The sequence below is a fragment of the Engystomops pustulosus genome, chromosome 6 (genome assembly GCF_040894005.1).
Source record: "Engystomops pustulosus chromosome 6, aEngPut4.maternal, whole genome shotgun sequence".
NCBI lineage: Eukaryota > Metazoa > Chordata > Amphibia > Anura > Leptodactylidae > Engystomops > Engystomops pustulosus.
In genome coordinates, this window is record NC_092416.1 from 167,347,795 (window position 1) to 167,636,152 (window position 288,358).

At 44.7% G+C, this 288,358-nt stretch overlaps 8 protein-coding genes and 1 long non-coding RNA gene across 18 annotated transcripts; 4 read left to right on the forward strand and 5 right to left on the reverse strand.

The window, feature by feature from the left end:
- Positions 1–6,213: 6,213 nt before the first annotated feature.
- Positions 6,214–14,056, reverse strand: LOC140064931 (uncharacterized). The gene is made up of 6 exons (XM_072112274.1): positions 13,924–14,056; positions 13,237–13,285; positions 12,237–12,274; positions 11,198–11,330; positions 9,931–10,098; positions 6,214–9,251 (listed from the first exon to the last, which is right to left on the reverse strand). The coding sequence occupies exons 2-6, from the start codon at positions 13,261–13,263 to the stop codon at positions 8,505–8,507; spliced, it is 1,113 nt and encodes a 370-aa protein (XP_071968375.1). The 5' UTR covers positions 13,264–13,285; positions 13,924–14,056; the 3' UTR covers positions 6,214–8,504.
- A 10,365-nt stretch (positions 14,057–24,421) lies between these two features.
- LOC140064933 (uncharacterized) lies at positions 24,422–32,199 on the reverse strand. 2 transcript variants are annotated; one of them, XM_072112277.1, is made up of 5 exons: positions 32,042–32,199; positions 29,908–30,005; positions 29,564–29,676; positions 29,013–29,386; positions 24,422–28,892 (listed from the first exon to the last, which is right to left on the reverse strand). In XM_072112277.1, the coding sequence occupies exons 2-5, from the start codon at positions 29,958–29,960 to the stop codon at positions 28,770–28,772; spliced, it is 663 nt and encodes a 220-aa protein (XP_071968378.1). In that variant the 5' UTR covers positions 29,961–30,005; positions 32,042–32,199; the 3' UTR covers positions 24,422–28,769. The 2 variants fall into 2 exon arrangements, with proteins under 2 accessions (XP_071968378.1, XP_071968379.1); XM_072112278.1 differs by having other exon boundaries at positions 29,908–30,002; positions 32,042–32,196.
- A 1-nt stretch (position 32,200) lies between these two features.
- LOC140064934 (uncharacterized) lies at positions 32,201–42,373 on the forward strand. Its single transcript, XR_011847832.1, has 3 exons — positions 32,201–32,491; positions 41,502–41,581; positions 42,003–42,373. It is a non-coding gene; the product is annotated as an uncharacterized lncRNA (long non-coding RNA).
- TMC6 (transmembrane channel like 6) lies at positions 42,325–75,364 on the reverse strand. 2 transcript variants are annotated; one of them, XM_072112263.1, is made up of 21 exons: positions 75,210–75,364; positions 64,769–64,871; positions 60,889–60,989; positions 58,066–58,143; positions 57,216–57,362; positions 56,496–56,601; positions 56,336–56,420; positions 56,003–56,257; positions 53,292–53,482; positions 53,058–53,202; positions 52,093–52,248; positions 51,163–51,335; positions 50,992–51,073; positions 49,339–49,436; positions 49,063–49,158; positions 47,864–47,939; positions 47,490–47,623; positions 46,593–46,769; positions 45,660–45,738; positions 44,287–44,364; positions 42,325–42,748 (listed from the first exon to the last, which is right to left on the reverse strand). In XM_072112263.1, the coding sequence occupies exons 2-21, from the start codon at positions 64,813–64,815 to the stop codon at positions 42,731–42,733; spliced, it is 2,322 nt and encodes a 773-aa protein (XP_071968364.1). In that variant the 5' UTR covers positions 64,816–64,871; positions 75,210–75,364; the 3' UTR covers positions 42,325–42,730. The 2 variants fall into 2 exon arrangements, with proteins under 2 accessions (XP_071968364.1, XP_071968363.1); XM_072112262.1 differs by lacking the exon at positions 75,210–75,364 and having other exon boundaries at positions 64,769–65,135.
- Positions 75,218–92,931, forward strand: TMC8 (transmembrane channel like 8). Of its 5 annotated transcripts, XM_072112265.1 has the most exons (17): positions 75,218–75,475; positions 76,253–76,394; positions 76,551–76,699; positions 80,827–80,973; positions 81,070–81,143; positions 81,694–81,833; positions 82,441–82,588; positions 82,661–82,831; positions 82,909–83,060; positions 83,632–83,752; positions 86,099–86,196; positions 86,531–86,714; positions 86,807–86,937; positions 87,639–87,797; positions 88,976–89,054; positions 89,830–89,954; positions 90,813–92,931. In XM_072112265.1, exons 2-16 carry the CDS (start codon positions 76,279–76,281, stop codon positions 89,917–89,919), a joined length of 1,959 nt encoding a protein of 652 aa, XP_071968366.1. In that variant the 5' UTR covers positions 75,218–75,475; positions 76,253–76,278; the 3' UTR covers positions 89,920–89,954; positions 90,813–92,931. The 5 variants fall into 5 exon arrangements, 4 of the variants coding, with proteins under 4 accessions (XP_071968366.1, XP_071968368.1, XP_071968367.1 ...); XM_072112267.1 differs by lacking the exon at positions 87,639–87,797 and having other exon boundaries at positions 90,813–92,930; XM_072112266.1 differs by lacking the exon at positions 89,830–89,954 and having other exon boundaries at positions 75,220–75,475; positions 90,813–92,928.
- A 4,391-nt stretch (positions 92,932–97,322) lies between these two features.
- LOC140064935 (uncharacterized) lies at positions 97,323–110,699 on the forward strand. Of its 4 annotated transcripts, XM_072112279.1 has the most exons (14): positions 97,323–97,466; positions 99,413–99,487; positions 101,180–101,254; positions 101,801–101,875; positions 102,364–102,438; positions 103,448–103,522; positions 104,060–104,134; positions 104,402–104,476; positions 105,468–105,500; positions 106,170–106,220; positions 107,816–108,076; positions 108,634–108,840; positions 109,332–109,383; positions 110,346–110,699. In XM_072112279.1, the coding sequence occupies exons 1-13, from the start codon at positions 97,427–97,429 to the stop codon at positions 109,370–109,372; spliced, it is 1,158 nt and encodes a 385-aa protein (XP_071968380.1). In that variant the 5' UTR covers positions 97,323–97,426; the 3' UTR covers positions 109,373–109,383; positions 110,346–110,699. The 4 variants fall into 4 exon arrangements, with proteins under 4 accessions (XP_071968380.1, XP_071968381.1, XP_071968384.1 ...); XM_072112280.1 differs by lacking the exon at positions 103,448–103,522 and having other exon boundaries at positions 97,324–97,466; XM_072112283.1 differs by lacking the exon at positions 102,364–102,438 and having other exon boundaries at positions 97,324–97,466.
- A 1,244-nt stretch (positions 110,700–111,943) lies between these two features.
- STXBP4 (syntaxin binding protein 4) lies at positions 111,944–133,002 on the reverse strand. The gene is made up of 17 exons (XM_072112285.1): positions 132,892–133,002; positions 132,055–132,098; positions 131,787–131,919; positions 130,365–130,471; positions 129,187–129,319; positions 127,915–127,972; positions 123,532–123,611; positions 123,139–123,235; positions 122,916–123,028; positions 121,625–121,714; positions 121,482–121,547; positions 118,495–118,671; positions 115,856–115,972; positions 115,133–115,182; positions 114,890–115,017; positions 114,717–114,774; positions 111,944–112,478 (listed from the first exon to the last, which is right to left on the reverse strand). The coding sequence occupies exons 2-17, from the start codon at positions 132,075–132,077 to the stop codon at positions 112,361–112,363; spliced, it is 1,548 nt and encodes a 515-aa protein (XP_071968386.1). The 5' UTR covers positions 132,078–132,098; positions 132,892–133,002; the 3' UTR covers positions 111,944–112,360.
- Positions 133,003–133,015: 13 nt separating this feature from the next.
- Positions 133,016–135,411, forward strand: COX11 (cytochrome c oxidase copper chaperone COX11). The gene is made up of 4 exons (XM_072112286.1): positions 133,016–133,234; positions 134,394–134,549; positions 134,712–134,837; positions 135,126–135,411. The coding sequence occupies exons 1-4, from the start codon at positions 133,016–133,018 to the stop codon at positions 135,306–135,308; spliced, it is 684 nt and encodes a 227-aa protein (XP_071968387.1). The 3' UTR covers positions 135,309–135,411.
- Positions 135,412–141,242: 5,831 nt separating this feature from the next.
- TOM1L1 (target of myb1 like 1 membrane trafficking protein) lies at positions 141,243–214,997 on the reverse strand. The gene is made up of 16 exons (XM_072112287.1): positions 214,782–214,997; positions 194,571–194,655; positions 192,717–192,795; positions 191,927–192,076; positions 190,724–190,855; positions 163,273–163,338; positions 162,365–162,481; positions 159,994–160,127; positions 158,839–158,893; positions 158,572–158,728; positions 146,266–146,359; positions 145,046–145,106; positions 143,867–144,089; positions 143,608–143,686; positions 141,906–141,976; positions 141,243–141,348 (listed from the first exon to the last, which is right to left on the reverse strand). Exons 1-15 carry the CDS (start codon positions 214,837–214,839, stop codon positions 141,919–141,921), a joined length of 1,548 nt encoding a protein of 515 aa, XP_071968388.1. The 5' UTR covers positions 214,840–214,997; the 3' UTR covers positions 141,243–141,348; positions 141,906–141,918.
- Between the last annotated feature and the right edge of the window lie 73,361 nt (positions 214,998–288,358).

Sequence of the window (288,358 nt, forward strand, 5' to 3'; positions counted from 1 at the left end):
GCCGCCATCTTTTTGAAGCCGCCGGTGCTGGCACCAATCGCAGGTGTTACCAGTAAGCCTTTGCTGCAATATGCAGCAAAGACTTAGCGGCTATGGAGAGGGCTCAGCGCGTGAACGGGTTAAAGGGTTGTCCGAGAGCAAAAAAAACCCAATTGGTGGCTGTGTAGAAAAAAATAACATTTACCGCCGCGGTCCCTCCTGGCGTCCTGCGCTGCCGTCTCTCCGGTCTGTGCCCACGTAAACAAACGGGCATGGAAGCCGCGTTGCGTTCAGCTTCCGGCCAAAGCCCACCCGATTTCCAGCACTGTATCCTGCGGGACGAGTGGTCGTGGCAGGAAGGAAGCTGAACACAGCGTGGCTCCGTTCCCCTGTTTGTTCACATGGGGCACAGATCGGAGAATTCACAGCCCGGGATGCTGAGCGGGACCGTCAGCTAAGTAAATGTTTTTTTTTTTTTTTAACTAGGTGCCTCCTGGCCACCAATGGGCTTTTTTTAAGCTCTCGGACAACCCCTTTGTTAGAGATTTTTATCCAGGGTTCCAACAACCCTGCTACAGTTGTAAGGTGATCTCCTAATTAAGCATTGCAGGGGGGGTTAAAATGGCTGCCGGTACCGGGATGACTGAGTATAACAGAAAGACACACACACCAAGTCATAAACTGCACTCCTCATACTTTATTCCAGCTGCGTGAGTTTATAGAAAACAGAAATGCTTTGCAGTGGAGCTTGAAAAGGTGATGAAATACTTAAATGCTATAGCTTAGCCTGAATATACCAGAACCTCCCCTTAAGTTATTTTCCTAAATCAACTATAGGTTTCGTTTCGTGCAAAATACACTGCTTCTCAAGGGATATAAAGAGCCTTCACAATAACATTTAGTGTTAACATTGTATAAGTCAAAACATGACCTTCAGGAAGGAGCTGCACAGAGAGACAAATACTACTGTATTTCTAAACAGATTACACAAAATGGTGTCTGAATCATAAGATGGCTTACTGTGAACAAGATGGCGTCTGGAGAGAAATATGATATTTGAGAACCTTTAAGTAGGACAGTCATCTGGTTGCAGTTTCCCCATATGTCACACTGTACTTACTGTTCTTGCTAGTCTCATTCAAATGGAAGTTTTTTGATGTCCATATTCTATCTGTTTTGTTTTTTTTTGCGGATAGAATACAGACCTATTGATTTCTATGGATCAGTTCACATGTCTGATTTTTTTTTTTTTCTTCCACGGATGTGCATACCGTGAGAAAGAAATAGTAGTAGCCACAATTTTTTTTTCTTCTCCCATGTGGACCATGAACCTCCCAAAAAGTCATTGGGGCAGATTTACTTACCTGGTCCATTCGCGATCCAGCGGCGCGTTCTCTGCGGTGGATTCGGGTCTTCTGGCGATTCACTAAGGCAGTTCCTCCGACGTCCACCGGTTGTCGCTGATGCGCTGAAGACCATCGTATTGTATCGGAGTTCACCGTCCTACCCTGGGTGAAGGTAAGCGTGCGTCGAGCGACACTTTTTTTTTTGTAAATGCGGCGGTTTTCCCGGTTTGGTTTTTTTACGGCCACGTCAGAAAGTTGAGTACTTGGTTTATTCACCTCTTAGTGACCTAACCATATTTTGTATTTTTCCCCTTTAACAGGAATATTAAAGGGAACCTGTCAATATGATTTCACATTTGCACCTAATAACAGATTCCCATTGATTGGTGGGCAATTAATTTTCCATGGGGCCACATGAGAAGTGGAAAGGTTTTAGAGGGCTAAAACCCTATACCTAATGCTCAGTCTCATAATGTCACCCATCATAATCTCCCCACTTATAATGCCCCCTCTATTATACCCCCATTTATAATGCCCCTCTCCTTATGCCCCCCATATATAATGCCTCCTCCTTTATGCACCGATGTGTACTGGCTCCTTTTATAATGCCCCTTCATTATGCCCCCTCTTATAATGCCCTCTCCTTTTTGGCCAATTTTGTCCCTTCATTTACCATTTAAGAACAAAAAATATTGTATCTCTGCAGCCCAGCCCTGCCATAGACTGATTCCCAATCTGTTTTTATAATTAACCTCACTGCTTCCACTCATTTATAAAAGTTTATAAATGTATACCGGGCTCCCTGCCAGCAAACTGGACTGGACTGTCAGCAACCAGAGTGGCCAAAGTCAGGGGTTGGCGCCCTTCTTGGTGAACTCCACGATGGAAGATACTAGGGAGGAGAAATGAGGAATAAACTGGCGGTATTAATTCGCGAAGCCCAGAAACCTCTGTATTGCACGCAGTCCTTCCGGAGAAGGCCATTGAAGAACAGCAGGCACCTTTGCAGGATCTGGAGACCTCTGTTGGAGATGATATAGCCAAGAAATGGAAGACTCCGCTGGTGAAATTGGCACTTCTCAAGTTTGGCGTAAAAGCTATTTGCCCCTTAAACAACTGAGGACTTGGTGGGACTCAAGGTCCAGAGAGACTACAAAAATGTCGTCCAGATAGCCCACGACACAGGCATATATAGCAAGTCTCTAAAGATGTCGAATTCCTGGAAGACGGCTGGTGTGTGTCCAAACGACATCAGCAGGTACTCGAAGTGTCCATCACGGGTATTAAAAGTGATCTTCCACTTCTCTCCCTCATGGATACGAATAAGGTTGTAGGCCCCTTGAAGACCCAGTTTGGAAAAGATCTTGGTTCCACGAAACGGCTCCGTGATCAACGGCAATGGATAGCGGTTCTTAACTGTGACCTTGTTAAGACTGCGGCAGTCAATGCATGGACGGAGTGACCCATTTTGGTCACAAAGAAAAAGCCTGCATCGGCCGGAGAAGAGGACTTGCGTATGAACCCCTCTGCAGGTTCTCTTTGATGTAGTCCGACATTGCTGCAGTTTCTGGCACAGAGAGTGGGTACCTAAGGAGAGTGGGTAGAGGAGGAGACATACCTGACCACAGGACAGTCTTAGGGACGGTGAGGCGGCAAAGTCTCAGGTTGCTTCTTCGAAAAGACGTCAACAAAGTACTGATAGCAATCTGGAAGACCCTCCAGGGGCTTGGGAGCCACAGAAGAAACCATGACTGGCACTGGATGAGGAATCTCCATACAGCGAGACTGGCAATCAGGACCCCAACGAAAGATCTCCCACGTCTTACAGTTAAGAACGGATGCGTGGAGCTGCAACCACAATAGACCCAACAGGTTGGAGGACCGTGGTAGCACATAGACAGTTTCTCTTTGTGCATCTGCAAGGAAAGAGGCCTGGTGCTGTACCGGACCGGGTCAGAGAAGATTTGGCCACTGACAGAGGAGATGACCAAAGGCTTTTCGAGGCGAACCACGTGGAGGTGATGCCAGGAGACAAGAGCGGCATCCACAAAGTTCCCTGCAGAGCCTGATTCCAAGAAGGAACTGGGCACCTCTTCCAGAGCTGAGCAAGATGGGAATATTCATGCGTGGAGAAGCTTTGCTCTCACCTAGGGATGCTTCTCCCAAGAACCCTAGGTGCTGGTGTCTCCCGGACGTTGGGGACGTCCCCAATGAAGTGTTCCAGACTAGCACAATACAGGCAAAGGTCCTCCTGACGTCGTCTGGAATGTTCCTGGTGGGAAAGTCGGGTTCCGTCCACCTGTATAGGATCCTCTGCAGATGGTACGGCCGAAGGCTGGAGCGACCTCTGGAACTCCTCAGCGAGCTCCTTCAACCGCACATCAATCCGAGTGGCCAGTGTGATAAGACCACTTTTAAGACCAGGATAGACGGCAGGTCACTTGCAGCCAATGCGTCTTTGCAACCTTTAAAAAAGGACTTTCGGCTTAGGTGAGTCAGGGCCACATCATTCCAGGAGAGTTCAGAGGCCAGGGTACAGAACTGAACTGCATAGTCTCCCATGGACGCGTCCCCTTGGTGCAGGCTCAGCAGCGCAGTCTCAGCTGAGGAGGTTCGTGCAGGTTTCTCACAAACGGACTGGAATTCCGCCAGGAATGCTGCGAGAGTACCCGTGACCAGATCATCTGTCCCAGAGATGGGTAGCCCAGGCCACGTTGGACCGTTCACTAGCACCTTGGACCGTTCACTGACAAACTGAGGCGGCATAGGTTCAATGTGCAAGGACCACTGAGTAATGAAGCCCCTGCACAGCTTAGGGTCACCATCATACTTGGTATGCATAGAGAGCCTCAGCCTTGGTTCAGCGGCAGGTAGACTAACCGGTGTAGCAGGAGTAGTCTCAGGGGACTGATGCTGATTCCACACGGAAGGGCACGGGTGAGCCCAAGACACCACCGTGACATCTGCAATAACATCACATGTCATCTACAGAAATACAGTGACAATACGGTTATTGTTGGTAGGGTAGATGAGATGGGAAATACAGATTATTTAAACTAGATAGATCAGTTTGTGGATTGATTGGAGCTTGGAGAACAGACTTGTTTTATCTCTCAACAAAACAATTGATAATTATACTGGGGGCGGAGAGAATAGATGCCATAATAACTGATGGAAGGGAGGTACAGCAGGTAGATACATACAGGTACCTTGATACTTCTATTGATAATAATTTAGACTGTACGGTGAACTTGGGTCACTCGTATAAGAAAGGTTTAGCCAGACTTTATTTTTATGACGTAAGAAACACTGTTTGTAGTTGAAATATTGGAGCTGCTCCTTGATACGGAGGCCAGAATCTACATGATAGGGGATAACCGGATGATTGGTGAAATCAGACAGCAAAGACCTCCACCGATCATGAGAACTGTATCCTAAACGACCCCGATAACAGGAGTCCCATTCACTAATTGACTAACAAGTTTCAAATCGTTTTTGGTTTCCTGAATCCACTGAATAGAGGATAACAAGATAATTGGTGAAGATCGACAGCGGGCACTTCCACAACGATTATGAGAACGAGATTCCCAGCAATCCTGGAGTTCAGTTCACGGACTGAAAAGTTTTGAAGTTGTTTCCATGCAACTGGCCTGAACTCTAATAGAGATGTAGGGGAGACAAGGAGAGACAAAAGAGCGCTCCTATAGTGTGTTACACTCGTTATATTTGGATTTATTGTTATGTAGTGATACACTCGCCTTTTGGAGTTGTGCAGGTAGAGCCTAACTCCTATTGATGCTTGGTATGAGACTCCGCTGCCTCGTTCCGCTGCTGGCTCCCCAAAGGTCCATATGCAGTAACTTGAAGAATAAACGAATAGCAACCAGGAAGGGTGCGTTGCTCTCCTATTTGGAACGTTTGTAAAGGAATCAGCGCTGGCTTGCTCAAAAAGGACTTTTTTGTTTGTTTTTTGAGAATAAAAAGTTTCTTTTATTTAAGCCAATTATGGAAAATATAAAAGAATTAAAACAATAAAAGGAATGACGCGTTTCGCGCTCGTACTGAGCGCTTCATCAGATTCATGTGATTGTATATACAGTCTTAGAATATATAGAGGTCTAAAAGCCTCCCGTTTTCCCGTTTTTTTTTTTTGTTTGTTTTTTTTCCTGCCATATCAATTCTTCTTGCCTTATGTTTTTAGACCTCTATATATTCTAAGACTGTATACACAATCACATGAATCTGATGAAGCGCTCAGCACGAGCGCGAGACACGTCATTCCTTTTATTGTTTTAATTCTTTTATATTTTATTGCCATAATTGGCTTAAATAAACTTTTTATTCTAAAAAAAAAAAAAAAAACGTCCTTTTTGAGCAAGCCAGCGCCGATTCATTTATAAACGTTCCAAATAGGAGAGCAACGCACCCTTCCAGGATGCTATTTGTTTATGCTTCATGAACTCTAATAGATACTTTGTTAACTGTAGGGACTTGGAGAATGTTCACATGCATCAGTTGTGTCCTGTTTAATCCACCAACCAGACTCTGCTGATGACCATCTGGTGGCCATTGGACTAACCACAACCTCAATGAAACTCCTACTCTATGCAGTCATACATTGAGCAGGGCCAGGGCATATGAGTTCTGTTTTAGTGACCGGTGGAAATCCCAACAACAAGACATTTGCTACTCATCCAGTAGATAGTGATTCTCCATTTATGGGGCGAAAATACAGTTTTCCATTAAACTTTGTAAGAGAAAAAGTACAAGATCCTTAAATGCCTTTATAATTTTATTTGTAGTTTTCACAAAATCAGAATAACAAAAGTCATAGAAAACAGTAGGTTCTTGGTTACAATAATTTGGATGGACAGAGGAATAATCATAGAAACCTGCATTATTACAAAAATGTGCTTTTAGTTTGGAATCACAACGTTTTATTAAATTTTTTTTTTTTTTTTTATACTGATGACATCGCCTCGGGATAGGTCATCAGATTTAGATTTTTTACTAATGGTGGTGGACAGAGCAAATTTCAGACCTCTTTCAAATACAACTAAATAATCCCTCTCTTTTTGCCTTGTGTTTTTTTTTTTTGCCTTCCTATTTTCCAAACTTCCAAGGATGACAAAAAAATGGATGATATCATGTATTTATATACAGTATATAGACACACCATCACCCATCAATATAAAATACACAATAGAAAGTATTCCGACATTAAATGTTGAGGAGATACAAGTTGGCCAAGCTATTTTTTTTGTTGTGATCTATTTGTGTTCATGGGAGATAAGTTGTTGCCAGAAATGTATTTCTCCCTTTTCAGAACACATGCACACTCAGACACGTATTGGGAGGTCAGGAGGAATATTCTATAATTCTAAGCTCCTAACATGTAGGTTTTTCTTTGGCTTGCTAGAGAGGCACCTACCTTATAAAATTATAACTCCCTTAGTATTTCCATAGGAAATTAGATAAAGCATTACAGCATAAACTGATGTAGACATGTAAGTAGAGTTCTCTGCAAAAGAACAAGTCTCTGTTTTACAAGACAGAAGTTAGGAACTCTAAAACCTGGTATCCACATCATAAAGTAATGTATCAGACAGTAGACAATGCATATACATGGTCATTGTACATTCAATACATTTTGCATAATACATCTTATAAAGATAAAGCCTTTCTCCACTTCTCAGACTTTTTTTTACCCCTCTCCCCTTCCCTACTAAACTTCTCAATCTGAGTTCACTGTTAGTAGAGGGATCAGATTACAAGCAGCCCATAGATGTCTATGGAGAGGGGATGGGGGAGGAGGGAGCTGAGTGAGAGAGAAGCAAAGACAGATAATACTGCACTGATCAGTAAGTACTTCTAGTCTGCTGAATGCAAAACTGATCAGTTCTGCAGTATAATGTCCTCCATGATGCTGATGTTTCTCCTCACATGAGAGATGGAGAAAAAGATCTCCTCTTCTCCGTTTACTCGATGCAGGAGACATTATAGCAAATAGCTGTATCATGGTCTCTGAGACAACTAAGAAACAGTTATAGTTTGCCGCATAGAAGTGATATTATAGTCATAAACTAAAACTAATAAAATAACTATCAATTTCTATTTTTTGTGAATTTCTAAATATACATATATATTTGCATTCAACAACTTGCGAGCGACTGATTCTGGTCTGAAATCTTCACTTGACAAAATCTCATGCCAGCAAAAGCTTTCACATAGCGTTTTGTCCATTATGTGTGGACATTTACAATCCAGCTGCAGCCGTCCAGTGTTTCGCTAATGGAAGCTGCTTGAATCCACAAGAGTGTCACATGACCACAATTCACAACATCTTTGATTTAACATTACGGAAGTGAAACAGGAAAATCTCCTGATATTCATGGCTGGAGTGCAAGATACTTTGCATTGATTTACTGTTGTACTGAACAACACAGTCAGCTAGATGTGTCAATGAAATTGTATGGGGCATTGTGGGACATGGTTGAATGTATATGTTGCATAGTAGTTGGATAAATGTATAATTTATATTTGTGTATGGAAATTGTATATATATTTACAAAACCAAATTTAAGACATGAAATTGTATTCATATCTCATTGGAAAAGTTGTGTATATGTAGTCTGACATACAGTAACACATGTTGGGGGGGCATAGATTTTAAACTGTTCCGAGAGTGGGGTTTTCCTATCCCAGGATCATTTTTTACTCTATAGATCATAACTAAGCTTCTGTACTGTGGCTCTGCAAACTACCCTGTGGCTAGAACCATCGGTTTCCAACTCCAACCACGGTTTTGAACAACTGATCGGTGTGGGGTCTGAGTGGTGGGTCAAAACAAATCTGATTCTGATGATCTATCCTGGGCAGAGGTCATCAGCAAGAAAAATTACACCACAAACCCTTCAACTTATAATGAAAGTAAAGATCAGGTCTTAGCATAAGTCTCACCATATATAACCTCCTTATCAGAGCCAAGTTGCTCCATTGGTTGGATACATGCGTCTTCATTAAGTTACTGGATGGTTATATTTATCATATTCTGAAGATGATGGTCCTCCGCAACCTTCCACAATCTCAGAAGATGATCAACATGAAATACACAAATTATATTCCCTTTATACAGAGTGGAAAAATACAGTTTTACATGTGACCAACTAATTAAATACATTAACCGTGACTGGAAATATTAAAATTTTCAGAGGATATCGGATAAGAAGAGACAAAGAACTCCCATTCCGGGGGAAGTCTGAACTTTCGAGGTGTCAGGTTCCGCTTGAGTCTGCTCTTTCTTTCTTCCTCATACTTTTCTATAAACATCTCCTCTATTTGGTCCCGGTCCATCAGTATTTCTTCCTCATCACCTTTGATACAGACTTGTCTCCTCACATCTTCGTCAATCTGCAGCAGCCTGCTGAGAGATTCGTTTTCAGCACAATTTCCGTACGGCCATTTCTCCTCTTTGTTGAGATCTTGGTATTCGGGGATGAAATTTAAATCGTAGATTGTGTTACATAATGTACACGGAGGGATTTCCTTATATTCTCCAGATTCTGTGATATATCTATAAGCACGACAGTGCACTTGTTCTGGAAATGTTATAGGAGGACCATTACCCTCACAGCACACCGCGTACGAGATCGCCTTGTCCCACACGTGCAGGGCAGAAACATCAATCATTATTTTCCTTTGGATTGTTCCCTTGCAGGATAATGAGGATCCATAGGCCCATTTGAGGACCCTTCCATCACTGGGGTCCTTAATACATGAGAAGCAAACCACAGAAGCCATCATGGTAAATTCATTCAGAGTGGATTCATTTCCTTCCTCATCATAAACCTTCCGTAGTTCTCTATTAATGGCCGCCAGTTCTTTTATGAATAAATCTGGATCTTCTGGTTTTCGTTTTTTAGTCATCTAGAAGAAAGAAAGTAAAGAAATAAACATGATTTTTTTTAGCAGAAAGAGAATTATATAAATTTTAGTCTATTATCTATTAAGACAAACCCGATAAAGTAAAATGCCCCATGACGTGGAAGCTGGTCTGGATTTAGACATCAAGCACATGACCATGTGTGCATGTGGGTCCCCAAACAGACCATGTGCGGCCTGACTGACATTGGTCAGTTGGGGTGATCACCTCTCCATGATGAGGTATGGTGCATGTTTTTCGAAGTCTATGGGGATGATTACAACTGCTGTACATGGTTGTTTGTATTAGTGGGACTTTTGGTTCCCTGCTCTCCTAGTGTTTGGTACCTCAAAATCCTACACTAAGGATTAATTTTATTACAGGGACTCCTTGCATATTGTATGACTATAATGCTTGGACTCCCACCCCTGCAACAGTATATGGCCACTAATACTGTCTGTGTTTCACAGTCCAAGCCTGTTTTTGTGTTAAGCCATTACCTGAGGATAAATACCAATTTACGGTAGTCCCCTGAAACTACCTCAAAGTAATTGTCCTTTTGATTTTCTACCTGACTTGTCATGGGGCAGTTAAAGTACTACATTAGAATTGTTTTATGAGGAATTTGACGTTCTGTATAATGAGCATCTAATACTATTGTAATTGTGAAACAAGCAGACTTACATATTCCAGGAGAATGGCGTATGGGGTGTACCGGGGAAGATGGGTGTTGTATTGAATGAAAGCTTTCCGTGCAATAATTTTAAACGTTTCAAAGTTATCAGGGAAAAATTCCTCCGGTGCAATCGGTGGGCAGTTAATATGTCCAAAGAAGAAGATGGAATGTAGGACCTGATGAGAGAGATGTATAGATAAGTGGCATAGTATACAGGCGGTCCCCTACTTAAGAACACTCGACTTACATACGACCACTAGTTACAAACAGACCTCTGGATATTGGTAATTTATTGTACTTTAGTCCTAGGCTACAATAAACAGCTGTAACAGTTATCACTGGTGTCTACAATAATCAGCTTTAACAGTTATCAGAGGTGTCTGTAATGACACTTTAATGTTAATCTTGATTCTTATGACAACCCAACATTTTTAAAATCCAATTGTCACAGAGACCAAAAAAGTTCTGGTTGGGATTACAATGATAAAATATACAGTTCCGACTTACATACAAATTCAACTTAAGAACAAACCTACAGACCCTATCTTGTATGTAACCTGGGGACTGCCTGTAGTTATATTGGACAGATATATAGGCACTCTTGCACCAGCGTATGATGCAAGCCATGCCCCCATTGTCGTGATGGATACATCAAGAGGCTTAGATGATGTATCTGGTGAGTGGCCTCTCTGCCTAGCCTAGTTCTGTGTAAAAACCTGCAAATATTCAGTGGTGAATGTTTGCAGGCTTTTATAAAGAGCGCAGGCAAAGGGGCAGGTGTACCCCGCATCGGCCGCACTTATTCACCAGTAATAACATGGACAGCCATTAGGCTGCGCTCACACACCGCATTTTTATTAGCATTTAGAAATACAATTGGGGAGGAGTTTCTCCCGATTGCAGAGGTGTTTATACCTAAACACCACAAAATATGTGGTGCTCATCTCTGATTGCAAATTAATGGAAACGCAGCGGGTAGGAGATTGCGCTTTGATAGCATTTCTGAATGCAATTCAAATTCAGCATGTAAAAGTAGCCTGTGTGTAGCTGATGGTTGCATCCCCTGGCAAAACCAGCTGATCACCAAAATGACCATCTCTAAAGATCCCCAGTAGGTTTTACGAGGGAAATCAGAATTATTGGTCCTTAACACAGGACACTGCACTGTCCGTACTACATGGACAGACCACGGTAATGTGAAACTGCCCCTACATGGCAGTCATTAATATTATAAACTTATTGAATAATTCTCAAAAGCCTTCAGCAGACACTTACTCTTTCCAAATAGTGAAAGATAACTTGCTCAGAAGTCTCTGTAACCAGGAGCAGATCCTGAAAGACACTAATGAAGACCACTCCACTTCTCACTATGTTTTTTCGGGTTTGCTCTTTGGCTTCTCTATTCTTTCTGCAAAAGACAATCCATTTTGTACATTTTAATGTTTGATTTTAATGATTTGGTCTTTGGTAATTGGACTTATAATTTAGGGTTTTATCTTTAAGATATTTCTCCCCTATCCACATGATTTGGGATAAATGTCTATACATGGTGGGGTCCGATGAGATAGACTCCCAACTATTGACAGAACAGGGAACCATAAGTACCCCTGAGATGTACTGCACAGACTGGGATTTCTGGGGTCCGTGGTCCTGTAAGAGGTCCCAGAAGAAGGTCTTGAACTATTAATTTCTATAGGACCTTCAGTGCACCTTACAGAATATCCCATACAGAAGACCCAGTCCCTATAGGGAATCTCTGACCATCACCATGAGTACTAATGGCCGGACCAGCAGTGACATTTGATATTTATTCACTTTAATGTGGATTGGGAATCAATGTTGGCAATGAGAAGCCCCCTTTAAACCTATTCAATGTCTAAAATAAAGTTCTATAATTTATACTTATGTATACAAATATCAAACTTCTTAAGATCTTTTCTTGCAGTGATGGACTTCCCAGTATACTTCACTAGGGGAACAATTGGGTCCAAGCATTGAATGCTATTGTGACCTTAAAATAATGTCCTGTTTCTATGATAGCCGACATCTCCAATCCTATTACAGTATGGACATAACGGTGACTGGAGGAGAATTGTGTGGTCTATAAGACTCCCAGACCATCTATAAGAACCCCCAGACCCATCTTCTTTCCAGTCAAAGATTGGTTCTTCACCGAAGGCAAGGATGCGTTTTGGAGTGTACTAAGTTATATTGACTATGTTGTCACTACAGAGTATGATGGCGCTATATAAATAGAGATTATTATTATTATTGTTATGTCCAGACGGCCCCACTATTTTTACAGGAAACTTACTTTTTTCTCTCCATCCGTTCAGCATCCGTAGTGCTGCTCTGTTGTAAAGGAAAACAAATCGGTCAGTCACGTCTATGGTCATGGTTTTACTATACTTAACATATCATTATATAATTATTTTATTAAGAAATAAAATAGGCAACAAATGCATGTCATGATCTACTGGAGTGTATCACGAGTTCGGTAGAGTTTGGAATGCATCTGCTGGGTAAGTGCTGTGGCCTCTTCATGGTCTACATGAACTGCAAATGTAGAGGGTTTAGCAGTTTTTCCCCCCCCTCTGGCTTACTCTGTTGTATTCAGAATTGCACTGGAATGAAATGGAGAGAACCACATGTGGCTACCTCTCCATTCACACAGAGGTAGCTCAAGGCAATAAGGGGGTTCCCTTTTCTCAAGAACCATGCAATTTCGTTAAGGCTGCAATGTGTTGCACTGTCCCACCAGAGCATCGAAGGATCCTCCGGTGGGCCCCAGCTTGAACCCAATGCTTGACGCTGGATCGCCAGGGAAAGATAACCTTGTTTGGCAACTACTAACGTCTGTTTACTAGGGATTGATGGATGATTGTCCCCAAGAATAATTTTATCTGGTGAACCCAAGGAATCCTCATAATCCTGAGAATTTCTGTACAGTAACCAAATCTATGTCTTGTAACAAGACCGGTACCAGAGTATACTATGCATTTATTGCCTGTTAACCCTAACATACATTATAAAACCGACCCTAGCTGCTGTTGAACCTCTTTTCAAAACAGAGGGCAGCCTTCTAATTAATAACATGAAAATCCTCTTGTTTTTTTGGCATTATTTTTCTTCAGGTGTCATATTTATCATAAGGAATTATTAAGGTTTTTAAGAGTTTGGCGACTTGTGACCTTGTGTTTTTTTTTGTGCCTTTACCTTTGGCCACACAGCATACACACATACATTATATATAGCGTAACATACTAAAATCACATAACTAGGTAATTATTCTGCCAGCAGGAGACACTACTTACAATGCCTTGGATGTTCTGAAGATCCATGTTGAACAAATATTAGTTCTTCCTAATAAAGAATAAACAACAATATTCAGGATAACATAAACCTTGTATTGACTCTCCCCACCAATCCATTGTCAAATCCAGATTTGGTTTCCTTCTTATTGTTGTTCAGAGTTTGTTATGGATTTTTTCCTCTGCCACTAAGTGTGGAAAAATCCACAGAAAATTGACATTCACGGCTTATATCAGTTTCAAGGTATTGTTTTTTCGGCACTGGATTTTCCAGACGCAACTCTGCACCCAAAATCCACTGCAATTACAACTTGTGTGCAAAAGATGGTAAAATATTGACACCTCTATGTAACTAGGGATGTTCTGTTGATCAACAGCGCAGCCAAATAAGTGTAGAACTATAACAGCTACAGTAGTATAACACAGGAATAAGGCGGTGCATATGTCCTACTAGTTCTGACCGGTATAGACCAGCATATAAGAACCTCTCATTTATCTTTGATTTAAGATTTAGCCTTACGCCAACCAACACTTTGTATATTTGTTTTTAGTGCCCTCCAACATCATCCATCCCATCCTCCTTCCCACTTAAAAAAAAGTTTTTGAAGTTTTAGAACTTCCTTCCAAAATTAATTTTGGAGTCACTTTTGAATGTTTTTTTTTTTTATTCCCCTGATGAATTAATCTTACCTTCAGTGTAATTTGCAAATCTTCTTTCGAGTGTAATTTTGCAAGTCTTCGTTCTAGGGTAAGTTTATAACTCTGAAAAGTGTCCGTGAGCAAGGCACTTGACAGTGAAATGGAAACTAAGCCGGAGGAAGAGAGGGAAACAGGCGGAGCTGAACCAGTCCTAACTCCGCCCACATCATAGGGGGAAGCCCATACACAATAGTGCAGGGGATTTCCATCACTCTGTAGAAGTGGAATAGATTAGTTCTAGACTTTTCCACACTGATATTTATTATTATTATGGTAGTATTAAAGCTAAAAGGCACAGCATAGGACCGCGGACAATCCTATTGCAATATATACTTTTGCATAATAACCATATAATCTGTGTGTGCTATATAAATAAAGAATTATTTATAGATTGTAAGCTCTTGCGAGCAGGATGCCATTACTATCGTTTCATCTGCAGACGTAATTGCTCTGTAATGTCTTATTTTGTCTGTGTATGTACCCCATGATCTATGGAATATGATGTTGCTTTAGAAATATTTTTTTTATTATTATTCTAGCAGCCATATTTTACTTTTGCACTAAAAACCCTAGAGAATTCTTCTTCAATGTATTCTGATTGCAGTCATGACTAGCTGAGGAGGAGTTACCCTTTAAGCGACAAACAGAGCTGGTCATGAAGGGGTTAATCTGTAGGCAGCAGAGTGTATATTGTATACAAGGAATGTATAGATGACATGTAGACTGGGTGCGGCAGAAGTTTCGTTTTTCGCAGAAATGAAACTTAGTGAGCATCCTCTACATACAGCGGCCAGCAGAGGGCGTCTTCTATATAATGGATAGAGTCTTCGTTTGAGAACAGGGCTTTACTGCCGTCACAGGTCTAACCTAATGTAAGAGGTAAAAGGAACCTTCACTCCGCATAATAGTCACTCATAGGCAGAAACTGCAATGCATAGGTCTCCAACACACCCCCCCCCCCCCCAAAAGATATACAGGCGGTCCCCTACTTAAGAACACTCGACTTACATACGACCCCTAGTTACAAACGGACCTCTGGATATTGGTAATTTATTGTACTTCAGTCCTAGGCTACAATAAACAGCTATAACAGTTATCACAGGTGTCTGCAGTGAAGCTTTATTGTTAATCCTGATTCTGATGACAACCCAACATTTTTAAAATCCAATTGTCACGGAGACCAAAAAAGTTCTGGCTGGGTTTACAATGATAAAATATACAGTTCCGACTTGCATACAAATTCAACTTAAGAACAAACCTACAGACCCTATCCTGTATGTAATCCGGGGACTGCCTGTACATATATATCAAATCTATCGCTTTTGTTTCATGTTACCAATAATAACATCACACGGTGACCACAATATAGTGAATGACTGTACTACCTACCAATCTACTTTCCAGGACCTCAAGCTTATATTCTTGAATAAGGTCCTGAAAGGTAGATTGGTAAAGGACAGATATCACATGACTCTCCACCGGCAGCCATTTTATGGACAAGAATGGCAGCTGATGAGACTGATTTATTAGCAGTGCATCACTATTAATAAATGTATATTGGTAAATATCCTGCATCCCACAACAGGATATTGCCCCCCTAACAATGGCATTACCTAGTGACCAGCAAAATGTACACCCTTTAAAGGAAATCTACCTTCAAAATGTGCCAATCTTCTTATATTTGTTATCCATAGCCTCCTTCCTTCTAAAATCAACTTTTAAAACTATGCTAATAAGCCTGAGGGGCTACCCTACTCTGTGATCTGACATCACAAGCTGTTATACTGTCTCGCCCTAGAAAGAAAAGGGAGGGCAGAAGTGCTGAAGAAGCAGAGGGAGACACTGTAACAGCCTGTAAAGCCAGATTACAGAGGGGTTTGGGTAGCCCCACGGGCTCATAAGCATAATTTTAAAAGTTAATATTAGAAGGAAGGATGGCATGGATAACAAATATAAGAAGATTACCACAGTCACGGGGCCTGGATCTATGAGTAATGTCTGACTTATCTGCCCTCCTGACAAAATTTAAATTAGGATATTTTGCTAATAAAGGCTTCTTCGGCAGGCATGTGGAGGCTTACATCCATTAATGCTCCACTGGGAGATTTTGGGAAATATGAAAATACATTTTCCAGGATAAGATAAGGAAAACTTTGCCTCTTAGCTACCTTGTAATGCAGCTCCCTTAAAGAGAACAATTTAAATTAACCCACCCAAAATAAATACTTCTAATTAAAAACCTTTGCCCTTATCCCCCATATGGCTCCTTTCAATGGCTGCAATGTTAAAAAAAAAAAATCAGTTTCCACTTCGTCCCCCATGACAGCCCACATGGAAGATGCTCTTTGACCTCTATAGGCACAGGAAGATGAGAGGTTAAAAGGCCCCTCCCGGGGGGAGACCAACTAAAGAGATGGTTAGGAGGTGCAACCTGTGTAATTATAAATTGAGTGACCAATACGAAAGATCTGTATGCATATACTGTTTAGACGGACTGGTTATGGAGGATAGATCAGCACTGATAGACCATTTAAAAACTGCTTTTAAATCAGACGTCTCTCTTCATCCGCCGGACCCCCTTCCTACACTTCCTTCTCCAAAAATACCCAGACTTGCAGAACTTGTATCTGACTCCCCTTCAGACGCCAATTCAGAGGTTCCCTCTGGTTCACATGAAGATGTTACAGGAGAAAATGTATAGGAATCTATACAGTACGTGACTCTTTAAAATTAGAAGATGTAGTACCAGAAATGTCTATTTAGGATGAATTGTTTGGAGGATTAAGGTCTAGGAAGAGGAGGGTGTTTCCCATTAACAACACTTTGAAGGAGCTGGTTAAGGACGAATTGAGTGAACCTGAAAAAAGACTTCAGTTAACCAAAGAATTGTAACCAGCTAGCCTTTGAGGATGATGAAACTAAAGTCTGGGATAATATTCCCAAGATGGACGTTCAAATGTCTTAGGTGCTAAAAATACAGATCTTCCCTTTGAAGATACAGCTCAACTTAAAAACCCAATAGACAGAAAGACTGATAGCATTCTAAAGAAGACCTGGGAGGCCTCTATGATCAGTTTAAAGTCTAACATTGCAGTCACTTCAGTTCCAAGAACACTCTTCTTTTGGCTTAACGAACTAGAAGCTCATAATAAAGTGGACACGTCAAAGGAACTGCTTCTGGAATCATTACCAGTACTGAAGTCAGCAACAGGGTTCTTAGTAGATTCCTTGGCTGAATGCCTTATGATTGCGGCAAAAGAAGGAGCCCAGTCCACTGTGGCTCAAAGATCTTTGTGGCTAAATGGTGGTCGGGAGATGTCCGCTCAAAATCCAGACCATGTAATATCCCCTTTTCAGACGACTTCGTATTTGGACTGAAAAGACAATATTGAAACAGGAAAGACGGGATCATCACATTGCTATTCTTTACTCGTATGGATCCCCAGATATTGCACCCAAAGTTATGGCTAATAACTATGCATCAAACCTATTGTACCCAAAGGGAAAATCCCTTAGAGGAGAAAAGCCAAACTGAAAAATGCATACACATATAATATTGAAAAGCTTTATTTTATACAATACATTAATACACTTGGGTAGTAGATATTGTATTCATTGCATACCGTATCAAATTTTCACATTCAAACCCCCCCCCCCCCCACTTCCCAAAAAAATTTGTTGTTACCCACCAAGTTGCCTCATTTTTTTTCATCAGCAGAATCTCTCATGAAGGGCATCAGAGGTTCCTCAGGAAGAACAAGGACAGGGGTTCTACTCCCCACTCTTCCTAGTACTCAAACCCAATGGATTTTAGACTGATCATCAATCTGAAAAAACTGAATGGATTCATCGCTTATCGAAGTTCAAAATGGAATCGGTGAGTTCAGCTACCCCACTTATCAACCTCAATTTTTTCCTTTGCACAATAGACTTAAGATGCTTACTATCATGTTCCTATACACCACGCCTCACAGAAATATCCTAAGAATGGCTATTCACTCTCCAGAGGGAAAACTAATGCACTTCCAATTTTCTGCCTTACCCTTTAGTATCTCTTCTACACCCCAAATTGTTTCAAAAATCATGATAGAAGTTGTTGCCTCCCTAAAGGGAACAAGATATAATTATAATTCCTTACTTAGACGATCTTTTGATTGTGTCAGAATCACAAGCTGCTCTCAATCTATCATCTCAACAGACTCTAAAAATTTTAAAAAGGTTAGGCTGGTTGATACATTTCGAAAAATTGGATCTAACGCATGAAAGACAGAAGAAATTCCTGGGGGGTTTTGTTGGACTCACAAAGACAAATGTCTTTTCCACTGGAGAAAAGGAACAACTTGGTGCAACAGATCTGGTTGTTTATCAAGAAGGATCAACTATCCATCCGATCGGCAATAACACTGCTAGGGCAATTAACTTTGTGTATTCAGTCCATAGCATGGGCCAAGAATCATTCCAAAACCCTACATTAATGGATTCTTGGGACAAAAATCTGCATCATCTGAATTCCAATTAAAGATTCTGCATCGGGTAAAAACATCCCCTTGGTGGAGGACCAAAATGTAAAATCTGCAGAAAGGTATTCATTGGTATTGTCAAGAGAATTTGAAGCAGTTTGGCAAGCACTAATGTCACAGCCTTTCCGTCTATACAACCATCAAATACGACAACATGAAGACGGTTTCCTACATCAAAAGACAAGAGGTACCGAGATCAGAAAAACTCCTGAATCTTTCCCCAAAAAAAATTTTATTTGGCAGAAGAAAAATGTTATCTCCTTAACAGCCACCCATCTGGAAAGGGTCAGAAGATGGACTTCTTAAGCAGGATCCACACGAATGGTGTTTGAATCAGGATGTTTTCCGTTCCTTAACTCTAAGATCGGGAGAACCCCAATGGGATCTGTTTGTAACCTGCCAAAATACCAAGTACAACCATTTCTCTTTGCTAGCAATCAGCAAGGCTTACCGAACACTGGACGCATTCGGTGTCAAAGGGGATATGGACCTGGCGTATGCTTGCCCACCAATTCCTCTGATAGCAAAGGTTCTGCAAGAGATCTTCCAGGACAGAACAAAGATCATCTTAACAGTTCCAGACTGGTCAAAAAAGAGTTGGTATCCAACTCTGAAGAAATTATCCTTAGGGGACCCAGTGGCGCCACCTCTAATAGAAGATCTGCTCCATCAGGGGCCTGTTCTGCATCCTCAGCCCACCATTCTCAGATTGTCGGCATGGATCCTGAAGGGTCATTCCTAGAATCCAAGGGACTCTCTCAAAAGGTAATCCAGACATTGAAGGCAAGTAAAAAAACGGTTAACTCTGCAATTTACCTAAAAATATGGAAAAAGTTTATATTATTCTGTAGAGATAAACCACCTAATCAAAATAAACCAAATATTTTACAGATCCTGGAATTCCTTCAATCTGGTCTGGACTTGGGTCTAAGGACAAGTACTCAAAGTACAAGTATAAGCTTCTTCGACACACCCATTGCAGATCACAGGAGGGTCAAACGCTTTATAAAAGGTTCTTCCCGACTTAGACCTCAAACTCAGTCAGCAGTACCATCCTGGGATCTGTCATTGGTTCTTAATGTCCTTATAAAGGACCCCTTTGAGTCTGCAGATATCAATATCAAACTCCTAACACTTATACATCAAGGTAACAGAATCTTGGAGGAAGGACTCAAATCTGTTTGTTTAATTTCAGGGATCCAACAAAGGCAAAAGAGCATCCAAAGCATCTATAGCAAGGTGGTTAAAACTGGCCATCTCAATATGTTATGATGTAAAACATCATAGAACGGTCTCAGGAATCCTTAAAGAGAACCCGTCCGGCAAAATAACCCTCCTAAACTAAATAGATTTTCATAAACTGCCATTAGAGAGCATTGCCTCTATCCCTTCATTGTCCCTCTACATGCCTGTAACCCTAAGCAATGAGGTCCTAAAGCTGTATGCAAATGCCCTGTGAGATGTCCAATGAAGCATTAGCATATTCAAGCTGTCCAGCTTATTCATGAGTGGGCGCCACAGCCACACCCCCAGTGCATGACTGACAGCCTGTATAATGATGTGCTTCCTGGTGCTGGCGCCCCCTACAGCCTCTGTGTGTGTATAGGAGAGATACAGCAGCTCCAGGCAGCCATGTTATAGCAGAACATGTCAGGTACTTGTGTAGCTGATGTCTGTGTCTCTGACATGTGTATAAGGAGGATGTAGCATGTCAGCAGATAAAGCACAGACACTAGCAATGCTTTTCTATACATTACACACAGACATGAGCAGGGAGAGGGAAGGGGGAACAGGGGTGACATCACTGCCTCTGACCATGTGACCAGCCTCATTTACATAATAAAGAAAAGATGATTGTACAATGATTAATGTATGAAATAACTAGATAAAGGCTGGGATGGATCCTTGTGAGCTGCTCCAGCCGGTAGAGGTGACAGGACAAGTGACACAGATCTGATGACAGGTGTCCTTTAACCCCTTCCCCCTGCAGCCCTTTTTCATTTTTGCCTTTTCATTGTTCACTCCCCACCTTCAAAACTCTAACTTTTTTATTTTCTCCTGTAAAGAGCTGTGTGACAGCTTGTTTTCTGCTTAAGAAATTGCACTTCATTGTGATGGAATAGAATATTCCGTGCTGTGTACTGGGAAGCGGGAAAAATCCAAATGCAGTGAAATTGGTGAAAAAACACATTTGCACCATTTTCTTGTGGGCTTGTATTTTTACAGATTTCAATGTGCACCGCAAATGACATGTCTACTTTATTCGTTTGGTATTTGTAAAGGTTTTATAATGTTTTCATACATTTTACAAATGTTAAAACCTGTACAAAAAATAACTAAATTATTTTGCCAGCTTCTGAAAAACCATTAATATATTTTGATAGATCGGGCATTTTCAGATGCGCGATACCTAATGTGTTTATGATTTTTATGTATATTTATATCGGTTCTAGCTAAAGCGATTTGAATTTTTAGTTTTTTTTTAAATTATAATTTATTTATTTTTTTACTATTTTTCAGACCCCCTAGGGTACTTTAACCCTAGGTTGTCTGATCCTACCATTTACTGACATACTACTTCAGAAAAACCGAGGCTATCATGGTGACGGATTGCCGCTCCCCGATGACGGGATTGGCATAACTCATTTAGTCATCTAGGTTTGGCATTAAAGAGGACCTGTCACCCAAATCGATAGTAGGTCTGCAATTTGACAGATGGGAGGAGCTTGTACAGTGCGGGATATTAAGGAAATTGGAAAAAATTAGAAATAATAGTGCCCATCCAATGTATGGCGTGCTGCAAGCACAGCTTAGTGGTTTCAGCTCCCGTTTTATTCTCTTGCGTTGCAGGTCGGAGAGATTTAAAAAGACGTTTATACCAGCCGCTCTCGAGCTATCAAATAACTCAATAAGGGGTAAAATAGGAATGTTTTAAAAGTGCGCCTACTGGAAATAGGTATTATTTTGCTATTTTTATAATCTATTTACGTAACTATGTATTGCATAGTCGGTGGAATCTATTTATATCTATGTGTATTAGTGTTTTTATTCTGTTTTATGATATATGTGTTCCTATGTGACCATGTTTTTATGTGAGTATATATATGTGATGTCTTGTCAATTTTATGTACTGCGGAGGTGACACTTTAAGTTCCCGTTTGGGATAATAAAGTATTATTATTATTATTATTATTATTAAATATTCGGCACTAGGAGCGTCTTACTAAAGACGCCGCAGTGTTAGAGGGATAGTGTTACTGGACACAAAGAGGGCAAAGAGCAGGGGGGGACAGAAGGCACCCTTGGTGAGTGCCACGGCCCAACTCGAAGCTCACCGATTGTTGGCCATTGAGCGCAACTGTTGCCCGTGGGTGCGCATAGATCATGGAGATCCACTTGAGAAGTATAAAATGTATCAGACGTCTCGCTGCAGTAATTGTCCTGGGAAGGACACTAGAAAGACACAAACTAATGATAAATGAGTGTAGCACCTGTGATACCATTCCCTTGTAGGGAGTCCTCACCATTATTTGCGCTTCCTGACAGGGAAGTGAGTAGAAATGAATACACTAACAAGTTCTGTCCCCTGTATAACAAAGAGTAACCATCAAGAGTTTCTACAAGTCACTAAAATTGTTTTTACTTATGCGGCTTGCGATTGTTTCTTTACCAGGAAAACACGTCATCAATCACCTTGAGGGGGACTCTCCACCCTTAACAAGAATTTGCCACGTACTCCATTCTTGTATTTCATGTTTGTCTTTCCCCAGTGTTTTTCTTAGTCTTGTATCACTTTACATCATATTGGATTAGTTGCTTAGCAGCCATGTCAACACGATTTTTATACATTAGGTTTCCAGAGAGCGATCCTCCATTGTCATCAGATCTTCATAAATGAGGTTATGTACCAAATACAGGTTATCCACAGGGGCCAGAAATGACTCACGCAGTTATAAATAAGAATCTTAGCCATCTGGCTGTATACTAATTTTGGTTTATTTAGGATTTTATACATACGATTGTCATGCTGAGGCAGCAACAGGTAAAATATCATATATTCAAGTGGATTCAGCGGGAAGGGAAGCAGAGTTTCCACTTCTACAAAACACTGGTCTAGGGAAACTATATATTTTTGACTAGGGACCGGTTTATCCAGTCTTATTTCTATTGTCAGCATGGACATGAACTGAATAGCAACATTGTGATCTGATGGGCAGGATTATGATTTCTCACGTATGAACACCTTGACTTTCACTGCAAAATGTCCCATTGATGCCTAAAAGGTACTCAAGGTTGTAAACAGAGCTCTCCATCCTATTGTAACAACTGACCATGATATTGCTCTTAGGGCCCCTGTAGCTGTCTATGGCGCCCAGGCTTGGTAGGGTATCTTTGGCTGAGTGCCACTATTCTCTATGGAGAGGGTCAAGCAGCACTTGATTCTCCTCCTCTCCTGTGCGCCTGACATATGCCTGTATGTTAGTTTGCATGGACCCTTATACTGTTTTTATTTGTACCCTGTACAGCGTTGCACAATATATCTGTACTATATAAAGATTAATAATTGCACATCTAATGTGTTGCAATAATTATGTATAAAGAAAAACCACAAAGGACACATGGAAAGTTCTAAAATTCTTTATTGAATGTAATTTTTTTTTTTTCAAGAGATTAATTGTTCCAGATAATTGAACAACTCATCTAGTGTAATGGTGTCCCTTATAAATACTCTACAAAAGGGCCAAAATAGCATAACTGAAGCTCAAATACTTCTAGATATTTGGGGCGTCCATAGATCTTGCATTTTGTGAGGTGTAGGTTTCCTATCATACACAGAAGAGTCTTCCCTGTGGTACACATTGTTACAGAATCACAGTGAAGGACATCAGGGATGAGTCCCTCAGAGCTCCGGAGTTAAAGAGAACAAAAATTAGTCACTTCTGCTGCATAGCCTTTTCCTGTTGCATTTATATAAAATAATGGTTTAAATAGACTAAAAAAAAGAGCATAACTGTTCCAGTTGTCCATGGCAACCAATCAGAGCTCAGATTTCATTTTATAAACAGCTGTGGGAGGATTAAAGCAAGCTGATCTCTGATTGGTTGGTATGGGCAACTAGAAAGTCTCTGCTCTTACACTAGTGATAAATCTCCCCCACTGTGTGCACGGCTTCCTCTATATTCTCTCCAGTCTATATGTTAGAAAAGCCTTCCAGGCAGATGTTACTGGATCAGCAAGTGAAGCTCCATCAGGATGGAGCCAATATGTAGGGACTAAGTTTCATGCACTGTAAAACTGCCCTAGTAGTCAATGATTTTCTAAGAGTCATTACCAGGTGCACTTTGCCTTCAACGCAGTGGAAATCTCTAGTTTTTTCCCCTCTCTCCTTTACTCCTCACCTGCAAATACATAGAATAGAGCAGAGAGCTGTGAGACTGCATAATGGGAAAATGTTCAACTTATTATATATATTATAAAATATCCTGAAAACTGCATGAAAAGAGCTCCGGCATAAGAATACGACCTCCATCACTGTTAGATGTGGTGTTCCAGAAGGGTAATGCTATGAACAAGTGTTAATGGGCTGTATCACCGGGGGAATATACATCTAGAGTAGCATATCCCCTTTAAAGGTCTATCAGTGTACAAGTGTATATACACTGGGCCTTGTCACAAGCTGGTGTAAAAGTACTTCCTTCACTTAAGGAATTCTGTATTCTCTGTATCTATTGCCTGCAGATATGACTATGTGTATTGGGATTAAAAAGGTGACAGGAAATTGAGCTACTGGGGCCACAGATGAAGCAGTAATAAAGAGCCTTCAGAGTCTAACATCAGTCTTACCTGTGCTACATGCTGTGCTCCGCTGTACGTATTCCTATATCAGGGCACGTGTGGACAAAGTGTATATATACAGCTTAGGTATAAAAAGAGACAGGTTAAAAACACACACACAAAAAAAAAAAACACCTGTTTGTACAGTTTATTAAGCAATATAAAAATATAATTATGAACAGCAAAAGCAAATTAGTTCAGAACATAAATTTATAGACCAGAATAAATGGTGAATTTTACATCCTCCAACACAGTCGCCTCAAAATTAATGGGAAAGGCTCTAAGGCACCAGCTAAACAATCAGAAAACCAGAATTGTCAATAGATTTAATAACATTTCTACAAAACTGAGCAGTAAATCGATATTCCCTCCGGGAATTTAGATATAACTTAGCAAGTACAGAGCCGCAATGTAAATTCAGTTACATACAGACACTATACACATTTACATAGAGGTGAGACTCCAGCTTTAGGGGAATATGAGCTGAACATGTAATGGGAGCACAAGTCATAGTGACTACAGATTATCCCCTTGTATATAACAGCAGATCACTTTGTTGAGATCATGAATGTGACAATTCCCCTACAAGTGGATTCTCACCCTACGAGGACTTTCTCTGACCAGCTCTGGGTTAGTGACATTTCTATGGCGTCTGCACATAGCAATGAGTCTAACTCTGTACTGAAAAATCCAAGGTGTTACCCACCGCAAAAATCTATAGAACTAAAGAAATGTCCCCAGAAAGTGCTTTTTTTTTTTTTTTTTAAATAAATCACATTTTGAAGACGAGACAAGTGCAGTGTTCACCTGGGTTTTCTTAGTGTCCACGCTCCTCTCTACACGACTCGCACGGATAAATCCTGGTTAGGGGCGAGCAACACTGGGTCTAGTCTAGTAACAATCCCTATCCTCTGCCCCTGCACATGACAGACAGTAATGTCAATGGAGTAACTGTGTACACGCAAAGCAATACTAGACGTGTGCTTATTATATCCATGTATGTTATATATACAGCCCTGGTGCTAAACAGGGCAATTATTCAACATTGGGAGATTCAGAATCACCTGAATCCAGTAAACACCTACAGCTATGCAGAGTGCATTAGGGAAGCAAATGGGGCAGCAGTTATTTTGCATCTACAAAGAGCAGTTCTCCCTGGAACGGCTGTAATAAAAATTGCACTATCTGCAAATAAACTGTAGGCAAATTTTAGGAAGCTGTGGGTGAGGGGGTGGTGGGTGGTGACAGCAGCTCTGGGCAAGATTGAGGCACCCAGTGAAGTTGTCACCTACATTACAGATAGACCCACACTAGGTATAGATGTTCTCTGTAGGAGACCTGAAAAATCATCACAGAATAGAGAAGGAGATGCCAGGCTCAGGGATATGAAGCTTTTATGATATGGATCAGTATTTACAAGTCCCACTCCTCACACATTGCTGTGTGACCTTTTTGCATGCTAAATAAATATATTTACATGGACCAGACATTTTTGTATAAAAATACTGAACCACAATTCACAAATGGCTAGATATATCCATAAGTTTGGCATCTCCATCTTTATTTTTGCCACCAAAATAGTGGAAAGTAAAACGTATTTTCTGTATAACAGATAAAACAGTAAAGCAGTGAATAGGGCATCGCGATGTCTGAAGATTCCTGCACTCCCTGCAAGTCGCCATCCAATCACTTGCCATCAGTTCAATCTGAACTCGCCACTAAACTCTACAGAGTTCCTGGACACATTGGGTAAATTATAAGCTTACATGTTACCGATGTTGACAGTTTTTCTTGAGGCCTTAAAGGGGTTTTCCCATCTGGGCAATCACAGTAAATTTAATTCATTTTCCATATGTAAACATTTCTTCAATTGGATGTTATTAAAACAAAATGTTTCTGTGCAAAGATTTCTCATAAATGTAGCCATGTTGTCCCTTAGAAACGAGATAGCTTCCTTAGATACGTCCACCTCACATTTTGGCAGCAGTGGCCAGACATGCGCTATTGAGACCTGCCTGACCACCTGGATTCAGCGATCATTACCACAGGACGGCTGCAGGACCTGCAGTAACTCCCAGACATTTCATATACAATAACCTTTTGTTTCTTTGTGCAATCACTCCTGCAGAGGTGGTCGTATCCAAGGACACAGTCTTGTTTCTAAGGGACCATATGACTACATTTATGAGAAATTATCTTCACACAGGTAATTTTTTTTAATAACATCTAATTGAAGAAATATTTATAATTGGCAGAGACGCCTCCATGCATGTCTGCTGGCATAGGCCTGCACAACCAATTGACACAGACAGGAGGCCTCTGTTTGGGCGTGGAGTAGCCTTAGCCTCCAAAATGTACAGAGGCTGTTTTACACCCCCAGTAAATTAGCATATTAATACAGGGCAGAATGCCAGAAAACATTAAAAAAAAAAAAACATTTTAAGGATGACCGTGCCATGGGGTATACACCACTGGACCCACTTCACTAAGTAGATTCCAGACAGTAGATTTCCTTTTAAAGGGGGTTTTCTCAACTTGTGAAAAACTCTGAGGGGCAGCTTTTGTATTACAATAGTCTCTCCATGGCTTCTTGTCAAGAATTGGAAGCAATGACTAGGTGAACATCTTGTCTGTGACATCAAAAAGCCAGAGACCAGAACTACTGGATTTACATTGGGCCCACAGAAGGGGCACGCACCCCCTCCCCCCATATCTTGGTACAAAAGCAGCCTCCTCAAGGGTTTACATCACCGAAAGACCCCCTTTACAAGAGCAGAAAAAAAAATTGGACCGTTGCACAGGGCAGTATTCTGGTCAGTTATTTGCAACAATAAATCATAAACTGGATCCCACACACAGAAGAGGAACAAATCTTTACATTAAAATCGTATTCCTTATACAGGAGTGAAACCTGAAACAAAAATGGAGGAAAAACACTGACCAGCATACTGTTGTGTGAAGGTAGCTGGAGACACATGAAAACGCAATCAACATTGTCTTTCACCGCAATCACTGAAACTCTTTGCATTGCATTGGGTGAAGTCTACAGGTGAAACCTGCAGCAGTAATAGCCATACCTTGTGTGGTGACAGCCATGATAACGCCTCATGTGTCTCCAGACACAGGGCAGCTGCAACGCGACAAGTTCACTGCATCAACTTCCGTCAGTGTCTGCAGGATTTCCTGGCCTGCACCTCATCATGATCTTAGCGCAGAGTAGTGTAGGCCACACACAGACACAAGGTCACACAGTGCGCTCGCCGCTGTGCAGCTGCCCTATGGTTTTAAAAATTCATTTTCTGTTATCCAAACCTAATAAAACTTCCTCACACAGAAAGACCACGACCATTCTGTATTACTAATCTTTTGCAGAGCAACCAGAAAATGGTTTGGTGAATTTGAAGGTATCATATCCTGCTCCACTCACCTTACAGCTAGGGCTTAGATAGAAAATAGTGATCACGTGACACATGATGGTCACCCACAATCCAGTGCAACATGACACTGACCGAAATGCAGATTTGTTGGTTCTGTGTGACCACATTCACCATCATATGGTGAAGCCCTGGTGTAGATGAGCTCTGCAGAACAACTAAATACCCCAGATGAAATAAATGGAACAGATTTAAAGTTTCTGCAATAAATCTGTTACAAGTGACCATATCCTTGCCAAGGAATACTTCTCAGGTTAGAATAAGCAGAAATAAGCCATTGATGAGGCAATAATACACATTATCCAGTAGCTGTATAATGACACAGCCACCAGCAGGAGTCACCTGCTCAGGATAATCTGCTCTCTGGCCCACTGCCATCTCACGATGGTGTATATTTGTCCTGCTACAATGCTTCTTAATCTGTAGCAGGACAAATATACACCATCAGGAGATCAAAGTGGAGAAAAGAGCAAATAAAAAAGGGACTTTCAAGGGGAAACATTTTTACATAATGATCCGCTCATATAATTGTCATTACATGGGTTGTCCATAGATTGAAAGACATGGTTTCTTTCCTACAAACACAGCTCCACACCTCTACATAACCGAGCTGCGATACAGACACACCCCATGGCCAGGGGTGGTGGTGATTTTTGTAAGAAGTACCAGTATTTTTCAGCCTCTGGACAACCCTTTTGTTACATGTCAGCATGGAAAACCCTCTGACCAACCACTTGGATGAATTTACCCAGAAATTCTTATTGTTCACAACCAGAGATTCTGTTTCAGTATCAGACAGTAGAAAAGTAGTGCGAGGCGCACCCTTACGTTGTGTCTTGCAGGAAGGAGTAAGCAGTAGCACTACAGCAGCCTTTAAACGGGGAATCAATATCAGATTGTGAGGGATTCGACTCCTGGCACCTCCACTAATCAGCCGTGTACAGGGGCCACGACGCACTGATCCTAGTACAGTCCTGTTACTTAGAGGTTACAAAGTGCTGAATGAGGCGTGAACAGTGTTATAATATTGTTTTGCCCCAATTCTTCTTTACTGTTTAGAAGAAAGAAAGTTCAGGAGATTATCAAACACGTGTGCATTGCTGTTCACAAAATCTCTTGTACTTTGCCTGATCTTCTGCACCTCTTCATCTTGTAGCAGAGTTTCTTCATCCTGTGAGTTAAAATAAAGATGATTAAACACAAGGGAAACATTACAGATTATCAGGCCTAAGAGGCCTCAAGACAATTAGACAAGGAACTAGAGGAAAAATTAGTAAGATAATCATCTTACCTCATCACTGAATTCTGGATAGTCATATGTTGCATAAACCCTTTTCTTGCCATTTTCTACAAATTCACTGAGGTTTTTTGCAATCAATTGCAGCTCCTCTTCCCTATAAGCGTAGACACAGCCGTCCTCCCCTACCAGTACCACCCACTCCATACAGGGCAGCGGGACCTGAGAGTGTTCTAGTATGCCAAGGACTTCCATTCTTGTGGTTTTGGGGAGATAGAACTCTTCCCATTGTTCTTTCATATATTGCTGTCCCATGTAGATGGTGCCGCTAAGATCACACACTTTCAGGTAATAGATGTTCTTCTCCCATTTTAACAACTTGTACTTGTGGTTCTGGACAAACATTGAGACGACTTCAAGTTTGTTTGCTGTAATAGTAAGAAAATACAGTATTTAAGATTATTTATAAAATGACTGATCCTACAGATTGTAAAACTGAAATAGAATAGCACAACATTTCCCTCTCAAAAATAACCAGAAACGTAACATACTGCTATATCACAACAACACGGCAAACACTCAGTAATAACACAGAAATGACTTACGTTTCTTCTCCAGATCCTTTACGAGCTGCGATAAGCTTTCTTTAGAGCACAACTCCTGAACATATTCCGGATCACAGCTTCCTTTTCCTTTTTGTTTGTGCAAGGTCTTTATCCTATTAGAAAGTAGAGATATGTAAACATCCACATACAAGTCAATTTTTCAATCATCCGTATTTAACGTTCTTTGACAATATACACTTGGGGAAAGCTTATAGCAGTCTATAAAGTCTCAAACACAGTTCATTCACATAGAAAGTGTTCTTCTCCAGTCACACAAATGTATCTCTAAAAGAGAGATATAGATATGCACACACCTATCACATATCCATTCTGCTTGCACTTACTTATTCCCTTGGGAAGAGGAGGAAGAGTTGTCTATCGTGTGGGCGGGAGGCATTGTCTTCAGAGATTTATACAGCCAAGCAATATGTTCAGCTCACTGCTGTTATACACACAAGACAAGGTCAATATTTACCCTAACAAACGAATGAGATTACTTAAAAGTGGTTGTACTCCCATTATTTATGTTATCACGTATCCACAGTATCGGGGAAAACAAGGAGATCGGTGAAGGTCCGACTGTCGGGACCCTAAATTACCAGAACGGGACCCCCAGCATGCAATCTGATTCTTACTAATGAATGGAGTGGTAGGACCACCACAAGTCTTGTGGCTCCAACCATTAGCAAGAACAGGACCCACATTCTCTGGATGCCGGGGATCCCGCTCATGATCTCCGAGTGTTCCTGCAATCGGCCTCTCACCAATCATCTTATTATCCCCTATCCTGTAGGAAAAGGTTGACTTACGTAATCCAGCCCCACATGCTAGAATTTTAACCTGACATTTTTGCTAAATAAAATAATTACTCATCAAGTAAAGGGGAGCGGAGTAGCAGTTCCCAGCACAGGTCACTATAGAAGGTACAGTGCTTGCCGTATATGGTAGGAACGATCAGACCATATAGAGTTAATGTATCCTAGAGGGTTTATAGAAAAAAAAAAAAAAAAGTTTTAAAAATAATAAGAAAAAACACTAAAAGACCCCCCCCCCTTCTCTAGAACTGATATAAAACTTAACACAATCATCCAAAATGCCCAATCAAAATATAAAAACGGTTATCGCCAGCCTTGAACCACAAAGGAAAATAGAGACAAATGTCCGAAACGCGATGTCACATAAAAAAATGGGATAAAAAGTGACCAAAATGTTGCACTGCCCTCAAAATGATAGCAGTAAAAAAGTCGGCTCATTTCGCAAAAAAATTTACATTACATTAACACTGCTCTGTACTCCGAAAAGTTATTTTGTGTCACAAGATGCCAATTTTTTTCCCCCCTCTTTCGTACACAATCATTTAACTTTTGTAAAGGTGTAAAAACACAATAAAACCTGTATACATTTGGTATCACCGTGATCATACAGAACCAAAGAATAAAGTAGAGGGGTTATTATGGAGCACACAGTGAAAGACATAAAAACTGAGCCCACAAGAACGTGAAGTGAACATGTGTTTTTTTTTCCACATTTGGAATTTTTTTCCACAGCTTCCCAGTACATGGCATGGAATAATAAATAATGTGATGGAAAACAACATTTGTAACACAAAATATGCCTTCACGCAGCTGTGTACCCAGAAAAAGTTAGATTTTTGAAGGAGGAAAGCAAGAAATGAGCAAACAAAAAACCTGCATCCTTAAGGGGTTAAACATCTAAATCATGGTAACTTTGTTGCCAATTGTTATGAATTATAGTGTGAACACAGCCTATAAGTGGCCCTAGCCTAGGACTACCTGGCTAATGTAGCTGTGCCATGTGCCAACTAAACAAAGTCCGTACAACCTGTGATTAGCCACAGTGAGGTCCACAGGTTCTGGACGGCTAATAACATGTGGATCGGAACGTGACTACATAGAGTCAGCGTGACACTGCAATCAGTAGAAGCACAGCGTAAGCAAGGAGACAAGTCTTAAAGGGAAAGGTAACTATGTGACAAACATATGGTAACGTATAAGGGTTCCCAGCCTGAAACGTGTCGAAATTTCAAAGCGGATTTCACCTTTTTTAAGTTTTAAGGTTACATCCGAGCATACATCCTGATTACAAGCGGGTTGGGGAATTTTTTTTATCGATAGGTACATTTTGTAACAGAGGCCCAAAATCTAATCCATCTCCAAAAAAAAAAAAAAGTAATTTACATCAAAAGTCACAGAGAAAGTAAATTAGTGTTAAAAACAAGTGTTCTAATAAACATAACTATAGTTGTACCCAACTTGTCCACTAGTAGGCGACACTTTCACCCAAGTTTCACAAAAAAATAAATCACCCCTCAACGTGGTCACCTCATACCCCCAAACATAAACAGGTTAAAAATACGTATCTCCCGATCCTGACGAGGCAATGCCTCCCGCTGTCTGAGTATAAGGCTCCGCCGCCATCTTAGAAAACGGAGAAAAGTAAAAGAACAGCGCGACTTACCTCGTGTACTGAGGGTCCTAGCTGCTTGTGTGGTGGGAGACAGTTAGACGTGTATACATAAGGATATACCTGGAAGAAGCAGCCAAGTATATCTCTATGTATACAAGTCTAACGCCGCTACCGTCCCCTCCGATAGCTGAGAATAATATGACTACTTGTGCTAAGATGGCGCCTGGGAGGTCACATGACCCCACCCGCCCGGTAACGTCTCCTCCTCACAGAGTTTCACTTACTAGAAATGACGCGGCAGAAAAGGGCGGGAAAGAGGAGGCGCCATTACTGACTGACAGAGCGCGGGCTGCGCCTCATCTGTTACCTCATGTACCGCACTGAGGAGAAACCGCACAGCTGTCTGACATGTCAGACAAACGCTCAGTTATCTGAAGACTGTCCCAGCCATGTAGAGGCTCAATGGGGGTTGTATGTCATAGTTCACACAGAGATTGTGAGGTAAAAAAAAAGGCTTTTCAGAACCTGCCTCACATTTATTACAAGTGAAAGCAATAGTAGATTTTTTTCACCTAAAAAAAGGTAATCTGCATTTTTGAGTTAATTCTGTGGAAAAACTGAAAGAGATCAAGTCAGCTTATGGTACAGTGTACTTGCTGTAAGGCCTCATTCAGATGGGCGGTTTTGATGTACGCATGCTTTACATATGCATCACATGTCCGTATTTTTTTGTGGGCACATATTTCTGAATCCTTTAAAAAAGGTTCTGTAAGAATAAAAACCAGCCCCCTCTTTTTTTCCAATTTTTTTTTTTTTTTTTACTCCCCACCTGAAAAAAGCCACATACCGAGTGGTATGAGGGCTTAGTTTCTTGTGGATAGGGCATAACTTGGTTCATGGGAAGACCTGTTCGTCCCTAGTCTTAATCGTAGTATGCTGGAAGAGGCGATGGGGCTCATTTACTAAGGGTTGCGGATCGCACTTTCGTCGGATTGTTTGCGGTTTTCGGGATTTGCGCAGCTTTGACAGGTATTTAACAGGTGTTTACACTGGGATTGTGTCGCACGCAATTAGTTTTTGGCGCAGCTGCGCTGGCTTTCATGTAACAGAAATCTGGGAACAGGCCGTTGGACGATCTGACTGACTCAGACTGAGCGCGAGATTTAACATTCAGTTTGTGTCGCAAGATCAAGCACTTACATGCACCAGGAAGAAGATGAACTCCGTTAGACCTGAGCGGGGAAGAGACACATGCGGGATATCGGGCGCAAGATCTTAGTGAATCGCGGCAGAGTTCATCCTTGTCGGACAATGCACTTTGGGTGAACTCTGTCGGACAGGCCTGTGTCTCTGGCTGTGTAGTACGGATAGGCGGCTTAGGGAACATAAGGGGGATTTTTTTCCCCCCATTCTGCTCACTTGCTTCTGTTTCCTTCCTCTATACCTTGTACACCTTGGCACAAGTGGAGTCATACAAATCTATGTAATTGGAAGGTGAGGAAGCTATGCAAGTTGAAGTTGGAATATAAACATTTTATACAAATTAAATACCTTATCTCCATTATGCTACATTACGGGACCAAAAGTTGCATTGCATTTTACCGTGACTAATATACATGTTAGCGGCAGATATATATGACATATATGTACGACCACAAAGCAATAATATGGGTAATACACTTGTTTATGACATATATATCTCCGCTAACATGTATATTAGTCACAATGCAATGCAACTTTTGAATGTGTCTTTATGGGAGATTTATTTGTAGTTGGCTGAAATACACGATTTGTTGTATATTTGACTCGACCCAGTCGGACCATAATATTGGATTCTCCAATTACATCAATTGTGTCGGTTTTATTTTTATTTTTTTAAATTCAATAAGGTTTGATGAATCATTATATTTTTATACAAAGAACGGTGTAACTCCTATATTTTTGTGGTAGTATAATTTTATACAGATTACCTGCGCTGCTATTAATCGAAATTATAAGAAAGTCACACTGAATGCAATGATTTATGCACTAACCTATGTTGGATACTGTGCAGATGTCGCTGTTTCCTCGTGTTCCAACAGCGCTACCGTTGTGTGTTGAAAAGATCCCTTGGTTAGTTGCGGTACATCGCTACTGCATTGAATAATGCTCAGATACTTTGGTTTACTGGGGCAAATTGTGAAATCTTCAGATAATCCTCATGAGTTGATGTTTGCTGTGGGAACAGTTGCCTCGTAGAAGCCCCGGCCGGCGGCTTCGCTAGCACTGTTTGTCGGAGGTACTTGTGATGTCACATTCTAGGTACGGAGAGTTGGATGGAGCAAGAAACACTTCCAACTAACGCGTTTTCGGAAACTTCGGCTTTCTTCCTCAGGGCTGGGTTTGTGATCTTTCCTCTGTTATATGTGTGTGTGTGTGTATATATATATATATATATACATACACACTCCGTAATTCGGTAGCTCCAATTCCATAGGGCTTATTTCACTTTCCTTTTAATGTTCTTTTCTTTTCTGAACCAACGCTTCCTTATTTTAAAACTTATAATTAGAATTATCTTCAAAAAACAATTGAATTGTTATTAATATATAATATGAGACTATAACAAAGGAAAAAATTAGCATTAAAGCGTCTCTCTGTCCTGGACATGGTTTTTATGTAATCTCCTCCTCTCCAATTTTGTTCAACTTTTTCCATGCCATAAATTTAGAGTTCCTTCTACTTGACTTACAAGTTTTTCTTTGTAATGTCTCGATTGTTTATCTTTATTTGTAAGATGCTCCTTAACCCATTACAGATGCGCGCCGTAATAGTACGGAGCGCGTCGGGTGCGGGTACATGGAGAGGGCTCTCTCCATAGCCGGTGAGTCTTTGTTGCACATTGCAGCAAAGACTTACTGGTAACAATCAGTGGTAGCACCAATCACGGGTGTTATTTCGTTGAACGCAGCAGCTTGAAAAAGATGACGGCACCCTTGATGAAGATCGTTGCTCCCCGTGACGTCATCCGGGAGCGTCGGTCTGTTGCTATGATAGCCTCGGGGCTTCAGAAAACCCGAAGCTGTCTCGTTTTAACCCATTCATTAAAGTACCCTAGGGAGTCTGAAAAATAGTAAAAATTTAAAAAATAATAAAAATACATAAAAATCCAAATCACCTCCCTTTCCCTAGAACTGATATAAATAAACAGTAAAAATCATAAACACATTGGGTATCACCGCCATTGAAAATTCCCGATCTATCGAAATATATATAAGTTTTTCACTGCGTTTAACCCCGTAACGGAAAATAGCACCTTTTTGCCATTTTGAAAAAGATAAAAAAATTCTATAAAAAGTGATCAAACAGTTGTACAGGCCTAAAAATTGTAGCATTGAAAACGTCATCAAAAGTCGTAAAAAATGGTACCAGAAGATGGCAAAATCAAAAATGTGTTGTAAATGTATGAAAACATTATAAAACCTGTACAAATTTGATATCCCCGTGATCGCACCAACCAAAAGAATAAAGAAGACATATCATTTGGGGCGCACAGTGTAAGCCGTAAAATCCAAGCCCACAAGAATACGACACAAATGCGTTTTTTTCAAAATTTTCACTGCAGTTGGAATTTTTTTCCCCGCTTCCCAGTACACGGCATAGAATATTAAATACTATCACTATTAAGTGCAATTTGTTATGCAGAAAACAAACCCTCACAGCTCTTTATGTGTAAAAATAAAAAAAAGTTACAGATTTTTAAAGGTGGGGAGTGAAAAATGGAAATGAAAAAAACAAAAAAGGCGAGTTCACTAAGGTTCAATATTATCTGTTGGTTTATTGTTAGTTTTTGTTTTTATCTTTCCGTTATCAATGTACATAGTTGGGTCCAATAAGTTTATTCAATCTTTATTATATGTAGGTGTAAATTCAAGATAAAAGGTTATCATTAATATTTTTGAGGAATCGGTCCAAAGACTCCTTTCCTCCAGCCCAAATAAATATGACATCATCGATGAAACGTTGCCAGAGGAACAAGTTTACATCGAATATACCACCGGGATAGATGGGATCCTCTTCCCATCTTTCCACATAAAGATCTGCGTAACTTAGAGAAAACTTGGTCCCCATGGCCGTTCTCCATTTTTGGGTTTTAAAATTCATTATCATATAAGAAGTGGTTGTGTTAGCGAATGAATAAATTGCACTCCACAATAAAATCGGACTGTAAGCATGGTAGTTTTTCGCTTCTATACAAAAATTGTCTTACTGCTTCACATCCTTTTTTATGCACAGTGACCATATAAAGCGATGTGACATCTAATGTCCCCATAATGTAGTGGGGTTTCCAAACTGAATTATCTATAATTTCTAATATATGTTTAGTGTCTCCTAGGCACGCTGGTAATGTGCGTACCAAATCTTGTAGTTGGTGATCAACATATTCTGATAAATTAGAGGTGAGGCAATCAATGCCAGAAACAATTGGTCGTCCTGGTGGATTGACATTTGAAATAAGATTCTTCTAACAAAATAGAATTCTTTCTTGCTGAGAATCCCCAATGATTTGCCTCTTTTTAGATTAATTTTTATTTATGACAGAAGATTAGGTTAGATTAAAATTTTTCACAAATTCTAGTGTCTCCCAATAACCGGTGGGATTCCTTATCACAGTCTTCCTGATTTATGACTATGCTTCTGTTTTATCAGCTTTGGTGTATAATGATCTGATTGTGTTTTGTTTTTTTTGTAAAGACTGAAAAGCATCACTACCTTTTTTCGTTAAGTTATTAATTTAATAAATAAATTATATGAAATATAAATGCAAATCATTGGGGATATGACCCCTATGATATGTAAAGCACTAAGGAATATGATGGCACTTTATAAATAATGGTCATTATCAAAAGGGGGAGACATCATTGGATCAATTAGATGCAGGATGTTATACTTATTTAACGTTTCCCCTTTTTGTGTCAAAAAGCCATATGTTTTTATATTGTGCATGGTGTTTACTTTGTGGGATGATCTGAAGTGTCCCGGAAAACTGTAATAGATTGTTCTGAATGACAGGCCTGGGAGCTGAGAGAGTTTTCCTGTCTTACATGGCTCTCCATTTGAGATTAAAGTCACAGGGGGTGTCGATTACCAGGGATTTAGATGGTGCAATTGGGCTCAACTACGCACCTAACAGATTAACCTCTGCAATTGGTGTCAGTATGAATTGCGATGGTTATGGCTAAGTGGTTATACAGCAGACACCCTTCATATTAATATCCATAAGCTTGAATGAAGGGCTTAAACTGTAACTAAACCTTTAAAGAAACTTTTTATTAAATTGCAGAAATATTGCAGGTGATAATTTGTATTAATCCGTATGCTAATGAGGAAGTTGGTGAAGCCCAGGGCATGTCCTTAGCACCTGGAGCACTGCTATTCCCGCCTGTATCACTTCCCTTTTTTTTTTTGGTTATAAAAATCAGTGGGCAACACTGGGTAAGAGGGAAGTGATTTAGGTGGGATTTCAGTGCTCTGGGTACTAAGGATACAACCTTGGCGTACCAATTACCTCATTAGCATACATGTTAAACTGGGAATATCTTGTTAATTGTACAATGGGTGTTGTAGGACGCTGGTAGTTCTATAAATTGTTGTGCAGTTGTGTGGTCCTGCTCCATGTGGAGCCCCACATTTGTGCCCCTCATTTTGTGAGACCATCCCCCGTTCATACAAGTTAACCCTTTGTGGACAGAACCTCTTTATATGTCCATACTGTAAACAATGAAAACACCTAACACTCCCCCACTTCCTCAGTATTTGGCTGGGAGATGCTTTCTTTTGTACATGGGTTCCTTGCAGTCTGGGGTGAATTGCTATCTGTTTCCTGATCTTTATAGACCTTCTATCTTTGAGTAGATCCTGCCTGACCTGTTCTATCACCAGGGCAGCCTCCATGAGTGAAGCTTCTTTTGCTGCATTCAATCTAATTGTGGTGTCAAGATGTGGAAACTTCTCCACAAACATGCGGATCATGCCTTGTGGGGTTCCTGGACTATGATTCTTAGTCACCTTTCTATACATAACTTCAAACCTCCCACACAGAGACAAGGGCTCATCATAGATGGTTGGTCTGAAGTTAACCAGTATGTCTGGGGTGACATCCAAATGCCCTGTTACCAATTTCATGAGGATGGAAAGTCTGTCTCCCTCATCATGAAATTGGCCATTACTGGGGGCTGCTTTCCCTATGGCCTCATATCTTTGGTAAAGATGTGCTGGTAGCCATAGCTTGAACAGCTCCATGCGATGTTCCATTGGAACAGAAAATTTCTTACAATAACCTTCAAACGTGTCACAGGAAGTGAACGGATCTAAATTTTCATCATAGCTGGGGATATATTTACATATATTCAACAGATATTGCATCCTCTCCATCTTATGGGAAGATTGTGCTTCCTGTACCTTACTGTCACACACATGCAGGTTATGTCTGATCACTGACGTCTCAGAGTCGCCCTCTAATCCTCCATCTATCCCACCAGCAATGCTTGTCCCTCCATCTACTACACTGCCCACTAGTCCAGGCCTAGTAACAAGCAGGGGTGTGGAGTGATCTGTAGCAGCCGCAGGTTCAGTCTCATCTCTCCCCCTGTTTGCACTCGAAACACAAACTTGTTTCGTGGGCAAAGACTCTTTGATGGACGTCTGCCTGCTACAGATGATCTCATCCCTTTTTGCTATTTCACATTTCAAGTTCTCAATAATCACCTCAGTGTTTGCTGCTTTTTGCTTATATTCGGTTATTTCCATGTACAACTGTACAACAGACAGCCCTACTGGGAATCTGCTGCAATAGGCTTAAAGTTGGGGATCCATAATATACTTGGCCAAAATTAGTAAAATCATGGATTCCCCATATAATGGCTAGGATGTGTATTGTAAACCTCATTAACTCTCATTGCTTGGTGATGAGATTCTATCACCTAGAGGGGGGAGGGAGGAGGTTTACTGGTACTGAACCTGTGTAAATAGTCTGTTTGTAACAAGTGTTAATGAGGTCCAGTCCTTTTGTTTTCAACAGCTCAGAGGAGCAGAAGTACAAGGGAAGTGTATTGTTCAGTCATTTATGGCTCAATCCTGAAGTCAGGCCTCTGCCTGTAAAGACAAAGGTGTTAATCGCACAGTATAACAACAATTTCACCACTATATCCTAATGTAGATGGATCATGACATTTGGGCCTGGCTCGCCATTGATAAAGGGGGGTTGGGGATTGGGTTTCTGTTCAGTTCCTCTAGGCTACAGTGGTTCTGTCCAGCCCCTTAGTCTGTGCTATTTACCATAAGCACCTACTCCAGTCCTTCATATATCACAGGAATAACATACAACCCTCGCAGATACTTATATACAAAAAGACTTTACTAACAACATACATGTGACAAAGTAACTACATAAAATACAATACAAAATACATAGAGACAAACCTTCTTCTCCTGACCCCTCCCGGACACAGTAATGTGTATGTATATACAATATATAGTTAACACTACAGAAGCTCCTGGATATATCCTGACGCAGGAGTCACATCCAGTACCTGACCATATACATGTACATATAGAGACTCATGCACAATAGCATCTATATATCTACTCCAATACACGTGCAGGGCAGAGATCCACGTGTGAATGGGATACGGCTATAGGTTATACATGTAGTTACACTAATATATACACACTCACTGTAAACACTTAGCTATGTATATATATGGTAAAACACATAACACCTGGAATATCTATAGGTACACTCTTATAAAGTTATATACATACACAGAAAGCACACACAATATATGACCTGTACCTTTGTTAAGTGCTGTACGTCCGGGGGGGGGTCAGGAGCAAGAGACTAAAGAGACTGATTTCTGTTTTTACCATGCTTAAATATCCTTGTGTGTAATCCCTTCCCACCACCTATAACTCCACCCTAAGACCCTCTTAGGATAGACCCCAGTGTGTGTAGGGAATCTCACACCTGGTTCATGGTGGCTTCTTACTGTTCAAAGCCTTTTGATATGTTAATGACCCAATGGCTTCAGTACACACTGACATCTCACCACAGAGTATCAGTGACTGCTATCAGTATATACTGTATCCATTTACACTATATGTAATATATATAATAATAGAGCAGAGGGTCCAGTTATGAATAATATCCCCTGTAACAATGGGAATAAATAATAACGATACAATGGAAATCACAGCACATTTCTCTATCATTGCCAGTAGATTACACAGCTTGGTGGAGGTGGCGGACTCCTTTTAAGTCATTAGATAAGAAACCAGACAATATTTGTGTCAGGGAAGGACAGAACAAAAAGCTGAATTACATAAATTGCTAAAAGTGAGAAAATGGTATCAGGAAAAGACTGCACATGTATGGCAGGGAGAGTAGATAAAGATTGAAGCCTGGGAGTGGAACATTTTGTAAGGACCTTTTATACAACATTTTTTTCATGATCGCCTGATTTGTGTGAAAGTTACCGCTTCTTATATAAGAGATAAGTACTTTGAAGAAAAAACTGTGCCAAATATAACCTCGGCACGTCCAAAGCCTTGGGTTTTGTTGTTCAACTGTAAATTATTCAGTTCCTCATTTTTCAGAGGCAAAAACCAGTTCTACGAGAAGTTCTACCGCGTTACAGTCCCAGGGACAATACAGTGCGGAGTAACAGTGTGCAATGGCGACCTACACTTCATTTATTTTACCCTTTGTTTTCCTTATATACAAATGTCTGAGGCCCCGTTCACACTAGTGTGACAGAGTTTCATCAGAGTCTGATCAGGGTTCAGTCAGTGAAAAACTGGGCAATTGATGAGAGGAAAGTACATTGTACTTGCAGGTGTCTCCGAGCGCAATGCATTTATAAGGTGTCTCCATAAACTTGTATAGGACGTTTTTCACCCATGTGACTTGTAGAAGTAGAACCTGCTAAGAGTTTCATGCACATTACAAAAAAAAATGGATGTCTGACAAAGCCCATTGAATACAATGCGGCACATTTACTAAGGACTTTGCACTTTGGACCGTGCACTTTCTTGTAGGCTAAAATGGCTTGCACAGGTATTTTACGAAGTGTCTGCGCCGCTGTTGTGGCGCACAAGACCCTTTTGTGGCGCAGCACGCTGGCCTCCATGCAACACAAATTAGATGGCGCCGGTCCGACTGATACGGACTGAGCGCCGTATTTAACTTGCAAATTGTGCCGCACGCCCCATGTTAAAGATGCACCACAAAAAAGATGGTGAACTCTGTCGGACCAGTGCGGGGAAGCGACACATTTTAGATTCCTGATTTTTATTGCATTTTCCAAATTTCGTAGTAAATGTGCCCCAATGGGTCAGAGTGCAATGCGAGTTATGCACGTCACAAGACTAGCACAGAACTTGTGTGAAAGGGGCCTTATTTATTGCCCACAACACTGATTGTCCGTGTGAATGGGGCATAAGAACATCAATAAATCATTTGTTATTTTCTCAGACACATCAACCTGTCATTTCCCCAAGATGACAACATGTTTGCTCACTATTACAGTCTGATCAGAGTGTAATCAGGATTTGGTAAGTGAAAAATTAACATTTTCTGTAAGTTTGTCCAGTGTCTTGTTATGGTGTTTTCCCCCCACATAAAACATGCAGGTAGCGTGAATGAAAAAGACTGGAGACTGGTGAATTGATCAGTGAAAAGCGCATTGTACTTACATGTATCTCAGAGTGCAATGTGTTTCTCATGAGTCCCCATGGACTTGTATAGGGTGTCTTTTTTTTTTTTACATGCGATAAAAAAAATGCATGCATATGCATAAAAAAAAAATTAAATAGGAACAAGCCCATTGTATACAAGTCCGAAACAAGCGCAGAACATGCGGATGAAAAACGTTAGTACGAAAGGGGCCAATGTCTTGGAAAAGGATGTCAGTCCCCCCCCCCGTAGATGAAACCAAGATTGTAAATTGAACTTCAATGTCCGATTCTCTTCCAGAACCACTTGCATAATAGACCAACATGAACATGCAAAAGAGTTGAAGCCAACATGACTGAGCATTAAAGGCGCAAAACAAAGTTAAATTGTGACATTACGGTTACTAGATCTGCAAAATAACCAAGAAAAAGAGACTTGTAATATTATAAGCTATACATGTGTCCTGTAAAGCAGAACTGCGCACCGATTTCTGTGTTTGCAGTACCACAGCGCCCTCCTGTGATGAAAGACAAAAAAGCCTATAATAAAATAGAAATTAAAACTAATAATTGTAATAAAAGAAAACAAAACACATTTTAACTTTATCCTGAAAGTTAATACAATTTTATTATTTCACACAATAAATATACATTTCTAAAAAGAAAAAAAAAAAACATAAAACTTGTTTATCTGTGAGGCCTCGTTCTATCCCATTTCCAACTGTTGAATGTCCAGATTCTGTGGTTAATACTTGAACGTGTTGTATACAGGGACTGCAGCAGGGTCCCCCTCATATTCTTCTGCTGAATCATTTTTCATCGGGGCATCGCACAGGCAATAAAACATTTTATTATACAAGGACAAATATAAAAAGTGGTTCTCTCAGTCGTAATGTGCAGTGTTTGGCAGGAATATACAGTCGCACGTCTTCTACGTCGTGCTATGAGATGAAAAAGTCTTTGGCAGGTTTTAGGCTCCAGTTTCCAGTGTTGGACCAGTACGTTACTTCTTTCGTTTGTATTCACGTGTCATCGATTGTTTCCAATCTGGTTAAAATAATTAAAACCAAAACAATAAATTAGAACAAAAGCTTCCAACAATGACTTAATGGGGAGTGGATCAAATATGGCGATGCATTCTTAGTGTTCCCTCTTCTCCCTACATCTACAGCCGGGGTAATCTGCCCTTTCTGAAGACGTGGATGCTTCCTCCACACCCAGCTTGCTGTGTGCACCCGCTTCTCCATCCTTGATGCTTTCACTAAGAGTGCAGAGAGATGATGTAGCGTGCTGTGCAATCTCTCGAATGCAGCAGGACAGACAGCTACGTGAAGGGGTTGTAGTCTGCGCAGTGGCCAAATAGTAATTTATATTTTATAATGAAGACCACAAAGCACTATTTATACTTGTATATTGTATAAGAGGAGTATAAAACATATGGCTGGGCCCAACCTTCATTATTACTATTAACACAAGAGTTATAAGAGAAGATATAATCAATCTATAGTCACCATATACGGGCATTATGGACAAGAGTTGGTTTTATCCATTTTATTATTTTAATTTTTACTGTATTATTTATGTATACATCGACCTAATAAATCATAGTCATAGTTTATACGGTTGAAAAAAGACACATGTCCATCAAGTTCAACCAAGGAAGGGAAGGGATTGGATGAGGAAGGGATTTTAGAAAGAATTCTATATATCATAACCATGAATGTTATTTAGGTGTAAAAAGGCATCTAGACCCTTCTTGAAGCTCTCTGCTGTCCCTGCTGTGACCAGCGCCTGAGGAAGGCTATTCCACAGATTGACAGCTCTCATAGTAAAATAGCCCTGTCGCCTCTGGTGATTAAACCTTGTTTTCTCCAGATGGATACATTGCCCCCTCGTCTTTTGATTTGATTTAATCTGGAACAACTTTCCACCATACTTTTTGTATGGACAATTAATTTATAAAAATATATGAATGAAAACAAAAAAAAAATCAACATTTAAAATTATGCCAATGAGCCAGAAGGGCAATGGCTTAAACGGCTGTTACACTGTCTCCCCTTCCCTGATCCCTTAGCACTTACACCCTCCCTTTGCCCTCATGCAGTGGTAGGGGGAAGTGTTCCTGTACACTGTAACAGCCTGTGAAGCTGCAACACAATGGGGCTCTGCCAATGCCCCACCCCCAGAGCCCCACAAGCTCATTAGCATGATTTTAAAAGTTGATTTTAGAAGAAAGGACGCCATGGTTGACAAATACAAGAAGATTACTACAGTCACTGTGCCTGGATCTATCTTTAGGTGCCCCTGGTTTATCGTGGCGGTAGATTTCCTTTAAAGGGATTAGCCAACGAAGGGAATACTTTGTATGTGGATATTTTAACTGGGAACAAGGTATCTCTGATATTCTGTAATGATGTTTTGAACAGAGGCTCAATTCTTGCTCCTAGTGATTGTATCAGACACCGAGCTACCACCTACCCCTCATCCCTGTGAGTATTGTGTACAGAACTCTATACCTCAGTTATGGAAAGGGAAACATGACGGAGTTTGGATTGATTCTTCATTGTGGAGCAGACAGGTCTTACCTTTGGCCGGTGTCTTCTGCTTTTCTTTTCATACACTGAATGAAGTCTGTTTATAAGGAAGCATTTGTCTTCTCCTTCCTGCATCATAAGAACAAGACCACAGACATGTCACATTAGTTCACACTTCCATGCTCCATACAATATGACATTATATCAGAATTTTGCGGTGACCATGGGGAGACCTTGTCAATGCATGACGTTGCTGCTGTGTATACTGAGAATCATTAGCGTTATATGTAGAGAGAAGGTGCACAATACAAAAGGGTCCATATAAGCAGCAAATACCCCCTCATCCTCATAGTCTGTAAGCTCTTGTGTCACCCCCTCATCCTCATAGACTGTAAGCTCTTGTGTCACCCCCTCATCCTCATAGACTGTAAGCTCTTATGTCACCCCCTCATCCTCATAGACTGTAAGCTCTTGTGTCACCCCCTCATCCTCATAGACTGTAAGCTCTTGTGTCACCCCTCATCCTCATAGACTGTAAGCTCTTGTGTCACCCCCCCATCCTCATAGACTGTAAGCTCTTGTGTCACCCCCTCATCCTCATAGACTGTAAGCTCTTATACCTCGTGTCACCCCCCCATCCTCATAGACTGTAAGCTCTTGTGTCACCCCCTCATCCTCATAGACTGTAAGCTCTTATACCTCGTGTCACCCCCTCATCCTCATAGACTGTAAGCTCTTATACCTCGTGTCACCCCTTCATCCTCATAGAATGTAAGCTCTTGTGTCACCCCTCATCCTCATAGACTGTAAGCTCTTGTGTCACCCCCTCATCCTCATAGACTGTAAGCTCATGTGTCATCCCCTCATCCTCATAGACTGTAAGCTCATGTGTCATCCCCTCATCCTCATAGACTGTAAGCTCTTGTGTCACCCCCCTCATCTTCATAGATTGGAAGCTCTTGTGTCACCCCCTCATCCTCATAGACTGTAAGATCTTGTGTCACCCTCTCATCCTCATAGACTGTAAGCTCTTGTGTCACCCCCTCATCCTCATAGACTGTAAGCTCATGTGTCACCCCCTCATCCTCATAGACTGTAAGCTCTTGGGAGCAGGGCCCTAACTCCTATTGTTTGATATGCCTATGTTTTTACTCTGAAATGTATGTTATTTGTATATGTTCCCTATGATTTGTAAACTCTATGGAATGTGATGATGCTATAGAAATAAAGATTATTATTATGTCACCCTGAATTCAGCATTATCGGTAATATAACACATCACCATCCAGAGCAGAACAGATAACTTTACCGATAAGTGAAATGACACTACAGTAAGATGGACCAGCACCAGTTCTGTTCCCACATCCCAGAATCACAGAAGTAAAAACACATAAAGCTTCTTATATCAGACCACAAGGACTCACATTTGCAATCTGCTCCTTTAGTAACATTATGATTTTTCTCTGCCCATTGACAATCTGGATATGGAAGTAAATTACAATCCTGGAAAAGAGAATAAAGGACTGTGATCAGCTGTAAGGTGTCTGTAATGAAGCTTTATTGATAATCCTTGGTCCCATTACAGCAAAAAATGTTTAAACTCCAATTGTCACTGGGACAAAATATTTTTTGTCTGGATCTACAATTATAAAATATACAGTTTCAACTTACATACAAATTCAACTTAAGAACAAACCTCCGGACCCTATCTTGTACGTAACCGGGGGACTGCCTGTACTCTGATCGTGGGGCACCAGACAACATCGCTCATAAGAATGAGGGTCCTCTCGCCCCTTATCGGTCAAAAGTGCCTCCAGCTACTCCATTCAGTGTCTATGAGAGTACCAGAGACAGACCAACAAGCATTTGGCCATCTCTGGCCTAGGGGAAGGACTAGGGCGGCACGGTGTCTCAGTGGTTAGCACTTCTGCCTTGCAGCACTGGGGTCCTGGATCGAATCCCACCCAGGTCAACATCTGCAAAGAGTTTTTTATGTTCTCTCTGTGTTTGTGTGGGTTTCCTCCGGTTTCCTCCCACACTCCTAAACATACTGTTAGGTTGTTTAGATTGTGACCCCCATGGGGACAGGGACCAATTTGACATGCTTTGTGCAGCGCTGCGTAATCTGTAGGCGCTATATAAATAAAGAGTTATTATTATTAAAGGAAGTTTGCTGAACCTGCTGATTCATCAATTAGTGGGATCCCAGTTTTCGATATTGTTGGGGGTACTAATGGTCAGTTCTGAAGTTAGGGATCCCTTCCTAGTGTCATATAAGCACATAGCGGTTATTTACATTTCAATATTAAATTCTAAAAGTGTAAGTATTAATGACCCGTTTGGTGCCAAGTACTCACAGCAAGACTGCAGCGGCCAGGTAAATGAAGAAGGTGTTTTCCCAGAGGTAGTAATGTATCCTGCTGACCCAACTCAGCTGCGGATTGGTCATTTCCAGCTGCTTGATGTAGAACTTTCCAGCTTCATACATAGTGTTTAGGGAGCGGAACGGACCACAGGACATAGAGGGCTGCACACTGAGGACAGTACAGAGACATAACAGAGGTGAGTAGTCATGTGGAGGTAGGTACTTGATGAAGACGCCCCGGGCGAACCCTGGCTACACAGTTACACGGCACAATCTGAACTTCCGGAAATATTGGCAATAGTTCAAAAATTAAGTGATAAGAATTTCTGTAAATACTAAGATACAGGTCACGGTTGATGTTCTTAAGCTTCCCGGTCTAGGATTGTCCCCATGACTATTAATAGGGCTGCTGAGGACCCAACATTTTAATACACTTTACATAAATAGTCTAGATTGTGTACGAGGAGAACCACCATTATATCGGTTGTATTCTCCCCCTCTGTAGTCTCTAATCCTCGGTTTCCCTTTGGAGCTGCTATGAAGTCTCTAATACAGGAGAATTTGCTCCATAACTTTCTCCCACTTATACAGGACATTAAGGGTGCGTTCACACGGTCAGTTTTTGACAAGACAGCACGGCCTCCTCCATCTGTCAGAAGCCAGCAGGACAGAGGAAGTCCTAAGTCATACATGACCAGTGTCTACACAGACACTTTAGCAGGGCAACTATCATATAGGTGACCCTATTAGGGTCTTCTACTTACCAAGGTTAAGTTTTGTATTAATTGCGATCCCCTTTAATTCCCATTCTAATCATATAAATAAATGGCAATGTGAACAGAGTTGTTTCATTAACTCTTCACAATCCCCCTTCACTGCATATACTTACGACCACAAGGTGTAGGAAAGAAACACCGAAGCCCCTAAAAAGGATGGGAAGCAAAGCAGTGTGAGGAACGCTGTGCTCATATGGGAAGCTCTCCAGGGTTTGCTCGGGTTACGACAATTCCTCATCAAACTGGCCTGGAAAAGACAGTAAAGACACAACCTATTTGGCATGAGGGCGATTTAGATCTAGACATTTACATAAGAATGGGTTCCTAAAATGGCCTGCCCGTTGTTATCCAAAGCAGCAACTGCGGAGCTAAAAGCTGATGACTATGTGTTCTGTGTAGTGGTCATGTCCCATTACTGCAGGCTGAGCACAATTGGATATTGTTGGTCCGTGCTGAGAATGGACCATTATCTATAAATGGACCTCACCTTTTTCACATAGAACAGCAGAAGCAACTTCAGAGTCTGCACAACAGGGATGATCGGGCAAAACAAGACGCCGAGCCTGTCCGAAAGAGAAGACACAGGAATGAGGGATACGTGGGGTTAGGATAATCCATGAGCAGTGTGATCTTTTACTTCATAGATGTGACAGAACAATAATGGCTGTAGCCCTTAAAGGGATTTTTTCAGACTTTTTTCCAGGGCTTTAAAGACATTTCCAAAACCATTCATCTCTATGGGACTTACAGGACAGCCTATAGGATGGCTGTGCCACAAAAATAAATGAAGACGACGTTAGTGTCCTGTTTTCCCAATTACTGGTGATCCAGATCTCAGAAACCGCAGCGGTCAAAGACTTAAAGGGGTATTCCGGGAATATGAAGGTCTGACACAAAAACCCATGATGATGTAAAAAAATGAATACAACAATACTCAATGTCATTAGTCACAAACAGAGCTTAAATAGTTTGATTTTATGATTTACAAAATTTATGGCCCCTCTAAAGTAGGTGGAGTTATCACTAAGATGGCCGCCACTGGAAACTACAAGTTCCAAGATCCTTTAGTTCCCAGTAACTCCTCCTACCACTTATGTTCTGCTCCCAGTGATTATGTAACAGATTTTCTTGCTCTGTTACCATAGTAATGATGTGTAACTGCCATCACCACAACACTGACCATACTGGATGCACTGCAACCAACCGACTACAGCCAAACATAGTGGTGATCACATGACCTGCCCAGGCAGGTACAGGACATGTGATGTGGACATGTGACCAGCGGCCATCTTCTGTCCTGCAACGGACCGCGCGGAGGAGATTAACGGACTGATTAAAGGGCCGGTAGCATTTTAATTCTCCATTACAGTCTATGTCATCAGCATTTTCTGCTAACGAGAGCAAAATTTTAAATAACAACTAATTACACATTAGCTTATATTTTGAGTGCCCATTTGTATACGAATTATGCTTCTTCCTGGAATACCCCTTTAAGCCCCATTGTCAATAAATCCTAAAGCCTATTATGAAACAAATTAGCCTCCAAATGAGTAAAGATGTGGAAAGAGGATAACTTTACAATCATTCAGACCTAGGTATATAATATTCTCCTATAAACAGGATCCTGACACTTTCTTTAACTCATTCCTAACCAGGACGCCACACATGACAAACAGATGAGCTCACCATGCCAGCGTCTGTCCATAGATCAGCTCCAGCACATTGCGAGCGATGTCAAACTCTGTCCGACACTTTTGTTTGCGCTTCTTCTGCAGGATTAACCTGTCACAACGATGAGACGTGATGTGTGAGGAGACAATACAGAGGAGGGAATCAACTTCCAAAACGAATACACTGCTTCAGCGAAGAGACCCATGACGTAATATGTACAACTCATGGCCAAGGTTCCAGTTTTGAGGAGTTAAAATATAGGTGATACTTTCTTTAGACAGATATATTTACCTCCATAGTAACTCCCCGAACAATGTGTCCAGCAGATTGAAGATTAGGTCCATTATCACAAAGCGAAACAGCTCCTGCCCAACAAATGTCTCCCAGCACTAAACAGAAGAACAAGGGAAGGAGATTTCATACAGGTCATAATATGAAAATAAGGATTGTTTGCTACATGTCCATTCTACCAAACGTCTTCGGCTGTAGCCGGGTGTTGTCTGCCAGTTATTGGCCGATTATTGACCACATGTCAATAGACAATAGATCTTTTGGTATGAAAGAAGTGAAACCTGGTGTTCTTTGCATGCTGTATAATCGCCCCCAATGACTGGCACACAACACCCTGCCAGTGACTATGGACATTACAGACGTGTAGAAGCAGAATGAACTGACATACCCTGATCACAAACCCAAAGGGTCTCATTTACTAAGGATCCGCGGATCGCATTTTCGTCGGGTTTCCCAGGAATTTCCGTTTGGAGCCACATTTAACAGGTGATTTTGGTGCACGCGATTGGAATTTGGCGCATTGGCGCCGGCTTGCATGCAAATTGGGGGCGTGGCCGTGGGACAACCCAACGGATTCGGATTACGCACGGTATTTTAACATTTCGAATTGTGTCGCAAGACACATACATGCACCGGGAAGAAGAAGGTGGACCTGGGCGGGGAAGCAACGGATGCAGGATATCGGGCGCACGAGCTTCGTGAATCGCGCCGTCCGAATCGGGGATCGTGACAGGACCAGGTAAGTAAATTTGCCCCAAAGCCTCTTTATTTCAACACCAAGATGTGTAGCAGCAGTTCTTGCCATCCATGGCGACTACATATAGCACAGAAGTCAAATGGCGCAATTGTTTCAACTATTTACCTATTGTGCCTTATGCTCTTTGTATTATATTGAAGGGATTGGCTACTTTGCAATAAATGTCTTCCATTAGACATGTCTCTGCATGTATATTTTCCTGTGTCTTTGCCTCCTGTGAGAGCTTCACCCTTTTCCTGTTCTTATGATGCTGCCCTCTGCATATATACACACAACCTCCTCTCTCTCACTGATACAGTCCATGCTCACTGTGTCTCTTTACACTTTCCGTCCTCACTGACGGGCAGTGAGAGGGAGCAGGGCGAGTCATACACTGCTGCTGCAGCCCCTCCTCTTCATTTGCTCAATGTAAACAAATAAGCACGTAGAATCTGCACACATCACTAAAGTAAGTAGCAGGACTGCTGTATCACTTGATCAACATTCAGGGTTTGGGACTTCTACACAAGATGAATGGAGAGAGGTGCACTCGACACCTCCTTTCACAATCAGTATGATATCCCCATTATTTACAGAGGCGGCTCCCAGAATTTGGGGGTGTACCTGCTTATCTCCAATACAGTGCTATCTGCCAGTCCGATAGAAATGAAAGTGGTAACACACATGTACACCAAAACATAACTCACAATGAGGCTCTTCTGTCAGACCCATGGGTCTTTGCTATGATGCCAAATGTTCTCCATGTACACTATGTCCAGCGTTTTTCTATTTTCTATTTAAAAGGGTTTCCCAGAACTTAAAAAAGAGGATTTCTGGACAACCCCTTTAAGAATGATGAGTACTTTCCGTTCTCATGAAGCGATAGCACTAATATCTCTTAGCATTTGCAGGGATACCTTATTCTCCAAGTATTTTGCTTTCCGTATGATCCAGTGATAGCACAGCACCCCGAGGATGACGACCTTCAGGAGAAGATTTCTACAAGAAAGGACAAAGAAGAAGAACTTAAGACCAGGAGTGAAAGTGTCCAACTGGACTGATAAAACCCATCCAGGATTGTCTGTAACCTGCAAATAGCAATGTAGACTTCTAATATGGGGGAGTCCAGCTTCTCCCAGAGTCCCAGGGCGTGATACATGTACGGCAGCAGCAGGTTACATAAAGACACGGCCAAAGGCAGCGGCAGCAGCATGGCCTCTACTTCCGGCTCTCCTCCGGTTCTCTGCCGTGCTCGGTGATCCTACGGCAAAGACGAGAAAAGACGAGAAGAAACGTGATCAGGAGGAAGGTCCAATGCACCACGTCTATGGGGGCTAGATTTTTTTTAGTGCAAATTAAGACAGAATTCTTGCATTTTCAGCAAGACATATGTTCCGTCATAGTCGGCTTCTCAAAGGTTTAATCCTTTGTGATACATGTGTGTCCCAACAGCAAACACCCCACAATCTCATGTGGAAAGGGGGCAACGTAAAGCAGTGATGTTTTTCCTGGTTGTTCCAGTGTTAAAATAATTCATTTGATTTGAGGGACCAGAAAGCAGTATCTTTACACAGCTTTATAATGACACTGTAACCGTGGGCTCCCCCTGCAGAGAGTCAAAGAATTAGTGTAGCACGTGATTGGGTGTCTGAATGCTGGTATACAGTGGGGTATGCCACAGGCATCTCCTGACTAGTGGGTATTAGCTAAAGAGATGAATCCCCTTAGTCATAGTTGCTGGTGGACGTCTGGTAACTCTGGTACAATTTGCTGTGACTGAGGGGGCTGGATTTCTTCAGTACACCAAATAGGAGCTTCATTGGAAGGCAGTGTAAAGGCACTGCTTCCTGATCCCTCAGCGCAGAGGAATTATTTAACACCTGAAAGGGGAAAACACTGCAGAGTTTCCATATTTCTGCGATAAATCCAAATTTCCTTTAAATTTCCTTTATTTTCAAACATGTTGCCCCTCAGTTTTGTCACAATACACAAGACAGATACTAGGAGGCAGCACTGACCTTGTGTAGATGTTCTGAGATCATGTGGACGGCCAATGCAGCCCCCAACCAGCTGCCCGCACACAGGATCCACGAGAAGATCAGCACACACACGTGCCGCAGACGCTTTTTGAAGTCAGGATTAGACCGATCTGGAAGATGCTCACTCAGCAGTTCCTAAAGGCAATAGAAGAATATAAAATAATGTGTAAATAACAAATGGAGTCCTACTGAATAGAGCAAAATCGCTGAGCAGAGTCGTCTGCAAATCTCAGATTCGTGAGGATTCCCTTGGGAAGTGTTGGGGTATAGTTTAGGTGAAGGCTACTTTCACACCTACATCATAGTGTGAGCCTAACCCTATCCTGATGTGATTGAATGGATTTATCAGTCTAGTGTGTTTCAAGCGATTCTCCTTTCATCTATTTTCATCTGATTGCTATCTTGGGGACTTCCCTGCATTTTGATAATGTTTAGCCTTATAGGGGTTCTCCGGTGACATACAAGTTAGCCCCTATCAACAGGGTAGGGGCTAACTTGCTGTTGTCTCAGCAATGGGATCCCCACGGATTACTAGAACAGGGGTTTCAGTGTACCCCCCATCTTAACCAGAGATGGAGAGCAGCCAGTTGCGCATGCGCCGGCTGCTCCATTCATCTCTATGGCCCTGACAAAGATCGCCAAGCACCATACTCAGCAATATCTGTCAGCACCACAGAGATGAATGGAGCAGCCAATGAATGTGATACCGACTGCTCTCTTCATCTCCGGATACGATGGGGGTACAATGGACGCCCACGGAACAACAAGTTAGACCCATCCTGTAGATAGGGGCTAACTTGTAAGTCACTGGAGAACCCCTTTAACTTACAATGTTTTGCTTCTGGGCTTTAAACCCAGAACCTGCAGCATGTAAGGCAGAGCCACAGGACTCACTGTTATCTATGAGAGAATGACGTGTTGGATTGTGGGATGATGGACTTTACCTTCAGCTGCATACAAACGTTCTCCTTCTGTCTCTGAACACAACGGATTCTGTTGACTTTGAAGTCCCACGAGCAAAAAACTTTTAGAGCCAAAACTCCAGAGAAAAACCCAACTCTGAAACTTTCACCAAAGGAACACGACATCCTGAGAAGAGGAAGAGAAAACGGTATGAATGGTAGAAAACGCGTCAAGATAAGAAGCAAACGGTGTCAGACAGGAGGATGTGCTCGTACCTATACACCAGTATAATACATGTACTCAGGAAACCAAATCCTATGGTGAACAGATAGGCCAGGGGCATGTGATATGGGAGCCCACCCTTGCCCCCTCGACACACTGATGTGTTAGAGCTTGACGAACAGCCATCATTCAGGGTGTTGTTACTGTAATAACCATAATACATGACCGTATCGGTAAAATAACCCTACAAAGAAAGAACAAAATTAGTAGATAAAACAGGTAAAGTACATTTAAAAAAGAAAACTTTTACATTAATACTCCACACTATTAACCATACATTAACCAACAATGGAGCTGAAACAGGGCGAAAAAAATCTGCTAGGAATATAGAGGCAGCGCTGCAGCAGACAAAGCCTTTCTTGTTCTAGCAAGCAGAGACTTTTGTTCCCACATTCACTTACTCTTCATCTCAATGGAGGAAGAAGGAGATGATCAGATCTGCTGAGTGTGTGAGAGAGGAGGTTGAGAGAAACAAGTGTATAGAAAACAAGTTTCTATCTCACCCCAAGTGCTTTATTCTTGGAAGTACTTCTCTATAATGTCCTATAGCGGAATATTAAAGGTTCTCAGTGTGAGATTTAGCTGCCAGTTAGTGACCAAACAACCAAATCAGGCAAATTGACGCCCCAACAACTAGCCATGGCTATGATTGACCACTGAACCCGACCAAGTCCGCTCACCTCTAGTCCCCACCCTCTGAATACATTAGCCTCCTGATGTATCTGGCGGCGGCTGCAGCTGAGGAAAATGCTACGCCAGGTGCTGACTGCTGTAGAATTGCACCCCTTCACACCCACTTTTCAGGAGATGCAAAGCGAGAAATAATCTCAATTACTAGTAGTTTGCTAGTATGCCAATTATGCATGTCCCTTCTACTCCTCCTCTCATGCTGAGAGAGAGAGGTTTGAGGCGTGAATTCTTGCCTCTTGTGTGGCGTCATCTCGCTGGGAAAATGGGAGAGGGAGGTGTGGGGGCGGGAGGTGCATAATTAGCAGCCTGGAGCACCGGACATCTTGTCCCCGCACTCTGTGCTGCTAATTATAAGTTTCTTTTCTAGGTGACCCTGGCTTGTCAAGATTAGCAACGGACAGCGCCAGGATCATTGCAAATCACAGAAGCTGTCGAGCGTAAAACTGCATCTGATATATATATACCTTATATACTCGAGTATAAGCCTAGTTTTTCAGCACAAAAAATGTGCTGAAAAACCCAAACTCGGCTTATACTCGAGTCAAAAAAATAAATATATCTAAACTCACCTTTCCGGCGACCCCTGTATATCTTCTGTGCAATCTGTCCGGCAGCGGCGGCAGGCTATATACACTGGGGCAGGGTCTGGCAGGCTATATACACTGGGGCAGGGTCTGGCAGGCTATATACACTGGGGCAGGGTCTGGCAGGCTATATACACTGGGGCAGGGTCTGGCAGGCTATATACACTGGGGCAGGGTCTGGCAGGCTATATACACTGGGGCAGGGTCTGGCAGGCTATATACACTGGGGCAGGGTCTGGCAGGCTATATACACTGGGGCAGGGTCTGGCAGGCTATATACACTGGGGCAGGGTCTGGCAGGCTATATACACTGGGGCAGGGTCTGGCAGGCTATATACACTGGGGCAGGGTCTGGCAGGCTATATACACTGGGGCAGGGTCTGGCAGGCTATATACACTGGGGCAGGGTCTGGCAGGCTATATACACTGGGGCAGGGTCTGGCAGGCTATATACACTGTGGCAGGGTCTGGCAGGCTATATACACTGTGGCAGGGTCTGGCAGGCTATATACACTGGGGCAGGGTCTGGCAGGCTATATACACTGGGGCAGGGTCTGGCAGGCTATATACACTGGGGCAGGGGCTGGCAGGCTATATACACTGGGGCAGGGGCTGGCAGGCTATATACACTGGGGCATGGGCTGGCAGGCTATATACACTGGGGCAGGGGCTGGCAGGCTATATACACTGGGGCAGGGGCTGGCAGGCTATATACACTGGGGCAGGGTCTGGCAGGCTATATACACTGGGGCAGGGTCTGGCAGGCTATATACACTGGGGCAGGGTCTGGCAGGCTATATACACTGGGGCAGGGGCTGGCAGGCTATATACACTGGGGCAGGGGCTGGCAGGCTATATACACTGGGGCAGGGGCTGGCTGGCTATATACACTGGGGCAGGGGCTGGCAGGCTATATACACTGGGGCAGGGGCGGGCTGGCTATATACACTGGGGCAGGGGCTGGCTGGCTATATACACTGGGGCAGGGGCTGGCTGGCTATATACTGGGGAGGCTGTGACCAACCCACCCTCGGCTTATACTCGAGTCAATAGGTTTTCCCAGTATTTTGTGGTAAAATTGGGGGCCTCGGCTTATACTCGGGTCGGCTTATACTCGAGTATATACGGTATATTACATATGTATATGTACACACACACAGGACTGGTATATTATGCCAAGAGGTATGTATGCAGTGGAAGAGAAGTGTCTATGTGAGTGCTTAGGTGGAAGAGCGTACTCTCCTCCTCTTCAGTATATTTGGTCCATCCATGGACAACTACCATGGACACATATCTGAAATATATGGGTTTAAATTAGGACTTTGGATTTATGTCTTGCCTTGATCTATTGTAAGGTATTTTATGGCTTCTCATACAATAAAATTTTGTTGAAACTAAATTCTGACTTTGGAGATGCCTTAGTCACTTACCGCTCCTGTGAGAAGCTCCAGACTGGTGAAGCTTCGCGGGTTTGATGATCTATGTGGATGCACGGCCTGGGGAGTAACGATGAACAAGAGGCACAAGAGGCTCATGAAGAGGTTAAACCCCAGAAGAGTTTTCAGGAAAAGAAAATAGGAGAGAGCGCTGGAGCCAAATCTCCCCCCGATCTGCTTCAGCGCCGCGTGCCAGGGCCGTAAAGCATAAAGTGCCGAAAGCAACATGAGCCAGAATCTATGTGTAGCCTGTAGTGAGGAAGACATAGATATAATACACAAGACACGGCAGAGTATAATATCCCATAGTGATGCTCTGTGTCTCACCAGACTGATGCGATCAGATACAGAACTGCAGCAAAAGTTGACATTTCTCCCTTTACGAAATCCATCAGTTTCCAAGGTCAAGTACCTAAAACGGGAAAACTTTAGAAGCAGCGACGTGACAGTCTCCAGCTACATGATACAGTCTCCGCTGTCCTCCTACCTCAGTTCTCTTTTCACACGCAGGCTCAGAGGGAAGCTCTGCAGTAGTCGGATACGCTGGGCTCCCGATGTTTTCTGCAGTTCTGACACCAGTAATCTTTGATGTTCTGGTGGGAAGATGAACCCATGAAAATGCATAATAATAATTATTTATATATTGCACACTGAGCTCTCGGGCACACTCGCGCCTGCACAACTTCGCTTGCAAAGCCGGTCAGGATAAAAATTTGAAGTTGCGCAGGCGCGAGTGTACCCAAGAGCTCAGTGATGTCGCCGGCTCTCCGGCACTTCCTAATTAGGCGCACGCATGGTGCGCCGAAGCGTGATTGGCATATAAAGAATAAAACAGTTTAAAAAGGAATCGGCGGTTTCCGGAATTAATGAAGATATGCACCGGCACCTGCTCACCCTGAGCTGGTGCAAGGTATTTGAGGGTTATAACCGCCATGAACACTTAGCTCCAGTACCCTCTGTCTGTGACTTATGTACTGCTCAATGCTCCCCCCTCCCTTTTACTCAGACTTCCATATAATCTGCTCCCTCTGTGAGCTACAACTAGATAAAATATGATTTGACAAAGATTTCAAAGAGTGAATAAAAGGATGGATGAAAATATATTGGTGGAGTGGAGAAGGAAACATTTTTCTCAGATAAAGATACTGTAAATGACAAAGTTTGTACTATAGATTTCTACTTCCAGTTAGTCTGACCCCGTCCTTACCCTCTTCTGCTTCCTCGGATAGGTCCTTCTGTTTTACACTGGGTCTAGCACGTCGCTCCATACTGTACAAAGATGGGCGCTTCTTGGACTGCCGCTTCCTCACGGTGCGATTGTAATACTCGGACAGCGCACCCCCTCTGCAGCGGCCTATAGGAAAAAAAAGGTGGGCCATGGTGATAGGGTTAGAGACAGGCAGAAAGCTGACCCTCTCCGGGGCTGAGAAAAGCAGCTTCAGCTTGTTCATGCCTTTGTCAGATGAATTTAGGGCTATCTGTAGTGTGAGGCTAATACCATGAATGGTGGGGGTGCAGGCAGCTCAATTTGTTGTTCCATATAGGTGTATAGGAGATGAGATTTATATACGGTCCAGGATAGGGGATATGTATCTGACCACTCGAGGTCTAACCTCTGGGACTGATCTTGAGAACATCTGTCCTCAACTGCCCCCAAATTCTCCATATCAATTCTGACCGGCGCTCCATAAGTCTCAATCACATCTGCTGGATATTCGGATATGTGTTATCTGTACTATTGGATTGAACGGTGTTGTTGTCCCCGTATAAAGTTGTGCAATGTTTACACAGAGAACAATCCGGAAGCTTATAAATGATGCATCACATGACTAAGAGTTTACATTAGGAGAATACATAGCAAATACAGGACGTGTCGGCACAAAGTTACCTTTTATTGGGACACATTCTAGATGAGACATGTTAATGTATGGATTCCACGCGCCCCCCCCCCCAAAAAAAAAAAAAAAATCTGCATATTCATGAACATGCTAAAAAGCTAAAACTATTGCCCCTTGCCTGGCATAGACTACACCAACTTCCTAATTTGCCATACTTACCAATAGTACGGCTGGGCATATTAGCGAGGATTCGCATGGTGGCATGGTGGTACTCACACAGGGCATTGCGCCTGTTCCCTAGAAAGAAAATATGTCATTCAATACGTCATTGACTTATGGGATGGGGTGTATTAACTGAGTGTCAAGCAACAATCATGGATTTTTTGCACTGTACACAACTTGAACTTTGACACAAAGTTGTATGAAGGTGTCCATGACTTTTAAAGCGAACCTGTCACAAGGAATGCCATAGCTGGTGACAGGTTCCAAAGGCCTGTGCAATGTGGATTTTAAAAATGCATTTGTCAGCATTCTGAATCATTTCAGTACTTTATAACAGTTTATTTTGCATTACCTGGCTACAGTGTGTGGCGAGTCCCAGCGGAAGGGGCAGCTGCAACCTGTGTGTTCCTATGTCTCCTCATGCATTCTTCCTCTTCTCCTCACCATCCCCTGCCTTCTCAATGCACATAACAGGAAGTGGGGAGGGGGATGAGTGTGGGGAAAGGAGACTGACACAGGCACACACAGGATGCAGCTGCCCCTCTCCCAGGACTCACCACACGCTGGGAGGCATGTAATACAAAATAAACTATTATAAAGTAATGAAATGATTCAGAATTGTAACAAAGGCATTTTTAAAACCAGCATAGCAAAGGCTATTGGAACCTGTCACCAGCTATGACATTCCTTGTGACAGGTTCGCTTTAAGTATCAAATATTTTGTTTATGCAATGTCTATAAAACAGGTCCTAGATGAGTATACACTTACACTCACAGAGGCCTAAACATGGAAGAACTGCACACAATTGTATAGCCCATATTTTAGTAGGTGGAGAACATCTTTATAGTTGCTGCACACATTAAAGGAAACCTACCACTTCTGAAGGTAGGTATGAGATGCAAACACCGGGCACCAGCTCAGGGTGAGCTGGTGCCGGTGCTTAGTCTCGTTAGTGTTAAAACCGCGGTATTGCGGTTTTAACACTTTTTAAACTTTATAGTAGAAACTGCTTCGGCGCTGCGCGCGACCAATGTAGGCGCGCGCACGATCGTGCGCACGCAGCGCCGAAGCAGTTTCTGCTATAAAGTTTAAAAAGTGTTAAAACCGCGATACCGCAGTTTTAACACTAACGAGACTAAGCACCGGCACCAGATCACCCTGAGCTGGTGCCCGGTGTTTGCATCTCATACCTACCATCAGAAGTGGTAGGTTTCCTTTAATGTCAAAAATGTAAAGCATTAAAGACTCAGTGTAGGAAATATTGATCTATAAATATTTTATACTTATGGCAAAGCCTCTAATGCTATGAGCAGCTGCAGACCGGTTGTAATCCCTCAATGTCTGTTAAAGGAAATCTACCATTAAAATTCATCCTGATAAAACAAGGGGCGCTTACTAATAGATCCAGGCACCGTGACTACATGCTGTAGCTTCACAGGCTGTTACACTGTCTCACTCTACCCCCTGCCAAGTCCACACCTTCCCCTCCTTCTGTCTGCTGTAATCTCACACAGTGGGAGGGGGGAATGCTTCTGCACAGTGTAATAGCCTGTAAAGTCGCAACACGGAGAGGCTCTGGTAACGCCCCCCCCCCCCCCCCCAGAGCCCTTATGGCTCATTAGCACAATTCTAAATGTTGCTTTTAGAAGGAATGAGGTCATGGATAACAAATATAAGTAGATTACCACCGTCACGGTGCCTGGATCTATGAGTAATGTCCCTGGTTTATCAGGAAGGATTTTTATGGTAGATTTCCTTTTCCTTTTAACAGTGATCCACAAATAACATATCAGATTATCAGCTCTGATTCTCATCCTGGAAACAGTTGATCAACATGAGTCACGGGGGTAAAACCCGCACAATCTAATTGTAGGGACCAGTCATCAATATTACTACACTGAAAAACCATACCAATAGAAATGACCCCTCCTCTATATCATGTGCTCAAGAAACATGCAGACATTTTCATTGTCATTTATGACTTTGGTGAGTACCAGGGGCGGATGAGGACTGCCATGGGCCCTGGGCTGGAATCACTTCCTACATCTGGTACTAGAATCAGCTTCTTGGGGAATGGAGGATGTGTCCCTTCTGCTGCTTTCAGTCTGCAGTTTCTGGACCTTTGAAGGACCTTAAAAGGTCCTAAATTGGGTCTTGTGTACATGTGCATTGAGAGCAGGAACAGATGTATGAGAATTTCATGGGTGAAGGTCCTTCTCAGTATAAAATGTGGTGGGTTGGTTTGGGTGGCCATGGTCCCCCTAGAAGCCTTGGGTCCCGGGCTAACGCCCAAACCTCCTATATTATTATCCAATACTGGTAAGTAACCAGTTTTCTGCCAGTCCTTCTAGAAATATATAAATAAATTTAGTACTAGGTGCCAATATGGCCAAATTTCTTTTCTTAAACACACTCCTGTGACATCTTTGTAGGTAGAATAAGACGCCATGCACACTACCGGCTGTCCATGTGGGTCATAAACTAGACCTCCCTGGTGTTGTAATTTCCGATCCGGCAGAAATGGGAGCGGTGAACGCCGCTCATTCAGCTCATGTCACCTGAAAGACACTGGTGTATTCATGGTGTCGAGGCAGAGGGCACTGAAACGTTCCCAATACAAGGCTATGGGGCTGAGAACTGGCCGCACATCACTGAGCTATGGGAAGAGATGCCCCAGAATGTATTTATTTGGCATATTCTATATTTAGTAAACATATGTACATGATTCACAATATTTTGGATCTGCCCTGGTTCCCCTCATTACTATCCCTCCTTATGTGTAAGGCTCAAACATACACAGGGTATGATTTTGGGAATACCTGAATTGCGGCCGCGCGGTATGAGTTCCAGTAAGACGTCATTCTCCGCTTCTTCAATGACACTGCTGAAGGAATTGTGCACCTCCCGCTCGTCACAGGGACTACAGGGGGACACGGATAGGTCACAGGTTACACATCGCATTGTCACCGCTCCAACAATGCTCCATCATTACAAGTGCACAAAATGTATCACATTGTTATGCAACACTATAGGGATTGTAACAAGTTTGTCTGTTATCCCCTATACACTACATCAGAGAGGGTGAAACTTTTAGAGGCCGAGTGCTCAAACTACTAACAAAAAACCTACCTATTGATCACAAAGTGCTGACACAGCAATTTATTGCTCCGACAGAGCTGTTAATCGTATTGAGAAAACCTAATACTGTTTTAAGAAGGAGGGGAGATTCAGATTATCAGGCTCCCTTCCAGGCTCCCCTCGAGGCAGCAGCTCCAATGATATTCCAGCCCTGTCCTCCGCGCTCCCCCGGCAGTCTCACGTAGTAGCTTTGAAATGGCGCTGAATGCCGCAAGGTGGGGGCCTTGAGTCACTCACATAGGAGATCATTTTGGCGTTCCGCACCAGATGAAAGTTAAAAATGTTGTCTTTATTGATAATCCACAATAGTAAAAATATAACAGCACAAATAGACCAAAAGGCAGAGGAAAAAAACAAAAATGAGTCACTCAAACCCCTCGCTGGGGCGATGGCCTGGGTGCTATAGGTTTCCCACCAATGCACTCAATGATCCCATTTCCTCTACAGCATTTCCTTTATTTTGCCCAGGGACCGGCTGTGAGAATACATTTTCTCCAAGGACCGGTGGGTGGGTTTTTTCTGTTGTCTGGCCAAAAATGTATATTTGCGCACACCACCATAACTGCCCATGAACCTGGCTTATATTGTCCCATTTCCTGAAGAAGTCCCCCCCCCCCACTTATATTGTCTCCTTTTCTGTTTGATGCCTCCCCTGCTTCCATTGTTCTCTTTCCTGCAGCATGTTCCGCTCCAATGTCCCCTTTACTGTAGCTGCCCCCCCTCCTTCAATGGCCTCTTTCCTGCAGCATGCCCCCCTCCTTCAATGGCCTCTTTCCTGCAGCATGCCCCCCTCCTTCAATGGCCTCTTTCCTGCAGCATGCCCCCCTCCTGCAATGGCCTCTTTCCTGCAGCATGCCCCCTCCTGCAATGGCCTCTTTCCTGCAGCATGCCCCCCTCCTTCAATGGCCTCTTTCCTGCAGCATGCCCCCCTCCTTCAATGCCCTCTTTCCTGCCGCATGCCCCTTTCTTAAGCAGTATGTCCCCCATTCAATGCCCTCTTTCCTGCAGCATGCCCCCTCCTTCAATGGCCTCTTTCCTGCAGCATGCCCCCCTCCTTCAATGGCCTCTTTCCTGCAGCATGCCCCCCTCCTTCAATGGCCTCTTTCCTGCAGCATGCCCCCCTCCTGCAATGGCCTCTTTCCTGCAGCATGCCCCCCTCCTGCAATGGCCTCTTTCCTGCAGCATGCCCCCCTCCTTCAATGCCCTCTTTCCTGCCGCATGCCCCTTTCTTAAGCAGTATGTCCCCCATTCAATGCCCTCTTTCCTGCAGCATGCCCCCTCCTTCAATGGCCTCTTTCCTGCAGCATGCCCCCCTCCTTCAATGGCCTCTTTCCTGCAGCATGCCCCCCTCCTTCAATGGCCTCTTTCCTGCAGCATGCCCCCCTCATTCAATGCCCTCTTTCCTGCAGCATGCCCCCCTCCTTCAATGGCCTCTTTCCTGCAGCATGCCCCCCTCCTTCAATGGCCTCTTTCCTGCAGCATGCCCCCCTCCTGCAATGCCCTCTTTCCTGCAGCATGCCCCCCTCCTTCAATGGCCTCTTTCCTGCAGCATGCCCCCCTCCTGCAATGCCCTCTTTCCTGCAGCATGCCCCCCTCCTTCAATGGCCTCTTTCCTGCAGCATGCCCCCCTCCTGCAATGCCCTCTTTCCTGCAGCATGCCCTCCTCCTTCAATGCCCTCTTTCCTGCAGCATTCCCCCTCCTTCAATGCCCTTTCCTGCCGCATGCCCCTTTCTTAAGCAGTATGTCCCCCATTCAATGCCCGCTTTCCTGCAGCATGCCCCCTCCTTCAATGCCCTCTTTCCTGCACCATACCTCCCTCCTTCAATGCCCCCTTTCCTCATTGCAGCATACCCCCTCTCTCAATGTCCCCTTTCCCGGCCAAATAAAAATCCAATACTCACCTTTACCTTTTCCCCCCGCAGTTGCCTTCTGTTCTTTCACTTCTCTTCCACATTAATGCAAGGTTCTATTGTCAATAGAGCCGTGTATTAACCTGGAAGAGAAGTGAAATGGGAGAAGGCAGCTGCGGGGAAAAAGGTAAAGGTGAGTATTGGATTTTAAAATTTTTTACCATAGAGTTCAGCTGCGGCCCAGGACCAGGTGCTCCGCGGCTGGGTGGTTGGGGAACACTGCTCTAAAGAATGAAGCAGCAGCACGAGCACAGGAAATGCTGCTCCACTAATTTTCAGCTATCTCCAAGACTTTCCAATAAGATCCTGACCTGCTGCCCATTCAATTATTGAAAATACAGATTGCGTGTCCATTGGGCATATGTTCTGCTCGTGTTTTTGTTCTATGTCCGCAAAAGAAAAACTGAAGGTTTAACACTGGTTAGAAAAACACAACACAAGATTCTCAGCCTCATCAGTGCAGACCCATAGGGCGCCTTCCCACGTGGCGTTTTCGTTGCGTTTAAAAAAACCCGACGAAAACGCCACGTGACTACTATTGCCCATAGACTACTATTGCCTTCCGTGATCCGCATCAGTGAAAATATTATTCCACAGACAACGGATCCTTGGAAAAAAGAAAATAAACCCAATGTGGAAACATAGAAAACAATAGCTCTCTAAGGCCCCTTTCACACTTGCGTTTTTCACGCACGGTTTTTTTCAAGCACGTGCTTTTGACGCGCATTGAACTCTGACCCATTGTAATCAATGGGTCTTTTCAGACTTGCATTTTTTTTCAGCACACACGTGCGTTTAAATCTCGGCATGCTCTACTTTTGCACCATAAAACGCACCATACAAGTCTGTGGAGACGCATCAAAAACGCATCGCACTCTGAGACACACGCAAGTGCAATACGTTTTTCATGCATCAATTGCCATAGAAAAGATAGAGCTCAGTCCTGAACAAACTCTGACTGAAAACTGATTGCACTCTGATGCAAAATGTCAGTTTTTCACTGACCAAACCCTGATCGCTCCCTGATCAGACTCTGACGTGATCTGCAACGCAAGTGTGGAAGGGGCCTTAGACACAGTGAAAATCACTGAACCAGGGATGTGAAAAACAACGCCAATGTGAAAGATCCTTGAATAAGGGACAATGTTTTGCATGTGGAGAAGCCTCAGGGAAGTTATCTTCCAGCCACACTTTCAATGGCGGTTCTTTCGCCGAAACGGCGCCAATATCAATCACTCCACTTTTATTTCATCAATCAATGGAAACCAAATTCTATGTGTTTTGATTTGTTACAAGAAAGTGTTAGTGGTCCCATTCACAAAGCTGCTACGCCAATACGGACGCTAAGGGACCCCATGAAATCAATGGAGAAAACGAACGGGTCCGTTATTACCATGACAAAACGAAAACTGCTAAACAGACAGCAAAACACAGGTGTGAACTTCTGTGCAAATCTCGCCAGTACCAGCACAGATCCGGTATTACATATACGGATATTTGCGACACAAAGAATAAATGTTCATGTTAAATGCAAACACTTTCAGGGTTTTTTCTTCAAGCGACTAAACAAAGACGCCCTAAAGTGCGACAGCAGCAAGAGACGTATCAATACATCAATTCGCACTGACCTCACACCTGGCGGGCACTTACCTGTAGTCTTCCTGAACATCAGGAATGTCCACAAAGGTGACGGACATGACGAGACGCCTCCCCAGTCACAGGTACAGCCTGCTGAGCACAGCGCTGAGTACACCTAAGGGGAGGAGGTACAGGACATGGCTGAGGAAGTCAGGACTCAGGAAAAGTTGTAGAGAAATGACTCAGGAAGAGACTGCAATGAATGACACATGTCTGCAGCCCTGACCCTGCACAATGGGACAGCTGAATACAATACAGCCCTCAGCACACCCCCGCCCTACTCTTTGGTTTGATCCACCCCCCTCCAGGCATTGAGTCAAGCGCTACCATCCCATCTGTGAGGGGGGGGGTGGAAGATTCCTCAGGGCTTAGTTACACTATAGAAACTCCGCCCCCGCAACCTGTTCGGGCTTATATAGTAGCTGGGGTGTATCCACACAGTGCGGTAGCGCTCACTGCCTGGCAGCATGGCCGGTGCCCACAGCAGGTGGCACATGGTGCAGGGAGTGCAGTGACTGGGGAAGGGGGTCACGTGACCCGGGGAAGGCATGCGGAGTTTCAGGCACAGTTCACACTCTCACGTTTCTGTGGAGCCGGTTTATTACTGTGGGATTTTATAGAAACCATTTTTTTTCTAGTTCTGAAATTATTAATATTAGAATTTTTATTTAAATATTTTTTTTCCTCTGTGTTGTACAGCAACTTTTATCCATCCTGATAAACCAGGGACTCACAGATCCAGGCGCCGTGACTGTGGTAATCTAATCATATTTGTTATTCCTGCCCTCCTTCCTTCTAAAATCAACTTTTAAAGTTATGCTAATGAGCCAGAAGGGCTGTGGGGTGTTACAAGAGACCCTCCATGCTGCAGCTTCACAGGCTGTTACACTGTGCAGGAGCACTTACAGCAGACAGAGGGAGGGGGGAAGTGCTAAAAGAGGAGAGGTGAGACAGTGTAACTGCCTGTGAAGCACAGAGGGGCTGTGGAAACCACGGTAGCAGTTCTTGCTCATTAGCATAATTATAAAAATTGGTAGGAACATGGGCCCGCCTCTCCTGACAGAATTGGTGTAGCTGAGCAGTGTTTTTAGTCGCCTTGCTCGCATCAGCCTTTTCAGCTTTGCTCCTTTAGCCACTTTCTAACCAGTTTGGTGGTAGCTTCGGGTCATTGTCCATTTGGAGGACCCTCTTGCTCCCAAGTTTTTATTTTTACCTTCCTGGCTGATGTCCTGAGATGTTCTTCAGTATTTGCTACATAATGTTCTCTCCTTATGATCCATATATTGTGTTAAAGGACATCTACCACAGGATGATAGACTGTATGCAAATGAGCCTCAGGGGCTCCAGGCACCATTAACACCTATGGAGCCTGGAGCCCCTTAGGCTCATTTGCACAAAGTCCTTCATCCTTTAAGTGCACCTGTCCCCCCACCACATGATGCTGCCCCCTGTGTGTCACAGTTGGGATGATTTTCTCAGTCCCAGGCTTCTTCCTTTTCCCTTGAAACATAGTGATGGTCAGTAAGGTCAAATGGTTCCATTTTATTTTTATCAGACCTCGGGAGATGTTTCCAAAAATGAACATGTTTGTTCCTGTGAATTTGCAAACATGAGTGGATAATGACAGACTCTTACCATCCTCACAAGCTCTTTTGCTTTTGTTCTTGGATTGATATACACATTTAGGACAAAGCACATTCATCTCCTTCCTGGATGGTATGATGGCTTCTTTGTACTTGTGCATAATTCTTTGTACAGATAAACGAGGCACCTTCAGGAATCTGGAAATTGCACCCAAGGATGAACCAGAGTTGTGCAAGTCCACAATTCTGATCCTGATATCTTGACTTTCCCATGATGTTACACAAAGAAACATTGGGGGTCATTTACTAAGGGCCCGATTCGCGTTTTCCCGACGTGTTACCCGAATATTTCCGATTTGCGCCGATTTCCCCTGAATTGCCCCGGGATTTTGGCGCACGCGATCGGATTGTGGCGCATCGGCACTGGCATGCATGCGACGGAAAACGGGGGGCGTGGCCGAACGAAAACCCGACGGATTCGGAAAAACCGCCGCATTTAAAACAAAAAATCTGTCGTGGAGCTTGCACTTACCTTCACTCAGCCCGGCTCGGTGAACTCCAGCACGTTCTGATGCTTTTCAGCGCAGCAGCGCCACCTGGTGGACGTCGGAGGAACTACCTTAATAAATCCCAGCCGGACCCGAATCCAGCGCCGCTGGATCGCGATTGAACCGGGTAAGTAAATCTGCCCCAATGTGTTACAGGTGTGCCTTCAAATACACCCACAGGGACGTCTCTAATTAATTCAAATCAGAAGCTTCCAAAGATGTGACATCATCATATGGGCTGTCATAAATTGTTCAGACATAATAATCTTAGTGTCTGTAAACTTTTGACTTTGCAGAAAGTCATAAAAGTGCCTTAACACGTTTCCTCTCTCTTATTATTCTGGCATTTGGCACATATAAATAATTTTTGTTATCCTAAGTGACCTAAAACGGGAAAGGTCCATCCTAATTCATGTCAGATAATGATAAAAACATCATAGTTGTCTTTTTATATAGTGAATGGAAACTTCTGTTTCAGCTGTAAATATTTACTAGTAATAAATATACTGTACATGTAAATATACACACACATAAAGACAAGCAGGTCTGTTAGGCTCTCTACTGGCCAATGGCTAATCCTAGGCTGGAGAAGACGGCCTGGCTCCACCCATCTGACAGTAGGGAGGATGCAAATAATTGGGAATGGTGGTAGCTGGAGAATAAACGTTCCAACTCTGCTACAATCAGTGGCAATTATTAAAGGGCTCAGAGTTGGCGAAGGTGGTAAAGGTCCTGATTGACTAAGGGTAGGTCATCGATACCAAAAATATTCGGGGCCTCAGCTGCCGGCGCCCTCTCCTATGTCCGGTAAAACATGGATTGTCCTATGGATAAAGTCATCATGAACCTGGAAAAATAAAACATTTAAAGGGGTTGTCCACTTTCAGCAAATAATTGATAAGGTTATACAATTTTTCAATATACTTAACAATTCCTCACAGTTTTCTAGAGCTCTGCTTGCTGCCATTCTATAGGAAGCTTTTATATTTGCTTCCAGTCCCTAGAAATCTGACCATAGTCACACAAGTGCACGGCTCGTTATATCACACAGCTCTGATTATTCTCTGTGATAATAATGAGCCCTGCACCTGTGTGACATCACATGACCATGGACAGGTTTCTACCCACTGGAAGTAAACATAGAAGCTTTCTATAGCAGCACAGCAAGCAGAGATCTAGTAAACAGAATGAATTTATGCGGAAAGTATATTGGAAAACTTTTCCTTACACAAACCATATCAATTATTTGCTGAAAGTGGACGACCCCTTTAAGTACTTTCCTGTGTTTTCAAAGCTCAAACCTCTAAAAACTGCAGAAAAAAAGCAATAATGAAAAAAGCAGAAGTGGTCACAACCACCTTGGACTTTCTTCCGCTGTCACTGACCTCCTTGTTGCTGTACATTTACAAAGTGAGAAGAATGTAAAAAAATAAAAGCTTTTTTTTAACGATAATATTTCTGAAACATAAGCAGCCAGTGGTTTTAGGTAAGTAAATTAGATTCATTATAAGATCACATAGGAAAAAGTTGTTTACATCGGAATAATTCTCCCTGTAGCCTGCGGCAGAGCAGCTTCCTGGTGCAGTTTGCAGCCGCGCTGATGATTGACAGGATTATTAGTCCTTTCCATAAACTAATTATTGTCCTACCAAACACCAACCAACCGCCCCCCCCCCCCCCCCCCGAACTGTCTGATCCTGTCTGCTCTACACATAATCACCAGTGTATATCAACATTGTCACATGTTACAGCGGGGTCATTATACAGGAATGGGTTAATTCCATAGGAATAACAATGAAAAGCACCACAGGGGTCAGGGGAAGGGGCCGAAACTGACAATGGTGGGAAGAGAGTTGTGGAATTCTGAGAATTGTAGAATACAGAATGGATACATATATATATTCTCAGTACTACTGTATTTCACATTATTATGATAATTCTTTATTTACTAGGTCACCCATCCATATCCTGTATTGTAGGGTCAACCATCCTTATCTTGGATTATAGGGTCATCCCTCCATATCCTGTATTATAGGGTCATCCATCCATATTGTAGGGTCACCCCTTCATATTGCATTGTAGGGTAAACCCTTCATATCTTGTATTATAGGATCACTAATCAATATCTTGTTTTGTAGGGTCACCCATCCATACCCTGTATTATAGGGTCACCCCTCCATATCTTGTATTATAGGGTCACCCATCCTTATCTTGTATAATAGTGTAATACATCCATAATGTAGGGTCCATCGTATTGTAGGATCACCCCTTTATATATTATTGTAGGGTCAACCTTTCATATCTTGTATTATAGGGTCACCAATCAATATCTTGTTTTATAGGGTCACCCATCCATACCCTGTATTATAGGGTCACCCCTCCATATCTTGTATTATAGGGTCATCCATACATATCCCGTATTATAGGATCACCATTCATATCCTGTATTATAGGGTCATCCATACATATCCTTTATTATAGGATCACCATTCATATCCTGTATTATAGGGTCATCCATACATCTTGTATTATAGAGTCATCATTCATATCCTGTATTGTAGGGTCACCCCTCCATATCTTGTATTATAGGGTCACCATTCATATCTTGTATTATAGGGTCACCCCTACAATCCCTGTATTATAGCGTCACCCATCCATATCCTGTATTATAGGGTCACCCCTAGATATCTTGTATTATACGGTCACCCCTACATATCTTGTATTATAGGGTCATCGTTCATATCCTGTATTATAGGGTCAACCCTCCATATCTTCTATTACAGGGTCATCCATCCATATTCTCTATTATAGGCTCGCCATTCATATCTTGGATTATAGGGACATCATTCATATCCTGTATTACAGGGTCACCCCTCCATATCTTGTATTATAGGGTCATCCATCCATATTCTCTATTATAGGGTCATCATTCATATCTTGTATTATAGGGTCATCATTCATATTCTGTATTGTAGGATCACCCATCCATATCTTGTAGTACAGGGTCACCGTTGCATATGTGGTAGTATAGGATCAGCCCTCCATATCCTGTATTATAGGGCCACCCATCAATATCCAAAATATCAAACACCCCCTTAGTAGCAAATACAATTATAGTAAACAAAAGTCTCCGATCTGTTTTATGAGACTATTAGTATTTACCATCAGATTATTTTTTGTATCTTTTTTGACAATATCCGGGGTGTGGTGCAGTCATAAAACATCTGGCACAGGAAGTTGGCCAACAAGTTTTGTTTATCCTGAATCTGTGAGAAAAAAAACCCTACATGTGTCTGCAGAGTCTCCAGTATATGTATCATGTGCAGTGTAGTCAGAGGATGGAAGAGATTTTGCACAAACCTGTCCCACCTAGTACAGCTTTGTCTGCAAAGTTTAATTTCTTTGTTCTCCCTCGGGTGGCATAGTAGACATCCTCATTCAGTGTTAACCTCCTGTGTATGTATCCCAGACACGTTGCTCCCCCATTACACAGCTGCTCCTAGAAGTTTCTATCGATACCAGAGCAGCAGGGCCTACTAATTCTCATGCCCATATCGGCCGTAGTCCTGTATTATGAGGGAGATGCCACACGGGGCATTTTTGACTGCTTACCATGCGTTTACCATTTTGGTAAACGGTCAAAAACGGATGTGTTTTAAAAACGCATGCGTTTTCAAACGGACTGAAAATGCATGCTTTAAAACAGACCAAAAATGGGACGTGCGGCAACGCCTTTAGGCTATATTCACACTAACGCAGGTCCGCCATACCGTAGCACAGCGGGCAGACGTTAGCGCCCAGGAGAGGAGGAGGGGATGAGCGCCGTTCACCCCGCCCCTCTCCATAGTGATATATGGCACATGGCGCCACATTCCGGAGAAAGATTGGACATGTCCTATCTTACTTTCCGGCACGGTGCTGCACACATGCGGCACCGTACCGCTCCATAGGGCGTTGTGTGCCCATTGCCGTCTATGGGGGACGTATATATGGAGCATATACATCGGCCGTATATACGTCCCCCATATGGCAGTGTGAATGTAGCCGATATATATAGAGGTGGTCCTAGATAGTGACAACCACTCCAAAAAAATCCTCAGGGAACCAAGTATATTTGGTGCAGATCTGAATGGGGTCCTGTTGAGCATAACTAAACATTTAAGATTTGTCGCAGAAACGGGTGAACTTTTTGCGACCCAAGGCACTTGTAAACTCTTCTTAACGTGAATAAGAAGAAGTAAAAAAATAAAATACTCCGGCAGCTCCAGGAAGCTGTGACATGCGCCGGGCAGCTGCTCCGCTGACATCCTATGTTTCTTGCCCAAACTCGTCTTTTCGTTTTTGCATTTACATATGTGAGAAGGAATGTGTCATGTTCTCTCTTCTTTTCACATACTTCGCCTACGTAATTAGCTCATCGCATAATATTGATAACAGCCATAAAGTTGTGAATGTCTTGCTCCATAGGGGTGGATTGGGGGGGCAACAGTTATGTATACTGTATATACAGGCAGTCCCCAGGTTACGTACAAGATAGGGTCTGGAGGTTTGTTCTTAAGTTGAATTTGTATGTAAGTCGAAACTGTATATTTTATAATTGTAGATCCAGACAAAAAAAAAAATGGCCCCAGTGACAATTGCAATTTAAACATTTTTTGCTGTAATGGGACCAAGGGTTATCAATAAAGCTTCATTACAGACATCTTACAGCTGATCATTGCAGCCTGGGACTATAGTAAAGCATCCAGAGAGCTTCACCAGAGGTCAGAGGGGTCTGTCTGTAACTATGAGTTGTCTGTAAGTCGGGTGTCCTTAAGTAGGGGACCGCCTGTAGTTGGTCTACAAATCAGCAAATCGATTGATTCATAGATGTTTAATAAATCGGCTTTACGGCACTAAGTCAAATTCTAATTTCTTCTTATTGGCTTTGAGGGAAACGATGTTGCTCTAATTTGCTAGCAACATAAACATAGTTCTTCTTTATCGACAGAATTTTTCATTTGTGTAAGTGTTAGATTTCCTTAAATTGGTTTTCTTAATAATAATTCCTTTATTTATATAGTGCATACAGATTACACAGCGCTGCACGGAGTTTACCAAAGCAGTCCCTGTCCCCTTAGGGCTCACAATCTACTCAACCTACCACTATGTTTTGGAGTGTGGGAGGAAACCGGAGGACCCAGAGGAAACCCACACAAACACGGAGAGAACATACAAACTCTTAGCAGATGTTGACCTGGATGGGACTTGAACTGAGGTCCCCAGTGCTGCAAGGCTGCAATGCTAACCACTGACCCACTGTCCTTAAATTGGTTATATGCCGATTTCCAGAAGAACTGAATCAACGTCACTTTGGGACAATTCGATTAAAACCCCAAAACTTTTGAAAAATTTGGTGAAGCTTCAGTGAATTGGATCTTTAATGATTTACTAAAACGTAGCTAGTAGGTTTAGGCTCTAATACCTTATGGGCTACTAGGGTCTATAATCTAGAAGCTGATGAAGGGCTCCCAAAATGTTACTAAACCGCAATAACAGAGCTTGACCACTGATTCCCACACTGGAGGGGTTTAGAATCAGCTGATCTCTGGTGGTCCTAAGTGTCGCACTCCCACCGGCCTGTGATCCATGAGATATCCATAAATATAAGCTGGAAAACCCTTAGGACCTCTGGTCGGTGGATTCTGCGATCATTAGATTTGTGGTCCTGACCTGGTTCTTCTCACTCTACGACCATCATGGGCAGAAGGTTCTGTAGAGCATCAGGAAGGGATTCTCACTGCTGCTCCATACATTGTGCATAGGGCTGTTTCTCACAACCTCGTAGAAATCGATGGCCTATTCTAAGACAGGGATCTCTCTATAAGGGAGTCTACCAGCGGTTTTTACCTTAGAAAGCTGTAGACAATGTTAGGAATTGGCCCTGAGATCTGAGTTACCATAACTTTGTGTATGTAGTTAGTAGCAGCAGGACTGTGAATGAATGTATATTTCAGGGTTGTAGCTGTACTTGGAACAACTGAGGGAGTGTCCTTACACTGTTGTGTTTGCTCTTTCTAATCAAACTACTCCTCAGCCCCTGCCCTCAGCTGTAATATCTAACCAGAAGCTTGATATTGCAAGAGGGGAGGTAGTGCTGTGTTCAGTGAAGGGATCTTGCATATCAGTGCTTCAAGTCCAGCTACAATCCTGCAATATAAATACATTTTCACTGTCCTATTGCTACTAACACAGATGCACAACAATATACTTATAAAAATCTTATATCTATAGTTACTGCTGGTAGATTCAATTACAAATTTTATTTACATATAACATTTAGAGGCTTTGATAATTGTGCGCTATTTTTGGGGGTCAGCAGCCAAGTTGACAGCTAATATCTTATTCCAGTACTAACAATAGCTGCTTTATTCTTTCCCTTTATCTAGGGAGAAGACTGCTCTGTGCTGTACAGTGAGTCCAGCAGCATCTGACAATGAATAATGATGTGGGGAGATTCTGTGTCAGCATTGAAGTTTAATTTTTGCATGAAATGCAGAGTTATAACATATAACAGGCGGGAGTTCTATGTAGGAGCCCAGACCATGAATTTTCATTAACCTTTCCTTTACATCCACCACAATGTAAATGTGATTGTGTTGTTATTAAGCCAATATGGAGATAGTTCACAAGATAAGCCCTCTCCATACATGGCAGGTGTCTGCTGTGTTATACTGCCATGTTGACACATTCACAGCAAAGAACATATTAGGTGCTGGGATTGATGATGACTGGTTTACCTAAACTGAGTTTGCTGCCACATTGGGGGCATCAGGAGGTGCACATGGGTTGCCGTGAAAGCCGCCACACTGAGCAAGAGCAATATGTTCAGTTGTATTGCAGTATATTGTGATCAGACCCCCTAGGGTTCAAACAGCCTAAAGGACTGAAAAAAAAGTATAACATTTTTCTTTTGAAAAGGAAATTAAAATCAACCCCATAGAATGCAAATATAAATAACCAAATAAAATCATAAGCATGTAAACAATCCCAGCATCCCAAATTGCCCGATCTATCAAAACATAAAAATTAACCCCGTAACTGAAAAAAAAATGTCCAAATTGCAGCTTTTCCAACATTTTGCCACTATAATAAAAAGTGATCAAATGCTTGAATTATTCCCAAAATGGCATCTATGAAAATGTCAGCCTGTCCCAGAATTACACATAACACTGAATTATAAAAAAGTTATGGGTGCATTGAGACATAAGAAAACTATCTCAATCGAAGCACCTATGACGCTAGATGCTGTGAATGGTACCAGCACGGCAGATATCTGACACTGTAAGGGTTAAAGTGGCAGAAAACAAAATTGAAAACAAAATTTATCTATACATGAGGCATAGCATTCATAGGGGCACATTTACTAAGGGTCCTAATCACATTTTTCCACCGGGGTTTCCGAATTTTACCGTTTTGCGCCGAATTGCCCCAGGTTTTTGGCACACGCGATCGGATTGTGTCGCATCGGCGCTGGCTTGCATGCGGCGAAAAATGGGGGGCGTGGCTGTCGCAAACCCGACGGATTCGGTAAAATCGCCGTATTAAAAAATGTCGCACACACTTACCTGCACCAGGAATAGGAAGGTGAACTCCGGCGGACCTCAGCGCAGCATCGACACCTGGTGGACATCGGGCGCACGACCTTAGTGAATCCCGGGAGACCCGAATCCTTTTCGGACAACGCACCGCTGGATCGCGACAAGAGCGGGTAAGTAAATGACCCCACAGTGTAGCATACTAGTGCCTCCTGCTGTGTATGGTGGGGTCTATTGCTTTAAGACCCTTCATCAATCCTAAAATACCCAGTGAATTCTGCACGGAAGCAGACTGTTAGTCAGCGACTAAAATGGGTCAATGGAGCAGACTGTCTGTGACTTACATGTAACTTACCTGCACAAGTCAACACCAAGTTTAGAAGGGACCTGATGAGGAACGTAAATAAAGTAATGGAGGTACCAAGGGCAGAACGCAGGGCACCAGGATTGATGATCCTAATGTATAGTTAGATTCTGCTTTCTTTCTAGTCCATGGTGTCGTGATACAGAATATCAACCATTTCGGAGAACATATAAAACATACTTAGAAAACTGTATCCTCTAGCATATGGCCTCCTAAAAGTATCGTAATCTACTCACTACCTATTATACGTCAACAAGTAGATGTCTAGCTGCCTACCAAAAGCTTAGGAGATGTATGTGACTTCTGTATTTCGGCTGATTCAGCAATATTACAATATTCAATATGTACACCCCTGGCATTATTCAGAGCACATCCTCTTACCTTTATGTCATCAGTTGTGCTAGTGAAGGTCTATCATGGTGATGGACTGTGAGGACCTCCGTTAGATGGCTCAGTTGGCATAGTCCTAATATCTGTATACTTGTATACTCCTAGCAGATGTATACATAACTGGATGAGGGCGATGTTTTGTACTTCTTGTGGTTTCCTGTACACATATTGGGTGTTGCAGCTTCCTCTGACATCTCCTGCTCAATTTTAGCAAGAACTTAGTCCTTAGAGTGAAGATCTGACATCAGGCAAACAAGGTAAGGACAATTTATGTTGTAGCAAACTGGAAACCTTAAAAAATAACTAAATAATATCCGACCGGAAGCAAGCATGAGGATAATAGGGGGGGGGGGGTAGACGTCTTAGCCTTTACGTCACAATCCTTATCTATCTACTGTGGCAGGAGCCTTTTCAGTCTGTGAGATATTTACATATGGACACATTTGGGTGCATTTATTTTACTGAAATGCCCCGTCGGACAGCCACATTTGCCATCATGGGCCTCCGCTGTACCATCAGCCTATGCAAACCCCCTTCCTGTAGCATCCCTGCTACCTCAACAGGTTGGGTGGATTAACTTGGATGTTTTTGAATATTCTGGTGCCTTGTCATGATATCCTCTAACCAACCTGACCAAGGTGTCACCTAAACTTGGACTAAGTGAAGAAGTATTGGCCTTGTCTCCTTGTCACAATGAAGTCCAGGTCCATGTGCAGCAGTACTAGCGACAGGGACTATGAATAACACCCATGGGAATTGACCCACAGCGAAATGGGTTAGGTGTTACAATACGTCCACAACTTTCTGTGGTCACATTTTCAGTTCCCATCAGTCTGAAGGTACCAATCTCCAGCTCCTGCTCAAATATTTTGTTCTACAACTAAGGGGTGGAGATACTTTTTGCTGATATGTGTCCCCCAACCTTCTGACGCCAGATATAACTGTATTATAGTAGTCTAGTGTGATGTGTCTTGTATTACATCATTGTTACAGTGACTTGTGATTTGTTTCCATTACTTTTTTTGGACATATAGGTTAACTTACCAAGGATTGTTGGGAAATGAATGAAAATAATCCTGAAACATTAGACATTGGGGACAAAAGTTGGGGAACAAGGGTCAAATATAATGATCTCCGAAGTAAAGCTTTGCCCTTGAATGAGAAGCGTAAATTAAGGTCAGTATGTACATGGTAGACCTATCTCTGGACATGGAGACAGTGGGACTTGTCTGTGTTTCCCCCTAACCTCCGTTACATAACATATTTGTTGGCCAGAGTCGATGGTACCAGCCATTCTTGAGTTTTCAAATAATATGATGTTCTAATTTACAGGGAACATAGACAGTCTGAAGGTCATAATGCAAGTTTCCGCATACCATGGACTCAAAAACATTACTCCTGTGTGTGGCCAGCTTGGGGCAAGGGACAACACGTCTTCTCAGCCTTCAAATTGTGGGAGAAAACTCTATTAGCCATCAGAGGTGAGAAAGTAATGAATGTTATCTTTACTCTTTCAATAACCTTTCAGTGGCTTTGGTTGAAAAGATACCAGGCAACACAAGTTATTACACTCTAGAAAGTGTAAGATGTAAGTTTGCTACATCTATGGGAGCTTCTTTATCCAAGAGTATAAGGTAGAGTTGAGCTAGGGGCCCTAGAGTGTGCAATATGGTAATGTCATCAGATTTAGATTTGGGGAGAAGCCTAGTTAAGAAGACTGGCATAGGTTGATTTCTGGCGAACATTGGATATTCTGTGGTGGACATTTGAGAAAATGTTGTGGAAGGTATTCAGGGGATGTTCTGTGCCATGGACTTGGGCAAATGTCTATGGCATGTATTAGGGGGAGGTTCTATGGCAGGCAATTGGGTGAAGGTTGATGGCAAGTACTTGGGGGATGTTCTGTGGCAGGCACTTCGGTGAAGGTCTATGGCAGACACGCAGGAGAGGTTACTCTAGGGCAGAGGTCCCCAACCTTTATTGCACCAGGGACCGGCTTTAAGCTAGACCAGTTTTCCATGGCCCGGTGGGGGTGGGGGCTCGGCTTTGGTCATATGGGGTGGGGTTATGGAGGGGTGGAGCTTATAACATAAGATATCAGGGAGTGTCCGGACCAGATCCATTATATTGGTTTGGTGTAAAAATAAAGCAATGCAAAATGCATACAGCATACCGCCATGTAGTATAAAATGCATACAGCGTACCGCCATGTAGTATAAAATGCATACAGCGTACCGCCATGTAGTATAAAATGCATACAGCGTATCGCCATGTAGTATAAAATGCATACAGCGTATCGCCATATAGTATAAAATGCATACAGCGTATCGCCATGTAGTATAAAATGCATACAGGGTATCGCCATGTAGCATAAAATGCATACAGCATACCGCCATGTAGTATAAAATGCATACAGCGTATCGCCATGTAGTATAAAATGCATACAGCATATCGCCATGTAGCATAAAATGCATACAGCATACCGCCATGTAGTATAAAATGCATACAGCGTACCGCCATGTAGTATAAAATGCATACAGCGTACCGCCATGTAGTATAAAATGCATACAGCGTACCACCATGTAGTATAAAATGCATACAGCATATCGCCATGTAGTATAAAATGCATACAGCTTATCACCATGTAGTATAAAATGCATACAGCGTACCGCCATGTAGTATAAAATGCATACAGAATACCGCCATGTAGTATAAAATGCATACAGCGTACCGCCATGTAGTATAAAATGCATACAGCGTACCGCCATGTAGTATAAAATGCACACAGCATGCAACCAAGTATTATAAAATAGATACAACGTACCGCCAAGTAGTATAAAATGCATACCGAGTACCGCCATGTAGTACAAAATTGAAGCCCTGATAAATATCACAAATGCTGCATATACATACAGCATATATACACATAAACAAACAGTAGATACAGCATATACACACACACATACACACACACATACATACTTATACATACACATATATGTATACACACACACATCTATACATACTTATACATACACATATATGTATACACACACATCTATACATACTTATACATACACATATATGTATACACACACACATCTATACATACTTATACATACACATATATGTATACACACACACATCTATACATACTTATACATACACATATATGTATACACACACACATCTATGCATACTTATACATACACGTATATGTATACACACACACATCTATACATGCTTATACATACACGTATATGTATACACACACACACATCTATACATACTTATACATACACGTATATGTATACACACACACACATCTATACATACTTATACATACACATATATGTACACACACATCTATACATACTTATACATACACATATATGTACACACACATCTATACATACTTATACATACACATATATGTACACACACATCTATACATACTTATACATACACATATATGTATACACACACATATCTATACATACTTATACATACACATATATGTATACACACACATATCTATACATACTTATACATACACATATATGTATACACACACACATCTATACATACTTATACATACACATATATGTATACACACACACATCTATACATACCTATGCATACATACATACATAGAAGTTACCTTACCGTACTCTTTTCTTCTTTTACGGTCCTGGCAGGTTCTGCCTTGTACTCCGGCGGGGGGCTGGAGCCTGGGGGAACCGGAGCCTAGGGGGCTGTCTGGAGCCTCTGGAGCCGGGAGCCGGGGGGCGGCAGAGCGGAGGGGGGGGAGGAAGCCGGAGCCGGTAGCTTAGGGTAGTATGCAGGGAGTGCAGGGAGTAGGGGAACCCAGAGAGGACAGGTGGGGCTGCAGTGAAGGGGATGTTCCGGGAGTTCACAGGTGCCGGCCGGCAAGCAGGCGGATGTGCCGCCGGCGGTCATGTGGAGGTGCCGCGCTGCAGTGCGGGAGGGTAAATGTGCCGGCAGGCGCAAGGGTACATGTGTCGGCGCGAGCGGGGGGCAGTACCGGGCGCCTGTCATGGGGAAGTGCCGGCTTGCGGGGGGATATGCCAGCCCGCGGGACAGGTACATGTGCTGGCAGGGGGTTGTGCTAGCTGGAGCATGTGGCGGTGGGCGAGAGTATGTGTCCGCCGGCGGGCTGGAGCCCGGTGCTGCGCCCTCATGGCAGGTGCGCCCCTGGGAGCAGGGAGCCGAGAGCCTGGAGGGGGGAGCTCGGTGCCGGCAGGGTCTGGGGGCCGTGGTAAGGTGCCGGCGGCGTCGGGGGGTGGGCGCAAGGTGCTGGCAGCGTCGGGGAGCAAGGTGCCGGACGGAGGGCTGCAACGTGGTCCCATCCGGTGCGGAAGCTCAGTGCTGGCCGGTGCCGCCCCTGCGCGGACCGGCTGATAAACTCCAACGGCCTGGTCCTGGTCCGCGGACCGGCGGTTGGGGACCTCTGCTAGGGCAGTGATGGCAAACCTTTTAGAGACTGAGTGCCCAAACTACAACAAAGACTCGCTTATTTATTGCAAAGCACATAAATTTAATTTATGATTTATACTCTTCTCTGTCACAGTTTTCATTGATACCAGCCCCCTGAGGACACCAATAAAGCAGAAAATAGTCCCTGGTAGCACTGTCACTTTAAAATACCTCTGTACCAGCACTGGGACTGTAGGAAGATACCTGGAGTCTTTTTTGGTGATGGCCTGAGTACCCACATAAAGGACTCTGAGTGCCACCTCTGGCACCAGTGCCATAGGTTAGCCATCACTGCTCTAGGGTATTTACTCTGGAGAGGTTCTGTGGCAGTCACTTGAAAGAGGTTCTGTGGAGGAGCAGCGTTGACGGGCCCTTGGGGGGGGGGGTTCTGTGGCAGGTACTTAAGGAGAAACAGCTATGGCAATCATTTTGGGGGGGTTCTGGCACAAGCACTCAGGGAGGACCTGTTGCAGGTCTTCGGGAGAGCTCCTTTGGCTGGCTTGCACTTAGGCATGGCTCTGTGTAAGGCTCACCTAGGCCACTTAAAGGACATCTACCACCAGGATGAAGGATTGTAAACCAAGCACACTGACATACTGGTGTGTGTCCCCTTTGGCAGGATCTTCTCTTCTTTCAGTGTATTATGCCCTTGTTTATACAAAAAAGGCTTTAAAAATAATGCAAATGAGCCTGAGGGGCTCCAGGCTCCATAGCTTTTAATAGAGCCCAAAGCCCCTCATTTCCATTTACATAAGTTTTAACGTTTTTGTTTAAAAAAAAACAGAGCATAAGGAGCTAACAGAAAAGCGGATCCTGCCAGAAGGGGTACACACCAGTATGTCAGTGTGTTTGGTTTACAATCCTTCATCCTGGTGGTAGATTACGGTGGAATTACGGTGAGTAAAATTTTTAAGGGTAAAATAAAAGCTAGTGAGGCAAGACAATAAAAACCTGTACATGTCATCTTTGTAGTAGGCCAATTAATGTATTGAACAGTATGACATCTATATAACCGTTTATTGTGAAGCCAATAAATACTATATAGAGCCCATTACAGGGAGAACATTATTGTATTGCTCTTTGGTTTTATGTCTTTTTCTCCCCCTTCCAGTCAAGTTTGGCTCAAGTATCAGCTCCTATTTCGTGTTCCTCCGCTTCCTGTTGCTCTTGAACTTAGTTTCTGTCCTCCTGACCACTGGTTTTATCATTCTTCCCACCATTTATCTCAATAAGACCGACCACATACACAAATATCTAGGTATGTATCAAGATATATGGATAGAGAAGACTTCACATGAAATATGTCTATTTATTATAACTTTTTCACCATCTGTATTCCAAAAATTCTCACCAGCGCCATGTGGAAACTCATCTGCGGTGGAAAGCCCATCCATGCAGATTACTCTACTGGATGTATTCACCGGAGAAGTATGTAAATGTTGATATCTATTTTACATGTATTTACTTCAATCCGTTATTGAGTTCCCTATGTTGACTATCTTCTGTCGAAGTGAAGCTTGACTAGGTTCCTTGTTCCACAGTCTCTTCAGTCTCTCACATTTGTGATGGGGGTTACTAGGAGCCTTCTTTACAGATTCTGTCAAAAACATCTCAGCCAACAAAATGATGGAGAACTTGGCAGACCCCATTATACTCAATGGGGTCCAAAGGGATCCAGTTGGGTCAATCATTTGTCCATACAAGGATTTGGAAATCTTGACGGCATTAGGAACACAACCTTACAATTAAGACTCAATGACATGAAATGGGTTATTGGGTCTTCTGTGTTATTTTAGGAAACCAATGACAACACAGACAAACTGGACATAAAAAATTTCCATATAATGAAGCAGGGACTATAAATTCTACTAAATTGTAGGAGCTTAGCCTCAAGAAATCAAACAGATTGTTGCATAATTCTTGATTTTGCTTGCGTTTCTGTATATCCACATACCTTTTTTGTGTGTCCAAATTTTAGGGCTTCATGCAGGACACCTACCTCTTCTATGGACATTACGTTGATGTGATAGAGCATGACGATAACTTCAGTGTCCGGCTGTCATACCTGCTGACTCCTTTCATCTTCTTAATAATCTGTAGCCTTGTCCTCCTACAATGGTATGACCCATTCACTATTTAGCTTTGAGCCAACGCTTAGATCTCTGCTTATAACCAGAACCTGAGGCTCCACAGGGGTCGTAATTTCAGATACCTACCAATTTTGTTCTTTTACATGATGTGCCAATAGATAACAAAACTGGGCATCCCATCCAAAATATAAGCAGATTCCTAACCAAGCAAGAAGGTAATCTCCCGCATAATTCTCCCCATAGTGCTGCACCCCAATTCCTCTGTCGTCTATATGATGATTGTGATATATGTTTGGCCTATGATCTAATTAAGACTCAATATTTTAAGCTTCCCACAAATCTTTTTCAAAACTTTACTCAAGCTGCACTAGTTCTCTGCAATGCGCTACCCAAGAGATTCCCAATATCCGCAGTTTTAGGTGTGCCCTAAAAACAAAATCTTTTAAAGCATATTTCCAAATCTAATTCTAGTGAATAAATACAATGTATGGAGCCTGCTGCTTCTAGAGTATAAGTTCAAGTGCCTGGAGGCTGCTGGAATAGCTGTTTGTTGCTGGTCCAGGTGATTTATATACTGTTTTTCACTGACCAAGTACCATCATCTTACCATCAAACTTAATATTTTTACTCCTCAGCACTGTCAAAGGAATAACTCAAAGACGAGTGAAGAGGAGACATTACACGACCTCAATGAGCAGTAAAGTCTTTTCAGGTTGGGATTTTTGTGTGAGAGGAGCAGGGACCTCTATCCTGAGGCAGAAGAGTTTGAGCCGTGACCTCAAGGTATGTCCAGGTAATACTATGTGATTTGCCATAGATGTATTGGTAACCCTCTTATATCTTCCCTTCTTGTAGACGGATTTGGCTGAGGAGCATTGGCATTGGCTAATGACACAACAGTCTCTTAAAAGAAGAGTTTTCATTATCGCTTTGCGTGTTTTTCTGAACTGTATCATCCTGGCTATGATAGCCGGAAGCTTTTATCTTATATATCTGGCTACTGGCATTTCTCAGGATTATCAAGAGGTAAGTACCATGGTCTCTTTACTTTACCTACTTTCTTTCTATTGAGCTGCTATTGATCTTTCTTTTATGTTCCTCAGAAATCAGATGATCCATTCCTCAGCCTGGTGACTCAGTATCTTGTGCCTATTGTCATCTCCTTGGTGCTTCTGATCCTCCCATACATCTTCAGATTTATAGTAACATTTGAAGGCCTATCCCCAAGTGCTGAGATCACCTTAACTCTCATCAGGTAAACCAGAAATCACTTCTGATCTCCAGCCCTTTCCGAATCTACATCATTCGTGTCCTCAGTTGTTTGGTTTATACTGCATGAATTTACATTCCTCTTTCTCCACTTTTTGTAAGTTTCCCATAAAACTGTAGTATTTCTCTGTATGTTTTGGCACTTTTATTGAACTTTCAAAGTTGGAGTCATTGCCCTTGTGTTGGTTTTCCATAATCTACCCTTTACTATGTGGATTACTTTTGTTGCTTTTTTTTGCACATGACTACGCAAACCCATAATGTGGAACTGCACATAATCTCATCCCATCCACCAATAAAAGGGACCAAGACATTTAACTTGAATCTTCCTACATTATCAAAAAGAGATGACAACTCAGTTTTGCCCCAATGGAGTGAGACAAACACTCAGCATATGGAAGGGATGCACTCACTTTTCTTCTTGCTTGGCCTCCTCTAATCATAATGATCTGTATGTTACATCCCATGTACTTGACCTTAATATGTTTTACTTCTTTTTTTCAATTACATATAAAAACACAGTATAAGTGAACTTAACTTAAAATTTCCTTGCACAGATGTGTATTCCTTAGACTCGGAACCTTGGGGATTTTCTTACTTTCTTTGGGCCAGAAAATCTTGTGCTTAGGAGGCTCCAAGGCACCATGTGAAACTTGTGGCTACAATGCAAAATTCCAGGTGAGAGTCATTGGGGAGATGTATAAATCTTTCTACACCAGCATTCTGGAGTCATTTGCACCTGAAATGCCTTGCACCACATTTATTAAGGGTTTTAGACTATTATTCTTGAAGGGGGAACGATTTGTAAATAACTGTATCGTGTATTCGGTTAATGGATTCAATTTCTTATTTTGGCAAATACAAGCCCAGAAGTTGCTTCTTGGAAATGTTCTAACTGAGCAGCCCCAAGGAAAGTCTGCACTCAGTTTGACTCTACTTACTCTAACTACTAGAAAATCATATTAGACCATTATCATATCATACAACTAATTTCCTTCCCATCAGCTGGGGTTTTCACTGTGCCTAATGTGACCCGCTGTAGTACTGTAATGCTGCTGTTTGGAAAGGAGCAATAGGATGGATAAGGAAAGGAAAGACAATGGCAGTGAGCTCTAAAGATGTACCCAGCTGTCCCTGCCTACTTATTTATCCTACCCTAGGCAATAGGTGACAACTGGTCGACATTCCCTTCCTCCGCCCAAGTGAATAGACAGAGACAAACACAGAGGAATGATTGTACAAATATGGGTAAAAACCAAGAGGACAATGCAGTACAGACGTAAGAGACAAATTAATGGTCATAAGACAAGCAAGAGTCAAAATATATGCCCAGAAAATGCTAGCAAGCTCCAAAAATACTTACAGCAAGTACTGGAAAGTAGGAAGACTATTAGATATTAGAGTCCTGGCTCAGAGAGAGATTGTTATGATCCCCTCACTGCCAGACAAACCAGACTAGTAGGAGAGGAATGTGAGTGGAGGCACCATCTATCCATCTGTACATCACATCTAGCTTAACGGTTTGCAGCCCAGAACAAAGTCCACAGGAGACGGACGGGTGGTAGTGCAAGTCAATGAAAGTTTTTTTTTTTTTCAAATTTAAAGATTTTTTTCATGTATGGCTTTGTATGGGGTGCTTTAAAAATAATAAAGAACATATGCTCGCCTCCTTTGGTGCTCCCGTTCAGATTTTATTCAACTGCTGGGTGCAACTACTGCCACACACATGCTACACCCCTAAAACTAATCTGTAGCAGATGCCCAGCAGGGGTCAGGATGGAAAACCTGGCCTCTGTATACCAACAAAGACCTGGCAGTGAGGCTGGTGCAGCAGCTGAATTGGAGTGCTGGAAGAGGTGAGTATATGTTCTCTACTATTTTTATAGCCCCCAGAGCCGTTATATATAAAAAAATCTTTAGACTTGGACAACCCCTTTAAGTCAACCAGGTAGTAAATAAGGTAGTGAAACGAACACGTAGTAAAAAGTCACAGTCAGCGGGACATTTTCTGCCATATATTAGAAGCAGGAAGACACTGAAGCCCGAACAGGTGTTACAAGTACATAGCGAGAGCTGAGGAAAGAGCTGTGGGGAGGAAGAAGAGAATTGTTTAGCGAATAGTTTCTGACCCTGACATGTACCTGATAGTGTGCCTCACTAATGTGTAGAGTGCGCCAGATTATTGAAGAACAGTGCACGGTCTTCAATAAACTAGCGCATCCTGCAGGCGCCAATCACATTTTTGGTGCATTAATGGGTGTGCTCCACAATTATGCTGGACTATCAACATAAATGAAGCGACTGATGCGAATTAGCCCCAGAACGCCCCTTTAGGTAAAGGATTTTTTTGGTGTTGTGGCGGACACAGTGCAGCCGCAACACAAAACTGGTACATCATAAACACATGTGCAAGCAATGTGAACATGTATTTATGTACAAACCGTGCCCCAATGTCATTAATCACAAAATGAAGCTTAAAATTACTTGATTATATGATGCCCAAAATCTTATGGATTTTATAAAGTTGGCGGAGTAATCTCCAAGATGATCGACACAGGATACTACAACTCCCGTGAGCTCTCAGTTCTCAGTAACAGCTGAGGCTAAACAAACTGTTCTGCTCCATTACAACAGTAATGGCTAATAAACTATATATTTTTCTCCAATACTATAACTGAACTGTAACTACTATTACTATATGTTACCTCAGCATTTTGGCAACCCCTAGTCAATGTACAGCACCCACCGCCACCCCCTACAGTCAATATACAGCCCCCCACCACCCCCCACATTCAATATACAGCTCACCTCGGTTTATTTGTAGGAAGCCCCTCAGTCTATTTATAAACAGCCCCCAATAGTTCTATAAAAACTGCATTTGACAATAAAAATACTAAAAATTATTCTGCAAAGTGGAGCATAATTTAAATAATAACTAATTAGATATTTGCATATATTTTAATTATACTTACTCCTGGAATAACCCTTTAAACAACCCCTTTACATCTATTCTTTGTCCTATAGTGCTGGGAGACGGTCGTGGGCCAAGAGTTTTACAAGTTATCCGTGTTCAACTTTCTTGAACTATTAGGAGAGTTCGTCTTCTTGCAGTTGCTTTGGAGGTGAATACGGACCAACCTCATTTTTCTATTATTCATTGTTCTATTCTTTGCAAGTATGGTTGTCCAACTTCCCAACCCATCTAATATCAGGAGTTGACGCAACTTCCTGGAACCCAATACCTTTTGGGCAGGGGTTCTCTCTGGTCGTTGGACAGTTGCCTCAGGAAAGTGACTGCCCCTGTGTAGTCTCTTGAAGACCAATGTAAGATCTGGTTGGAAAGTATGGCTGGACATCCCCTTGTAGGGCGTATGCATGTGACTTTTGGGTTTTTGGTTTATGACTTTCTCCTCCCATGTCGTGTGCCAGTTCTCACCAATTCTTCTTATTCACCAGTTTCCTGTTTTCCCGATACAAATGTCGTGTGATCCAATGGATTGGAAAGCAAAACTTCCAACTCTCCCAGAATGTGCTGGACACCCTGTATGGTCAGACCCTGGTGTGGGGTGGGATGTTCTACGCCCCATTACTGCCTCTACTCAACCTCATCTTCATTTTCATCACGTTCTATGTTAAAAAGGTCAGAACGTTGCCTCATGAATATAGTGTACGGGGTGATTGAGAATATTTGATGATATCTAGCATGTAATCACGTTTTATGTATTTTTTTAGTTTTCTCTCTATCACCTGTGTAACATCTCCCAAAAGTTTTTTCGTGAATCAACGCTGAGGATCATGTTCCACTTTGTCCTGCTCCTAGGACTGCTGACAGTTTTCCTTCCGTTGTCTTACCTGTGGACAAGGTACGTGAGAAGTATACACACCGCAGATCAGAGAGGATTAGTGAAAATACAAATTCTTAAAGGAAATTTAGGATAAACCAGGGACAATACTCATAGATCCAGGCACTGTGACTGTGGTCATCTTCTAATATGTGTTATCCAGGGCCTCCTTCCTTATAAAATCAACTTTTAATATTATGCTAATGAGCCAGAAGGGCTATGGGGGCATTACTAAAGCCCCTCCGTTCTGTAGCTTCATAGGCTGTTACATTGTGCAGGAGCACTTCCTCTTCTTACTATGTGCGATTACAGCAGGCAGAGGGAGGGGGGAAATGCTCCTCAGGGAAAGGTGAGACAGTGTAATAGCCTGTGAAGCTACAGCATGGAGGGGTTCTGGTAACACAACCAAGAGCCTTTCCTTTAAAAAAGGATTATATTGGATTTTAGATTTCTCTTACTTCTATGCTGTCAATCCCATGATGGCTCAGCACAACATCAGCACTTAGAGCCAAAACCATCTCCGCTAGCTAGGCGTGCACTGAGATTATCCTCTCCATCTATATCCCTTATTTTATAAGTATACAGTCAGGGAGGCCGAACTGTGAGCTTATTTTTATTAGTGACCACTATGTAGAGACTTTTAGCACTAGGTGTAACTGGAAGTAACTGTATAGATTCTTAATCATTACTTTTGTGAATTGTTATCTTTAAAAACCTGGCAGCGCTCGTCCCTCTCACTCGTGCGGGCTGTTTACTGACTACAATAGTCCATGGGAGGCGGTGCAGAGCAGTATCCGCTCAGCGCTGCCCCCTGCAGCTCTTACCGTGCTCACATACTTGACCTCAGAGATTGGCGCTTACGGCCTGCTCTTAATTCTAAGGTAAGTCAGCAATGTTGTATCTGGTGAGTTGTTATTTGTGCATTTACTACTAAATTCTATTACTACTACTACTACTACTAATAATGAAGTATAGAATGAAACTGATCATTATTATTGTTATTACTATTAATTATCATCAACCAACCCCATATATTATGTCATAAGTTACGGCGTAATAGAATTATTACCACCCGGGCTTGTCCCCCATGCCAGAAATCTTCCAGTTGTCTCCGAATATAAGGGACTGTCCTGACAAATTCGGTAGGTAGTCCATATTAAAGGGATTTACCCATAAACTGTTATTATGACAATATACACAGGACCTCAGGGACCAACACCCGTAACAGGGGTCCACTGACCCCCATCCAGCAGCCCAGGAGCCAGACACACGGTCACTCTCTATTCTATGGGAATGCCGAAACTAGAAAATCTCTTACCGATAGAATCCATACAGGATGTAACATAGCCCCGCCCTTTATATTTATAAGCTCCACCTATTTCCTCTCTGATCCACCCAATGTTCTGGGTGCCCTCAATGGCTTTTTTCACCACCTACGTTCTATAGGCGATGTCAATCATTGTATAAAGGGGCTAGGTGCACCCACCGGAAGGCTCCGCCCCCCTAGTGCACTGATTAGCTTATTTGCATGAAAATTTTTTTTTTCTCTAAAATAACACCAGGTCACTAGCTACAGTGGGGCAGATTTACTTGCCCGGGCCCATTCGCGATCCAGTGGCGTGTTCTGTGCGGTGGATTCGGGTCTTCCGGCGATTCACTAAGGTAGTTCCTCCGCCGTCCACCAGATGTCGCTGCTGCGCTGAAGTTCCCCGAGGTCCGCCGGATGCACGAGCCTATACCTGGGAAGGTAAGCGCAAGTCCCGCGAATCCGTCGGGTTTTCGTTCGGCCACGCCCCCCGATTTCTGATGCGTGCATGCCGCCGCCGATGCGCCACAATCCGATCGTGTACACCAAAATCCCGGGGCAATACAGGGAAAATCTGCGCAAATCCGAAATATTCGGGTAACATGTCGGGAAAACGCGAAACGGGCCTTTAGTAAATTACCCCCAGTATGTCTGGAAAGCTTATGAAGTTCCCTAAGAAGGTTCCGTTCTACTAATGGGGGGGATCTGGATGCTGGTAGGTGTCCTCATAACTTTTTTCTTTTTGTTTCTCAGTCTTGTGCTCACTTGCTGTGTGTCCCGGGTTCACCAGAATGAACTCGATGTGGAACAACTGAAGGATCACTTGTCTAAAGTAAGCAAGACATCCATCCATCTCCTGGTTTATGAGTTATGGCAAATCATTGTAATATACAATGCCCTAAATTTCCTGGGAGCATCACTACCAATGGGCCCTTTAGCACGTTGACACATGCTTTTGGTGTAATTTTAAAGATTTTCACTCCCCACCTTCAAAAATCTATAAGTTTTTTTATTTTGCCACATAAAGAGCTGTGTGATGGCTAATTGCACTTCATACTGCCGGTATTTAATATTTCTAGGGAAAGGAGGGTGATTTTAATTTTTAGATTTTTTTTAATTATAATTTTATTTAAACTTTTTTTTATTTTTACTTTTACTATTTTACTCCCTAGGCTACTTTAACCCTAGGTTGTCTGATCGATCCTATCATATACTGCTATACTACAGTATGGCAATATATGGGGATTTTCCTCCTCATTCATTACAATGCTAGCACCGATCACGGGTGTTACCGGTAAGCCTTATGCAGCAAATATACAGCAATATGCAGCAAAGACTTACCGGCTATGGAGAGGGCTCGGCTAGTACGGCTAGTACTAGTACGGCGCAAGTCGGGAAGGGGTTAATATTGCACCAGAATTGCTTTAGATTGTTGTGTGATACCTTATTACAGCTGAGATTCTCTTCTATAAAATGACACCAGAAGCATTGTTCTAAAATGCACAAGGAAAACTCAGGCACCTCCAATCTTGGCGTAACAAAATAATCCAACCTATTTTTTTGAGCTTTAAGATGTGCGATCTTTTTTTTATTCAATGTCTTTATAGCTGAAAGAAAGAAGTTGGGGGTTATTTTGTTACACTAAGATTGGAAGTGCCGTTTTCCTTTTGCGTTCTTGCTCGCCACCCCTGCCTTGAGGCTGCCATACACTACTTGAAGTTCAATTACACAGGTAAAACATGGAGCTGGTTATCAAACTTGTATACATTTTTGTAGAAAAAAGTATTGTTCTGAGTTCTCAGCCTCAGACCTTCAGCATCTCGCCGTGATTCATCTCAGGCAAAAAGTGACTCCTTTCAGCTCATTTGCATGTTACTTTTTAGCTGATTTTTTTTGTAGGAATATTTGTGATTTTTAACATAAAAGAGGGAATGATAAAAAGGATATTTTATACCCCACATGAGGGTTCCCTTAGCTTAAAGGAAATTTATTATGAAAATCCATCATGATAATCCAGGGACATTACTCATAGATCCAGGCACCGTGACTGTGGTATCTTCTTATATTTGTTATCCATGGCCTCCTTCCTTCTAAAATAAAGTTTTATAATTATGCTAATGAACCAGAAGGGCTCCGTGGATGTTACCAGAGCCCCTCGGTGCTGTAGTTTCACAGGCTAGATTTCCTTTTCTGGTGACATGTTCCCTTAAATATTTGGCCGATGTAAAGATGTAAAATTTTTAATTTAGCTTCCAGCAAAATAACAGCATTATTTCCTGAGCTCAGGGTTTTAAACTAACACTCCAGTCCTATGTACCTAGGGCTCTGCAAGGGCCTTTTCACCATATACATAGTGATTAACTGTCATTATGGGGAGATTTTTAGTGTTTGAGGTAAAATTGTTTTAGGTGCTCATGGTAACCAATCAGAACTTAGCTATCATTTTATAAACTGCTGTGGGAAAATATAATCTGAACTCTGACTGGCTGCCGTGAGCTAGGCCCCGTTTACCTCAGACACTTCTGATAAATCTCCCCCCAATAATTATTGTCTCCATGGTTTACATTTTCAATACATTTTCTCATTATAGCAAATTGAAGATAAAGAATTTCTGGCCCGAAAACTGAGACAAGAAGAAGATATTCAGAGTGATGTGGATGATGATTAGTTTTGTACCCAGCGATGTGACCTCCTGAGGAGAGATTCCTACTTCTATGTGGTCTAATAGTAGACTGGGCCTGGACAGTAGAAGACACTTGATCATGGTTCTATACATTGCATACTAAGACATAACAAGTGACCCTGAGACAGGGGATGGAGGAGAGCGATTGCATCCAGACCAGGAGCCTGAGGCCTCTTGCCCGAAAGTAATTGCAGTCAGTGAAAATCACTCTGAAGGGATATCCTGACCCGAACCTCTGATCACTTTAATGAACTGACATGCTGAGTACATTCCAGTGATTAGAGGTTTGGGTCGGGATATCCCTTCTGCGCACAGAGCGATTTTCGCTCATGGGCAAGAGGCCTAAGGCCGGCGGCACAGGTGGCGTTTTGAACCTGTTTTTGGGCCGTTTTTAAGCAATCTGTTAAACGCATGCGTTAAAAAACGAACTTGTTTTTGAAAAATGCATCCGTTTTTGACCCTTTTTTATTAAGATAATTGGTAAAACCGGATGCGTTAATTGGATAATTGGTAAAATTTGGTTTTTCAAAAACGCATGCGTTTTTTAACGGACTGTTTACAAACGGCCCAAAAACGGGTTCAAAAGGCCACGTGTGGCGCCGGCCTTAGAGTGTACATAGTAGAAGACCACTGCTGTGAATGTAATATTACAGTTGGGGGGCTTATACAGATTTTTGCATTGGAGCATACATAAGTATACAAGTAGTGATGAGCGGACTGAATCAAATTTAGGTTCGGACCCCAACCTGTAACATCCACAATGCTTGTTGATTGCTTAATTGCAGCTGTCAAAGTCGCCAGCGGCATTGAAACTACTGGGGCCTCACGTGCACGGCTACTAACGGGCTGGCAGCTATGTGCGACACCATTTTGGGAATGGTCGTCACTCCCAATGATGTCAGCAGGTACTAACAATCCTTTCCAAAATGACGGTATTTGCTGGCACCTATCGCAGTTGTTAATTCTCAAAATGCGGCTAGCAAAGTCACCAACAGCATCTAAGTCACTGCACCAGCTCCCACTCCATCACTAACGTGCCAACAACGCTGTGGGCCACCAATTTAGGGATGGTCATCTCTCCCAACGGCGTTTACTGGGGGGGGGGGGAGTTGAGCCGCACCCGACCCAAACTTCTAATGAGCTTCGATACAAACCCAAACTTTACGCTTCGGGTTGGTTAATCACTATACAGGTGGTTCCCTACGTAAGAACACCCGACTGATAGACAACCCCTACTTACAAACGGACCTCTGGATGTTGGTAATTTACTGTACTTTATCCCTATGCTACAATCATCGGCTGTAACATTTATTAAAAGTGTCTACAATTAAGCTTTTCAGTGTTAATCCTGGTTCTGATGACAACCCCACATTTTTAAAATCCAATTGTCACAGAGACCAAAAAGAATTTGTCTGGGGTAACAATTATAAAATATACAGTTCCGACTTACATACAAATTCAACTTGAGAACAATCCTACAAAACCGATTCTGTATGTAACTTGAGGACTTCCTATATACAAATATATGTCCAGCAAATATAAGCTAATGACCCATACAACAAGAGCAAATAACCAGTCATATACAGTGGGTAAGGAAAGTATTCAGACCCTTCTTTGTTTCATTGCAGCCAATTGGTAAGATCAAAAATGTTCTTTTTTGCTCATCAATGTACACCCTGATGGATAAAAACTGATATATAGATATTTTTGCTGATTTATTAAACAAGAAAAACTGAAATATCACACGGTCGTAAATATTCGCTGTTTGCCCCAAGCAACTAGTCACTTAGTGGCTGCCTAAGCTCACCCTTAGTGGCGGCTTCTCATAGACAACTAACAGAACTTTTCCATGCAAAGAGAACACAATTGCTGCATCTGATCTCTGTCCTCTATAATAAACTATGGTATATATATATATATATATATATAACTTGTAGCGTTACAGGGAGTTAATAAAGTTAGAAATAGTTGTATAATATATGTATAATTTGTAAAGAATGAATAAACTTTATATAAGCTAGAAATGTACCTTGGCCGTTTGTTCCTGAAAGGATTCTCAAAATTTCACACTTGCCTTTCAAAAAGTTTCTAAATTTTTCCTAGACTGCTGGGAAATTTCAATTTGCAACTTTTTGAAAAGTTACACCGGGGCTCAGATGATCAACAGTTCGGTGACTGAAGGTAAAAGTATTAAAAACAACATAAAAGAAACGTGAGTTTTGACTAGAAAGTTGCAATAAATCACAAACACGTACATACTGGTGTGCCCCCCCCCCCTCCCGGCAATTCTTTTTTTTTTTTTTTTTTTTAAGAAATATTTTATTGGAACTAAAAAAAAGGAAGTATACATGCAATTGTATATAATAAACATTTTACATGTCTAACCCGATACATCAGTAGTTATGCTAGTTAGCAATTATGCTGGTTAGTTAGGTTAGAACATTTGTAGTAGTGCTTCTTCATTTAACCAAAACTCGGACTTTACTTAGGCCGGTCAGTACCACTGGAGTCCGGTTCCTTAAGTTGTCCATCAACTTCAATTGGAAAAGAAAACAAACATTCTTTGTAATTTCTTGTGGTGGTGGTCTTGCCTCATGGTGCTGTGGTGGCGAATGGCTAAGTCACTCAGTGTAGCATTGGGAACTGGTCCAAGTCTCCCATTGGGCTTCAAAGTGAGTTGTTCTCCCGTTTTGTATAGCTATGGCTTTTTCATACGCACACGTGGTATTTAATTGTCTTATTACTTCATCCACTGGTGGACATAGGGGGTCCTTCCAATGCCTTGTTATGATGAGCTTGGTAGACATAAGAAGTTGTGCCGGAACTGTTGAATTTTTTTTGTCTATTTCTGCTATGTCTATTAGCAGCAGAGCTTGTTGAGGTGATAAAAATATTGGCTTTTTATATATGTGGGATAAAATATTAGAGATGTTGTTCCATAATGGTGAGATGAGAGGACAGTCCCATAGAATATGGAGTAGTGTGCCTCTGCATCCACATCCTCTCCAACACATTGGGGAAGTTCCTGGGTATATGGTACTTAACTTAGATGGTGTGAAATACCACCTTTGTAATGTTTTAATTATTGCCTCTTGATGTGCGACACAACGAAAGGTAGAATGAGTGGTTAATAATGCTTTCTTCCATTTTGCTGGTGAGAATGTTATTTGTAGATCTCTCTCCCACTTTGACATATAAGGAAGTTTTTCTTGTTTTGTGTTCTCTTGCAATATTTTGTAAAAGAAGGATATTCCTCGTAGTTTTGAGGTGGTTTTATCAAGGTAGTTTAATATTTTTTGGTCCATGTGGGGAACTGTTTGAGATGTATTTTTTAAAATGCTACGTATTCTCAAGTATAGGTGTATGTCTCCTTCAGGTAGGCTGTATTTTAAGGAGATTTCTTGGAATGGTAATATATGCTTATAGCCCCAAATATCTTGTAGGTTTTTGATTCCCTTGGCCTTCCATGTTGTTAAGTTTAGGTTGGTGGTATTGGAGCTGAAGTATTCTATGGGAATCCTGCTGAGAGGGAATGGAGTTCCATCTGCTTTATGTTTACAGAGGAGTGATTGCCATGCTTGGTCTGCTGCTTTGATTATTGCTGTTTTAGGGGGGGTGTTGGGTAGGCCCCACAGTCCATTATACAGTCTGAATATTAGTGGAAAGTTGTCATTTAGGTGTTCTTCTTGCTTGTACCAATGTTTTGAGGTTTCCCCCCACCAGTGGCTTGTTTGATCCAGTACAGCGGCATTATAATAATTTTTTAGGTCAGGCAGACCAAGTCCCCCAGCTAATTTTTCTCTAGTCATTAGTCCACGGGCTATCCTTGGTTTTTTGCCTGCCCAAATGAATTTAGAGAGTTGTGAGTGTGCTTTCTTAAAGAAACTTTCAGGTACTGGAATATTTAAAGATCTGAATATAAAGAGGTAGCGGGGGAGTACCATCATCTTGTATGCCGCTATTCTGCCACACCAGGATAGTATTGCTCTTGAGTATGATTCTAAATCCTTTTCAATATTTGTTAGTAATGGGTTGTAATTATGCTGTATTAGTAGGTTAGTTGGATAGGTCAGTTTTACCCCTAGATATGAGATACCGGTATCCTGCCAATCCAAATCGTATGTAATCTTGAGTTGTCTCAATGTGGAGGGGATCAGATTAATGGGAAGAGCTTGGGATTTTGTTTTATTAATTTTGTAGTATGAGTATTTACTAAACTCCTCTATGGTTTGTAATGTTTCTGGCAGTGATTTTAGAGGGTCGCATAATGTAAGGATTATATCATCTGCGAATAGTGATATAGTATTGTTGATTTGTCCCATTTGTATTCCCTTTATGTTCTTATTCTTTCTAATTTGTTCTGCTAGGGGCTCAATTGATAAATTAAAGAATAGTGGGGAAAGGGGACATCCCTGGCGTGTGCCATTTGTCAGTTTAAAGGGCGTTGATAATATGCCATTTGTAAATACTTGAGCCATGGGGTTTGAATATAGTGCCCTTATGGCATTGTTTATCTCTCCCTCCAAACCAAATTTATCTAATACTGCGAAGGCGTAATCCCAGTTCACTCTGTCGAACGCCTTTTCGGCGTCCGGCAATTCTTTTAGCTTTTTATGCCCTTGTTTTTATGAAAAAAGAGCATAGCCTAGAGCCCCTCAGGCTTATTTGCAAAATTTTTATATTAAAAATAAGGGCATGAAAAGCTAAAAGAAGAGTGGGTCCTGCAAGAAGGGGGTGGGGTGCATACACCAGTATGTAGGTGTTTGTGATTTACAATTGTTGATCATGGTGGTAGATATCCTTTAATGACACCATGTAGTGTATAATATAAGGAATAGATAGATAGATATTGGCAGCACTGGAAGATTTAATAGAAAAGCACTTTTATGATCGTGTCCACAGTAACGGCTCTCAAGTGAAACATTGGGATACAAGGAATAAAATTACCTAAACTGTTTTATTGGATTGATTGCTGCTAGTTTTTTTTGTTTTTTATTTATGTTATGAACTGGGTCTAGGTTCTGGGATTTTGCATGCACCTGAGAACAAACAACTGTTGTATAATGCTGCTTTTGTAATGGCCCGCTGGATGGGACATTACAAACAAATCAGTACCAGTTGGCTTCCTGGCTAGCTGATGGCTGTCTCTAGGGTTATTCTCATTTTGGCATTTACTTTTAATTTAAATCACCTGCCATATATATACTGTACATTTCTACAATTGTATGTTATTTAAAAAAATGTTCCTGTGTGAACAAACTATGATGTCAGCCACTTGCCGCACAAACCTGTAGCTGTCCCCCCACAGGAATCAGGAAGAGGACCCACGAGGACCTAAGGGAAAAGTGATTACTGAGTTAATTTTTTTAAAGACTCAAGTATAAACCGAGTTTGGTTTTTATAGCACATTTTTTGTGCTGAAAATCTCAGGTATTTCTCAAGTATATAAGGTACATAGCGGGTGAATTAAATGTGACCGCCCAGATGGAATACCCCGTTAATCCTGGGAGTCAGAAATCAAACGTGCGCCTTATAGTCCAGTGCGCCTTATATATGAACCGTACTGACAGACAACAGCTGCCTTGAACTGTGCACAGGTCTGCCACCTGCTGGTCATTCATCCTTATAATCAGGTGCGCCTTATAATCCGGCGCACCTAATATATATATGAACCTAGACGTTTTAGCAGGCATTTAATGATGGTGCGCCTTATACTCCAGTGCGCCTTATAGTCCGAAAAATACTGTAATGTTCACATTAAATGTTTCAATATGTAACCAGGCTGATTAGCATCATTTTAGCAGTTGATTTTAGAAGGAAGGAGGCCATGGATAACACATATAAGAAAATACCACAGTCACGGTGCCTGGATCTATGAGCTTTATCATGATGGATTTTTAAGTTGATTTCCTTCAAAAAATAAATAAGGAAAAAGTGCTTTTTTGCCCCCATAATCTGGCAGCACAAACCCTTTTCAAAAATATAAATTTTTTTTTTAATTAATTTTTTTAATTTCACTTTTTCTGCGTGAAAGAGGCATCAAAATAAAAAAAAAAATATGCTTGGTGGTTTTTTTTTTATTGCCCTTACCTTGTGGGGTGAATTTATATATCAAAATTGTACATTGTAAATGTACATGGAAACTTTTTGTGCACTTTCTACCACTCTTTTCCATCTCATTACAGGAGGAAATAGGGGGATTGTAGAAATCTTGGAAAATTGTACCTAATTTTTATTTTGCCACTATACAATTTGCCAGTGCTATATGCTTGGGGAAGGGGGAGGGGGGCTGTTGGTGGTGGTAATACATTTTTAGGGGTTACGTTGCTATCCTGCACTTATTTTGCTATGTGTGGTTTAGGTAGAGTTACCCAACCCATTACAGTAGATAGCAGTGTCTTATCTACACACAACATGTGGGAAATCAGCTCCCGTGGGGGTCAGTAGTGTTGGTGCTCGTGTCAGGGTGTCAGATCTCTTGTAGAGCGCCGGGATCTCCACATCTCCCACAGGACGGAGCCATGAGGCTGCATTTCTTATTACTGACAGCCTGCGCCATCAGTAAGACAACCTACATTTATTATTACTTCTATTTCCTTGGTCCTCTCTTGGCAAAGTCTCTATTGTTGATGATTTCTTAAATAATGTGGAGATGGAACGTCTGGAACGTCCTTCTGGGGATGGGAAGGTTCTTGTTTATATTACAACATATATGCAAATCAGCTCTCCTCCGAAAAGAGAGAAAACTACCTTGTGACAAGCAGACACTCCTCTGCAGACAATGGTTTCCAGGTATTTTACTTCCACAAAGAATTATCCACATATTGGGGCTTCTTTACTAAGGATCACGGATCGCACTTCCGTCGGACTGTTCTCCGTTTTCGGGGATTGCGCGGCTTGGATAAGTATGTGACAGGGGTCTGCGCTGGGATTGTGTCGCATGCGATCATTTTTTGGCACAGCTGCGCTTTCATGTGACACAAATCGGGGAAGCGTGTCGTCGGACGATCTGACTGATTCGGACTGAGCACGGGATTTAACTTTCAAATTGTATCGCAACACAATGCACTTACATGCACCAGGAAGAAGAAGGTGAACTCCGGTGGACCTGAGCAGGGAAGCGACACATGCAGGATATCGGGCGCACAATCTTAGTGAATCGTGGCACAGTGCATTATTGTCGGACAATGCACTTTTGGGGAACTTACCGGACCGGGTAAGTAAATGTGCCCCAATATATGAGTCTCCCCAATGAGACGCCACCTCCCCCCCACAGTAATGAAAGAGAACATTCAAGATCCAAGAGGTTGTAACTGAGTATTCTGTGGTAATTGTTCTATAAGATCTTATTTTCTGCACATTGTGATAATGTGGATCCCAAATACTATTCCCCCTAATCCCTCATACACAAGCACATGTTTAATGATAATATACAATTTTCCAATATACTATCTGTATCAGATCTCTGCTTGCTGTCATTCTATAGGAACCTTCATTGTTTACTTCCTGTGAATAGGAAACACTTCCTGGTTATGTAATGTTACACAGGTGCACAGCTCATTATATTCTTGGTCATGTGATGTTACACAGGTGCAGGGCTTGTTATATCCCTGGTCATGTGATATCACACAGGTGCATGGCTCATTATATTCCTGGTTATGTAATGTTACACAGGTGCAGGGCTTGTTATATCCCTGGTCATGTGATGTTACACAGATGTGACTGTGACATCACATGACAGGGAAAATAACAAGCTGTGCACCTATGTGACATCACATGGCCAGGGATATGAGCCGTGCACCTGTGTGACATCACATGGCCAGGGATATGAGCCGTGCACCTGTGTGACATCACATGGCCAGGGATATGAGCCATGCACCTGTGTGGCATCACATGGTCAGGGATATGAGCCGTGCACCTGTGTGACATCACATGGCCAGGAATAAAATGAGCCGTGCACCTGTGTGACATCACATGGCCAGCGATATAATGAGCCGTGCACCTGTGTGACATCACATGGCCAGGGATATAATGAGCCGTGCACCTGTGTGACATCACATGGCCAGGAATATAATGAGCCGTGCACCTGTGTGACATCACATGGCCAGGGATATAATGAGCCGTGCACCTGAGTGACATCACATGGCCAGGGATATAATGAGCCGTGCACCTGAGTGACAAACTGTGTTGGAAAATTGTACAATGTTACATTTTACAAACATTATGAACAGTGGCGTAACTTGACATTGATGGGCCCCAGTGCAAAGTCTGTGCCAGGGCCCCGACTATAATGTATGGTTTATAGTACTAGTCTTCTCATATGGGAAAAAGACACCTTATGGGCCCCCAAAGCCTCTTGGGCCCGGTTGCGACCGCATCCTCTGCACCCCCTGAAGTTACGCCCCTGATTATGAATGATTTCCTGAAAATGTAAAACCCTTTCCCCACAGAAGTGATGAATGGAGAATTGAACATCGCCCCCTATGTGTATTTGTTCTTTCTTGCAGCTTCCGCTGATGTCTCAACAACTGGGGGTTCCACCAAAATAGAAGAGCACTCTACAATCCATGTCTCACACCCAGGTAAGAACCAGATTTGTGTCTGCCATGTTTGTTCATCATGAAATTTATATGGTTTCATCTATAGACACTGAAAGATGACATGGCTAAAGGGGCTTCCTCCCAATAGACCCTCTATTCCTTAGTATAGAATAGGGCTTTCTATGGGACTTCTGGATCAGTTGACTCTTACGTCGCGATCCCACAGAGGTCGCACCCTTTGTGGCCCCCGGCCCTATGATATAGTAACGTAATGTTATCTGCTCACAGGCATACTCATGCTACGTCATACAGTCCTGTGTAAACATGCCAAGTCATTTTCAGCTTTACTTTTTCTTTGAGATGTGACATCAAGACCTTCATGTCAATATTCTGCAGGTCTCCTGGTGTAGCATGATAGCCTCATAGCCAGGATTACAAGCCCTCTCCCAGGACAACATCCATGTATACTGGAGGAGGCTGCGACTGATCCCAGGCCTGTACATAGTGTCCTATCTGCAGGCAGCATGGTACATAGTGTCCTATCTGCAGGCAGCATGTTACATAGTGTCCTATCTGCAGGCAGTATGTTACATAGTGTCCTATCTGCAGGCAACATGGTGCATAGTGTCCTATCTGCAGGCAGCATGGTACATAGTGTCCTATCTGCAGGCAGCATGGTACATAGTGTTCTATCTGCAGGCAGCATGGTACGTAGTGACCTATCTGCAGGCAGCATGGTACATAGTCTCCTATCTGCAGGCAGCATGGTACATAGTCTCCTATCTGCAGGCAGCATGGTACATAGTGTCCTATCTGCAGGCAGCATGGTACATGGTGCATGGTTACAGCTTCTGGCCACAACTGGGACACCAAACCATCTGTTTAATACATATTTTCCCCATTTATATTGACATAGTGTCTGCTATGGGTATGGTTTTTCCAAAGGATTTTCTGTAAGAAAAACATAAAAACTTGTCCATGTAAAAAAAATGTTAAAACTTGAAAAAAAACTTCATGTAGTAATGCTTTAAGATCATAGCCGTAATTTTTTTTTCCAAATGATCCTAATAGTACTCGATCTTATTAATATAGTTTTTCCACTTACTGAGTGAAATATAAATGGAAATTTACCATGTGGATAAAATAGCTCCATAAGTAGATTTCTTATGGCACCCTGATGCAAGATCTCTTCTTTGTTATGTTTTTAGGGCTTTCATTAGTGTGAAAGTAAGCCCAAATGCACCATGGGACATTAAAGGAGCCCTTCTGGCAGCACTGGCAATTACCCGGCCCCAGAGCACTAAGTACATGCCCACCGCCATGTTCTCACTTCCTCAGCCTTCCTATATGGCTGGTTTCAAATATCACCCCTGTGCACTACCTAACTTGCACCCAGGATGATGGATGATCAGGCGCACTCAGGACTCTTATCTCAAAGTCGGACCCTGGGGTTGCCATAGGGAAGCGGGGAGGGGAGGGTGCAGGGAAGATTGCGAGGAGCTGGGCAGGCAACAGCTTAGTGACAGATATATCCGCTATCTTATTACCTCTCTGAGGTGGACAGGGTGTTTTTCAGATTGACTGCTCACTGCAGGAGAAAGAAGCAGACAAAAAAGACACAACAAAACTTTTACACTTAATGAAGTATAATACCAAGTTAATTTGTAAATAACTCACTTGTGGTCATAATCTGCCCTCTTGTGTCCTCTTATGTCCATTTGTTCTTGCCTGCAGTGGTCTCTGTTGTCCACCAAACATTTTCATCCTCTCAGAACCTACAAGATGTGACAAGTCATGGTTCAGGTCCAGGTAAGAGCCAGTTTCATGGGGCCTACATTTATAGCAATATAAAATTACAAAAGGTCTCTTCCAAGAGATTCCAGGAGTTTATGAGGTTAGGCCCTAATGTTTCCACTGCTTCTAGGATCCATGTCCTTCTCAGTTCAGTTGGGATGTAGAGGAGGTAATAACTAATATTCAGTAGTAATAAATGGGATGGTAGAATTTTTTTCAGTTTCTTTATTTGGTTTTGTTTGGCTGATTTGCATATGAGTGAATTTGTTCCAGCTTGAACCTTGTCCTGGTGAACTCAACTTAAACAAGTCAATTCAGTTTAGTTTTAGATCAGGTCTCGTAAATTCAGTTGGAACAAACTCCCATGACTACAAATGGCCATAATTTGCCCAGATTTTCACTCCTTTCCAAATTTGTGGGATCAGTCATCTTGTATGTCCAGTCAGTTCACTTTTAGTTTAGGTCACGTAAATCCCATTGGATAAAATTTGCCTGTCTAGAAAAGACCATAAACTGCCGAGATTTTGCCTCCTTCCTATGTCCATTTCTTCTTACCTGCAGTGGTCTCTGTTGTCCACCGAACATTTTCATCCTCACACAACCTACAAGACGTGAGCAGCCATGGTGCAGATCCAGGTAAGACCCAGTTTCATGGAGATTTATATCAATGTAAATCAAAATTACAAAAAGTATTTACCAATAGACTATAGGAGATGACGGGGTTAGACCCCAATGCTTCCACCACTTCTAGGATCCATGTCCTTCTCCAGTCAGAGGGGAAGTTATAAGAGGTCATTACTAATGTCTATTAGTTAAAAAAGGGATTTTAAAAAGGAAGCTCAATATTTCAAGGGTAATTGTGTAAATTGTTGATGGTCTGGCAACGGCTTATCCCCACTGAGAGAATAATCAGGAATCCGTCACCATCGGACATCACTGGAAAGTCAGGGGGAAGACTCTATACATCTCAAAGATGGTTTTGGCCAAATATGTGGAATCAGTCATCTTGTATGTCCAGTCAGTCAGTCACGTAAATCCCATTGGATCAAATTTGCCTGTCTAGAAAAGGCCATAAACTGCCCAGATTTTGCCTCCTCCTTATGTCCATTTCTTCTTGCCTGTAGTGGTCTCTGTTGTCCACCGAACATTTTCATCCTCACAGAACCTACAAGATGTGAGCAGCCATGGTGCAGATCCAGGTAAGACCCCGTTTCATGGGGAGTAGATTTATATCAATGTAAATCAAGACAAAGGTCTTTTCCAATAGACTTCTGGAGGTGACAGGGTTAGGTCCCAATGCTTCCACCACTTCTACGATGAATTCATAAATTCAGCAAGTTAGTTCAGTTCGGTTTTAGGGTTGGATCTCATAAATCCCATTGGATCAAACTCGCCTGTGTCCCACTGACCATAATGTGCCCAGATTTTTGCCTTCCTTCTATGTCCATTTCTTCTTGCCTGCAGTGGTCTCTGTTGTCCACCGAACATCTTCATCCTCACACAACCTACAAGATGTGAGCAGCCATGGTGTAGGTCCAGTTAAGATCCAGTTTCATGGGCTGTACATTTATATCAATGTAAATCAAATTCACAAAAGATATTATCCAATAGACTCTAGGAGGTGACGTGGTTAGGCCTCAATAACTCCACCACTTCTGGGTCCCATGATCTCAAGTCAGTGGGGAAGTTATAGGAGGTCATTAATCATTTTCATTAGTTTAAAAAGGGATTTTAAAAAGGGAGCTCAATATTTCAAGATGTGACAAGTCATGGTGCAGGTCCAGGTAAGAGCCAGTTGCATGGGGACTACATTTATATCAATGAAAATTACAAAAGGTCTCCTCCAAGAGACTCCGGGAGTTTATGAGGTTAGGCCCTAATGTTTCCACTGCTTCTAGGATCCATGTCCTTCTCAGTTCAGTTGGGATGTATAGGATGTAATAACTAATATTCAGTAGTAATAAAAGGGATGAAAGAATTTTTTTTCAGTTTCTTTATTTGGTTTTGTTTGGCCGATTGCCAAATTCACATGAGTGAATTTGTTCCAGCTCGGACCTTGTCCTGGTGAACTCAACTTAAACAAGTCAATTCAGTTCACTTTTAGATAAGGTCTCTTAAATCCAGTTGGAACAAACTCCCATGACTACAAATGGACATAATGTACCCAGATTTTCCCTCCTTCCAATGTTTATTTCTTCTTGCCTACAGTGGTCTCAGTTGTCCACCAAACATTTTCATCCTCACGGAACCAAGAAGACGTGAGCAGCCATGGTGCAGATCCAGGTAAGACCCAGTTTCATGGAGATTTATATCAATGTAAATCAAAATTACAAAAAGTATTTACCAATAGACTATAGGAGATGAAGGGGGTTAGACCCAAATGCTTCCACCACTTCTAGGATCCATGTCCTTCTCCAGTCAGAGGGGAAGTTGTTGGAGGTCATTACTAATTTCTATTAGTTTAAAAAGGGATTTTGAAAAGGAAGCTCAATATTTCAAGGGTAATTGTGTAAATTGTTGATGATCTAGCCATGGCTTTTCCCCACTGAGAGAATAATCAGGAATCCTTCAACATTGGACATCACGGGAAAGTCAGGGGGAAGACTCTATACATCTTGACGATGGTTTTGCCCAAATTTGTGGTATCAGTCATCTTGTATGTCCAGCCTGAACCTTGTACTTCTGAACTGAATTCAGCAAGTCAGTTCACTTTTAGGTTAGGTCTCGTAAATCCCATTGGATCAAATTTGCCTGTCTAGAAAAGGCCATAAACTGCCCAGATTTTGCCTCCTTCTTATGTCCATTTCTTCTTGCCTGCAGTGGTCTCTGTCGTCCACCGAACATTTTCAACCTCACAGAACCTACAAGACGTGAGCAGCCATGGTGCAGATCCAGGTAAGACCCCGTTTCATGGGGAGTAGATTTATGAATGTAAATCAAAATTACAAAAGGTCTTTTCCAATAGACTCCGGGAGGTGACAGGGTAAGGTCCCAATGCTTCCACCACTTTTAGGATGAATTAATGAATTCAGCAAGTTAGTTCAGTTCGGTTTTAGGGTTGGGTCTCACAAATCCCATTGGATCAAACACGCCTGTGTCCCACTGGCCATAATGTGCCCAGATTTTTGCCTTCCTTCTATGTCCATTTCTTCTTGCCTGCAGTGGTCTCTGTTGTCCACCGAACATCTTCATCCTCACACAACCTACAAGATGTGAGCAGCCATGGTGTAGGTCCAGGTAAGATCCAGTTTCATGGGCTGTACATTTATATCAATGTAAATCAAATTCACAAAAGATATTATCCAATAGACTCTAGGAGGTGACGGGGTTTGGCCTCAATAACTCCACCACTTCTGGGTTCCATGATCTCAAGTCAGTGGGGAAGTTATAGGAGGTAATAAATCATTTTCATTAGTTTAAAAAGGGATTTTAAAAAGGGAGCTCAATATTTCAAGATGTGACAAGTCATGGTCCAGGTCCAGGTAAGAGCCAGTTGCATGGGGACTACATTTATATCAATGAAAATTACAAAAGGTCTTTTCCAAGAGACTCCGGGAGGTTATGGGATTAGACCCTAATATTTCCACTTCTTCTAGGATCCATGTCCTTCTCAATTCAGTGGGGATGTATAGGAGGTAATAACTAATATTCAGTAGTAATAAAAGGGATGGCAATGGCCAATCTACACTGAGAGAAGAATCAGGCGTCCTTCAACACCATGGAAAGTAAGGTCGAGGGGCTTATATATTAGAAGATTGCTTTATTTCTGTAGCGCCATCATATTCCGCAGCCTTTTACAGCTCATGGGCTACATATACAAACAGAATAAGACATAATAATAACATGGAGTTATGCTGGGTCAGGGAATGCCTTGAAGACACATTTATATGTTGTCCCTGCCTACTTGCCTTGCGAACCCTACATGATTGGTAGACAACTAGTTGATGTTCCCTACCTGCATCAAAATCCAAACATGGAGACAAAGACTAGAGGGAAAGTCGCCAAATATGGTGGCAGAAATGTGTCACTATGAATGGTAATAACCTATACATTTTTTAAAAACTGGTCCTTCAGTTTTAATAAAACATTTAAGACTTGACCCGACCTGGCGGGAAACACAAACCCTGCCCCTTTTCAGGCTGGAGCAAGCAAAATTTGGAGGGATTGTCATGAATTATGGCAATAATGAATGACTATGAATACTAATAATCTACTTGTTGTGTTACAGGGAGTGATGGTTTTCCAGTTGGTGGACTACTTGGTGAGTTTTAAGAATATTTTTTACGTATATTATTCATGTTGTAGCCCATGGTGCAGGCCCAGATTAGAGCCAGTTTGTTCCCTGGTACAAAGACTTAGCCCCTAAGGCCGCGTCCACATCTAGGAACCATGCCCTTATCCATTCAGTGGGAATTACACTTGTTTCATAATAAGAGTGTCACCATTTCCATCCAAAAATTCCAACCGGGTTCTTTACCGCACCACAGCCGGTTGGCCCAGGTTGGATCCTTTTAGGCTAACGCATTCCTTGGGATCCCATCCTGGTTATTATGCAGTCACTTAATTAAAGGGGTTGTCTTGTACAGACATATAATGACCTAATAAGGAAGGTTCCGGATTTCTTAAATAAATTAATATTTATTTGTACATCCAAAAACATACAGATATAAAAATGAGACCTACAGACGTCATTTTTATATCTGTATGTTTTTGGATGTACAAATAAATATTAATTTATTTAAGAAATCCGGAACCTTCCTTATTAGTGCCCACCTACACTTATACTTTATGCAATAGCTTTGACTTTTTCCCATTGGGTGTTTTAGGGATAAGGTGGTAGCACATAAGGACGGCTAGATAAATTTGATAAGTGCCACTAAATCTTTCATATAATGACCTATGTATGCTTATAATCCTTATCCTTAAAAAGGGAATCTTATGGCTCATGCTCCACAAGACCCCAAGCATGGATCAGGGCGGGGTAAGTTTTATCATATATTTAAGTCTTATTCTATTTATACAAGTGGTCTCCTAATTAAGAACACCCGACTTACAGACGACCCCCAGTTACAAACGGACCTCTGGATATTGGTAATTTACTGTACTTTAGCCTTAGGCTGCAATGAACAACTGTAACGTTTATTAAATGTGTCTGTAATTAAGATTTATTTTTAATCCTGATTCTTATGACAACCCAACATTGTCACAGAGACCAAAAAAATTCTGTCTGGGGTTACAATTATAAAATATACAGTTTCGACTTACATACAAATTCAACTTAAGAACAAACCTACAGAACCCATCCTGTACGTAACCCGGGGACTGCCTGTATTTATGTTTGTGTGTTTACTGTCATTTTTCTACATTTTAGGCAAATTTTCAACATCAATGGTTTCATGTAAAGTAGAGATGAGCTGGCCGGGGTTTGGGTGCATCCCTCACAACCAAGAAGTATTGCCGAATTGGCTGCAATGCATCCAACAAACTGATGCCCCTAGCTAATAACCAATTAGCCTGGCCAGTGACAGCCATGTTCAGTAGGGTGGATCATCTCCAGTCTGCAGCTTCCAATAATCCAATCAGCTGCTGTAAAGCATATTTCTGAATGCTGTAAACAGCAGCTAAGGCATGATGGCCGCCCATTGTCGTGGGCAGAAAATATTATTCACGAAAAAGAAGAAAATAAAAACGGTCAAAAAAATCTCTATGCATCTTAATTAGTAAGAAATTTAGGTTCCCTTTAAATGTGAGTGATTCTGGCCACAAATCTTTGGTATCCACAACCCCCTCCTCTAATAGGAAATCTAACAATGCAACGTCCACCGACCTGGCCTGACCCTGGTGTGGGGGTAGATGGATTCCCTGGTACACTAGTGGCTGGCTTGTAGTGCGGCCTAGCGCCAGAGTGCTGTCACGGGTGGCTTGGTCCAGGTGAACAGGCCTCATCCATACATGTCAGGGCCAGTAAGTGGAAGGAAGAAGAGGGGGAGGTCGTAATGTAGTAGAGGGATCCTCTACTCCTGGGGCTCTTTCGGTGTTGGTGAAGTGATGGATCCCCAGGCAGGTGGTGAAGGGGAGGCCTGCGGTGTTTGCGGCCAAGGATCACACATGGATATTGAACAATAAACTCAGTCTCTTTATTGGCACACAGTCCACGAAGCAGCAGGTAACCGGCTTTAGATGTTCCTCTCTGCTACTTCTACTAGGCAGTAGATTGGTTGGATGTGTGGCTTGAATCGGAAGCGTACCTAAGACCACGACTAGTAGTTAGAGGCATGCTAGTGGCTTAGGCAGCTGTCATGATGTAGCCCACATTAAAAACTGAAAGTTATACAAATGAGCCTGAGGGGCTCCGGGGGACATCACCAGAGCACCTCCAGGCTCCGTTGTCTGTTAATTATGTACACCTCCCTGTATGCTTCCTGCCCAACTCCTCCCTCTCCTCTCCAGCCAGAGAACCCAGTAATGTCCCGCAGGTCTGGGCAATTCCTGCACATGTGTCCGGTCATCTGCTCATCAGTGGGTTTGCCTTATATTATGCATTTTTAATTTAATGTCTTTTTTCTTTTGTTACAGACTCTGTATCAGAACCAATAATACATTACAGTCTCCTTGTCAACAACACCATGCACATCACGTGTTTCTCTGAATCTGGTCCTCTGCCTCTCCGCTATAAGCTCTTCATAAATGACAAGTTACGTCAGGAGAAGGTGGTCTATAGTCCAGTAGCTGCAAACTTCACCATTTCCATGACTCCTGGGACACAGGTCTATCTCAACTGCACGGCCATAAGCCCAACCGGGGAAAAGTCAAGTAAAAATGAGACTCTACGTGTAGGTACGGGAACATAACCACTGAAAATCTACCATCACAATCAAGCATAATAAACCAGGGGCACTTACTCAGAGATCATCTTATATGTGTTTTTCATGGCCTCCTTCCTTCTAAAATCAACCTTTAAAATTAGGCTAATGAGCCTGTAGCTTCACTATGCTGTAGCTTCACAGGCTGTTGCATTGCAGTAGACTTCCCCCTTACCACTGTGTGCTGACCCTTCCTCTGCTGCAGTGAGGGAGCAGGGGGAGAGGTGCTGAGGGAGCAGGGAGCTGTGAAGCTACGGCACGGATAATATGCCCAGAGCAGAAGAACTAGGAAGGAGGCCATGGGTAACAAATATAAGAAGATTACCACAGTCACGGTAATATTTTTGTGGGAGATTCTATATTTAACCTCCTTAAATATACAATCTCCGCCAGCAAGTATGAAGAGCAACAATCTTGAAGAACCAGAGAGGTTGACTCCACCACCTTACATGGTGCAAGTGCAGGTTAGATCTTTACATTTTACTTGGATAATGAAGTTGGGTTTTCTTTTTTGGGCACATCTATCTATAGGTGACCCGGATGACTCCTCAACCACGCCAGAAGAGGGTGAAACTGATCAAAAAGATAAGGACACGGGACTTGAGTATCTCATCCCTCTACAATATATCCTGACATCAGTGACCCCAGATGTTCTGGGACGGAACAACTTGGTGCTCATCATCTGTGGTCCCATTCTGCTTGTACTCTTGGTTATTTTCATCTTTGTGTCCTATTTACGTGAGTCCTGATTTTACTCTGTAGCCTGTGATATGTGGGGCTTCATGGAGACTTTGGTTGCCACGTGTCACACCTTCATTGATGGATCTCCAGTGACTGTTGCATCATAATTACGAGACAGAACACAACCGCATTCACTTTCAACTAGATTTTTGGCTGTAACATGTGTGTTGCGGCAAAATAACAATAAGATTCTATGTAGGGTTGCCACCAGGTCAATATGGACCAATATGTCCATGTGGACAATTTTACTGATTTTACCAAAAAACATGGAAATGGGCCAAAGAAATGGTCAAACCGGGGCGAACCACTGTATTACAAATCCATCGACCCCCTCACTATGGCAATGAACATTGATGGTGGTTTGCCCATTACTTCTGGTTGAAGTTTGGTCCACACCTCCGAGGAGCAGATCTTTTTTAACCTCTTTGAGATATTATCCTGTGAAATATTCACTTATGATATAATTTTATATCTCCTCTTTAAACCAGGTAGCCGCAAGGAACATCACAGAGAGCTGGAAACCATATGATCTGGCAGCAGGTCAGTGTCTTCTGCATCAGTCTTTAGGACCATCTAGTAGAGGAGCACCATATTTTAGATACCTATATAATTGTCAGGATTCGGGATCAGTGGATCCTCTAGACCACCGCAGCAGATGGTACTAGCCGACACCTGGGACTGGAATATAAGTGGCACCTGGTCTTCACCAGAGCCAACCGCAAAGCAGGATGGGCTTGCTGCGGCGGGGTACCACCAGGTCGTATCACAGGTGCGATGGCTGCGGTGGCAGTCAAGGTCGAGGTATCTTAGCAGAAGACAGTCTCGTGGCCAGGTTCAGGCACAGGGTCAGGGCAGGGGCAAGGTCAAGTCCAATCCGGGGTCAGCAACGGGAGGTCCAGGCAGATGGGAACGGGAACACAGGAACGGACTGGAACACACAGGAGCACAGGAAGGCAGGAACTCCGGCTGTAGGAGCGGGAACAATGATAGGTAAGGTATTGAGGGGAGCCGGGGGCCGCGGGGAGGCACAGGTGCGCCCAAGACCCGGGCCGTGGGGGGACCTTCTCACGCAGAGGGACACGGGTGCACCAGCGACCCGGAACGGGGCACCTGTGACAGTAATTAAACGATTCACCATAAATTTTCTCTGTCTCACCTATAGGTAGCTACCCGGGGGGTGTTTTGGGGTGATCAGAGAGTGTGGTTGCATCTGGTCTGAGGAGCCTCAAGGGTCCGATAGAGTGTCTCTTCCCTATACAAAGAGACCAGTTCTATAAACAATACATTATATTTGTGGTACAGATTTTGTACATCATTTCTCTGGTAGCTCCTCTCTTAATCCGTCTCAGACCCATTAAAGAGCTTAGTAGTATGGACGAGGGATATTAATAGATCTCTGTAAAAAAAACAAGCCCCCCAAGATTTCCCAGATAAGTATCAGTTATTGGTAGACTGAAGCTCCTCTTTGCCTCCACTCATCTTGTATATTTCTTCTTTATCAGGAACCTTTGGAAACTCAACTTTACTATTCAGTTGAGACTGAAGAAGACCCACCTCACCGATTTGCAATGACAATGACAGCGGAGACCCCTCCCAACCATGAGATCCAGTGGCCTCGTTGGTCAGACACAGGATTAATACAATCAGAATTTTTGGACACATCAATTCACTATTTTGTACATTTTGTATGGACTTTATTTAGCTCCCAATTGGACACGTTGGTTAAATTTCTAATCTTTCAGTAAATTTTCGATCTTTTATCACCGTCTTGCAAAAATCTTAATTTTTTTTTTTAATGGAGGAATTAGGAAATGTCATTGTTTGGGCAGTAAAAATAAAACATTAGGGGGAATTTATTCATGTTTTGCATGGTACACTAGTCTTCTGCTGTGCCAGATTTATTGTGATGATAAATTCTAGTGCAGTGTAGGACGGTCCAGTTCTAATAAAGACTCACTTTTAGCTGATCCAAACTGTTCCCCACCATGTGGCGCACACTGTAATATTTTTTGGTGCACAAACTATTTTCCAACCGGCCACACCCCCTTCCCCCAGAAACCCCACCCCCTTTCCAGAGACCACACCCCCATCATCATAAAAGTGTTATAAAAAGGACAAAGCATTTAGACAGTTGTTTTAGATGAGTCTGACGTCAGATTGGATTATTACATTTCCCCCATTAACTTGGGGCAGGACAGTGATGGAGATGCCTTTTTTCACATGTACAGATTTGCTTCAAGGAAACCTACCTAATAAGGTAGATCTGATGGTAGGTTGCTGTATATGCAATGGCCTGCCCAATGCAATGTTCATTACAAAATACAGGCAGTCCCCGGGTTACATACAGGATAGGTTCTGTAGGTTTGTTCTTAAGTTGAATTTGTATGTAAGTCGGAACTGTATATTTTATCATTGTAACCCCAACCAAATTTTTTTTGGTCTCTGTGACAATTGGATTTTAAAAATGTTGGATTGTCATAAGAACCAGGATTATCAATAAAGCTTCATTACAGGCAACATTGATAACTGTTACAGCTGATTATTGTAGCCGAAGGCTAAAGTACAGTAACTTACCAAAATCCAGAGGTGCGTATGTAACTAGGAGTCATCTGTAAGTCGGGTGTTCTTAAGTAGGGGGCCACCTGTACTGTAAATAACAAGCTTTCTAGAGAAATATAAAACTAATATGTACATGTTCTAGTTTAAATGCGTCATTTATCAGACATAACATATTGAGTAATGTCTTTCTGGGTTCATTACTGGGTCAGAGAGGGAGAACTAGTATTTCTAGGAAAGCTGGTCCCTGTATTTGTCCTGCTTTAGGTGCCAGCGATAAGTCGACAAACGCTTATCTGACAGCAGAATATGACTCTATAGAATGAGGAAGACGCTCTGCAACTGGTGTACGAACGGTAGGTGCGCCCCCTTATGGCTGCAGCGTGTAAGTGCAGGGGAATAGACACAAACAAACTTTCCTCGAAATGTCCATTTCGGATGGTTGGCCGTGTACCTTGTTGGCCGTGTACGTGGGGCCTATGTCTGATATATACTAATGAAAGGTCACAGAAAAACTTATAAAAACAAGGAACAAATTTTTATTATTTTATACAATAACTGATGGACATCACTGGTATATTACAGGAAACTAAATGCCGTGTAACATAACAACCTTGGCTACTCATAAAAATACTATATTTATAGAAAATGTGCATATTTTAACACTATAATTCTGACCTATTTATACCCAATATACTACAAGTGACCCTCAGTAGAGGGGATAACATGGCTACACCACATGGCGGCGCTCTAATACTGCACCATGGCTACAAGCTCCTAAAAGGGTAGAAAACCTTAAAGGGATTGTCTCACAACTTCTATGTGTATCTTCAGGACGGGTGCCAAGTGTCTCCATAATATATACTCTAGGGCTGGGACATAGTCTGGCAGTACAGTAGCTGGAGGAGCCCTCTATTACATTGGCCCATTAACCGTGTTGGGAATATCTGTAGGGGGCGCTTCAAAGGCTTGTCAGCTCCAATAATTCCCTGGGACCATCCTCCATATCATCATCCCCTCCCTTCCGGCCGAGGGAACTGATTACTGGGTGAGTCCATGATGTGGCCTCTGTAACATGACTGCAAGGGAAGAAGGAATTGTCATGCTATAGAAAATCAGGTATTGTCCACACAGTGATGTCACAGTATAGAGGTAATACACACAGTGATGTCACAGTACAGGGATAATACACACAGTGATGTCACAGTACATGGATAATACACACAGTGATGTCACAGTACAGGGATAATACACCACAGTGATGTCACAGTACAGGGATAATACACACAGTGATGTCACAGTACAGAGATACACACAGTGATGTCACAGTACAGGGATAATACACACAGCGATGTCACAGTACAGGGATAATACACACAGTGATGTCACAGTACAGGGGTAATACACACAGTGATGTCACAGTAGAGGGATAATACACACAGTGATGTCACAGTACAGGGATAATACACACAGTGATGTCACAGTACAGGGATACTACACACAGTGATGTCACAGTACAGAGATAATACACACAGTGATGTCACAGTACAGGGATACTACACACAGTGATGTCACAGTACAGGGATACTACACACAGTGATGTCACAGAACAGGGATACTACACACAGTGATGTCACAGAACAGGGATACTACACACAGTGATGTCACAGTACAGGGATAATACACACAGTGATGTCACAGTACAGAGATTATACACACAGTGATGTCACAGTACAGGGATAATACACACAGTGATGTCACAGTACAGAGATAATACACACAGTGCTGTCACAGTTCAGGGATACTACACACAGTGATGTCACAGTACAGAGATAATACACACAGTGATGTCACAGTACAGGGATAATACACACAGTGATGTCACAGTACAGGGATAATGCACACAGTGATGTCACAGTACAGGGATAATACACACAGTGATGTCACAGTACAGGGATAATGCACACAGTGATGTCACAGTACAGGGATAATGCACACAGTGATGTCACAGTACAGGGATAATACACACAGTGATGTCACAGTACAGGGATAATGCACACAGTGATGTCACAGTACAGGGATAATACACACAGTGATGTCACAGTACAGAGATAATACACACAGTGATGTCACAGTACAGGGATAATACACACAGTGATGTCACAGTACAGGGATAATGCACACAGTGATGTCACAGTACAGGGATAATACACACAGTGATGTCACAGTACAGGGATAATACACACAGTGATGTCACAGTACAGAGATAATACACACAGTGATGTCACAGTACAGGGATAATACACACAGTGATGTCACAGTACAGGGATAATACACACAGTGATGTCACAGTACAGGGATAATACACACAGTGATGTCACAGTACAGGATAATACACACAGTGATGTCACAGTACAGGGATAATACACACAGTAATGTCACAGTACAGGATAATACACACAGTGATGTCACAGTACAGGGATAATACACACAGTGATGTCACAGTACAGAGATAATACACACAGTAATGTCACAGTACAGGGATAATACACACAGTGATGTCACAGTACAGGGATAATACACACAGTGATGTCACAGTACAGGGATAATGCACACAGTGATGTCACAGTACAGGGATAATATACACAGTGATGTCACAGTATAGGGATAATACACACAGTGATGTCACAGTACAGGGATAATACACACAGTGATGTCACAGTACAGGGATAATGCACACAGTGATGTCACAGTATAGGGATAATACACACAGTGATGTCACAGTACAGAGATAATACACACAGTAATGTCACACTACAGGGATAATACACACAGTGATGTCACAGTACAGGGATAATACACACAGTGATGTCACAGTACAGGGATAATGCACACAGTGATGTCACAGTACAGGGATAATACACACAGTGATGTCACAGTACAGGGATAATACACACAGTGATGTCACAGTTCAGGGATAATACACACAGTGATGTCACAGTACAGGGATAATGCACACAGTGATGTCACAGTACAGAGATAATACACACAGTGATGTCACAGTACAGAGATAATACACACAGTGATGTCACAGTACATGGATAATACACACAGTGATGTCACAGTACTGGGATAATACACACAGTGATGTCACAGTACAGGGATAATACACACAGTGATGTCACAGTACATGGATAATACACACAGTGATGTCACAGTACAGGGATAATGCACACAGTGATGTCACAGTACAGGGATAATGCACACAGTGATGTCACAGTACAGGGATGTCACACAGTGATGCCACGGCTACTTACTTGATAAAGTACTTGATCCCATCTCCAGTATAAGCTTCTTCCCATCCATAAGGGAGACCTGAGGGGAGAAGGACAGGCACTGATGAGGTCCTGTGTGCCCCCAGGAACAGGCAGGGACACCCCTACCACTATTTAGGAATATTTTTATTAAAAACAAATAGCGGAGAACTCACAATCTGCTTCTATTAGAGATCGAACGAACAGTGAGAGCTCCTGCGCTTCTGCTGCAAGAGCCGCCATGACACCCGGCCGGTTCTTCCCCAGGACCTTCATCTGCGAGGACAACGCCGGGGGGTGATCACTGCACAGGAATCAGAGGGGAGAAAGCAGTAAATAACCCCTCTATCCATACATCATCATCATCATCATCATCAGTGACCCCAGCACTGGGAAGATGAAGGGCCTCACATACTTACCATAGACTCAATGTAGAGCCGCCATTGTCTGCCAGCACCTCATGGGTGTTCTGCAGGGAGAGAGAAGATTTACATATGAATATTGCTGGGATAAACCTTACTCATCACTGATACCCCCCTAATCTATCACCATTACATGGGGTACTGTTTCCCGGTTCTGTGAATGGAGCAGCAGATTGAGTGCACACACTGCCGCTCCATTCACTGCCTTTTGGAGTGACAGTGTGGATGCTCGACCTGCTGCTCCATTCACATGCTGGACCAGGAACCTCATTCCTGATATTATCCTCTTTTTACTGGATAAAGGATCACTTTTAATTTTGGGACAACCCTTTAACTCAAGGGTGCTTGTGCTATGATTGGTAGGTTGGGACCTGTCTGCACGTGACCATGCGCTAGGTACAGCGGCTGCTTAAGACCACCATGAGCCCTGGGCTGTGTGAATATTATGGCCCCTACAATCAGCAATTTGTTGAATGGAGGGCGTGTCCCTTCTGCTGCTTTCTGTCTGTGGTTTAAGGACCTTTGGAGGACCTTCAAAGGTCCTGAAACGGCTCTTGTGTACATGTGTATGGAGAGCAGGAACAGATATACAAGGATATCATGGGTGAAGGTTCTTCTCAGTATAAAATTTGGCAGGTGGTCATGGGGCCCCTAGGATGCCTGGGCCACGGGCTGCCGTTCATAATCCACTACTAGCTACGTAATATGGGAATCACTTACCTCCACAAACTGCAGCAGTTTCAATGTAGACATCTCAAAGGCCTTCCGCGCCGTCTCGGATTTGCGTAGCTGACAATCCAGGACTGTGATCCTGCGCTTTAGGTCCTGTATACAGTCCTGTGCAAGGGAGGAAACAGAAGTTTAGAATTTGGAACATTGCATCACGATACAAGTAATGTAGCTCCCTGATCACAGAGTTTAAAGAGATCCAGTCACCCCATATTACCTGCCTCATGTAGAGCATAAAATGTCCTTTCTAGAAATCTTACCCTAGGAAAAATTATTTTCCAAAGTCATGTGACAATGTGCAGCGAAGAGTCATATTTTGCCTGAGATGAGTCAAGTTTAGAGGCTGCCCATATCCTCGATTTTAAAGTAACATTGTGGTGTCATATTAAATAAAAAGTATCTCGTCCTTCAGATTCCATTGGGCTTATGGTTCTGTGATCTACAGAACCAGACATACAGACAGTTAAAGGGATATTTGAATAATGGATTTTTATCTGAAGCTTGTATTTCCAACTATGCCTTTAACTGTCGTTTTACCTTTGGTTCTGTAGATCTCAGATGAAAGATGAGATTCTTATCTTGAATATGATACCATTTGCACATTTCTAGGTACTATAGAACAAAAGATAGCAACCCCTGAAATGTAGCCTCTAGGCTTGACCCATCTCAGACAAAATATGACTCTTCTCTGCTAATTGTCACATGACTTGGAGAAGATGTTTTATTTGAATAGATGAAATGTCACATAAAAGAGGGAATTATAGAAAGGACATTTCATCCTCTTCCTGAGGGGGCAGGTAGTTTAATGTGCTAAAATTTGGTGGCAAGTTCCCGTTGAGGGTGGAGCTAAGCAGGGGCGTCGTTAGGTCAAAAGATCCGGGGCACGAGTCCCGGATCTTTTGACTGGTGCCCCGAATATTGTCACCTGGCTCCCTCTACTTTCATCTCTATTTGCATCCTCTGGATGCTTATAGAGATGATTACTGTAGTGTAGCAGGGAGCCGTCAGCATCCTGCTCCACTACAGAGCACATACAGCAGTTCTGTGCTGTAGTGAGAGCTGCAGGAGGCGATGACATTGCGTCTCCTGCTTCAAGCAGCTCCCTCTAGCAGCCGGGAGCAGGAGGCGCTGTGTAGTGACGTCACCGCATCCCGTCCTGCAGGTGGAGGGGAAGAGGAAATCAGGAGTGAAGAGAGGTAAGTGTAACTCATCTTTTTTTAGTTATACAGTGTGCATATGGAGTTTTGGGGCATTACTTTATGTAGAGGCTATCCCTGAGTAGTGGGAGGCTATAATGTTACTCATAATATTACTGAGTGTGTTTGTGGCTATTAGTGTGAGGGGGATATGTGGGGTCTTTTAGTGAGTGTAAGGGGACTATTACTGAGTGTGGGAGTTATAAGTAAGTGTGGGGGGCTATTAGGGAGTGTGGGGGCTATTAGTGTGAGGGGGATATGTGGGGTCTTTTAGTGAGTGTGAGGGGACTATTACTGAGTGTGGGAGTTATAAGTAAGAGTGGGGGGCTATTAGGGAGTGTGGGGGCTATTTTCTTTGTGTATAGAAGCAATTAGCAAGTGGAGAGCTATTACTGAATGTGGGGATCTATTAGTGTGACGGGGCTATGAGGGGTCTTTTAGTTAGTGTAAGGGGACTATCACTAAATGTGGGGCCTATAAGTGAGTGTAGGGGGGCTATTAGAAAGTAGAGAGCTATGTTACTGAATGTGGGGGCTATTAGTGTTTATGGAGGCTATTTTTGAGTGTAGGGGGTTATTAGCAAGTGGAGCGCTACTACTAAGTGTGGGGAGCATTACTAAATATGGGGGCTTTTAGTTATGGGGTTATAAGTGGCTGTTTGGCTATTAGTGGGGGGGGGGGGCTAATAGTGAGGGGGCTGTTACTGGATGTGGGGGCTATGTGGGGGTTATGAGTGAGTATGTGGGGCACTCACTGTGTGGGGTTCTATTACTGAGTGTAGGTGGCATTGTTACATGTCAAGCCACATTTAGGGATCATTATTAGGTGGGTGGCACAATGTGGGGGCTTTAGTGAGTGTAAGGGCCACAAGATAGGGGTGTGCTGGCATACAGAGTGGGGCCATAATTGTGGTGTAATTGTAAAATGTGCGGCTTAGAAAGGTGGATTTTATAATGTGTTACACTGGGGGGCATTACTAGTATTTTTAGGACTTTGTGTGCAGCTGTATTACATTATTTGGTTGAAGAGTTTTAGGGGTAGAAGAATGATAACACTGTTAGGAGACAAAGATTGGGGACAATAGAAAAGTGTAGAACATAAGATGTGGTCATCTCCATAGGCACAGCGCATGGCTGGATAAAGAGAAATGATGATGGAGGCTTAATGGAGAACATGAAGAACAACTTCTGCTCTGGATATAATTGGTAGCATTTCTACTGCGTTTTCTGTAGCTCTACAGTTGTTTTTGAGTACAGTTTTACAGGTGGAATGACATGAGGGGGGTGTACGAAAGGGGACGCAACTGAGAATTTGGTACGGATGCATTGGCGCCCGTGCCCCAGATCTTTTGTGACCCTAGCAACGCCACTGGAGCTAACACATTTCTGTAGTTGTATAGGAATAGGAGATCATATAGGGGAACTATCTGCTTACATTACTCTGCCCAGAATGATCAGACAGTCGGGCCCTGAGCTCCATGATTTCGGCTTCCAGTAGACGGATGACTTCTTCATAGTCCACCTCCATGCCCCGCGCCTGCTTCTGTGCCACCTCTGCCAGGTGTATTCTATTCCGCAGCGCCCTCGTCTCATCAATGGCCGCCTTGGCTTCCTGCGAGGTATAAATGGATGTATCAGTGGCTGGAAGCAGAAGGGTTTGGCCCAAATTGTATTATTATCCCCTATCCACCCATAAATAACTGATGGAGGGGCGGGTTGAGACTCCATCCTGCCACTACTTCTAAAGGGGGGCTATAGGGGATGAATGAGACAACACTGTGCTCAACTACTGCTGTTACTGATATATGTAACCTCTATATACACAGAGGTCTATGGAGAGGAAGAGGAGGAGTGAGTCACAGCAGCTAGGTCTACATGACCAGTTAGTTCTATGGAGAGGAAGGGAAAGGCATGAGTCACAGTAGCTAGGTCTACATGACTAGTTAGGTCTATGGAGAGGAAGAGGAGGAGTGAGTCACAGCAGCTAGGTCTACATGACTAGTTAGTTCTATGGAGAGGAAGAGGAGGAGTGAGTCACAGCAGCTAGGTCTACATGACCAGTTAGTTCTATGGAGAGGAAGGGAAAGGCATGAGTCACAGTAGCTAGGTCTACATGACTAGTTAGGTCTATGGAGAGGAAGAGGAGGAGTGAGTCACAGCAGCTAGGTCTACATGACTAGTTAGTTCTATGGAGAGGAAGAGGAGGAGTGAGTCACAGCAGCTAGGTCTACATGACTAGTTAGGTCTATGGAGAGGAAGAGGAGGAGTGAGTCACAGCAGCTAGGTCTACATGACTAGTTAGGTCTATGTAGAGAAAGAGGAGGAGTGAATCACAGTAGCTAGGTCTACATGACTAGTTAGGTCTATGGAGAGGAAGAGGAGGAGTGAGTCACAGCAGCTAGGTCTACATGACTAGTTAGTTCTATGGAGAGGAAGGGGGAGGCATGAGTCACAGTAGCTAGGTCTACATGATTAGTTAGTTCTATGGAGAGGAAGAGGAGGAGTGAGTCACAGTAGCTAGGTCTACATGACTAGTTAGGTCTATAGAGAGGAAGAGGAGGAGTGAATCACAGTAGCTAGGTCTACATGACTAGTTAGTTCTATGGAGAGGAAGGGGGAGTCATGAGTCGCAGCAGCTAGGTCTACATGACTAGTTAGGTCTATGTAGAGAAAGAGGAGGAGTGAGTCACAGCAGCTAGGTCTACATGACTAATTAAGTGTATGGAGAGGAAGGGGGAGTCATGAGTCACAGCAGCTAGGTCTACATGACTAGTTAGGTCTATGGAGAGGAAGAGGAGGAGTAAATCACAGCAGCTAGGTCTATATGACTAGTAAACATCCCTGGTCTCCTCCATGTGTCTCCATTTATTCACCTCTGCTTATGAAGTGTCCCCTAAAACAGTTACTGACTTATGCAGTAACACTCATATTCACTGCCTTGAAACTGATAAAGTAGGTACATAAAAGCAATAGAGGAAGGTTGAAGGTCACCGCTTATGTTCATGCCTGATGTATAGACAGTTTTGTAGGTGGAAGGTCACTTTAAAGTAAATCCACAATCAAAATCTATCATGATAAAGCAGGGACAAGAAAGCCTGTCATATCATGCCTGATGAAGGGACCTTAGCAGTCCTGAAAGCTTGTAACATCTTCCATCTCAGTTAGCCATTAAAAGGTATCACAATCTCCAGAAGGTGATTTTATTTGACGTAACAAAAGCAACAGGAATTTTATGATGGGTTTTGGTGGTAGATCTCTTTTGAGAGATGCAGAGATTGCCAGGGGTATCAGCCGGGGCTCCAGGAGTCTCAGTCTCAGGCCCCTTCTACACTGGCGTTTTTCACGAGCAAGTTCTGCGCGTGCTTTTGACGCGCAGAACTTGCATTGCACTCTGTCCCATTGTTTCCAATGGGCTTGTCCTTATTTGCGCTTTTTTTTCACGCCCCATTCAAGTCTATGGAGACGCATCAAAAACGCATTGCACTCACGAGCATTGCAAGTGCGATGCGTTTTAAACGGATGGGTTGCTAGGTGATGTGAAACAACAATTTCATAAGGATGTGATTTAAAACATGCACGTAAGGATAATAGATAGCAGAGGAGCGTTAGCCAGTGATGCTCACTACCACAGAAATAATTAATCAAAATGGATTTTGGATTTTTCTCCAATAAGACAATGTTATTGTGGTCTGCGGATAAGAGAAGGAAGAGAAATAAACATCTTCATAGATCCCTAGTGCAGGTTATAAACTAAACACAATTAAAAAGAAGTACAGCCGGTCCCCTACGTAAGAACACCCAACTTACAGACAACCCCTAGTTACAAAACGAACCTCTGGATGTTGGTAATTCCTGTACTTTAGCCCTAGAATATAATAATCAGCTGTAACAGTTATCACAGGTGTCTGTAATGAAGCTTTATTGATAATTCTGGTTCTTATGACAATCCAACATTATTAAAATCCAATTGTCACAGAGACAATGATGGGGTTACAATGATAAAATATACAGTTCTGACTTACATACAAATTCAACTTAAGAACCTATCTTGTACATAACCCGGGGACCGACTGTAAAACTCTGCACAATCATCTAATGGAAAGCAACAATGAAAACTTAAAGAAAATCTCACATGTTGTTACACTGTCTCCTCCTCTGCCTCAGCAGAAGTGCTCCTGCACAGTGTTACAGCCTGTGAAGCTGCAGCATAGAGGAGCTCTGTTAACAACCTCCCCAGAGCCCTTTTGGCTCAACAGCATGAGTTGATTTTAGGAAGAAGGAGGCCATGGATAACAAATATAAGAGCCAGGATCTATGAGTAAGTGCCCCTGGTTTATCATGATGGAGTTTGATGGTAGATCTCCTTATAGTGTGTGCATAAAGTGTTGTATTCCATGTTCCCTGTCACATATCACCACTTACCTTTTGCACATTACGGAGCTCTGCAGAAAGCTGGGTGTTGCGCTTTTCGGATTCTTGGAGTTGTTCCTGTAAAGAAGCAGGACACACCTCATATGTCTGGTGGTGTATCTGATCACCCAGCTGTAGGCCCCTTTACCACTTACCTTCAGAGATTTGATATGGCCACACAAGTCGTCCCTCTCGCTCCGCATCCTACTCATGTCATCCGTGTGGGAAAGGTTTATTGACTGGATCTAAAATATGGGCATGAAAAAAAAGTTAGGTTATTTTTTTTCAATAATTATCTCTTTCTCTCTAAAACAGGGGCTGCGCAGCGAGGAGGAGCTTTATTGGAGCGCTGGGGGAGAGTGCATGGTCCTGTTCCATTCACAGTCTATGGGTGTAAGGAGGACGGGGACCCCCAGCAGTGCTGTAGCTCTAAGATTTTCATTATTTATCACCTGCTATGAGGATAAATGTTAAAAAAGGTGCATTTATAAAACATGGCTGAATTCTTCCAGAAAGAGCGCCACACCTACCCGTAGGTCGTGTCAGTCCAGTGGCTCCTCCCAATGCCACATGCCTCCTTATCATTCAGCACAAGGTGATGTCAACTCAAGTCCTTTACCTACTATTATTTGCAAAATCTACCCTATGTATGTATCTAATCACATGAAATGTTGCTGTGTGATTTCATGTGATCAGCTACATACATGGGGAAGATTTTGCAAATGTTAGTGGGTAAAGGACCTTAGATGACATCACCCTGGTCACATGACATGAAGTGCTGCATGATATCATGATACCCCATGTATGTATCTGATCACATAAAATCACAGCAGCCTTCATAGAGGATGTGGAGGAGTAGAGGCCCATGGATGCCGCTGTGATTTCATGTGATCAGATACATACATGGGGTAGATTTTTCAAATTTTAGTGGGTAAACGACCTTATATGAGATCACCCTGGTCACATGACATGTACTGCTGAATGGTAAGAAGGAGGCATGGGGAGGAGCCTCTGGACTTGGCTGAGCAGGACACACCCCCTCCTACTCCTGCTAGATCTGACTGTATGCCAGGTAAGATAACAAAGTTGATTTTATGGGGATGTGAGGGAAACAACTCTCAGCTAAAAGAAGGGTGGCATTTACTTAACAGGGGGGTGACAGATGCTAGAAATGTGGTGAAAGGTTCCCTTTAAAGGAGGCGGTCTCCCAATCGGGACCCTCATCAGCAAGAGTGTACAGGGCTGCAAAGAGTGTGCCTCACCCTGGAGGACCTAGAATGTGACCGTGTTGCTTGGATAGGCTACTCATTACAAGAGAGCAGTGTAATACCTGATAAGTGATTGATCACCGCATCTTAGTGACGGAGGAGCCTTCTAATGCATAATAATTCCAGAAATTGTATGTATATGTATTCCTAATAAGCAAGGGGCACAAAGACACATTACCTGACTGGTGACACTGTCTATAAAGCGATTGTCTTCTCCCGTCATGATGTACTGCCCCAAATCTCCTTCTTCTAACTGCAGCTTCAACATCTCTTTGGCCACCTGGATAAAGTCTTCCATACAGAGGAGAACAGCATCAGTATTTAGGTGTCCTTATAACTATAATACAGTGCATATAATACATGATCAGATATAGGATTGTGATGTCCTATGAGTGACCTACCTCCATAACACACAGTCTCATCAGCATCCAGGTCCATGTGGCTTCTCATAGATTCCCTCTGCTCCGGAGTCAGGTTAATACCTAGATACCTCAGCGCCTACATAAAAAGATACAAGCAGTGGCCTGATATCAGTAGTACAGGCTATAAAGTATATATAAACACAGCAGCACAGAGGAAGTCAGACATGGCCCCTGGGTACTACACTATGGTATAGGCATATGCTGTACTTCCATACCCCGCTCTATATGCCGTCTATAAGCCATGAGTGATCAGTAGGGAATGATAGGAGGCATCAGGGTTAGTGGGTGGTGGGCAGGTACTCGATGATAATTCCAGTAGGGACCTTTATATTGCGGAATAAGGAGGTGAAGAGGTTAATAATTGTCTCTTACCATTTCCAGTTTGTCTACTTTGAGTCGGACATCGGGTCTAAGAGAAATCCCCTTGGGCTGGTTGTGTCCCTGATGATGACCTGCAAATAATAGAGCAACGGGTGTGTTTATGTGCATAGTAGTAGAGGTAAGTGCACATTATTAGTTGTAGGTGGTCAGAAGTAGCAGTGGTGGGTGCACAATGATAGTGGTAGGTACTCAATAGTAGTTTTGGTAGGTGCACAGTGGTAATTGTAGGTGCACAGGAGTGGTTGTAGCTGCTCAGGTGTGGTTGTAGGTGCTCAGGTGTGGTTGTAGGTGCTCAGGAGTGGTTGTAGGTGCTCAGGAGTGGTTGTAGGTGCTCAGGAGTTGTTGTAGGTGCTCAGGAGTGGTTGTAGGTGCTCAGGAGTGGTTGTAGGTGCTCAGGAGTGGTTGTAGGTGCTCAGGAGTGGTTGTAGGTGCTCAGGAGTGGTTGTAGGTGCTCAGGAGTGGTTGTAGGTGCTCAGGAGTGGTTGTAGGTGCTCAGGAGTGGTTGTAGGTGCTCAGGTGTGGTTGTAGGTGCACAGAAGTGGTTGTAGGTGCTCAGGAGTTGTTGTAGGTGCTCAGGAGTGGTTGTAGGTGCTCAGGAGTGGTTGTAGGTGCTCAGGAGTGGTTGTAGGTGCTCAGGAGTGGTTGTAGGTGCTCAGGAGTGGTTGTAGGTGCTCAGGTGTGGTTGTAGGTACACAGAAGTGGTTGTAGGTGCTCAGGAGTGGTTGTAGGTGCTCAGGAGTGGTTGTAGGTGCTCAGGAGTGGTTGTAGGTGCTCAGGAGTGGTTGTAGGTGCTCAGGAGTGGTTGTAGGTGCTCAGGAGTGGTTGTAGGTGCTCAGGTGTGGGAGACCAATCCGACCGGGAGACCAATCATCTTGGGTCGAGGTAACTGCTCGGATAATATCTGTAAATTCATTGATGCCATCTTCCAACCACTGGTGAAGACCCTTTCATCTTACACTGGACTCCACTGACCTCTTGCCAAAGCTGGAGGGTATCCATTTGGATCCCAGCCAGCTTCTTGTGACTTGTGATGTGGAGTCCCTTTATACTTCCATTAAACATGAAGATGGATTGAGGGCGGTGGCATATTTTCTACATTTATCACAATATGAAGAGGCAGAGATTTCTTTTATTTTGTGACTTTTGGAGTTCGCACTCACGCACAATTTCTTTACTTTTAATGGGTCCTTCTAACTGCAGCTCCAGGGAATGGCTATGGGGACGGCTTGTGCCCCCTCATATGCCAGTCTTTTCCTGGGGCTGTGGGAGAGGGACCTCTTCCTGTCAGATGGTGGAGATGCAATGTGCCGAGTCCTCTTTTGGGCGCGGTACATTGACGACATCTTCATCATCTGGCAGGGAGCCGAAACCGATTTGAGAATTTTTGTTGACCAGTTAAACAACAATCAACGCAACATCAAATTGACCTGGTGCTGCAATGCTAATTGTATTGATTTTTTAGATATTCGGATCGCTAAGGATTTTCTTAGATATCTTCAAACAGATGTGTTTCGCAAAGCTACCTCAACAAATACCCTCTTGCATGCCACCTCTGCCCACCCCAGTCAAACTATCAATGCGGTTCCAGTGGGCCAGTTTTTACGGATGAAAAGAATTCGCTCGACACCAGAAGAATTTGATGAACAGGCTGCTGATCTTAAACAGAGATTTCTTGAGCGGGGTTATAGTAAGAGATGTATCTCTAAAGCATATAGACGGGCTTGTGCTACCGATCGCAATTCACTTTTGTATCCTAAGAAACCGATGAATACCAAACAACCTCCACGATTCATTACCACCTATCACAATTTATGGAAAGACATGCAACAAATTTTCAAAAAGTTTTGGCCAATCCTCACAACTGACCCGATATTGCAAAAGATATTAACACCATATCCTGCCATTGTGTCTCGTAGAGCACGGAATCTGGGAGACACACTTGTACACAGCTATCTGGTCCCCGAACCACCAAAAAGGATCTTCGGAGTGCAGCCACCTAAATGGGGATGCACCCCTTGCGGGAAGTGCATCGCATGTCCCAATGTTGGCACAAAACATTTTAAAATTACATGGTCCATCAATTGCACTACAAAAGGAGTAATCTATTATGCTACCTGCCCCTGCAAGAAGATCTACGTGGGTATGACAACTCGTGAACTCAAAAATTAGAACCCGTGAACATGTCACAGGAATTTTGGCTGCAGCATCCGTCCCATCGGAAGAGGCCATTCTCAAGCTCAAACCCATTCCCCGCCACTTCAGGCAAGTCCACAACTCAGAACCGTCTGGGTTTAAAGTTATTGGGATTGATCATGTAAGGTTGGACCTCCGGGGGTGCTCTAAAACGTAAATTGCTCCAATCGAATCTAAATGGATCTGGACACTGCAAACTGTGTCACCCCAGGGATTAAATGAAAACTTTGGGTTCTCTGCTTTTCTCTGATATGTTCTCCTATTCACTGGGTCTATCTTTTGGTCTCTGCTTTCTCTACCTGTGGTGCAGTCCTTGTTTTTATTATTTTATATATGATTTTATTAATATTTTTTTCTTTTTTCATAGAATAGTATTGTCTTTGGATGAGCGGATCTATATACTACGCATCCTATCTGTCTCCTGGTGAAACTGACATGCGTTCCTATTCATCTGATTGTGGGACAACTCCCTGATTGGCCAGTGCGTCGCTCCTCCTTATGTGTTTTGAATTGGTATCCGTATGGCTGTCCACTTACTCTGGGCAGCATTCCTGTCCTATATATGTTCCGACACTTAGCACTTTATTATCACACAGCTCATTGTCATCATGCATTATTGTCCATGCAGATGTTAACACTTGTCATTTTGTCTCTCTGTATTCTAATGTGTCTATTTTGAGCCAATGTATAGACATAGATATTTTTAGTGGATTGGTATTTTCTTTCCCTTGTTTGTGCACCTGCATTTTTCACGTTTGATCCGCACTTTGTATTTTTACTGCCCTTTTTTATGGTTTCACACGTATGTACTGTGATTCATTAATTTGTTCATGCACATTTGCACTTTACCCCCCTTTTTATATGGCTAGCCTACACATCGCTCCTTATATATAGTCTCGCCCATGGCCCATTGAACTCATTATCGCTGTCTATTATACATCACCAGAGTACATCTCCTATGCCCATTTCTAAGATGGCACTTTCTTCCACAGGTGGTTGTGCGCATGCCCGGGGGCAGCTGTGCACCTGCGCGGGCGGGCGGCCGTCGTATCGTCCGGATCACATGATTGCTCCGGATGATGCGTTTGTCCCGCCCCCTGTCCTCGTTCTGGCGCACATGCCCCCGGACATGCGCCATACATCTCACCACCTCCTACGTCCTTTCATCTCCTCATTTTGTACAGGTGCGTTCTTAATCCCTATTGGTCAGCTCCAGTTTTTAATCTGTTCACGCCTTTCTGGCACCACCCCTTGACAAAGTCCTGAGAGGACGAAACACGTGTCGGGGAGGTGCTGAGCAGCGGCCCTTCTGTGCACCTTACTGTTACTGGATCTAAGGTATTACCATTATGCTTTATGGCTGTCTGTGTACCACTAATACTTTTTTATTGTATGTTCAGTTCTATGCACTTTGGCACTTTGCTTACTATATATTTATAATCTTATAGCTCACTGAACGTTTGCTGCTGCTCAGCACCCACATATGCTTGCTGCGTAATCACTCTGTCTTGTTACATGTTACCTTTTTAATTATACCCAATAAAATTGTAGTTTTATTATTACCATTGGTGCTCATTTTCCTTTCTTTTTCGGTATTGCTAGTTGTTAAGAGCGGATGGTTGTACAACATTACCGTGCCCTTGCTATGTATGGCACATGCCTATTACTGTCTGGTATAGGTCCATTTCTTTCTAAATAGGATTTGTGTAACCACAGTAGTAGTGGTTAATGCTAAGTAGTGGATTAAGGTGCGCAGTAGCAGAGGCGATACCAGTAGTAGTAGTGGTAGGTGCTCAGGAGTAGTGGTAGGTCCACAGTAGTAGTTGTAGGTGCTCAGGAGTAGCGGTAGGTGCACAGTAGAATAAGGTAGGTAGTTGTAGTAACATGTGATATGTGATGACCTTAGAAATCCTCATTTCCCAGACCTTGTTCCCTATGAGCAGCCATAATCCCATCAGACCGTACAGACTCCTCGTTATGAGTCTTCTCTGTGTATTTCAGACTGGGGGAGACTATTTTAGGAACTCACTGGGGATCATTGATCTTAGTTTTTTATTGTTTTGTTTTCTTATTTTAACAAATTTTTATTTTTTGTGCCCTTTTTGCACCAATGTCAATGATTTTACAAATGTTCCCCTGTTGTGTAGTCTGCATTGTGTCGTGTGTTGTAGTGGATGTTACCTGGCAGAGACGCGTCCTCCGCACTCCCGCGACGCTCCTTCAGGTTACCACTTTGGCTCTGCCCGGAGGAGATATGTATTAAATAAAAATATAAAAAGTCAATGCAAATACAACAAAAAAGCAATAGTTTGCACACACAGGTCTGAGGCACTGGGGGAGATAAATCAACCTGTCTGTTGTACATGCAGAGCGCCACATTTATTATGGGTTTCAGACAATTTTCAGACAGTTTTCTGACTTGTCTGGAAAAGGGGCTGGCCTAGTGAAAAGGGGGTGTGGCCTAGGCGCATTTACTGATGCGCCAGAAGAATTCAGCCATGCGGCACAAAATTCGATTGAACCAACTAATGGCTTGTCTAGAGTCCGACTCACATACATCATCCAGCATGAATTATCTACTGCACTGACAGTTTTATTAACTTCCCCCCGCCCCTGTATGTATCCTTACACCTCCTATTTGTGCTGTTGCTAGAGTTGAGTGGACCTGACAATTGGGTTCAGGTTTCAGCCCTGCGACCTCAATATGTTGCCGGATTGGCAGCCGAATAGCCAATCTGGCAAACTCACCCACCTAGCAACCAGGCCTATGATTGGCCTGTGGTGTTCCTCTAGCCAATCATAGCCATCGCTAGTAGTTTGGATGGTCTCCCCTGTAAAAATCGAGCACTATTTCCGGGTCACGTCGCCGAACCCCAAACCCAAGCTCAATCATTGGTTCCGCTCATCTCTAGCAGTCACCCAGCTTTCCAGGGTTAGGAATAGCAGATCTATCTAGTTATGCAAAATTATGGTAATCAGTAATCCATCTCTCTACACATTAGACAAAAAAATGAAATTTTTTGTTTTCTGCTGCTGGAGTTGTTTTTTTTTTCAGGGAAAGATGCAGTTTTTATAGCAATCACTTTGGGGTTTCCATTTTGATATTTGCATTTTTTATTTAGCTTTTTTCACATTTTAAGACAAATAATAATTAGATATTTCTATCGCAAGAGCTGTTTTATTCAGGCTTGTTTTTTGCAGTTTTAATTTTTATTGGGATCAATTTTTTTTGCATCTTTAAAATTTTTGTCTTAGGTCCCATATGGGGATCATTTCATGACGTGTATAATACATTACACTACTTGTGTAGACAGAACATTTGCACTTTATGATTGCTCCATTGACTTGAATGAGACTGTGCAGGGGGACTAAGGAAGGGGGGTCTTCTCTTGTGGATAATTTTCTATTATGGGAAATCCCCGTTAAGGGAACAGACAGAGGGCCTGTACTTACAGGGGGATTAGGTGTGGAGCTATTTGGGGTAGAAGACATCTTCGGCAGTAGGTGACTCGTGGCTGTGGATGATGCAGAGTCGCTGTGTTCTCCGTCTGATCTGATAAAAGAGATATCCCAAAAGGAACATTTCCTGCGGAATAAAAAATGAGCTTTTAAAGGGGTTTTTCGAGGGCTTCTATACCCAGTATAAATCATCATTATGGGGGTCATTTACTAAGGGCCTGAATCACTTTTTTTCCTCGGGTTTCCCGAAAATTACCAATTTGCGCCGAATTGCTCCGGGTTTTTGGCGCACGCGATGCACACGACGGAAATCAGGGGGCGTGGTCGTCGGAAAACCCGATGGATTCGGAAAAACTGCGGAATTTAAAAAAAAAAAAAAAAAGTGTTGCTTGACACGCACTTACCTACACCCAGGATAGCTTGGTGAACTCCAGTGAACTCTGACGGACTTCAGCGCAGCAGCAACACCTGGTGGACATCGGGCGCACTACCTTAGTGAATCGCCGGATGACCCGAATCCGCGACGGAGAACCCAACGCCGGATCGCAAATGGACCGGGTAAATCTGCCCCAATATGTTTGGTTGAAGTCTGACATGGAGACTTTATCTGGGCATTGACAGCTATACTGAAGCTGTAGATAATAGAAGAGGGCACCATCCATTGTATAGTGGCCAAGCTGGTGAACTGCAGCTCAGCTCTTTTTCACTGGAATCCATATCTGAGGTATGACTGCTACACAACAGATGGGGTTCAGAAAACCAGAATCCCTGGTCTTGATATCCGGGGAGAAGGAAATGTTATCATGTTGTATAGAGGTCATTTTATGTAATACATGGGAGGTCCGTGTCCGGGCACAGCGAGAGGGGCTGTGCATTCCCTAGGTTATTGGCAATAGGAGTGATCTCTGGTGACCGTCCCATGTAAATGAGATCAGTGATCTAGTGATCGGCAGACAGTAGGACCGCCACTGGTTACTATTCGGCAATGCATAGTCCTATCTAACAGCCGACAAATGCAAACTGTATGTAAATGCAGATAATGAGTGGTCCGGGATCAGGAATACTCTCATAGGAAGGTCCGTTCTGCATCATTCCCCCCTGTTATTGGGTCTTTATGTTAAAACCATTCATGAGCCATCTATAAAAAGTAAGCAAGCGCCGCAGTGCGTTACCTTAATTTCACTCTATTTAATATACTTTTTGCTTCCTCGCACGACACGCCGATCAGCGGTTCTCTATTCACAGACACAAGGCAGTCTCCAGCCCTTAAGCGTCCATCCTAGAAAGAAAGAGACAACAGAATAGATTAGGATAAACTATGAATATACACTGAAGACCCCCATTCAGGACCCCATCTCAGCTATTACAGCATCTCAGTGTGGAATAAATTCAACCTGCGCCTGGAGGGGTAAAGCAGCACCTACACATTGCTGAATGTGGGTGCTGGATCCCCGTGACAACTCTGATCCTGGGGAGCTGAAGGGGTTGTCCACTTCCAGTGAAAAATTTATATGGTTTGTGTACGGAAAAAAATATACAATTCTTTAAATCTACTTTCTGTATGAATTCCTTAAGTTTTTTTTTTACATCTCTGCTTGCTGTCGTTCTATAGGAAGTTTCATTGTTACCTTCCTGTGGATAAAAACAAGTTGTTGGTCATGTGATGTCACACAGGTGCATGGCTCGTTATATTCCTTGTAATATGTCACACAGGTGCACAGCTCGTTATATCCCTGTCCCTGTGATGTCACACAGGTGCAGGGCTCGTTACATCCCTGGTCATGTGATGTCACAGAGGTGCACAATCATTCTATCCTTGGTCATGCGATGTCACACAGGTGAGCAGCTCGTTATAACACACAGCTCAGATTACTGTTTGTAATATAATGAGCCCTGCACCTGTGTGACATCACATGACCACGGGCAGATTTCTATTCACAGGAAGTAAACAATGAAGCTTCCTATAGAACGACAGCAAGTAAAGATCTAGAGATTAAAATGATTAAAATGTAAGACAGAGGAAGCTCATAATGGGATTTTGCTTTATTGTGCAAAAAGGGAAAATTTTGAAAAACTATATAAATGTGGTATAAAAAAAACTTATTCCACTCCGGCTCCCAATTTTTCATCACTCCATTATTTCTGGGTTTGAGCCTTGTGTCTGACTGGAAGTCCCGGAGGTTCACGTGTCCTGCTTCATCCAATGACTGGTTTCCACAGACACTTCCCGAATTGCCCCCTTTTCCATGGAGGCCGGCCATTGGAGGAAGTGCGCCCTGTGACCTCTGACCCATGGGGCTCAAAAGATGCAAGAGCTGGAGTTACACAGTTATCGGGAGCTGGAGAACGATATGTGTTCTTTTTAGTTTAGTTTGGGGGAATTTGCATTGTCATAGAAAACCTTTTTGATCACTCAAATGTTTTAGGCAAAAAACAAGCCATTGATGGAAATATTAAAAGAGTAAATAAAGGTTTTTGATATTTAATGATGGAACACCGCAGTGATGATGAGGTTAGCTCTAGTATTTCTACTATATACATACGGTATATGTACTATAAGGGGCGAGGTGTAGGAGTTATATCCGGGCACTGACCTTGTGACAGTCTCCACCAGGAATGAGGCTCTTAATCTGGATTAAGGGTCCTTCTGCTGTGCTGATGCCCCCCGCAAGGCTCAGACCCAGGCTGGTCTCCTTCTTAATGGAGATGGTCTGGATGATGTCCTCACTGATGGAGGAGACAAGAAGGAACAATGGAGGAACACAAACACGGCTACGACTGCAATTCTGCAAACATCGCTATAGCTCAATTCAGTAGGTTGGTGGTGACTTCTCCCTTTAAGTGTGGTCCATATTCTCTTACCTTATGTCCACAGCGGTGGCCATGACGACGCTGCTATACAGGACCTGATCAAGAGAGAAGTAAATCTGTATGAATAACATGCAGGTATTTATAGTGTTATAGACACTACTTACTCCACACTGCGGGGCTATGCATCATCTATGGGAACGGTGACCCTGCCCCCTCCTATACCAGAGATGTATGGATATGGCTCGCACTTCATACACCTGGTGGCCGGACGACTTCTATAGGTTGTCTTTGAATGGCTTCCAGGAAACCCAAATGATCTGAGGGACTGCCAGATCTCTAATAGTGTGTATACACGCAGTATATATGTGTATAGCCGGTACATATGTGTATACACCATACATAGGTGTATACCCCGTACATACATGTATACCTGGTACATATTTTATACCCTGTGCATACGTGTATACTCTTCACTTAAGTGTATACCTGGTGCATACGTGTATATTCTGTTCATACGCATATGTAGATGCCGTAAATATGTGTATACATTGTATTATACATTACATTGTTATTTTAAGTTTTTGTTCTTATACATCAATCTCAATTATTAGGATATCTGAGGTATAGAGGAGGTCCAGGGGGCGGGGCCTGGTTACATATAATCAGTATGGGCGTGGTCTGGTTACATAATGAACGGAGTGGGCGTGGCCTGACATGTAGCAGAGCCCCGGAGGATAGCCCAGCAGTGTACATGTACTTCCGTCCTCTCCTCAGTTGTGATGTAGTTGCCGCTTGCTCATAGTTGTCTCCATAATAATAAAATACAATAACAGTCCCCCGCTCCATCACTGTGCGGTAATAAGTCGCCAGCACCCTGTTCACACTCACCTCCCCGACAGCCGCCGAGCTCTCCCTACGGAAACTGCCGAGAGCGGCGCAGACACAGCGGAGGAAGTATCGCGAGAGTTCAGAGGTTCCCGGGAGCACGTGACCGGTGACCGGCGGCGCCGTGATGTCACTGTGGAGGCTCGGGTGCCGGGGTCCCGGGGTGTGGGCGCTGCGGGCCCCGGGGAGATGTGCACAGGGGGGGCCCCGGGGCTTCCGGAGCCAAAACCAGCAACAAGACTGGAGGACGAGGAACAAGACGGTGCTGACCTACGTGACCGCCGCCGCTGTGGGCATGGTGGGCATGTCCTATGCTGCTGTGCCCCTGTACCGCCTCTACTGCCAGGTGTGTACTGCTATATACCCCATATATATATACCGCCTCTACTGCCAGGTGTGTGCTGCTGTATACCCCATGTATACTGCTATATACCCCATGTATACTGCTATATACCCCATGTATACTGCTATATACCCCATGTATACTGCTATATACCCCATATATATATACCGCCTCTACTGCCAGGTGTGTACTGCTATATACCCCATGTATACTGCTATATACCCCATGTATACTGCTATATACCCCATGTATACTGCTATATACCCCATGTATACTGCTATATACCCCATGTATACTGCTATATACCCCATGTATATATACCGCCTCTACTGCCAGGTGTGTGCTGCTGTGTACCATATACCCTATATATACTGCTATTTACTCTATATATATATACTGCTATATACCCCATATATACTGCTATATACCCTATATATATACTGCTATATACCCCATATATACTGTTATATACCCTATATATACCGCCTCTACTGCCAGGTGTGTGCTGCTATATACCCCATGTATATACTGCTATATACCCCATGTATATACTGCTATATACCCCATGTATATACTGCTATATACCCCATGTATATACTGCTATATACCCCATGTATATACTGCTATATACCCCATGTATATACTGCTATATACCCCATGTATATACTGCTATATACCCCATGTATATACTGCTATATACCCCATGTATATACTGCTATATACCCCATGTATACCACCTCTACTGCCAGGTGTGTGCTGCCATATACCCCATGTATATACTGCTATATACAACATATATACCACCTCTACTGCCAGGTGTGTGCTGCCATATACCCCATGTATATACTGCTATATACCCCATATATACCGCCTCTACCGCCAGGTGTGTGCTGCTGTGTACACCATATATACTGCTATATGCCCCCATATATATACTGCTATATATATATATATATATACACCTACATACCCCCATATATATGCCGCTTCATACCCCCACGTGTGTACTGCCATATATACTACTCTACTGCCAGGTGTCTGCTGTTTACAACCATATATGCTACGATGTCCCCCATATCCCCCTGGACTGCCCGGTATATACTGTATACAGGTTACATATGTGATGGTATTTATAACCATTCTCTGTGATTGTTGTCTTCAGGCCACAGGTCTCGGGGGGACGGCAGTGGCGGGTCACAGCTCGGAGCAGATAGAGTCCATGGTGCCGGTGAAGGATCGGGTCATTAAAGTCACATTCAATGCGGACGTCCACGCCAGTCTACACTGGAACTTCAGACCGCAGCAAACTGAGATCTACGTAAGTGTACGGCGCGGTGGACTTATGGTGTGACGTCTATGTCTGTCTGTATGTCTGTCTGTCTGTCTGTCTGTATGTGTGTGTGTATGTATGCATGTATGTCTCTGTCTGTCAGTATGCAGAGTCACACGTGTCACCTTTTTACAATCTTGGCCTCCGCAGTTAGTACCAGGTGAAACAGCGTTGGCATTTTACAAGGCAAAGAATTCGACGGACAAGCCGGTCATAGGAATCTCTACATACAATGTCATCCCTTACGAGGCGGGACAATATTTTAATAAAATTCAGGTAAGATACAAGAAGGTAAATGTCAAACATATGGAAGTCATGGTCCATTCTGTGATGCCTCCTCCATGTCATAGACCTGGATAACCTGAGGGACACCCAGGGGTTGTCACAGGAACATGGGTGGGCACGTCCCATACACCCATCACTGTGCACTTACCCGTCCTGTGATCCGTCCATGTTTATTGGCTCACACAGGTCTCCCCAGTGATCAGACACTTCCATCTCATCGTGTGTCCTTAGTGGTCTCTTCATGTACACAGGTGACCTCCTCTCTTTCCCCTTTTGCAGTGCTTTTGCTTTGAAGAGCAGAGACTGAACCCCCACGAGGAGGTGGATATGCCCGTGTTCTTCTTCATCGACCCAGAGTTTGCAGAGGACCCCCGGATGGCGTCCGTAGAGAACATTATGTTATCTTATACATTTTTTGAAGCCAAGGAAGGACACAAGTTACCGCTCCCCGGCTACAACTGAACCGAACCACTGACTGCTGCTCTCATAGACTCTATATGTTATCATGGAATCTCCAGAACCAGGAATCTGTCATGTTTTATTATTAAATGAAGGGAAAAAATGATATATAGAATGTGTTTAATATTTGTCCTGGACACCTCCTCATGAAGATCCTGATCAAAAACCAGGTGGAAATAAATCTGCCCAAATTTTTATTATTTATTTTATTATTATAGGATTTATTAAACTCCGTAGGAAGAATTTACATATACAGCGTCTACATCAGATTTAGTAAATTTGGCGCAGTATTCTACAGGGTTATATGTTTGGCGCAGTATTGTACAGGGTTATATGTTTGGCGCAGTATTGTACAGGGTTATATGTTTGGCGCAGTATTGTACAGGGTTATATGTTTGGCGCAGTATTGTACAGGGTTATATGTTTGGCGCAGTGTTCTACAGGGTTATATGTTTGGCGCAGTATTCTACAGGGTTATATGTTTGGCGCAGTATTCTACAGGGTTATATGTTTGGCGCAGTATTCTACAGGGTTATATGTTTGGCGCAGTATTCTACAGGGTTATATGTTTGGCGCAGTGTTCTACAGGGTTATATGTTTGGCGCAGTGTTCTACAGGGTTATATGTTTGGCGCAGTGTTCTACAGGGTTATATGTTTGGCGCAGTGTTCTACAGGGTTATATGTTTGGCGCAGTGTTCTACAGGGTTATATGTTTGGCGCAGTGTTCTACAGGGTTATATGTTTGGCGCAGTATTCTACAGGGTTATATGTTTGGCGCAGTGTTCTACAGGGTTATATGTTTGGCGCAGTGTTCTACAGGGTTATATGTTTGGCGCAGTATTGTACAGGGTTATATGTTTGGCGCAGTATTGTACAGGGTTATATGTTTGGCGCAGTATTGTACAGGGTTATATGTTTGGCGCAGTATTGTACAGGGTTATATGTTTGGCGCAGTATTGTACAGGGTTATATGTTTGGCGCAGTATTGTACAGGGTTATATGTTTGGCGCAGTGTTCTACAGGGTTATATGTTTGGCGCAGTATTGTACAGGGTTATATGTTTGGCGCAGTATTGTACAGGGTTATATGTTTGGCGCAGTATTGTACAGGGTTATATGTTTGGCGCAGTATTCTACAGGGTTATATGTTTGGCGCAGTATTCTACAGGGTTATATGTTTGGCGCAGTGTTCTACAGGGTTATATGTTTGGCGCAGTGTTCTACAGGGTTATATGTTTGGCGCAGTATTGTACAGGGTTATATGTTTGGCGCAGTGTTCTACAGGGTTATATGTTTGGCGCAGTGTTCTACAGGGTTATATGTTTGGCGCAGTGTTCTACAGGGTTATATGTTTGGCGCAGTATTGTACAGGGTTATATGTTTGGCGCAGTATTGTACAGGGTTATATGTTTGGCGCAGTATTGTACAGGGTTATATGTTTGGCGCAGTGTTCTACAGGGTTATATGTTTGGCGCAGTATTGTACAGGGTTATATGTTTGGCGCAGTATTGTACAGGGTTATATGTTTGGCGCAGTATTGTACAGGGTTATATGTTTGGCGCAGTATTCTACAGGGTTATATGTTTGGCGCAGTATTGTACAGGGTTATATGTTTGGCGCAGTATTGTACAGGGTTATATGTTTGGCGCAGTATTGTACAGGGTTATATGTTTGGCGCAGTATTGTACAGGGTTATATGTTTGGCGCAGTATTGTACAGGGTTATATGTTTGGCGCAGTATTGTACAGGGTTATATGTTTGGCGTGCAGCTGTCCTTATTCTTCTCTAGAGATGATCTTGGTTTTCCCTGGACTTTTCTCTAGTATCCCCCGCACCCACACATTTCCTGCTGTACTACACATATGTCTGAAGTTTGGTACGCGCACAGTGAAGCGCTCTAATTTTTTTTTTTTTTTTTATGGTTCTGGCCAAATCAGCTTAAAGGGAACCTGTCATCACATGTGCACATATACAGCCAGTGACAGGTTCCTATCGAGCTCTAATAACTGACTGACACCAAATTGTTTCACTTACATCCACATAAATCGCCTTTTATCTTGTAGAGGGGGGGCGTGTCCTGCTTGCAAGCCCCTCCCATCTATGCCGGAGGAGGCCGTGGATACACTAGAAGGGTTATGGGAGAGGTGTAGCTACGTATACAGATGCAGTTATAGGATGGTATGCAAATAAGGTTGCAGTTATAGTCACTGCCCTGAAAAGGGCAATTATTTAAAATTTCAAACTGTCCCTGTATACAACAGCCTCTGTCCTGAAAAGGGCATTAATTAACGTCCTGTCTACCTGCCCCGTCTCCAGCAGCAGCCTCCCTAGCTGTCTCTAGTCTTAATAGCGCTGGGACTTGCCTGTTAGGGGCTCAGCAGCCATTCAACTAGTTTCTCTGGGTTGGCCCAAACTTCTTGCTGAAGTCTGTCTGGGTTATGGGACCTGAACCCATGATTTTAGGCACAGAGCCAAGTAAAGGGGTTTGGGTCAGGTCATCACATGGAACAATCCGACAATAACATGTAGTAGGACTGGCTGTACGCAGCATGTGACTCTGGTGCGCCCTCTGCTGGAGCAAGGTGACATACATAACTTTTTGTATCAGTTCTAAGGATCTTCCTTGTATACTTATATCTCTATATACTATTTTAGACCTACAATGAGGAAGGTTGTTGCTGAGGATTTACAACTCTTTTTAATGCATTTAATGCATTTGTCACCCAGCTTTCCCTGAAGATGTGCTTTACAACAATATATTCAGTGTAATCTGGGAAAGCTGGGTCAAAAGTCTGTTCATACCAGTAATGTACAGGCTGAGTCACAAGCAAAAGTGAAGTGTACGCAAACACTAGGAGAAGCCTTACACATTTAAAGGGGTTTTCCTGTTCATATCCAGGTTAAATATTTTGATAATGTATCCATAGACTATGTCCTCAATATCAAATTGGTGGAGGTACAACACACAGCATCCTCACTTATCCGTTTAAAAACGGAATAATACAGGAAACGGCACCATTCTGTATGAAGTGGTCAGACCTAGTTACTGCAGATCATGTCCCATTCAAATAAATGGCCTAATCTGCAGTGACTCGGTTCAGCCACTACACAAAGAATGGAGCTGTCAGCTTCCTTCCACATTTTTGTTTATCACCAAACCTATTGGGGTTGTTTGGTGTGATACCCCAACGATCTGATATTAAGGAACCTATTAAATGGAAATGCAATAACTATTTTTGGCCCAGGAAGTGATTTTTAACCCCTTCAAGACCAAGTTTTTTACTTTTTTTTTTTTTTTCTTCTGCTTTTTCACTCTGCTACTTCCCTAAGCCGTAACTTTTTATATTTTAATTTAAGGAGCTATGAGGGGAGGCTTGTTATCTGCAAGACTAATTGTATTTTCTAGAGGCACCATTTAATATTCTGTGCCATGTACTGGGAAGCTGGAAAAAAAAAATTTCCAAATATGGTGAAGTGCCATAAAATACAGTTGCGCCATATTCTGATGGGCTTTATAGTTATGGCGTTTAGTGTGCGGTTGAGATGACGCCTCTGATTTATTCTTAGGGTCAGTACGATTACAGATTTATTTAGTATAGTTATGTCTTAAAGGGGTTGTCCAACATTACCGTATTTTTTGGACTACAAGGCACACCATCAATAAATGCCTGCTATACGTCTAGCTTCATATATAAGGCGCACCGGATTATAAGAATAAATGACCAGCAGGTGGCAGACCTGTGCACAGTTCAAGGCAGCTATTGTCTGTAAGTACAAGTTATATATAAGGCGCACCTTTGATTTCTGGGAGAATCACAGCCCCCACCAATAAAGTTTTTATTAACGTCAGACAACACGCTTTAATACCTTTTAAAAAAAAAATGTTGCATTAAAAAAGAAATGCCTTTATTTTGTAACACTTCAGTGTACGGAGCTGTGTAAGGTAAGTATTTGCCGGACAGGATGACTTTTTTTTATTGATACCATGTTGAAAACTTTGTGACCTTGTAATTAAAATTTGTTTTGGGGGGCAAAATGGCGAAAAAGTGTAGATTTGGACATTTAGCTGCTATTTTCCGTTTTGGGGTTCGGCGCCGGGAATAATTGTTTTTATATTCTGACAGAACATCACATTTTGGAATGCGGTGATACTTTCATGATTTTACTTTTATACATGTTCTAAGCCCCCATAGGGAACCCTAGAGCTCATTTACTAAGGGTCCGAATCGCGCATTTTCGTTCGGTTTCCTGGCGATTTCCGAATTGCCCCGGGATTTTGGCGCATCGGCTCTGGCTTTCACACGACAGAAATCGGGGGCCGCGACCGTCAGACAACGTTGTCCGACGGATTCGGAGAAACCATGGAATTTAAAAATTTGTGTCGCAAGATCACGCACTTACATGCACCACAGGAAGAAGAAGGTGAACTCCGGCGGACCTCGGTGCAGCAGAGACACCTGGTGGATATCAGGCACATGACCTTAGTGAATCCCGGCAGAACCCGAATCCTCGTCGGAGAACGCGCCGCTGGATAGCGACTGGACCGGGTAAGTAAATGTGCCCCAATGAATCTAACTGCAGTTCCACACAAGTCAAGATTTACTAGTCTCAGTGCTATTTTAACCTTTTAATCGCCAAGACAGTATCTCATATGTCCTCATAGTGTGGCACCTCAGTGGCCAAGCATGTATGAGATGCATCCTGGATTATAGAAGCCATAACTTTGGATCCCCGGCACCTAGAATCTCTTGGCAGCTTGGGACTAAAGGAAAAGGGGAAATAAGTGTGGAGAGGACCAAATTATCTTTGAAGGTCCTCTTAATGGTCTGGTTTTGCCCAGGTGTGATTGAAAGTTGTGGGAGAACAGCTTAACAATTAAATAAATTACTGCTTATATTGGCACTTTGTGATAAATGAGTGAGTTTCTAAAAAGGTCTCTAAAAGGTCCGCCATCACTGCCCTAGGGGGTCTGATCACTTATACAATATATTGCGCACCCATCTGTGAATTTATCAGGACAAGCCCTAAATATTTGCTTAAAAACAGACAAATCTTTATATTGGAAACATATTACATTTATTACAGATTACTACATGTAGTACGTCCATTGACCACTAGGTGGCACTGGAGCGCCACGTTCTGTTTTTCAGGTACATTTTCTCTCCTCGTCTCCCCCGTATGTAATTCAGCGAAAGGTTAAGAAATTTCCTTTGTCTCCATAACATTTGTTGTACATTCTCTTAATTGCAAAAGAAAATAAAACTTCTGTAGGTAGATATTTCCATCTATTACTGTCCGTGCCGATGAACAAGCAAAGGTTTTAATTTAGGAAGAATGTGACTCCCTCCATCGCTGCCGCATTAAAAAAAATGGAAATCTATGGCGGCGGGGTTAATTGCGGCAATGCTTCACTAAGTCTAAAATTAAACAGATGAGGAACAGTAAAAGTTTCATTTGAAACTAATCAAATTTTCATTTGAGGACATCTGCTGAATAAAGAGAACGGATCGCGGGGATATTAGTCCTGTAACGCCGCGTTCACGAAAAAGAATTGAAAAAAACGCCTATAAGTTCACTGCTTAAATCCTTCTATTGGTAACTGATAATATAATATGGAGAATGCTAAAAATTTTTTTTTTTTTTTACTGGCCATAGAGTTAAATAATAAAATTCTGACTACCTGCATCCACCACTAGAGGGGGCACAAGAGCATATCGCATACAGATTCATTATTAAGTTCCATAGGAGCCGTATCAATGTATTTTCAGAGTGCTCCCCCTAGTGGTGGACCGTCCTAGAACTTCTTGGCAGTGGGGGCTCGTGAAATTTTAAGAGAATTGCATGGATTTCATGTTTCACACTCTTCTATATGATTAGCACTGTAGTCTGTAGACAGATGGTTGCTGTGAAATGGCTTCACAGTCACCTCGCAGATGATTTCTTCAAGGTATTGTCCCTATATTCTTCATCCATCAACACCAAATCTGTGAAATCAATAGTTTTTCTATATCCATCTGCCCGACCTCCAGGGTAAGATCGTGACCTGTCACAAAGGATGATGGGAAGTTAGAAATGTATATTCCTCATTCAGTTTCCATAGTTTGAAGTGCGGGTGAGGTAATAATAGCTTCTAACTGGAGGTAAACTTTTACAAAAACAGCGCCACCCTTAACAGCAGGCTGTGTCAGGTACTGCAGCCAGGCCACACACAGTTAAAGGAGTTTTTCCCTTCAGAATAAGAGATGTTTTTAATTATTGGGGTCCAACTGTAGGGACTGGTAACGATCAGTAGGAGTAACCCATATGTATCCACAAGTTTGGTCAGTGCTCCATCCACTTCTATAGGACTTTCGCGTCCGGTATCTCCTGCAGTCCCATGTAAGTGAACGGATCATTGTTTCAACATACGCACTTGCCCTCCATTCATATAGGAATCCTTATATTTAGACATTGATGACCATAATATCCCTTTAAATGGGATTGGTCTGCAGTACCAGACACAACCAAGTGACAAAGGTGGCGCTGTTTCCTTATACCATCTCTTCAGGTGTAAATTTCTTGAATTCTTGAGGTACATTGTGGAACAATGAGGGTTACTACCTTGCGCAGGGCTCTATCTTGTAGTCTTTTTTGAATTCCATCTTACTGTATCAATTTCTTCATAAATAGCCCTGGAAAAAAAAAAAACGTATAAATCGAATTTAATAGTAATAATAAGGACCAAATTAAAAGTAAACTTTTTGTACCGGGGGCCACATAGTAAGCCATTCAACTTCTAAGGGCCACAATTCTGCAGAGATTATGGGGCAGATTTATCAAGCAGTCTGAAAGTCAGAATATTTCTAGTTGCCCATGGCAACCAATCACAGCTCCCCTTTAAAATATTCATGAGCACTGGTGAAATGAAAGCTGAGCTGTGATTGGTTGCCATGGGCAACTGGAAATATTCTGACTTTCAGACTGCTTGATAAATCTGCCCCTATATGTTCTCTCCGTGTTTGTGTGGGTTTCCTCTGGGTCCTCCGGTTTCCTCCCACACTCCAAAACATACTGGTAAGTTGATTAGACTGTGAGCCCCATGGGGACAGGGACTGACCTGACAAGCTTACTTACCTCCACGATCCCTCCCAGTGTCTCATGCTGCCGTTTGTTTACAGGAGCATGGACGCCACCCACCCGTCCTCATATCTCAGCGCCTTATACATCAGCCAGCGGGTAGTCGAACTCGAGGCAGCTCCCAGCGACACGGGAGAGACCGCGGAGGGACCGCAGAGGTAAGTAAATATTTAATTTTTTTAGCAGCCCCTTCCTGGTTATATGTCATTTTTTTCAGGTCTTGGAAACCCCTTTTAATAACAATGTGGACCCCAAACTACATAATTAATATTAATTTAGACCCCAGACCAAACAATTAATAATACCGTCTTCTGACCAGCCAATACATAATACAGACTCCAGTACAATTAACAACAAGAAATAATCAATACAGATTTCAGACAAGCCAAAAAATTATACAGTATAACAAACCATAACAATGTAGACCCCAATCCGGAAAGGTTATATTAATGTAGCCCCCCGACCAAGCACTGAACAGGAATCCAGACTTCATAGCAGCCCATACATAATACAAACTGCGGAACAGGCACATTAATAAGAATGTAGACCCCAGACCAGATAAGAAATATTAATGGAAACCCCAGCCTGAGCAATTAACAATAATGCAGATTTTAGAGCAGCCAATACAGACGGTCCCCTACTTAAGGACACCCGACTTACAGACAACCCATAGTTACAGACGGACCCCTCTGCCCCCTGTGACCTCCTGTGAAGCTCTCTGGATGTTACTATAGTCCCAGGCTGCAATGATCAGCTGTAAGGTGTCTGTAATGAAGCTTTACTGATAATCATTAGTCCCATTACAGCAAAAATGTTGAAACTCCAATTGTCACTGGGACAAAAGAAAAAAAAAATTGTCTAGAACTTCAATTATAAAATATACAGTTTCGACTTACATACAAATTCAACTTAAGAACAAACCTCCAGACCCTATCTAGTATGTAACCTGGGGACTACCTGTACATAGTACAGTAGAAGAAACAAATTAATAGCAATATAGACCCCAATCCAGATGATTAATATTAATGGAGACCCCAGACCAAGCAATGAATAAAGTACGTTCTTCAGACCAGTAAATACATAATAAAACCATAGAACAAACAATAAATAATAATGTAAATAATTAGGCAGAGAAGACATCATGTGACTTAGTACCACTAGTATTATACAGTAGGGGAGCACTTACTCAGTCTTGTTACTGTCAGCGAGAGGATCAAACTCTAAGAGCTCATAGTAATTTGGCAATGGCGTGCCGCTACCCGCGTCTGAAAAAAACCATTGATATCTAAAATCAGAACCTAAATAGTGAATTGTGAGCATTTTACATATTACATATACTGAGACTGATGAAGCGACTGATCTGCTCAGTATCAATAGAACTAACAGATCCAGTGCTCGGAGCTCCCACTGGCCTCAAAGGCATTGAATGATTTTCAGATTTTTACCTGATTTCACTGAAGGTTTAGTGCTTGATTCCTTTGGTAATGGCACAACTGTCGGATTTAGAGTGGGGACTGCAGGAAATAGAGATGGATTTGTTTCTGTTGGTCCGGGAGGTGTTGATATCGGTACCGGGGGCAAGACTCGCGGTAATGGGAAGAAAGGTGTGGAGCCCGGAACCATTGGGAAGAAAGGACCTGCAGGTTGTATTGTCGGAGGCAAATGAGCCTGTAAAAAATATGTAAATACGTAGGTTTTTTTAAGCATTTCTCATGGATTAATATTGGAATTATTTCCATTTAAATTTTTTTTTTTAATTGCTTTAATATATAGTACAATGTATGTACACAAGGAGGTGCACTATTGCTGGATGTGCTATTACTTCTGCATTTTTTAGCAGTTTTCCCCTCTAGAGGCTCCATCTCTAATTCTCAAATGGTGGAGACTAGCTTCTATGATGTCTCCTATACACCGCACATAGAAAGTGGAGGAGAATCTGCTCAGTAACTCTCCATCCGGGAGCAGGACAATACAGAGAAGTGTTGAAACATTTAGAATGAGATGCTGTAATTGTCTATCCTTTCTCACTCAGTTTATGTTCACCCCTCCCTTCTCCATAGACTAGACTCCTGCTTATGAGTGGCGTTTTCAGTTTACCAGATAGAGGGGGAGCAGGAAAAGAGTCCGGTAAGTGGAGAAGGAAGACTTTTTCTCTGATAAGATCTATTACAAAGATTCCTATAATCATTTGGACTCATGATTATTGCAAAGTTTGTTGAAAAGTTATGGACCGTTTAAGTGCCGCCATCTGATAAATCTGTCCAATATTACATATACCAACACTTAATGCACACTGATTCTTATAATGGAAGGTCCACCGTTTAGGGAGTTGCAAGTTTTTGTCACATCAAACTGTATGAATTTCTGAACCGTGAGAACAGCATGGTGTTATTATATGGACACGGTATAGCGGTATTATATAGGCATTATATGGAGGTATTATTTTGACAATGTATCATTTTGATATTGTATTTCCTCTCATGGTTCTGGACTGTATTGCTCTTTGATTTTTACCCTATTTTAGGTTTCGTAAAGGGGATTCGTAATGGGATGGAGATTGGTATACGCCCTCAAATATTTGATTGGTCGGCATATATGGATTGTTTCATACAAAAAAGACTTACATTATCATACAGGTTTCTAGGGGGAACAGTCAGCAGCTGGTTCTGTCCTCCATATGGAAATCTGGTTACGATAAGAACATATTGGACATGATGATGTTATATATTTCGAGCAGATGTATCATGTGTTTGAGCCATTAATGTAAAAAATTTCACTACTGCTATAATTTCTTTAACCTTTTTAAAGGGAACCCGTCACCACATGTTCACAAATACAGAAAGTGGAAGGTTCCCATTGAGTCCTATTAACTGACTGACACCCTTCATTTAGCTAGGATCTCAGATCCCCATAAATCTTTATAAATTTGCCATGCATAAAGTCATATTTGGAGGGTGTCGAGCCTCCCCTGGATGACATCATCTCAGGCCCTTTAGCCTCCTAATATTAGCAAACTTTGCCCCATGCATATATCTGATCACATGAAATCACAGCATGTCTGCATGGAGAGTAGTAGAAGTGCATCCAGGCTGCTGTGACTTCACGTGATCAGATATATGTATGGTGTACAGTTTGCTAATGTTAGGAGGCTAAAGGACCTGAGATGATGTCCCCTTGGTCACATGACATTATTGCTGAATGCTGAGAAGAAGTTGCTGGATTCAGCCAGAGGAGGCCACACCCCCTCGACACCCTCTGGATTTGGCTGTATGCAAGGCAAGTTTATACAGATAATTTACAGGGATCTGAAATAAAAAAATTGTTAGCTCAAAAAAGGGTGTCAGTTCGTTAATAGGGCTCTATGGAAACCCGTCACAAGCTGTATTTGTGAAAATCTGGTGACAGGTTCCCTTTAAGAACGAAACTGTACTTTAATACTTCTTGTGATAATTGGAATAAGTTATTATACCAGATATCTACCTCCTTTTTATCTCCTCCGCCAATTCCATCTCTTTGCATCGATTTATAGTCTTTACTGCTCTGATTTTGGAATAGTTTGAATTTTTTTCCTCTATCCTTCAGTGTTCTTGAGCTATTAGAGTCAATAGCTTCATTATGCTAATTAGGTATTATACAGTCAGGTGGGCAGTCCTGGACTGGAACAGTTAACAGTTGACTGCTTGGAGACAGTACAGGCTAGAAAAGAAACTCCAAGTGTGCCAGGGGATGCAAAGAGTAACAGTTGGTAAATGTCTCCCTTAAAGGGATTGACATTAAAAGGGATTTGTCTATGGTTGTTTTGAAAAAAGACAAAGGCTCAAGTGTGAGAACATTCACTACTTACGGTATATTTACTGCCTCCTTCAGTTCCAGCAGGTCCATTTGTGGATACATAAAGTTTCCGGTATTATCGTACGGCGGTGGCGGTTGTCCAGCATCTGCAATGGTAAGATAGCCTGGTTATAGATTACAACAGAAGAACGTAACATGGACCAATGATGTTATCAGTATCCTCATGGTGACAAAATAAGGTCTTAATTCTAAAAAAACCCCCTAATTTTATATTGGACATATATTGGACGTATAAAGATACTGTATATCAAAAACACATTGCTGGTTTAAAAATCAGGCCCATTCACATCAATTTAAGTCATCATGGAACGGTCCTTTTTCAGGTCATGTAGTGTGGTCCTCTACTTAAGGACACCCGATTAACAGATGGACCCCTCTGCCCTCTGTGACCTCTGGTGAAGCTCTCTGGATGCTTTACTTTAGTCCCAGACTGCAATGATCAGCTGTAAGGATTAAGCTTCATTGATAATTCTTGATCCCATTACAGCCCAAAATTTGGAAAATCCAATTGTCACTGGGACAAAAACATTTTTTGTCTGGATCTACAATTATAAAACAAACAGTTCCGACTTACATACAAATTCAACTTAAGTACAAACCCAAGTACGTAACTCGGGTGCTGCCAGTAATTTAAATTGCATCTACACTCAAAATCCATCATTAAACCCGGGACACTTACTCATAGATCCAGGGACCATCTTATATCTGTTATCGATGGCCTCCTTTCTCCTAAAATCATCTTTTATAATTATGCCTATGAGCCACACGGGCTCAGGGTGGCATTACCAGAGCCCCTCTATGCTGTAGCTGTGCAGGAGCACTTCTAATCTCGCACTGTCTGAGATTACATCAGGCAGCAGGAGGGGGGTGGGGAGTTCTCCTGTACAGTGTAACAGCCTGTGAAGCTATGGCATGGAAGGGCTTTGGTAACGCCTTCCCCCCACAGCACTTCTGACTCATTAGAATAACTTTAAAAGTTGATTTTAGAAGGAAGGAGGCCATGGATAACACATATAAGAAGAGTTCCACAGTCCTGGTGCCTGAATCTATGAGTAATGTCCCTGGTTTATCATGATGGATTTTGATGGTAGATTTGCTTTAAAAGCTTCATTATGCCCATATCATCAATTCGTGTCTTGGTGGTGACCCTGATATCCACCCTCTGTACAGTAATAATGACATTAAGTACCAAGTATAAGATAATTTCCTAGAAGTTTTATCAGTTTCCTGGGTAACCAGTTCTAGGCCCAGATGAGGCCTACAGTTTCCTGGTAATCCTTAGGCCTCTCACCTTGGTTACCCTGACAACAGAGGTTATATCCCTCATACGCTCCTGTGTATACACACAGTTATCCTATAATGGGATGTATATGGCGCCATATCATAATGTATAGATCTTTGCATTAAGTATACAGTGTGTGAGGAGCACGTACACCATATATACGGTATAATAGGTGTGTATGGGGTTATATCGAGTTAAACAAATATGAAATAACCGATTATCCAACAACACGAGGTAAACGTGTTATCACCATCTCTTAGCAGCCATCAATGCGCCATATGGTAACAAAACCTTCATGATCGCACTCCACTGATGTGCTTCAATCTACCGCCTGACCCGTCTCTGAATAACACCTACCTAAAAACACCCCGGGCCCGCTGTGCTACAAGCAAACATTTCTCAGCACAGGTTGTTTTGTTTGCAAACGCCAATGTAGAGAAGTTTAATAGATTTATGAAATTTTCAGATATCATGAAATGAATTTCTTTGAAGTGTCAATTAATAATATTGGTGGAGGAATAGGGGATAGGATGGGTTAAAAAGGCCAAAAATGTGGACATGAAATAGTTGCAATGAATTTATTTCCACAAAACTGTATGTCATTCTGCTCAGCTCCTCCTGCTCTATAACATGCTGCCTGCAGATTCGGATTTGGGTTCTGCTGGGATTCACTAAGGTCGTGCGCCCGATATCCAGTAGGTGTCGCTGCTGCACCGAGGTCCGCCGGAGTTCACCTGCTTCTTCCCGGTGCATGTGAGTGCTTGATCTTGCGACACATTTCATTTTTTAAATTCCGCGTTTTTTCCGAATCCGTCGGGTTGTCCGACGGCCACAACCCCGATTCCTATTGCAAGAAAAAAGGCGTGATTGCGCCAAAATCCGATCGCGTGCACCTCATATATATATATATATAACCAGGGTGCAGCGCTCCTCGTGGATATATACCCAGGGTGCACCGCTCCTCGTGGATATATACCCAGGGTGCAGCGCTCCTCGTGGATATATACCCAGAGTGCAGCGCTCCTCGTGGATATATAGCCAGGGTGCAGCGCTCCTCGTGGATATATACCCAGGGTGCAGCTCTCCTCGTGGATATATACCCAGGGTGCAGCTCTCCTCGTGGATACATAGCCAGGGTGCAGCGCTCCTCGTGGATATATACCCAGGGTGCACCGCTCCTCGTGGATATATAGCCAGGGTGCAGCACTCCTCGTGGATATATAGCCAGGGTGCAGCGCTCCTTGTGGATATATAGCCAGGGTGCAGCGCTCCTCGTGGATATATACCCAGGGTGCAGCTCTCCTCGTGGATAAATACCCAGGGTGCAGCGCTCCTCGTGGATATATAGCCAGGGTGCAGCGCTCCTCGTGGATATATACCCAGGGTGCAGCGCTCCTCGTGGATATATAGCCAGGGTGCAGCGCTCCTCGTGGATATATACCCAGGGTGCAGCGCTCCTCGTGGATATATACCCACGGTGCAGCTCTCCTCGTGGATATATACCCAGGGTGCAGCTCTCCTCGTGGATACATAGCCAGGGTGCACCGCTCCTCGTGGATAAATACCCAGGGTGCAGCGCTCCTCGTGGATATATACCCAGAGTGCAGCGCTCCTCGTGGACATATAGCCAGGGTGCAGCGCTCCTTGTGGATATATAGCCAGGGTGCAGCGCTCCTCGTGGATATATACCCAGGGTGCAGCTCTCCTCGTGGATAAATACCCAGGGTGCAGCGCTCCTCGTGGATATATACCCAGGGTGCAGCGCTCCTCGTGGATATATACCCAGGGTGCAGCTCTCCTCGTGGATATATACCCAGGGTGCAGCTCTCCTCGTGGATACATAGCCAGGGTGCAGCGCTCCTCGTGGATATATACCCAGGGTGCACCGCTCCTCGTGGATAAATACCCAGGGTGCAGCTCTCCTCGTGGATATATACCCAGAGTGCAGCACTCCTCGTGGATATATAGCCAGGGTGCAGCGCTCCTTGTGGATATATAGCCAGGGTGCAGCGCTCCTCGTGGATATATACCCAGGGTGCAGCTCTCCTCGTGGATAAATACCCAGGGTGCAGCGCTCCTCGTGGATATATAGCCAGGGTGCAGCGCTCCTCGTGGATATATACCCAGGGTGCAGCGCTCCTCGTGGATATATAGCCAGGGTGCAGCGCTCCTCGTGGATATATACCCAGGGTGCAGCGCTCCTCGTGGATATATACCCACGGTGCAGCTCTCCTCGTGGATATATACCCAGGGTGCAGCTCTCCTCGTGGATACATAGCCAGGGTGCAGCGCTCCTCGTGGATATATACCCAGGGTGCACCGCTCCTCGTGGATAAATACCCAGGGTGCAGCGCTCCTCGTGGATATATACCCAGAGTGCAGCGCTCCTCGTGGACATATAGCCAGGGTGCAGCGCTCCTTGTGGATATATAGCCAGGGTGCAGCGCTCCTCGTGGATATATACCCAGGGTGCAGCTCTCCTCGTGGATAAATACCCAGGGTGCAGCGCTCCTCGTGGATATATACCCAGGGTGCAGCGCTCCTCGTGGATATATACCCAGGGTGCAGCTCTCCTCGTGGATATATACCCAGGGTGCAGCGCTCCTCGTGGATATATACCCAGGGTGCAGCACTCCTCGTGGATATATAGCCAGGGTGCAGCGCTCCTTGTGGATATATAGCCAGGGTGCAGCGCTCCTCGTGGATATATACCCAGAGTGCAGCACTCCTCGTGGATATATAGCCAGGGTGCAGCGCTCCTTGTGGATATATAGCCAGGGTGCAGCGCTCCTCGTGGATATATACCCAGGGTGCAGCTCTCCTCGTGGATAAATACCCAGGGTGCAGCGCTCCTCGTGGATATATAGCCAGGGTGCAGCGCTCCTCGTGGATATATACCCAGGGTGCAGCTCTCCTCGTGGATATATACCCAGGGTGCAGCGCTCCTCGTGGATATATACCCAGGGTGCAGCTCTCCTCGTGGATATATACCCAGGGTGCAGCGCTCCTCGTGGATATATACCCATGGTGCACCGCTCCTCGTGGATATATAGCCAGGGTGCAGCGCTCCTCGTGGATATATAGCCAGGGTGCACCGCTCCTCGTGGATATATACCCAGGGTGCAGCGCTCCTCGTGGATATATACCCAGAGTGCAGCGCTCCTCGTGGATATATAGCCAGGGTGCAGCGCTCCTCGTGGATATATACCCAGGGTGCAGCTCTCCTCGTGGATATATACCCAGGGTGCAGCTCCCCTCGTGGATATATACCCAGGGTGCAGCGCTCCTCGTGGATATATACCCAGGGTGCAGCTCTCCTCGTGGATATATACCCAGGGTGCAGCTCTCCTCGTGGATACATAGCCAGGGTGCAGCGCTCCTCGTGGATATATACCCAGGGTGCACCGCTCCTCGTGGATAAATACCCAGGGTGCAGCGCTCCTCGTGGATATATACCCAGAGTGCAGCGCTCCTCGTGGATATATACCCAGGGTGCACCGCTCCTCGTGGATAAATACCCAGGGTGCAGCGCTCCTCGTGGATATATAGCCAGGGTGCAGCGCTCCTCGTGGATATATACCCAGGGTGCAGCTCTCCTCGTGGATATATACCCAGGGTGCAGCTCTCCTCGTGGATACATAGCCAGGGTGCAGCGCTCCTCGTGGATATATACCCAGGGTGCAGCACTCCTCGTGGATATATAGCCAGGGTGCAGCGCTCCTTGTGGATATATAGCCAGGGTGCAGCGCTCCTCGTGGATATATACCCAGGGTGCAGCTCTCCTCGTGGATAAATACCCAGGGTGCAGCGCTCCTCGTGGATATATAGCCAGGGTGCAGCGCTCCTCGTGGATATATACCCAGGGTGCAGCGCTCCTCGTGGATATATAGCCAGGGTGCAGCGCTCCTCGTGGATATATACCCAGGGTGCAGCGCTCCTCGTGGATATATACCCACGGTGCAGCTCTCCTCGTGGATATATACCCAGGGTGCAGCTCTCCTCGTGGATACATAGCCAGGGTGCAGCGCTCCTCGTGGATATATACCCAGGGTGCACCGCTCCTCGTGGATAAATACCCAGGGTGCAGCGCTCCTCGTGGATATATACCCAGAGTGCAGCGCTCCTCGTGGACATATAGCCAGGGTGCAGCGCTCCTTGTGGATATATAGCCAGGGTGCAGCGCTCCTCGTGGATATATACCCAGGGTGCAGCTCTCCTCGTGGATAAATACCCAGGGTGCAGCGCTCCTCGTGGATATATAGCCAGGGTGCAGCGCTCCTCGTGGATATATACCCAGGGTGCAGCGCTCCTCGTGGATATATACCCAGGGTGCAGCGCTCCTCGTGGATATATACCCAGGGTGCAGCTCTCCTCGTGGATATATACCCAGGGTGCAGCGCTCCTCGTGGATATATACCCATGGTGCACCGCTCCTCGTGGATATATAGCCAGGGTGCAGCGCTCCTCGTGGATATATAGCCAGGGTGCACCGCTCCTCGTGGATATATACCCAGGGTGCAGCGCTCCTCGTGGATATATACCCAGAGTGCAGCGCTCCTCGTGGATATATAGCCAGGGTGCAGCGCTCCTCGTGGATATATACCCAGGGTGCAGCTCTCCTCGTGGATATATACCCAGGGTGCAGCTCCCCTCGTGGATATATACCCAGGGTGCAGCTCTCCTCGTGGATATATACCCAGGGTGCAGCTCTCCTCGTGGATACATAGCCAGGGTGCAGCGCTCCTCGTGGATATATACCCAGGGTGCACCGCTCCTCGTGGATAAATACCCAGGGTGCAGCGCTCCTCGTGGATATATACCCAGAGTGCAGCGCTCCTCGTGGATATATAGCCAGGGTGCAGCTCTCCTCGTGGATATATACCCAGGGTGCAGCTCTCCTCGTGGATACATAGCCAGGGTGCAGCGCTCCTCGTGGATATATACCCAGGGTGCACCGCTCCTCGTGGATAAATACCCAGGGTGCAGCGCTCCTCGTGGATATATACCCAGAGTGCAGCGCTCCTCGTGGATATATAGCCAGGGTGCAGCGCTCCTTGTGGATATATAGCCAGGGTGCAGCGCTCCTCGTGGATATATACCCAGGGTGCAGCTCTCCTCGTGGATAAATACCCAGGGTGCAGCGCTCCTCGTGGATAAATACCCAGGGTGCAGCGCTCCTCGTGGATATATAGCCAGGGTGCAGCGCTCCTCGTGGATATATACCCAGAGTGCAGCGCTCCTCGTGGATATATAGCCAGGGTGCAGCGCTCCTTGTGGATATATAGCCAGGGTGCAGCGCTCCTCGTGGATATATACCCAGGGTGCAGCTCTACTCGTGGATATATACCCAGGGTGCAGCGCTCCTCGTGGATATATACCCATGGTGCACCGCTCCTCGTGGATATATAGCCAGGGTGCAGCGCTCCTCGTGGATATATAGCCAGGGTGCAGCGCTCCTTGTGGATATATAGCCAGGGTGCAGCGCTCCTCGTGGATATATACCCAGGGTGCAGCTCTCCTCGTGGATAAATACCCAGGGTGCAGCGCTCCTCGTGGATATATAGCCAGGGTGCAGCGCTCCTCGTGGATATATACCCAGGGTGCAGCTCTCCTTGTGGATATATACCCAGGGTGCAGCGCTCCTCGTGGATATATAGCCAGGGTGCAGTGCTCCTCGTGGATATATACCCAGGGTGCAGTGCTCCTCGTGGATATATAGCCAGGGTGCACCGCTCTTCCTGGATATATACCCAGGGTGCACCGCTCCTCATGGATATATAATCAGGGTGCACCGCTCCTCATGGATATATACCCAGGGTACACCGCTCCTCATGGATATATACCCAGGGTGCACCGCTCCTCATGGATAAATACCCAGGGTGCACCGCTCCTCGTGGATATATACCCAGGGTGCACCGCTCCTCATAGATAGATACCCAGGGTGCACCGCTCCTCATGGATATATACCAAGGGTGCACCGCTCCTCGTGGATATATACCCAGGGTGCACCGCTCTTCGTGGATAAATACCCAGGGTGCACCGCTCTTCATGGATATATACCCAGGGTGCACCGCTCCTCATGGATATATACCCAGGGTGCACCGCTCCTCATGGATATATACCCAGGGTGCACCGCTCCTCATGGATATATAATCAGGGTGCACCGCTCCTCATGGATATATAATCAGGGTGCACCGCTCCTCATGGATATATACCCCGGGTGCACCTCTCCTCATGGATATACACCCAGGGTGCACCGCTCCTCATGGATATATACCCAGGGTGCACCGCTCCTCATGGATATATACTCAGAGCCCACCAGAGCGCTCATTTGCATATAAATTGAAAATTCATGTGACAGATTTCTTTCAAGGCCTTGCTTACGCTGCAGGTCACCTACAAGGGCACGTGTTTGGTCTCATAGCCACAAGCCGGTAAATCGGTCCATAGAATCGTGTGCTGGTTCTGACTGATATATACGCCAGACGGAGAGCCCTTGCCAGTCCATGTAGAGTATTGGCATGCTACAGCAGCGGGCACAAAATAAAGGGCCTTGTATCGATTACTTGTTCTCTCGCTGGACTTTGTGTACCTGATGGATGGGAGCAGCGAGGCGGACATTGTGTTAGATAACACGACACGGCCAGGCGGGAGAGGGGTGCGTGCATTTACATTGAGGTCATTGCGCCCGAGTCCTCACTCGGATGGATCAATAGCAATGTGCACGGCAGGTGGAAAACCACTCACACAGCAATGACCACACAGAGATTATAGGGCTCTCATAGAGCTCTTCTGCTAAACGCTCATTCAGAAAGGATATGTGAAGGGAGGGGGAGCAGAAAAAGTTTTTTCTAGTGTCCCCTAGATTTTAAAGGAAAATGTGACTGTGGTATCTTCTTATACGTGTTATCCATGGTGGCGTTCCTTCTAAAATCAACTTTTAAAATAATGCTAATGAGTTAGAAGTAGTTTTGGGGTTATTACCACATCAGCTTCAAAGGTTGCTACACTGTGAAGGAGCATTTCACCCTCCCCTGTGTGAGATTACAGCAGACAGACTGAGAGGAAAGTGGTGAGGGAGGAGGAGGAGCCAAGTAGCAGTTATGGTAACACCCCCCCCCCCACAACCCTTCTGGCCCCCAGTGTTTCTGTTGCGTTCTGCACACAATATGCTCATTCAGCACTTTACACCAAGGTGGGAGGTCCTACAGCCTGGCACTGCCCACTTGACAGTATAGAGCCTCATCGGCACGTTGAGTGGTGAAACTAACTACACTGATGGTAAATGTTGAGGGCAAGAGAAAAAATTACAACGGCACCAGAAATAAGGGGAGTGCCACCTACTAAGGGGAGCGCCACCTACTGATGGAAGCAGGGTTGGAGTTGGTGAAGCTTGTGAAGGGTGCAATTCAACCGATTGACTTTAGGATGAAACCAATCCCTTGAGCTTTTCACCCGATTTCTCAGAAAATCTCACAATTTACTAGTAAAGCAATTGTATGTTTCCACAACTATTGTGGCCAGTGTCCTAGGCAGGGTGGGCTCCAGGATTCATTAGGCCCCTGGGCGACAGACCCTCAGTGGGCCCTTTTGCAGTGAACTCACATAGAAAATCCAAAAACTAAAACAGTCTCCTGTTCCCTAAAATATTCCATAGTTTATCATCCCAAACAGCCCCCTCAAACCCTATAGATACAATAGATACAGTCCTCCATGACCCCCACGGATTCCTTATGTTAAGCCTTATGTGGGCCCCCCGGGAGCTCTGGGCCCCGGCACTTGCCCAAGTATGCCCAGTGTTGGCGCCTGCCCTGACAGGTTGCGTCTGGTATTACAGCTCAGCCTCATTCATTTCACTGGAGTGGAGCTGCAATACCAGATACAACCTATGGATAAATGTGGCGCTATGTATGGAAGTAAGCAGTATTCATGTTTTACAGCACGGAACGGTTGTTGCCCAGGTTTATCATCTAGTAGGAGCCCGGCGTCCTTGTTACATTAAACACAATGTGCAGTATGACAGCTCTTTGTATGGCACATCCTCTACAATGTGACAAGGACGAGCGTTCACACTCCGCAATGTGACAAGTATCTGATGTTTAAATACGCTTGTAGCTACGTGAGCGCTTACTCAGCATGTAGGCACCGGCTCCCCGGGCATTTAGTAATCCGGGCCGTAGCTGTGCCCTAAGGGGCCCAATTACCTGGCCTGCCGGAGAGGACACGTACTACGCTTATTGATTCGCTATAGGAGGAGGATGGGAATGTCATTCTTAAAGATCCCAGGAGCCGCTCGTAAGAACCTTATATGAACCGAGTCCTGGCATCACACAACAGCGGATCTGTCATCCTGGCACAGCGGATCTGTCATCCTGGCACATCTGAGAGGGTAGACGACTACTCAGCGAGAAAAGATTCTAATCATTATACACTTCCCTAATTTACTTCCTATAACAAACCCTCGAGGCTTCCAGTCCGTCATTAGCCGCTTCACTGATTGCTTTTTACTGATCTCTTGTGCCTTTAATTTTTAGTTATAACAGAAAAACTTCATGTTCTTGGGTGTTTTTTTAAGTAGTTTAATAGAAATATTTTCTTTATCTCCAAGTTGGACAAGGACAAGGGGCGCAGGGATTTAGAAACAAACAAAATAACAATAATATTTTAGAAATTTTTTTTTTTTTTCAGTAATTTATTACAGTCCATTTTTTTGTGTTGGTTCCTTGATGTAGAATATATTTATAAGCGAAAGGGAATTAGAGAAATATTTGATTTCTTAGTTTTTTGTTTTGCTAGGGGTAGAGAGACCAGTAGAGATGAGCCGAGCTGAACTTATTGGGGGTCATTTACTAAGGGCCCGATTCGCGTTTTCCCGACGTGTTACCCGAATATTTCCGATTTGCGCCGATTGTACCTGAATTGCCCCGGGATTGTGGCGCACGCGATCGGATTGTGGCGCATCGGCGCCGGCTTGCGCGCGACGGAAATCGGGGGGCGTGGCCGAACGAAAACCCGACGTATTCGGAAAAACCGCCGCATTTAAAAACCGAAAAAGTGTCGCTTGGGAAGCGCTTACCTTCACCTGGTCCGAGGTGGTGCATTCCGGCGCGTTGAGATTATTTTCAGCGCAGCAGCGACACCTGGTGGACGGCGGAGGAACTACCTTCATAGATCCCGGCCGGACCCGAATGCAGAGCAGAGAACGCGCCGCTGGATCGCGAATGGGCCGGGTAAGTAAATCTGCCCCATTGTTTGGGTTCGTGGATGGGGTGCACCCATGACCACCCAGACATGTTTACGGATTGGCTGACGAAGGTCCAGTCTGGCATATTAAGGCCAATAGCAACTTGCCATGGCTTTTATTAGCCAGTGGTGTTTCCTTGGCCAATCACAGCCATGGCTACTAGCTAGGGGGCGCTGTTCGTCAGCTAATCCGGCAATGTGTCCAGGTCACACAGGGTGCATCTAAACCCGAAAGTTCGGGTTTGCTCATGTCTTATGACTAGTGCAAAATAATTTAAGAGAAAAATGATACATTTTTTAACTTATTTTTATGAGAATAATATTCTTTTATTTTGTTATGGTGGCAATTTTTCCATTAAAAAATTAGGTACAAAATTTGAGTCCTTTATTGTAGTTTAATGTATTTACAGCTAAGAGTAAATGTGAGATGGAGATGGATGGTATAGGTGGTGTTTTGTTGTATAATAGTTGATGTTGTCTTTTTTTTTATTAGTTGGGATGTCAAGCATATTTATATTATATCATATTTTATGGTTTTTCTTAATATTTGTTTTTAAGTGAACAGAAAGTAAAAAGTTATTATTTTTTTCTACTTTGAATCAACTTTTCATTCTACAAATGTTTGGTCCATGAAAAAGGGGACCTCAAATACTACTACTAATAATAATTGATAACAATACTAATTAAAAATACTGCCTGAATGTTCATCAAGTGATTCAGCAGTCCTGCTACTTACTTTTGGACTGTGTGCAGGCTCTCCGTGATTCTTTATTTACATTTGTGAGCTCTGCTGAATTGGAGGAGCTGTAGCAGGAGATGATGACTTATAGATATTATGACTTATATACTAATAGTCTGACCTGACCTACAGGGGTTGTGTAGGATCAATATTTTTTATTAGTGGCCTTAGTTGGTGTTAAATACAGAACTGATACTTACCTCTGTCCTCTCCTCTGATCCAGTGCAGTTTAACAATAGCTCGCGTCAGCCATGGTATGTGCCTGTAACAGGCTATAGTGACTGTGTACTGTCATTATGTCACCACCGAACCTCTGTATACCGCACTGGAGTTGAGGGGAAGTTATTAAGTATTAGTTATTTAGTTATTTTACACCAACCAAGTCCACTAAAAAATATATTTATTTAGGACAGCCCCTCTAAGCACTTAATGAAGAACTGCAGCACCTTTCAAATCTAACTCCATAACAGAACATTTGCATCAGGATGCCACCAGAAAAACGGACCGAAATGGGTCGGGTTTCATAACCTTTAGGAATTGTGGTGATCTTTTGGTGACCGCTGGTCTGCACCACCTGAAGTGTAAACTGACATGGGGTAAGGTCAAGGATAATTTTCCTGCTTTATCTTAGGATGGATACTGAATAACCCTTTGTAACTACATCCCATGTAGACCCGGCCAGGGGGGGAACTAAGACATGCAGGGCCCCATGGTAGACTTCTGAATGGGGCCCCCACCCCCTCAGAAAATCTACATATTTGTATACTCACACATTTATACACTTATGCTCTCACAATTACGCACTAATTTATACACTTCTGTCCCAGTAGCTGTGTACTGTGAAAAATGCGCTTTGTCATGCGTACATTATACTGTACAATATGTATATAATGGTGCACATCATCCATTCTTTAGAGTGTTATTTCGGATATCGGGGCCCCCTGACACTATGGGCCCCATAGCAGCTGCTATGGCTACTACCCCTGTAGTTACGCCCCTGGACCCAGCCTACCTGGATGCCTGGGATTCCTTACCAATTGGAGCTTTGTGTGGATTTCCATTCAGCACAGCAGGAGGGGTAACAGCAGCAGTAGCTTCTGGAGGGAACCCATTAGTCTGGTTCTGAATTCTGGATGTTGGGTCAATTTCGATGAGTTCACTTAAAGGTGCTGAAGGTTGATTGACTCCAATCTGAATTGAAGGTAACATATCAGATTTTTCTTCCAGAGCTTTGTGATACCTTAACAAAAACTAACATCCCAATAAGAAAGGTTATTGATCCCCCTCTGATGGACTCTTACCGCTCCATTTTCCTGTCTGTTATTCGGGAGATGGTTACTTCTGCTGCGTAAGAACCTAAAATCAATTTTAAAAAGTTTTAGGGTTAAAATACAGATGGACATGGATGTAAAATGGCTAAACTATGGTGGCACGTTATTTCCTAGGAGAACAGAGATTCGGTCATCTACATGCTGGATCCTACGTGTACCCGTTGGACTACCCAGTGACCAGACACTTATCCTGTTGGTAGGATGGGGGTCCTTTATCTCCAAGCTAAAGTGCTGGGGCCAACAATATTCACTAAAACGTAGAGGTAGAAACCGCGTCCGGCGGCTATGGACTCCAATGTTCCTCTCTCTTTGGTCAAGTTCTGTTGGTCCCTGTTCATTGCTCTCTGTGGAAAGAGCCTAAGCAATGCTATACCCTTTTAAGGGAACCTGTCACCAAATAGTACCCCAATAAACTACCAGTCCCCCCAGGTAGGGTATGAAATGTCCTTTCTTGAATTCCCTCTTTTATTTGAGATTTCATCTGTTTACCTTTAAAAAATCTCCTAAAAGTCACATTAAAATGAGCAGAGAAGAGTCATGTTTGCCTGAAATGAGTCTCTTTTATAGGCTGCAGGGGGTGTCTCTTCAGATACATAGCTGGGAATGAGTGAAATAAAAAATCCAATTCCCACTTATATATTTAACTGCCTGTATTCTGATTCAACACTGCGGTGGGGACTCAGACTAAGGGACTGTGCAGCAGTTCAATGCAGAGAGAAAAGAGCACAGCAGTGTGAGGAGACACCCACATAGACTGTAAGCTCTTGCGAGCAGGGCCTTCACTCCTGTTGTTAATTGTATATGTCCCCTCTGATTTGTGAAGTGCTATGGAATATGATGGCTCTATATACATACTGATTATTATTATCAGTGTTATAACAATCATGGGATACCTGCATTTTTTGGTATTACAGTTCTGTTGCTACTTACAATATGCGCCATATTGTACGATTATCGATCTACGGATTCTCACGTAGAGTCCTGGTTGATCCCTATCACTAAGTAGACCTATGGTTGTGGATATTGGGGTCTTACAATACCCGGGATAGAGGGTCTGGGATATGGCGGTGATGACAATATTTCTCCGTTATAAGAAGGGACATCATATAAATGGTAATGTGTTACCTTGTGTGTCTCAGGAATATATTATTCAGGTCGTCATTGACTTGCACCAGCTCAATGATCACGTCCTCGTTTTGTACGATTTCCAGGAGCTGTAAGATCCTGCCTTGCATTTCGCGACACACTTTCTCCAGCTCCTGTCAGATATCAATGGAGTTCAGCCATTAATGAGTGACAGCGCCAGCGACACAGAGATTGCTTTCTTAAGGGGACGGCGTGGGCTAGCAGGTAAGTAGTGTATGGGATGACAATGAAGTCAGTGCTGACAATGCAGGGAGTGCGGTGTAATGTGAATTCCTCTCCTGCATCTCATTTGTAGAGCCTGGAGGCACAGAAGTGCGAGCGCCCAGAGACGCTGACAAAGCAGCGCCGCTACCATTGATCTATACTCTCCGAGAGCGGAGAGGAGGTAACACCGGGCCAGGAACCGGCGGATTATAACAATGCGCTGCCCACATTGTTAGCCAGGAGAGATAAGAAATGTGTCTGCAACCTCCAAAGAGAGGAGAATGAGGAAGGGAAAATATACAACATAGAAAGCAGATGGAAGGCAGTGACTAGACTGCTCCAAATGTGATGGATGGAGGGAAGGGAAGAGATGTGCCAGAAAAGAGAGGATTTAAGGAGAGTCAGGTTGTCATTCACAGTGTGGGCAAATGCAAACTTTAGTAGCCAATTAAATGGAAACTTTCTCCATGAGAGTGAAAATCTATCTACAGGCAGCATGTTATAGAGCAGGAGCGGCTGAGCACATTATACATAGGGGCAGATTTACTTACCCGGTCCATTCGCGATCCAGTGGCGGGTCTTCCGGCGATTCACTAAGGTAGTGCGCACGATGTCCACCAGGTGTCGCTGCTGCGCTGAAGTCCGTCGAGGTTCACTGGAGTTCACCAAGCTATTCTGGGTGCAGGTAAGTGCGTGTCAAGCAACACTTTTTTTTAAAAATACGGCAGTTTTTCCGATTCCGACGGCCACACCCCCTGATTTCTGTCGCATGCATGCCGGCGCCGATGCGCCACAATCCGATCGCGTGCGGCAAAAACCCGGGGCAATTCAGGGAAAATCGGCGCAAAACGGTAATATTCGGGAAACCCGACGGAAAAACGTGATTTGGTCCTTAGTAAATGACCCCCAGTGTGTCCTATTTGCAGGCAGCATGTTATAGAGCAGGAGGAACTGAGCACATTATACATAGTGTCCTAGCTGCAGGCAGCATGTTATAGAGCAGGAGGAGCTGAGTAGATTGTACATAGTGTCCTATTTGCAGGCAGCATGTTATAGAGCAGGAGGAACTGAGCACATTATACATAGTGTCCTAGCTGCAGGCAAAATGTTATAGAGCAGGAGGAGCTGAGCAGATTGTACATAGTGTCTTATCTGCAGGCAGCATGTTATAGAGCAAGAGGAGCTGAGCAGATTATACACAATGTCCTATCAGCAGGCAGCATGTTATAGAGCAGGAGAATCTGAGCAGATTGTACATAGTGTCCTATCTACAGGCAGCATGGTATAGAGCAGGAGGAGCTGAGCAGATTGTACACAGTGTCCTTTCTGCAGGAAGAATAACATATAGCAGGAGGAGCTGAGGAGATTGTACATAGTGTCCTATCAGCAGGCAGCATATTATAGAGCAGGAGGAGCTGAGCAGATTGTACACAGTGTCCTTTCTGCAGGAAGAATAACATATAGCAGGAGGAGCTGAGCAGATTGTACATAGTGTCCTTTCTGCAGGCAGCATGTTATAGAGCAGGAGGAGCTGAGCAGATTGTACATAGTGTCCTTTCTGCAGGCAGCATGTTATAGAGCAGGGGGAGCTGAGCAGATTGTACATAGTGTCCTATCTACAGGCAGCATGAAATAGAACAGGAGGTGCTGAACATATGATGCATAGTATATCTGAGGCAGAATATTATAGGGTTAAACCAATGTTTTTCCCCCATTATTTGGGAATCAACTCAGTATAGTTTCTCTGTGTATTATTGGTGTGACCAGGACTCCTGGTGCAGTCAATCACTCTTTCGACACCATCCAGCACTGCCCTTTTCCCATAGAAAGAGGAACTGTGTGCACCGGCAGATTCTGCCCCGCCCCTGCTGCACAGATGAGCTCATTAGCATAAAGATAGACACTGAATCATCTGAAATTTGCCAGGTTCTGGGAACTAGAAAAGGATTGTCTCCTCCTTTTCTCTCCTACACAATGTGGTTTTTCTAGAGGGATGATTTGGGAGCTTGTAGACAAAGTCTATTGTATTTTTGGTAGATTATAAAAGATAAATTGGGGGCATTTGGTTGAAAACCATGAGACATAACCTGACTGTACACAGACCCCGGGCTCTGCAGCCAGCCTTTAACCATACACAAGAACATACCTGGAGGAGCTCCATGTCTTGCTCTAGCTCCGCCCCCGAGGAGTTCTCAAGCATTATCTCCGACATGACATTTATATTCATTCTCACCATATCCAGCTCACTGTACAGTTTACCGATCTAGAGGACAAAAGACGCTTCAATATAGTATAGAGCTCCTAAAATCACATTACCTGGCACTGATCAACTCACTATTCACGTTATAGGTATATGGGCCAAGCTCACAAGGAGGATTCTGCATACAAAATCTAACAAGATTTAAAGGGATGCAGTTGCAGATTTTTCCCTCTCTCATTTGAGGGCCTACTTTCCAGTGGAAGAAGATCACTTCCTTTCCAAAGGACTTAAACTATTAGTGTTAGACCTACCGTATATACTCGAGTATAAGCCGACCCAAGTATAAGCCGAGGCCCCTAATTTTACCACAAAAACCTGGGAAAACCTATTGACTCGAGTATAAGCCGAGGGTGGGAAATGCATTGGTCATAGCCTCCCCAGTATATAGCCTGCCGGACCCTGCCCCATAGTATATAGCCTGCCCCCTGCCCCAGTGTATATAGCCAGCAGTGGGGGAAGCCAGAAAGGTGAGTTTTGATATATATTTTTTACATGAGTATAAGCCGAGTTTGGGGTTTCAGCACATTTTTTTGTGCTGAAAAACTAGGCTTATATTCGAGTATATATGGTAATTCATAGCAAAGTGGAAATATACTTCTCAACATTAAAACCTATGTATAGTTTTGAAGGCCCCATGCGCCTCTAGGGCAAATCCTAACAAATCCTTGGAAATGTCGATTCCACATCAAATTTTTACCCGCTTAAATCATACATGATACCTAAATAGAAATATCATTTAATGTAGGAATCCGAGTTTTTAAGGTTTATACACCGGATACTCAGTTACACATTACCTGTTCAGGGGAAAGTTGCTGCGTGGACATCTGTGTAGGACAGTCAGATAAATTTGGCTTTTCAACCTACAGTAAAAAACAATATGATTAGAAGCTGCTAAAAGAAATTTTCTATAGATTCAGAAATGTGCCACCAAAACAGCTTTGACCCATTCATGACCAAGGTGTCCTGTGATATGGGGCACTGTGGCATTATGTCCTACAGGTTATGAGCTCTGGCCTCCATGGATTGGCACAGCTTATATCTCCATCATCAGACTAAGGGCTGGGTAGTCTTGAGATAGAGATAGATTTTTCAGTAAGTCATGGAAAAGAATAAGCACTGCCGAAATAAAGAGCTGCACTTTGTAATATTTAGGAAGATGGTAAAAGTCAAGATTTTGCAGTAGAACATTGCCCGGGAGCATCACAATGGGGCAGATTTACTTACCCGGTCCATTCGCGATCCAGCGGCGTGTTCTCTGCGGCGAATTCGGGTCCGTCCGGGATTCACTAAGGCAGTTCCTCCGACGTCCACCAGGTGTCGCTGCTGCGCTGAAGTTCCCCCGAGGTCCGCCGGAATGCACTGAAGTTCACCGGCCTATTCCTGGTGAAGGTAAGCACGAGTCCCGCGACACGCATTTTTTAAATTCGGTGGTTTTTCCGAATCCGTCGTGTTTTCGTTCAGCCACAACCCCCCGATTTCCGCCGCGTGCATGCCAGCGCCGATGCGCCACAATCCGATCGCGTGCGCCAAAATCCCGGGGCAATACAGGGAAAATCGTCGCAAATCGGAAATATTCGGGTAACACTTTGGGAAAACGCGAATTGGGCCCTTAGTAAATGACCCCCATTGTCTCTGCTTGTTGGATCTCTTCTCAAAGTCCTAGAGTCATCTCCTCCCCAGGTAACCAAGTACTTTGCTGTCTATACGTGATTAATTAGACTGGTCCACCTTTTATCATTACATGAAGGCCCGGTTGTCATGTACACATCTCCATTGCAAGTGTATTTTGTGGTGGTCCATACCTATTGGAGGTGGTGGTGAACAGGGTTGAGCAAAGGCTCTCTGACCAGCGTGTGGCTGCACAGTCCCATACACAGTATTTCCAGTATAATTTGCTACTAAAGCTGTGGAAGTGGACCAGATGGACTAGTCTATGATCCCTACACACATCCATGAGTCTCGGATTCCCATGGCCATGCCACTGGCCTTGCATAACTTTTGCGTGTTACTAAATACAATGGGGCAGATTTATCAAGTGTCTGAAAGTCAGAATATTTCTAGTTTCCCAAGGCAACCAATCACAGCTTAGCTTTCATTTTACCAGTACTCATGAATATTTTAAAGCGGAGTTGTGATTGGTTGCCATGGGCAACTAAAAATATTCTGATTTTCAGACACTTGATAAATCTGCCCCAATATAATGGGAAAACACCACACTGCCATTTTGGAAATACCAATCAAAATGTGTCCCTTGTCTATGTCACTGAGGGTCTTACACTTCTTCCATTCACTTGAAGTTGGAATTCCAAACACCGCCCATGGTCAGAAGAGACACTGTGGGGGCATTTATCAATTTGGGTGCAGGGAGGCGCTTGAAGTCTGCAATTTTCCAGTATGATATAAGCTTGTGGCACAAGGGATTAATGATTTGGCGCACAAACTAAAGATGATGAAATGTCTTAATGACTAGACTGGCTTTTAGCTGCTCTATTTGTGCGCCCAAAATTGTGCGACAAAACCAGTCGGAAATATAGAAGTGATTTTGGACCCAAAATCAGAACAACTCGTAAGTATCGGAAAAACCACCAAAATTGTGGCACCGACACTTCATAAATTAGACGCAAGAGGCATAGCAATGGAAGGAAAATAAATTTACGCCTGACCCTGAGCCCAATTGACTACGTTTGGCAGGTTAGGAGTCGCAGCAAGTTTATTTCCATTGCACCAAGTACTGCTCCAACAAAGGAGCACAAGAAGCTGCCGAACAACCAGGTTTCAGAACTCCTTAATACCGAGAGCCATCGATTTCTACAGTAAATGGACTCAAGGAGCAGCCAAACCAACTCTGTAACCCCCACTTGCCCCTCCAACGAAAGTCACCCTCCCAAGCCATATTGTACCCCTATTTCCTGTGTTACATCTGTGTTCCTGACTATGTCTATAATTTCTCTCTTGTGTACTGTAAATGCTGGAACCAGGTACATCACAAATTCCTCAGGGATCAATAAAGCTTTATTGTATTGTAGTCTATGGTAGCAGGCTAAGGGTGACCTTACATGGTTTACATAGTCTACGGCAGCAGACTAAGGGTGACCTTACATGGTTCACATAGTCTACGGCAGTAGGCTTAGGGTGACCTTACATGGTTTACATAGTCTACGGTAGCAGGCTAAGGGTGACCTTACATGGTTTACATAGTCTACGGCAGCAGGCTAAGGGTGACCTTACATGGTCTACGGCAGCAGGCTAAGGGTGACCTTACATGGTTTACATAGTCTATGGTAGCAGGCTAAGGGTGACCTTACATGGTTTACATAGTCTACGGCAGCAGGCTAAGGGTGACCTTACATGGTTTACATAGTCTACGGCAGCAGGCTAAGGGTGACCTTACATGGTTTACATAGTCTACGGCAGCAGGCTAAGGGTGACCTTACATGGTTTACATAGTCTACGGTAGCAGGCTAAGGGTGACCTTACATGGTTTACATAGTCTACGGTAGCAGGCTAAGGGTGACCTTACATGGTTTACATAGTCTACGGCAGCAGGCTAAGGGTGACCTTACATGGTTTACATAGTCTACGGTAGCAGGCTAAGGGTGACCTTACATGGTTTACATAGTCTACGGTAGCAGGCTAAGGGTGACCTTACATGGTTTACATAGTCTACGGCAGCAGGCTAAGGGTGACCTTACATGGTTTACATAGTCTATGGTAGCAGGCTAAGGGTGACCTTACATGGTTTACATAGTCTACGGTAGCAGGCTAAGGGTGACCTTACATGGCTTACATAGTCTATGGCAGCAGACTAAGGGTGACCTTACATGGTTTACATAGTCTACGGTAGCAGGCTAAGGGTGACCTTACATGGCTTACATAGTCTATGGCAGCAGACTAAGGGTGACCTTACATGGTCTACGTCAGCAGACTAAGGGTGACCTTACATGGTTTACATAGTCTACGGCAGCAGGCTTAGAGTGACCTTACATGGTTTACATAGACTACGGCAGCAGGCTAAGGGTGACCTTACATGGTTTACATAGTCTACGGCAGCAGGCTAAGGGTGACCTTACATGGTTTACATAGTCTACGGCAGTAGGCTAAGGGTGACCTTACATGGTCTACGGCAGCAGACTAAGGGTGACCTTACATGGTTTACATAGTCTACGGTAGCAGGCTAAGGGTGACCTTACATGGTTTACATAGTCTACGGCAGCAGACTAAGGGTGACCTTAGATGGTTTACATAGTCTACGGCAGCAGACTAAGGGTGACCTTACATGGTCTACGGCAGCAGACTAAGGGTGACCTTACATGGTTTACATAGTCTACGGCAGCAGACTAAGGGTGACCTTACATGGTTTACATAGTCTACGGCAGCAGGCTAAGGGTCACCTTACATAGTCTACGGCAGCAGGCTAAGGGTGACCTTACATGGTTTACATAGTCTACGAAAGCAGGCTAAGGGTGACCTTACATGGTTTACATAGTCTACGGCAGCAGGCTAAGGGTGACCTTACATGGTCTACGGTAGCAGACTAAGGGTGACTTTACATGGTTTACATGGTCTACGGCAGCAGGTTAAGGGTGACCTTACATGGTTTGCATGGTCTACGGCAGCAGGCTAAGGGTGACCTTACATGGTTTACATGGTCTACGGCAGCAGGCTAAGGGTGACCTTACATGGTTTACATAGACTACGGCAGCAGGCTAAGGGTGACCTTACATGGTTTACATGGTCTACAGCAGCAGGCTAAGGGTGACCTTACATGGTTTACATGGTCTACGGCAGCAGGCTAAGGGTGACCTTAAATGGTTTACATAGTCTATGGCAGCAGACTAAGGGTGACCTTACATGGTTTACATAGTCTACGGCAGCAGGCTAAGGGTGACCTTACATGGTTTACATGGTCTACGGCAGCAGAGTAAGGGTGACCTTACATGGTTTACATAGTCTACGGTAGCAGGCTAAGGGTGACCTTACATGTTTTACATAGTCTACGGCAGCAGACTAAGGGTGACCTTACATGGTTTACATGGTCTACGGCAGCAGACTAAGGGTGACCTTACATGGTTTACATAGTCTACGGCAGCAGACTAAGGGTGACCTTACATGGTTTACATGGTCTACGACAGCAGAGTAAGGATGACCTTACATAGTTTGGCTTGGCCATTGGTGTCAAGTGCTAGTTCTGTCCATATATTGTGCGTCCACTTATCAGTGAATGGGCAGATGGTACTGATATGGCTCTGACAGTCAATAACAGCCTCCTGTAGTACCGATCCTGCTCATTAGTAACTTGCCCTCCTCTTGTCTGAACAGAAGGAACATGTGTAACATTATGTATCTAAGACGCCGTTGGAGCTTCCTTGGCTTTGTCTCTGAGGCTGTGTAATAAAATTATGATGCTATGCATGATAGCAGCCACAGCGCTCATAAATATGTTCCTGCAGACTCAGCTGCTTGTGGCTATTAAACAAGCCATGAACGCGGCTCCTCAATCTATAAGACGAATACAATTATTTACATAGGACGAGTCCAGGGGCAGCGCTGAGAGGGATCGGCCGGCACCGACTCTTCTTTAACCTTTAGCATATGATATTGTCAAGTAGAAGAAACTCTGATAACTTTGTAATGGAAATCCACATAAAAAGTAGTTCCAGCGAGGTACCGGCAAGCATAAAAACCCAAAATGTGTTAGTCCAAAAACAAATGTCTAAAATAGGATAAACACGGATCTGTGTTTTTCCAATATTCAATAAGTCAACTAAAGAAATGATTATGAGTAACTTAATCATGTGACAAGTTTTTCCATTGGGAAAATCGATGATCACTTTCCCGTTAAAGAAACTTGATCCAATATGGCGGCTTTCATGATGGCAGCTATGTTTCAGCTACAGCCTTAAAAATAGACCCCCTCGCCCATTACGTGCTCAGATATGTCATTTATTGATATAAAAGGAGGTCCTTGTTGGAAGTAGTTGACTCACTAGAAGAATCTTCGCACCCAAGAACCACGTGGTAATACCACAGCAATTAGTGGTAGGACATGTACAGTCTTGTTGTCTGGTAGTTGGCTTTGCAGCATAGAGATGGTGCCATCTGGCAGAAGTGATAGCGCCCTAAGGCTATAGTGTCTAATCCAGTGTATATTTCCATGGCAGGAGTCCAAGGTTTGTGAATGAGCTAAAAACTGCATACGGATTAATCCCATCATCACTCAATAGGGCAAAGCCACTGTTCCATGCAGAATGTGAAGAAGTAACTTGCATTCTAAATTTTTCAATGGATCATTGATGTGTGAACTACATGTACAATGACCACATATCGACCACTTTATAACTTAATATGTTAATGTATTTTTATTCTCTTTAAAGTGAATCTGTCATCAGGAAAGTCATTGTAACATGGTGATAGGTCCCAATAGCCTCTGGAATGTTGATTTAAAAAGTTCCTTTGTCGTGCATCTGAATAATCCCACCACTGTTTCTTGTTTCTTTAACATTACCTGCTCCCTGCCAGCAGTGTGTGGTGAGTCCCAGAGGGAGGGGATGTTTGGGCAGTTCAAACAAGAACGGCCTGTATTGGTGAGCTACATAAACAAGGGGAGAGAGAGCAGGGGAGAGGCTGAGGGGCGATAAGTGAGGAGGAGGGATAGAGGAGAAGATGACTTGTGCCATTTGCATGCCCCCTGTCACCCAGGACTCACCACACACAGATGCAAGGAAACCAGGTAATGTAAAATGAACAATTAAAGGGGTTGTTCGAGGGTATAAAAAAACACTCGGGTGGCCGAGATGGGTCGGGTTAAAAAAAATAAACATGAACTTACCTCCTGACACCCTCCTGCCGTCCAGCTCTTTGATCTCTCCAGTCTGCGCCCCTTGTAAACAAACAGGGGCACTGCGCTCAGCTTCTGGCCGGCCGATGTGGCGGGCCACCACAGCCGACTGAAAACTGAATGCAGTGTGGCTTCCGTGCTCCTGTCTGTTGACAGGATGACAGACTAGAGAGATGGCAGCACTGGACTCTGGGAGGTAAGTATCGTACATGTTTATTTTTTTTCAAACAGCCCCATCCCGGCCACCCAAGGGGTTTTTATACCCTCGGACAACCCCTTTAAAGAGCAATAGAATTATTCAGATGCACCACAAAGGCATTTTAGAAATCAGCATGACGGAGGCTATTGGAACCCGTCATCATGTAAAAGTTATCTTCCTGATGACAGGTTCCATCAATTCCTCCTCAAGTGCCTTTGCAGTCCTGAAATCTACTTTTTCTATAATTCCCAGAGCTCGCATCCTTTATCGGGTTTCTTTCCTTGGTGCTTCTGGGTAGTTGGAGTTTGGATATCACCCTTTAGTCGTCCCAGATTCCCCTGTGATTGGGCGCTCCGGCAAACTGATACCTGATGTCGGCAAAATGTGACCAAAGATCTGTCCTACTCCATATCAGTCCTTGATGTTAGAGCTGGACCATGCTGAGGGTAGTGACTGCTAGGGACCTAATAAATGACCTCACAATGTTGTCCTACTCCATGCATAATAAATTCCAACTATTGCGGATAGACTTACCAGATTCCAAAAGCCCTATAGCCCATATTATACTTACGATGTCTTATACTCCGAAACCTCCGCTAGCGGAGGCTGCGCGTGCGCACTGCATGTCATCCTCTCATCTGCAGAGCGCAGGCGCCTACTCCGCACCAGCCCTATCTTATCCCAAAGCAATCATAGACAAAACACGATCTGATGCCGATCTCACTATTATCTCTCCAGCATCGCAGGTTTATATGACAATCTGATACCTGACAACTGGCCCTCATTTCAGCCCCAGCGTTAAAAGGTCAGATAATGATTATCCCTACAATTCCCTTTGCCCCATAGTTACTGGATACCTATTCCTCTGTATAACATTACACCCTACTTTCTCTTTTAGTGTTTATAAAACAGTATTCCTCCCCAAAAAAAGAGTTCCATATATGATTTCTGACACACAGAAAGGTCAGTACTAGAGATGAGCGAGCACTAAAATGCTCGGGTACTCGTTATTCGAGACAAACTTTTCCCGATGCTCGAGTGCTCGTCTCGAATAACGAGCCCCATTGAAGTCAATGGGAGACTTGAGCATTTTTTAAGGGGACCAAGGCTCTGCACAGGGAAGCTTGGCCAAACACCTGGGAACCTCAGAAAAGGATGGAAACACCACGGAAATGGACAGGAAACAGCAGGGGCAGCATGCATGGATGCCTCTGAGGCTGCTTAATCGCACCATTATGCCAAAATTATGGGCAACAGCATGGCCATGACAGAGTGACAGAATGAAGCTAGATAGCATCTAAAACATGCAATAATTGACCCTGACACTATAGGGGACGGCATGCAGAGGCAGCGGCAGCAGTGGCAGGCTAGAGAGTCTCATGGCGACATACCCTAAATGGACTCAGGTTTCACCAAAGGAGGTGAAATGATTTCCTATGTGAACAAAAGGTTGACGGTATATTTAGTCGATAATACAGCATGGTGGCGACATAGTGACCAAGTTCCATAATGTATCTGGTGAAACACCCGAAAAATGAGCCTGACACAGCTCTTTTGATAAGGGGACGACATGTGGAGGCAGCCATGGAGACGACTTCCATGATTAAGAGCGACAGTATGGGGCATTCATATTGCGCTGCTATGATTGCAACTTCAGGTCTCCAGCATGGCGGCGACAGATGGGCCGAGTTCCACTATGTATCTGGTGAAACACCTGAAAATTCTGCCTGACACAGCTCGTTTGATAAGGGGACCATGTATGGAGGCAGTGAACTAGTAGTAGATTAAATGTGCTGCAGTTAAAACTACGTTAGTTGGATCTTGAGATGGAACTGGCGCTCCGCAGCCAGGCGAGCTTTCGCCAATCCAAGCCCCTGTCTCTAGGCTACTCCCCAAACAGCACTTCTAAGAACCTTTTGTATAAGATCAAGTGTAGTAGCGCTCTTATAAGTTTGGGATATGGCGGGTGAGGGGAATGTAAACAGGTGCGCAAGAAGCGCTGAAATAATATCGCTAAATGATAAAAGTTTGCCAGTATATTTTGTGGATTACACAACAGGGTGGCGACAAAGTTAACAAGTTTGATGTGGAAGCCATGAAAACAACCCAAAATTCTGCCTGACACAGCTCGTTTGATAAGGGAACCATGTATGGAGGCAGTGAACTAGTAGTAGATTAAAGGTGCTGCAGTTAAAACTATGTTAGTTGGATCTTGAGATGGAGCTGGCGCTCCGCTGCCAGGCAAGCTTTCGCCAATCCAAGCCCCTGTCTCTAGGCTACTCCCCAAACAGCACTTCTAAGAACCTTTTGTATAAGATCAAGTGTAGTAGCGTTCTTATAAGTTTAGGATATGGCGGGTGAGGGGAATGTAAACAGATGCGCAAGAAGCGCTGAAATAATATCGGTAAATGATAAAAGTTTGCCAGTATATTTTGTGGATTACACAGCAGGGTGGCGACAAAGTTAACAAGTTTGATGTGGAAGCCATGAAAACAACCCAAAATTCTGCCTGACATAGTTCGTTTGATAAGGAGACCATGTATGGAGGCAGCTATATGGACTACTTTTGGAGGCAGCTATGGCGATGACGTGTGGAGGTAGCAATGGAGACAACGTGTGGAGGCTGCTATGGAGACAATTTAATTTGGATAGTGCCTGTATGTGGCAGTCCAAAAAAGTTTTCAAACCAGAGGAGCAGGTAGGTGGTCCTCCAGAAAAATTAAATAAATTGAGTGCCTGTATGTGGCAGTCCAAAAAAGTTTTCAAACCAGAGGAACAGGTAGGTGGTCCTCCAGAAAAATTCAATAAATTGAGTGCCTGTATGTGGCAGTCCAAAAAAGTTTTCAAACCAGAGGAGCAGGTAGGTGGTCCTCCAGAAAAATTAAATAGATTGAGTGCCTGTATGTGGCACTCCCAAAAATTGCTTAAAACAGAGGACCGGGTAGGTGTCCCTCCAGAAAAATTAAATACATAGAGTACTATAGCTAGAGCCAGAGCCAAAAAATAGCCAGTTTCCTATGCTTTAGTGTACAAAGGGGAGGAGAAGGAGGACAATGAGGAGGAGGAGGAGTGCATACATTATTCAGGTTGAGCTTCTTTCACCTGGTGGAGAATGAAAATCCGGAGAAATCCAGGCTTTATTCATCTTGATAAGCGTCAGCCTGTCAGCGCTGTCAGTCGACAGGCGTGTACACTTATCGGTGATGATGCCACCAGCTGCACTGAAAACCCGCTCGGACAACACGCTAGCGGCAGGGCAGGCAAGAACCTCCAAGGCGTACAGCGCCAGTTCGTGCCACATGTCCAGCTTTGAAACCCAGTAGTTGTAGGGAGCTGTGTGATCATTTAGGACGATGGTATGGTCAGCTACATACTCCCTCACCATCTTTCTGTAAAGATCAGCCCTACTCTGCCGAGACTGGGGACAGGTGACAGTGTCTTGCTGGGGTGACATAAAGCTGGCAAAAGCCTTGTAAAGCGTACCCCTGCCAGTGCTGGAAAAGCTGCCTGCTCGCCTACTCTCCCTCGCTACTTGTCCCGCAGAACTACGCACTCTGCCGCTAGCGCTGTCAGAAGGGAAATAGTGTTTCAGCTTGTGCACCAGGGCCTGCTGGTATTCATGCATTCTCACACTCCTTTCCTCTCCATGGATGATAGTGGAAAGATTTTGCTTGTACGGTGGGTCCAGGAGAGTGAATACCCAGTAATCGGTGCTGGAATAAATTCTTTGAACGCGAGGGTCACGGGATAGGCAGCCTAGCATGAAATCTGCCATATGCGCCAGAGTCCCAATGCGCAAGAATTCACTCCCCTCACTGGCCTGACTGTCCATTTCCTCCTCCTCCAACTCCTCCAACTCCTCTTCTTCTGCCCATACACGCTGAACAGTGAAGGACTGAACAATGGTCCCCTCTTCTGTCTCGCCAACATTCTCCTCCTTTTCCTCCTCATCCTCCTCCACCTCCTCCGATATGGGCTGAGAGACAGACCTAAGGGTGCTTTGGCTATCAACAAGGGAATCTTCTTCCCCTGTCTCTTGTGACGAGCGCAAAGCTTCCGACTTCATGCTGACCAGAGAGTTTTTCAACAGGCCAAGCAGCGGGATGGTGGGGCTGATGATGGCGGCATCGCCACTGACCATCTGTGTTGACTCCTCAAAGTTACTCAGCACCTGACACATATCAGACATCCACGTCCACTCCTCATTGTAGACTTGAGGAAGCTGACTGACCTGACTACCAGTTCTGGTGGAAGTTGACATCTGGCATTCTACAATCGCTCTGCGCTGCGGGTAAACGCTGGATAACATGGTTAATGTTGAATTCCACCTCGTGGGCACGTCGCACAACAGTCGGTGAGCGGGCAGTAGGAGGCAGCGCTGCGCTGCCCTGAGAGTGGCAGCATCTGTGCTGGACTTCCTGAAATGCGCACAGATGCGGCGCACCTTCGTGAGCAAATCAGACAGATTGGGGTATGTCTTGAGGAAACGCTGAAGTATGAGATTTAACACATAGGCCAGGCACGGCACATGTGTCAGTCTGCCGAGTTGCAGAGCCGCCACCAGGTTACGGCCGTTGTCACACACAACCATGCCTGGCTTCAGGTTAAGCGGTGCCAGCCACAGATCAGTCTGCGCCGTGATGCTGTAATAGCTCTTGGGCGGTGTGCCTTTTATCGCCTAAGCAGTTTGAGCACCGCCTGCTGTCGCTTAGCGACGGCACTGCTGCTGTGCCTAGAGCTACCGACTGATGGCGCCATGCCCACGGATGGTAATTCGGAGGAGGAGGTGGAGGAGGAGTGGGAGGAGGAGGAGGCATAGTAGGCCTTTGAGACCTGGACCGAGGTAGGCCCCGCAATCCTCGGCGTCGGCAGTATATGAGCAGCCCCAGGGTCAGACTCGGTCCCAGCCTCCACCAAGTTAACCCAATGTGCCGTCAGCGATATATAGTGGCCCTGCCCAGCAGCACTCGTCCACGTGTCCGTGGTCAGGTGGACCTTGTCAGAAACGGCATTGGTCAGGGCACGGATGATGTTCTCTGACACATGCTTGTGCAGGGCTGGGACGGCACATCGGGAAAAGTAGTGGCGGCTGGGGACCGAATACCGAGGGGCGGCCGCCGCCATGAGGTTTCGAAAGGCCTCGGTCTCTACCAGCCTATAGGGCAGCATCTCCAGGCTAAGCAACTTGGAGATGTGGACGTTGAGGGCTTGGGCGTGTGGGTGGGTTGCGCTATACTTCCTTTTGCGCTCCAGCGTCTGGGGTATGGAGAGCTGAACGCTGGTGGATGCTGTGGAGGATCGTGCAGGCGAAGATGGGGTTTTCGCACGGGAGGTGTTTGGGCCGTGGTCCTGGGCAGGGGGCTGACTAGCAGATGACACAGGGGAAGGAGCAGTGGTGTGCCCGGCCGGAGGTGAACGTGCTTGGTGCCATTGAGTGGGGTGTTTAGCATTCATATGTCTGCGCATACTGGTGGTAGTTAAGATAGTAGGGGTGGAACCCCTGCTGATCCTGGTTTGGCAAATGTTGCACACCACAGTCCGTCGGTCATCCGGTGTTTCCTTAAAGAACCTCCAGACTTCTGAAAATCTAGCCCTCGCCACGGGAGCTTGACTACGGGCAACATTTGGCGCTGATGCACCAGCTCTGGCCCTGCCTCTCTGTCTGGCCCCACCACTGCCTCTTCCAACCTGTTCTGCTATAGGACTCGCCTCCGTCTCAGAAGCACTGTGTTCACCCGGCCTATCAACCCAGCTTGGGTCTGTCACCTCATCATCCTCCGATCCCTCAGTCTGCTCCCCCCTCGGACTTCCTGCCCTGACAACAACTCCACCACTGTCTGACAACCGTGTCTCCTCATCGTCCGACACCTCTTTACACACTTCTTCCACTACGTCAATAATGTCATCATCACCCACAGACTGCGACCAATGGAAAACTTGGGCATCGGAAAATTGCTCAGCAGCAACCTGAGAAGTGGTTTGTGACTGTGGGAAGGGTCCAGAAAACAGTTCCTCAGAGAATGCCGGTTCAAATGCCAAATTTTGCTGGGAGGGGGCAGACTGGGGGGAAGGAGGCTGAGGTGGAGCTGGAGGAGTGCTGATTTCGGTGACATGGGTGGACTGCGTGGAAGACTGACTGGTGGACAAATGGCTAGAAGCATTGTCCGCAATCCACGACATCACCTCTTCGCACTGTTCTGGCCTCAACAGTGCTCTACCACGAGTCCCAGTAACTTGAGACATGATGAACCTAGGGAGTGTAGCTCTGCGGCGTTCCCCTGCTCCCTCATCAGCAGGTGGTGTCTCACCCCGCCCAGGACCACGGCCTCTGACCCCTGCAGTAGGTGGACGCCCACGTCCACACCCTCGTCCTCTACCCCTAGCCCTCGGGTTAAACATTTTCAAAATTAAAGTGTAAACTTAAAATTTTTTTTTTGTAGTTTTTTTTGTTTTTTTTTTAAACAAAACGATGCTATCCTATTGCTATGGCTAGTTTCTAACCTACACTGACAGCACACAACTGGATTTTGTGCTGTGCCTGATGACTTTGAGCTATAAAAAGAAATAAAGGTAAAAAAAAAATAAATCAGCAGACTCTGCCTAATTCTAATCAAACCCCTAATCAATTGTCCCACTTCGGTGTTTGAGGTGGATATGCGTGTCACTAAGAGCTAAACACAACGCAGGTCTCCCAGCAAATTCCTCACTGTATGGTACTAGCTGCACTACTAATGCCAGCAAGCCCAGCCACAAGCAAACAAAAGAAAGGAAAATATAACGCTATTGTAGGCCTAAGTAAGCCGTTGTGGTTCTCCTATGGCTATTTTCTAGCCTACACTCAAAGCACACTGCTATGCCAGATGACTTTGAGCTATAAAAAGAAATAAAGGTAAAAAAAAATAAATCAGCAGACTCTGCCTAATTCTAATCAAACCCCTAATAAATTGTCCCACTTTGGTGTTTGAGGTGGATATGTGTGACACTAAGAGCTAAACACAACGGTAGCAAGTCCCCCTGCAAATTCCTCACAATATGGTACTAGCTGCAAATAAAAAAAAAAAATGTATAACGTTATTGTAGCCCTAAGAAGGGCTGTTGGGTTGTTGTAGAATCACTCCTGCCTAACAGTAAGCTAATAGAACAGCCTAACGCTTTCCCTGACCAGCAGCAGCTCTCTCCCTAGCGGCATCCAGACACAGAATGATCCGAGCAGCGCAGGCAGGGGCTAGTCTATTCCAGGGTCACCTGATCTGGCCAGCCAACCACTGCTATCGACGTGTAAGGGTACCACGTCATGCTGGGTGGAGTGCAGAGTCTCCTGGCTTGTGATTGCAAAACGGCGGGAGATGCCATTTTCTCGAGCTGGCGAAATACTCGTCCGAGCAACGAGCAGTTTCGAGTACGCTAATGCTCAAACGAGCATCAAGCTCGGACGAGTATGTTCGCTCATCTCTAGTCAGTGCACCTTCTTTTAATCTTATATAAGATTAAGTCAAATCAATAGACATCTCTTTTGTCACAACAATGAATTCAATTTTTTATGAACTCTTTATGCACTTTTTATGAATTTTCTATGCACTTTGCTTAGCAATAATTATTGCTTCAACTTACCATTGTATATACTATGCTTTTAAATTTCGCATATTTTAAATGACTCTGACTTTGTTCCATATGTTAAATGCTGATTTTTTATCTGTTAAAGACAATAATGTCACTTTTTATGAGAATATAAAGTGCACCTTAGTATAATTTCATGTGTACATCCAAAAATATGACAGTACAATTTACAGAACCCTGTGGACCTGAGGAAGGGGTTAATCCGCCCCGAAACGCGTCGTCCAATTTTATACTGATGATCCCTTAAACTATACTGCTTTTATGTGTAATAAATGTTTTCTAATAAGGAACATCTGTTGTAATGTATATAATGTTCCATTAATACATAAAATCCTGGTAAAACAGTAGCGCGACCAACCACTGGCTACCCACTCCATAAATCTTTGTAACATCAGGACTTTCTCCTGCAAGCCAGAGAACGCAGCAGCTCCAGATAATATATTTCTGTAGAAATAGAAATATTTTCTACAGAACTCCCTCCTAATATCTTTCCACTCCTCTCTACTTCTAAGGAGCGCGGTGTAACCCTTTTAATAACTGCTACTCCATGCATGGCCAGGTGAGTAGTCTGCTTATGTACTAGTAGGGCACATAATGGCTGAAGCATAGAACTTAGGATAAACTACGCGTGCATGTACACCGGACATGTATATTTGCTGATATTGCTTAGAAGTTACCCATTTTATTACTTGGATGCTTAGTCTTCTTAAAGGGATTTTCCAATCTTGAGTATTTATTACATATCCAATAGATATTTACCTCAAGAAGTGGGGGATCAACCAACCCCTTTCCCCCAGCCGGGCCAAATTCCAAAATTACCACACGTGTGGGACTACTCTCCATTTAACTCTATGGGAGTGTATGGATCCAAATGTCATCACGTGTATCACCGTAGGCCCATATTATCAATTATTAGGCACATCACATGCTGCTATATGACGCCATATCTTACGGATCCGTAATTCTGGTGTTCTTACGGCTATCGTGCCGTAAACCTATTTTACATAAACATTTCTAACAAAAAGTTATTAGCCTGAAAACGTCTCATTTTTGTATAAAAATTTCCTTTTAACTTCATAAACCTTCGCAGCGGGCAAAGAAAAAAATCTTTTCATTCCCCTAAAGTATCTACTTTAAAGAATTTATTTCTTCAAATCATCAAGTTCCATAGTCCGGGAAGTGCTTGAAAACATTTTATTTCTCTATAAATCACTAAAGTACATGTTGAAAAATGCTCAGGGACCAAAGCTGGCACCTCAGAAGGCGAACACCGAAATAGTCATAAAATGTGCTGTAAAACAATCGCGCGCTGTACAGTTGTGATAACAAGACACAAAGAAAAAAGAGGCAATTAAGAAAAAAAAAAAAATAATAAAAAAATAAAATAAAAATTTTGGGCTTTTCGTAATCCGAAATTGGGCAAATAAAATAAAAGAGACTGTTGTGTTCTGTCCATAGCGCGATAAATTACTAACTGATCTAATTTTCTCCAGAAGCTTGTACTATAAATATAGGTCCAGAAAGGTGAAGGATTTAATCCAGGAATGATTGCTCTGTGAAGATTGGGTCCTCCCAGACCATGTTATGAGGACAGTGAATGTGCCAACAGCTGAGAGTTTATTACTTCAGTGCTAAGGGCCAGGAACGGCAATGAGCTCCTGAATACAACACACCCTGGGATTTCACTTTCTGTCCCCACTAACACTTTTTTTTCTATTATACAGTAGGTTCTTAAAGGAAATCTACCATTTGTTTTCAAGCATTGCGAACCAAACATACCTTGAGAATGCTGTAGCGACACTGATGCGGAAACATATCTTGTTTAGTCCCTGAACTGAGTGGTTTTGCTCAAAAGAAAATGATAGGACCTTGGGAAAGCTGGGTGGTCCTGACTGAAGTAAATAAACACATTACTTGGAGCTTCCTGTACTAATCAACCTGAGCTATATGACTCATACACAGCAGCCAGGGGATGATGCAGCGATTGATTACTTCTGCCTGTCAGGGACAACACAGTGATGAAGTATTCTCAGCTTATGCTGAGCAGAACAAGGCTGAAGCAGTGCATAATTAGGGTGAGGAGAAGCACTGAGGCGGCCACAGGAGTGAGAGAGATTAATTATCATAATTTTATAATTATTTTTTTTAGCAAAACCAATCTGTTCAGGGATTGAACAAGATATGTTTCTGCATTAGTGTCGCTACAGGATTCTCAAAGTATGTTTGGTTCATAATGCATAAAAGCAAATGGTATATTTCCTCTAAATAGAACCCATCAGGTGCACGTTTCAGTGCCATCCTCTGTCCTTAAAGTACAACATTGACTATTATTTTGTATTTATGTTGCATTCTGTCATGCACTAATCAGAACACTAACCTATTTCACTCCTGTTGTCTTAATTGAATTACACCCATGTGCCTCCTGCTTATTTTGTTCTAGGCGGACAACAGTTAAGCTACTTGTGATGCACAAATGATTTTGTCATGGTTTACAAAGAAGCAGGAGACCGCATTATAGAGAGCAGCAAGAACTAGGGAAACAGGGAAGGGAAAACTGTCCCTTACTTTAAGGTTATGCTAGACCCTGCCTGCAGGTGATGGTCAGTTTACCTGGACTAGCTCCAGACCCAAAAACTTCCCTCTCTCTGAACACAAAGACCTTTCTAGAAAGTAGTGAAAGGGACTAAAGGATACTCACCCCCCACTAACAAAAAGATTGCTGCAAGTAAAACTTGGCGAACTAGCAATCCCAGCATGCATACAAACACACATCTGAGACTGAATACAGGAAGGAGGGCAATAGGGAGGACAGGAATAATGGGTAACAACTAGAGATGAGCGAACATACTCGTCCGAGCTTGATGCTCGTTCGAGCATTAGCGTACTCGAAACTGCTCGTTGCTCGGACGAATACTTCGCCCGCTCGAGAAAATGGCATCTCCCGCCGTTTTGCTTTTTGGCGGCCAGAAACAGAGCCAATCACAAGCCAAGAGACTCTGCACTCCACCCAGCATGACGTGGTACCCTTACACGTCGATAGCAGTGGTTGGCTGGCCAGATCAGGTGACCCTGGGATAGACTAGCCGCTGCCCACGCTGCTCGGATCATTCTCTGTCTGGATGCCGCTAGGGAGAGAGCTGCTGCTGGTCAGGGAAAGCGTTAGGGTGTTCTATTAGCTTACTGTTAGGCAGGAGTGATTCTCAAAGAACCCAACAGCCCTTCTTAGGGCTACAATAACGTTATACTTTTTTTTTTTATTTGCTTGTGGCTGGGCTTGCTGGCACTAGTAGTGCAGCTAGTAACATACTGTGAGGAATTTGCTGGGAGACCTGCGACCGTTGTGTTTAGCTCTTAGTGACACGCATATCCACCTCCAACACCGAAGTGGGACAATTTATTAGGGGTTTGAGTAGGAGGAGTTTGAGTCTGCTGATTTTTTTTTTTTTTAGCTGTATTTCATTTTATAGCTCAAACTCCTCTTGCAAAGCACAAAATCCAGTTGTGTGTTGTCAGTGTAGGTTAGAAACTAGCCATAGCAATAGGATAGCATCGTTTTGTTAAAAAAAATAAAAAACTAAAAAAAAAATAAACACAAAAAATTTTTTTTTTCAAGTTTACACTTTAATTTGGAAAATGTTTAACCCGAGGGCTAGGGGTAGAGGACGAGGGAGCGGACGTGGGCGTCCAACTACTGCAGGGGTCAGAGGCCGTGGTCCTGGGCGGGGTGAGACACCACCTGCTGATGGGGGAGCAGGGGAACGCTGCAGAGGTACACTCCCTAGGTTCATCATGTCTCAAGTTACTGGGACTCGTGGTAGAGCACTGTTGAGGCCAGAACAGTGCGAAGAGGTGATGTCGTGGATTGCGGACAATGCTTCTAGCCATTTGTCCACCAGTCAGTCTTCCACGCAGTCCACCCATGTCACCGAAATCGGCACTCCTCCGGCTCCTCCACCTCAGCCTCCTTCCCCCCAGTCTGCCCCCTCCCACCAAAATTTGGCATTTGAACCGGCATACTCTGAGGAACTGTTTTCTGGACCCTTCCCAGAGTCACAAACCACTTGTCCTGCTGCTGCTGAGCTATTTTCCGATGCCCAGGTTTTCCACCAGTTGCAGTCTGTGGGTGATGATGACATTATTCACGTAGTGGAAGAAGTGTGTAAAGAGCTGTCGGACGATGAGGAGACACAGTTGTCAGACAGTGGTGAAGTTGTTGTCAGGGCAGGAAGTCCCAGGGGGGAGCAGACTGAGGGATCGGAGGATGATGAGGTGACAGACCCAAGCTGGGTTGATAGGCCGGGTGAACACAGTGCTTCTGAGACGGAGGCGAGTCCTATAGCAGAACAGGTTGGAAGAGGCAGTGGTGGGGCCAGACGGAGAGGCAGGGCCAGAGCTGGTGCATCAGCGCCAAATGTTGCCCGTAGTCAAGCTCCCGTGGCGAGGGCTAGATTTTCAGAAGTCTGGAGGTTCTTTAAAGAAACACCGGATGACCGACGGACTGTGGTGTGCAACCTTTGCCAAACCAGGATCAGCAGGGATTCCACCACTACTAGCTTAACTACCACCAGTATGCGCAGGCATCTGAATGCTAAACACCCCACTCAATGGCACCAAGCCCGTTCACCTCCGGCCGGGCACACCACTGCTCCTTCCCCTGTGTCATCTGCTAGTCAGCCCCCTGCCCAGGACCCTGGCACAAACACCTCCCGTGCGAAAACCCCATCTTCGCCTCCACGATCCTCCACAGCATCCACCAGCGTTCAGCTCTCCATACCCCAGACGCTGGAGCGCAAAAGGAGGTATAGCGCAACCCACCCACACGCCCAAGCCCTCAACGTCCACATCTCCAAGTTGCTTAGCCTGGAGATGCTGCCCTATAGGCTGGTAGAGACCGAGGCCTTTCGAAACCTCATGGCGGCGGCCGCCCCTTGGTATTCGGTCCCCAGCCGCCACTACTTTTCCCGATGTGCCGTCCCAGCCCTGCACAAGCACGTGTCAGAGAACATCGTTCGTGCCCTGACCAACGCCGTTTCTGACAAGGTCCACCTGACCACGGACACGTGGACGAGTGCTGCCGGGCAGGGCCACTATATATCGCTGACGGCACATTGGGTTAACTTGGTGGAGGCTGGGACCGAGTCTGACCCTGGGGCTGGTCATACACTGCCAACGCCGAGGATTGCGGGGCCTACCTCGGTCCAGGTCTCAAAGGCCTTCTATGCCTCCTCCTCCTCCCAACCCTCCTCCACCTCCTCCTCTGAATTACCATCCGTGGGCATGGCGCCATCAGTCGGTAGCTCTAGGCACAGCAGCAGTGCCATCGCTAAGCGACAGCAGGCGGTCCTCAAACTGCTGAGCCTAGGCGATAAAAGGCACACCGCCCAAGAGTTATTACAGGGCATCACGGCGCAGACTGATCTGTGGCTGGCACCGCTGAACCTGAAGCCAGGCATGGTTGTGTGTGACAACGGCCGTAACCTGGTGGCAGCTCTGCAACTCGGCAGACTGACACATGTGCCATGCCTGGCCCATGTGTTAAATCTCATAGTTCAGCGTTTCCTCAAGACATACCCCAATCTGTCTGATTTGCTCACGAAGGTGCGCCGCATCTGTGCGCATTTCAGGAAGTCCAGCACAGATGCTGCCACTCTCAGGGCAGCGCAGCGCCGCCTCCAACTGCCCGCTCACCGACTGTTGTGCGACGTGCCCACGAGGTGGAATTCAACACTGACCATGTTATCCAGAGTTTACCAGCAGCGCAGAGCGATTGTAGAATGCCAGATGTCAACTTCCACCAGAACTGGTAGTCAGGTCAGTCAGCTTCCTCAAGTCTACAATGAGGAGTGGACGTGGATGTCTGATATCTGTCAGGTGCTGAGTAACTTTGAGGAGTCAACACAGATGGTCAGTGGTGATGCCGCCATCATCAGCCTCACCATCCCGCTGCTTGGCCTGTTGAAAAACTCTCTGGTCAGCATGAAGTCGGAAGCTTTGCGCTCGTCACAAGAGACGGGGGAAGATGATTCCCTTGTTCATAGCCAAAGCACCCTTAGGTCTGTTTCTCAGCGCATATCGGAGGAGGTGGAGGAGGATGAGGAGGAAGAGGAGGAGAATGTTGGTGAGACAGAAGAGGGGACCATTGTTTAGTCCTTCACTGTTCAGCGTGTATGGGCAGAAGAAGAGGAGTTGGAGGAGGAGGAAATGGACAGTCAGGCCAGTGAGGGGAGTGAATTCTTGCGCGTTGGGACTCTGGCGCATATGGCAGATTTCATGCTAAGCTGCCTATCCCGTGACCCTCGCGTTCAAAGAATTTATTCCAGCACCGATTACTGGGTATTCACTCTCCTGGACCCACGGTACAAGCAAAATCTTTCCACTCTCATCCCTGGAGAGGAAAGGAGTGTGAGAATGCATGAATACCAGCAGGCCCTGGTGCACAAGCTGAAACAGTATTTCCCTGGCAGAGGGCGTACTTCTGCGGGACAAGTAGCGAGGGAGAGTAGGCGACCAGGCAGCTTGTCCAGCACTGGCAGGGGTACGCTTTACAAGGCCTTTGCCAGTTTTATGTCACCCCAGCAAGACACTGTCACCTGTCCCCAGTCTCGGCAGAGTAGGGCTGATCTTTACAGAAAGATGGTGAGGGAGTACGTAGCTGACCATACCATCGTCCTAAATGATCACACAGCTCCCTACAACTACTGGGTTTCAAAGCTGGACATGTGGCACGAACTGGCGCTGTACGCCTTGGAGGTTCTTGCCTGCCCTGCCGCTAGCGTGTTGTCCGAGCGGGTTTTCAGTGCAGCTGGTGGCATCATCACCGATAAGCGTACACGCCTGTCGACTGACAGCGCTGACAGGCTGACACTTATCAAGATGAATAAAGCCTGGATTTCTCTGCATTTCCATTCTCCACCAGGTGAAAGAAGCTGAACCTGAATAATGTATGCACTCCTCCTCCTCCTCATTGTCCTCCTTCTCCTCCTCTTTGTACACTAAAGCAGAGGAAACTGGCAATTTTTTTGCCAGGGCCAACTGGCTCTGGCTATAGTACTCTATGTATTTAATTTTTCTGGAGGGCCAACTACCCTGTCCTCTGTTTTAAACAATTTTTGGGAGTGCCACATACAGGCACTCAATCTATGTAATTTTTCTGGAGGACCAGCTACCTGCTCCTCTGGTTTGAAAACTTTTTTGGACTGCCACATACAGGCACTCAATTTATTTAATCTTTTTGGAGGACCAGCTACCTGCTCCTCTGGTTTGAAAACTTTTTTGGACTTCCACATACAGGCACTCAATTTATGTAATTTTTCTGGAGGACCAGGTACCTGCTCCTCTGGTTTGAAAACTTTTTTGGACTGCCACATACAGGCACTCAATCTATGTAATTTTTCTGGAGGACCAGCTACCTGCTCCTCTGGTTTGAAAACTTTTTTGGACTGCCACATACAGGCACTATCCAAATTACATTGTCTCCACAGCAGCCTCCACACGTCGTCTCCATTGCTACCTCCACACGTCATCGCCATGGCTGCCTCCAAAAGTAGTCCATATAGCTGCCTCCATACATGGTCCCCTTATCAAACGAGCTGTGTCAGGCAGAATTTTGGGTTGTTTTCATGGCTTCCACATCAAACTTGTTAACTTTGTCGCCACCCTGCTGTGTAATCCACAAAATATACTGGCAAACTTTTATCATTTACCAATATTATTTCAGCGCTTCTTGCGCATCTGTTTACATTCCCCTCACCCTCCATATCCTAAACTTATAAGAACGCTACTACACTTGATCTTATACAAAAGGTTCTTAGAAGTGCTGTTTGGGGAGTAGCCTAGAGACAGGGGCTTGGATTGGCGAAAGCTCGCCTGGCAGCGGAGCGCCAGCTCCATCCCAAGATCCAACTAACATAGTTTTAACTGCAGCACCTTTAATCTACTACTAGTTCACTGCCTCCATACATGGTCCCCTTATCAAACGAGCTGTGTCAGGCAGAATTTTGGGTTGTTTTCATGGCTTCCTCATCAAACTTGTTAACTTTGTCGCCACCCTGCTGTGTAATCCACAAAATATACTGGCAAACTTTTATCATTTAACAATATTATTTCAGCGCTTCTTGCTCACCTCCTTTGGTTCCTCTCTGCCACCCATTGGTTTTAAGCCTGAGTCCATTTAGGGTATGTCGCCATGAGACTCTCTAGCCTGCCACTGCTGCCGCTGCCTCTACATGCCGTCCCCTATAGTGTCAGGGTCAATTATTGGATGTTTTAGATGCTATCTAGCTTCATTCTGTCACTCTGTCATGGCCATGCTGTTGCCCATAATTTTGGCATAATGGTGCGATTAAGCAGCCTCAGAGGCATCCATGCATGCTGCCCCTGCTGTTTCCTGTCCATTTCCGTGGTGTTTCCATCCTTTTCTGAGGTTCCCAGGTGCTTGGCCAAGCTTCCCTGTGCAGATCCTTGGTCCCCTTGAAAAATGCTCGAGTCTCCCATTGACTTCAATGGGGCTCGTTATTCGAGACGAACACTCGAGCATTGGGAAAAGTTCGTCTTGAATAACGAGTACCCGAGCATTTTAGTGCTCGCTCATTTCTAGTAACAACCACAGCAGGTCCACAAGGAACTTACAATTACATAAGCACAGACATAGGGGAACAGACAGGAAAGTGGTGAGTGAATACAAGAGAACAGACAAACTTCAGAATCTCTCACCACAGACAAAGTAACAAGCTCCTACAAAGTATAGATGATCCTACAGAACAGAGCCAGGGATAAGCTGCAGATACAATACCCAGCAAATACTGAATTACAAAACCAGCATTAAATGGAGGCCGGCCACTCCTGATAGGATGACACAAATCAACAGAGCGTAGATCTAAAAATCCCAGCAGGTAATGCAGAAACACAGCAACAAGAAGACAGGTATAAAACAATCAGGCTCCATAGCACCGTGGTAGAGAACCCACCAGAAAGGCCAAAGGACGCTGCTTCAAATCCTGACAGATTTCTCCATTTACATACCTCCTTTTCTCGTCTGTTTTATGTTTGGGTTAGGTGTTAGGGGGGCAGTTTAATCACTCTCTTGACCGGAACTCTGACGTTCCTTAAGAAAGAAATTTGCCCTATTTATTTCTGGACCTTTCTAATGTATTCTGTATTGCTTTATTTTTTCCTAATTAAACTCACCTCTTTACCTTGTGTTTGACTATTTTCTTGTTCTGAGTAGTTATTTTTTGTGTTTTCACTTTGGTTCAGGAAGTGAATATCACCCAGTTGGCACCTACCATTTAGGATAGGCTTGGCAAGTAGGTAGGGATAGCTGGGTGGGTTTCCCTATAGGGCTAAGCTTCTGTGTCTTCCACAGAAGTAAATGCACTCACCAAACAGCCTCCAGATCACAGCTGAACGTCATTGAGAAAATCTTCTGATGCACAGGTTAGTTGCACACTCCTTCCTGGTGAGTAGGCTATGATTAAGGGCACATTATTTGTTTAAGTTGCCCGAAACGTATCAGCCAATATGGATGGCAATACCAACTTCACTTTTAACATATTTTAAATAAATCAAGAAATTTTTAACTGTGCTCGGTTCCTTCTCTGGTTTTTCAAGTAAGCTGTCACGTCTGCGCCTGCTGTCTCCTCTATCCGTGCTGGTAAGATTAGGAGACACTGGGGCAGATTTACTTACCCGTTCCTGTCGTGATCCCCGAGGTGCGTTCTTCAAGATCGTACATCCATTTTCCTGCATGTGTCGCTTCCCTGTTGAGGTCCGCTGGAGTTCACCTTCTTCTTCCCGGTGTATGTGAGTGCATTGTCTTGCGACACAACTTGAATTGTAAATTCCGCGCTTAGTCCGAATTAGTCCGGTTGTTCGTCGGCCAAGCCCCCTGATTTGTGTTGCATGCAAGTCGGCTTGATTGCGGAAAAATCCGATCGCGTGTTCCAAAAACCCCACTTAAATGCGGCGCAAATCGGAAATAGTCGGGGAACCCGACGAAAATGCGCCGTGCGGACCCTTAATAAATGTGCCCCACTGAGTTTTTCGTCATCCTGCAGTCTGAACTTGGTTCTATGTCTGACCTGTCTGCCACACCCCTCACTGATTCTATCTTGCAAGAGTTAACACTATGGATCTGTTTCCTACAAGTGTCCAGTTTTGCCTTGACTAATTGCTGGTCAAACTGCTATCTTGCTGTGTTCACTAGCTTCTCTTGCATTCTTTAGTTTCTGGTTTCTGATCTCTTGCCTGTGTCTTGACTACTCTATTTGGATTGGGATTTGGTTATTGTTATTCCCCGCTGTTGCTGAATCGGATTGTATACCTCGCCTTATTGTGTTTGTTTCTCTGTATTGTTACATGTTCACACCTTACCCAGGGAGGGAACGTCGCCCAGTTATTGGGCTCCGCTTAGGGGGGACCCAATAAGTAGGTAGGGACAGGTTGGGGGTCTCAGTATCAGGGCTCACTGTCCTTGTTTGTGTCCTGTCATTACATAAGTTTCCTCTTCCTCTACTTTTACTTTTGGTTGTAGATCACATATCAGCAGCAGTATATCTGTATATTGTGTTCCAAGTAAATAACAATTTGGGAGCATCTTATTTTTTAAATGGTAGGGTTAACTTGTCAGTTGTGTGTCAATAATCCTCAACTCAAAGAGGTGTGTTCTTATTACTAGTCCAAACTGACCAATATTTAGATAAATTGTGTGTATCTGACCAATTGATTTGATTGATATCTGTCTTGTCTATTGCAATGTTGCAAACTAATCAAGGAATAAATCACATAATTAGCACTAACAGAATAGGGCATGTAGGATTAACACAAATTAGCATAAATCAGAACTAGCTCGGGCTGTTGCTTCTAACTTCCCAAAATGAACACTCAGATGAGCACCATGACATCATATGTTTATGCCAGCTAATAAATCTTAAATAATTCTTAGTGCCTTCCTGAGTGCATCCAGGTAGAGGACACTCCCTGTCACTCCACCATCTCCCTGTGACATTAACACACAGCACCAATGAGTGGTCACAGGCATATTAGACTATGCCACACTTTATATGGGACAGGAATTATGGTACATATAGACACTGTAACTGGGACTCAGGGGACTCACAAGACACTTTAAAACATTTTGATGCCCTATGATTTCCTGAAAAGTAATTTCATAAATCAGTCAACCCCCTATTACCATTTCTAGAGAGAAATATGCAGCTGAAAAGTGTTACAGTATTCTCTTTTAACTCCATTTTCACTGTGGTCAGAGAAGACATTGCTGGACATAACTGGAGTGTGATCGCTTCTCACTGAGTATAGGTAGTATACATAGAGTTTTCTACCATCTATAGAGCTAAGCTTTTGTATCTAAGCTTCCATTATATAGGCATCCACCTTCATGGACCTGATCTACTGTATCAAAGCTACCAATGTATTGAAATCCTCCATATATAGAGTTGAGCTGCTAAGCTGCAATCATAAGGGCATCTACTAGTTTTCAGGTAGTGTTCCTTTATGAAGGCTAAAGTTGATCTCATGCAACGTCTTCACAGAAGCAGAATTTAGAATCGGCGCCGGTAGCCGGTCATTTGTCATATACAATTATTAAAAGCAGAAAATCCATTGCACCAGCTGATGTATTTTACGCCATAAACAAAGCAGCTGGACAAACAAGATAAACAGGATCTAATTACCGCCAAGTACATAGGCGTAATTAACTGCTTCAACGAGCCATAATTAAAGGAAACTTTCTGATAACCTCTACAAGTGAGAACATTGCAAAAGAAAAGAAAATCAACTCGAAGCAACACGCGGGGATCAACACCCAGAGGAATTCTCTATTCACATGGAAAACTAACAAATAGGAGGGGAGAGGGGATGTTTGGTTGTATATAATACATTTCTGCAGGTCCCATTAAAGGGGTTATCCAACAAACAAGTATCTAAACGTTGGAGACAAAATTGCCAAAATTAACTAATAATTTCAGGGAGTTATATTTAATTTGAGTGACGGTCTCACAAGAGCGGTGCTGCTCCATTCAATCCTATTGGACTCTGCTGCTCATAGAACTGAAGTGTATTACACGGAAGGTCATAGGTCTCTAAAAACTCGATCCCCAGTTGATTTTTTTTAAATTAAAAGCTTGGATATTGGAAATTTCCCACAAGTACATAGATCAGGGATCCCACCTTTGTAAACTTTTTATCACAAGCCTACTCTATAACTAGATCTTCCCCTCATAGATGTTCACCAACCCTCCATAAAAGAATGTCCTACAAAGGTCTTAAATTAAGCATTTGGAAAGCCTAATATGCTCCGGGGTTCCCACGTGGGTGCCACCCCCAAGGAGACATAAGTGTAAGTGCATCCCCCTCCACAGATTAGGGCCTTAGTTTCAGGGAGTGAGGAACTTAATGGCCACCCCACCTTCCCTTCAACTAGTCATTGGTTCTACCTAGTGTATATAACTACAACGTAACCAGAAACTGACCTCAAAGTGTTTTTCGAGAGTATTATGTTGTCCAAAATGTGTCTGCATGTTGGGTTTTCTTCATTTTACACAAATAGGGGGTCATTTACTAAGGGCCCGATTCGCGGTTTCCCGACGTGTTACCCGAATATATCCGATTTGAGCCGATTTTCCCTGTATTGCCCCGGGTTTTTGGCGTGCGCGATCGGACTGTGGCGCATCGGCGCTGGCATGCACGCGATGGAAATCGGGGGGCTTGGCCGAACGATAACCCGACAGATTCGGAGAAACCGCCGCATTTTAAAAAAAAAAAGTGTTGCGGGACACGCGCTTACCTTCACCAGGTATAGGATGGTGCATTCCGGCGGACCTCGGGGAACTTCAGCGCAGCAGCGACATCTGGTGGACGTCAGAGGAACTGCCTTAGTAAATCGCCGGAAGACCCGAATCCACCGCAGAGAACGCGCCGCTGGATCGCGAATGGGCCGGGTAAGTAAATCTGCCCCATAGTCTTGTGTCCTTCCTGTTCCTTCTACAATGTCATGATCTGGTGAGTGTACGAGGATAGAACTTAATTAAGAAGGTAAGAAAATAGATCCTTATTGGTGTCCTAAAAGCCTTTCTTGGTTCCTCAACCAAACAAGGTCTCTTCCTGAGATACAGAATCACTTACTGATGCTCCTAAAGGTTGGACAGGCTTATACTGAGCCACATTCACCGACGTGTCTCCTGATTGATTGTAGACCAGTCTTAGTTTAAGACTAGTCTAGTCTAACTTTGCTTCTTTTTTTTTTTTTTTGGCTTGGTTCAGGATGGAACAAGGAGACAACATTTTGGCACATTTTTTGGTCTCCCACCTAATGGCATGTCCACCTTTCTGTTAAGCCTAAGCAAGAACCAAAAATTTACCTAAACTCTTATGGATATAATGTAGTGGAGGGGAATTTGACACTTCGTAAAATTCACTCCAATAGCGAATTCTCTAAGCAGACACTGAACAAGCAGGAGGATTTTTATAGATTATATCAATATGTGAATTGGGGTTTATACACAGTATATGGAGGTAGGGGCTGACTTTGGAGATCATTATATACTATATACATTCCCAGTCTGCATAGTATTACCCTTTGTGCCTCTGCAGATGTTTCCCCACCACCATCCAAAGACGGGAACTGGATTCCTTTTTTGATCATTTCCAAGTACAATTCTTTGACCTCCGTTACATAGACGCTCCCTGGTGACTGTGTAGCCCAAGTCTGGGGAGAAAAAGGAAAAATAAATGATGATTATTTACTAAAATTTCTTCTCTAGGAGGTCAAGTAATGTCCATTATTTTTGTCATACTCGTCGTAGATCCTACCCTTCATCCTGCCCTCTCGTTGACCAGAAATGATCACTCTACTGCTGGAGAACACTTTTGTAGATTGCAGAAAATTTGCATATTAGTAAGATAATGTTAAGGTCAGTTTAGGCTGTATGAAAGAATTGGTGAAAGATAGTTTAGGGTTTAGGATGTTAGGAGGAACCTACTATAGGATCTACCTTATTACTATCTGCATTTAAAAAAGAAGCTAGGCAGCTTTTGTATCTAAGTTTCCTAGTTATTACACCAACACTACCCAATTCTCCTCCATACTAACCATAATCACTTTCTAGTCCCTATCCACTAGTAAATTGCAGTTTGCTGCTGCTCCCAAAAATGCCATGTTACAAAAATAGACTGTTCATGCCCCAGACTTAACACATACTGGGGGACATTTACTAAGGGTCCGAATTATGTTTTTCCGACGGGTTACACGAATATTTCCGATTTGTGCTGATTTTCCCTGAATTGCCCTTGGATTTTGGCGCACGCGATTGGATTGTGTTGCATCGGCGCTGGGTTGCACACGAAATCGGGGGGGGGGGGGGGGGCGTGGTCATAAGAAAACCCGAAAAAAAAAAAGTGTCGCATGACACGCGCTTACCGGCACCCAAGATAGGACAGTGAACTCCGATGCAATCCGATGGACTTCAGTGCAGCAGCGCCACCTGGTGGACATCGGGGGAACTGCCTTAGTGAATCGCCGGAAGACCCGAATCTGCCGCATAGAACGCGCCACTGGATCGCGAATGGACGGGGTAAGTAAATGACCCCCATAATGATGGTCTCTAACGTATTTGAAGGTTCCTCCTTGCTTTAGTCCACTGATTGGCTTGTAGAGGCTATCTGCCTGTGAGCCAATCAGGGTAAGCCCCATCCCCAGTTCCTGTTAACTCATGTGATTAGATCCAATCACCCCTATTCTCCATAGTCTCTATGCTATAATCATATATGAAGGAATTACCATGATGAATCGGAGGATCATATTTTGCAGGTCCATCGGCAGATTGTACTTGGGGTTCAGGAGTTTGGCCAGAACATCCTTACAGAATTCCTTCCTCAGGACCATGGACTGAAATGTTGTGTTGCAGTTTTGCATGCACATTTCCAGGAGCTGAAGGTCAAGCAGAGAAATGAGATAAAATAGGGATCAAACACTAAAGGAACAAGAAATCTCAGATCTCTGGAGGTAAAAAATATCACATACTGCCTCCTCAACCTCAGGATGAAGGGGTTCCTCAACTATTATGGCATTCTGAAGAAGAACAGTTGGGATGATTAATTATAATTTGGATTTTTTTCGAGGTAAAGAGTTTGGGTTTTGCTAGGTGGTGACCAGGACCTGCTTGCCAAAGCCTGACAATGGGGGTAATGACTGGGAAAGTCCAGGATGTGTTTTCTATGGGTGGATCATGAGCGACCACATCATCATCTCAAACACTTTGAACCTTCAGGACCACTTTGGTCCTTCAGGACCACCTAACTAGGGACCTCCTGATTCTACAAAGATACTGTGTTTCGGCTCTCCCCATGCTTTTGTTTTAGGGTAGACAAACCACTTCTAGAGTAGTCAGGTTGTGATTCATGCTTTCCCCACCTTGGCTTGGCTAAGTCTTTGACTGGTAGTCGGAAGTGCTTGGCCAATGCTATTGTTGTTTCGGTACCATTCACACTCCGGTTTTCCATGGTAGATGTTCCCATTTCACATATTATTTATTTCCTCACACATGTAGGTTCTCTTATGTGATACTTACAGAAAGTGTAAACCGGACTTCTTTCTGATTGTAGTTTTTGCCTAATCTCCTCTTTAAAGCTTTGACTGCATCTTTTGGCCTAAAATAGAAAATTGTTCAAATGAACACTTATATTAATGGCCTAAAAATAGAAGTATAATTACAATTGGGGCATAAGGGGGGATAATCACAACGTACAATATATTGAAAAGTAAGAACTATAAGCCCCCAAAATTTAAGTTAAGGGGCACTTGTTTGTACTACCAGGGGCATAAGGATCATGGCCAAAGGGGGTGCGACTGTGACTAGGCCCACAATGAGAGGGGGCCCACAGCTGCCAAAATTCATAGAAGAGCATCTGATCTCTGTCTCTCTCCGGCTGTGGCTTCCTGATGTTCCGGCTTCAGAGGGTGTGTTGGCCCATTGCCAGCCAGTTGCAGCCCACCTCTTCACACCCCTTTTGTTTGGAGATGGCGTAAACAGTAAAATAATTAAATCAGGCATTTTATGCCTGTTTTCTTTGTGTGCTGAACAGCAAAGTGGTCTGCGATGGGGTGTTCAGGCCCCGTCACTAGTTATAGCCTGTACAGGAATAGCCTGACCAATTCTACGCCAGGTCCTCAAGCACAGCCGCCTACCGGATATCTCTAACTTGTGCTGTCAGGTGGAGTTTACTTCACACACTGGCGCGTCAGGTAAATTCCCCAAATATGTCTATGTATTTACAGTATTTTATTTCAGTAGTGTGTGCTATATACATATATAGATATATAATACATTTTTGTGTGAAATATATGTGTGAGCAATGTTATTAATGTGTAACGTGTGTATTTGTAATTATATAAATATGCAGTATGTGGTGATACTTGTACGTGAGTATATATTATATGTGTGTGGTGGATACATGTGTTTGTAATATGTATATATATATTTTATGGGTGTGCGCTGGGTATATTTTGTAGGGGGCGGGAGGTTTGACCAGCATCTGTCAAATTTAGTCAATAGTAGGGGGTGCACCTAACAAAGTGAGCAGAGGCATAACTACAGGGATAGCAGCCATAGAAGCTGCTTTGGGGCTCGCAGTGTTAGGGGGCCCCAGCATCCAGGATATTGGGTGTGTATGTGCTGTATGTCTGTATATGTTATTGTATGTATATATGTATATATGTGTATTGTATATTGCTGTATGTATGCATGTATGTATGTATATATTGTGTGTATATATATATATATACTGAGTGTGATTGTAACTCACTTATGTGTGAGTATACAGATAAGTATATTTTTTAAGGGCAAAGGGGGCCCATTCAGAGGCTATGGGGCCCAGCCTTTTCTAGTTAAGCCCCCTGAAAGTGAGGCACTGCTTTTTTTACATTAGCTCAAAGATGGCCATTTTTATTGTGTGGGGGCGGAAAAGGGATGATATGGCGGTGGTCACCTTTAGCGCAGAGATGCCCCGTCAGGAATTTTGCCCCAATGTCCAGTGAACTCCAGTTGTGCCAATGTGTACTACAGGCAGTCCCCAGGTTACGTACAAGATAGGGTCCATAGGTTTGTTCTTAAGTTGAGTTTGTATGTATGTCGAAACTGTATATTTTATAATTGTAGTTCTAGACAAATAATTTTTTTTGCCCCAGTGACAATTTGAGTTTCAAAATTTGGGTTTCAAAAGTCGGATGTCCTTTAGTAGGGGACCTCCTGTATAGGTATAGGGCATTATTATTATTTTACTGTATGTGTCTGAGCTGCCCTGTTCCAACCAATATGGACACCGTAACTTCTCCTTCCGGAGCCATCACACATCTTTCTCTATATTTGGATGAAATAAATTATACAGTGAGTGTGGCCTCCCTTATAGGACCCGTGTATACTCACCCATCAGGGCTGCTGTTGATAACATCACAGATATTCATGAATTGGCCCCAGTCTAATGATTTGTTTGTAGAATTCGTATGAATATCTATAATAAATCAGTTCAAGGTTAGGTTTCAGTTTGCATAAAGTGTTTTCTTTAAATAAATATCCTAGCCAGCTTTAAATGGGGCTTTAAAAAGTTTCAGGCTGCAATATTGTTTACCCCCTCTGCTCCTCAACCCTAATTTGATATAATACAGCCTGTTTAATCTTCCCTCCCGGATACTTTCATTCTTTTCCACAATCTCTTCCTTACTTCTATCTATAATACTGCAAGAAAGGGATGAGAAGAAAAAGCGGACACAGCCAGGACCTGTATGGTCGATATATCAGTATTATTATATACCAGTATCCTGATCAGTACCAGAAGCAGCAGTATAATCACCCATGTGAAGGAGTGCTACAGGCTCTACATCACAGCAGGAAATTTTCAGTAAAGACTATTCATTTTAGGTTTTTTTTGCAAATAGGAGACAAATAACCATAAAAATTAATAATTTGCTTTGGGTCACGCAATGTTCCAACTTTTGATAAAGGATCTCATGGGGGATGAAGTATCTGAATTTGCACATTTTCTAATCAATAGACTGAGAGACACGAGTAGTAGGTGCATTATAACCACAGCACTCCCACTGATCAACTGCTTAAAACCTACTACTTAAAAAAAAACTAATTTAGTTAAACCCGGACTTTGTAGTTGGGCAGAATTTGTCATGGAGCTTCTGTAGGTTGAACTATAGAAAAAAATAACCCAGATGATAAGGAGTTTCAATAAGTCAAATGACTTGGCTCAGCTTCTGCTCTTCTACATGTGATCGCTCATGACACAGGATCATCGTGACCACATTAGTTATATCACGAGTGCACACAATACTCTGGCTATATATCTGTAACACATTGTAATTACTGAACTTCTAATCTGTCCAATGTTCAAAGCTCACATCTGCACCAAACCGGATAGGGAGTATTATAGTCTAGTAACCAAAACAGGGGGCACATACAGAGCATCCAGACCCCGGGGGAGTGACATAATATCTCAGGCTGATGATGTCATCAGGTAAGATCTACAGGGAGATGGAAAGTGAGCGAGTTCTGTCCTCCATCCTTATATCATTATGTGTTATTATATGTTATTTGGGGGGGGGGGGGGGGTGACCAGTACTAAAATACCAAAACATGTTGGATTTGCTTGGCTCTTGTAAAGTATAAATTGAGTATCTCACTTTCCATTTGCAACTGCGTCAGTGATGGGAACCCCATGAATTACAAGAATGGGGGTCCAATGTCACACCCTGACATGCGTATCCACACAGGCGCAGGCTGGCCCGTTCATCTCCATGGAGCTGACGCAATACTTGTAACCCCCACCAATTAGCAAGTTAGACCTATCCTGCGGATAGGACCTAACTTACTACATTGGGACAACCCCTTTAGAGGGTTAAGACAGGGGCCCTGCGCTGTATGCATATTATAGCCCCTACAAGTATGGAATTCACTTCCTACATATTGTACTAAAATCTCCTTTGGGAATGGAGGATGCGACCCTTCTGCATGCTTTCAGGACCCTTTGAGGTTACTCAAATGTCCTGAAATGGCTCTTGCGTACATGTGTACTGATAGCAGGAACATATGCACAAGGGTTTAATTGCTGAAGGTCTTAGGGTGAAGGCCTGTGGTTACGGGAGGTACCGCTAGGGACTGGACACCGTATGTTAAAAGATGGCATCCCATGACGGTGCTCGGTCTATGAGAACTGGGCCATGTGCCATGTAGCAAGCACAGTGCCGGGGACAGGAGTCCTTGCATCATAGTGAAATATGATACATAGAGTACGTGATTGCTGGTGGAACAGCAACATCATCATGATTACAGTGGGAAAGAAGGTACTCCATCTGCCGTATATCAAGATTCTGGGCCAGTCCTAAAAATATCTCCTCTCCTGTCTGCTAAACTGCTCGGTTCACTGCCCAGATCCGCTTTTAGTGAAGACAGACTGTAGTGTATAGATGTTTATGGAGGGAGGAGAGGGACGAGGAGTGAGACATAGGCTCAGAGACATGCTACATCAGAGAACAATGGGGGAATTTATTAAGACTGGAGTTTAAAGTGCCATTCTTAAATTTCCCCATGTAGGTGCTCTGGACCCCATATCAGATGCAAACTCAGCCAGTTTGGACCTAATACCAGGTCTCATTTGGTAGAAGTTTTTTGCCATAGTTTCTGCCAGATTAGATATAGTACATAAGGCAGGCCGGACATTCACGACCCTGCGCCACTCTCCACTCCTGTGGTGTGTAGGTTGGAGAAGCCAGGAAACTGGAGCGAAACTGGTGGAGAAGGGATAATAAATGTCCCCCAATGAGTGTTAAACATTTACAAACAATCCCTTTAAAACTATAGAAAGATCTTTAAAGGTCACATATGATGTGGTAGTGCTATATAGGGATAAATCCTTCTAAAAAGTTCCCTTTAAGAAAAATTTTAACAAATAATTTACAGACTTTCCTTCAAACATTCGGAACAGTTTCCTTCGAGACCGAAACACCGAGAGAAAATGTTCCCTAATATGAGAAAATAGTTCTGTTCATCGTCCGTCTTCATAGGTAATTACAGAGACACAAAGCGCCTCCGCCACTGAAGGGCCTAAGTCTCCGCAAACACAGGAGACAAAATGAAAGATGGGAAATTTCATATCCACGCTCCATAAAGTAATATAAAACTGATCTGCACTTATTTGTTTTACTGGGAGATGCCAGGCCAATAAAGCCGCGCTGGTCTGATGTGGGATTGCTTCCTAGTTTTCATTATCTGAGAGTCAGAAACAAAACAGTTGCCTAACATTAGATCTCGCATGTTAAGCGAACGCAATATTACAAGTCAGGAGTACTGTGCCCTGTAGACGCCGTAGATACAGGCTGCGCACATGAGCATGTGGCTTTAAATATCAAACTTCCATCAAACTTCCAGGTTCTACCAACTTTACAAATTGCGCGTGTTGATTGAAAAATATGAGCGTATTCTCAGTTGATATTTAAAGGAAATCTACCACCAGGATGAAGGATTGTAAACCAAGCACAGTGACATACTGGTGTGTGCCCCCTCTGGCAGGATCTGCTCTTCTTTAAGTGTCTTATGCCCTTATTGTCATGACATCTGTCCGCTCCTCCCCCTGATGTCATCGGGGGGGGCAGCAAACAGTTGTCGTGACAGCCTCGGGTCTTCGTCAGACCCGAGGCTGTATGACTTCTGAAGATTCATTGCAATAAGCCAGTGGCTCAATGTAATATCTCAACCAAGATGGCGGCACCCATGCACCACCATCTTTTTAATGCCACCAGCATCTTTGCAGGGTGCAAGCAAGGGGTTAGCACCCATGATCGATGCTAGCACTGACTGCTGCTGTTAGCAATGGGTGTTTGCTACAATATGCAGAGTCCCCTGAGCCCTTTTCATATACCCTTCATAGCTTGCTGGCGGATATATCTGTCCATGAGAGTGAAGAGGTTAAGCAGTTTATGTAAATCAGCTTTTTCTCCTGCATCCAGGACAGCTGAGACATAAATGAGCCTGATAATGTGTCTAATGGCTTATCTCCTTACAGACAGTCCCTGGATAGTCTTATCTTCTCAGAGAGTGGGATCATCAAGGAAAATATTCTCTAGGTATTGGGTAAGAGTTATTCATTTGCCTCCTTTTCTGTCTGATCAGGATGGATCTCAGAAGGCTTTTAGAAACACTGCTCACTACAGGAGAAAGAAGCAGAAATTAATTTTCTCAATGAAGTATATTACAAAGTTTCTATTTGCTACTCTATTTGCTTCTGAAATATAAAAGCTGCAAAGGATTAGTTATGTTTTCATTTTATAACAACTGTTAATTAAGTTGCCTGCATTTTAATACCAAAATTGCTGCAATTTAGGTCATGTGCCCCTTTTAGAGCTACAATAATAGCTTAGTCTCATATAAATGCTACTTGGGTCATTATTGGGTACTTTACTGTGGTCTAATATGGTACACTAGGCTGTGTAGAGACCAAGTACAGGATGGGTTCTGCAGAGATATATTGCCATGCTATATACTGTGAACGTGATATAATACACAGCAGTTATATAAAGTCCAGTATAGTATTAATGTCACGGCTTTATGAAACATCCCAGAAAATCCCATGAGACACAGTGCATGTTACCAGTGCAACACCCTCGCCGATGCAATGGCGAGGTAGGGTTTGCGAATACGTCCCACCTGCATGTAATCCCATTACACAACATGGTTCTGATAGGACATAGGGATATTGCAGTGGTGAATCCTGCCTGGCAAGGCAGAGGTTAAGTATTTTGTATGATACAAGATGCTGTTGTCCAATGATATGTGTTACATCCTGTGCTCTGTAAGCTGAGATGTGATTGGAGGAGCAGCCACCACCTGACCAAAGGAAGGTAATAAAACTCCCTGGCCAGGAATGTTCTGGGTCTTTCCAGAGATCTTTTCAGAGAGATTCAAGTGTAGGAGAATCAGTGAGTGAGTGAGTAATCTCTGTCTAGCCCATACCAGAGCAGGAAGAGCCTAGCCCCTGCCTCTGAAGAGTGGAGCATTAGACTAGAGTTAGTGTATTGAGGAAAAGGGGTATCATCTTACCTTTAAAGGTGATACCTGAAGCCCTGCAGGACAAGCTGAAGCTTCCTACCAGGACACAGCTGCCTCCCAGCCTGCCCTCTACATCCAGGCTGGTGAACTATCTCCTGAGGCTCCCTCCAACTCACATCTCAGCACTCCATCTACCTGTTAAAGGCACGTTTGCTGCGGTTCCTGCGGTTCAAATAAAGAACTGTAAGTTGTTTTCTTCAACTTCTGTCTCCGTCTGGTCCCTGCTAATACGGCTGCCTTCATCACCGGCACCCTGTCCATCACCCAGAGACTCACACTCGGGACATTAAGGGGTTGCCCCAGGGAGATCCGCTATAGCAGCCTCTCCCTCATCTTTTCTTGCCAACACCACCCTGCTGGAGACCTGCCAGGCTGTAGGACAGCCCTCCGGTTCCCCCGTACCAAGCACCGTGACAATAGCGTGCTTAGGCCGCAACCGCCAGCCACTCCGGTACCGCGGGCCCCGACTGACTCCAGGCCTCACCGCAAAGGGCTAGGCCCCGGTGGGGGATGTTGCAAGTGGCGTCACGAACAGGATATATACTTCTGTGCCTTATCCTGGCACTAAAGACTGTACTTTATTAAGAAAAAGACTGTGCTGCCTAACCCTGCTGCCATCCGGGTTTAGGCCCAAGTATTTGTGTGTTTCTACATTGAACTTTATACTGCTGCCACGTGCTGTCGAGCGCCGCTCCAGCACTCAAGAGGTTAATTCCTGCAAGGACTGTGTCAGCTCTGCTACATCCGGCGCTGCTGCGCCTGAAGCATTTACCTCAGAGGCGTGTGGCGCAGCAAGTATTTCCAGCCCGCCAAATCCTCACTGGCGGGAACTCCAGAGGCGTCACTAGGCTCCGCCCCCTGCGCGAGTGGCGCGAACTACCGTGGAGGAGGAGCTGGAGCGAGTGCGGCCGGCAACGAAGAGGGTTAATCGGCCATCTTGGATTTCGGCGCAGGCCGCGCCTGAAGCCTGCCAGCAGTGTGCGCCTCATCCGGAGTTCCGGCGCACGTGTCCTGCGACTGGAGAACACCGCGGAGCATCACTGAACCCTGCTGCCTGCCGGACATCGGGAACGGAGACCTTCGTGTACCGGAGCTGTCCTGTCACCGCGGCTGATCCTGAGTGAGTACCGCTGGGGAAGTTAAAGGGGGGTAGAGATTGTTTCCGATGCTAGGTTATTGGCTCACCTCCCAGGGAATAGTGACTGTGTCTTAAAGTGCCCACGTCCCATTCTAGCCATCGCCCATAGCAACGGACATTGTGTAACCCTACAGGCTTCCCTCAGCTAGGCCAGTCATGTCCGCCCAGGACGAAGATACGGGACTGGCGCAAGTCCCGTCCCCTGGTCCCTCCTCAGGGTACCGGAGCATGTTAAGTCCTCCAGAGAGTCCCTTCAGCCCTGCTACAACTAGTGCCCCTGGGACTCCCACCATGATGCCTCTGACTATGCCCTACTATCTGGGGGCCCCCTGGTTACCCTACTACGAGGGAGAATCACATACTCTCCCTGAATTCAGGGACAAGTTGTTAGCCACCTTCGCCTTGCTCCCATTCACAGAGGAACAGAAAGTGGGCATCCTCATCGGGCAGTTGAAAGGACCCGCTCTCCGGGAAGTCAAGTCCTGGCCCCGAGAACAGTGTCAGAATGTGGTCCAGATTCTTGATAGGCTGCGTAACACCTTTGACAAGTGTACTGTCTCCGAGTTGAAGCAGAAATTCTTCGGGAAAAGACAGAAGCCCCAAGAGTCCCTCCGAGACTTTGCCCTCTCCCTACAGGAGACATGGAAGGCCATCACCTGCCTTGAGCCCAAAGACGCTGAAACCTCTGACCAAACCTTAAGGGAACAATTTATTAATGGACTTGTTGATAGAAATCAAAGGTGTCAACTAAAGATCATCTCTTCTCAACATGCCCAGGCCTCCTTCCTTGAGTTTAAGGAAACTGCCATTGACATATTAGGGGACCGACCGCCTACTGGACCGCAGAAAGAGCCTGAGTCCGTGGAAATGGAGGAATCTGCTCTAGCTTGCTATCCAACGCAGTCGACATCACCTACTCCTGCGGCTACGGAAGTTGCTGACTTAGCAGGACAGGTCTCTAATCTGGCGGACACCCTGCATAAAATCCTCGATCGGTTGACCCAGGTGGAAGTGACTATCTCCGCTATGAGGAGGAAACCTCCAGAGAACCCGGTACGGTCAGCTACTCCTCGTGAATCTCCGACTAAGCAGCGCCCAAAAGAGGCGAAGTCGTTAAGCACCTGGAGTCAGAAGAAACCCCGCCAGCGGTGCAGCTACTGCCAGAAATATGGGCATGAAGAGAATGATTGTCGTCAGTTAAACGACAAACCCTTGGAGCTAAGGGACGACCTCCAAGGGAAGAACTTGTAAGTCCCCGAGATGCTAACTGGATGCCCAGGTTCGTGGGGACTCGCCCCATGGTTCATGTAACCATCAATGGAGTTACCCTACCGGCCTTAATTGATACCGGCTCTCAAGTGACCACCCTCCGGAGTGCTGCCTTCGAGAAATGCCGAGGAAAAGCATCCTTAATCCAGCCTCCCAAGGCTTACTTGAACATTATTGCTACGAACGGAAAACCCGTACCCATCCGCGGCTACTGGGAGCCCACGCTAACCATTGGAGACACTGAGTTAACCAGACAGGGCGTAGTGGTGACACGTGTGCCCGAAAACGGTAACTTCTCCCTGGTACTGGGTACCAATGTCCTCCGCAACTGCTACCCTGAAGTGCTGAAGGCTCTCCACGACTCCCTGCCAACAGTGCCCAACGGTTCCCGGAAGGTAATTCAGGAGACTATGCAGGTTCTAGCGGCGCAACAGAAGTTTGCTGGCCCTAATGGAGAAATCTGCAGAGCCCGGATCAAGGATCCCCAACCTGTCCGCCTTCAACCTGGGACTGAGACGTTAGTATGGTGTCGAGCCTGCATGGGCGTCCAAGGTCAAGACTACCAGGCGATAGTAGAACCTCTACCAGCTGATGAGGACCTGCCCATTCTAGCCGCCAGGAGCCTAGTCACTGTATCCCGAGGACAAGTACCCATTCGATTACTAAATGTGGGAGACTCCCCAGTGGATCTGAGAAAGTACCAAGCCGTAGCCACTCTCTTCAGTGTCCATCCTGAAGACTTGGTGGAAACCGCTCTGTCTGCCTCCCAACAGTTGGAAGTGAAGCCAAGTGCTGAAGGTGAGCCTGCCGAGCAATCCTGGTGGCTTGAGCTCAATATTGGAGACGACGATTTTACTCCTGCAGACCAAGTACAAGGTGTCCTGGATGTCGTTATGAAGCACCACCAGGCCTTCAGCAAACACCCACTGGATTTTGGGCAGACTACTCTGATCCAACATACCATCCCTACTGGCTCTCATCCTCCTATCAAGGAACGATACCGGCCCATACCTCCAGCCTGCTACCAAGAGGTGAAAAAGCTGGTACAAGAGATGAAGACAGCCAACGTTATCCGGGAGAGTCACAGCCCATGGGCTGCCCCGCTGGTCCTTGTGAAGAAGAAGGATGGAACCCTTCGATTCTGTGTTGACTATAGGAAGATCAACAATATCACCCACAAGGACGCCTATCCTCTGCCTCGAATCGAGGAATCCCTCGCAGCCCTAGGGTCAGCTGCCTACTTCTCTACCCTGGACCTGACCAGTGGCTACTGGCAAGTAGCCATGGCGCCGGAAGACAGAGAGAAGACGGCTTTCACCACCCCAATGGGCCTGTTCGAGTTCAACAACATGCCGTTCGGGCTATGCAACGCCCCAGGCACATTTCAACGGCTGATGGAGAGATGTTTGGGTCATCGCAACTTCGAGACCGTCCTGCTATATTTGGACGACATTATCATCTACTCCAAGACTTATGAAGACCACCTCCACCATCTGGCTGAAGTCTTCCAAATCCTGACCCAACATGGGTTGAAGGTCAAGCCATCCAAGTGCCACCTGCTACAACCTAGCGTCAAGTACCTGGGACATGTGGTGAGCGCTCATGGAATTGAGCCAGATCCAGAGAAGATTGCAGCTGTCTACGACTGGCCTACCCCATCCACCGTACGGGACATCAAAAGCTTCCTGGGATTTGCCAGTTATTACAGGCGTTTCATCCCGAAGTTTGCCCAGCTGGCGGCTCCCCTGCAAGAGCTTCTAAGGGGCCTGCCAAAAGAGAGCCAACGTTCCCGAGTATCCATTGAGTGGACGGCCGAACGAGAAGCTGCCTTCCAGATGCTCAAGCAACGGCTGACTGAACCTCCGGTGTTGGGATATCCAGACTATAGTCTGCCTTTCACCCTATACACTGATGCCAGCAAGCAAGGTCTAGGGGCGGTATTATCCCAGCTCCAAAACGGAACTGAAAGGGTCATAGCCTACGCCAGCCGTTCCCTCCGAGAACCGGAGCAAAACGACCAGAACTATAGTTCCTTCAAGTTGGAGTTTCTGGCGTTAGTCTGGGCTGTGACCGAAAAGTTCAAGGACTACCTAGCTGCATCATCTTTCACTGTCTTCACAGACAATAATCCGTTGGCGCATCTGAACACCGCACGTCTTGGAGCACTGGAACAACGGTGGGCCTCCAGACTTGCCAATTTCAGCTTTACCATCAAGTACCGGGCTGGTAAGACCAATGACAACGCCGACGCTCTGTCCCGTCTCCCTGACCAGTGGGAGGGACCCTCCACGGATGCTCAGTGGGAAGATGTGGAGATGCCAGCGTTCTATGCCCGGTTTGTGCGTCAAGATGCCCAGAGAGTTTACTCCCTACCGACAGAGGCAGAGCCAGCTACTCCCCAAGAAGAGTCAGAGCCCCCTGCGGAAAAGGACCTCTGGATGAGTCTTCAGGCTGATAGCCGTGCCATAGGAGAAGTAATGGACTATCTCTCTAGTGGGCGAGTGCCTGAAAGAATCCGGCGCAGAAGAGCTGATGGAGAACTGTCTCAATTGTGGCGCCAGAGAAAGACTCTGAGCATGCACCAGGGTCTGCTAAAGAGAAGAACTCTGGACCCTATCACTTATGACCGGCTATACCAGATTGTGATTCCCAGGAGGGATGCCAAAATAGTACTGGAACTGTACCATGACCAGTCCGGACACTTTGGCGCTCAGAAGACTGAAGCCACCCTCCGAAGGCGATTCTTCTGGGTCAACATGAAGTCCGACATTGAAGCCTGGTGTCGAGAATGCCCAGCCTGCGCCATCGCTCGAGGAGAGCGACACAATCAAAGGGCCCCTCTACGTCCCATTGTGAGCCAACGGCCCTTGGAGATCCTGGCATTGGACCACGTGAAGTTGGAGCCCAGCAGATCCGGTCACAGTTATGCCCTTACGATCATCGACCACTATACCAAATTTGTGGTTGCAGTACCTGTCAGAGATCTGTCTGCAAGGACTACCGCAGCGGCCCTGTGGAAGAGCTTCATCCTCCCCTATGGCTGTCCGGACCAGATCCTTACAGACCAAGGGACAGCATTTGAGTCCCAAGTCTTCCAGGAGCTGTGCACTCTATATGGCTGCAAGAAGCTGAGGACCACAGCCTATCATCCCCAAGGCAACGGGCTGTGTGAAAAGATGAACCAGACTCTAATCAATATGCTGAGGACTCTGACCCCTGCAAAAAGGGCTGACTGGCCAAAACTATTGCCCGAATTAGTGTACCTGTACAACAATACCACTCATTGCTCCACAGGATACACCCCGTATTATCTGATGTTCGGGAGACACGGCCATCTCCCTGCTGATATGACCTGGGACATGGAGTCCCCTGATTCCCAGTCTTTACTCCCCCAGACTGACTGGGTTCACGAACACCAGAGGCGCCTGGCGGATGCCAGAGAAGTTGTGGATCCGCGGTTGGAAGAGGCCCGAGAGAAACAAAAAAGGGACTTCGATCGTAATGCCTGTGCTGAGCCTTTTGCCCCAGGAGATCGAGTGTGGCTGCGCAACAACCATCCTACCAGTAAGCTAGATGGGCGTTGGGAGCGTGAGCCATACCTAGTTAGGGACAGTCTCTCCCCTGAAGTCTACGAGATTTCAAGAGGAGACCGTCCACCACTCTGGGTACATAGGAACCGGCTGAAGAGATGTCTTCGTCCTTTTGCCCCTATGTCTACACCTCTCACCTCGACTCCCAACTTACAGACCTCCTTGTGTTCACCTACCCCCAGTTTCTTGGAACTTGTGACTGTGCCTCAATTCTGTTTTGTTTCCACTCCAGTAAGAGGTACCTCGGAGAGACCATCATCCCCACCGCAGTCTCCAATACTGCTGCCTGTGGAGGATGATCCGGCTCCAGTGTCTGCAACCCCTGAAGCATCAGAGGCAGCTGAGACTCCGACTCCAGCGCTTGACTCAGAGGAGGACGATGAGGAGGTTGTTATCTTCTCCAGGCCGGAACTTCGAAGGTCTCAAAGGGAGACAAAAGGTAAAGCTCCTGCGTACCTGCAGGAGTACCAGCTGGTGACACGCAGAAGGAGGAGGCAGGTACGCTTTTCTGACACCGAAGTACTTACCACCGAAGAAGATGCAGAGTAACCCCTGAAGGGCTGTAGCCCGCTTCAGGTACTGTACTATGTACATATTGTATATTTCTGTCCTTACCCCAAAGAGCCAGAGACTTTCCTGAGACTCTCACCCATATTTATCTCAGTCAAGAGACATACCTTGAACTGATTATTGGCCTGTGCTATGATAGCACCCTTCCTCTGCCACAGCAGAGATTTCTTCAAAGGACCCTGTCCCTCTACCCATAGAGGAGACCCTTTGCTTCTTCATTGCACTTTTCCCCCACATCAAGGGCTGTACCCAGAAGATGGACTTTGTCAGTAGAGACCTTCTGAGAGACTTTTGCCAGATACTTCAGGGAAAAGTTGCTATGTCTATTGACTTATTATTCTGCACTTAATGCCTTCCTTTTTAGGTATGGACATTCTGTTTGCACTTTTTATGCCTTTTCTTTGCAGGAAAAGAGACATTTGCTACCGTGCTACTCTGAGTAGCCTATCTATCTGTAACGTTATGTTATAAGATGTGTACCCATTGGGCTGCTAAGCCAATGTGATTTTGCTAACCTGTTGCACACTGTCATATCTGCCAGTAGTCTGCATTAACCCTTTCATAGGCTTTTCAGGTTGTAGTGTGGCTGTGTCGGACCGTCTCTATGTAGTACAATGTTTTATTGTGTCACATATGCCAATGTATGCATATATACACTATATAATTGCCGCCAGGGAAGAAGTGTTGATAAAACAAATATACAGGCCTTGGTGCAAGGAGTGGATTACAGGACATGACACCACACCTTTCCTACTGTACAGTTCGGTTTAATGGCGTCAGCGACCAACTGTCATACAGCTACATGTTTTGTCTTAGTCCGACACCAACCCAGGTGCCTGTCTCCAGGACCATGGGCGGTTTGTCCCTACACCTCACATAGCCTGCACTTCCTAGAAGTGCCCTTAGCCCCCTCTGTGCCCCAAAACAACTGTAGTCGAGCCGAGGGCGGCTCTTTCAATTGCCCCCGGGGTATGCAACACCCTCGCCGATGCAATGGCGAGGTAGGGTTTGCGAATACGTCCCACCTGCATGTAATCCCATTACACAACATGGTTCTGATAGGACATAGGGATATTGCAGTGGTGAATCCTGCCTGGCAAGGCAGAGGTTAAGTATTTTGTATGATGCAAGATGCTGTTGTCCAATGATATGTGTTACATCCTGTGCTCTGTAAGCTGAGATGTGATTGGAGGAGCAGCCACCACCTGACCAAAGGAAGGTAATAAAACTCCCTGGCCAGGAATGTTCTGGGTCTTTCCAGAGATCTTTTCAGAGAGATTCAAGTGTAGGAGAATCAGTGAGTGAGTGAGTAATCTCTGTCTAGCCCATACCAGAGCAGGAAGAGCCTAGCCCCTGCCTCTGAAGAGTGGAGCATTAGACTAGAGTTAGTGTAGTGAGGAAAAGGGGTATCATCTTACCTTTAAAGGTGATACCTGAAGCCCTGCAGGACAAGCTGAAGCTTCCTACCAGGACACAGCTGCCTCCCAGCCTGCCCTCTACATCCAGGCTGGTGAACTATCTCCTGAGGCTCCCTCCAACTCACATCTCAGCACTCCATCTACCTGTTAAAGGCACGTTTGCTGCGGTTCCTGCGGTTCAAATAAAGAACTGTAAGTTGTTTTCTTCAACTTCTGTCTCCGTCTGGTCCCTGCTAATACGGCTGCCTTCATCACCGGCACCCTGTCCATCACCCAGAGACTCACACTCGGGACATTAAGGGGTTGCCCCAGGGAGATCCGCTATAGCAGCCTCTCCCTCATCTTTTCTTGCCAACACCACCCTGCTGGAGACCTGCCAGGCTGTAGGACAGCCCTCCGGTTCCCCCGTACCAAGCACCGTGACAATAGCGTGCTTAGGCCGCAACCGCCAGCCACTCCGGTACCGCGGGCCCCGACTGACTCCAGGCCTCACCGCAAAGGGCTAGGCCCCGGTGGGGGATGTTGCACCAGCCTATGTTGCTCTTGGCCATCTCTATAGTAGATTTCATATCCAGTTGCTTCTCCATAGCACATGACAAGATGGAAAAGGTTAGAAAAGAGCAGTAGACTACCGGCTAGGAGCAGATGGCTCTACATAGGGGTAAGCATGCAATATGGCGCCATGAGGGTTACTGACTACTGTAGGATATTGCTAAATTCTTGTCATATATTCATAAATTCCTGTACAATGTAACAGGACGACCTTTGTACCTACCTCCCGGACATTGAGTATTTATTAGTTTTTCCATAAACAGCTATGCTGGGTCATGCTTTTATAGTGTCAAGGAGCGCCCTGCCTCTAATAATATCAGGGGCCGCACCCAAATTTTGTTGCTCAATGTGGGACAAGCACTTCCAATGGGATTGGGGCCAGGGAGACATGGGCTGCGGATTCCCTGCATTCTTCTGTATACACATCATACTCAATGATAAGTAATGGGTTATTGCTACCTGTATATAGAATATGTACAGAATTTTCAGGTTTAGGTAAGTAACAAGCTGTCGGGTTTAGACATGGGGGAGTTTTTGCAGTGAGCTTATGTTTGCTTTACATTTTTTGCATTGCAAACGTACTGCATAATGAGCGTGCATAAATTCTGACTGTGTGTATAGGAGTATAAACTGGATGCATCATAGGAGCAGCAAAAATTGGACAGTTCTGCCACAAATTGTTTGCTATTTTACAGTTTAGTATATGGCTTAAATGTACATTTACAGCTAGTAGTGACCTGGGGCTGGGGGAAAGTTCAGAGGGAAGTGCTATGAGCGGCCGTATGGAAGGGGGAGAGCTTGACTTAAATCAGGAAAAGAAAACGGGGAATAAAAATATTTTTTGGGCCAGACTGGAACTGTTGGACTGGGGTTCTCTGGGTCCAAAAGAACAGTGTATTGGACCCACCCTCCACTAACCCCTGGGTAATAGACCCTAGTCCCTTTTGCTGAACCCCTGGAGTCCAGTATAGGCCTGGGCCCACCAGAGGATTTTCTGGTTCTATGGTGGGCCATTCCGACATTGCATGTAACATGTCATAATTGTAGTTCCTTCACCTGTACTTGCATCATGACTACTTAAAGGGGTTGAACCTGTAAACCCCCCTAGGGAGCAAAGTATACACCAGCCTGGCTCTGGTACATTTTTCCTGGTATTTGGGTCTGTTCCCTGACGGAGACTCTTGGGGGTCATTGCAACTGCTTCAGCCAATGAGTGTCCTCCCTTGTTCTTAGAATGTTACTTCCACTTTGCAGGAGACTTCACTTCCTTTGTTGTCCCCTGGTCCAAGGAGGTCCCTCATTCGATGAAAAACCTCCGCTGGAAGTATGATGTGATGCAGGTACCAAGAGCCTGAGTGGGGTAAGTATTCATTTTTTTCCCTGGTAATACTTTTATTACATGCATAAGATCTTCTGAGGAACATTTAACCTCTGTAATCAGCGTAACCCAAGCTGATCTATAGATTTATGGATCTAACTCCATGGGCGGAGCCGTCTATTTGCGCAAATTCTATGTATACAGACTTTCAATTTCCCATTTTTCTTTATGATTTTATCCATAATTTCATGCGGCCTTCATCTTCCTGCCATCTCATTACTCTCTCCTTTAAATGATCCGATATCACATCTTTGAAGGCCCAAGGGCAGCAGCAGTAGAGCGCGGTGACGGCTCCTATCAGTTATCTAGGGGATTGCTTCCTATGCATCACTGGAGTATGGCCGAGCAGAATCTGCATCCATCTGTGTGTCTCAGGAGCTGCCTGCAATCTGTTCTGACAGTGACCCACAGCACGGCAGTCCCCGGTGAGCTCCCCGAGATCTATTTACATGCAGCTCCAGGCTACAGAGAGATCCTGGGAGAGATGACAGACGCGCTATTGACATGACAGTAATAGGAGACAGAGAAAAGCTTCAGAAATCACTGAGAGAAGAAGATGAGGAAGAACTATTGATCACATACAAAACTACTGCGCTCCACATGCGTCAGCAGTCACCTGTCCTAATAATGGGATGTGCAGCACCATGTAGCAGAGCTGACGTCGCTGTATCTTATTCACTGCAATTATCTTAAAGGGAACCCGGTTACAAAATCTAAACATACTGGGGCACATTTACTTACCCGTCCTGGTGCGTACCCTGAAAGTGCATTATCTGACCGGAATGCACATCTGCCGCGATTCACTAAGATCGTGCGCCCGATATCCTGCATGTGTCACTTCCCCGCTCAGGTCCACCGGAGTTCACCTTCTTCTTCCTGGTGCATGTAAGTACTTGATCTTGCAACACAATTTGAAAGTTAAATCCTGCCCTCAGTCCGAAATCCGTCGGACCGTCCGACGGCCCGCTCCCCCAATTTCTGTCGCATGAAAGCAGATGCAGATCATTAAGATCTGGTCTGCAGTTACCTGATCTGACCACTACGCAGAAAATGGCACTATCTGCTTCTTTTTCTATTTTCTATGTATCGCCTGATCTGTGGGGGTGCTATGAGATGGACTCCGCAAATCTAAGGACCTGATCTATAGATGCTTCTAGCCTGGAAAGTTCCTTAAGAAAACCTTTGCCTTTGCAGGACACCTTACGCTATGGAGCACGTAGCCTTTTTCATAAGAATAAGGGCATAATAAGCTAAAAGAATAGCGTATCCTGCCAGAAGAGAGACACACCTGCATGTCAGCGTGCTTGGTTTACAGTCATTCATCTTGGTGGTAGATTTCCTTTAAATACTTTCCTTTAAGTTGTAGATCTATATACAACCTTACCCACCCCCAGTTATACAGCTTTATACAGCCTCCAACCAGTAATACATATCTCTGCTGTCTATGGCAGAGCAGGTAACATGTGTACAGGCCACCATCCGGTGTTCTGAACCATGCAGAGAGTAACACCCAAACATATAGTGGGTGGTCACTTTCTGCTGAATCATCCACTATATGTTTGGTTCGGCTTTCTGTCCAGTTAAGAAAACCAGACGGTAGCCAGTATACTTATTGAGTGCCCCTTCAAGGGCAAGTGGTGATATAAACAAATGTAATAAGACACTACAGAGTAAAACTATGTTCATATGAAACAATAGTAGTGAGGGTCTCGCTTGCAAGAGCTTACAGTCTTTGCTATCAATGTTATAGCCTCTTAACCTTATGACACACTTGGTCACCACAGATTCGGCCTTGGAATTTTACTACAATTAGAAAGTAGGGTAGAAGTTAAATATCTTCTCAGGTAACGTCCTCATCTGAATAAGCCACATTTTCAGTATACATTCACATGTACACACATGGTTGAGCAGATCCCTGGCACGGTACCCAGCCAATATTTACATACAGGGGCACATGACATTGGGTGACACGGCACAAAGTAATTCCAGTAAGCTATATAAAAGCTCATCCAAGAGGAAATACAATACACACAAGTCACACCAGAAATATGGGGTGCAATTACTAATATATTGTACATTAAGGAAAGAAGACAGTGGTCATATTCAGGTTGAGGGGCAAACCTGATGACCCTGGTGATAAGTTAGAAGAACTACCAAAAACTTGGAAGTGTAACTGTAATACCACTCATTTAGTTACACTGTACACATACCTGACACCTGTCTGTAATACTGATTTCTCTTCCAATCCCCCATTCACCAAGTATTCATGTTTCTAAATATAAACAGGGAAGTTAGTTGCGACCAGACAACTCTCAGGAAGGGTCGGTTTAGTCATGTAAGAACTCACTATATCCTCCTAACATAAGGGTTTCCTCGTACACCGAACATGCATGTTTTCTAAAAACAGACAGGGAAGTTAGCTGCCACTAGACATCTTGGGTCCGTCATTGAGATGATACTGCTGGTCTTTATCACCTGCATCACCAGATTTTTCAAAGGTCTACAGGACCCTTTTTGGCCAATTTACGTTCCCTTCTGACCACTGGAAGTGACACCCCGAGCTCCAAGAAGAACATTGAGTGGCCAAAGCACATCCAACTGGGCACAAGAGCTTCAGACTGGAAGTACTGGAATGGCCCAGCAATGCCACTTCATCTGACGTTACAAGTGGCACCCCGAGCTCCGAGGAAACCATGGAGTGGCCTAAGCACATCCAACTAGGCACAGGAGCTAAAGATTGGAAGTACTGGAGTGACCCAGCAATGCCACTTCATCTGACGTTACAAGTGGAACCTGAGCTCCGAGGAGACCATGGAGTGGCCTAAGCACATCCAACTGGGCACAGGAGCTGAAGACTGTAAGTACTGGAGTGATACTGGAACCAGGAGCTCCCTGGCTCCCAAGGGGTTTTCAAAGTTCATGGGAAAACCCTTTAAAGATCACCTGTCAGCTCAGAAAAATGGACTAGCTGAGCATACTAATAGAGGACTCTCCCTAGCCCTCTTCCAATTATCTCACAGTGAAAATCAGCGCTTTAGAGGAACATACCAAAAAGCTGTGCCGTACTGTGGCACGTAGTGGCCCAATCGATGGACCTATCTTCAGCGTGGTCCAGCATAATCATAAGGGGGCCATCCAGGCTCTCCCCTCTCTTCTCTGCTTCTCCCCCGGATGGCAACTACCACACTAGATGCAGGCGGTGACCGTAGTGTGCACCACTCTTGATGATGCAGCCATCGCCCCCTCAGATGGCCCCATTATGAATACACTGGACTGCCGGAAAATAGACCCTTCGACCCAGTGTGGCACAGCTTTTGGTGTGTTTCGCTAAAGCTATGATTTTCACAGTGAGATGACTGGAGGTGCGCTCGGTAGAGTCTTTCATTAGTATGTGCAGCTGGTCCGTTGACCGGTGTCCTCTAAGCGCGCTATTTCCAGCACCTCAGGGAGAACAAATAGGTGCTCATACCCGTGATGGGTGTATGGGTTGCAGGTTTCACTAACATACGCCTACAACTTCTCTGATTGTTTTCAGGGTGGCCCAATCCTTGTTCATTGTGACGTCAGAAGGAAAGTACAAAGTATAAATTGCATAAAACCAGGAAGAAAAATCCTGACAGTTTAGTTATACAACATTGTAGAGATATGTTCATTCTCTCCCCACTGATGTGATGTAGGATAAGCAAGAACTAGCGAGTAAAATGAGACCTGATAATGTATACAAAGTGAACTCATCATTACACAACTGCAGCAAGACTACAGGCAAGATAGACACCAGCACAAGCAAAAATCAGCAGAAGCGAAAAAGTCATAGAAACAGATCACCCGCCCCTCCCGATGAAGTCAAGGGGGTGGGGCAATGATCTTACCCAATATTGTGGCACGCATGCACGGCCATGGCGCCTAAAAGATTTTCAAAGTAGGTATCAGCTATATCTCTTGTATGGAGATTGCTAAGCTGTATAACATGTTTAAGGAAGTTATGGAGAGAAGGAAGAACCAACTAGTGTGATAGCTAGAATACACCAAGGTTTTCTTTCATATTTGAAGCAGTAACTATAAAGATAATATTAGTCGCAGCTGCAACTGGCCCCATAAGCCAGAGGGGCCCCACATGATGCTCAACTCCTTCGTCGCCTTTCAAATTTGGCAATTTAAGCATTATAAATCCTTCAAACTTTCTCTTTGTGCTGAGATTTATGATGCAAGGCGCCACACCTCCCATTGAGAGATTATTTAACCTTTAAATGTCAGAAGTAACAATAGGTCAGTATTTAGTTAAGTAACTGAGGCTAAAGAGAAATATGTAGCTTCAAGGGTTGCATAATTCTCCCTATGCTCTATTCTCACTACATGCATAGTTGCTGGCCACTGGATATAGTCATCTACCTTACCTCCAACTGAGCTGCTGTATCTGAGCTGCCATTATATAGTCATCAACCTTACCTACAACTTGGCTGCTGTATCTAAGCAGCCATTAAAGAGTCATCCACCTTACATATAGCTGTGCTGCTGTATCTAAGAAGCTTTCTTAGAAAAGTTTTTTGACCTGTGCCCAATAAACCTGGCTGATAGGCATGTATCCCCGGGTCATGTGACCTACCTATAGGGACTGATGAGGATAAGGATGAAAAAAGTTGGATGGGTCATTGTGAGTCTTTAATTATTTCCCTGGTTTAAAGTAAAAAAAAAAATTTTTTTTTTTAACATCCTGATTGACACAATGGGGCAGATTTACTTACCTGGTCCATTCGCGATCCAGCGGCGCCTTCTCTGCGCTGGATTCGGGTCCGGCCGGGATTCACTAAGGTAGTTCCTCCGACGTCCACCAGGTGGCGCTGCTGCGCTGAAGAGCATCGGAACGCACTCGAGTACAGCGGCCTATTCCTAGTGAAGGTAAGTGCAAGCTTCGCGACACATTTTTTTAAAAATGCGGCGGTTTTTCCGTACGCCCCCCGATTTCCGTCGCGTGCATGCCAGCGCCGATGCGCCAAAATTTGATCGCGTGCGCCAAAATCCCTAGGCAATTCAGGGGAAATCGGAGCAAATCGGAAATATTTGAGTAACACGTCTGGAAAACGCTAATCGGGCCCTTAGTAAATGACCCCCAATATTACAGTTTCGATGATACCTCCCCTTTAAGCCAGCTGTAAGTTAGATACATGTACTTCCTCCTGTGGATACTGTACAATAGGATTGTGGGTGAGTAAATATTTGGCTTCTCCATGATGTAATCGGTAGATCTATGGGGCAGCCAGGGTGCGGTGTCATGTTGCCTGGCTGTAATTGATATGAACACATTTGGGGTCAGTGTAGACCCCGTTATGGTACAGTATATAATAAAAATCCACATAATCACTTTCTCGTCAGGTTACCTATTAGTTTCCATGTGACATAGTAATGCGGAGTACAGATGAGTGAACTCTGACCTTAGCATATTACAGAGTGTATATGACACATACAGTAGATGTAGCAGAGCTGACTCTGTCATCCTGAGCTGAGACGTAGCAGTAGGGAATAGTCAGGTACAGATTACCTGGATGCTAATGATAAGACATCTATTTACCAAATACTTTACAAACCAAGTATTTGTTATAATCCGCCGTCACTTACCAATTAGATGCCCCACTGGGGTGCTGAAGGGGTCCTTCACAGTCTTCCCGAAAGCCATGCTGGTGCAGAGCCCCGGGGGCTGTAGTCAGGAAGGTTTCACCGGAGAAGTGTGACTGTGAAATACATTAGTGAAAGGATTTGTTGTTTGCGGTTTCCAAGTCCATTGAGTGTGAAGATTGCTGCTCCCAGCAGAAAGTTACCTGGAGAAGGGGCGGGGGAGGGGAGGCACCCAGGAAGCAGCTCAAGGTAACGCAGGCACCCAGGCATCACGTGGGGAGACAATCCTGATACCAGCAAGACAGGGAAGAGCAGCCGGGACATCATATACACTGTATTATATAGCTATATACACCTGTATTATATACCTATATACACCTGTATTATATACCTATATACATCTGTATTATATACCTATATACACCTGTATTATATACCTATATACACCTGTATTATATAACTATATACACCTGTATTATATACCTATATACATCTGTATTATATACCTATATACACCTGTATTATATACCTATATACATCTGTATTATATACCTATATACACCTGTATTATATACCTATATACATCTGTATTATATACCTATATACACCTGTATTATATACCTATATACACCTGTATTATATACCTATATACACCTGTATTATATACCTATATACACCTGTATTATATACTTATATACACCTGTATTATATAGCTATATACACCTGTATTATATACCTATATACACCTGTATTATATACCTATATACACCTGTATTATATACCTATATACACCTGTATTATATACCTATATACACCTGTATTATATACCTATATACACCTGTATTATATACCTATATACACCTGTATTATATACCTATATAGACCTGTATTATATACCTATATACACCTGTATTATATACCTATATACACCTGTATTATATACCTATATACATCTGTATTATATACCTATATACACCTGTATTATATACCTATATACATCTGTATTATATACCTATATACACCTGTATTATATACTTATATACACCTGTATTATATAGCTATATACACCTGTATGATATATACCTATATACACCTGTATTATATACTTATATAGACCTGTATTATATACTTATATAGACCTGTATTATATAGCTATATACACCTGTATTATATACCTATATACACCTGTATTATATACTTATATAGACCTGTATTATATAGCTATATACACCTGTATTATATACCTATATACACCTGTATTATATACTTATATAGACCTGTATTATATAGCTATATACACCTGTATTATATACCTATATACACCTGTATTATATACCTATATACACCTGTATTATATACTTATATAGACCTGTATTATATAGCTATATACACCTGTATTATATACCTATATACACCTGTATTATATAGCTATATACACCTGCTTTATATACATATATATACACCTGTATTATATACCTATATACACCCACCTGCATTATATACATATATACACCTGCATTATATACACCTGCATTATATACTTATATACACCTATATACAGTATGAACCTCGTGAGGTGTGAGGCGGGTTAAAAGTGGAGTGGTGTGGGGTTATTGATTAGCCTGCAGCTCCCTATTATAATTTTAATAGGGAGCCATTCAGGAGCAAGCAGAGCCAGCTCACTAACAAGAAGCGGAATTCCCATCACTACAATCTGCTCAGCTCCTCCTGCTCTATAACATGCCGTCTGCAGATAGGACGCTATGTACAATCTGCTCAGCTCCTCCTGTTGTATAACATGCTGCCTACAGAGAGGACACTATGTACAATCTGCTCAGCTCCTCCTGCTCTATAACATGCTGCCTGCAGATAGGACACTATGTACAATCTGCTCAGCTCCTCCTGCTGTATAACATGCTGCCTGCAGATAGGACACTATGTACAATCTGCTCAGCTCCTCCTGCTGTATAACATGCTGCCTGCAGATAGGACGCTATGTACAATCTGCTGAGCTCCTCCTGCTCTATAACATGCTGCCTGCAGATAGGACACTATGTACAATCTGCTCAGCTCCTCCTGCTGTATAACATGCTGCCTGCAGATTGGACGCTATGTACAATCTGCTCAGCTCCTCCTGCTCTATAACATGCTGCCTGCAGATAGGACACTATGTACAATCTGCTCAGCTCCTCCTGCTGTATAACATGCTGCCTGCAGATTGGACGCTATGTACAATCTGCTCAGCTCCTCCTGCTAGCCGGCGCCGATTCAACACAATCCGATCGCGTGCGCCAAAATCCCTGGCCAATTTGGCGCAAAATGGAAATCGACGGGAAACCTGATGAAAGTGCGACTTTCGGACCCTTAGTAAATGAGCCCCACTATGTTATATCTACACAGCTCGTCCTGCTCTATGACAAGGGTTGAAAGGGTTGTTTGTGTAATGTAATTTGTTATACTAACATATACATCACATTAAAAGAGAAAGACTCGGCACACACTGCAGCAGCTGGACAATATTGCCCCAGAGGCTCTATACCATACGTCATTGATCTGAGATAACCTCCTGCTATACATCATACATGAGCTGCTTTTTGCAAAATGCAGTTCAGTCTTTAGACATTGCTAAAACTTGCACAGCGCGGGACCTAGAGGAGCATCTCTGTGCAGAGTTAGTAGTCACTGAGCGGGATGGGATGATCTTTCCTCCAGCAAGAGACACATAGGGGCGGATTTACTTACCCGGCCCGGGCTGGTCACTAGCTGCTGCTTTGTACTATGGGCATCAATTCTGATTTGTGCATAAATGTGAATAAAGTTGTATTTTACAATGAAAAATGTTAATTTACAAACAAATGGAAACATCTAAATAAGACATGAACAACATATTCATAATTCATATTTATAAAAAACACAAAAAGACAAAACAATCCTATAAACCATAACTAGAGATGAGCGAGCACTAAAATGCTCGGGTACTCGTTATTCAAGACAAACTTTTCCCGATGCTCGAGTGCTCGTCTCGAATAACGAGCTCCATTGAAGTCAATGGGAGACTCGAGCATTTTTCAAGGGGACCAAGGCTCTGCACAGGGAAGCTTGGCCAAACACCTGGGAACCTCAGAAAAGGATGGAAACACCACGGAAATGGACAGGAAACAGCAGGGGCAGCATGCATGGATGCCTCTGAGGCTGCTTAATCGCACCATTATGCCAAAATTATGGGCAACAGCATGGCCATGACAGAGTGACAGAATGAAGCTAGATAGCATCTAAAACATCCAATAATTGACCCTGACACTATAGGGGACGGCATGCAGAGGCAGCGGCAGCAGCGGAAGGCTAGAGTGTGTCATGGCGACATACCCTAAATGGACTCAGGCTTCAAACCAATGGGTGGCAGAGAGGAACCAAAGGAGGTGAGCAAGAAGCGCTCAAATAATATCGGTACATGATAAAAGTTTGCCAGTGGCGACAAAGTTAACATGGAAGCCATGAAAACAACCCAAAATTCTGCCTGACACAGCTCGTTTGATAAGGCGGGCATGTATGGAGGCAGTGAACTAGTAGTAGATTAAAGGTGCTGCAGTTAAAACTATGTTAGTTGGTTCTTGGCATGGAGCTGGCGCTCCGCTGCCAGGCGAGCTTTCGCCAATCCAAGCCCCTGTCTCTAGGCTACTCCCCAAACAGCACTTCTAAGAACCTTTTGTATAAGATCAAGTGTAGTAGCGTTCTTATAAGTTTAGGATATGGCGGGTGAGGGGAATGTAAACAGAAGCGCAAGAAGCGCTGAAATAATATTGGTAAATGATAAAAGTTTGCCAGTATATTTTGTGGATTACACAGCAGGGTGGCGACAAAGTTAACAAGTTTGATGTGGAATCCATGAAAACAACCCAAATTTCTGCCTGACACACCTCGTTTGATAAGGGGACGATGTATGGAGGCAGCTATATGGACGACTTTTGGAGGTAGCAATGGAGACAACGTGTGGAGGCTGCTATGGAGACAATTTAATTTGGATAGTGCCTGTATGTGGCAGTCCTAAAAAGTTTTCAAACCAGAGGAGCAGGTAGGTGGCCCTCCAGAAAAATGGAATAGATTGAGTGCCTGTATGTGGCAGTCCAAAAAAGTTTTCAAACCAGAGGAGCAGGTAGGTGGCCCTCCATAAAAATGGAATAGATTAAGTGCCTGTATGTGGCAGTCCAAAAAAGTTTTCAAACCAGAGGAGCAGGTAGGTGGCCCTCCATAAAAATGGAATAAATTGAGTGCCTGTATGTGGCAGTCCAAAAAAGTTTTCAAACCAGAGGAGCAGGTAGGTGGCCCTCCAGAAAAATGGAATAGATTGAGTGCCTGTATGTGGCAGTCCAAAAAAGTTTTCAAACCAGAGGAGCAGGTAGGTGGCCCTCCAGAAAAATGGAATAGATTGAGTGCCTGTATGTGGCAGTCCAAAAAAGTTTTCAAACCAGAGGAGCAGGTAGGTGGCCCTCCAGAAAAATGGAATAGATTGAGTGCCTGTATGTGGCAGTCCAAAAAAGTTTTCAAACCAGAGGAGCAGGTAGGTGGCCCTCCAGAAAAATGGAATAGATTGAGTGCCTGTATGTGGCAGTCCAAAAAAGTTTTCAAACCAGAGGAGCAGGTAGGTGGCCCTCCAGAAAAATGAAATAGATTGAGTGCCTGTATGTGGCAGTCCAAAAAAGTTTTCAAACCAGAGGAGCAGGTAGGTGGCCCTCCAGAAAAATGGAATAGATTGAGTGCCTGTATGTGGCAGTCCAAAAAAGTTTTCAAACCAGAGGAGCAGGTAGGTGGCCCTCCATAAAAATGGAATAGATTAAGTGCCTGTATGTGGCAGTCCAAAAAAGTTTTCAAACCAGAGGAGCAGGTAGGTGGCCCTCCATAAAAATGGAATAGATTGAGTGCCTGTATGTGGCAGTCCAAAAAAGTTTTCAAACCAGAGGAGCAGGTAGGTGGCCCTCCAGAAAAATGGAATAGATTGAGTGCCTGTATGTGGCAGTCCAAAAAAGTTTTCAAACCAGAGGAGCAGGTAGGTGGCCCTCCAGAAAAATGGAATAGATTGAGTGCCTGTATGTGGCAGTCCAAAAAAGTTTTCAAACCAGAGGAGCAGGTAGGTGGCCCTCCAGAAAAATGGAATAGATTGAGTGCCTGTATGTGGCAGTCCAAAAAAGTTTTCAAACCAGAGGAGCAGGTAGGTGGCCCTCCAGAAAAATGGAATAGATTGAGTGCCTGTATGTGGCAGTCCAAAAAAGTTTTCAAACCAGAGGAGCAGGTAGGTGGCCCTCCAGAAAAATGGAATAGATTGAGTGCCTGTATGTGGCACTCCCAAAAATTGTTTAAAACAGAGGACCGGGTCGGTGGCCCTCCAGAAAAATTAAATGCATTAAGTACTATAGCTAGAGCCAGTGGGCCCTGTCAAAAAATAGCCAGTTTCCTCTGCTTTACTGTACAAAGAGGAGGAGAAGGAGGAAAATGAGGAGGAGGAGGAGTGGATAAATTATTCAGGTTGAGCTTCCTTCACCTGGTGGAGATTGGAAATTATGAGAAATCCAGGCTTTATTCATCTTAATAAGCGTCAGCCTGTCAGCGCTGTCAGTCGACAGGCGTGTACGCTTATCGGTGATGATGCCACCAGCTGCACTGAAAACCCGCTCGGACAAGACGCTAGCGGCAGGGCAGGCAAGAACCTCCAAGGCGTACAGCGCCAGCTCGTGCCACATGTCCAGCTTTGAAACCCAGTAGTTGTAGGGAGCTGTGTGATCATTTAGGACGATGGTATGGTCAGCTACGTACTCCCTCACCATCTTTCTGTAAAGATCAGCCCTACTCTGCCGAGACTGGGGACAGGTGACAGTGTCTTGCTGGGGTGACATAAAGCTGGCAAAAGCCTTGTAAAGCGTACCCTTGCCAGTGCTGGACAAGCTGCCTGCTCACCTACTCTCCCTCGCTACTTGTCCCGCAGAACTACGCACTCTGCCGCTAGCGCTGTCAGAAGGGAAATACTGTTTCAGCTTGTGCACCAGGGCCTGCTGGTATTCATGCATTCTCACACTCCTTTCCTCTCCAGGGATGAGAGTGGAAAGATTTTGCTTGTACCGTGGGTCCAGGAGAGTGAACACCCAGTAATCGGTGCTGGAATAAATTCTTTGAACGCGAGGGTCACGGGATAGGCAGCCTAGCATGAAATCTGCCATATGCGCCAGAGTACCAACGCGTAAGAATTCACTCCCCTCACTGGCCTGACTGTCCATTTCCTCCTCCTCCAACTCCTCCAACTCCTCTTCTTCTGCCCATACACGCTGCACAGTGAAGGACTCAACAATGGTCCCCTCTTGTGTCTCGCCAACATTCTCCTCCTCTTCCTCCTCATCCTCCTCCACCTCCACCTCCTCCGATATGCGCTGAGAAACAGACCTAAGGGTGCTTTGGCTATCAACAAGGGAATCTTCTTCCCCCGTCTCTTGTGACGAGCGCAAAGCTTCCGACTTCATGCTGATCAGAGAGTTTTTCAACAGGCCAAGCAGCGGGATGGTGAGGCTGATGATGGCGGCATCGCCACTGACCATCTGTGTTGACTCCTCAAAGTTACTCAGCACCTGACAGATATCAGACATCCACGTCCACTCCTCATTGTAGACTTGAGGAAGCTGACTGACCTGACTACCAGTTCTGGTGGAAGTTGACATCTGGCAGTCTACAATCGCTCGGCGCTGCTGGTAAACTCTGGATAACATGGTCAGTGTTGAATTCCACCTCGTGGGCACGTCGCACAACAGTCGGTGAGCGGGCAGTTGGAGGCGGCGCTGCGCTGCCCTGAGAGTGGCAGCATCTGTGCTGGACTTCCTGAAATGCGCACAGATGCGGCGCACCTTCGTGAGCAAATCAGACAGATTGGGGTATGTCTTGAGGAAACGCTGAACTATCAGATTTAACACATGGGCCAGGCATGGCACATGTGTCAGTCTGCCGAGTTGCAGAGCCGCCACCAGGTTACGGCCGTTGTCACACACAACCATGCCTGGCTTCAGGTTCAGCGGTGCCAGCCACAGATCAGTCTGCGCCGTGATGCCCTGTAATAGTTCTTGGGCGGTGTGCCTTTTATCGCCTAGGCTCAGCAGTTTGAGCACCGCCTGCTGTCGCTTAGCGACAGCACTGCTGCTGTGCCTAGAGCTACCGACTGATGGCGCCATGCCCACGGATGATAGTTCGGAGGAGGAGGTGGAGGAGGGGTGGGAGGAGGAGGAGGCATAGTAGGCCTGAAACACCTGGACCGAGGTAGGCCCCGCAATCCTTGGTGTCGGCAGTATATGACCAGCCGCAGGGTCAGACTCTGTCCCAGCCTCCACCAAGTTAACCCAATGTGCCGTCAGCGATATATAGTGGCCCTGCCCGGCAGCACTCGTCCACGTGTCCGTGGTCAGGTGGACCTTGTCAGAAACGGCGTTGGTCAGGGCACGGATGATGTTGTCTGACACGTGCTGGTGCAGGGCTGGGACGGCACATCGGGAAAAGTAGTGGCGGCTGGGGACCGAATACCGAGGGGCGGCCGCCGCCATGAGGTTGCGAAAGGCCTCGGTCTCTACTAGCCTATAGGGCAGCATCTCCAGGCTGAGCAATCTGGAGATGTGGACATTAAGGGCTTGGGCGTGCGGGTGGGTTGCACTATATTTGCGTTTCCGCTCCAGCGTCTGGGGTATGGAGAGCTGAACGCTGGTGGATGCTGTGGAGGATCGTGGAGGCGACGATGGGGTTTTTGTGGCAGGGTCCTGGGCAGGGGGCTGACTATCAGCTGACACAGGGGAAGGAGCAGTGGTGTGCATGGCCGGAGGTGAACGGGCTTGTTGCCACTGAGTGGGGTGTTTAGCATTCATATGCCTGCGCATACTGGTGGTAGTTAAGCTATTAGTGGTGGAACCCCTGCTGATCCTGGTTTGGCAAATGTTGCACACCACAGTCCGTCGGTCATCCGGTGTTTCCTTAAAGAACCTCCAGACTTCTGAAAATCTAGCCCTCGCCGCAGGAGCCCTCGCCACGGGAGCTTCACTAGTTGACACATTTGGCGCTGATGCACCAGGTCTGGTCCTGCCTCTCCGTCTGGCCCCACCACTGCCTCTTCCAACCTGTTCTGGTCGAGGACTCTCCTCCGTCTCAGAAGCACTGTGTTCACCCGGCCTATCAACCCAGCTTGGGTCTGTCACCTCATCATCCTCCGATCCCTCAGTCTGCTCCCCCCTCGGACTTCCTGCCCTGACAACAACTTCCCCACTGTCTGACAACCGTGTCTCCTCATCGTCGGACACCTCTTTACACACTTCTTCCACTACGTCAAGAAGGTCATCATCACCCACAGACTGCGACTGGTGGAAAACCTGGGCATCGGAAAATTGCTCAGCAGCAACCGGACAAGTGGTTTGTGACTGTGGGAAGGGTCCAGAAAACAGTTCCTCAGAGTATGCCGGTTCAAATGCCAAATTTTCCTGGGAGGGGGCAGACTGGGGGGGAGGAGGCTGAGGTGCAGGAGCTGGAGGAGTGCCGATTTCGGTGACATGGGTGGACTGCGTGGAAGACTGACTGGTGGACAAATTGCTCGAAGCATTGTCGGCAATCCACGACATCACCTGTTCGCACTGTTCTGGCCTCAACAGTGCTCTACCACGAGTCCCAGTAACTTCAGACATGATCCTAGGGAGTGTAGCTCTGCGGCGTTCCCCTGCTCCCTCATCAGCAGGTGGTGTCCCACCCCGCCCAGGACCACGGCCTCTGATTCCTGCAGTAGTTGGACGCCCACGTCCCCGCCCTCGTCCTCTACCCCTAGCCCTCGGGTTAAACATTTTGAAAATGAAAGTTATAACTTTAATTTTTTTTTAACTTTTTTTTGTGTTTTTTTGTGTTTTTTAGTTTTTTTTTGTGTTTTTTAGTTTTTAAAACCAAACAATGCTATCCTATTGCTATGGCTATTTTCTAGCCAAGTATGAAAGCACACTGCTATGCCAGATGAGATGACGCTGAGTTATGAAAAAATAAACGTAAAATAAAAAGGAAATGGCAGACTGTGCCTAATTGAAATCCAACCCCTAATAAATTTTCCCACTTCGGTCTTTGCGATGGATACGTGCGTCACTAAGCGCTAAACACAGCGGTCGCAAGTCTCACTCCAAATTCCTGACAATTGGCTAGTATATGCACTGCAGCAAGGACAGCCACCAGCAGATCAACCAGAAATAAAAAATATATAACGCTACTGTAGGCGTAAGTAAGCCGTTTGGATTCTCCTTTGGCTATTTTCTAGCCAAGTATGAAAGCACACTGATGAGATGACGCTGAGTTATGAAAAAATAAACGTAAAATAAAAAGAAACTGCCAGACTATGCCTAATTGAAATCCAACCCCTAATAAATTTTCCCACTTCGGTCTTTGCGATGGATATGTGCGTCACTAAGCGCAAAACACAGCGGTCGCAAGTCTCACTACAAATTGCTCACAATTTGCTAGTAGATGCACTGCAGCAAGGACAGCCACCAGCAGATCAACCAGAAATCAAATATATATAACGCTACTGTAGGCGTAAGTAAGCCGTTTGGATTCTCCTATGGCTATTTTCTAGCCAAGTATTACAGCACACTGCTATGCCAGATGAGATGACGCTGAGTTATGAAAAAAATAAACGTAAAATAAAAAAGGAAATGGCAGACTGTGCCTAATTGAAATCCAACCCCTAATAAATTTTCCCACTTCGGTCTTTGCGATGGATATGTGCGTCACTAAGCGCAAAACACAGCGGTCGCAACTCTCACTACAAATTGCTCACAATTTGCTAGTAGATGCACTGCAGCAAGGACAGCCACCAGCAGATCAACCAGAAATCAAATATATATAACGCTACTGTAGGCGTAAGTAAGCCGTTTGGATTCTCCTATGGCTATTTTCTAGCCAAGTATGAAAGCACACTACTATGCCAGATGAGATGACGCTGAGTTATGAAAAAATAAACGTAAAATAAAAAGTAAATGGCAGACTGTGCCTAATTGAAATCAAACCCCTAATAAATTTTCCCACTTTGGTGTTTGAGGTGGATATGTGTGTCACTAAGAGCTAAACACAACGGTAGCAAGTCCCCCTGCAAATTCCTCACAGTATGGTACTAGCTGCACTACTAGTGCCAGCAAGCCCAGCCACAAGCAAACAAAAAAAAAAATTATAACGTTATTGTAGCCCTAAGAAGGGCTGTTGGGTTCTTGTTGAATCACTCCTGCCTAACACTATTCTAATAGAACAGCCTAACGCTTTCCCTGACCAGCAGCAGCTCTCTCCCTAGCGGCATCCAGACACAGAATGATCCGAGCAGCGCGGGCAGCGGCTAGTCTATCCCAGGGTCACCTGATCTGGCCAGCCAACCACTGCTATCTACGTGTAAGGGTACCACGTCATGCTGGGTGGAGTGCAGAGTCTCCTGGCTTGTGATTGGCTCTGTTTCTGGCCGCCAAAAAGCAAAACGGCGGGAGCTCCCATTTTCTTTTTGTTCAGAGATGTGGGCAGAGGTGTCACAGTGCCCCCCTGCAGGGGCTGGCAGGCTATATACTACAGGGAGCTGGCAGGCTCTATACTACAGGGAGCTGACAGGTTATATACTTTGAGGCTGGCAGGCTATATACTTCAGGGGGCTGGCAGGCTGTATACTACAGGGAAGGCAGGTTATATACTGCAGGGGGTGGCAGGCTATATACTACAGGGGCTGGCAGGCTATATACTAGGGGGCTGGCATGCTATACACAACAGGGGCTGGCAGGCTATATACTAGGGGGCTGACAGGCTATATACTACAGGGGGTTGGCACGCTATATGCTACAAGGGGCTGGCAGGCTATATACTACAGGAGGTGGCAGGCTATATACTACAGGGCCAGGCAGGCTATATACTACAGGGCCAGGCAGGCTATATACCACGGGGGATAGACAGGCTATATACTAGGGGGCTGGCAGGCTATGTACTGGGGGGGCAGGGCTGCAGTCTGTATACTGAGGGGGGCAGGTGTTGGCAGGTTACATACTACAGGAGGCTGGCAGGCTATATACTGGGAGGCTGTGACCAATGCATTTCCCACCCTCGGCTTATACTCGAGTCGATAGGTTTATTCATTTTTTTGTGTTAAAATTAGGGGTCTCAGCTTATACTCGGGTCGGCTTATACTTGAGTATATACGAGCACTTGTATATACGGTAGATGTGCTCTACTGTGGCGTATGAAGCATAAATCAAGAGACCTAAACCTCTTGATCTATGTGGTGAGACACAGGGGGAAGGGGGGTAGGGGAGGGTTGGGTGCGCTATCAAACGTCGTATTAAAAATCTCCCCCATCATGTTGGGCTGACAGGGTCACTATGATAAAACCATGGGGTTATCTCCAGACCAAACTCGTCCATGACCATCCGTTTTAGGGGGCTCAGTGGTGCCATGATGGCATGTACATTGCTCTTATTAAAGTAGCCACATGTAAGTATACAAACCTCTCAACTACTCTGGATTGATCAGGACAGTTCTGGATTTAGGGGTTGCAACATCCCCCACCGGGGCCTAGCCGGTTCATGGGGCCTGGAGGCAGTCAGGGCCCAGAATACCGGAGTGGCTGGTGGTTGCGGCCTAGACATGCTGATGTCATGGTTCTTGGTATGGGGACCGGAGGGCTGTCCTACAGCCTGGCAGGTCTCCAGCAGGTGGTGTGTGCAAGAAATGTGGAGGGATATGCTGATGTACTGGTTCTCCATGGGGCAACCCCTGTCTGTAGGATGAGTCCCTGGGTGATGGATGGGGAGCCTGTGGTGGTAAGCAGCCATATCCAGGGATCAGACGGAGGCAATGTTGTGCAACTCACGGTTTTTGAACAGCAGGCAACGGCCAAACACGAAAACAGCAGATTGCTTAAGCTGGAAAGGTCATGGAGAGTCGGTCTGCAGGAAAGGTGCACACAGCTTGATAGTAGATGCAGACTGGGGAGGTTCAGGTGGAACTGAGCCCAAGTGGTGGAAGCTGCAGTTCTGAGCTAAAGTCTCCAGACTTGCCCTGTGTGCCAGGCAGTAGGCTATGTGCTCTCACGCAGCAGGGGTTTATATCCTCCCCTGGTCAGATGGTAGCATCTCTCCCATCACTTTCCAGCTTACATAACAGACACATCATTGGATAATTACATACACCAGTTAACTGTTGCTTTACCATGCAGTATTTACAGCTGCAATTACACCAAGATTTCCTAGCATTATCCTCTGGATGAGTTGCGCAGGCTCACCAGATAGATCCTGAAATGGAGAGGGTGCTATTCGCAACTACCACAGTGCCTATGCGTTGGCAGGGATGTTGCAGGGTCTTTCCTGGACACAGATAAAGTTGAATGCAATGGTGAAGCAGTAAGTCTTCGCCTCCCTGAATTACCACTGAGCCACCGCCGCTGCTGTGTATGGCAGATGCTGCAAACACAGATGAGGAGACCTACTGTTGGGAATGGGGAAAGGTATGTAACAGTTTTTTTTTTAACTTTTTATATACAGAAAAAAGGAATGAAAGGGGGGGGGGGGGAGGAGAGAAAATTGAGCTACAAAATTGGGGGCATTTTAAATGGGGTGTAAATTCGGAAGCTACTTAGAGAGGTGTATTGTGAGGAGGGGCTACACAAAAGGGGGTATTACGCAGGGGGCTTTACACTAAGTGGGGGTCACAAAGGTGACAATGTATTATGTGGAGGCCAGTAGGGCTAAGGATAATGGTGGGTCATGGGCAGGACTTGTGGGATGAAAATTGTGGCTGTGGCACATTTGTCTTTGCACTGAGCCCCAAATTCTGGATAACTCTTTAGGTTTAGCGCTTTGAGTCCATACATACAGTGGCCCAGATTTATTATATTTGTTACGCCAGTTCTCTGGCGCACATTGCACAAGTAGGGCAGTGTTGGTGCCAGTTTTTTTACACTTCTGCACTGTTTCCGCTGCGACACAAAACTCTGCAATTTGCACCAGGCGCCTCATTGATGTCGAATATCCAACTTAACTGTGGTGCATGCCCAAAAAACTGGTCCATTCGGTTTAAACACGATTGGCGCGTACGGGGTGCGGCAGATTATGGAAGATCATGCGCTAAGTCCTCAATGATCTAGTGCACCGTGTGCCTCTCTATCGATAAATCTGGGCCAGTACGGTAAGTATTACTTTCATTGATCTCTGGCAGAGCATCCAGTACCCCTTGTCTGGCACCGGGGGGCACTGTGACATCACTGCTCTATCGCTGATCGCCGGGTATCCTGCAATTTCTTTGTATTTTACTAGGACAACTCAATCCATCATTAAAAGAAGAAAAAAAAATGGTATAATTTGCCCTGGAATTACCGCGGATTTCTATGTACTGTTTAAAAGAGCTAATCTGCTCCAATATGTTTGAAGGCAGACATTGAGGCACTTGAGAATCTACAACGGCGGGGTGAAGGCTCGCCCAGCACTTAGGTACAAATAATGGGATGTGTTTTCACTGGAGATGTTACACGATTGAAATTCAACCTTCGCCGCACATGTTTTACAGAGATTTATTCTTCCGGGGCTGGAGACAAACACAAGGCAGGAGCCTAAACATTACATACATTACAATAAATTGCGAATCAAAATGTCATTTATTACGACGGAAACTGGTTACTTTTACAGTTCAAGTAGCACATCCCTCAGACATCCCTCAGACTGGTTCAGGGATTGCAGTGACGATAAATCCGGTTGACGTAAACGCTGTTAACTCCTTATCGGTCATGGGAAGCGTCACTGAGGGAATCCTTATCAGCGGAGAGGTCACACTGACTGCGGCTTTGGGTCTCCGTAGACTGGAAATGATTGCCCCCCCCCGTCCTGTATTGTGGAGATTAGACTTCTACATGTCATGAATGGGAATTATCCAGCATATACAATATGATTGTAAGACTAAGTTCACACATTCAAAAATCACGGACGGTAAAAATAACAGTGCATTTTAATGGATGTCCAATTGACCGGATCATAGTCAATGTGGGCGGTGTATCTTTTATTCTTCAGTCCCCTCACTCAATTTCAGTGCAGACGTTACAGATTACCGCAATGATTTATTGGTACTGATCAGACGCAGGTAGACATGGCATATAAATTTACAGGCGGACATCTGCTCCTTTCGACTACAGAACGTCATGGAATATTCTCCTGTCCATGACTTATCTCTGCCGTATTCCCCCACAGCTGTCTTCAGCTATGTAAAGCACACCTCCCCACTGCGCCCCTAAAAATACCACAGCATTTTTTGGTCTTCTTTATATAATTTTTTTCCTTTTTGTTCATTTATCTTTAATATTATTGTTCTCTCATTGGGGCACATTTACTAAGCCCGAATCGCTCTTTTTCGTTGGGTTTCCCGAAAATTACCGGTTTGCGCGGAGTTCCCCCGGTTTGCGCCGGTTTTTGGCGCATGAGATTGGTTTGGGGCGCATCCGCGCCGGGTTGCATGCAACGGAAATCAGGGGGCATGGCTGTCGGAAGACCCGACGGATTCTTGAAAACCGCGGTATTTCAAAAATAAAAATGTGTCGCTTGACACACGCTTACATGCACCAGGAATAGGATGGTGAACTCCGGCGGACCTCAGCGGACCTTGGCGCAACAGCGACACCTGGTGGACATCGGGCACACAACCTTAGTAAATCGCCCACCGTGGCACTAATAAATTATTATCTTATCTTCAAGCTGTGCTAATAAGTAATATATATATATATATATATATTAATCACACCACAACTGGCCATACAGTTCTCCAACACATATCTTATGTAGCCCACAATTTATGGGGACAATGTACATTATTTTTTTCATTATCATAATCGGTCTCAAATAAAGGACATATAGTCACGGTGCACCCACTGTGGCCCAAATAGTTACTGTGCCATCACAGTTGTCAATTGTCATAGTGCACCCAGTAGCCAATAGCCACAATGTCCACTGTAGCAAATAGTCAAAATGCCTCCATGAGCCTACTAATCACGGTGACCACAGGATACAAAATAGTCACAGTGCCCCCACAATATCTGATAGTCACAGTGACTCCCGCAGCCAAAAGTCACTGTGCCCCCACAGTAGCCAGTAGTCACAATGCCCCCAATAGTAAATAGTCACAGTATACACAGTAGCCAATAGTCACACTGGAATATCTGATTGGTGCATGTTCCACTTGTCAGAACACCACAAATCACATATTGATGGCCTTTACTGCTAATACGCCTTTTAAAAAAGGTTAAGGAGCTGCTAAACTCATTTAAAGCATATTTGCATGTACTCCACCCATGTTAGATGCTATTTATTATGTTAGAAGGAAACTTAAAATTTTGGTCTAACTTTGCCTTGAATCAATTTTTCAGTAATAATAACAAGGATTATTGGGAATTCCGGAAGATTTCAGATAACGTCCAATGTTTTGGCTATTGTAGTCAGTCTCCATTATTTATCGGGGACAGCTTTATTAACACTATGTCAATGGGAAGCTCAATGTGCTGCAATCCCGGCCTCACTTGCATCTGAAGCGATCAGGGACTGATATGATTATCTGAGAAATGACACAATAACACCCGCCATAGTTCATGTCAGCAGTAAATGTACGTGTCACCTTTAAACCACAGGCAGGAGCCATACAGGCGTAGTTTATAGCGTCGGCTCAGCAGCGCGGAAAAGAAATGAGTTATTGCTGGGACTCCTCCGTCCTAGCACAGAATGGCGGCCGGCGATCAATAGCTTCGTGCTGCATCTACAGGGATATTCAGAGCCGGACGCTAAAGAACACGGACTATAAAAAGATTCATTAGCAGGAGCCAATATTTCCGGATGGTATCAAATCTACAAGCCCCGAGGGCCCATAACTACTTGTAAAACATCCCATAACTTGTGATTTCTCAATTGTGGCCTTTAATGTGCACGTTTATTAAATATTTTTTAAAAGAAGTCCTGGACCTAGCATATAAAAAAATACATGAAGGGGCTATTTCAGCCTAGACATTTGTCTAACGTGTCTGATTACTTAGGACGTGCACATCCACTTGTGATTTGTAGAATGGGGGGGGGGACTACAATTCTCCCTTATCTGTCCTTTACTACTCCTAGAAGTCCCATAGAATGGAGGGCAGGACCACTTTTGTCCTGTGGATTTTTATTTCCACAGGGAAGTCTCACGGGAAGTCTCACACACCCGTGTTTCCCAGAGGCCCCCAGCTCCCGTCTGTGCCTAACCTGTCTGCGTTCCTGCTCTGGGAGCCCGCCACACAAGTCCCCACCTCCTAGGGCGCGCGAGTCGGCATTTGAGGATTTAAAGGGCCAGCGCACCGCTTATTGGTGTTGGCCATATCCAGGAAACTGATAAAAGCCAGCCTCTTCCTGCATTCCCCGCCAAATCTTTGTGCCCAGTGCCTCAGAGAAAGCTGTTCCATGCATTTTGCGTTGTTTCCAAATTCGATTTGTGACTCCAGTTCTGTTATTGAATCCGATCAAATGCTGCTTCTCCTGACCTTCCGCTATGTCCCTGATTCTGATCCTGTGCTGCATGTCTCAACCTCCTGCCTGCTTCCCTTGGCCGGCACTGTGGACAAAGTCGCACCTGTGGAACGACCTGGTGGTACCACACCGCAACAAGTCCAACCTCTGGGGAAAACTGTTGGCTTATGTCATCGTCCGTGGTAGTACAGAGGATCCACTACCACTGATCCTGACAGAAGGCTTGTAGAATGAGCCAATCACGGAAATCCCAGGCTGTACAGGGCAGCCAAGTGGAGGATCATGAGAGGGTCGTAGTCTTAGGTTAGAGCCCCTGTAATCATACATTTATCCCCTACTCATTGGATCAAGCATAAATGAGAAAACCCCTTTGTCTCCTAACATTGCCCACTTTTCTCTAGTCCCATGACTTTTTCCCAATTTCCAGTAGCACCACCAATTTTTATATACAACCAATTTTGATATGTACCATCCTTAAAGAGGACCTGTCATGTCCATTTGGAACCTTAAACCAACCGCAGGTCGTTATTAGAGATGAGCGAGCACTAAAATGCTCGGGTACTCGTTATTCGAGACGAACTTTTCCCGATGCTCGAGTGCTCGTTTCGAGTAACGAGCCCCATTGAAGTCAATGGGAGACTCGAGCATTTTTCAAGGGGACCAAGGCTCTGCACAGGGAAGCTTGGCCAAACTCCTGGGAACCTCAGAAAAGGATGGAAACACCACGGAAATGGACAGGAAACAGCAGGGGCAGCATGCATGGATGCCTCTGAGGCTGCTTAATCGCACCATTATGCCAAAATTATGGGCAACAGCATGGCCATGACAGAGTGACCGAATGAGGCTAGATAGCATCTAAAACATCCAATAATTGACCCTGACACTATAGGGGATGGCATGCAGAGGCAGCGGCAGCGGCAGCAGCGGCAGGCTAGAGAGTGTCATGGCAACATACCCTAAATGGACTCAGGCTTCAAACCAATGGGAACCAAAGGAACCAAAGGAGGTGAGCAAGAAGCGCTCAAATAATATCGGTACATGATAAAAGTTTGCCAGTATATTTTGTGGATTACACAGCAGGGTGGCGACAAAGTTAACATGGAAGCCATGAAAACAATCCAAAATTCTGCCTGACACAGCTCGTTTGATAAGGGGACCATGTATGGAGGCAGTGAACTAGTAGTAGATTAAAGGTGCTGCAGTTAAAACTATGTTAGTTGGACCTTGGCATGGAGCTGGCGCTCCGCTGCCAGGCAAGCTTTCGCCAATCCAAGCCCCTGTCTCTAGGCTACTCCCCAAACAGCACTTCTAAGAACCTTTTGTATAAGATCAAGTGTAGTAGCGTTCTTATAAGTTTGGGATATGGCGGGTGAGGGGAATGTAAACATCTGCGCAAGAAGCGCTGAAATAATATCCGTAAATGATAAAAGTTTGCCAGTATATTTTGTGGATTACACAGCAGGGTGGCGACAAAGTTAACAAGTTTGATGTGGAATGCCCTGTAATAGCTCTTGGGCGGTGTGCCTTTTATCGCCTAGGCTCAGCAGTTTGAGCACCGCCTGCTGTCGCTTAGCGACGGCACTGCTGCTGTGCCTAGAGCTACCGACTGATGGCGCCATGCCCACGGATGGTAATTCGGAGGAGGTGGAGGAGGGGTGGGAGGAGGAAGAGGTATAGTAGGCCTTTTTTAGACCTGGACCGAGGTAGGCCCCGCAATCCTCTGCGTCGGCAGTATATGACCAGCCCCAGGGTCAGACTCGGTCCCAGCCTGCACCAAGTTAAGTGTAGTAGCGTTCTTATAAGTTTGGGATATGGCGGGTGAAGGGAATGTAAACAGATGCGCAAGAAGCGCATGATGCGCATGGAGCTGGCGCTCCGCTGCCAGGCGAGCTTTCGCCAATCCAAGCCCCTGTCTCTAGGCCACTCCCCAAACAGCACTTCTAAGAACCTTTTGTATAAGATCAAGTGTAGTAGCGTTCTTATAAGTTTGGGATATGGCGGGTGAAGGGAATGTAAACAGATGCGCAAGAAGCGCATGATGCGCATGGAGCTGGCGCTCCGCTGCCAGGCGAGCTTTCGCCAATCCAAGCCCCTGTCTCTAGGCCACTCCCCAAACAGCACTTCTAAGAACCTTTTGTATAAGATCAAGTGTAGTAGCGTTCTTATAAGTTTGGGATATGGCGGTGAGGGGAATGTAAACAGATGCGCAAGAAGCGCATGATGCGCATGGAGCTGGCGCTCCGCTGCCAGGCGAGCTTTCGCCAATCCAAGCCCCTGTCTCTAGGCCACTCCCCAAACAGCACTTCTAAGAACCTTTTGTATAAGATCAAGTGTAGTAGCGTTCTTATAAGTTTGGGATATGGCGGGTGAGGGGAATGTAAACAGATGCGCAAGAAGCGCATGATGCGCATGGAGCTGGCGCTCCGCTGCCAGGCGAGCTTTCGCCAATCCAAGCCCCTGTCTCTAGGCTACTCCCCAAACAGCACTTCTAAGAACCTTTTGTATAAGATCAAGTGTAGTAGCGTTCTTATAAGTTTAGGATATGGCGGGTGAGGGGAATGTAAACAGATGCGCAAGAAGCGCTGAAATAATATCCGTAAATGGTAAAAGTTTGCCAGTGTATTTTGTGGATAACACAGCAGGGTGGCGACAAGGTTAACAACTTTGATGTGGAATCCATGAAAACAACCCAAATTTCGGCCTGACACACCTCGTTTGATAAAGGGACGATGTATGGAGGCAGCTATATAAACGACTTTTGGAGGTAGCAATGGAGACAACGTGTGGAGGCTGCTATGGAGACAACTCAATTTGGATAGTGCCTGTATGTGGCAGTCCAAAAAAGTTTTCAAACCAGAGGAGCAGGTAGGTGGCCCTCCAGAAAAATGGAATAGATTGAGTGCCTGTATGTGGCAGTCCAAAAAAGTTTTCAAACCAGAGGAGCAGGTAGGTGGCCCTCCAGAAAAATGGAATAGATTGAGTGCCTGTATGTGGCAGTCCAAAAAAGTTTTCAAACCAGAGGAGCAGGTAGGTGGCCCTCCAAAAAAATGGAATAGATTGAGTGCCTGTATGTGGCAGTCCAAAAAAGTTTTCAAACCAGAGGAGCAGGTAGGTGGCCCTCCAGAAAAATGGAATAGATTGAGTGCCTGTATGTGGCAGTCCCAAAAAATTTTCAAACCAGAGGAGCAGGTAGGTGGCCCTCCAGAAAAATGGAATAGATTGAGTGCCTGTATGTGGCAGTCCAAAAAAGTTTTCAAACCAGAGGAGCAGGTAGGTGGCCCTCCAGAAAAATGGAATAGATTGAGTGCCTGTATGTGGCAGTCCCAAAAAGTTTTCAAACCAGAGGAGCAGGTAGGTGGCCCTCCATAAAAATGGAATAGATTGAGTGCCTGTATGTGGCAGTCCAAAAAAGTTTTCAAACCAGAGGAGCAGGTAGGTGGCCCTCCAGAAAAATGGAATAAATTGAGTGCCTGTATGTGGCACTCCCAAAAATTGTTTAAAACAGAGGACCGGGTCGGTGGCCCTCCAGAAAAATTAAATGCATAAAGTACTATAGCTAGAGCCAGTGGGCCCTGTCAAAAAATAGCCAGTTTCCTCTGCTTTACTGTACAAAGAGGAGGAGAAGGAGGAAAATGAGGAGGAGGAGGAGTGGATAAATTATTCAGGTTGAGCTTCCTTCACCTGGTGGAGATTGGAAATTATGAGAAATCCAGGCTTTATTCATCTTAATAAGCGTCAGCCTGTCAGCGCTGTCAGTCGACAGGCGTGTACGCTTATCGGTGATGATGCCACCAGCTGCACTGAAAACCCGCTCGGACAAGACGCTAGCGGCAGGGCAGGCAAGAACCTCCAAGGCGTACAGCGCCAGTTCGTGCCACATGTCCAGCTTTGAAACCCAGTAGTTGTAGGGAGCTGTGTGATCATTTAGGACGATGGTATGGTCAGCTACATACTCCCTCACCATCTTTCTGTAAAGATCAGCCCTACTCTGCCGAGACTGGGGACAGGTGACAGTGTCTTGCTTTGGTGACATAAAGCTGGCAAAAGCCTTGTAAAGCGTACCCTTGCCAGTGCTGGACAAGCTGCCTGCTCGCCTACTCTCCCTCGCTACTTGTCCCGCAGAACTACGCACTCTGCCGCTAGCGCTGTCAGAAGGGAAATACTGTTTCAGCTTGTGCACCAGGGCCTGCTGGTATTCATGCATTCTCACACTCCTTTCCTCTCCAGGGATGAGAGTGGAAAGATTTTGCTTGTACCGTGGGTCCAGGAGAGTGAACACCCAGTAATCGGTGCTGGAATAAATTCTTTGAACGCGAGGGTCACGGGATAGGCAGCCTAGCATGAAATCTGCCATATGCGCCAGAGTACCAACGCGTAAGAATTCACTCCCCTCACTGGCCTGACTGTCCATTTCCTCCTCCTCCAACTCCTCTTCTTCTGCCCATACACGCTGAACAGTGAAGGACTCAACAATGGTCCCCTCTTGTGTCTCGCCAACATTCTCCTCCTCTTCCTCCTCATCCTCCTCCACCTCCTCCGATACGCGCTGAGAAACAGACCTAAGGGTGCTTTGGCTATCAACAAGGGAATCTTCTTCCCCCGTCTCTTGTGACGAGCGCAAAGCTTCCGACTTCATGCTGATCAGAGATTTTTTCAACAGGCCAAGCAGCGGGATGGTGAGGCTGATGATGGCGGCATCGCCACTGACCATCTGTGTTGACTCCTCAAAGTTACTCAGTACCTGACAGATATCAGACATCCACGTCCACTCCTCATTGTAGACTTGAGGAAGCTGACTGACCTGACTACCAGTTCTGGTGGAAGTTGACATCTGGCAGTCTACAATCGCTCGGCGCTGCTGGTAAACTCTGGATAACATGGTCAGTGTTGAATTCCACCTCGTGGGCACGTCGCACAACAGTCGGTGAGCGGGCAGTTGGAGGCGGCGCTGCGCTGCCCTGAGAGTGGCAGCATCTGTGCTGGACTTCCTGAAATGCGCACAGATGCGGCGCACCTTTGTGAGCAAATCAGACAGATTGGGGTATGTCTTGAGGAAACGCTGAACTATCAGATTTAACACATGGGCCAGGCATGGCACATGTGTCAGTCTGCCGAGTTGCAGAGCCGCCACCAGGTTACGGCCGTTGTCACACACAACCATGCCTGGCTTCAGGTTCAGCGGTGCCAGCCACAGATCAGTCTGCGCCGTGATGCCCTGTAATAGTTCTTGGGCGGTGTGCCTTTTATCGCCTAGGCTCAGCAGTTTGAGCACCGCCTGCTGTCGCTTAGCGACGGCACTGCTGCTGTGCCTAGAGCTACCGACTGATGGCGCCATGCCCACGGATGGTAGTTCGGAGGAGGAGGTGGAGGAGGGGTGAGAGGAGGAGGAGGCATAGTAGGCCTGAAACACCTGGACCGAGGTAGGCCCCGCAATCCTTGGCGTCGGCAGTATATGACCAGCAGCAGGGTCAGACTCGGTCCCAGCCTCCACCAAGTTAACCCAATGTGCCGTCAGCGATATATAGTGGCCCTGCCCGGCAGCACTCTTCCACGTGTCCGTGGTCAGGTGGACCTTGTCAGAAACGGCGTTGGTCAGGGTACGGATGATGTTGTCTGACACGTGCTGGTGCAGGGCTGGGACGGCACATCGGGAAAAGTAGTGGCGGCTGGGGACCGAATACCGAGGGGCGGCCGCCGCCATGAGGTTGCGAAAGGCCTCGGTCTCTACTAGCCTATAGGGCAGCATCTCCAGGCTGAGCAATCTGGAGATGTGGACATTAAGGGCTTGGGCGTGCGGGTGGGTTGCACTATATTTGCGTTTCCGCTCCAGCGTCTGGGGTATGGAGAGCTGAACGCTGGTGGATCCTGTGGAGGATCGTGGAGGCGACGATGGGGTTTTTGTGGCAGGGTCCTGGGCAGGGGGCTGACTATCAGCTGACACAGGGGAAGGAGCAGTGGTGTGCACGGCCGGAGGTGAACGGGCTTGTTGCCACTGAGTGGGGTGTTTAGCATTCATATGCCTGCGCATACTGGTGGTAGTTAAGCTATTAGTGGTGGAACCCCTGCTGATCCTGGTTTGGCAAATGTTGCACACCACAGTCCGTCGGTCATCCGGTGTTTCCTTAAAGAACCTCCAGACTTCTGAAAATCTAGCCCTCGCCGCAGGAGCCCTCGCCACGGGAGCTTCACTAGTTGACACATTTGGCGCTGATGCACCAGCTCTGGCCCTGCCTCTCCGTCTGGCCCCACCACTGCCTCTTCCAACCTGTTCTGGTCGAGGACTCTCCTCCGTCTCAGAAGCACTGTGTTCACCCGGCCTCTCAACCCAGCTTGGGTCTGTCACCTCATCATCCTCCGATCCCTCAGTCTGCTCCCCCCTCGGACTTCCTGCCCTGACAACAACTTCCCCACTGTCTGACAACCGTGTCTCCTCATCGTCGGACACCTCTTTACACACTTCTTCCACTACGTCAAGAAGGTCATCATCACCCACAGACTGCGACTGGTGGAAAACCTGGGCATCGGAAAATTGCTCAGCAGCAACCGGACAAGTGGTTTGTGACTGTGGGAAGGGTCCAGAAAACAGTTCCTCAGAGTATGCCGGTTCAAATGCCAAATTTTCCTGGGAGGGGGCAGACTGGGGGGGAGGAGGCTGAGGTGCAGGAGCTGGAGGAGTGCCGATTTCGGTGACATGGGTGGACTGCGTGGAAGACTGACTGGTGGACAAATTGCTCGAAGCATTGTCGGCAATCCACGACATCACCTGTTCGCACTGTTCTGGCCTCAACAGTGCTCTACCACGAGTCCCAGTAACTTCAGACATGAACCTAGGGAGTGTAGCTCTGCGGCGTTCCCCTGCTCCCTCATCAGCAGGTGGTGTCTCACCCCGCCCAGGACCACGGCCTCTGATTCCTGCAGTAGTTGGACGCCCACGTCCCCGCCCTCGTCCTCTACCCCTAGCCCTCGGGTTAAACATTTTGAAAATGAAAGTTATAACTTTAATTTTTTTTTTACTTTTTTTTGTGTTTTTTTGTGTTTTTTAGTTTTTTTTTGTGTTTTTTAGTTTTTAAAACCAAACAATGCTATCCTATTGCTATGGCTATTTTGTAGCCAAGTATGAAAGCACACTGCTATGCCAGATGAGATGACGCTGAGTTATTAAAAAAATAAACGTAAAATAAAAAAGGAAATGGCAGACTGTGCCTAATTGAAATCCAACCCCTAATAAATTTTCCCACTTCGGTCTTTGCGATGGATATGTGCGTCACTAAGCGCAAAACACAGCGGTCGCAACTCTCACTACAAATTGCTCACAATTTGCTAGTAGATGCACTGCAGCAAGTACAGCCACCAGCAGATCAACCAGAAATCAAATATATATAACGCTACTGTAGGCGTAAGTAAGCCGTTTGGATTCTCCTATGGCTATTTTCTAGCCAAGTATTAAAGCACACTACTATGCCAGATGAGATGACGCTGAGTTATGAAAAAATAAACGTAAAATAAAAAGAAACTGCCAGACTGTGCCTAATTGAAATCCAACCCCTAATAAATTTTCCCACTTCGGTCTTTGCGATGGATATGTGCGTCACTAAGCGCAAAACACAGCGGTCGCAACTCTCACTACAAATTGCTCACAATTTGCTAGTAGATGCACTGCAGCAAGTACAGCCACCAGCAGATCAACCAGAAATCAAATATATATAACGCTACTGTAGGCGTAAGTAAGCCGTTTGGATTCTCCTATGGCTATTTTCTAGCCAAGTATTAAAGCACACTACTATGCCAGATGAGATGACGCTGAGTTATGAAAAAATAAACGTAAAATAAAAAGAAACTGCCAGACTGTGCCTAATTGAAATCAAACCCCTAATAAATTTTCCCACTTCGGTCTTTGCGATGGATATGTGCGTCACTAAGCGCAAAACACAGCGGTCGCAACTCTCACTACAAATTGCTCACAATTTGCTAGTAGATGCACTGCAGCAAGGACAGCCACCAGCAGATCAACCAGAAATAAAATATATATAACGCTATTGTAGGCGTAAGTAAGCCGTTTGGATTCTCCTATGGCTATTTTCTAGCCAAGTATGAAAGCACACTGCTATGCCAGATGAGATGACGCTGAGTTATGAAAAAATAAACGTAAAATAAAAAGGAAATGGCAGACTGTGCCTAATTGAAATCCAACCCCTAATAAATTTTCCCACTTTGGTGTTTGAGGTGGATATGTGCGTCACTAAGCGCTAAACACAACGGTAGCAAGTCCCCCTGCTAATTCCTCACAATATGGTACTAGCTGCAAATAAAAAAAAAAAAAATTATAACGTTATTGTAGCCCTAAGAAGGGCTGTTGGGTTCTTGTAGAATCACTCCTGCCTAACAGTAAGCTAATAGAACACCCTAACGCTTTCCCTGACCAGCAGCAGCTCTCTCCCTAGCGGCATCCAGACACAGAATGATCCGAGCAGCGCGGGCAGCGGCTAGTCTATCCCAGGGTCACCTGATCTGGCCAGCCAACCACTGCTATCGACGTGTAAGGGTACCACGTCATGCTGGGTGGAGTGCAGAGTCTCCTGGCTTGTGATTGGCTCTGTTTCTGGCCGCCAAAAAGCAAAACGGCGGGAGCTGCCATTTTCTCGAGCGGGCGAAGTATTCGTCCGAGCAACGAGCAGTTTCGAGTACGCTAATGCTCGATCGAGCATCAAGCTCGGACGAGTATGTTCGCTCATCTCTAGTCATTTTACATCTGTTACATAAATTCCCCAATATGTGACAGTGGATTTAGCTTGTAATTATTTGCACACATTTTGCACTGGGGCTCAGGCCTCTCTCCTCCGCTGCTGCTCTAGGAAATCATTAATGGGCTCAAATATTGGATTTCATATTGTGCCTAAAATCTGGAGTCACCTGTTTAATTTGCAGATTAGTAGGAAAGTAAGTGCAAATATGTTCTCTGCTTAAAGGGCCAGTGCCTATAAAATAATTATTACACAATTGATGTAATTATGATCTTTACACTTTATTTAATTTACCATATAGTGAACTGCAGATCAATCCCATTCAACTCACTTTTCTTTCCTGGATGCTACCCAACGTGTTGAGCTGCGTCACCTACAGTGCTCCGCCACTTTTACTGCTGATCATTGGGGAACTTGGAATCAGAGCCCAACTAAAGTGATATTGATGAATTCTAAGGTTGAGTTATTACTATTCACGTCTTAGAATATCCCTTTAAATTTTTTGGGGAAAAGGAGCTGGGGTAGATATAAGGAAAAAAATTAAGAGTACACCAGAATCCAGGTTAACTTCTTCTAGTTCACCAACGTTGTTGTCTCGACCAGAAGTGTTGGTGGTCATGGAACCTACTGTGACCTACTGAGTTCCACTGATGTCCCTAGGTCTACTTCAGTGATGCTTGCTTAACCCAGTGATTGGCCACAACAGGTCCTATGACTGCCAATATTTCTGGTCCAGCCTTTTCCAGCTTCCACAGGGAGCACCAAATCCCTGGATCACCGATAGGCAGCCAAACCAACGGCATCTGTGTACTGACCACAAACTACAAGGAACTAGTATTATTCATAACTCCTCAGACATTTTTGTATCGTCTTTTCTAAGAACTTCTGTGCTGGGCCATTCCAAAGCTATACCTATGAAAAATGTTATGAAAAATATTATAATCATAATAATATTCCATCATCGCTTTAAAGGGGTTGTCCAGTTCCAACATATACATCTGAACTTTTTGTTAAATGAAAAGTTATACAATTTTCCATTATAATTTCTGTATCAATTCCTTATGGTTTTCTAGATCTCTGCTTGCTGTTATTTTATAGGAAGCCTCATTGTTTACCTGCTGTGGATAAAAAACAATCCCTGGTCTTGTGATGTCACACAGGTGTGTGGGTTGTTATATCCCTGGTCATGTGATGTCACACAGGTACACAGCTATCTTGTGCATAATTGACTTGTATAGAGGTCACTGTGCAGGAAGTGGGAGAAGATAAGCTGTGACATCATCTATTGTCAGTAGTGATGTAATGATGGGTCAGTGTTAGCTATATAGAGGTCATTGTACAGGGAGGGGGAGGAGATAAGATGTGACATCATCTATTGTCAGTAGTGATGTAATGATGGGTCAGTGTTATATATATAGAGGTCATTGTACAGGGAGGGGGGGAGGAGATAATCTGTGACATCATCTATTGTCAGTAGTGATGTAATGATGGGTCAGTGTTATCTATATAGAGGTCATTGTACAGGGAGGAGGAGGAGATAAGCTGTGACATCATCTATTGTCAGTAGTGATGTAATGATGGGTCAGTGTTATCTATATAGAGGTCATTGTACAGGGAGGGGGAGGGGATAAGCTGTGACATCATCTATTGTCAGTAGTGATGTAATGATGGGTCAGTATTATCTATATAGAGGTCATTGTACAGGGAGGGGGAGGAGATAAGCTGTGACATCATCTATTGTCAGTAGTGATGTAATGATGGGTCAGTGTTATCTATATAGAGGTCATTGTACAGGAAGGAGGAGAAGATAATCTGTGACATCATCTATTGTCAGTAGTGATGTAATGCTTGGTCAGTGCTATCTATATAGAGGTCATTGTACAGGTAGGGGAGGAGATAAGCTGTGACATCATATATTGTCAGTAGTGATGTAATGATGGGTCAGTGGTATCTTTATAGAGGTCATTGTACAGGGAGGAGATAAGCTGTGACATCTTCTATAGTCAGTATGATGTAATGATGGGTCAGTGTTATCTATATAGAGGTCATTGTACAGGGAGGGGGAGGAGATAAGCTGTGACATCATCTATTGTCAGTAGTGATGTAATGATGGGTCAGTGTTATCTATATAGAGGTCATTGTACAGGGAGGGGGAGGAGATAAGCTGTGACATCTTCTATTGTCAGTAATGATGTAATGATGGGTCAGTGTTATCTATATAGAGGTCATTGTACATGGAGGGGGAGGGGATAAGCTGTGACATCATCAATTGTCAGTAGTGATATAATGATGGGTCAGTGTTATCTATATAGAGGTCATTGTACAGAGAGGAGGAGATAAGCTGTGACATCATCTATTGTCAGTAGTGATGTAATAATGGGTCAGTGTTATCTATATAGAGGTCATTGTACAGGGTGGAGGAGGAGATAAGCTGTGACATCATCTATTGTCAGTAGTGATGTAATGATGGGTCAGTGATATCTATATAGAGGTCATTGTACAGGGAGGGGGAGGAGATAAGCTGTGAGATCATCTATTGTCAGTAGTGATGTAATGATGGGTCAGTGTTATCTATATAGAGGTCATTGTGCAGGGAGGGGGAGGAGATAAGCTGTGACATCATATATTGTCAGTAGTGATGTAATGATGGGTCAATGTTATCTATATAGAGGTCATTGTACAGGGAGGGGGAGGAGATAAGCTGTTACATCATCTATTGTCAGTAGAGATTTAATGATGGGTCAGTGTTATCTTTATAGCGGCCATTGTACAGGGAGGGGGAGGAGATAAGCTGTGACATCATCTATTGTCAGTAGTGATGTAATGATGGCTCAGTGTTATCTATATAGAGGTCATTGTACAGAGAGGAGGAGATAAGCTGTGACATCATCTATTGTCAGTAGTGATGTAATGATGGGTCAGTGTTATCTATATGGAGGTCATTGTACTGGGAGGGGGAGGAGATAAGCTGTGACATCATCTATTGTCAGTAGTGATGTAATGATGGCTCAGTGTTATCTATATAGAGGTCATTGTACAGGGAGAGGAGGAGATAAGCTGTGACATCATCTATTGTCAGTAGTGATGTAAGGATGGGTCAGTGTTATCTATATAGAGGTCATTGTACAGGGAGAGGAGGAGATAAGCTGTGACATCATCTATTGTCAGTAGTGATGTAAGGATGGGTCAGTGTTATCTATATAGAGGTCATTGTACAGGGAGGGGAGGAGATAAGCTGTGACATCATCTATTGTCAGTAGTGATGTAATGATGGGTCAGTGTTATCTATATAGAGGTCATTGTACAGGGAGGGGGAGGAGATAAGCTGTGACATCAATTGTCAGTAGTGATGTAAGGATGGGTCAGTGTTATCTATATAGAGGTCATTGTACAGGGAGAGGAGGAGATAAGCTGTGACATCATCTATTGTCAGTAGTGATGTAAGGATGGGTCAGTGTTATCTATATAGAGGTCATTGTACAGGGAGGGGGAGGGGATAAGCTGTGACATCATCTATTGTCAGTAGTGATGTAAGGAAGGGTCAGTGTTATCTATATAGAGGTCATTGTACAGGGAGGGGGGGAGATAAGCTGTGACATCATCTATTGTCAGTAGTGATGTAAGGATGGGTCAGTGTTATCTATATAGAGGTCATTGTACAGGGAGGGGGGGAGATAAGCTGTGACATCATCTATTGTCAGTAGTGATGTAAGGATGGGTCAGTGTTATCTATATAGAGGTCATTGTACAGGGAGGGGAGGAGATAAGCTGTGACATCATCTATTGTCAGTAGTGATGTAATGATGGGTCAGTGTTATCTATATAGAGGTCATTGTACAGGGAGGGGGAGGAGATAAGCTGTGACATCATCTATTGTCAGTAGTGATGTAATGATGGGTCAGTGTTATCTATATAGGTGTCATTGTACAGGGAGGGGGAGGAGATAAGCTGTGACATCATCTATTGTCAGTAGTGATGTAATGATGGGTCAGTCTTATCTATATAGAGGTCATTGTACAGGGAGGAGGAGATAAGCTGTGACATCATCTATCGTCGGTAATGATGTAATGATGGGTCAGTGATGTTATCTCTATAGAAGTCCTCCATAATTCCTAAAACAATATGTGTAATATGAAAACTTTGTTAAAAATTGGTAATTTTTTTAGAGACACCCTCCCTATGAGTGGCTGAGGCGGCTAATAAGGATAAGGATGTCAGTCCTAAAAATACGAGTAAAGTGGAATAGTTGGGGCACACATCACTAAACATTTGCATTGTTAATACGTCCAGGAGGATTTCCACATACACAGAGTAATAGATCTCCATTGTGATTATGTAAAATGATGTAAATGCGCTGCCATGGTATCCGCAGAACAGGTAGACCCTCTTCTATTGTTCTAGGTCCTTCTACAGTACAAGTCTGTAACTCAGTTTATCTTCTACTTTCTGTTGCAATAATCCGAGGAGAGCAAATGTTACAACAGCTGCACATATTTTTACATAATTTTGCAATGGTACTTGCTCAAGTAGCGTATAAATTGTGAAATGATGCATTCAGCGCCCGCGTTTAACGTCGCGCTGATATTTATTTGTGTGTAATGTATTTTCATGTCTTGTTATTTATCTAATGGATTGACGGGTTTTCTACTATAAAGTAAGGATTTTGGCAAGTTTTTGCTCTTGATTTATTGTTTGCTTGAATAATGGAGGCACATAAAGTGGCGGCTTTTGTTTGTGTTCCTGTCGTCAATCATGGTGCGTCGTTAGAGCTGGAGTATGATGGGTTTTTTTAAGAAGTTGCTAACTTGAAGCGTATTTCTACTTATTTGTTCAAAATAGATCTGTGCCTCGGGGTGTTTCTTTATAATGCTGAATTTTTAATAGAAAGTTCAAGTTCTCTAGTGAAAGTGCAGGCACCTGAGCCGTTAGGTGGACATACTTTACTTAGTGTTAAGGAGTCCGCCCTGGGCTGTCTTTAGGGCACTACAAGGGGTACTTCTGCTATTGACCTGGGTAAATAAGAATACAACATTGTTACATATTGGATGTCACCAATATCACATCCAAAATTTGGGACCCCCATGGATCAGCTGATAGCGCCTGCTTCCATTGCACTCTGATGATGTGTCGATACTCCCGGAAAATGGTGGCATGCTGCCCCCCCCCCATTTAATTGCACTCGGCAAAGCTCAAGACAATCCGCATTTAAAGAGTTAACATCTGCGATTGGTTGTGGGTGTCAATTAGCGGGATGAACATAATTATGAGGTTCAGCTTTGGCCAAACTCGACCAAACTCAATGGGGCAGATTTACTTACCCGGTCCAGTCACGATCCTGCGGTGCGTTGTCCGATGCTGATTCGGGTCTGCCGGGATTCACTAAGGTCGTGCGCCCCATATCCAGCAGGTGTCGCTGTTGCGCCGAGGTCCGCCGGAGTTCACCTTCTTCTTTCTACTGGTGCATGTGAGTGCGTGATCTTTTTTAAATTCTACGGGTTTTCAGAATCTGTCGGCCATCCCCCCGATTTCTGTTGCGTGAAAGCCGGCGCTGATGAGACACAGACCAATCGGGTGCGCCAAAATCGCGGGGCAATTCAGCGCAAATCGGAAATATTCAGGAAACAAAAGCGTGGCGTTCGGACCCTTAGTAGATGAGCCCCAATGGGTCCACTCATCACTAGTTGCTACAGCTCAGTTTCCATTCGTTGAAAAGAAGCTGAACTATAGTTGATTTTGGTTTAGGTGGCATCTCAGTTCAATGGTCATCCTGAGGTTCAGGTCTCCACTAATTTCATATCCCATAGAAAAGACCATCAATATCTATAAGCTGGAAAATCACCTTTTTACCGACTATTTTCACATATCTTGTAGTGAGAGGATAATTGTCGTGAGGTCTGACCATTAGCATCCCTAGTTATCAGATGAATGGAATTCTGCAAGAACCACGTCGTGTCCTTCCGAATGCTAATTTGGTTGGACATTCCCTTCATGGACAGGTTGACTGAAAAAATAGGGCAGACACGGCCAGAAAGCCATAAAGCTAGACTTCTCCTAGCTGTACCTACCTAATTGGCTTAAACTGTAGGTGACAACTGGTCGACGTTCCTGTCCTGAGCAAAAGTGAAATCATGGAAAAACAAAGCAGACATACCTCTTATGAAATATCAGAGTCCAAGTCCTGAAAGTGATTGGAAGAATATCTGCCCATCATGGTTAACTTAACTATTTGCCTTCCAGAACAACGTCAGACAGACGAGTGGAATCAATTAAGATACTTATAACAGTAAGGGCAAAAGGTGATCTAAATGCAAATTCGGACAGCAACGTATCTTCTGCTGTACTTTTACAGGCAGAGGATGGCGAGGAAGCCTGAGATGTTACAGATGTTACAGGTATGGATTACTGGGAATATTTTGGTGCAAAAGTTCTGTCTTCATTTGTACAATCCCCACATACAATCAAAGCACATTTAAAAGTATATATTCACCCGTTTGTGCATAGTTTCTCCATGTAACAAAGTCTTGTGCATGTAGTAGTGTGGTTCTTGCATGATTGTTGGATGATATGGGCTGGGAAACCCATTTCTTACGTTACTCGAGCTTCACAATGCCAGGTCACTGTTATTCATATGGTCAAGTATGGATTAGTATAGCACCTCCTCTTCCAGGAGAGCAATAGATAGAGATAACGACAGATAAGACAGACAGGACTTACCATACAGTGGTTTCCATAGGACCTCAATCGATCGGAGACCCACCCCTGCTGCTGGAGGAGCAGAGCATGACTCAATTTCATGAAGGAGGAAAAATCTACTGAGCAAGACTATAGGTCAAAAAGTCCTCTCAATGTTCATCAATACTGAGACAGTGGGGGTCATTTACTAAGGGCCCGATTCGCGTTTTCCCGACGTGTTACCCGAATATTTCCGATTTGTGGCGATTTTCCCTGTATTGCCTCGGGATTTTGGCACACGTGATCGGATTGTGGCACATTGGCGCTGGCATGCGCGCGACGGAAATCGGGGGGGGGGGGGGCGTGGCCGAACGAAAACCCGACAGATTCGGAAAAACCGCCGCATTTAAAAACGGAAAATGTGTTGCGGAGCTTGCACTTACCTTCACTCAGCCAGCCTCGGTGAACTCCAGCGCGTTCCGATGCTCTTCAGCGCAGCAGCGCCACCTGGTGGACGGCAGAAGAACTGCCTTAGTGAATCCCGGCCGGACCCGAATCCACCAAGGAGAAGGCGCCGCTGGATCGCGAATGGGCCGGGTAAGTAAATCTGCCCCAATGTGTGAATATGACTTAGTTGGCCAAATACTACTCTTTTAGAACATCCATTTGGAAGTGACAACAGAGAGTAGATGCAAAGACCTTCTTTGTCTCGTGGTGCTGGTAAGATGGATAACAAAAAGATAACACAGACTTTGAACGCAAATTATACTGGAATCGGAAAAATACCTCAATAACCAGCACTGTTCTTATATCTCACCAAGTATTTCTATTTTTTTTTTCAAAACTGATAAAACCATATTCCAGGCCGGCTATTCTTCCATTTATTACATACGGTGTTGTTTTCTTCCTAGAGTTTGTATCTTGGATTGAACTATTTTCTGAAATTACTCCAGGGACTGTCTTTATTAAACTACAGGAAAGAAACCGTCTGGTCTGAAATCTTCACTTAACCATGTTCTTCTATGTATTACGTGGCTGACTCCAGAACAGCTGAAGTGACTTGTTATTATCTTACTTTCTCCTTGACCCATTGAGGTAGATATAATTCCTATGTACAAAATTCGTATTTTGTACATTGTGTACATGCAAAACACCAGTGGCTGGTTACCGATCACATGCATATCACTGCGATCAGGCCAAGCCCCACCCCTGGGCATTTCTAATGTCCTTAAGAAACTTTCTAAGTAGTCTTCATTAAATATTTCCTACCTGTAATCAAGGACAGCAGACAGGACAGTGAGCCCTAAGCTCCAGCCCCCCAACATCCCTGCCTGCTTGCCTATGCATATCCTATTGATATGGGACAACCACAAAGGCAGTCACTCCCTACGTCACAGTGCAGACAAATTACAAGACAAACAGAAAACACAATTAACTTACCCGGCCGCTGGAGTTTACCGAAAGTGCACTGTCCGTCTGTAATGCACTGTACTGCGATTCACCAAGATCATGCACCCAATATCCATCATGTGTCGCTTCCCCGCTCAGGTCCGACAGAGTTCACCATCTTTCTAGTGGTGCATGTAAGTGCTTGGGCTTGTGACACAATTAGAATTTTTAATCCCACGCTCATTCCGAATCAGTCGGAACGCCCCCCGATTTGTGCTGAATGGAAGCCAGTGCAGCTGCCCCAAAAATGGATCGCGTGTGCTGCATCTAACATTATCTCAGTTTTTTCCTTGAGTAGATGTTCTCAACATGCACAGTTGTCAAAAATTTTTTTTACAAATACAAGGTATATAAAAGTAATCTACAAAAGAACACAAATCACCTCACCAGTAAAACAAGCAGTGAACTCTTACACCAGTAATGGTATCTCCCTTAGAATCAGGATGAAGAATGAATGGCAAGCCTCCACCGGCTTCAAACCATGAAACTCATTTGCATAGAAACAGGGCCGGCTCCAGGTTTTAGTGGGCCCCTGGGCGACAGAGCTCTAGTGGGCCCCTTTATGGGCCGCCAGTAGTCACACTGCCCCCCCTCCCCCGCATGGACACACTGCCCCCCATCCCCGTGTACACATCCCCCCTCCTGTATACACACTTCCCCCCTCCCCCTGTATACACAGTGCCCCCCCCTCCTCCTGTATATACAGTGCCCCCCCTCCTCCTGTATACCACACTGCCCCCTCCCCCTGTATACACACTGCCCTCCCTCCCCCTGTATACACACTACCCCCCTCCTCCTGTATACACACTGCCCCCCCTGTATACACACTGCACCCCCACCTCCTGTATACACAATGCCCCCCTCCTCCTCCTGTATACACACTGCCCCCCCTCCTCCTGTATACACACTGCCCCTCCTCCTCCTGTATACACACTGCCCCCCTCCTCCTCCTGTATACACACTGCCCCCCTCCTGTATACACACTGCCCCCTCCTGTATACACACTGCCCCCCCTCCTCCTGTATACACACTGCCCCTCCTCCTCCTGTATACACACTGCCCCCCTCCTCCTCCTGTATACACACTGCCCCCCCTCCTCCTGTATACACACTGCCCCCCCTCCTCCTGTATACACTCTGCCCCCCCCCCCTCCTGTATACACTCTGCCCCCCCCTCTTCCTGTATATTCCCTGGCCCCTGTAAGTCTCCCCCTCACCTCACTGATGCAGGTCTCTCTGTGTGGTCACTGCTTTCCCCGGCAGGTCATGTGACCATGACGTCATCACAGGTCCTTCAACCTCTCATGCTGCAGCTCCTGCCGGGGAAAGCAGTGAGTGACTGCACGATGAGAAAGGGAAGGAATCTCCCGGGCAGCGGGGCAGATGTCCTGCTGACCCGGGGACCCGAGTGGGCCCCTCCAGTACCCCGGGGCCCCGGCACTTGCCCGGGTTAGCCGGGTGCTGGCGCCGGGCCTGCATAGAAATGGAATTCCCCAAAAAGTGAAGGTTAGCTTGGAAACTGGAATGGAATTCCTAAAAAGCTTATGAAGCTTTATTTATGGGGTGACTTGGGAACTCGTAGATTCCCTTCAAGTCCCCTACCTGGGAATGTTCCAACCCCACTGAAGCCGTTTCACTGAATTAAAAAATTTGGGCAAATATTTTTGGATCCAACAGATTCATGCAATAGTTTTATGGTAACTTTCCAATTTTACTAATAAGTATATTTAAAAACAATGCCAACAATCCCAAAGATGTTCTTCCCCTATTGTGTGCACTTCTCACTATATCCACTAATTTGCATTATCCACTTTTCAGAGATTTTACGACGAGCCGCTCTACACGAAAATAGGGTGACGGCTCCTGCCAACTTCTGGTAACAACAGGACCCTCAAGTTCGGTAAAATATCATCTGGGATCCATTCAGCTTTTCATTTTCTCTCTAACACGTCCCACCCCAACAACCTGTGACTTCCTCCAGCAATTTAATTAAAACAAATTTTAATTTTCATTATTTATACCCGTCGAGCGGCAGCTAAATCACATCACATCGGATCTGGATACACAGATTTGTACAGCCACATTTGAAAAAACACATTTCCCTTGTCAGGTTCGCCTTCACTTTGCCATGAATAATTTACGATACAACAGAGTCTACGTGCCCAAGGTAATATATTTCTGGCGTGGCATCAAGTATCCAGTCTTGCAAAATATAGGCCAGATAGTTCTACCGGGCTGAGATGCCAATCACCGTTCCAAGACACACGAATCCCATCTGCTGAGAAAATTCTCTGTCTGCCTGCCATCGTCCCTAATGCTTGTTTAAAATGCCCACCCCATTCACATGCGGAGGCCTTCCCCGTAGCAGAATGGGACTCTCCGTCTTATTATTCCGTCCCTGCGGAGTTAAGGTATCAGATTGGCTCCATTTCCGTGGCAATGTATCCCTTATTTTTTCCTCTCTTTCAACCCAACCATCTGCTTTCAATTGCTGTCAGAATGAGTCGAAGGGGCCGCGTAGATTCCAGCGTACAGACGGGTTCACGCGCTCCGGAATGATTGAATGTGCTAACCCGTCCTGAATTATTAAAATGTGCAAGTTTGCAGATGACAAAGTGGAAAGGCGCAGCAGAAGTGACCTAGTCGCAGAACCGCTACAGATGTCAAATGTCCACCGATGAGCGGAGGAGACCGAAAACGGTGTCATTATCCTGCGGCAATTTGGGAGAGACAGAGGAAGGGAAAGACGTAAAACTGTCACAAATCTGTATGTAAAATCCAGACAGCGGAGATAGAGATCTCTCATAAAGGAGTCTCCACAATATGTATCTCTCACTCCACAGAATGGAAACAACCATATGATAAAATCGGAGGAAGTAATCTATTTATCTATATGTGTATCTGTCTAATTATTATATTATTATATTCTATCTTTCTATCCACTATATGGTGAGAATTTATCAGAGCCTATACAGCAGTCATCAGGCTTACAAGCCTCAAGATGGTTGCAATTCCTGGTGCTCTGCCATCTCCACACCAAGTGCCCCGCAAATGTGCACTACCTATAGCGTAGTTATACGCAAGGCAGCACTTGGTGTAGAACTACCCTGCATCATGGTGGCCGCCTGGTATATAAGGTGGTGGGAGCCTCCTGATAGATCCGGTCCAAGCAACGGGGAGGGGACCTTCATACATCGCTGCACCATGTGCCATCGCAGGATGCATCCCCCAATGTTTTTATTAATTCAGAGGTTTTTTTTTAAAGGAAACCTAACACCACGGATCCACCTATGAAGGTAGGTTCCTCTAATGTATGTAAGGATAGCCCTTTTTAGGGCTAATCCTTTAGTCTCCTTTATCTTTTTTCATCTTTAATTGTGGTAATTTCTGGGGCATGGAGTAGCCACGCCGTGTAGCCTCAGCTCCAGCTACTCCACGCCCCAGTAGCCTCTTTGGTAAATTAATATATTACCACAATTAAAGAATGAAAAAAAAGATAAAGTGGACTAAAGGATTAGCTCTAAAAAGGTCTATCCTTACATACATTAGAGGCACCTACCACAGGATCTACCTTAATAGGTAGATCCGTGGTGGTAGGTTTCTTTTAGGTCACCATAATGCCTTATGGTGGGTCATTCTGCGCACCATATTTTCCATATAAATATATTGATAAGTTTCAAATTGACAGTGTTGAGCAATAAAGGAGTTATATAATTTATATAAGGTATGATAGTTTTCATAATTTGTGTATGTGTGGGGCATAGCGTGGTCAGTTGAATTGTGAGGAGTATAAATTTAGGAGAGCAGTGTGTACTAGGTGCAGTGTGCTGTGTAGTGTGCAGATGGCGCCAGATTCAGGATTTCTGGAGCCTGTTCTTCATGAATATGGCGCCCCCTGCACTGCCCCGACAGAGTGCACCAGTGTTTTTTTGGTGCACCTTTAACAAGGGGGTGTGCGACACAATTCTGTCGGACTTTGCATGTTAAATCTGGCGTATGGTCCGACTGAGCATGGGAACGCCCCCTAATTTGTGGCGCATGATACCTAGTGCTGTTGCGCCACGAAAGGGACGTATACGAAACAAATGTGTCTCAGACACTTCTTAAATACCTGTACAAGCAGTTTGCACCTAAAAGAAGAAGCAAAGTCCAACAGAAAAGTGGTGCAAGGTCCTTAGTAAATGTGCCCCATTGTGTTGTGATGCAGGAGATATTAAGGGATGGTTGTTTTTTTTCGGGGTACAGTGTGGCAATGTGATGAAAGAAAGTGAAGATATCTGGGAATTCATGCAGCAGTGAAGAGTCATGGCAGGTAGAAGTCACCATAATGTTCTGAAGCCAAAGGAGCAGATTATTACCTGTAAGTTGCTACAGGTACCATAATGCCTTATTACTATAGAGTTCATTCAAAATATCATATTTTCCATGTAAATATATTATTAAGTTTCGCATTTACAGTATTGAGTGATGAGGGGGATATATAATTTATTCAAAGCATAATAGTTTTCATAATTTATATATGCGGGGGATGTAGCATGGTCAGTTGAATTGTGAGGAATATAAATTTAGAAGCATAGTGTTGTGATGCAGGAGATATTAATCTGCATGAGACTGTTGTATTTTTAGGGGCGCAGTGTGGCATTGTGATACGAGAAGGGGAAAACATCCAGGGCTAAATACAGCAACAATGAGTCATGACCGAGAGAATTCAACATGAAGATCTGGAGTCAAAGGAGCAGAGGCATCATAATGCCTTATTACTATAGAGTTAATTAAAAATACCATATTTTCCATGTAAATATATTATTAAGTTTCCCATTTACAGTATTGAGTGATGAGGGGGATATATAATTTATCCAAAGCATAATAGTTTTCATAATTTATATATGTGGGGGGCATAGCATGGTCAGTTGAATTGTGAGGAATATAAATTTAGAAGCATAGTGTTGTGATGCATGAGATATTAGACCAGGGGTCCCCAAACTACGGCCCGCGGACCGTTTCTATGCGGCCCCCGGCAGTCGGGCAGGGGCTTCCGTCCGGTCGGACAGGAAGCTCCTGCCCGTCACAGTATAGTGCTCGATGCGGCCGGAAACGGCCGCTCGAGCACTGTTATTGCAGGTGGAGCGATGTGGCCGGAAAACCACCCCGGCGCACATCGCTCCTTGAACCTGCATGCACGGCACCTTTTCCTGTCCGGCAGCCGCAAGAAGAAAGAAGACGCGGGAGCCAGAGGTGAGTATAGGATTTTTAAATTTTTTTTTAAGCAGCAGTAAAAACATTGTGCCAGCGGGGGCCCTAATATATGAAATAATTCATTATGGGAGCATCATATAAAATAACTAATGGTGGGGGCAAATAAAAAAAATAACAACTAATGGTGGGGGGACATATAAAAAAACTAATGGTGGGGGCAAATAAAAAAATAATAACTAATGGTGGGGGGCATATAAAATAAATAATGGTGCGGGGGGGGACTTATAAAATAACTAATGGTGCGGGGGGGACTTATAAAATAACTAATGGTGCGGGGGGGGGACTTATAAAATAACTAATGCTGGGGGGGTATATAAAATAACTAATGGTGGGGGGGAACATATAAAATAACTAATGGAGGGGGGGGAACATATAAAATAACTAATGGTGGAGGGGCAGCATAGGAAATAATTAATGGTGGGGGGAGGGCATAGGTAATAATTAATTATGAGGGACAGTCTAGTAATTAATAGGGGGGCAGCATATTCAATAATTAATGGAGAGGGGTCCCGGTATATTAATAATTAATTGACCCAATTCATTAATTCATTGGGCCAGTATTTAAAATAGTTCACAAGGGGGTGCAGTATATTAAATAATTAATTGAGGGGGGGGGGGCAGTGTATTACAGATGCGGTCATATGTACTGCTATTTATCCGGCCCTCCAACGGTCTGAGAGGGACAATGAACGGCACCCTATGTAAAAAGTTTGGGGACCCCTGTATTAGACTGTTGTATTTTTAGGGGCGCAGTGTGGAAATGTGATACCAGAAGGTGAAGACATCCAGGGCGAAATACGGCATCAATGAGTCATGACTGAGAGAATTCAACATGAAGATTTGGAGTCGAAGTAGCAGAGGCATTTTTAACTATAGAGTTCATTCAAAATACCATATTCTCCATATAAATATATTAAGTTGCTCATTTACAGTATTGAGTGATGAAGGAGAAATATAATTTATTCAAGGCATAATAGTTTTCATAATTCATGTATGCGTGGGGCGTGGCATGGTCAATTGAACTGTGAGAAGTATAATTTTAGAAGCATGTTGAACTGTATGGGACTGTTGTATTTTTAGGAGCGCAGTGTGGAAATGTGATACAAGAAGGTCAAGACATCTGGGGATGAATACCACAGCAATAAGTCATTACAGGGAGAAGTCACCATGAAATTCTGGAGCGGAAGGAGAGGATTGTTACCTGTAAGTTGCTACGTGCCACCAACTGATCAGCACTATAGTTACCAATATACCGTCTAGCATGCGTGACATTGATATTTATACTATATGGTTCAAATTTGTAAACCATCTTACCATGTAAACAGGGTTACCATGTACTTTATGCTGTATGGGCTTCTTGTGTTTTTGGCATCAGGCAGGATCTTTGATTGGATTGTAGCTTCTGCGATGTAATAATTGCATTTGGAGAGATTTTTCTTCCCTCTGACACAGTTAAAGAAAATAATATAGAGCTCTACTTAGTATATGGGGTACTCGGGATTGATGAATGGCCCGTCTTGAGCGGGGACTTGAATTAATAGCGCGCATTCTTTTAGCTACTAATTTTCTATGGAAAGTCAATTCCCTCATCCCCAATTGAGTCAAAAGAAAGGAGCAATGAAACACAAAAAGCAAACTCATTTATCTTTAGCTACAAACTATGCGGAGATGAAGGAGCGGATCCCTCTGAGGATACTTTATCTAGAAGAACGCATCTCAGGTTCATTTTTAGTGAAGTCCTGTAACTCTGTGTGACAAGGACTCAAGGACTGGTACCAGTTTCTACTATCCGTCACTTCAGGGACGTCATGCCGATCCTATGCAAATACGTTACAGACACAGGGGCACAATTATTATTGCTTTTTCGTCTACCTTTCATTCCGTTTTGTGGACTTTTACCTGTTTCATTGCATTAATGATTGAAACCCATGAAATAGCTTGGGATTTGAAGAATAAGCCTACATTCACACACATGTATGGGGGACGTATTTATAAGTCCCCCATACACTTCGATGGGCTCACGACCCTGTACGGGTGCGGCACCGTACCGCTCCGTAGCCCGTAGAGAGATAGGACATGTCCTATCTTTCTGTGTAATACGGTGCCGTGCGCTGTATACTCTTATGGAGAGGGGCGGGGGTGAGCAGCGTTCATCCCCTGCTCCTCTCCACAGCGCCGATGTATGCCCGCCGTACTACGGTACGGCGGGCATACATCGTCTGAATGTAGCCTTAGGCTACATTCACACACTTGTATGGGGGACATATATACGGCCGACTTATGTACGGCCGATATACGTCCCCCATACGCTTCTATGGGCTCACGGCCCTGTACGGGAGCGGTACGATGAAGCACACATGCGGCACCGTACCGATCCGTAGCACGAGAAAAGATAGGACATGTCCTATCTTTTCCCGTATTACGGCGCCGTGCGCTGTATCTCCCTATGGAGAGGGGCGGGGGTGAGCAGCGCTCATCCCCTGCTCCTCTACGCAGCGCCAATGTATGCCTGGCGTACTACGGTACAGCGGGCATACATCGTGTGAATGTAGCCTAAGGGACATGTTTATCTACATCCTAATTTAACATTGTATCAGCAATCATAAGATGCCAATAAAACTGTGGGAGAAAATGGAACAAGTGGCTACCGGCTCAGAGCTGTGCATTATGCACCCCACAGATATCACTGTGCCAAAATCCACCCCTTGGCTGTGGGTCTCACTTTGATTGTGTATTCCTTGCTGCAATCTGACAAATCATTTTTCTTCAAGGTCTAAATTTGATCCTGGATGACCATTTTCTTTCATTGTCCCCTTTCTAAAGTCATACATTTCTTATATTTCTTTTAATCTTGCTGTAGGAGGGCTTGTTTTTTATGTGACGGTTTGTATTTCCCATAGGTATAACTTTAGGGCAGTGATGGCTAACCTATGGCACTGGTGCCAGAGGTGGCACTCAGAGCCCTTTCTGTGGGCACTCAGGCCATCACCAGAGATGACTCCAGGTATCTTCCTGCAGTCCCAGACAGCCCAGGACTTGCTGTGCTCAGTGCTATTTTAAAGTGACAGCTCTACCTGTGACTATTTTCTGCTTTATTAGTGTCCTCAGGTGCTGGTATCAATGATGTGACGTAGAAGGGAGTATAAATCACAAATTACATTTCTGTGTTGGCACTTTGCGATAAATAAGCGGGTCATTGTTGTAGTTTGGGCACTCGGTCTCTAAAAGGTTCGCCATCACTGCTTTAGGGTAAATGCCACCAACCTAGGATAACTTTCTCAATGTATAAAATGTAAACTGTTCACTGTCTGACATAAAGGACCTTGAAAATTTATTTTCTGGGTGGATATGATTATAGCAATGGCAAATTTATCATAAAGTTTTCATCCCAGATTTCTCTAGAAAAAAAAAAAAACTGTATTGTTCCCTCCCACAAGTTTTTAAATTTATATATTAATTGATCTGTGTGGGGAGGGCCTTTAAAAAAAATAAAAAATTGTTGTGTACCATGCTTGCCCTTGACAACCAATCAGAGCTCAGCTTTCATTTTCCCACAGATGTTTATAACATTAAAGCTGATCTCTGATCTTGGTTTGTTGGTGGGGGTCTTCCTGATGCAAATAGATAACTCATATTGCTTACATGGGTCTTTTGACTTATCATTTTCACAATGTAATGTCAGAACTAGGGCTCTATCATTGTTATGTCGCCCTGCCGGGACCTTGATCTTATATTGCTGTATACTATCATTAGGTCCTGGCAGGGCGATTGTTCATGGACAGATAGAGATCACATGACCCTCCATCTGCGGCCATGTTATGAACAGGAATCTCTGGCTGATGAGGTAATAGACAGGAGGCTTCACTTTATAGATCAAGAAAGCAGCACAGAACTATTACTAGATGTGCATTGGTAAATTACCTAATATCCTGAACCCCACACTTATTATAAAACACATGAAGTAAAGTGGCCAACCCCTTTAAACTGACCTGAAAGTTCTGCAGAATATGTAAAGATACATTACAGGTCACAAAAGTATCATATGATAGAAGTCTATCAATAGGGAGAAAGAGATAAGTTACAAAAGAAAGAAAGATTCTTTCTTACCCCAAGTGCTTTATTCACATGAGTAGAGATTAGAACTTCTCTATAATTTCCCATATGATTCTGTTAATGTTTTAGATATGGAAAAAAGATAGATAAATGAAGCAGATTCACCTCTCTACTTTATCTGTGTAGTGTATGGGAGACATCATAGCGGCTAGTCTCCACCACCGGCTCTGAGACAGCAGAGAATTACAGGCGGTCCTCGGGTTACGTACAAGATAGGTTCCATAGGTTTGTTCTTAAGTTGAATTTGCATGTAAGTCGAAACTGTCATTTGTCAGGATTTTCAATAAAACAGAAAAATCTTTTTATTTGCCCCAGTGACAATTTTGCTGTAATGGGACCAAGGATTATCAGTAAAGCTTCATTACAGACACCTTACAGCTGATCATTGCAGTCTGGAACTATAGTAACATCCAGAGACTTCACCTGAGGTCACAGGGGGCAGAGGGGTCCGTCTTTAACTAGGGGTTGTCTGTAAGTTGGGTGTCCTTAAGTAGGGGATCGCCTGTACAGAGAGAGCCTGCAGTGGGGAAAACTGCTAAATACGGAGAAGTCATGTAATTGCAATGAATTAGTGTTATTGCTTATATACTGGACCTTTTATAAAAGGTATAGGGGCAGATTTACTTACCTGGCCCATTCGCGATCCAGCGGCGCGTTCTCTGCGCTGTATTCGGGTTTGGCCGGGATTTATGATGGTAGTTCCTCCGCCGTCCACCAGGTGGCGCTGCTGCGCTGAAGTCCGCTGGAATGCCTCGAAATACACTGGCCTATCCTGGATGAAGGTGAGTGAAATTTTCGCGACACATTTTTTTTTTTAAATGCGGCGGTTTTTCCGAATCCGTCGGGTTTTCGTTCGGCCATGCCCCCCGATTTTCGTCGCGTGCATGCCGGCGCCGATGCGCCAAAATCCGATCGCGTGCGCCGAAACCCCGGGGCAATACAGGGAAAATCGGCGCAAATCGGAAATATTCGGGTAACACGTCGGGAAAACGCGAATCGGGCCCTTAGTAAATGACCCCCATAGTCTGGTCTCCTCATATACATGTAGCACACATAGAATAAATATGTGTTATCCATCTATCGAGGGCCGAGGACGGAGATAATTTACATTTTGCATGAAATTATTTTCCGTCCACAAACTAAAATCTCAAGAAAATCTTATTCATGTTTCCCAGCAACCGGGTCATCCGTGATTCCCTCATGGAATATCTGATAGGTGCAAATACTCGGAGAGGCAGATGCATCTGCAATAAATGTTTTTACAGATGACCAGGGGGGCAATCAAACATTCGCAGAGTGATACAGCGAGGCGATCTCCTGTTACCTCCTCTGCAATTAACTATAAAAGCCTCGGAGAGAGAAAGTCTGCTGAATGGTGAGAATGAAATAACTACCACTGTCTATATAGTAATAGCTCCAGGTACATGTTCTGGGGGATGCTTATTTTATTATATTTTTAGTTCCTTCTCAATACACTTAGATTACATTGTGATTTTTTCCCCATGATGCTTGGCGAGGTCAAGTAAGTTCACCACCGATTCCGCTCCTTTACCACCGATGTCATGTATCCATCACAAGTATTGGGATCACCACACATTGGGGCACATTTACTTACCCGTCCCGTTGCATCCGCCGATCCGGAATGTCTGACGAGGCTTCGGAGCTGCCGTGATTAACTAAGATCGCGCGTCCAATTTCCTGCATGTGTCGCTTACCCCGCTGAGGTCCGCCGGAGTTCACCATCTTCTTCCTGGTGCATGTGAGTGCTGATCTTGCGACACAATTTGGTTTTTAAATTCCGCGGTGTGTCCGAATCAGTTGGGTTGTCCGACGGCCACTCCCCCCGATTTGTGTTGCATGCCCCAAAAACCCAGGGTAATTCAGGTGAAAACAGTAAAAACTCGCGAAACCCCCCAAAAATGCATCCACCGGACCCTTAGTAAATGTGCCCTCTTATATCTACAGGAGTATTTATGATATCCATAGTTATCCATATGGAGTTTGTCAACCCTTTGCATAAAAATTAGTTTTTACTTTTCTGGGATGGATTTGGAGAAGATTTTGGAGGGTGCCTGTCGTGACAGAGAAGAGGTGCTGGCCCTGAGATTACCCAGCAACTCTATCCCTGCCTATTTGCCAGGCCATGCGCAGGGGTCAAGTGGATGTCAGTCCCTACACTGGATGTGTGCTCTGGAAAGATGGCAAAATGAGCAAACAGAACCAGAGTAGTCAGGCAAATCAGGTCAAAACCAAGTTGCTGGTAAGGTACAGAATCATGAGGTAGAGAATAGTCAAATAATAATACAAGGGTCAGAGGACACTGGAATAAGAGCTAAATAGAAAGTGGATGTATAAGTAGCAAGATTCCCGTATAACCAGTACCGACAGGAGTTAGTACTGGGTATATATGGAGTTTCTGGACGCCGCCCTCACCACTGATAGGTTCATTTGTCCATCACTCAAACAACACCTGAACCATAAACCCAGCTCCATGGTGTAACAAGATAAATACAAAGTCATCTGCAGAGCAAAAACCTTACAGCAGATCTGTCAGTGTCTTTTGGAATTTTTGTAGTGTCAGAAATCGTGTTGGACATGTGGGTCTGGTTCACACCCGAGACCTCCATGATTAGCTGTCTGCAGCTGACACCAGCACAAGGGCGGCACGGTGGCTTAGTGAGTAGCACTTCTGCCTTGAAGCACTGGGGACCTGGGTTCTTGTCCCAGGTCAACATCTGCAAAGAGTTTGTATGTTCTCTCCGTGTTTGCAGGGGTTTCCGCCAGGTTTTCCGGTTTCCTCCCACACTCCAAAAAGATACTGGTAGGTTGTTTAGATTGTGAGCCCCATGGGGACAGGGACTGATTTGTCATGCTTTTTTGCAGCGCTGCATAATCTGTGTGCACTATATAAATAAAGAATTATTATTATTATTATTATTACAGAAACAAATACAGAGAACATTGCCTGCAGTACAGCTACTTTCTCTGTCTAGTAGCTCAAACAACCTACTGCAGTTCACTTACCATTTCACTTGACATTCAAATGACACTTCCAATGTTGACCAAAAAAAGCTAAATGGAACTCTCTATATGGGGTAGATTTACTTACCCGGTCCATTTGCGATCCAACGGCGGGTTCTCCGACGCTGATTCGTGTCTTCCGGCAATGCACTAAAGTAGTGCGCCCGATGTCCACCAGCCTGGGTGCAGGTAAGTGCGTGTCAAGCGACACATTTTTTTAAAAATACGGCGGTTTTTCCGAATCAGTCGGTGCCCCCCCAATTTCCGCCGATGCACCACAATCCGATCGCGTGCGCCAAAATCCCGGGACGAGTCAAGGAAAATCTGCGCAAAATGGTAAAATTTGGGTAACCCGAAGGAAAAACACCCTTAGTAAATGACCCCCAATGTCCTTAATTGGGTGGGATTGTTACAAAAAATTCTGGGTGCTTCTGCGAATTTGGACTGTCAGCAACTGTGTCTGGGTATTTTATAAGGTTTGAAGCCAAAAAGTTGAGCTTACTCTGCCTTGTACCGAGAGTTAATGCTGTCTGCCCTAAACAGGTATCAGCCAGGATAATGTAACTATGACAGAAGCAGCAGAACAGTCAGTCATGTACAGGAGTTAAATGGTATCTACAGCTGCAAACTGGTAGTTTATAGAAATGTTTATAGAGTTACTTAATTTACCATTTATGAAGCTAATAAATTATAAAAATGAACAGTGACCCTTATCTACATACTCAATCAAAGATAAGGTTATACAATTATTAACTTAGTCTTTGTCCAGAAAATGGCAATATATCACAATAATGGTGGTACTGGGTCTTAAAACATTAGACTTTGATCAGATGGACATTGATGTCATATCCTATGATAGGCTAGGAATGTCTGTGGGTATCTGGGGTAGTGGTGGGGTAAACAGAAAAGGGAGCATTTTAATAATATAGTCTACCTCATAGACTGTAAGCTATTTCAGGCCCTCATTCATATTGTTTGCTATGACTGTTTGTGCTCTGTGATGTCTTATTTTATTTGTATATGTCCCCTATGATTTGTTAAAGGGAACCAGTCAGAAGATATTGACCTAATAAACCACTACCTGTATGTTGTCAAGCAGCTGAACACCTTCCAGATTTAGTTGCTTCCATGAACCAGTTTGGTGGCAACGTCCAGAAAATCTACTTTGAAGTGAGATGTAAATTGGTCGCATAAAGTCAAGGAGGAGGAGATTTTAACACTGAAGTCAAGCTCTCTCTTCCACAGAAAGCCCCTTCCCTGTAATTGATGCTCCTGCATCCAGAGACATCACTAACCAGATCTCCTGAAGTCTGATGCATGATGTCACATACAAAGGAGGAGGTGCTCAGAATCCCCCACCTTGACTACAGTGTTAAACTCTCCGCCTCCTTGACTTTATGCAACTAATTTACATCTCACTTCAAAGTTGATTTTCTGGTTGATGCCACCACACTGGGACAAGAAAGAAATATAATCTGGAAGGTGTTCAGCTGCTTGACAACATCCGGGTAGTGGTTTATTAGGCCAATTGCTCATGACAGGGTCCCTTTAAGCGCTATGGAATATCATGGCTCCATATAAATAAAGATTATTATTATTTTTATTCTTATTGCTCATATGTTCTGCCTGTAGATTCTTCTTTTTCAGTAAAAACTGAATACTGTGTGATCTGACCTTTCTAATTCGGCCACCTCTGATCTGCCATAGACAACCTCATCCTCTGTTTGTTGGAAACTAAGGAAAGGGTAGAAAAGGCCAGTGGGTGCTGACACAGGGAGGTATGCTTGAGATTCATGAAAGATGCACCAGGACAGTCAGCTAGTTAGAGCAGATAAACATTCTTTACAGCAGGAAAACGGTAGACTTTAGATAATTGCTCAGACAACACCTGAAATCTTATAGTTTACCTCCAACAGCTGTTTGACATGTATTACTAATTCATTTTCCACTTGAAGACATCTCCCCTTACTTTCACAGACATATGGAAATGATGGCCGCACAGATTGTGTTCATCCCAGTTATCGCTGGTAAATGCCATTGCAGATAAAGTCGTTCCCCTGACCGGTCTTAAACGCTTTAGCCTTGAAGGCAGATTCCCATTAGAAGACTTCCGACACAAGTCAACATGTGTTTGGCCTTCTTCAAAACAATATGTGGAGTTTCCTTTTTGGAAGACGTCCGAAATCCCTGATACTGGATAATGCTCTTTGGTGCCGGCGTGTTTGATACACTGCATGGTTTGCCAAGAATCAAAACGCAGAAATTTACATCAATTCAGCTGGCACGTGTTCTGCCTGACAACCCCACCAGCTGTGCTCGCTGCCATGTTTTTAATAAACAGACTTAGCTGGGAAAGCTCACAAATGCTTGACTGATTATACGAGCAAGCTGTTTGAGCTCAAACATTTCATTTCCAGATATTACGAAAATTGGTTTCACAAATGCACGTTCTGTTTGGTATCAGCCTAGATGTTACTTGCCATATTTCATCTTTTATTCCTACATGTGTCTTCTGCTGAAATGGGATTTTAGGAAATAACAGCGTTGTGCGGTGTGCTACCGTCAGGCTTCATGTGGAAAATTCTTGCATGGCGGTTGCAAAGACGTCAAATTCCATTTCCTTGCCAGAAGTTCTTTATGGCTTCATCCTCAACAACTTAATCAAAAGTTACGACACTTCAAGCCAAACTAAAATTAGGTGGCAATCCGTTTTATTACAGTATGAGTCAGCCATAGAAACTATGTATAGGTGTCAGGCTCCAGGGGTAGTGGACCCACTGGACCTCTGCATTATATTGATCTAAGCGACACCTGGGACCGGAATCTAAGTGGATTTGAGCCTGCCTCAAAGTGGGTTGGACTTGCTGCAGCGTGGTACTACCAGGTTGTTCCACACGTGCAACTTTGTCCGTGGTGGCAGCCAAGGCGAGGTACACAGATGTTGAGCAGAATTGTAGTCGGGACAGGCAGGAGGTCAGGATGGGCAGTACAGTCAATAGCAGAACCGGGATCACAACAAAATGCAGAACAATAGCATGAGCCATCCAACAAGCTTTTTCTAAGGCTGTGAGGCACAAAGATCCGGTAGGGTGAGCAGGGAGAGGTTTGGTAATAAAGAATTCTGTGAAGGACCATCACCAATGAGCTGCTGGAGCTGGAACAGGAACAGGGACAGGTAAGTGGCGCGGGCGCCAAAATGGCGGGCAGAGAGGGGCACAGGTGAGCCCGCGACCCGAGATATGACAACAGGTAAGTAGAGTGGATTACTGGGTGTCTGCGGGTGGTAGTCTAGTGTTGGGGTGCAGGGACCCACGTCAACGGATGGGTTAGTTTGGGCAATCTAGTGGCCAGTGCAGAGACTTTGAATTACGGGTTCCTCGAGTCGATGCCTTGAGGTTTCTATCTCCTTAATCTCTCTTCATCCGTGATCTGGATCCCAGAGTTCTGGGGTTGTCTTCTGCTGTATATATCGATGGCTTGCCCTCCAAAAAATTATGAGCCTTGCAATTTGTTCCCACAACTTAAGGCACCCTAGTTCCCACAGTAAAAGGTGCCAAAGCAATGGTTTATAGTTTGCTGATCCCAGTGAAGGTGTGATAGCTATGCTTTGACCTTGGCTTTGTTTAACTCTGAACCTGTATTGGCTTCTTGCCTTGACCCATCACCTTTATATCAGATTAAATTAATTTTGTCTGTCCTTGTATTGTCCATTGACCACATCTGAGCCTTTCCCTAAAATATTACACACAAGTGTCTTACTGGGTCAGCTGTTATTGTACATAGACTATTTCACACCACAGTATGGTGGTAAACAAGGAGAATTAGGGGGGGGGGGACAAGGGGGAATTAGACAATGCTCTTGGAGGAACCCAATAGGTCCATAAATCAAGAGAAGTTTGGCTAACTTAATTTATGGGACAGGTCTGGGGTCTGTCTTAGTTTTGGCAATTAGTCTAGAGTCTGATTAAAAGAATTTTTCAGGAATTCTAGAAAACATCATGGAGACCAGGACAGGGACGACAATAAAAATTAGAAAGCATAATTATCCTGGTCTGGGGCCCGTTTCTTCCATTGTTCTGGCACCTGTGCTCGTTCTGAAGATCCAACTGATCATAAAACTGGTTTTAGCCAATGAGCTGCCTCCTCAAACCAGTAGATACTTATGATGAACCGGAAGTGACATCCTTATATTGGCTTAGACAGGTATTGAGATCCCCTACAACATACGGCCAAATAAAGGTGACGGAGATAAGAAGTACTGGAGAGAAACCAGAAAGAGTCGGATCCTGTGTAATCTAATTTAAGGGTCTTGTCTGCGATGCCATAAATCTAGAAGCCTAACTTAGGGTTCAAAACAATTTTGATTTCTGGTCAAACATATCTTAATGAGGTCATTAGCAACTGTCCAAAGACTATGACCGACCTCACATGGAAAGACCAGGTCCTACACGTCCTGGATTACACCATATTGATTGTAATACTTCTCTTTCCTTCATACAAGGAATTTATCAGCCCTTCATTGAGCCTCAGAAGCCCCATACAGAGCTGAGACGTCTCGGTGCCACGTTGCATCAGTAACTTTATAAAGACAGGGGAAATATCTATTAAAGTTAGTACAGAGGAAGCTGTGACACAAGTTTGCCTTCTAGTCTCGGCGCTGCTCAGTATTCCAGCTGCATCTATAGTTAAATTAGAAAGCCTCAGCTGGATGTCCCTTTTGGATAAATGGTTTCCTCTTCCCTTTATTTGTCTCCCCATCACTGTGGATCTACTTACCATATAACAGATGAGAATGGGGAAGGAGGTTATCCTTGGGCCACAGGATTGTTAAAGGTGCTCCCGGCAGACCTTCTCCTGCTTACTCTATATTTATGAAATGTCATTTAGCACGCGGCAGCTCCCATGATCAAATGCTCAAAAAATAAATCAATAGAAACTGTTCTGCACATAGACTCCGAGTGCGAGAAGCGTGAACCTCGTACCAATAGGTAAAGAACAAGAAGGGATTTAAAGGGGAACAGTCATCAGTGCTATAGATAGGGTAGAAAGAAATCACTTTCATTACCACATTCTCCTGTCTTTTCTCCATTTTCCTTCCCCGATTCACATCCTCCTGGGTCACTGACCTCCTGTTACTCACTCATTATCTGCCGGAGATAGAGACATCTCTTGTGTGATCAAACCAGATAAGGATGATGGGGAAGAGAAGTGAGGGAAGGAGGACAATGAAGATTGCACAACATCTACTACAAGTTATAGATCTTAAAATAACGGGGCACATTTACTAATGGTCCACGGACCGCGATTCCGTTGGGTTTTCCCAAATATTTCCATTTTGTGCCGAATTGCAACAGGTTTTTGGTGCACGCGATTGGATTGTGGCGCATCGGCGCCGTCTTGCATGCGACAGAAATCGGGTGGCGTGGCCGTCATAATTCTGCACATAAAGGGGCATTCCGAAGCCGGTAGCGCCACATTTATTACTGTAATTCGACAGAATTGTGTCACATGCTCTATGTTGGAGGTGCACCAAAAAAAGTTGGCACACACTTCCCGAGCAGCAGGGGGCGCCAGATTTATGAACACAGTGCGCCACATTTCATGGATCTGGTGCTCCGTGCACACTTCACAGGCAAACTGCACATTGTACAGACTGCATTAGTTATGATAGATGTGGCTCAATGTCAGCACGAGTATGATATACAGCATAGAAGCCCAAAATACTAAAAAAATAACCCATTATATTACTACTGGATTGGGTGGAGTGGGGGGCAGGTAGATTGTCATATAGAAGGGGGAGGCACAACCGGTGGACGTTCGTGATTAGCAATATCCCCAGTTCCTTGGCTGCTGCCGCACCTCTCCAGTGTCCAAAATTGGGTAGATCGGTCAAATGTAGAAGGCATCACAAGCCAGAATCGCTTATTGATAAAGAAGAGGTTAAGCGGAACCTGTCAGCAGATTCATGGGGATCCGGCCATGTGAATAATGAAATCTGGACAGGCTCCACATTATAATGTATAGCTTGGAGATGTCGCTGTGTATCATAGAAAACATAGATTTATAACATCCGGGCACATGGGGAAGAGTCTGCCAGCTTCTCCTCGGCTTATTACGGTGCAGCCCAAAATGATTGATAGGTCTCTCATTATATACAAATAGGAAGGGAAATGTCAATCATTCTCTATAAGCAAAGAGAAGTTATCTGCTGACAGGATCTCTTTAACGTGAATGTCACTGGTGGTCTATGTAAGTAATGGCTTAAAGGGAATATTCCTTAATCCAGTACCTGGTATCCAGTGGTTACTCACCTCTTCAGCTGTCTGTATTCCAACCACAGGTCCATGAGTAGCTGGTGGGAGCCAAGGGCAGAGATCCTCTTAGTGAACCGCAGGAGACGAGGGCAGGGATCCTAAATATATGGATGGCAGGGTTGAGGGCAGGAAGCCTGTATATTTATATGTGAATGCACAACATATCCTTTTGTTTAAAAATCCTATGTGCCCATGCCCCTCATTCTCCAGCCTGTACCCCTCATGTCCTCCTCATTCTCCAGCCTGCACCCCTCATGTCCTCCTCATTCTCCAGCCTGTACCCCTCATGTCCTCCTCATTCTCCAGCCTGTACCCCTCATGTCCTCCTTATTCTCCAGCCTGTACCCCTCATGTCCTCCTCATTCTCCAGCCTGTACCCATCATGTCCTCCTCATTCTCCAGCCTGTACCCCTCATGTCCACCTCATTCTCCAGCCTGTACCCATCATGTCCTCCTCATTCTCCAGCCTGTACCCCTCATGTCCTCCTCATTCTCCAGCCTGTACCCCTCATGTCCTCCTCATTCTCCAGCCTGTACCCCTCATGTCTTCCTCATTCTCCAGCCTGGACCCCTCACGTCCTCCTCATTCTCCAGCCTGTACCCATCATGTCCTCCTCATTCTCCAGCCTGTACCCCTCATGTCCTCCTCATTCTCCAGCCTGTACCCCTCATGTCCACCTCATTCTCCAGCCTGTACCCCTCATGTCCTCCTCATTCTCCAGCCTGTACCCCTCATGTCCTCCTCATTCTCCAGCCTGTACCCCTCATGTCCTCCTCATTCTCCAGCCTGCACCCATCATGTCCTCCTCATTCTCCAGCCTGTACCCCTCATGTCCTCCTCATTCTCCAGCCTGTACCCATCATGTCCTCCTCATTCTCCAGCCTGTACCCCTCATGTCCTCCTCATTCTCCAGCCTGTAAACCTCATGTCCTCCTCATTCTCCAGCCTGTACCCCTCATGTCCTCCTCATTCTCCAGCCTGTACCCCTCATGTCCTCCTCATTCTCCAGCCTGTACCCCTCATGTCCTCCTCATTCTCCAGCCTGTAAACCTCATGTCCTCCTCATTCTCCAGCCTGTACCCATCATGTCCTCCTCATTCTCCAGCCTGTATCCATCATGTCCTCCTCATTCTCCAGCCTGTACCCCTCATGTCATCCTCATTCTCCAGCCTGTACCCCTCATGTCCTCCTCATTCTCCAGCCTGTACCCATCATGTCCTCCTCATTCTCCAGCCTGTACCCCTCAGGTTCTCCTCATTCTCCAGCCTGTACCCCTCATGTCCTCCTCATTCTCCAGCCTGTACCCCTCATGTACTCCTCATTCTCCAGCCTGTACCCCTCGTGTCCTCCTCATTCTCCAGCCTGTACCCCTCATGTCCTCCTCATTCTCCAGCCTGTACCCCTCATGTCCTCCTCATTCTCCAGCCTGTACCCCTCGTGTCCTCCTCATTCTCCAGCCTGTACCCCTCATGTCCTCCTCATTCTCCAGCCTGTACCCATCATGTCCTCCTCATTCTCCAGCCTGTACCCCTCATGTCCTCCTCATTCTCCAGCCTGTACCCCTCATGTCCTCCTCATTCTCCAGCCTGTACCCCTCATGTCTTCCTCATTCTCCAGCCTGTACCCATCATGTCCTCCTCATTCTCCAGCCTGTACCCATCATGTCCTCCTCATTCTCCAGCCTGTACCCCTCATGTCCTCCTCATTCTCCAGCCTGTACCCATCATGTCCTCCTCATTCTCCAGCCTGTACCCCTCATGTCCTCCTCATTCTCCAGCCTGTACCCCTCATGTCCTCCTCATTCTCCAGCCTGTACCCCTCATGTCCTCCTCATTCTCCAGCCTGTACCCCTCATGTCCTCCTCATTCTCCAGCCTGTACCCCTCATGTCCTCCTCATTCTCCAGCCTGTACCCATCATGTCCTCCTCATTCTCCAGCCTGTACCCATCATGTCCTCCTCATTCTCCAGCCTGTACCCCTCATGTCCTCCTCATTCTCCAGCCTGTACCCCTCATGTCCTCCTCATTCTCCTGCCTGTACCCCTCATGTCCTCCTCATTCTCCAGCCTGTACCCCTCATGTCCTCCTCATTCTCCAGCCTGTACCCCTCATGTCCTCCTCATTCTCCAGCCTGTACCCCTCATGTCCTCCTCATTCTCCAGCCTGTACCCCTCATGTCCTCCTCATTCTCCAGCCTGTACCCATCATGTCCTCCTCATTCTCCAGCCTGTATCCATCATGTCCTCCTCATTCTCCAGCCTGTACCCCTCATGTCCTCCTCATTCTCCAGCCTGTACCCCTCAGGTTCTCCTCATTCTCCAGCCTGTACCCCTCATGTCCTCCTCATTCTCCAGCCTGTACCCATCATGTCCTCCTCATTCTCCAGCCTGTACCCCTCAGGTTCTCCTCATTCTCCAGCCTGTACCCCTCATGTCCTCCTCATTCTCCAGCCTGTACCCCTCATGTCCTCCTCATTCTCCAGCCTGTACCCCTCGTGTCCTCCTCATTCTCCAGCCTGTACCCCTCATGTCCTCCTCATTCTCCAGCCTGTACCCCTCATGTCCTCCTCATTCTCCAGCCTGTACCCCTCGTGTCCTCCTCATTCTCCAGCCTGTACCCCTCATGTCCTCCTCATTCTCCAGCCTGTACCCATCATGTCCTCCTCATTCTCCAGCCTGTACCCCTCATGTCCTCCTCATTCTCCAGCCTGTACCCCTCATGTCCTCCTCATTCTCCAGCCTGTACCCCTCATGTCCTCCTCATTCTCCAGCCTGTACCCCTCATGTCCTCCTCATTCTCCGGCCTGTACCCCTCATGTCCTCCTCATTCTCCAGCCTGTACCCCTCATGTCCTCCTCATTCTCCAGCCTGTACCCATCATGTCCTCCTCATTCTCCAGCCTGTACCCTTCATGTCCTCCTCATTCTCCAGCCTGTACCCCTCATGTCCTCCTCATTCTCCAGCCTGTACCCCTCATGTCCTCCTCATTCTCCGGCCTGTACCCCTCATGTCCTCCTCATTCTCCAGCCTGTACCCCTCATGTCCTCCTCATTCTCCAGCCTGTACCCCTCATGTCCTCCTCATTCTCCAGCCTGTACCCCTCATGTCCTCCTCATTCTCCAGCCTGTACCCCTCATGTCCTCCTCATTCTCCAGCCTGTACCCATCATGTCCTCCTCATTCTCCAGCCTGTAAACCTCATGTCCTCCTCATTCTCCAGCCTGTACCCCTCATGTCCTCCTCATTCTCCAGCCTGTACCCATCATGTCCTCCTCATTCTCCAGCCTGTACTCCTCATGTCCTCCTCATTCTCCAGCCTGTACCCCTCATGTCCTCCTCATTCTCCAGCCTGTACCCCTCATGTCCTCCTCATTCTCCAGCCTGTACCCATCATGTCCTCCTCAATCTCCAGCCTGTACCCCTCATGTCCTCCTCATTCTCCAGCCTGTTCCCCTCATGTCCTCCTCATTCTCCAGCCTGTACCCCTCATGTCCTCCTCATTCTCCAGCCTGTACCCCTCATGTCCTCCTCATTCTCCAGCCTGTACCCCTCATGTCCTCCTCATTCTCCAGCCTGTACCCATCATGTCCTCCTCATTCTCCAGCCTGTAAACCTCATGTCCTCCTCATTCTCCAGCCTGTAAACCTCATGTCCTCCTCATTCTCCAGCCTGTACCCCTCATGTCCTCCTCATTCTCCAGCCTGTACTCCTCATGCCCTCCTCATGTCCTCCTCATTCTCCAGCCTGTACCCCTCATGTCCTCCTCATTCTCCAGCCTGTACCCCTCATGTCCTCCTCATTCTCCACCCTGCGGCCATAATGTCCTCCTCATTCTCCACCCTGCACCCCTCATGTCCTCCTCATTCTGCACCCTGCACCCATCATGTCCTCCTCATTCTCCAGCCTGTTCCCCTCATGTCCTCCTCATTCTCCAGCCTGTACCCCTCATGTCCTCCTCATTCTCCAGCCTGTACCCCTCATGTCCTCCTCATTCTCCTGCCTGTACCCCTCATATCCTCCTCATTCTCCAGCCTGTACCCCTCATGTCCTCCTCATTCTCCAGCCTGTACCCCTCATGTCCTCCTCATTCTCCAGCCTGTACCCCTCATGTCCTCCTCATTCTCCAGCCTGTACCCCTCATGTCCTCCTCATTCTCCAGCCTGTACCCATCATGTCCTCCTCATTCTCCAGCCTGTATCCATCATGTCCTCCTCATTCTCCAGCCTGTACCCCTCATGTCCTCCTCATTCTCCAGCCTGTACCCCTTAGGTTCTCCTCATTCTCCAGCCTGTACCCCTCATGTCCTCCTCATTCTCCAGCCTGTACCCATCATGTCCTCCTCATTCTCCAGCCTGTACCCCTCATGTCCTCCTCATTCTCCAGCCTGTACCCCTCATGTCCTCCTCATTCTCCAGCCTGTACCCCTCATGTCCTCCTCATTCTCCAGCCTGTACCCCTCGTGTCCTCCTCATTCTCCAGCCTGTACCCCTCGTGTCCTCCTCATTCTCCAGCCTGTACCCATCATGTCCTCCTCATTCTCCAGCCTGTACCCATCATGTCCTCCTCATTCTCCAGCCTGTACCCCTCATGTCTTCCTCATTCTCCAGCCTGTACCCCTCATGTCCTCCTCATTCTCCAGCCTGTACCCCTCATGTCCTCCTCATTCTCCAGCCTGTACCCATCATGTCCTCCTCATTCTCCAGCCTGTACCCCTCATGTCTTCCTCATTCTCCAGCCTGTACCCATCATGTCCTCCTCATTCTCCAGCCTGTACCCATCATGTCCTCCTCATTCTCCAGCCTGTACCCCTCATGTCCTCCTCATTCTCCAGCCTGTACCCATCATGTCCTCCTCATTCTCCAGCCTGTACCCCTCATGTCCTCCTCATTCTCCAGCCTGTACCCCTCATGTCCTCCTCATTCTCCAGCCTGTACCCATCATGTCCTCCTCATTCTCCAGCCTGTACCCCTCATGTCCTCCTCATTCTCCAGCCTGTACCCATCATGTCCTCCTCATTCTCCAGCCTGTACCCATCATGTCCTCCTCATTCTCCAGCCTGTACCCCTCATGTCCTCCTCATTCTCCAGCCTGTACCCATCATGTACTCCTCATTCTCCAGCCTGTACCCCTCATGTCCTCCTCATTCTCCAGCCTGTACCCATCATGTCCTCCTCATTCTCCAGCCTGTACCCATCATGTCCTCCTCATTCTCCAGCCTGTACCCCTCATGTCCTCCTCATTCTCCAGCCTGTACCCATCATGTTCTCTTCATTCTCCAGCCTGTACCCCTCATGTCCTCCTCATTCTCCAGCCTGTACCCCTCATGTCCTCCTCATTCTCCAGCCTGTACCCATCATGTCCTCCTCATTCTCCAGCCTGTACCCATCATGTCCTCCTCATTCTCCGGCCTGTACCCCTCATGTCCTCCTCATTCTCCAGCCTGTACCCCTCATGTCCTCCTCATTCTCCAGCCTGTACCCCTCATGTCCTCCTCATTCTCCAGCCTGTACCCCTCATGTCCTCCTCATTCTCCAGCCTGTACCCCTCATGTCCTCCTCATTCTCCAGCCTGTACCCCTCATGTCCTCCTCATTCTCCAGCCTGTACCCCTCATGTCCTCCTCATTCTCCAGCCTGTACCCCTCATGTCCTCCTCATTCTCCAGCCTGTACCCATCATGTCCTCCTCATTCTCCAGCCTGTAAACCTCATGTCCTCCTCATTCTCCAGCCTGTACCCCTCATGTCCTCCTCATTCTCCAGCCTGTACCCCTCATGTCCTCCTCATTCTCCAGCCTGTACCCATCATGTCCTCCTCATTCTCCAGCCTGTACCCCTCATGTCCTCCTCATTCTCCAGCCTGTACCCCTCATGTCCTCCTCATTCTCCAGCCTGTACCCCTCATGTCCTCCTCATTCTCCAGCCTGTACCCCTCATGTCCACCTCATTCTCCAGCCTGTACCCATCATGTCCTCCTCATTCTCCAGCCTGTACCCATCATGTCCTCCTCATTCTCCGGCCTGTACCCCTCATGTCCTCCTCATTCTCCAGCCTGTACCCCTCATGTCCTCCTCATTCTCCAGCCTGTACCCATCATGTCCTCCTCATTCTCCAGCCTGTACCCTTCATGTCCTCCTCATTCTCCAGCCTATACCCCTCATGTCCTCCTCATTCTCCAGCCTGTACCCCTCATGTCCTCCTCATTCTCCAGCCTGTACCCCTCATGTCTTCCTCATTCTCCAGCCTGTACCCATCATGTCCTCCTCATTCTCCAGACTGTACCCATCATGTCCTCCTCATTCTCCAGCCTGTACCCCTCATGTCCTCCTCATTCTCCAGCCTGTACCCATCATGTCCTCCTCATTCTCCAGCCTGTACCCCTCATGTCCTCCTCATTCTCCAGCCTGTACCCCTCATGTCCTCCTCATTCTCCAGCCTGTACCCCTCATGTCCTCCTCATTCTCCAGCCTGTACCCCTCATGTTCTCCTCATTCTCCAGCCTGTACCCCTCATGTCCTCCTCATTCTCCAGCCTGTACCCCTCATGTCCTCCTCATTCTCCGGCCTGTACCCATCATGTCCTCCTCATTCTCCAGCCTGTACCCCTCATGTCCTCCTCATTCTCCAGCCTGGACCCCTCATGTCCTCCTCATTCTCCAGCCTGTACCCCTCATGTCCTCCTCATTCTCCAGCCTGTACCCCTCATGTCCTCCTCATTCTCCAGCCTGTACCCCTCATGTCCTCCTCATTCTCCAGCCTGTACCCCTCATGTCCTCCTCATTGTCCAGCCTGTACCCATCATGTCCTCCTCATTCTCCAGCCTGTACCCCTCATGTCCTCCTCATTCTCCAGCCTGTACCCCTCATGTCCTCCTCATTCTCCAGCCTGTACCCCTCATGTCCTCCTCATTCTCCAGCCTGTACCCATCATGTCCTCCTCATTCTCCAGCCTGTACCCCTCATGTCCTCCTCATTCTCCAGCCTGTACCCCTCATGTCCTCCTCATTCTCCAGCCTGTACCCCTCATATCCTCCTCATTCTCCAGCCTGTACCCCTCATGTCCTCCTCATTCTCCAGCCTGTACCCCTCATGTCCTCCTCATTCTCCAGCCTGTACCCATCATGTCCTCCTCATTCTCCAGCCTGTAAACCTCATGTCCTCCTCATTCTCCAGCCTGTACCCCTCATGTCCTCCTCATTCTCCAGCCTGTACCCCTCATGTCCTCCTCATTCTCCAGCCTGTACCCATCATGTCCTCCTCATTCTCCAGCCTGTACCCCTCATGTCCTCCTCATTCTCCAGCCTGTACCCCTCATGTCCTCCTCATTCTCCATCCTGTACCCCTCATGTCCTCTTCATTCTCCAGCCTGTACCCCTCATGTCCTCCTCATTCTCCAGCCTGTAAACCTCATGTCCTCCTCATTCTCCAGCCTGTACCCCTCATGTCCTCCTCATTCTCCAGCCTGTACCCCTCATGTCCTCCTCATTCTCCAGCCTGTACCCATCATGTCCTCCTCATTCTCCAGCCTGTACCCTTCATGTCCTCCTCATTCTCCAGCCTGTACCCCTTATGTCCTCCTCATTCTCCAGCCTGTACCCCTCATGTCCTCCTCATTCTCCAGCCTGTACCCCACATGTCCTCCTCATTCTCCAGCCTGTACCCCTCATGTCCTCCTCATTCTCCAGCCTGTACCCCTCATGTCCTCCTCATTCTCCAGCCTGTACCCCTCATGTCCTCCTCATTCTCCAGCCTGTACCCATCATGTCCTCCTCATTCTCCAGCCTGTAAACCTCATGTCCTCCTCATTCTCCAGCCTGTACCCCTCATGTCCTCCTCATTCTCCAGCCTGTACCCCTCATGTCCTCCTCATTCTCCAGCCTGTACCCCTCATGTCCTCCTCATTCTCCAGCCTGTACCCCTCATGTCCTCCTCATTCTCCAGCCTGTACCCCTCATGTCCTCCTCATTCTCCATCCTGTACCCCTCATGTCCTCTTCATTCTCCAGCCTGTACCCCTCATGTCCTCCTCATTCTCCGGCCTGTACCCCTCATGTCCTCCTCATTCTCCAGCCTGTACCCCTCATGTCCTCCTCTTTCTCCAGCCTGTACCCCTCATGTCCTCCTCATTCTCCAGCCTGCACCCTCAGGGCTTAGTTAAGGGTCGGACACTGACTTAAAATTAACCTCAATAGTTGAAACTAGCTGTGAAATTTCTTATATTCGTATCGGAGAGTAGTTAGTATCCTTTTTCCTTGGGGCCTAAGTGCTATAAATGCTACAGATTTTAGTATTTTCTATGGAAGGAGGCTGACGTAGTGGCGGCCCTGGCACAGGTGGAATGTAGAAACTTCCATGCATTCCACTAGTTAATAAGCCCATTGATGTATTCTGTGCCTGTCTGCTCGTTGACAAGTATGCACGGCTAATGCTATAACACGGCTTCACTTGTTATGGAGACCTTGGATGGGGCTGTGAGTGAGGCTACAAAGCCACCATTAATTTTTAACTATAGCAGGAGTTGTGCCCTTGCCTCTCCTGTGATTCACTGCCTGTTGTCAAGTGCATGAGCTCCACATTCATCACAATTCAGCCGCCGAGCCGCTTCCCTGACAAGTCATCCAGCTGTATACTGCAACATGTTCACTAAATGGGCTTAATTTGACAGGTTCACAAGTACTTGACTAAGTGTATTAGTAATCAGGCTGTCTTACCTCAAAACGGCAGCTCCAGGCAGACACGGATCTGCTGTAACCAGAGCATCTGCCGGCAGTCTCATCACCATCCCCACATCTAATAACCCTCTTATTTGTATGCTGGGATTTCATGGGAGATGTTACAATGTGTCAGCACTCACACAGACGCATTGCCAGAGAGATATATCAGTATCGGTGGCAGAGAAGAGCAAGAATCAGGGTTACATTGGATAAAATACAGAAAAGCAAAAAACTTACATACCTCAAAAAATGAGGTCAAAACTTATTGTAACACCTGACTTCAGGTTCTATCTTCCTACCTTTTGACTAGTAAGAACCTGAAGAGGTCCTAAAGTCCTTTAGGTGTCTCCCAAAACAGCACCAAAACCAGTGCCGTTTCAGTTTTTTGTAGGGTTAGTGTGACTCTTGCTAGTTCTCGAGGGGACAGAGCAAGCACCTACAGTTTTGTCCCTCAACGATGTTAAGTTACCCTTGGCTTAGTTATGGTGTTATGGTTTCTCGTTTTCTAGTGTCATCCATAGGCGTTGCTGACGTTTTCCAACCTTTGATTGTTCCTCGATCCCGTCTCTGTCCTGATGTTCTGCCGTGATGATCCCAACCTCTTCTGGCCAGGGGTCCTCCTCCTGATCTATGGCCTGGTTATTGACAAAAAGCCTTAATGTTTAGGTGGCATAGTAGGTCCACAGCCCAATATACCAGGACACTTGGACACTACACCAGTGGTCACTGTATCTAGGATATCTAGGATATCAATGGCTCAGTCTGCCAATGCAGAAGGGTATGGGAGGCAACTTCTCCTATGGGAAGCTGCAGGGGTGTAACTAGGAGAGGCTGGGCCCCTTAGCAAGGCCCCATCTGCATTGGTGCCACTGCTTTGATTCTTTGCACTTTTATTGGTTTGGAAGCCATTTTGAAGAATTTCCTTTATCTAGAAAAAATCATATCCCCTATAAGAGCACATACAAATCTACAATAAATGACACGTCATGTCATGAAGCAGTTACTATGACTATAGCTGTCTGCATCAGTCCCATAAATTGCCCTGAAGCCAAAGGTCCTATTACCCTTGCTGCGTGTTATCCTATTGTGTCTATAATGAGTATGTTCGGGCCCCCACCGTATTAGTATCTTACGTTATCTGCACTTCATGCAGAGGTCCCTTGTGAAAATAGAAAACCCTCAGTTTATTTCCCAGGAGGCCGCCAAGATCCCGTCTAAGGCCGTGACCTTGTGTGATGGCATCATATTTATCTCCCTTGAAAAATGATCCCATAAAGTCCCCGATGTCCGGCTGCTATAAGTGGATGTTTCTATCATATTCTTCTCTTCTGTGCGTCGTCTTATGCTGCGAACAACTGGAAGGGTTGGAGTCATTACTATTCACTTGTGCCATTAGCCGGAGCTTAAAGGAGACCGGATCAGAGGAAATATGATCGGCTGATATAGGATTCTCCGCACTTACATTATCTAGATGAAAAAGATTGTCTATGTATTTAGGCTCCGATTTTTCTATTTTCGTAGGGTCGGATTTTCTGTAATTATGACCCAGATTTCAGAGGAAAACCTGCAATGGATATATAACCCACCCCCTCCCAAAAACACTACAAATAGCAAATAAAACCCCCAACACTATTGTCTGATGAAAGTGCCAAGGCTTCCTTTTACTTCTATCTAATGGGGCCATTAGGCTCAGATATAATACCGGCAGAGTAAGTAATAAAAACCATACTTAAAAACCAAAAAAAAAAAAAATTATTTTCCCTACCCATGGATTATGTAACAAACCGTCGGACAACCCGACGGATTCAGACAACGCGCAGGACTTAACATTTAGAAATGTGTCGCAAGACACGCACTTACATGCACTGGGAAGAAGCAGGTGAACTCCGACCCCGGCGCAGAAGTGACGGATGCAGGAACCCGGGTGCACAATCTTAGTGAATCGCAGCAGACCCAAATCCTCGTCGGACAACGCACCGCGGGATCGCGACAGGACCGGGTAAGTAAATCTGCCCCAATCTGTCCATGGTGATGTGATGGACATGCAGGTGCACCAGCCATAATTATCATACATCTCCCATTACTCTCTGCGATAGTAATGGCTGGTGCGCCTGCATGTCCATCACATCACCATGGACAGACTATATCCACTGGAAGTAAACATAGAAGCTTTCTACAAAAGGACAGCAAGCAGAGAACTTGAGAAAAGGTGAGAAATTGATACAGAAAGTATATTGGAAAACTGTATAACTTTTCCTTACACAAATCATATCTATTATTTACTGAAAGTGGACAACCCCTTTAAGCTAGTTTTGATGGACAGATGCCTCCTCCATTTACATTCCCCCCCCCACCCCTGGTGGTTTGTTTTCTGTTTAGGTTTGATGTCAGGGATCAGTTACAATCACACTTCGGCAGGGACTCTAGATCCCATAAGAATCCCTCTTCCTAGTGTTTGCTATTAGTCTTTTCTGGAGCTTTGTAGTATATTCTCTATTTCTCTAATGTGTTTTTTTCCCGATCCTCCTTTCTGTTCTGCGTATTCCTCAGTATGACTTGTATGACTTGCCTCCTGTGTTTATTTGCCTCCTGTATCACTTTGGAGCAGGAAGGGAGCGTCTCCCAGTTGTCACCTACCATCTAGGATAGGATTGGCAAGTAGGTAGGGACAGATGTGTGAGTTTTTCATTAGGACTCACTGTGTCTTCCCTTATGTTTTTCTTGGTTGGGTGCCCCCTTTCAGCAGCAGTACAGCAGCCCCGTAAGCCGGTTGCCGGCCCACAATTATCTATTCATAATAATAATAATTCCTTTATTTATATCACGCTCACAGATTTCGCAGCACTGCACAGAGCTTGCCCTGTTGCCATAGGGCTCCCAATCTAATCAACCTACAAGTATATTTTTTGGAGTTTGGAAAGAAACCGGAGGACCCGGAAGAAACCCACACAAATACGAAGAGAACATACAAACTCTTTGCAGATGTTGACCTCGATGGGACTTGAACACAGAACCCCAGCGCTGAACATATTCTTGATATTAGATAGATAAATTCAACCCAAGAAAAGTCTCCTTAAACACTAGTTCAGAGTAACGTCGCTCGAGAAAAATAAGCAGTAAAAAATCCACCAAATACTAAAAGGTCCACAATAAAAACAAATATTTTCTCTGCCTCAATGTTCTCTTATATATCCAAGGATAAATCCAAGAAAAAAATCAGTACATTCCAGTTCAGATACTTGGAGTAGGGATGGTAGAATGATGCAATGTTGTCGAGTTTGCGGTGCCTCCCTCGTCTGGGTATGTCCGCTCCTCGCAAAACGAGACTCCCGCCAGGAACACCGTCGAGCTTCTGGTGCCTCCCTCATCTGGGTAGGTCCGGTCCTCACAAAACGAGACTCCGGACAGGAACTCTGTTGAGCTTGTGGCGCCTCCCTCGTCTGGGTAGGTACGGTCCTCACAGAACGAGACTCCAGCCAGGAACACCGCTGAGCTTGTGGTGCCTCCCTCATCTAGGTAGGTCTAGTCCTCACAGAACGAGACTCCAGCCAGGAACACAGCTGAGCTTCTGGTGCCTCCCTCGTCTAGGTAGGTCTAGTCCTCACAGAATGAGACTCCAGCCAGGAACACCGCTGAGCTTCTGGTGCCCACCTCGTCTGGGTAGGTCTAGTCCTCACAGAACGAGACTCCATCCAGGAACACCGTCGAGCTTCTGGTGCCTCCCTCATCTGGGTAGGTCTAGTCCTCACAGAACGAGACTCCCGCCAGGAACACCGTCGAGCTTCTGGTGCCTCAATTGTTTGGGTAGGTCCGGTCCTCACAAAACGAGACTCCGGACAGGAACTCTGCTGAGCTTGTGGTGCCTCCCTCGTCTGGGTAGGTCCGGTCCTCACGGAACGAGACTCCGGACAGGAACACTGCTGAGCTTGTGGTGCCTCACTCATCTGGGTAGGTCCGGTCCTAACAGAATGAGACTCCAGCCAGGAACACCGCTGAGCTTGTGGTGCCTCCTTGGTCTGGGTAGGTCCGGTCCTCACAGAACGAGACTCCAGTCAGGAACACTGCTGAGCTTGTGGTGGCTCCCTCGTCTAGGTAGGTCTAGTCCTCACAGAACAAGACTCCAGCCAGGAACACCGCTGAGCTTCTGGTGCCTCCCTCGTCTAGGTAGGTCTAGTCCTCACAGAATGAGACTCCAGCCAGGAAAACCGCTGAGTTTCTGGTGCCTCCCTCGTCTGTGTAGGTCCGGTCCTCACAGAACGAGACTCTGGACAGGAACACCACCGAGCTTCTGGTGCCTCCCTCATCTGGGTAGGTCTAGTCCTCACAGAACGAGACTCCGTCCAGGAACACCGCTGAGCTTCTTGTGCCTCCCTCGTCTGGATAGATCCGGTCCTCACAGAACGAGACTCCAGCCAGGAACAATGCTGAGCTTGTGGTGCCTCCCTCGTCTGGGTAGGTCCAGTTCTCACAGAACGAGACTCCGGCCAGGAGCAATGCTGAGCTTGTGGTGCCTCCCTCGTCTGGGTAGGTCCAGTTCTCACAGAACGAGACTCCGGCCAGGAACAATGCTGAGCTTGTGGTGCCTCCCTCGTCTGGGTAGGTCTAGTCCTCACAGAACGAGACTTCGGCCAGGAACACCTCTCGCAAGTTTAAAGGTTCCAGCTTACTCCGCTTCTACAGCTCCCAATGTTACTTCTGTATAGGGGACAACAGTACAACATAACACAGTGCAACAGAGTTTACGATACCATTTAAACAGAAAAACTTTATTCTACTCACAAAAATTTTGATTAAAAAAGGCCCATTAGTTTGAAATCACATTCGCACATATGGGCAGTCGGGCAGAAACCGTATGTGCGAATATGATTTTAAACTAATGGGCCTTTTTAATCGTCAATTTTTGTGAGTAGAATAAAGTTTTTCTATTTCAATGGTGTCGTAAACACCGGTGCACTACGTGATGTTGTGATACTCTAAATTTTCGCCTATGCATTCTACGGTATTAACTTTGATATATAAAAAGCGCTTCCTATTACTATCTCTTTCTCGGAGTCTGTACTTATAGTTAGATGTGAACGCAGCAGGGCGGGGGAGGGGATCAGCCATGGCCGCCTTTAGATGAGTGTCTTATAAAGCTTTGCACTGTGATCACAGACTTCCATTCCCTTTACGTTCTCTTTTCTCAGCGTTGAGGCGTTTGATTTCTACGAGAAGGCGGTGTAACCACATGGGCCTCTATGGATAATCAATACGCAATTGTTCCATACATATCTTCTCACACGGCTAAGAACTCGGAGCGCTGATGATGGCTCACAAGAAGCCTTTTAGAGCTCCTATCGGGTACAAGTTATTATCAGCAGGGTTTTATTGTTTGTTTTTTGCAGCCGAGAGGCAACGGATTTTAAGCTGCGGCCTCCCGCTGTATAAATAAATTATTTACGCGATAAATATGCCCAGTTCGGTTTACGTTAAGAGATAACCGCTATCAGCGCGCCTCGGCGCTTTGCTGATTTTGGCAACTTGTCATCACATTTATTTAAGGGGTTTTATTTCAGGAGTCGATGAGGCCTCATTAGGCCGGTATATTACGCCAGGACATGCATTAGGAGCTCAGCAAGGCTCGAAGGCCTGTGTGTGCTACGCGCAAAAGTCGAAAACCAACGCGAAGCACAAAAGGTTTTCTTCTTCTCCTTCTTTTTATAGGTTTATGGAATGCAAAGTAACAGGCGATGCCGTCCATCCAGGCTTTAAATAATTCAGTCTGCTTCAACGCAAGCCGCTCCGCTCAACTCAAGGGAACGAGGAAGAGTATATGGCAATGAAACAAATGAAGACATGTTTTCTCTCTGTGAATTCTCATCAATGGAGCGGGATGCCTGGGTAATCTGCGTAATGAGGGGAAGGAGGAAGCCGCCCGACAAAGGAGAAAACTCTGCGAAACCGGATGGCTTGTCGACAGACAGAATGGAAATTTCGCTTTGTTAACTAGTCCGGGCCTGTTCTTAAAATGTATTTTTTAAAATTTGGTATGTGCTCTTTTTATGTAGATGTATCATATAATCCATATGAACCATAAAACAAAATATAGACCCCAGATAGTAAACTGCATATGGGATATACCCTCAGTGTACAGCTCTGGATATGGGATATACCCTCAGTGTACAGCTCTGGATATGGGATATACCCTCAGTGTACAGCTCTGGGTATGGGATATACCCTCAGTATACAGCTCTGGGTATGGGATATACCCTTAGTGTACAGCTCTGGGTATGGGATATACCCTCAGTGTACAGCTCTGGATATGGGATATACCCTCAGTGTACAGCTCTGGATAAGGGATATACCCTCAGTGTTGACCTCCTGTTGTGTCCCCAGACCTGTTCCTGAACTATTGCTCTGTCCCTGACCTCGCATCATTGGTGCCTTCTTTGACCATCTGCCTGTTGCTGACCACTAGACTGCCTAGTGATCCTGTACCCCGACCTTGGCTGCCACTGTGGACAAGTTGCGCCTGTGGAACAACCTGGTGGTACCCCGCTGCAGCAAGACCATCCTGCTTTGCGGCAGGCTCTGGTGAAGACCGGGTGCCACATAGATTCCGGTCCCAGGTGTCTGTTTACATCATCGTCCGCGGTGGTCCAGGGGGTTCACTACTCCAAATCCTGACACCCACCACATGACATCCAGTAGATAGGTAGTCCCATCACACGCCCCCAGTAGATAGGTAGCTACAGCACATACCCCAGTAGATAGGTAGCCTCATCACATGCCCCCAAGTAAATAGGTAGCCACAGCTCATGCCCCTCAGTACATATGTAGCCATAGCACATGCCTCATAGGAGATAGGTAGTCACAGCACATGCCTCCCAGTATATAGGTAGCCCCAGCACATACCCCCAGTAGATAGGTAGCCCCAGCATATACTCTCAGTATATAGTGGATATGGGATATACCCTCAGTGTGCAGCTCTGGATATGGGATATACCCTCAGTGTACAGCCCTGGATATGGGATATACCATCAGTGAATAGTTCTGGATATGTAATATACCCTCAGTGTACAGCTCTGGATATGGGATATACCCTCAGTGAACAGCTCTGGATATGGGATATACCCTCAGTGAACAGCTCTGGATATGGGATATACCCTCAGTGCACAGCTCTGGATATGGGATATACCCTCAGTGTACAGCTCTGGATATGGGATATACCCTCAGTGTACAGCTCTGGATATGGGATATACCCTCAGTGTACAGCTCTGGGTATGGTATATACCCTCAGTGTACAGCTCTGGATATGGGATATACCCTCAGTGTACAGCTCTGGATATGGGATATATCCTCAGTGTACAGCTCTGGATATGGGATATACCCTCAGTGTACAGCTCTGGATATGGGATATACCCTCAGTGTACAGCTCTGGATATGGGATATACCCTCAGTGTACAGCCCTGGATATGGGATATATCCTCAGTGTACAGCTCTGGATATGGGATATACCCTCAGTGTACAGCTCTGGATATGGGATATACCCTCAGTGTACAGCCCTGGATATGGGATATATCCTCAGTGTACAGCTCTGGATATGGGATATATCCTCAGTGTACAGCTCTGGATATGGGATATACCCTCAGTGTACAGCTCTGGATATGGGATATACCCTCAGTGTACAGCTCTGGATATGGGATATACCCTCAGTGTACAGCCCTGGATATGGGATATACCCTTAGTGTACAGCTCTGGATATGGGATATACCCTCAGTGTACAGCCCTGGATATGGGATATATCCTCACTGGATACTACTGGATATGGGATATATCCTCACTGGATACTACTGGATATGGGATATATCCTCACTGGATACTACTGGATATGGGATATATCCTCACTGGATACTACTGGATATGGGATATATCCTCACTGGATACTACTAGATATGGGATATGCCATCACTGGAAACCTCTGGATTTGGAATAGACGCTCACTAGAAATGTCTTAGTTTCTCCACTCATTGGTTGGCTAGCTTTGCAAGCCTTGGCCCATAATATTGAAGAAAAGTTATGGCTTGCCTTTTTCTTTAATCCTTTAAACTTTTTATGTGCTCATTTGCTACTTTTTTGTGCCTAAAACAGTCTCCCTTCAAAGTTCGCCATTGTCTAATTTTCTGCAGTGCTCCCTGAGTTCTCACCAGAATCCAGATGTGAAAGTCGCGACTATTTAAAAAAGTAGCAAAACAGTTGCAAATTTTAGAACAATTCTAAGGCTGCCCCTGACCAGGCGTAGAGATTAGCTTACAACTAACTTTTGGAGACTTTTTGTGACTTTTATTTTAAAAAGTCGCAAATTTACTAAGGCCCAAACACCAAGATAAATCTAAGATACATCTGACCAGCAGAAAAGCCAAGTAAAGTCCCAAAAAACAGACGGACAAAGCCGGACTTATGATACATGTGCCCCAGTGATACCGAGCCCCTTACACAGGCAATCAAAATACATTTAGTACTAAAAAAATGTGGTTCAGTTTCTTAGAAAATCATTTCAAGTTAATCACATAGTTGATACACCTGGAGCATTGTTGGCTCACTTCATGCCCATTCTTCTTCCCTAAAATCCCACCCACTGCTGTGACCTCACATCCTCCTTAGTAAGAAATGTCCGCTCACGGTCATGAAACAACTTCCCTGGGGCAAACAGCAACTACTGCGCATGCGCCCCCATATCTTTCTCCTCTTGAAGAGCAGAGAGAGGCTTTGGGCGCATGCGCAGTACAGGGCTGAGATTTCATTCCCTTCTAATTGGTCTTCCAGCTACTAAACTCTCTCCTCTACAATCTATTCTTAGTGCAGCAGCCAGAATGTTCTATCATTCCCAACACTACATGGATGTCTCTGCTCCTGCGCTCCGCACTGGCTGCCTATCACCATCTGTATTCAATTAAAATTAGTCACCCTCATTCACAAAGCTCTGCTTCGCGCTACACCTCACTACCTGTCTGCCCTCATCTCTGTCTATTGCACAGCACATGCTGCTCTCATCTCTGTCTCTCGTCCAGCCTGTGCTCTTCGTTTCTTCTAGCCATAGCGATTGTGAGCACGTGCAGTAAGAACACCCTAGTTAACCATATGAAGAAGTAGTTAGGACATAGATGGCCAGTGCTTTTCTAACTTCTGTGTGACTTTTGTAGAGAGCTGTCAAAAAAGTCCCATAGAAAGGCCATCCAGGAACACATAGCCCACAAGGAACTTGCCTATGCGTGATCTTTGTAGGGTTGAATTGTTAAACCAGCAGATCTCCATCACATGTCCTCTATCCTATGAAGGGGATACACAAGATTGAAGGAGGAAACTCCTATGTGTGTTGAGCAGGGCCGCATCTGCTATGAGGCGAGATGAAGATCCTGCCTCAGGCAGCAGATGACGGAGCCCAGTAAGGGCAGCAGATTGCCTGAAGTACAGAGTTTCCAGAAGCTGTAGCGTGGAGAGTTCTGGCGCATGCTCATCTAGTGAACCCATGATGATATAAATAAATAAATACAACAATACTCAATGTCATTAGTCACAAAACGAAGCTTAAATAATTTGATTTTATGATTTACAAAATTTATGGCCCCTCTAAAGTAGGTGGAGTTATCACTAAGATGGCTGCCACTGGAAACTACAAGTTCCATGATCCTTTAGTTCTCAGTAACTCCTCCTCCCTCTTATGCTCTGCTCCCAGTGATGATGTAACAGGTTTTCTTGCTCTGTTACCATAGTAATGATGTGTAACTGCCATCACCACAACACTGGCCATACTGGATGCACTGCAACCAACTGAATACAGCCAAACGTAGTGGTGATCACATGACCTGCCCAGGCAGGTACAGGACATGTGATGTGGACATGTGACCAGCGGCCATCTTCTGTCCTGCAACGGACCGCGCGGAGGAAATTAACGGACTGAACGGATGATGACCAGATGTTTAGTTTTTTGTAGTAGGATTTATCTTGTCTTAACAATATCTATTAAAACATAATCATTATTGCAGCAATGAAAGGTCAACTGAAAGGGAATCTGTCAGTTAAACAAAACCACAATAACTAGACTTATCTTAGAAAACTGCTATTATGCAGAAGTACAGTTATTCCCATATTGCTGCTCTCCATGCCTGTAAAATTCCACAGTCCATTCATATGACCCCATATGAATCAGATCATCATGTTTCCTTGGAGCCGAGTATGGCATATTTGTGTCCTTCCTCAGCCATGCCTCCAGCTCATCCCCCCTTCCATCAGGAATGACAGAGATGCTGACTGTGTGACCCGCTGAAGAGAATTCATGAGGGTGGGGGGATGAGCGAGTTGATTTCTCTTCAGCCAGTCCAGACACACAGTCAGCCTCTCCCTCATCAATGATGTAGCAGAGCTCACTCACCTGAAGAGAAATCAGGTCCATTTTTAATCCAGAAGCTGGTGGGACAGTTGAGCTAGATGGTGAGTCAAGTTTATGAATGGCCTGTGGAACTTCACAGGCATGGATGGGAACAATATAGGGATAGTTGTACTTAGTAATTGTAATAGCGGTTTTCAAAGATTATTAGTTAGTGTGGATTTCTGACAAGTTCCCTTTAAATAAAAACTAGTCTCCAGACCATCTAAACTTTGACAGATTCCAGAACTTTTCTGACATAAATGCAGATGGCTGAACAGATTCCCGATCAGACAATAGACAACCAAAAAAATTTGACCCCATAAATTCAGACCCTAGACCAGTCCCATACACTTGCACATGCACAGGTCATGTTACCTGCAGGTCCTAGAGATACAAAGTATCTGTAGAACAGTTTTTGATGAAATTCTTCTCCCTCTTTGTGTGGATGTGATCCCTCTGAATATATTGAAGACCCAGATGGCACCCAAACCAAAATGGATAGCACTAGTCTGAGGTCATGGTGATAGGCTAGCTGCTAGTGTATCCCATAAAACTGAACAGAACTACATGTAAAATGTCTATTCTACCAGGTGACTGCTTCTCTGTAGTCCCGATTTCTAATAATTTCCCTCAGAATTATCAGAACCAGGCGAATATTCCATTAAATTTGCTAAAAAAGAACATTTTGGGGCAAATTTACTTACCTGGTCCTGTCGCGATCCCAAATTCGAACGGTCCAACGAAGAAGAAGTCTGACGCGATTCACGTGGCTCATGAGTTCCTGCATGTGTCGCTTCCTCCGCTGGAGTTCACCTTCTTCTTCCCGTTGCTTGTAAGTGCGTGTCTTGTGACACAATTCAAAATCTTAATTCCCGCGCGTAGTCCGAATACGTCGGGTTGTCCGACGGCCCGCCCACCTGATTTGCGTTGTGTGCAAGCTGGCGCCGATGCGCCAAAATCCGATCGTGTGCACCAAAAAATCCCCTGTTAAATGCTCCGCAAAACGGAAATCGTCAGGAAACCCGATGAAAATGTGCTTCACGGACCCTTAGTAAATGAGCCCCATTATTGCAGGTCATTTACTAAGGGCCGATTCGCGGTTTCCCGGCGTGTTACCCGAATATTTCCGATTTGTGCTGATTTTCCCTGTATTGCCCCGGGATTTTGGCGCACCGGCTGGCCGAGCGGATTCGGAAAAACCGCCACATTTAAAACAAAAAAAATGTCGCTTGGGACGCGCTTACCTTCACTTGGTCCGGCTCGGTGAATTCCAGTGCGGAACGATGCTTTTCAGCGCAGCAGCGCCACCTGGTGGACGGTGGAGGAACTACCTTAGTGAATCCCGGACGGACCCGAATCCTGTGCAGAGAACGCGCCGCTGGATCGCGAAAGGCCCGGGTAAGTAAATCTGCCCCATTGGGGGTCATTTACTAAGGGCCCGATTCGCGGTTTCCCGACGTGTTACCCGAATATTTCCGATTTGCGCCGATTGTACCTGAATTGCCCCGGGATTTTGGCGCACGCGATCGGATTGTGGCGCATCGGCGCTGGCATGCACGCAACGGAAATGGGGGGGCGTGGCCGAACGAAAACCCGATGGATTCGGAAAAACCGCCGCATTTAAGACAAAAAATGTGTCGCGAAAATTACACTTACCTTCACCAGGTATAGGCCGTCGAATTTCAGGGCATTCCAGCGCGCCTCCGGGGAACTTCAGTGAGGAACTACCTTAGTGAATCCCGGCCGGACCCAAATCCAGCGCAGAGAAAGCGCCGCTGGATCGCGAACGGAACGGGTAAGTAAATCTGCCCCATCGTGTTCAGAAGGTACAACCCACTGAGGATATTTCCGTCTCTGACCTCTTGTATGGCATCTTTAGGGCAGCAGCTCGTAGGACCAACACTATGAAGTCCGGGGCCCCTGACTGGCAAACTTTGTAGGCACCCCACAGAATGATCATCCACCCCTGTGTGCACACTGAGGTCCCTGCACCTGTAAAGGGAGGAGAGCTTTCTGTGACTTAGGGCCCCTTCTCCTCCTTGGGGCCCCTTGAACACAGTCATGCTAAAGCCCCCCTGATGGTGGCCCTGGCAGCTCGATGCTGGCTGATATTCACACACTGCAAATTTTGGTAAATCAGTTCTATTTATCTGTCGGTGAATTTAACAACAGTAAGATTAAGAGTGAATCTGGGATATTGCTTTATCGTAAGAGAGGTGATCAATAATAATGGGGTCACACACACATCATTTCCATCATCAGATGACCACTACATTTTGGGTTATTTAAAGGGATAGGATGGAAAATGTCAAGCCAAGTCTCGTACATTGCCAACATTATAATTGCATCCTATTTTATGTG

Excerpts from the sequence above, each read along its gene's own strand:
- TOM1L1 (XM_072112287.1), bottom strand. The coding sequence starts at position 214,839 with ATGGCTTTCGGGAAGACTGTGAAGGACCCCTTCAGCACCCCAGTGGGG. Across the intron at positions 160,128-162,364 it reads AAGACATGGAGCTCCTCCAG|GAGCTGGAGAAAGTGTGTCG; the intron begins GTATGTTCTTGT and ends GATATCTGACAG. Across the intron at positions 145,107-146,265 it reads AAGGAGGCAGTAAATATACC|ATTTCCATATGGAGGACAGA; the intron begins GTAAGTAGTGAA and ends TATCGTAACCAG.
- LOC140064933 (XM_072112277.1), bottom strand. The coding sequence starts at position 29,960 with ATGCCTCCCGCCCACACGATAGACAACTCTTCCTCCTCTTCCCAAGGG. Across the intron at positions 29,677-29,907 it reads TCCTCTTCCCAAGGGAATAA|GATAAAGACCTTGCACAAAC; the intron begins GTAAGTGCAAGC and ends ACTTTCTAATAG. Across the intron at positions 28,893-29,012 it reads ATCCAGAATTCAGTGATGAG|GATGAAGAAACTCTGCTACA; the intron begins GTAAGATGATTA and ends TTTAACTCACAG.
- STXBP4 (XM_072112285.1), bottom strand. The coding sequence starts at position 132,077 with ATGGCCACCGCTGTGGACATAAG. Across the intron at positions 130,472-131,786 it reads CTGGTGGAGACTGTCACAAG|GATGGACGCTTAAGGGCTGG; the intron begins GTCAGTGCCCGG and ends CTTTCTTTCTAG. Across the intron at positions 123,029-123,138 it reads TGAGACTGTGTGTTATGGAG|ACTTTATCCAGGTGGCCAAA; the intron begins GTAGGTCACTCA and ends TCTGTATGGAAG.
- LOC140064935 (XM_072112279.1), top strand. The coding sequence starts at position 97,427 with ATGAGGCTGCATTTCTTATTACTGACAGCCTGCGCCATCA. Across the intron at positions 97,467-99,412 it reads ACTGACAGCCTGCGCCATCA|CTTCCGCTGATGTCTCAACA; the intron begins GTAAGACAACCT and ends TCTTTCTTGCAG. Across the intron at positions 106,221-107,815 it reads CAAGCATGGATCAGGGCGGG|ACTCTGTATCAGAACCAATA; the intron begins GTAAGTTTTATC and ends CTTTTGTTACAG.
- TMC8 (XM_072112265.1), top strand. The coding sequence starts at position 76,279 with ATGAATGAAAATAATCCTGAAACATTAGACATTGGGGACAAAAGTTGG. Across the intron at positions 76,395-76,550 it reads AATGAGAAGCGTAAATTAAG|GGAACATAGACAGTCTGAAG; the intron begins GTCAGTATGTAC and ends TCTAATTTACAG. Across the intron at positions 82,589-82,660 it reads GTTTGAGCCGTGACCTCAAG|ACGGATTTGGCTGAGGAGCA; the intron begins GTATGTCCAGGT and ends CCCTTCTTGTAG.
- COX11 (XM_072112286.1), top strand. The coding sequence starts at position 133,016 with ATGTCACTGTGGAGGCTCGGGTGCCGGGGTCCCGGGGTGTGGGCGCTG. Across the intron at positions 133,235-134,393 it reads TGTACCGCCTCTACTGCCAG|GCCACAGGTCTCGGGGGGAC; the intron begins GTGTGTACTGCT and ends TGTTGTCTTCAG. Across the intron at positions 134,550-134,711 it reads CGCAGCAAACTGAGATCTAC|TTAGTACCAGGTGAAACAGC; the intron begins GTAAGTGTACGG and ends TGGCCTCCGCAG.
- TMC6 (XM_072112263.1), bottom strand. The coding sequence starts at position 64,815 with ATGTCCGTCACCTTTGTGGACATTCCTGATGTTCAGGAAGACTACAG. Across the intron at positions 51,074-51,162 it reads GTCTACATTGCTATTTGCAG|AAATCTTCTCCTGAAGGTCG; the intron begins GTTACAGACAAT and ends CCTTTCTTGTAG. Across the intron at positions 44,365-45,659 it reads TAAAGGAGCAGATTGCAAAT|GAAGGAGAAGACAAATGCTT; the intron begins GTGAGTCCTTGT and ends CTTATGATGCAG.
- LOC140064931 (XM_072112274.1), bottom strand. The coding sequence starts at position 13,263 with ATGGATCTTCAGAACATCCAAGGCATT. Across the intron at positions 10,099-11,197 it reads TCTTTCACTATTTGGAAAGA|GTCCTACATTCCATCTTCTT; the intron begins GTAAGTGTCTGC and ends CTCTCTCATCAG. Across the intron at positions 9,252-9,930 it reads ACGCCATTCTCCTGGAATAT|ATGACTAAAAAACGAAAACC; the intron begins GTAAGTCTGCTT and ends TCTTTCTTCTAG.